Here is a 249,469-nt window from a genome sequence, read left to right on the forward strand (position 1 = left end):
ATAATGCGTCCATGTGAAACCAGGGAATGCAGGAGCATTGGCTTTCACTTGGCTATTGAGGGTCGTTTAATTAAGCAGACTTTTTATTTTGAAATTAAAATAATATTTCCTTTATATGGTGTGCACTAAACCATGTGCAAGAATGCGTGATCGCATGCAATTGTTTTCTATTTAGTGATATGAATAGATTTTTTTACGTAAATAGGTTAACGGTAAATACTTATTTGTGAGGAGTGTGTGTGTGTGTGTGCTTTGATACATGTACAATACATTATGTAATGCACACTGCGTACACCAAATGTTAATTAAACCAAAAAATCCTGGTCCTCTGAAAAATGCTGAAACGATTGTAGGAGCAATTGTTCCTTTGAAAGGTCTTTGCGTAATTGGGTCTTCATTTCATATGTTTTTACATTTTCACTTAGCATGTATGTCTTCAGCTCCTTAAACACTTTTTTTTTAATAGAACAGTTTAATGGCCACTGCATTTACCAAAACTTACGCGGCATTTGACGACAATTGGCTTTAACCGATGCAACCGTATTATTCAAAAGTTCATCTACAGGCCAGGACGTGAAAAAATCATTTCAAATGGCTTGCTTTTTTTAAAATTCTATTTTGCACATTAATAGTAAAGTACTACAGTATGGTGCATTGCATTAACAACGTTACAATTACTCACTGAAGTTGTTTTGTTTGTTTCCATGTCGGCATGACGTGCTTGTGAAGGACATACGCAGCTTTAGTCTATCGCTTACTCAAATCACGTGCCCCACTGTGTGTTTATATACAGCAGGTATATATATATATATAACTCAACGGCACAGATTTGGTTCTACTCATTAACACCAAAACAATTGGTAAATAGCTAAAGCAGTACAAGCCAATTACACATCCTTGTGCGCATTCGGGATGTGCCAGACGTTTGAATTTAAATAACGTAATTAAAACTATGTTTTCCAGCTCATTCCTCACCTCATAACCCTTGACGACAATGCATGCATAATGGATAGTTGACCTTACATCATACGGAAATTATATATTGCAGTAGTGGCTGGATGAGGAGTCTAGTAGGCGTGTTTCGAGCCAATGTTCACCACTTCTCCAGATTCTTTCTTCGCATCAGAAATACTATGCAACGTACATTTGAGTACCTGTAAAAGGTGACATTTAACTTCAACATTTCCTATTGGCGTAGTCAACCAGGTGGCAGTCTTTTAAAATGTGCTGTCTTATTTCTGAAAAAAAAAAATCGATGACAGTAAATTATCCAATAGTTTAAGAGGAAGACAAACTTTTAATTTGAACACTTTGAGGCTCGTATCCTAATGATGTGACCCACGAAGTATCGCTTAAAATACATCGTGAAGATCTCCCCACTGTCCACTCACAGACGGAAGTAAAGCGTTTCAATGTAATCATTCGATCAGGGAATGTACACGCATTCATAACAAATCTGACGGCGATTTAAGCCTGTTGTGAAATATGGACGTTTTGTATTGAAGCATAGTATTATTACTGCCAATAATCTTGCTTCAGGCTCTTTAAATTTGATATAAAAGCAACGTACTGGACTTAAAGAACGCATCTATGTATATTCTTAGGTTTTTTCGGTAAAGTCACGTAGGTAAAACATTAAAATTAATAAAAGTAAAATAAATAAAAAAATCACGACGTTTCGGAGGCAACACATCTAATAATTCATAGGAACAAAATTATTTACAGCCCCTTGTCAATCCACTGCTGGATGGAAGCCCCCACTTGCCATGTAGATGTTGAAGGTTGTTTGACCATACATCACCACGCAGGCTAGTTAAGGGGGTGGCCCAAACCTGGGTCTGATATCACTCCCCACTGATGTTTCCCATGGTCGGGAATTGAACTGAGGTCGCCAGCTTCATCACATTGTGCGCTAACCACTGTGCCACTGCTCCACCCCCTATATATTTTGTATCCTTAAAAAAAGATATGTCTTGACATTTAACTTCAACATATTGACAATAGCGTGGCGTGAAATGCAATGCTGTACAATTAAGTAAACCCATTTATAATGATACACAGTTTAAAAGATAGCAATAAAAAGAAAGAAAAAACCGGCTGCGTTGCTATAGCATTGTTATAGTGACAGCGTGCGTGGATAGATGATGTATGAAAGCTAGATTTAATGGACTAATGCATGAATGATTGTATAAATACGTTAATGGTTGAATTAATGTTTGTTATACATTAATAGCTGCAATAATGGATTGATAAATATATGCATGAACGAATGCATGGATGCATAGATGAATGAACGCAGGTTCTGCTGTAGCGCGAGTGGATGGGTATGATAATCGGATGAATGGGGGAGTGGATAAGGGAAATATACCACTGACCAATTATCGCGTGGCGGATAAAAAGAGTTGCTGATAATAGGGCTGTGGATGAGCAGAGTTCGACTATATTTAGGTTAAGTAAGGAATGGAGTTCTGAGAATGCTTATGCACAAGCAAGGTCAATGCACTTGACACGTGCTTTGGAAATTAAATAGCAGTGTGTGGTTTTATTTAGTTATCTATACGTAAGAACATCTCACTTTTTAACGCCCCATTACACGGAGTGTGTTTTCTCCCGAATGCTCAGCATTGACGGACGCATTCGTTAAGCATACCTCCAAAGCTACCAATTCGTGTCGGTGTTGTACAAACGTTGACACGGTTACTGATGTCCTTCAGTACTGTCTGGTAATCAGCTGAGCAGTACTGAAGGACACATTTGTTTCTGTGCCCTTCAGTGCTGCATAGCAAATTGGCTGCCTTATTGGAAAACGTTTGAACGCTTGAACGTGGCCACTCTTGCACAACACCTCTCGGTGTGTGCACTCATTCTCACCGTTGTCGCTTCTACTATCTAGGCACAGATTTCTCGCCCCCCCCCCCATCTCCCCACTGTCATATGAGACGTATGCAGCTTTCATAAAAATAATACAATCGTGTCCCCCGCCGCCCCAGGACCCCAAATTTCTATTGTCTCAGCTATCGGAAAATAACATCTAATGAATATGAGAACGATGATGTAATCTTGATGGTGAATCTCGACGTGACTGCCAATGCGCGCGTTCAACAATCGGCGCATTGTCGAGGGCCTGCAATGCGTACGCCCCGGAGTGTGGCATTGATAATTTATATCCAGCGTGCTGCATTTATTTAATATAGTAACAGATAGCAGTCGGGCAGAAATAGAAAGGGGCTTTGTGAGCGGGGCCATAAACTAAACTCACAAATTAAAAACTCCGCAGAGGATGCTGGATATAGCGATTACAACTCTCACGAATGCTTCGGTTGAAGGAAAAGGCCAGCTCACATTTATTTTTGGGAGGGGAGGGGGAAGACATAATCTTTACATTGCTTTTTGAAGTAAAATAAAATCAAATCATGCCTGATAAAATAATGTAAACTACTGTACAGAAGCATCGAGAAACAATGATTCATGACAGCCATTGATGTGTACAACTCAAAGGGCTGTGTGAGAAGCTGTGTGTTGGAAGTCATGGGCGTCACATTGCCTTAAGCGACGTTAACACATGGGTCACACCGACCACAGAAGGAGCTTCTCAACGTCATGCAGTGTGTCCAGGGTTGCTATCTGTCATGGTTTCCCAGGATCATTCTTTATTTTTAGGTACTTGTAACGAGATGACCGAAATAATACACTAAACAAAGCAATTCACTTACACGTAGTTACCTCCTCTGCTGGTATTTTAAGATAGTCTTCTTCCTCCCATGGCATGTCCCGGTTTTTATATCTCAGTGGTGCCAACCTCATAAGTGTGTCACATGGTGTGTTACAGTTTTGGCCCACTTCAAGCATAAACTAAGCACAGACTATGAACATGTATACTGTATAGGCACAAATAGAACACAATTACTTTCTGATCAACGAGGTCAAATTGCCTTTTACAATTATAATAATCGCTGTTGGTATTTTTATTTTTAGCATTTTCACTCGTGTTTAAAACATGACGTTAATCATTTGGCGCGGTAGAGTCATCGAGCACCTCTTACGTTCCCCCCCCAACAAACTTCCAACGAACTTTGAGTTTGACATCAATAACTTTCCAAGAATTGTCACCCCCCCCTCGTCCCCGCCTCCTCTGTGGCCTTGAAATGGAAATGCCCTCAATTCTCCTCTTAATCTCTCATCGCTTCCCACTAACACATTTTTTTTTTATAAATGGTAACTTGTTGAAAAAATTCAAAGCCCGTGGCTGCGGCCCCTTTGTATCACCCCAAGCCTGATTGGCAGCCACGGAGTGATCCTTGAAGTTCATTCGTGCGAACTTCGGGATTCTTTTACATTGTAACCCCCCTGACACTCAAATGAGGTGAGGGTAGCATTATATTTCATTACGTGCATCGTGTGATCCTGTGTGAATCCAGCCCAAAACTGTTCCTCCTGCCAGATATAAAACATTCATCCTCTTGGCATCGGAACGGTTTCATCGATGAAGAAAACCACACAGCAGGCTCCAATAATACCCGTGCTGTATCTACAATACCAAATGGACTCCATTCTTGCTAATCAAAAGCATGCATTCATCATTAAGCATTATGTACAGCATGGTTTTACACACTCATTTAAGATATAATGCACACGGACAGTACTGTTTTTATACAAAAAAAGTCAAGAAAATGTGTCTGTTATAGTTACAAGACAAAACTCAAAATTGCCCGCACATAACTACTTTAGCATTACTAGACATTTAGTACTGTATATATACACCATGCATGGTTACCCAGAATCCAGACTGACAAGATATTTTTCACAAGCCTGACAGGTAAAGCATGTGGAATGTCATTGGCTAAACCTTGGAAACCCCCAGGTGACATTTAGAAATCAGCATGTTTTGATCAATGTCAGTGGCCTGAAAACTGGTCACATGGTACTGCGTTTTCAACCACTGGGCATGAAAAAACTAGCCCCGTCTTCCTTCCTACAGGTTAACAGATCTGCATTTAAAACAGCGCTGTATTCACTGGAGCGGTATTTCTCCAACTTGTCTCAGCCCGCAGATCAATCAGCCGATGCGAACATTTTCGCGGACCACCCAGCCCCCCACCCCTGGTGACAAAACGCATTCACTTCTCCACTTCTCTCTAAATACCAGTCATATAAAAAATTATTCATATTACTGGAATGTTTTTTTTTAACGCTGCTATAAGGTTTTTTTAGGGACGGCATTTAGATTTTAGGGTTATGGCAGTTTATTCAGGGTAGTGTACCTTATTTTTAAAGAATTAATAATTCATGAGTGAAATATTAATTCGTGTCCGAAACAAATTGTATAAACGTTGTCATTATTTCCGGATCAACTTGCGTTTGCTTCACAGACCCGTGGACCACCTGGAGGACTGTCGCGAACCACCAGTGGTCCTGGGGACCGCACTCTGAGAAGCACTGCTCTAGAGCGACTGGCTGCGACTTTTTACATGGCTGGTAAAGTGAAAGTCCATCTGTCCGCAAGCAAGCTGTTATAAACAGAAGCCGGTCATAGTGGTGACTGCAGAATGGAATGAGAGGGCTGCATGTAACATGATACATCTCCACCCAAAGGCCACCCAACCCACAGACTCCACCACACCACTGCAGTTTATTACGAGACGTTGTAGAAATGCACTGCAGCAGAATCTCTCCTGCGAATGTGTTATAACACTACCTTCAGCGACAAACAAGACCTTGAGTTTGCGGAAGCATAATTTCCATAGAGAACAAGCATCGCATTGAAATTGCTCATTGCTATTGCTCCGTCGCCATGAATTCACACAACTTGAAGAATGCTCTTTGTTAAGCTGCTGTTGCTGCTGTTCAGGATTAGCATTTCAACTGCTCATTGAAAGGACATATGATGCTCAACCAAACAGTCAGCTCAGCAATGTAGCATGTATTTAAGTCCATGTGCAAGAACAGAAACTAACTTTTGAGTTATTGTGTGGTAATGTTGTCATCATTTCAAGAATACCGTATTTGGTGTGTTAAAAACTACAATACAGAAATGAGCTGTGCTGGATGTGTTCGTAAATTATCCAGGTGACAAGGATATTGTGTAAATGTAGTCCTTGTCTTTATGTTGATTTGTGCCTGAACACATATTTCAGAATCACCAATAACACTTAACTCATCACAACTTGAGGATTACCTTTTGGAACATATTTGCAGTGACAAATATTTGCCAAAGTTTCGTATAAATTCAGGTCCAGGTAAGGCCCACTGAGCTATTATGATTTTGTCAGTATCAAACTGTCCACAAACGATAGCTCAACCAAGTGGCTTATCACGTGGAAATGTATAAAAACCAAATACTCCAAACGCATGTTGATTCTAAATGTGGAGGGCAAATCCGGAGAACCTGAAGAAAATTCCATGCGGCCACGGGGAGAACAAGCAAACTCCAAACATACAGGCGGGATCGAATCCAAAACCTCTTGTATAGAGGGCGGAGGTATTTCACATCTTGTCATCGTGGCGCCATCATTTTATCAACTCCAGAGCCATAAGCTGTGTTGACCTCCGGACCTCAAGTTAACTACAAATCTGTACAACGTTCTGATTGTGGACGGACCACTCCTTTAAATGGCTTCGTACTATATTCAACAAGGGATGCCAAGTTAAGTTTTGAATTACTTTACTGTATTCTCTAAACACGGCTAAAGAATGGCTAATGATGGTGCGATATGCTGTAATTCTGTGCAAAAGTCATGGATCTTCCACATATTGAACAAAAATAGTTACTGTATAGAACTGTCCTGTGACTGTACTACTCATTTAATCGTTTACATTGGAGTCCTCTGAAGTTTAGTGTGCAAACGCATTGTGCTTGTAAAATTACGAGGAAGTTATCTTTAAACACGCACATATCAGCCCATAGGCTTAGCGGATAACATTACCACCAGCTTTGAAGGTCTACATGTCAGACAGCTCCAGGAAACTGTTTAAAGCTGCATTTCGATTTTTAGATCTCTTATCTCCACCATAAGTATTTATTTAATGGCAATATAAACTCAGGTACAAAAAATAAACACGGATAGTTTACTGTCGTTTTAACCTAGCCTACGTGAAATATATTATGCTCGTTTTGTCTTTAAAATACTTGCATTTCTGTAACACATAACCTATTACATTTCCTTGGAGTGTGCTTAAAATTAGCTAGTATTTTTCATTACCGGTAACCACATAAAAACCGGTAATACGCGGTTTCCGGTTTGCAGCACATAGCAATGTCTAGCGATGAAAACAACATGCTTGCCCCTATAGCTGAGAAAAGAAGGCAGCTAGCGATGAAAACAACATGCTACCCCTATAGCTGAGAAAAGAAGGCAGCTTGTGGATTGTCGAGCCCGCTGGAACTGCAATCCAGAGGTCGACGGGCCAGTCCTATCTCCCGGCACGGCAGATTAAACAATGGATAACTTTTATGACATCTCGCCCTCCACCTCGAACTCGCCTGTTCAGCTCTATCTTTTGGAGGTCCTTCTGCCAGCAGTGTCGTGAGCGAACAAGCAACCTGCAGGGATTGCACCTCTACCCTTTTAAAAGCTGAGGAATTAGAGCAAATAAACCACACTCAATTAAACAAAAACGAAACTAGTTTTTATTTTATTTTATCAGTCAAGGCCCCCACTGAGCTATAAAGCTTTTTCGCGGAAGCGACCTGACTATCATAAATGACAGCTCAACGAAGTGGCTTATCATGTGGAAACACATCGCAGCCAAATGCTCTAAACGCACGTTGTTTTTAAACGTGGAGGGAAACCCCGGAGGACCCGAAGAAAAATCCAAGCGACCACGAGGAAAACACGCAAACTTCAAATATGCAGGATCGAATCCACGACCTCCTGCACACATTCGTGTGCGCGCCAATCATTGCGTTCATTGGCGCTGCCACGAACGCTCCACTGGAAGAGACTCAGTGGTTCCCGAGTTTCCGAACCAGCAAAACGATTCCGAAAACGCTTAATCGTTGTCATTTTAACAGCCCTAATTATTACCTTGGCAAGTGTGTGAACTCTGGGTACACTTGAGCTGAAGAAAAACTCTATTAAAACCCACAAGTAGGTTTGGCACCCAGATTTGGCACTCGGCACTGCTGAGCGCAAGCGTGAATAGCCAAGTCACGCAAGTGTAAACCACATCCGGCAACTTTAAACAGCCACTTAGAGCTTCAGGGTGTGTGTCTGTGCGCGCGCGTGCGCACGTGCAAGCGAGTGTGATAAATAGTGATGAGATAAGTGTTTACCACACTGTGTTTTAAGCGTGGTTCCTCAAGTACGTTTGCTGGCCATGGCTAATATCATTGGTGATGATCTGAACTGGCCCTAGGCCTCCACAAGGTGAGCTCAGCCTTAAATGATTGACTGGTGTGGTGTATACAAGTACTGGGGAGACAAAGGTGGCCAAGGTGCGCCGTGCCGGCCTTCGTATGTGCTAACAGCACTTGCCCTAATAAATATCTGGGATTTCTGTAAGTATGAGGTAAGAGTGTGGATATTATAATTATTGTATTTTTATATACTGTAATAGAATTCACACAATCACATGGTAGGTTAGATTCCAAAATGAGAATATCAGAATTTGAACTCCTCTCATCAATTGCCCTATTACCTGCCACCCTTATCTGCCGGAGCAGTTGGGTGGCAGGTAAGCAGTCAGCAATAAACAGCAAAGACTAAAGCTGTGATAGATACGAGTTAATACGTGTCTCATCCTGTGTTCTTGGAATCTTGAATTTGGTAAGCTTTATTCGTATTTGAGGAAAGAGATCGGGGGAGGGGAGAGATTTCAGAAGAGCAGCGAGAGAAAAAATTGCAGTTAATATTAAGATAAGGTAAGGCGACGTGGCAGTCAACATCAACCACAAAGGGATGGCGCAACTCATTAACCCCAACTTGGAATGAACTGCAATTCGAGCCTCGTGTTAATGGGATGTTACCAATTTTAAGCAAATGACTACGGCTGCATGAACTGCATGGGCGTTGCAGTCGTGAAACCGTGCAGCGTGCGGACCATAAAACCCTACACAGTCTGAGCAGCGCGGACTATGGCGTTACCACAGCGAGCTAATACAGTCATGACTGGGGGCCTCGTCATCTGTTCATCGTCGCCCATGAGACTGAATCACGGACTCGCTCGCAGCATGGCACCGTTCCCGTATAACACGTGCGCGCGGTAAACGCACGTGGGCGCCACGCGTACATCCGGGTGCCCCGTGACGTCACGTAAACACGCGCTCTGCCCTTGTGGGGGAATCCATCTTGGAGCGGAGGCGCTCCACCCCCCACCACGCGAGAGGGTGGGGTGGGGTCACAGAGGTGATGTGGGCGTGGTTTGAATGCGAGGGGGGGAGGGGTTAGCGAGGGGTGGGGTTTGTGAAGCTTTCAACAGCGGCGGGTTTCGTCACTTGTGGGCGGGGTTTATCACGTATGGGCGGGGTTTATTCAGGTACGATTGCTTTTTCATTGCTTTCATGGCTTTATTTTGGTGATTTCGAAAAGTGTATTGGTTTAGCCATGTTTGTTTGTTGTAGTACAGAGTTAGACTGATGGCCTTAATCTAAGTTGTCTTGTGGTTGTTGTTGTTGTTTGACTTGCATCCCACTGGGATTTTTGCACACAGCGTCCCGTGTACGGTGTTTATTCTGTAATATTTTGCTGTCTTTTCTTGGATTTTCTGTTTGCACTTAGTCACATATTCACTTTAAGACGTTTTTTGTTCTTTTTTTGTTTGTTGCGGTTGCACCCGATTCAAGAGTCGAATGGCTCACAGGACTATACCTAATAAATTAACTTGAACTTGTTTAGTTCTATGCGATGCGGGTTTAAGTGAGTCCGAGGGGGTTAATGAGTTACTTTGCGTGGTTTAGTGGAATTAAGGCCGGAGTTTAGGGGTTTATATAAAACAGGTCTCTGGTTTGGCAGAGTTTGGACAGGTGACGTTAGTGTGGGCGGGTCATTGTGATTTTAGGGGGGGTAGAGAGTGAGAAAGCGATCCGGATGAGGGGCGGGGTTTAGGCAGTGGGGAGGGGGCGTTGCTTGTATTGAGGGGCGTGGCCCAGTGGTGTGGGCGTGGCCCAGTGGACAATGTGGGCGTGGATCAGTGGGGTGGGCGTGGCCCGGTGGGCAATGTGGGCGTGGCTCAGTGGTGTGGGCGTGGCTTAATGGGCGGTGTGGGCGTGGCCCAGTGGTGTGGGCGTGTCTCAGTGGCCGGTGTGGGCGTGTCTTAACGGGAAATGTGGGCGTGGCTCCGTGGGCAATCTGGGCGTGGCTTGGTTGTGTGGGCGTGCCCAGTGGTATGGGCGTGGCTTAACGGGCAATGTGGGCGTGGCTCGGTTGTGTGGGCGTGACCCCGTGGTGTGGGCGTGGCTTAACGGGCAATGTGGGCGTGGCCCGGTGGGCGCCAGATCGCGTGAACAAAACAGACGAGGCGCCTCTCGCGCGCCAAGCCGCGTCCAGACCCCCGAAATAAACCGCGCCAACAACACCCCCCCCCGTGACGGCGAAAACATAGAAACAAGATTCACTTGAGTTTTATTTCCTCATTTCACGCCGACGGCCCACTTGCCCGCGACAACAACACCACGCGTACACTGTACGGTAAATATTTATGAACAATAAATAGTATTGTTGCTACTGTTGTTAGCGGAGTGGGGTAGGGGGGGGCGGTGATGGTAGTCGTAGTAGTTAAGGTCTTAACATTGTAACATCACCAGCAGTGGACGGACGGGTCTCGAATGCCGAAGCATGGACGGGGAACAACAACAACAGAGAACAACCCAAGGCTGTGCAGCTACTCAGCCCCATTCACAGCGGCTGTAGCGGCAGCAGCAGCAGCACGAGACTCTGTAGAAGAAGAAGCAGTCGAGGAGTAACAATAGCGCGGCCCGGCGCGATGGCCTCCTCCTCGTCGTCGTCCTCGTGGTCGCGGTCGTCTTCGTTGTCGAAGCCGTGGTTCGCGCTCGCCCTGCATCTCATCCCCATCGTCACGGGTGAGGAGGAGAGAGAGAGAGACAGGCCTGGTGTGGGATGCGGCCTGTGGCGTGCGGGACTTGGGTGGTAGAGAGAACGAATTCTCTAGCAAGAGATGTTTGAGACTGTGGTGATGTTGAACTACAGAGACGCTGAGAGATAAAATGCGAATGTTGTGTACACAGAGACACGAGATAGACTGATTGTGAACTGTAGGGACTATGGGAATGTGGTGTACAGAGACACGAGGTAGACTGGGAATGTGATACAGAAATGTAGAGTTTATGGGAATGTGTACAGAAACACGAGATAGAATGGATAGAGATCTACAGAGACACGGAGATGTAGGGACTATGGGAATGTGGTGTACAGAGACACGAGATAAATTGGAAATGTGATATACAGAGACACAAGGATGTAGAGTTTATGGAATGTGATGTACAGAGACACAAGATAAATTGGGAATGTGATATACAAAGAAACAGATGTAGAGTTTATGGGAATGTTGTGTACAGAGACACGAGATAGAATGGGATAGAGATCAACAGAGAAACAGATGTAGAGTTTATGGAATGTGATGTACAGAGACACAAGGATGTAGAGTTTATGGGAATGTGGTGTACAGAGACACGATATGGACTGGGAATGTGATGTACAGAGACACGAGATATACTGATTGTGAACTGGAAAGTTTATGGGAATGTGGTGTACAGAGGCACGAGATCGAATGGGATTGTGAACTAAAGAGCCATGGATATGTAGAGACGATATGATTGTGATGTACAGAGACACGAGATAGAATGGGATTGTGAACTAAAGAGTCATGGATATGTAGAGACGATATGATTGTCATGTACAGAGACACGAGATAGAATGGGGATTGTGATCTAGAGGCACTCTGAGGCCCAGTTTCACTGGGGATGTGAACTACAGACACGGAGCTCCTAACAAAATATTAAAACATTCGCCAATAACACTGCATTAAAAGGAAAACAAATATATAATAATGCGACGTTTTGGGTAATAGACCTTTTTCATATGACAAAGAGAATGTTGCCTGCGTCTAAGAATAAAATACAAATTTTATATTGAAGGGATTGTCTTATCAAGGAACTACTGGGGTTATTCATATGCTGTTTAAATAAACTTAATCAGGAATCATACAAAAAATACGATAAATTTAGTCAGACCCACGTGGTCTCGCTTGATCATGTGCCCTGAAGAAGGGTCATTGCCCGAAACGGCCACCGATAATTTTTGCCCGTTGAGGGTCACGATGCGATTAACGAATGTGTTGAGGTTGTAGTTACTTGTGCACCACTTACCGACGCAGCATCACCAAATAATTTGAGATGTAAGGGAATGCTTTTATTTAACACCCCCACTCTCCTCTGAACGTGTTCTGCTAGGCTAAATAACAACAAAAAATAATAATCGTAAGCTCTGCCGCTGAAAAAAAGTCGCGTTTCCCGTCCCCTGGGTTTAGAGTCGCATCGCTTGGTGTTTGACCCCGGGAGACGTTACCCCAAGCAAGTTCATTCGTATGAGTCCCCTCGTATATTACCTCGTGGTAATACACGCCAGGTGTGTTCTCCACTGCTAGAGTCTTTACACACACACACCAAGTGTATTCTCCACTGCTAGTGTCTTTACACACACCACATGCCAGGTGTTCTCCACTGCTAGAGTCTTTACACACCTCACCAAGTGTGTTCTCCACTGCTAGAGTCTGTACACACACCACACACCAAGTGTGTTCTCCACTGTTAGAGTGTCTTTACACACCACACCAAGTGTGTTCTCCACTGCTAGAGTGTGTCTGTACACACATCACACGTCAGGTGTGGCTGTGTTTCGGGCCGCACCTTAGCCTTTAGCCTGCCACACGTGTTGTGGTTTGAACACACTGTACCTATTATTTGCCCTGCAATTGCAAATGAAGGTGAATAACGATTTTTTTCATGCAGATTTTTTTTACAAAGGTAACTCGATGCTCTCTATTTAAATTTGTGATGTTAATATATACAGTAATGTTTTGTAATTATACATAATTGCATGGGTTGAAGTGATTGCAGTTGAGACTGGTAGCTTTGTCCGGGTTGCCTGTGCTGTAATATTATGCAATGTGATGCGATGTAATTGCATTCGATGTTGTGGGATCATCATAATTAGAAATGATCAGTCCACGGCTGGATGAAGTTCTCCCGAAGTAATTGCCAACTCATGATCTTGATACATAATACAGGTTTTTTTGGGTTAGTTTGCGTAAATATAAATGTCTTTAACCCCGCCACCACCCGACACAGCTAATTAGTAAGATTTGTCACGTAAACAGAACATGCCAAATCGTTACTAGTACAGCACACCGGTGTGTTGGAGAGGGAATCCAGAACATTTTCAATGAGTATTATGGATGATATTGTTTGCGAAAGCCTCCGTGTTAAACTCAATCTTGTCATGTAGTAACCCACCTAGCCTCTCGCACCTGCACACCAGCCGATTTCTTTGCTTAATCTCCTTGGAGGACATCCCCTCTGATGGGTTCCATTCCTGGTCTGCCACTGCAAATTAAAACAAATGTTAAATTACTTGTATTCACTCGCGCGCTGTTAGCGAGTAATTTAATTGTTATAGTCAAACCGCGTGTTATTTAATTAGCATTGAATCTCTCTTGCACCCCCTCTCCCCACACCCTCGTTCTTTTATTGAATTATATAATGTTAGTAAAACCCTGCTTGTACACTTTCTCGACGCCAGCAGTTTGGTGTTGACATAACTGGCAGCACCAGTAGCACTGATTGCTTTTCCGGTCACTCGTTCTCACGAGAAGGCATTTTTTCTCTCTCACAGGAATCGTTCATATTGTCACAAAAGTGAAAAAAAACGTGAGCCATTTGAAAATTCACGTTTTGCAGCCATTTTTCACAAAGGCTACCAATTCTATTTTGGCTAAATTAAATTACCGAGTTGTCCATGAGGGTTCATTTAAGTGTCAATTTCTACATAGATGAGCGTGCAGTAACTGTTTTTTTTCTTACAATTGTACAACTTCTCAGATTGTTTGCATCACATCAGGACAATGTGATGAGAATAGGTGGAAATGGTGAATGTTATTGCACTATGTGGCCATACAGTTTCAGTGTCAGTTATATCATGCAGCTATAATTTAGTGGCCTTAAATTCTACCGAATAAGCCCCACAATAGGTAGCCACAGCTGAATCGACACGATGTGACAACGCGGGAAAGCCAAGTCAAGGATAATGGGGCTTCAGTTATCCCCATGGTGTACAGATCTCACGGGACTTAAATGGCACTGGATGAATGATCGGGTTAGGTGTAGGGCAAAAGCATGAACCTAGCTGTATTCCATACATTAAAGTGCTTGGGTGAAAGCTATTAAAAGGATAAACCATTGGCCTTGAACTATTAAACTCAGCCTCTTAAAATGGTAATTCCTGCTAACTTTCAATGTATATGGAAGACCGACCAGAGAAAGTGTTGCCTTTGTCAACAGGACAAACAAGAAGAGCTAAAATAATCGCTAAGTTTCTACGGTGCAGAAAAAATGGATAGAGAAACATTGCAACAACTTTTCCTCTATTTCATGATATCAATGCTTTGCTTTAAATCCTGGATCCAGCCATATTAGATAAAGGTGGTGGTATAGAAGGCATGTTGATAAGGAATAAAGCAAAATAGCATAAAACCTTTGGACTAATGTTCAACAATACCAAGTTTATAACGGGCTCACAAAAGAGCATATACTGTTGATAGAGACACAGCTGCTAGCCACAGCAAAATATCGAGAACTAGTATTTCTCAATTGTGCACAAGCTTTTTTGTCTGAGAAAGAGGCTTCAGAATCTGCATCGAGACGAGCAATGACGATGACACTCAATGGGGAGGCTACATTAATGTTCAAGGACTCTTAGCAATGAAAGGCCCTTGGCAAAACTCAGTGGCGGAGATGTTGTGGCACAGGAGCTGAAGTACCATTCTGTTTGCTTGGCAGTATTGTATAAAAGAGATAGAGCCTAAATCTTTACTTAAAGCTTTTGTGACTGCAGGAATTCATATTCAACACAAGTGATCCTGATGACGACGGCTTGTGTTGCGATGGAAACGTCGTAGTTTTTTTGTTATTTTCTTTGAACCTATCTACGTGACTTTACCGAAAGACCCAAAGAATGGAGATGGAGCATGCCTTAACCACGAGAAGAGTGAAAACTTGATTTTGAGCTTTAAGTAAAAACGAGAGGAGTGGTCGAGTATGCTAGTGGATAAACTTCCACTGGCATTTTCTGAACTCGTCACACACATCCGCAACTCCGATTAGCACGGTTGGCTACATATGGTGCGAAATGAATTCAACATACATACTATATAACAGCTTACATCTTGCAGTGAAGGTACCACTCCCACCATATTCAGACTTGCAGATTTAGCCAAACGATAAAGCAGCGACTTTGACAACTGGGGGTCGTTACCAGATGTGAACTCAACCAAGGTTAAAATATCAGTTATTCTCGCATATGCCAGAGAAAGAAAGCGATTTATTCCTTCCTTTCAAGAATTATGTTGGTTTGGTTCTCTCAAGATTCTGAGTACAGTGAAGCTATCATTGCAAAAGCTACTAAAATAATGCAAAGACACATTCTTGATAACAAGTCTAAATTGGATGGAACTTTCCACAGAAAAATGTTAAAGAAGCCATCCCATAACACTTCAATTTTGTGCATCTAAAACAGAAATATTTATCGTACAACTTCTTCATGACAACTGTTATGCAGGGTACAAAGAAGGAGTAGAAACACATACACTCCAAACATCGTGAGGTTCTGTTCTCTGTTTACATAGGCATGCCTGTATTTGCATAGCAAAGGAGAAGGCAGCTTGTAGAAATGCTGCATGACAATGGAATCAGCATTTCCTACGACAGAGTGCTTGAAATTTCTGCATAATTTGAAGATAGCTGCAGTCGCCACAATATATGTGGCAAGTGAGGTACGGTGCCATTGAGAAAATTGTTATTTACAGCATCTGCTATGAACAATATTGATCATAATCCCACTGCAACAACAGCACCCACATCATTTCATGGCATGAGTATTTCCATATTACAGCATCCAAGCTCAGACAATGAAAGTGAGATGCGTAAACCACTTCAAATCTAGAGGACAGGTGAGATTGTCACAAAGGACGGAAAAGCCATCAGCAATCCAAACATCAGCCTGGACAATTTGGCTCCATGTTGTCATGTCGAAGCAGATCCCAACATTTTTGTACAAACATGGAGGAATGGATGGCAACAAGGTCCTTATGATTAATGCAAATAACACGTCGTAGCCCCTTTGTTTTGCCTTCTTTGAAGATGCTAGGCATTGAGGAACTGGATAGCTTTGGGTCAAATCTCAAATGGACTCCCCAATTGTTTGTGGGCAATAATATACATCAAAATACGTGAACTTTATTTAAACCCTGGGCTGCAAGGCCATAGTGAGGAAAGAACTGCAGAGCCTAAGAGGACTTTGAACTGCATAGACAGTGTGTTTTATTGTCGCTTTGTGACTGTTTTCGTACGTGTGCGTACGTGCGCGCAACGCGTGTGTGTGGTATGTGCACGTGTGATAGCGATGCAAAACGGCTGTTACTCCTTTGCAGTATGCTCTACTACTATCAGGGCATTTCATTTCTTATTATCGCACCCATATATAACTGGTGTATGTTGACACTGCAAAAATAATTCACATTGTAAAGTAATCGTCTAAGAATAGCAAGTGAGCATGAATTTGTAGGGAAAAGCAATGAAAAATGTACCCCACAGGAAAGATATGAAAAAGGAATCTGGATGTGTTTAGAACTCCCAGAGCTTTTCATGTACCTCATTTTCACTTGCAGTGTTTCTAATTCACCTTTTCACCTTATTACCCAAAAGACAATGTGCTGTGGAGTTTTTGTCTTTTCCTTAATTAACTCACAATGCAAGTGGAGTCAGACGTGGTAACACAAGGGCTCTTGAGTATTGTATTTATATTGGTGTGGCCAAACTGATATTTTCTCATTAACGTACAGTTGTATATCAGATCATTATTGACCATGTCAGAAGAGTGCCTTTACAACTTTGAAAATGTGGATCAAAAAACACTGCCTGGTGTGTTTGTGCCAAGGTGCTTTTATGGGATGTTCCGTTAATACACGTGAATGTAAATTGTATGGATATCTATGATTCAGTTGACTGTTGTGCCAGACACATCTGATGAGGGCAATCTGCCTCCAGGCTGCAGCTAGGAAAGGCTGATTTAGCTGCAGATTGTGGTGTCAAGTTTTAATCTGGACATTGGAATAGTGGCCACTGTATTACTGAATTTGATAGAGCTTTAATGTTTGCACCTGGAAATTAGTCTTTTAAGCATTATCACTATCTGGCAACTGTAAATACAGTTATGCAAGGGGCATATATGTGATCCCAAGAAAACAATTATGCTTGATTATTGTGTTAACTATTTGTATAACAAGCCATTGGCACCTTACTATGTATTGGAATTGACTTATCCCTGGTGTTTTTTTTTTGTAAAAAAAAAAATTGAATGCCAATACAGCAATGGGCAGTAATCTAAAATTATAATAATACCATTTACCTATCCAGAAATGCATCCGTGAGTCTGAATACTTTTTAAGAGGGATGCTGCTTTGGGATTTTGGCCAGAACGATAAAAACCCAGATTTTTGAGAAATAACATGGAAGCTTTTCATCTCGTGACCACATCATAGCCCCATGCCTATAACACTTGGCAAATGCTGGTGGTCACCCATCCAAGCATTAACCAGGCTTCATCATTTTTCGCTTATGAGACACATCTAGAGTTATTGGGTCACAGGCTATCTAAACTAAACTAAACTGTTTGGTTTCATACGATTCTATGAAACCAAAATAAAGTATATATTACTTTTTGGCAACATCTATTTTAAAATAGTGTAATATGGGTTTCATATGGTCTTAATATTGAGACAGCCTGCAACAAAAGGATTAATGATCTCTGCACTATAAACTCAACGATCTTACCCATGGCTAATACCAGTGGCGAATGATATTTTAACGAGTCCAGGGCTCCCTCATTTTTCCAACCAGTGCTGACCAGTTTTGTAAGGTACGGTCAAACAAACCCAATGACCAAAAGGTGCTGGGATGCTTTTATCTCGCAGTGAAATTGACAGAAATATTCGTAAATGCATGCAATGATTCAAAGTGTTAACATTTTTTATATAGATCTCTGGATATACGATAAATACATAGAGGCAAGAAAAGTACGTATTGAAATCATGATGGATGCCGCTGTGTCCATTGGCAGTCTGTACGACACCCATGCAGCGCATTTTGATTGCACAATGGAAACGTGATCACTCGTGCATCTCCCTTGGAGTAAGGTTTCTACAATTCTTTCCCCATCCGTTCACTTTTCCTGTCATTCAAAAGGTGTGGCATCAAATGATTGCAGTAGGTGACGGTACAAAAGACAGCAACATGAAAATGCCACTGCGTGTATGCCTTTCTCTGCGCTGCTAATTTTGACTGGAATTATCTTTACCCAAACACTCAAATCAAGATCAAACACTGTAAGTCAGTAATTTGAATATGTTAATGTTGTTTCTTGTACACCTATGAAAACCTTGAAAACGAAGCAGGGATGAGCCTAGATATCCCGTGGATGGGTGATCACCATGTATCCTGGGTTGTTCTAGGTGGGTGCGGGGCTGTATTTTGTGTTGCACAGGGCAATGCAGTAAAATCTGTTGTGCTGTACATCTAGGCTCCCATGTCTATGCTCGTCATCGACGCCAACCCGCACTGATCGGTATCGTCAAGTTCAGTATCCTAAATTATTCCTCACGACCTTCATGGCATGGACAGGCTCTCATCCAGCAGTGGGTTGGCAAACGGGATGTAAATGTACGTGTGCAGTGTGCATTGCTTACTTGAATTTGTGTCAATCAGGAATAAGTTTAACACATGTTTTTCGCAGCCAATATTGTGACATGTTTTTGGAGCAAACCCATGTGCATTTCAACAATAACAATACGGTAGTAAGTATCACAAATGTACAACCTTTCATCAGTCCACTGCTGGATGAAGGCTTCCCCATGCCATGTTGGTCATGGTGGGGGGTGGTCGTTTGACCATGTTTCACCATGCTGGTCAGTGAATCGCATCAGATTTCACTCTCCACTGATGCTTGCCATGGCCAAAAATAAAACTCGGGTCGCTGGGTTCATAGTGTTGTGTACTAACCACAGCGTCAGCACTCCCCATGGATACAATGACCATTTTTATCTCGTCATAAAATGCGACTGCAACGATACACGTGGATGACACTCCATTGTGCATCATTAAATTAGCACAACATTCGTGTGCATAAAATATAGATACTGGCGTTATGGCGTAAACACTGCATTCTTAATGTTTTATAACTCGGGATCAACACACATCTGACCTAAAGCAGTGTGGACAAGTTGGCTTAACCCAGGCATTGAACAGGTGCAGTAATGTTGGCAGCAAAGTAAAGCCTTGTCGCAACTCACTACCTTTTTGTCGTGCAGGAAATTGAAGCCCTCTTTTGGACCTCTCTTTATAGTGCTTCAGTTCAAGCATTGTGCAGAACTACCAAATGCATTTTTTGCTGACCTTTGAAAGGCTCTCAGTGACTCTGTAGCTAATGTTTGGTGAGGTATGTGTGTGTGGTGTTGGTTTTCTTTTGAAATAAGAAACTTTGGCATTTTTGGATTGGAGAAGCTGTTGGGGAAAATAAATGCAGTAATAATAACCCAAGTGTTTACTCCTAGAAACGGCTGGCATTACCATCTCATTTAGTTGTATTTTTAGACAGCAAATTAATAATAAATATAATGCAGGATGTAATGGTTAAACATCAGTCAGGTTTGGCCTGTGGTGAATGCATAATAAACATATGCAATTATGGAGAACATCAAGACAGACAGTTTTAACTTTTCATAATTTAACACCATTAATAACTTAATGTTATCGTGATGCAGATAACCCTTTGGACCCAACCATTGCTCGTGATTATCTACATTTTTACTGACATGCTACTTGAAATAGCTGGGCAATTCAGTCCATGAAAGCAGCCTTTTTCAATCTCTGTTACTGTCATGTTGGTGTGCAGGTACAGGCAGGTAGTCTCATTTTCACACACACAGTTTTATCAAAAAATACATCATGTTATTCAGATTATAGTCGATGTTGTCACATCTTCAGGAGCTATTGTATATTTCTTTTGAGAGATTGGTTTAACTGTTGTGCATAACTTTAGACGATACATATTGTGTAGATACGAGGATCGAGATTTCCGATATAATCCTATAAGTACTGTCAAATACATGGATCAGTATCCTTTTTCAGCGGTTCTGTGTTAAGGCCAGCAAATAACACGACGCGTGGTGGGGCGACACCCCACCGACCACTGTTACCCTCGCGACATCGGTGTTTACACCCCCTGCGAGGCACTTGTGTTTTTTACCGAGGCGGTGTTGACCAAGGGGAGGATATACACCAGATACAAGGGCCAGTTGTTTGAACCCAGGTCACAGTGTTCACAGCGTAGCGTTCTACATGCAACGCACTGCTCGCAAGTGGTGACATTGCCTCGCGTCCATCTTTTCTTGCATGGGTGTATGGGTCGAATTGAGCGACGACCCTGATTAATACTGTGGGCGGGTGTATTATCTGTGAAAGTACGTGCCGTCTGTAGGCGTTCAAGATCTCGTGACGTTATTTGCAAGATGATGACATTGTGTGCCAGCATCGTCGTCTAAAATGTCTAAATAAAAAATTACCCCTAAATTACTCAATTTGAATATAAATAGCAGGACTCTCGTGAAAAGAGGCATGAGGCTTTATTTAATATAAAAATAAAATCATAAAATAACAGACATGCATGTGGTGTCATTGCAACAATCTCTTTCCAGGAGGCACATTGAAAACAAACTTGGGAGGAACGTTTGTAATGTGGGTGCTTAAAGAATGTGACCCTTGCAGAGCTTAAAGCTTGCGTATGAGCTTGCAATTGGTTATGTATTGTCCCACCCTAGCAGTGTGAGCACGAGGCTCTCTTTGCCCACGCTTTTAAAGTAACTTTGTACTAAACCAAGTAAAGTGTCACATACAGCTTGCGAGCTTTTTTCAGTGTACATAACTAAGTCTACCTTAGTTTTCTCAGAATAAGTCCTAGTCAACCAGTTTGTGCCGAAATTATGTTTTTTTATGGAACCTGTTGAGCAGAAACTTTATCTTGTCTGTTGGTGTGTCTCGTTGGTATTTAACTACTGTATTGTCGGTGTGGGTAGGGCCTTCTCTGCCACGTTTTTTTTAGTGTGGTCACTAGCTGGAGTGCTTTTTTAAAAGCGATTTGACAGTTTCTTATTCACTGTGATTGAAGTAACGCAGTGATTGGTTGACAGATTAACAAAACCAGCAAATATGTTGGCATCAGTGTCACTTGCCTATGGTGGTAGAGGATTTTTAAAATTAAATTAAATTTAGTTTATTTCAAATGCTTAACTCTGCCAGTAGATGGAATGGAAATGTTTGCTACATTTTTCATTTGAAGAGCTATTTGTCAACCCAGAGTAAAGTTTTGTGCTGTGTATGTTTCTGTGATTTGAACACGTTCCATTTGGAACATTTTATTCCAAAAAACACATTTTAAATGAGCTCTTTCAGAAAAGGTCAGCGTTGCTGGGCACTGTGTACAACATGTTAAGTAAAGTATATTTTCAGCCAGAATTAGCCCTACGAGCGGCAATTTAAGTGTGGAGAATAGCTCGTTAAAAGCATACAGTTTCAAACTTGGTGCCTTATTTTTCAATGCAGCCACCACTATTGATACTCAATATATATAAGTTCAGGCCTCAAAATAAGACTTATTAAATGCATTCTTGATTTGAAGCTTTCGTGACTGCAGGAATCCATACTCTTTGGTTCTTTCGGTAAAGTCACGTAGGTAGAAAATAAAATAAATCACGACGTTTCGGGCGCAACACAAGCATCCATCATCAGGTGGGAAAGCATGGTCTGCTGCTGAGGCAGACTTATTAAATGCATTTTTACGATTCTAGTTTTTCACTTCTAAAACCTGTTGGCCATCTCTTATATGCTGCTCATATATTTTTATGGATAGCAACGTTAAAATTAAAATACAAGAATAGTTTATATGTTTGTGAAAAAGTTGTCACCTCTTTGCTGATAGCTGTAATGAGTTAATTCATTCAAATTGCATTAATCGTAATTTTAGTTACCTGTTTCAGTGGTAAAACGTTACTGGTAGGTAATCACCGATTTGTGTTTCCGCGGCACTGATCATGGCAAAATTGCTGTAATGTTTTGTTGTGTAAAACCTGTACCACCACAGGTGCCAGCCTTGCCGAGACTCGTACTACCGAGTGCGAGTACTACAACGTGAACTGGAAGAAGGACAACACGAGTCGCTCCGGCATCGAGCGCTGCGAGGGTGACAAGAGGCAGCATTGCTTTGCGTCATGGATCAACAGCTCCTCGGGCAGTGTGGAGCTGGTACGCAAGGGCTGCTGGCTCGACGACTTCAACTGCTACGACAGGTGTGTGCTCAGTGTGGTGCAAGCATGGATCAATGTGGTGTGATACGGATCAGCGCGAGTGTGTTTTCAGCTCGACTAAACAATTTTTGTATTTTACCAGGTATGGCCCACAGATGTATAGCTCTTTTTCAGAAGCGACCTGGTCACAAAAACGATAGCTCAACGAAGTGGCTTGTGTGGAAATGTATAGCAGCCAAATATTCTTAAACGCGTCTTTCTAAATGGGGAGGGAAACCCCGGAGGACCTGGAAAATATTCCAAGCTCCAAAATATACAGCCGTCAAGGGTCGGGATCGAACTCACGACTTCTATACCAGGCGAGGTAGTTAACATCTTGCCGCAGTTTGCTACAAGTTCTGGGTTTTTAATCGGTAAAGCCACCCTGGTTAATACTGCGAGTATATTAATCATAAAATATACACTGTCTACTTCGCTTTGGACGTTAACGATCCTGTGACATTGACCAAAGAGGAATAGGTTATTGTTTGCCGGTGTCATGCTCCATATTTGTTAAGTTTTAAAAATGACTAGCAAATTGCTTAATTGGGAAACTGAAAGCAGACGTCGTCCCCCCTACTGCGCTATCTTAGCAGATTCAGTGAGGCTCTCCTGGGTAAGCAGGTGGTAATAATAAACAATAATGTAGGCAGTTGAAATATTAATAAGAGTCCAATTACTGAACTGGATAGTTGTACTGTGCATTGTGTGCACGTGCGAGAAGCCTGGTTGTGTGGTGTTACACACAAGTGACGCGTGCCTTGGAGGAGTAGGTCACTGCTTTCAGCAGACTGATTACTATTTAATAACAAATCGGTGCTCGATTACGTTAGTTGGTTAAACACTCCAAATAATGCTGTTTATCCTTAGAAGAAATTTGTTTTTTACTGTGTGAAGTAAGTTAAATTAAAGGTAACCAATCAGGAACCATCAGTTTTATTGATCTTTGAGCCCAATTATGTATTTTGTTAGAATTGATCACTATAATCGGTCTTTTAGTATTTTGCAAACATGTGGGTGTGTTTAAATTACACTTGTTGTTAGTCACAGCCTTGCACGTGTTGATCACCCAATGCCCATTATACACAGTTCGCATGAATAAAAACAAATGGAGTCTGCAGTCTATTGACCATTTAATCGATTTCCTCGATGTATTTGGAAATTGAAAACCATCTTCATTAGTGACCTGTGTAAACTCTGGTTTAGCAAGTGTAGTCGATTAAAGCCAAGGTGCACACGGTATTCCCAGTACAAACTGAAGTGCTCTGAGCTGTTCTGGCAAATCTGGGTTCATATGACGAAAGTCACATGAAAATCAACATGGCCAAAAAAAATTTCATCAGAGTTTGTTATGACACTGGTTCAGAGTGCTCAACATTTCCACTATGTTTCTTTCACCACCTATTTTGGCAGTTAAGCTTACAATTCACATTAATCAAGGTGTTTTTATATCCCTAAAGCTAACTTATGTCGTTGTACTCTTCACTGTACGTAGTACACGATAAAACTAGTCTCGGGCTTTCATATATTTTTATAATAAATACAAGATGTTCTTATTGGGTGACTTTCATCATTTGTGTTGTCTTTGTCACGTGCCGCATTCCGTTATTAATGTGAGTTGCATACAAAACTATCATTGCTTCAGCGTTTGTATTCGTTGTGATATGAATTTTAAAAAACTTGAGCCAGCACATGGGCTGAATTGTGGTGGAGATCACAGCAATAGTGCATTGGCCTTTCAGGGATTGCATCAACAAACCATTTTACCTCTTACATATTTAATGCTATGCTTTATTAACACAACCAGATTATTTCCTGGCAGTCATTGCAGCAAAATGTCTTGTTTCGTTTCAACTCTCTGTGACCTGGGTGGTGTGCGCTTTGGTTTCATGTTTAAGTAAAGCAATTGAGAAACATCATACTGTTTTATACACCGATGGTGTTGAATATTAGCATTACATTTATACACGCACATACATTATTTGACAGCACACATTCATTATTACAATTGAGAACGTTGCATAACTCTGCATATAACATACGTTATGACAAAAGCATCAAATTTTGCAATGTTCATTCCACCATGTCATGGGTGGACTCGTGAGGTCTTTGAATGTTTTAGTCTCATCCCATTTGCCACCCAAACATCCTGCACTACCTAGCTAATTTTGAACAATTGCATTCGTATCTTGATTAATCTGGTTAACAAATACTTGCGTGTAGCGGCAAAACATGGCCAGAGCAATCTTCGTGCATGTACAGGCTGTTTTCTGAAAACCATTGCAAAAGTCCATTGGCGACAATAAGCTGTGTAAGCGAATAATTATCATTAACCACGCACCATAACTAAATGGGATACATGAGTGGTGGTGTAGGATTTGGCTTAGAACAGCGCAGCTATGGTGGCTGTTACAATGCACGCCTACATGTTTCATACTCGCTCTCTTTGCCTTACTTGCACCAGCCAGCTTGTCATGGGTTCCCGTTCTGTATCTGCTTTGTCTGGTTTTGTTGGTTGAATCCCATGTGGTGTTGGGGATCAAAGGTCAGTGCATGGGGAGTGCAGGGATATTCATGGTGGATCTAAAACATGTAATGGTACCTTGAGAGGAAAGACGTTCATTGTGCCTCATTATCTCACTGCACAAGTTATGTTGACTTTCACCTGAGTAAATTTTTACATAAAATACCTCCAGAGCATTAATATTTTATCATTACAAGTTTGTTTCCGTGATTCATTTATAGCATATATTTCATCCATAACTTCGCATTGCACATTATTTCCTGAGTTATAATTTGTTTTTGGCCTCTTCACAGCCCATTTCATAAAAACATTGAATTATAATAGAGCCCCTATTATGATTGAAAGCAACAAATTTTGATTTATTCGTTTTATAGACCTTGTACATATTTGAATATTTTGTAGGAACACGCCAATGCACTATTTGTTGAGGGCATGTAAGGAATGTTGCTGGCAATGTACTATTTTTGCCAACGTTCCCAAATGCTATTCTGTAGTAAGAAAAAACCCTAGAAGTTAAATGTTAATTGATAGGCATATCCTCAAACTCTCATCCTCAACCTTTGCCATGAAAAATGTATATGGTGGGATTTCTTTTGTTTGCCGAGTACAATGTTATTCATGCCGTCGTAGATACTTTACGTTTTTGTACGTCGTTGTTTATGGTTAGACGACACACAATTAGATAACACTACTATTTAAAGTCTTAGACAGCTAAATCATACGTTTAGGCACCCACCATTGTGCACTTGCACGTTCAATGGAGGAGGCGCAAAACCGCTTTTTGTTCCCTTGCACTGAACTTGCAGAGCTGTGAAATGTTCTGTTGTCGCAAGATGCACATTTTCCTGTCAGAACTAATTATCCAGCTGCGATTTATTCACAGTTGACACGTTCAAGCCACGACACGAGTCTGCATTGTCTAGACAGATTTAATAATAAACATGTGTGTGCAATAAAGTGGATTGTATATTGAACTCGTAGTTAATCTTCTTTAATGCTAAAAAAACATATGTTTATCAGTAAATAAGAAGCATTACCTGTGCTGTAACAATGAACTTGGTTTACATTTAATAAAATGCCTCCGCTTGTACAGTACAATGTCATTAAATCATTTTTACAGCCAGTTGCATCTTGTTGACGTTTAGTGTTGTTTCTTCCCCCCCTCCCACCCATCAGAGGGGATTGCATAGAGACGAAGGAAAATCCCCCTGTTTATTTCTGCTGCTGTGAAGGCAACTTCTGCAACAAGAAGTTGAATCATGTTCCGGTTGCACCTCCGGACGCAGAAGGTACGACATCACATTTATCTCACAATGGTTTTATTCACCCAAATTAATTTGTGTGGCAAGGCGCTGCAGTTAGCAACATTTGTACCTCACGGCAAGAAGGGCCTGCGTTAGGTTCAAAACTCGGGTGCCTTTCTGTGTGTAGTTTGTACTTTTTTTGCCCCTGTTTTGGGTGGAGGGGTTTTCTGGTTTTTGCATGTAAATCTACTGTGTAAATGTGATTAGCATGTCAATGTAAGCTCGCAGCGTGCCATCACATCGACGACTGCATGTAAACGTAAACTTTATACCATAGAACTCGTATTTCCGACCATCACCACCTAGCCAGTGAACTGGAGCACGGTACACCAAGCTGTCAAGAGGCATGGATATTCAGACTACACAATCTGTAAAGCTATCAACCCAATTGTGGGGAGAACCATCTGAGGACCCAATCAAAACCATCACCTTGCCATACATAGCAGGGGTCACCAAAAAGATTTCCAAAATCGTGAGCAAACACAAGATCCAGGTCTGATTCAACACAGTACATATAATTCGTGATTTTATCCCATCTGTGAAGGATGCGATCCCCGACATGCAATACCCCGGTGTCTACAAACTAAGCTGTGTCTGCAGCAGCAGTTACATTGGGGAAAACTAAACGACATGTCTCGGACCAGGTCCGTGAACATAAGGCAGATCTGAAACACGGTAGGACCAATACCTCAGCCGTGGCTGATCATTATTTTAACGCTGTGGGCACACGAAATAGATTTTGCCAAGACTAAGGCACTCTGCAAACCCACTGGCTATCAGCAAAGATTCGTTCATGAAGCCATCCAGATGTATAAACACAGACACAATTTAAACCGAGAAGATGGGTACAAACTGAGCAATCATTGGAAGGACGTTATGAACCAGTTTAGGTCATAACTGGTGGTGATGTTCCCTTCCTACCTGCCTATGTTAGCAGTTATTTGCGACTCTGAGTTAAATTCACTAACACAGCCGCCGTCGTTTGCTTGCTCCGATGTGGCTGTGGTTCTTTCCGAGCGTTTTCCTATTTTACATGCTCCTCGATATGACGGCGCGTTGTGAGCTGACATTGACATGCTAAGCACATTTACACAGTACATTTACATGCACATTTATCCGATCTTACATTTACATGCAGTCCTCAATGTGACGGCTCGCTGCGAGCTTACATTGATTGATATGCTAATCACATTTACACAGTTTATTTACATGCAAATTTCTCTGATCTTACGTTTACATGCAGTCCTCGATGTGACGGCTCGCTGCAAGCTTACATTGATTAACATGCTAATCACATTTACACAGAACATTTACATGCAAAGTTCTCACTTCAATATCACTAGCCCCCCCCTACTTCTTTTCTGACTCTGGGGCTACGCCCATCTCTAACCTTTAAAAGCAGCCGGCATCAGCAGCTTCCCTCTTTCTTCCGCCTGATGACGATTGCTTGCTTTGCGATCGAAACGGCGTGATATTTTTATTTCTATCTACGTGACTTTACCGAAAGACCCAAAGAATATAAAAACATCCAAAGTTGAAGTTTATCTGCAAATTTCTCAATGGGAATTACACATCAGCATTGAGCCCGATTGCTAAAACTTGGCAGGACCCTCCTGAAAAGTAGTCTTTGAGATTCAGTGAGGCTTTTATGGGTAAACAAGCATAGTAATACATTATTTATAAACCATTTAACGAGTCTGTTTGGTGCATATAGATAGCAGAGGTGTGGGTGGAATTAGGTGGCCAGGTGGTGGTCAGAACCCCTGCTATGGAATCACTTATAAAGTCAGTGCTTTGTTTTCCAGTCAGCAGCAGTGGCTCAAAGAAAATGCCGAAGCATTTTCCCTCTGTACTGCTCCATTATTATTTATATAATAATTGACAATTGGACTTTGATGTCATATCCTGAAATCGTGGATTTCAAATATTATTTATGTTGTAAATCGGTGATAACTGTCTCTGATGTAGAAAAAAGTATCACGAAATTAAATTATATAACTGCAGTCATCAAGTTCGTGCAGAATTGTTTTGCAGATTTTGTGTGACTTGCAAAGCCATGGAAAATCACAATTCTTTCAGTTGCGTGAGTTTCAAATTCATTGTGGGCAAAATTGGCAAATCTGGCAGGCGTTACAGGTAAATGTTTGTTTTCTTCGCCAAAGTTTCAAATCACAATTGGTGAATGGTGGTTTTGCACGAGGCCAATTCACTTATCCCGTGCATCGTGGTCCTTGGAATGCCTTCCTTATAAAGAGGTGCCCGCTTATTTATAGCTGTTGTTTGCCTTTACAACTCAGCCGTAGCTTTTACAAAACCCATAACGGTGATCCAAATTAAGATAATTTAATGCGAAATAAAGTAAAGTCGAGACATTTTTATGGAAGTGACCCTGCAAACTGCAGCTTAATAAACAGCTTAATAAATAGCTGTAGAAGCCAATTGCATAATGCATGTGTTATAAGCTGTGCATTAAATGTTATTCAAGAAATATTGCCTGTATTACAGTGTAGATTTGATGTTGCCTATGATGTTAACTCTTATGTGTTTGCTGTATGGGAATGGGAGGATAGTGTACAATTCAGTGCAGACACATGTGCCCTCTTAATATAGAGTATACATTCAAACAAATGCAAACACTGGCACACATAATTTATTGCTATTGTGTTTATTTTTTTTGTCCATCGCTTTCATTTCAGTTGACGAGCCACCACTTTAGCTGAGGATGTGTTGTTTTCACATTAATAATAGCATTTTACAATGGTAAGCAAACCATAGCCTGCCATCCATATAGGTCCAAAATGTACATTATTCCATCTCTTGCGGTCAGCACACAATGAAGAAATGGATTGGGGCAGTAGCAGTGATCTTGACACTATTTTCTACTATGCACAAGTAAAATGTCTCAAGATTAAATTGTGCAAATCTTTACTTATTAATTAAATTACAATCTGCAATTTGAATATTAAGCTGATGTTTTCTCAGGATATATAACAGACCTTCTGATAACATATGTCCATCAGATGGAAACCTCTGAAGCAGCTGCATAGGGATAGACTTGTAATTTCACTAGAAAACTAGCATTTTGTAGTTAATGAAATATTTTGTGACTAGTTTCATCACAGAAAGGCAGTGCTGTTTGCTTCTTGTATGTAACTCCGAAGAAATATTTCAAGAGTGTTTGGAATTGATCTTATTAAAAAGGAAGCCGCATTCTTGGAAAAATGAAAAAGGGCCAGAGGAAAATGTTAGTTGATAAGAAACACACTTTCCTGATTAATAATACATAATATTCGAGCTTTTAACTGAAACCGAACCCATTTCTTTAAAATAAGATCACATTATTATATAATGCAGTATATTTTGAGGTTTAATGCACAATCTACAGAGTAAATACAGTTGTGGTGTGGTTTTGAATGTATCTTATGCCATTTATCAATTATAAAATCTATATTTTCATTGTGAGATGGCATTTTATGATGTTTAAATCAACTTCGCTGTCTGCCATTTTGCATTATTTATGTCGCAATGATGTGCGACATTAGGGATGGTAAAGGAAGCACTGGATTTGCAATCCACAAACATCTGGTTTCACATCCCTAATCACACAACTAACTCTCGCATCAAATCTCTTTTAGCCACCATAGAGAAGCCCAACGCTTGTGGTGAGCAGCATGCCAGGACACATTCCAAACGCCCACAATAAGGAGGAGCTCTCCATTTCCGTCATTCACAATTGCTCGAGCTCTTCTCGGTACTCTTTTAACCCCCCCCTGCACCTGCACGTGCCGCAGCAGGTCGCGTGTGGGTCGACAATCGGTCGAGCACAATGAACACGGCCCTCTACTCGCTCGTGCCCGTGCTGGCTGTGGGCCTCGCTGCCATTCTCCTCGTGTGGATGTACCACCAGCGCAAGGCTCCGTACGCTCACGTGGAAGCACCGTCCGAGGTACGTCCATCTCCACTCTCCTGCCTGCACCGTAGCGGTTGGTTTCACTGGTGTGTGTTCTATGCGGGGTTTGACTGAGCCCTCGGTCCTTCATCATCACTCAATAATAAGTATAACCCGTAAAAACAAAGTTTTTCACTATAAATCCTTTATATGCGTGGCGGCTAGAGTCCTCTCGTCCTCTGGCTTGAGATGGCTGCCACCTATGGGTCAGATGATTGCATTGCACCATTAAGCAATTGGTAATTAAATATAATATTTTTGTCCTAAAAAGTGTCAAATTTTGGACATTTTTTTTCACGAACATTAATTGTCACGCACAACGAGTCTGTGTGGAAAATGTCAGCTCGATTGGATCACGGGAAGTGGTTTAAAAAACGACCGAAAGATTTGCACGGTCCTAAGCAAGCAAGCGAACTTAATATAAAGGATTTAAAAATAATCATTCTTCCACGAAATTGTGGAAGTTTCCACCACCGGCTCGTGGATAGCAAACTGAGACGAGAGATGCGTTACGTTGGTCATTTGAGCAGCGACACACTTTGAGATGCACTTTTATTAGGCTTGTAATAATTATTATCCCATTGATTTGATGAATTGTTACTTTTGAGACATGATAACATTCAAGGATATTTGGCTTCTGTACTGTCCCATTTGTATTGTTTTATGTTTCTCTTTTTTATATTTTAGTCTCTATTATCCTTAATGAAAAATTTGAACTTTCATAAATAAATAATTGATTCTCAGGCATTATTGATGCTTGTATTGTGAGTGTAAGGGTATATAATAATCAATTACATGCCTTAATGTGTTTATATTTCTATGAATCTCAGATGCCCAAACAACAGAGTAGATTTTGGAAAAAAGTTACCAAATAATAACAGAACCAATGTAATCATATCCCAACATATCACAGTTATATTCATCCACATTTGAACTTAACAATGTAAAACAAGCATTAAAATACGAGGTATAACCATCTTTGTTATGGTTCATGGTTGATATTTGGGTTAGGCAATGTAATTATTTGACCATATGTATGTATACACAGCCAATCAAATGAAATTGTCACGTGTAAAAGCATTTCACGCTCCAAATTCTTATCGTTTCAGCTCACTGGTAAACGCAATGCTCACAACCAAATTTGGTAATTATAAAACAATGTTTCATTTGAGACTAAGTGAAACATCATCAGAACAAGATCCAGAAAGTCAGAATAACACTCTAGGAAGTCAGAATGTGGAGGATCTTAACGACGCACATTTTTTCAGATCGTTACATGACCTAGCCCAAAAATAAATTATTAGTGGTAACACTGGCTCTTAAATTAGTGGGATTGTTACTTTCATAATGTCTGCTGATAATGGTATGGTGCTTGTCTAATTCTCAGGCACGGTAGTAATTTCTCTTTCTGGAAAGTAGGACTGTAACCCTGTGAAATACGGTTGCTCAGTCAAGTATGCTGTTGAAAGTGACAGATTCTGCATGGGCCACCTTTTTTCGGCTCCTTTGTGACCCATTATAATACACTTGATGCCCTCTAGTGGATTACATAATTATAGTGTATCGTGCAGAAAATGAAACCTCGAGACATTTTAAACTGTATAACAATGCAGTTTGTGCAATTGAGGACCTTTTAGATTCACCTCTTAAATATAAAAAAACACAAAACGGCTATCTTCCTATCTGAGAAATCGCCCCCAATCATTTGCAGCGTTAGGCATTTCAGAGTTTTTCAAGAATAATCCGCGTATGCGTGAACATTTTGTATGTATGTCCACATATACAATCCTTTTGTCATTCCAATGCTGGATGAGGGCCTTTCCACCTGTGCAAGTCACTGAGGTTATTTAACCATAAACAGCATTATGGTCAGTGTGGGTTGGTGAAGGTGGGACGAATATTTGTGGAATCACAAGTAGAGTACAACATTTGCTTTTGCTGCACTGCCCTCTATTGCCCACTACATAGTTTCACAGCTCTATGATAACCTATTTTTCATGGTGGCCACCTGCCCAAGCACTATCCAGGCTCAGCTTCGATTAGCTTCCGAGATCTGTGAAGATTGGGTGCATTCCAGGTGATTTGATCAAGGGCAAAATGTTGTACATTTCCTTGCAAAGATATGCATTTAGTCAAGCGCTCTACATGTTGTATTACAGGTACTTTGTGAGACCGAATAAAAGCTGTGAATGTTTATTGGAGGAAAACAGTCCAAAGAATTTGCCATCTTAATTGTTATACATTGCAGTGGGTGGCAGCACAGAGCTTTGTGACTGTCTTAATAATAATATTATTTGTTAACCTCAGTAATCACGATTGATCCTCTATATATGGGTCACATATATAGCCCACAGAGAGTATCTTACAAGTGTGTGAGTTAAATCCCTTTAAGCGGGGTAAAGCAATGTTCTTGATGTCCTTATCACCACAGACATCAACATCAGGTGCAATATCGGGCACGCGATGATAATGTGGCCCAGTCTGTAGTCCTGGCGAGGTCCTGCCCGGTGTACAACTCCTCCAGGAGCTCACAGACCAATAGATGATGACCTCATGTAGGAGACATGGAAAGGAGAAAAAAGCCTATCCAAATTAAAAAGTAGTAAAACTAAACTAAAACTATTTTTTTATTTTAACACGTGAGGCCCACTGAGCGATAAAGCTCTTTTTCAGAAACGACTTGGCCACAAATGATAGCTCAACAAAGTGGCCTATTATGTGGAAATGTTATAGCAGCCAAATACTCTAAATGCATGTTTCTAAATATGGAGGGAAGACCTGGAGAACAATCCACGGAGAAAAATCCACACGACCACTGGTAGAAGAAGCAAACTCCAAAATTTACAGGTGTCGGGTTGGAATAGAACCCACAACCTTCTGCATGCCAGGCGAAGGCGTTAACATCTTGCCATCACGGTGCCCCTAATGTAGCATAATTAGCCAAAATAAAAAAGTGGACCATTCATATTTATTGATAAAATGTGTTGGTTGGGATTTGAAAAGCAATCTGCAGTTATTGTACCAAGTAACGAAGCAAATCAGCTTTATTAGTATATGAAATTCAAAAGAGCCAGACGCATGTACAGTTAACAACTGACACAATAACAATAACAGCTGTTGGGAGATTGTGACAGATGGGTTGTAGTTATTGACACTGCCAGGCAGTCATTGGGACATTGCGTCACACGAGTATTTTAATGCAGACATAGTGGGGACAGCGTTCGGTCTGTTTATAACGGTTTCTCCTATTACCGTATAACACTGGGTTAATGAAGTCCAGCCGTGTAAAACTGAGTGCAATAAATAGGTCATGATAGCAATTTAGTGGAATATGTGACTACATGTGGACTGTCTGGACATAGCTTCATATTTTGCAATGAATAATTTACAGAGTGATGCTTGTAACAATGCAGTTAGTGTAAAGTTACGGTCTTTCGAGGTCTCATTAGATGATATGACTGGTCCTAATTGCAGAAGTAAAATTTTCCAGTTTAATTTAGTAATAACCATATGTAATTCGGTGTTCTAATTTCAGCTTTAGAAAAAAACATACAAACCACATTTGTGACCTTGATAAAAAAATATACAAATCATGTAAACCAATTTGTATGCATGTCATTGTAAATTACTTTTGTTTATGCTTACAGGGCCCACAACTCCAGTGCAATGTTCAATTGTGGTGTAATCCAAGCAAGTAACATAGCTATTTTAAACCAGTGATGAGGGAGTAACATGAATGCCGCACTGATTGCTAGCCAGACGTGGGTCTAGGTCTTTTCATTGTAATTACTGCCTCTAAATCGCATCACTGCTACTGTGCATGCGTTTCTGATTAAAATAATGTACTTGGTCACACTGGGTGTAGAAACCACTTAATCCAAGCTTGCTCATTTGTAAAATCAGTGATATTTCATCATTGTTCAGAGCATGAAAGGCCAACAACTCTGGTCCTGTATTCTAGAAGCATTGACTTCATTTTCTAGTCAATGCAATTGATAGCCTAACAAGTTGTTCTCTTTGCCAGTGTGTATGTCTGCTGAGCAGAGTTGGTGGATAGCATGTGCAGATGCAAAAAAATATATATATATACACATCACAACCTCTTGTTTTTTTACATGTGGCCAATGTGTGCAAATGGGTTGTGCCTCTGAGAAGGGCCCTTTTGCCGAGAGTATGTGTCGGCAACCAATTTAAGAAGAAGAGCCTTTGTTTTCGAATTTGGAAAAAAACCTCAATATTTAAAGAGTCGCAATGCATGTGAATACGAGAGACGGTGGTACTTAATAAATAACGTCACAAAGCGATCCTTATAAAGAGCTGCATGCAACTCCGGAGCCACGGGTTGCTAACCCTTGGCCTCGAGTGACTCTCGCACCATTTGCACAACTGACCACACTGACCGAGGTGTACTTGGACAGTCGTCGGTGCTGTTGTGTGGGCAGCATTCCTTACTTGTTCTATTGTTCTGCTGCTGCTGCTCTCAATGCAAAAAGGAGGCCCAGCGGCTGGCATCACTGCCACCCCCTGAACTGAAGCCGGTGCAGCTGCTGGAGGTGAAGGCGGTGGGGCGCTATGGCTCGGTGTGGAAGGCTCAGCTCTTCAGCGACTACGTGGCCGTCAAAGTGTTCACTCCTAAGGTGTTCGAGATAGCACTCCAAAGATATGCGCATCACATTAATTTGTCTGGCTTCAGAGTATAAGTTGAATTCTGTAATGGTTTTCGGATACATGTATTTTTCCTTGCACGTGATAAATACTGAAAATGCATAGGCTTGTGCAACAACTTCGGACACTTCATAATGTCATAATTTCCATTATTAGTTACTGTTACATTTGTCAGATGTTAAAAGCCTGTTTTTTTTTCTCATTAATCAAACATTTTTATCGTAGATTTATTTTGGATAACAATTAGCAACATGTTTCTTGTTTTAACATTACCTGGTCATTACACTAAAGCATGTGGCGCTTATTTTCATGCCGTTGTTACCATTTGCCTTATACGTTGTTAGGTAACTTAAAACGTTCTACATTCATCGTGAAACTTTATTCATTTTGTAGGCCATATGTGTAGCATATGATCATCAATTATATTTAAAGCTGAAATTGTATTTTGTCTGCAGGGAGGTATATCCATTAGATCGCACCAGCAAAACTCCCTTTATTTATATTATGCGGCCAGGAACATTTCTGACAAAACCAATCTTCACCATTGTCCAATTAGAAGAAAGAAAAAACTAATCTTGTTAAAACTGAATGTCACACTAGTCATAACATTTTATTAATTGCATTTATGTTGGGTTTTTTTCCGTCGTCCAGTACAGTGCGAAAAAGAAATAACGCAGTGAAGCCCTTTTAAGCGTAAATGCCATGTTGGCGGGTGTGCTTGTGACAGGACTTGCGCTCGTGGGAAAAGGAGGTTGACATTTACAGCTCGCCAGGGATCAAGCACGACAACCTGCTTCAGTTCATCGCCGCTGAGCAGCGAGTCAGCGGGCTGGACGTGGAGTATTGGATCATCACAGCTTTCCACGAGAAGGTACAGAGTTGCACTTCAACCTGTTTTACAATTAACAGTTTTTCCTTCTTCATATGACAAAAAACTGGAGGTGTAGTCAAACACGGAATTAGGTGGCCTTTGTCTCCATTTGTGGCATTGATGTATTATCATACATTCAACATTCTCACTGGGTTGGCCAGTATCTCCACTTTTCTTGACTTCACAAATTGCCACTCATTGTTTTCACCAATAATGGGCAGGGAACACTGGACGGTGAGACCTTTCCATCCGGAGGGACAGGGAGAAGATCTTTGTGGTGAATTGAGCTGATGACTTTGGAATGTATTATTTGCCATAATTTAGTATGAGCAAATGGGGACAAAGAAAAAAGTGGGTAAAAAAGCAAAAGAAGAAGATGTACACTGACCATCTGAACTCTGAATTGGCCATAGTTTGCACCCCTGGCGGTATTCCCACGAGCACCACCAACCTTGCTGGTGGGAGTACATGAGCTGGACCTTGTACAGCAGTGTAATTTATATTTACTACAAATATAACTGGTATTTATTTGCTATTAGCTTTTACTGTGATGTTCATGGGTTTATGGCAAGAAAAGTAAAAGTTTTTATTGCATTTTGCTCACCTTCTGAAGTTTTATGTTTCACACAAATATCTGTTTTGTGCATTATGATGTCTATTAGGTAATCACTTTTCACAAGATTTGGTGTGTTTCAAACTGAAATCTATTGCGTGTAATTAAAGCAACTGGATTTGTACAACCTCTGCTATGTAAGTTTGTATTTGTCATCAGGAAGGATTAGAACAAGGACATATCTTCAATATGTCCTTACAAATAAAATATTTCATCTAACCATTAAAATTCATATTCCGTCACTCTTCATATACACAAGAATATTGTAGTGGTATAAACAAAGATAATGTAATCTTAAGAGACTAACCATTTAGTCTAATTGGTAAGCCAAAGTGGCTTATTTTGGATTACTGATGTGCCATAAACATTTGTGCAGCTGATTGATTTTCTTATATTGATTCCTTCTAGCGTCACTGCACTTAATATCAAACGAACATTTTTGCAATTGGTTCTTATTATAAAATGTTCTCATAAAAAATGTGATTATAACATTTTTTTTTAATGTCTGTCATTTTAAAAAGAATGCATAAATACATGATTAATTTATATGTGCGTAAACTACACATTTTTTTGTGCGGTGCAATATTGCAATGGGTTTGACATTTGGAGTTTTTTTTCTGCATAAATCGAGGTATGGTGTTGCTTTAGTCTACGAGGCAGTATCCAATTAAATTTGAAAAGAAATCTTCCCTTCAGTCAAGATGCACAAGAAGGCAAGGGGTTGGATGAGTTCTGTGTGTGTCTAACTCGTAGCACATGTTTGAATAGAAATGTAGCAATACATCTTATTAACGGATTCCCCTTGGCAGTGTAATACGAGTGTCGGAATCGAAGGCTTTCTGTTGCGGTTCACATGGCTTCTTTTAACTGTTAGTGGAGAATAAGCTTGGGCATATTCGCTTTACATCAAAAGGCCTTTGTTTCCTTGCTAGATTAAAACCCCGAGGGCTGTAATAGCAGTGTATGACAGTGTTCCATTGGTTAAGAGCCACATTGGTTAATATTTAAAGTTACTGTTTGTAATTGTCTTTTTTTATATTCCACATATTTCCACATCACTTAAATTAATGGTATTGTTTTAACCACTTGTGAAGAACAGAGCAGTCTAAATTAAGCCTGGGTGTATGTTGCATTTATTCCACCCAGCTTTTGATCATCACCTAACATTAAACAAGTTCAGGTTAAAGTTTTGTGCATCAGAATGCATGTATTTATGTTGTCGATATGTTTTTACTTATGGTCCTAATTTATTTAGCATTACATCAGTATAATTCTAGATTTGAAGCTTTCGTGACTGCAAGGATTCATATTCTTAGGTTTTTTTCGGTAAAGTCACATAGGTAAAAAATTAAAATTAATAAAATAAAAATAAAATAAAAATCACGACGTTTCGGAGGCAACACAAGCTTCCGTCTTCAGGTGGAACCGTCACAGCCACGACAGCTGTATCAAGTAAATGAGAGATTAAAAGAGCTACCACACCATTATATATACGGAGTGGTAGCTCTTGTAATCTCTCATTTGCTTGATACAGCTGTCGTGGCTGTGACGGTTCCACCTGAAGACGGATGCTTGTGTTGCCTCCGAAACGTCGTGATTTTTATTTTATTTTACTTTTATTAATTTTAATGTTTTACCTACGTGACTTTACCGAAAAAACCTAAGAATATCAGTATAATTGCAGGTGTAACACAAAAGGGACATATTTGACTAATTTTGTGTCAAATCCTTGTCCAGTTAAAGTAACTGTACAGGAAAAGATGAACAGCAGCCTTGGCCTTTGTGGAGATGTTGGAAGATGTGAACATGAAGAACATAGGATATTATAAGGCCAGAGGGCTGCTCACCACTTTATTTGAAAATAAATTACCGGTGTATTTTATATTCCCAATGCTTGTTGGCACTCCGCAGGACGGTTTCATAATGTGCACAACGTTTTGATGTACTCTTTACTGCTTCACTACAGCTCGCACATGCACCACCACCCTCTTGCCTGCACTCATGCATCCTGTTAAGTTTGCTGGCTAAGCATCATCCTTTGCTTCGTTTCATGAGCACTTACGCAACAAATCAGGTGATTAATTAACTAGGAGATTAGATCAGCTTCACTAATAGACCTTCACATACTTGGAATGTTAATTGGCGCGGCTTTGTCCTCATTTGCAGCATGCCGTCAGGTGACATCGGGTTAAGGAGTTGTGTATTATTTATTTTAATTCTTGCTTGCAGAGTTCAGAAATATAATATGTAGCTTTTTGTGGCTTCTGAGTAGGCTAATTTATATCCTCCACTGATGTGGGTTTTTGCACCAGGTGGTATGTTTCTCTTCTGCTAATTTTGGCGAGTAACAGGCTCTACAAAATTGCACCATGAAGCATTCCTTGCATTCTGCTTGGGCCCGACTTAAACACACGACTCCATTACCAACGTACATTATTCCATTAAGGAGCTGCTAGAGCCAAATGACTTTGACCTTGAATTTCACTTAACCATTAGAGTCACTGCCAAGTGAAAAAAAAATCAGCTTGATGTTGTTGGCAGATACAGTATGTAATCCAATATCCAATGTGAAGTAAAGTAAGGGGCGAACAATGCTTTACTCACATGTTCAACAACATAATTGTAGTGTAATTTTCATTAATGCTCTACTGAGCTACGCAACAAGATTGACCATCGCTGTGGTTTACAAAAAAAGTCCAAATGCGTTTTTTTACATCACAATTACCTTTTGTAATGTGCACTGAGATTCACGGTGATTGGCAATAGCTGGCCAATGTATCGAGATTAACATGAATATTTGGTGATACTGCATTGTCAGTGGTGCACAAATTACAAAAACCTCACTTTAGTCAATAATACTGCCTATAGGCAGTGGCCCTTCATAGCACATGGCCCTTCATGCCCTTTGAAGTGTTTTGACATAGTCGGCTGTATACTCCGAGGACCCATTTTGTAATGCGAGCATATGTGTGCCATATGTAGTTGTCCCAAACTGTAGATATCTCCCTGTTTGTTAATCTTACATCTGAACTGAATTGGGTTATATCGTACTCATTGTTTTTTTTTATGTGTTGCATGATTGCCATTTGAGAAGCTGAGTGTATGAGAGATTGTATAAACAGTTTACTTTTGTCAGGGGGTGATAATAATGTCCTTGGTCTAACATGTGACCTAATAGACTAATTTATTTGTTTCGATAACATTTGTTGTTTGTGCTTTTTGTTTTGGTACCATTTCTTAATTTGTTTATACATGTTGTATTTAGCTTGGTAGTAGGGTTTTCTAATGCTTGGTAGTAGCTTCATATGGGATTTGGTCCTTAATGTACAGCATTATGGGATGCTATTAGCATGAATGGCACTATATAAAATGACAGTATTATTAACATAGAAACAGTGTAAATGTAAAGCTAGAGACTTATCAATGACCCCTCATACAATGCAGATGCCTTGTGTCCATGTCCAAAAGTCACACAGGGTAAAGACGGGGTGGTGACTAAGAGACTTCTCTTGCAGGGCTCGCTCATGGAGTACCTCAAGGGGAACGTGCTCACGTGGAGGGAGCTGTGTTTGATCACCGAGACCATGTCGCGTGGGCTCGCCTACCTTCACGAGGACGCCATGGGCCCCAAAGGAGAGCTCCTCAAGCCGTCCATAGCGCACAGGTCGGTCGGCCTTGTAGCGGTGGCATCCGAATGCTGGCACGTCGTCGCCAACGTCTCAAAAGCTGTCAAAGCTTTTCACCTGATCACGTTTCAGCAGGCTGTGTCAGCATGTACAAGCCTTTACCTCGGACAAATGGGGTTCAAGTTATACATTTTGCTTGGCAGCATTTAATTCGCCTTTGGAAGGTTGTGAATTCAAATTAACGGTCGGGGGACTCATCTCAGCACATACCTCCAAGATGCATCAAATGTGTACCCTTTTGCCAGATGTAAATTGTGGTCCTATGAAGAGACTTGCTCTCATTCAGTTTAACATGCAGGCTTTCGTGACCAATATCTATGATAGAGGTTTTGTTTAGATGTCAGAAAGTGGAATTGCCACCACAGGTCAGGGTAGACAAGTTTTGCCTCGTTTTTGCTTACATGTGGGATGGATTGGTTTGTCAGCACTACTTTGTGGGAAATCGTCACTGATCCATCCTATACACAGTGACTGATCGTGGTCATGTGAATAATATAAAATTTGCAATGTGGGCTCAGGGCTACAGACAGTCCTGCTTCATTGCTTGTTGGAGCTGGTCACATACTTTATTGTTTGAAGTTAAATTAAAAATGGGACTACAGCCCTAAAACACAATGACCGACTTTTCTGCATGATGTCTTGTCTCTTAATGCCACTTCCAAAACATGTTTTCATCACATCAATGCAACAACTTTTCATTTAAGTAAACCTTTAAATATTGCAAATTGTGTCCAATTAACACGTTTACATTATATTTATCTTATAAGCATGATCATGATAATCATTAAAAATATATAAGTAATATAATACAACAGGCATTCACATAAATACATTACATTTTTTAGCAGCTGATTTCTAGCAGTGCTACCTTGTAATTTCAATAGAGGGTTTGTTGGAATATAATCCCTCCTGTAACGTGCACATTAAAATCTTTCTCATAAGAGGAGGCCATGTGCTGGTGTTGTCATGCAAATTCTTTTTTTTTTTAATGTTCAGTTAACGTAATTGTAGAAAATAACTTTTCAGCTAATTAATATAAGTTTAACAAAGTGCTTTAGGTAACTGTTCACCCTTGCAAAAATCTTCATGCATCTCAACAAGCGATGCAGATTTTAACTTTTTCTTAATACGCTTTTTTGTTGAGTGGCAGAGATGAGATTGCTCATGGTGTGCTTCCTTTTAAGGGGTTAAATAGTCTTCAATGAGTAGACATGGGGAAGGAGCCAGATGGACCCAAGTCCCAGTTTGTTTGGGTTTTCTGTTTGTTTTAGCAAATGGCAAAGGCTGTTATTGCTGCCTGCATTGGCTGTACTTTAAAGCCTGCTGAGGCCCACTTGGATAAAGTGTGCCTTGTGTCAACCCTACTAACTTTAATTACTGCTTACATAGCAGGAATATATTCTTACATATTAGGCCAGGGTTTTGTATTTTTTTCCTTTTCTAGAATCCTATTGCTATTAAACTGAATCCCACTGCTGTAAACTTTGTTTTTATTACCAGATTGGTTCTTGCTTAAAAGCTACTCATCTTCTTAGAAATATATCTGTAAGCATTATCACTTAACCTTCCATCCTCACCAGAAAACTAAAGCATTAAGTTTCACGTAGCAATGATGCTCATATAAATGAAGGTGATGTTGATTTTTATCGGGTTGAAGACACATTTTTATAACGGTGTATACAGAAGGTCTGCATCACTTTAATCGTACGTTGCTTTAAGCAGCAGACTGGATTAGCATTTGGTTGAGCTGAGTACATCTCATTTCCATCATTAATGTATTTCTGTGCAATCTTTTAAAATTTAATTGTAGACTCGCCTTCACTGTTTTTCTTGCATAAACGCCTTTCATTACTGAGTGTGTGTGTGTTGTTTACGAACATTTGTTTTCACTGCCTGCCTTTCAACGTGCATTTTTCATTCTCATTGGCAGGGATATGAAGAGCCGGAATGTTTTGCTTAAGAGCGACCTGACAGCCTGCATTGCCGATTTTGGCCTAGCTGTGAGGTTTGAGCCAGGAAAACCACCAGGCGACACCCATGGCCAGGTGTGTACCCAAGCAATCGTGAATATTTATACACTTTTAGAATCCTGGTTTGCAGAGCGTAGGGTAAAGCAGAGTCAAATGTCAACCTGACGGCAACACACCGCACTAATATAGGTGCAATAGAAAAAGTTAATCCGTTTATGGAATCGAGCAAGGTAATAAGAACTTGGAAACAAGACCATGGGAGGAAACTCCACAAAGGTGGTGAGTGCTGTGAGGAAAGATGCAGAAAGAGGAGGGGTGTTTTTGGCTTGCAGTGGTTGAACACCGTATGGATGACACAGAAAAGTCCAGTAGACTGAGTCTTCAACATCGGAGGAGGATGAGTCGACGATTGAAGTTCACGGGAACAGTGACCCATGGTAGTTGCGATAGAAGAGCGAAAAGGACTGCCAATGAGCGAGTGGCTGGACTGAATTGACGAGTACAAGCTCTTTTCGATGTAAAGCTTTCGTGACTGCAGGGATTCATCTTCTTGGTTCTTTCGGTAAAGTCACGTAGAAGGGAAATAATAAAATAATAAAATACACAATTCTCATGACGTGAGAATTGTATACAGGTCTGTCGGAATTGTATACAGGTCTGTCGGAAAGACAGCATCTGAATGAGTCAGCGTCTCATTCAGATGCTGTCTTTCCGACAGACCTGTTCTTCACCTGAGGACGGCTGCTTGCGTTGTGGCCGAAACGTCGTGAGAATGTTATTTTTTATTATTTTATTATTTCCCTTCTACGTGACTTTACCGAAAGAACCAAGAAGATGAGTACAAGCTCATCAATCAGCCTGACTGCTTTTTGTTGAATTTAACATCCAGGGTGTGGTCTTGTTGATGTGGGGGGGGGAAACTATTTAAAATAACCACCCTGAAGACCCAATGTGGCAGGCGACTGCACTATCTTATTTTTTCAGCACTTCCATTAAATTACAAAGTATAGTTTTATCTCTCTGTACTGTAACATCCATTTGTGATGGCCAGAACATAATAGCGCATCATGGAAACTCTAATCTGGAAGTTTCAGCCAATAAAGAAAGGGAAGTGATATATAGCTTAAGTGCCCTTTAAGTGCAATGCAACAGCTTGTATTGAAGATAACTGGGGTTTAAAGGGATTGCCGTCTTGCTATTCATGTGCTATTCATTAAATAAGAAGCATGCCTTGTGAAATGCCGTGTTTGGAAATGCAAAGCTCCTAAAACAATCGTGAAGCAATGTCCTTTTAAAATACTTTACAGGAGGGTTTTTTGCCAAAGATAGCCGCATTTGAAGGATTGCCGTTGTGCTCTCGGTTATGAATGTGCTTTGTGTATTTGTTTGCTTGCTTAGCTGTCGTTTGTTAAAAAGAAATCGTGGTGTTTGCCCTCAAATTCATCACTCGCCATGCCTGTTTGTCTTGCCACGTATGTGCAGGTGGGCACAATGAGGTACATGGCTCCAGAGGTGCTCGAAGGAGCCATTCATTTCCAGCGTGATGCCTTCCTCCGCATTGACATCTACGCCTTGGGCTTGGTGCTGTGGGAGCTCATCTCGCGCTGCACGGCCGTTGATGGTATGTACCGCACACACATTCCGCTAGTAGCTGTTGTGCCAATGCTTTTAGAGGTATGCTTGTGCACGTGTATAATAGAATACAGGCAAAGCACCCATTAGACAGCCTTCCTTTAAATGTCGTAATCGCCTTTTGTGGAAACATGCTCTTGTTAACCTTCTAAACACCTGTAATAATTTACTTGATGAATACTCCTAAGATCTGGAGGGATTGATAACATCTCTGCCTCTCCATGCACTTACCTTAGCTTAACAATGTTAAACATGTTTTACTCTTAATGTAACTTTTTGTGAATATTTAATTTCTATTTAAAGTAAAAAAAAATGTTCTTTATTTGATCATGTATAAAGCAGTGTGTTTAGGTTTTTTATTTATTTTGGATTGGTTCTGTCTGGTGATTTTTTTCTGCAAATGTTAAGTATAATTGATGCGCTGCTGCCATATAGCCTGAACCCTGTTGAAATTTAAATGTGAATCTGAAGGGTATATCCTGGCTAAATAAAGATTAAACAAAAATAATAAACGCCTATAACCTCTAGATGCACCTCACCCACTCTATTCACGTAATTAATGTTGCATTTACAATGCCACACCCATCCTCTTGAGACTTCACGTATATATACTCTCACTGTCATAATATTTCTTGAAATGGGCAGTCCATAATGAAAACAAATTCTCGTTTTTATTTTGCTTGTTATGTATTTTTAAACCGTTAGTGAGTGCCTATTTCAGCTGGCAAAACTCACCATTAACACTTAGAGCGGCATTGGCATCCCTATTGCTCACATGAACACACCTAAAATAGATACTAACTTGCAGCTAAGATCACGTTTTAGTTACAGTGAGCAAGGTTGTAGTAAGAATTTAAAATGGTGTGCTTTGCCAGGAATAGTATACGTGCGGTTGGAATTAATGGTTGGAATTGTGTCGCAGTTAGGCTAAGGCTACCCACATGCACGGTAAAGAGAGACACGTTCAAACGCACACACAACACGTGCAAGAAAATCCATTGAGGTGACTAAGTTAGGAGTACCTTCTGGTGACCATTGATATGTGATGGCCTGCTGGTTTGTTAGTGTCAAAAGGATGTTTATTTATTTCATGATGGATAAGTACAATTAAGATATCATTGTTGAAAATATATGTATTTGTGCTTGAACGATGACTGGCTCTTGTAAAATACAGTAGTTTTTTTTGTGTATCTGGCAATGATATCTATTAGGGAAATCTTAGCTGAGCCTCGGCTTTTTAAAAGGGTTCTGCATTAAGATGTTACTCCGTTCTTTTTTTTCTAATTAATATGCAACGGCAGATACTCGAACACCTATAGAATACCACCCAGACATAATGAGAAGATAGATTTGAAGCTTTCGTGACTGCAAGGATTCATATTCTTATGTTTTTTCGGTAAAGTCACGTAGGTAAAAAATTAAAATTGATAAAAGTAAAATAAAATAACTTACTTGATACAGCAAGCGTGCTGTAACGGTTCCACCTGAAGACGGAAGCTTGTGTTGCCTCCGAAACATCGTGATTTTTATTTAATTTTCGGTATTTAATTTTACTTTTATTAATTTTAATTTTTTACCTACGTGACTTTACCGAAAAAACCCAAGAATATAATGAGAAGATGGCATTCCAAATCCACAGAGTTGGTCCACAAACCCATTTGCCATGTGCTTGCCACCCAGAACGCAGCACACGAAGCACCACACTGGTGTCACTGACGGCATATGCCAATTCCTGAGCCAAAGGATCACGCCATGTTAAACAGCCTATGTTATAAACCAGCCCAGTAGTGGCCTGGGAAAATATATCAAAAGAGGCATTGCTGTCCCAATGAGTTTGGTTATTTGGTGTTCTGCCCGAGTTTAAAATGCGGTGGAGCTCGGCAAAAATATTGCAACAAGTTTGTTTAAAAGCCTGCCATGGTTTTTGGTTTGGCGTTGACAGATCAACTACGTACGCCTTGTTGCGGTCCGTAGCAAAATGTATTTCTGAAGCCAAGGCGTTTAGCGCACTGCTGACAGATTAGTGGTCACATTACAATTCAATTTGTCAAGTAAATATGTGGAAACGTTGAACAATATTCCTTTGTTTTAGTTTGCATTTAATATAGATTTGAATGATCAAATAATTTCACACGTCGTTATTCATTTATATCGTACAATATCTAGCATTGTGTTCATAATCAACATTGTAGTTTAGATCATCTGCTTCTAGATATGTATCCAGCTTATGTTAAATTGTATACCTAGGTTGTTTCAATGGGATTAATTAAATACGGTTGTCAATACTGTTATACCGAGGCATGGGTTGATCCTTTTAAATTCCTAAATGTGTTCAAGCTGCTTAAAGGCTCACCGCTTTTCAGCTTTTTTCCTTGACAGTGTACATGTTGTATATATGTTGAACTTCTTTTGCACCGTACGTAGCCAGCCATGCTAATCGGAGGTGCGGGGAAAAGACGACAAACTAAATACCGCCAAAAGGAACTACAGAAGTCGAGTGCCACGGGGCTACTGTAAACTGACCTTGTGTGTGCGTGTGGTAATAGTGCCCTCCACAGGTGACTCGCTGATAAACTGTCCCCACTGGCCTGCTGTGGTTTCTGTTATTTAGCCGCGTGCACAAACAGCACAGCAGTGCAGTTATGGGTAGCGAGGTCTCCCAACATATTGCGCCGTCATAGTGTATTCAATCAATCAGTCGGTAATTTGCTTAATTTTTAAACAGGTGAGATGCAGAGTCTCATGTGCACGCATATGCAGTGCTGTGCGATATAGGGGTCATCATTTATGTTCATACTATTAACATTGGGGACTCTGGCATCAGGACACTGTCCAATTTTAGAGAATAATAAATACTGTAATATTACAGGGTACAGAAGATGACGCTCTTTTAGTTCTCTGATAAAATGGCCAAAAGGTTTGAGTGTTGACAAGAGTAAACTGGATCAGTGGTGAGAATGCTGACGAGTCATTAATAGGTTCTTCAGTGATGCAGCTCCGAATTTTCGATGATAAATTTACATCTCAAAGTGTGTCCCTGATCAGATGAACCATGGACTATCCCAGTTTACTCAATACATTTGATATGCAAGCCCTTCACTCTGAAGTGGAAGAGCACTTAGCGTTATGTCGCACACCTACACCAGCCCTACTGTGTTGTTCTCCGTGCTGCTCAAGCACCCTCTAGCCATTGTTGCAGTCCATAAATGCTCTGGGCAGTTTGTAGGCACTGATGCCGTGGACCTCGTGTGGCTCTTCCCCAGGTCCTGTGGGCGATTACACGCTGCCGTTTGAGGAGGAGCTGGGTCGCCACGCCTCACTCGACGAGATCCAGGAGCTGGTGGTGCAGAAGCGCATTCGGCCCGCCCTCAAGCCCTGCTGGAGGAAAAATGCCGTAAGCTCGTTAATAATTATAAAAGCAATACTGCTCGAGTTACTAGCAAAGCTCTCGGCTTTGTCTTGAGACTAATTTTTTTTAATTACTGCTAGGATGTTTGGCTATTTCTCTCCTTGGTAATTTTGGTATTAAAAATAAACTGATAATTCACTGCCTCGTCAGGAACAGTGGTTCTTAACTCGGAGTGCTGCCTTATGGAAACAATCAGTGTGGTCGTGCTCATCTCTGTGGGTGGCATTGAGTTGTCATCATCAGCAATGATATTATATATCCACTGTTGGGCCTGTCCAAGCTGCCACGATCTCTCTTAGTCCTGTGATTCAACAATCCACCGAGCTCCTGCACAAGCTGATCTCATTGCTCCATCTCTCCGGCGGATAACATGGCAGGATGTTCCCTCCTTTTGGTGTCAAAATCTTCAGTGTGAATCGAGTGCTCTGACTTCAGTGCCACTGAGTTGTGATAGTTTATTTATACATGTACACGCTAATTCATGCTGTTTATTTTTTCTTCTGTGCAATCCACATATAAGTTTATTAGTCACTCTTAATTGTGGACACTGTGGGAAATCCGGGTTGGATTCATGAATCTTCATGGTTTTTTCGGTAAAGTCACGTAGAAGGGAAGTAATAAAATAATAAAAATAAAACATAAAACAATTCTCACGACGTTTCGGCCACAACGCAAGCAGCCGTCTTCAGGCACGAAAGCTTTAAATCGAAATTTGGATTCAAGAATGTTTGTGGTTAGAGATGAGTTCTTGCTGTCTAAATGTAATGAAGGTATCATGGGGTATGTGAGCACATAGGCTGTCATCAGGATCAGAATATTAATACAGGAGGAATCTGATGAGCTACAAAGCTCTATTTCACAGATGTCCAGTAGGGACGGGTGAGAACGTCATCACACTGCTATGTTTTTTTTAGGGTGGTGACATTGGCCAGCGGGAAATGCATGAGCTACTTTCTGAAAAAAGTTCACAGTTTGAAACCGACAGGCCAGCCTGGTGATGACTGCAGGTGGTATTAACTGTAAAATATGCTCCGTCTGCTTCACAGTGGACGATAAAGTTACTGCGGGAGTAGGCCATTCTAAAAGAGTAGCGCATTCTTTGCCGGCATCATAATACAAATCTGACATACTTGGGAAATTACCTACAAATGTCTAAATTTTGATTAAACATAAATATTGCTCCCTTCCTGTCTAACTACTGCAAATTATTTCTGTGAAACATTGTGCCGTTAAGAATAGCGCAAATATGAAATGCACTAAATAATAATTTTTCTGTCCCCAGGGCTTGGCACTGCTATGTGAGACCATCGAAGAGTGCTGGGACCACGAGGCTGAGGCCCGCCTCTCCGCCGGCTGCGTGGAAGAGAGGGTTCAGCTGATGCGCAAGATGTGTTATAGTGGCAACAGCAACGGCAGCAGTAACCCTGGCGGCAACGGAACTTCCTTTGGAGAGAACACTACGGTGATCGTGGCCATTTCCTCATTGGCCGCCGGAGAAGCGCACGACACAGAGACTTGTGCCTTGTGAAACGACTTTAGTTGCTCCCCGTAAGGGGAAGTGAGAGCAAAACAAAGTGCAGAGATCCTGAACTATTGTGCTCCTGCGTTAGGGAGAAACCCGGAGGCAGCAAGTAGTGGTAGCAGTGATGGTGTGAATACTAATAGCAGCGGCAGAACTGTGGCCACCTGCTGCAAGTGTCTTCGCAGTGGAGGCAGAGCTGACCCACAGTACCAAACACTACGAGAGACAGCGAAGCCCTTAGTCGTGCTAACACCGTGGACAACAATAACACTGAGGATCCTCGCCATTAACAGAGTCAAAAGATGTTCGTCACAGAGACCATTACCTCGCTGGCCACAATGGAGGTGCTGTGCTTGGAGATTCGTTTGTGAATGAAGTCATATCTGAACGGATGAAGAAGGATGGCAGCAGGGAGACCTGAACCCTCATTAAAGATGACAGCATCTACATCACCACCCTGCATTAACATTGGCACTGCTGGAATATCACGAGTAACCTTGGCCATTGCCACGGACACTGATCAATAAACAACTGTGAATTTTTACTTTCAAACTGACATAAGTGTAAAAGATGGTAGTTGATGGAAATTTGCCAAATTTTAGTTTTTGTTGCATCTCTTTTTTGAAGACTTAATACTTTTTCTTCATGGATTCGACTGTTTTGTTTTTTACTCTTAAGGAGTAGAATGTAATGGGATTCAGTTACAAAGGAAGGACGAATGGTTAAGTTTATTGGGGAGGCTCATGTGTGAAGATGGGATAATAAGTCCGCATTACTGGGTTCAAACCTTGAACAAACAAGACACTGCAAAAATTATATGCCTTGGGTCAGATTTAACATATAGTTGATAAATACAGTACAGAACAGTAGGATAAAATATTATATTGCTTTTCAATTGACTATTTCCCAAGAGTTTATAAAATCGGATAGTACATGCTTGTGTTGTAATACCAATCAAAAGATTGCGTTAAGAGTAAAATTAACACCAGAGCCGCCTGTGTTAAGTCTCCCATTCAAAATACTCTGCTGAATAGCATGTGATCATTTGTAGCCCAAAAAAAGATCCATTCAGAAACATATTTTCCTTGGAGTTAAATATTCAATCCCAAAGCTACTGTTATGAAACATGTGTTAATTACATGGAATTCTGCATTATTCAGAATTAAATAGTTTAAAATTATAATGATTAAAAAACTTCGACAGTATCAGTATTTACAGTAGGATTTTTTTTATTAGTTTAGTTTCTTTGTGTGTGCATGGGCAATGAGAGCTGTTGGTATTCCCTCAAGAATGAACTTCATAGGCTGACATTTTACCACGCACATCACCGATATTGACAGTCGTGGTGACGTAGGTGGAACAATCGTTGCTGTTCTCTTAGTTTAACATCTATTGGTTATACATAATGAGATTATAGGCGAGAGTGCATGCGAGGAAGATTCAGAGACGATGGCTCATGATGGTCACCTTAAAGAGACACAAGGGACATTAAAGGGTTGTTGATGACCTGCGTGCCACTTAACACTGCCACTGAAGAAGGAACCGTGGCAGCAACGCTTAACAGGGCAATCGTTGAAGGCCTCAATGGCGAATCGAGGGGCGTGAGATGTGTACCTACTGACTTCCTTCTTAGAGGGGGGAGCGTCACTTGTGTCTGCAACCATTACGGGTTTGCGTCAGACCAAAGCTACAGTGGCATAGACTGACATAACATCCAGGACAAAACGTTGCTTTAAGAAATTAACATTAAGCACCGTTGTTGGATCATTTAAATGAGTTCCACGTTAAATTTTCAGTTTAAGAAGACAAACTACCATCTTTGGATAATCATAACTTTATACCAATTATTGAACTGGATGCCAGTTTGATGGTGTTGTCGGGATTTGTTTTTTTTGCGAAATTAGTTTGTAGAAAAGATCTGATTTTTGAAGGCTGTACGTTAGATTTGTATTTGAAATATGATGCCTGTGCAAACTCGGCAACTTCAACTGCTCACCCGACGCAATTTCCTGTTAGTATTCTGAAGACTAGGCTTGCGGTGGTGCTCAGAAAAAAAATCAACTACTTTGTTTTTTAAACCAACGATGAATCTTTTGTGATGTTTTTTTATGTATCTGCAAAATCCAATCACAATGGAAAATACATTTTTTTTTACAAAAAGGTCTAACATGGACACTTATGCAATAGATTTCAACAAGAGGAACTTTCAACGCAAGAAACACTCAAACCTGTTTTCTGTGCACCTGAACCCTATGCCAAAATGTAGCTGTCAGCGCCGAGTGAAGAGCCATAATAACTGCGCAAGATAACGTTTTTATCACTCGCTGCCGTCAGATGGGTTAGTGTGGAAGCATGCTGTGAAGTGTAAAAGTTGCACGTCATATCACTCCTCCCCATCCTTTCATCAACCAACTGTACCTCAGGACTTCTTTCAGCGGGAAGGACGACATTTATGGGCCAATGGTTTTTTTAGATTTTGAAACGGTGAATTCTCCTGAAAATGTGCAGTTTTACGTTAGATACATTAGAAATGCCAGATCTGCTGCCGCAATCCCAGAAAGTGAGTTCGCTGTTCATAGGCAGCGATGCTAATGCACCACCCCATCTCATTTGTAGTTCATTGCTAAAGGCACTTACCTTGTTGGTAGTTGCCCTTGCTTTACATTTAACAATAATAAAGACAATTCCTATAGTGCCGCAACATGGCAAGCCATATTGCAATGGTGCTGAACAAAAACTAAAATATTGCAGTCCATTGCAATTGGAAAGAGATGTAGTGGTACTTGTGGCTGTTTATTTTTTTAAAGCAGTGTCATTTTAAAATACATTTTTAAAAGCGTTAAGATGTGCATCTTAGGTAAGTAGGATATCTGCTAGCATTACGAGTTTTGCCAACTGCGCATTTTAAAGACTTGCGCATGAATTAAAATGTCCCTTTATCCTTTACATTAGATATGTAAGGTTCAGGGCAAAATTGCACCCCAGCATGTTCATCAATCACATGAAATAGTTTGTTTTGCTTTTTAAAGATATATTTCTGGGAATTAAAATTACAGTGTGCTATCGGTATTAAATACTGAGACATCCATTTGGGAACTTCACAGAGCTTGCACCGCCACATGTTGGAAAATGGCCTGCTTGACAAAACTTTCACAGAACTTCTGAAAGTCCTTCCACTGGCCTCTTTAGCCTTTACTGCGCTTTCCTATATCGTTTCTCAAATGAGATTATTGCATAACAGCCGAACCGATATTTAATTGGCAGAGCAATTTTTTTTTCCAAATTAAGTGAAAAACCAAAATGAACATGGTGGGTTGTTTTTCTCGGTCTGTTCAGTCATTGGTGTTTGAGTCCGTCCACTTGCGTCACTCAAGAACTTGGTTTATTCACTGGTGCCTGTTTAACACGTAGGCTTTCGCGACCAATATCCATAATATAGGTTTTTGGGTTAGATCGTGTAAATCTATAAATGCGTCGTTAAACCCACCACCACTAGGGACAAATTGGCACGTTCTGTTTACGTGACAACCCTTACTCGTTGGCTGTGTCGGGTGGTGGTGGGTTTTAACAACACATTTATATATTTACGCGATCTCATCCAAAAACCTATATTATGTATCACGGGTGCCTGCCAGGAATTTATTGGAGCTCTGTAACCTCTGAGCCACCAAGCGGCCATCTGTCGACGACATTTTAATAGGGCCTTTATCCTGCTCGTAGCTTATTTATATATTGACGTGAAAAAAACCATTGGCCCCTCGTTGTTGGTCTCTTTCCAAAAAAATACCGTTGACAGTGCTAAATGTGGGGGGTATATAACCTGCACTTCCAGCAGGGCAGCCAGTCTTTCAGCAGAAGGATTGTACAATATGCCCCCCCACCCCACCCTCAGAAACTGCTGGGTCCTGTCACTTTGGCCCGCAGCAATACGATTGTACACACACTTTGGACACACGTTCAATGCCCGTTTTGAGTTTCGCGTTTTTCGAAAATAGACCGGATGCCTTAGTGGGGCACGCTACGGGACCTGACAATTCGGCTGGAAGTTACATACGAGTATCGACGTATAATGTGTGTGTCTACGCGTAGACTTACATGATATCACAATTGTCCCACCCGCCTGCGATGCCTTTTAGGTCATCCATATGAAGCGCTGTTGCTGATCAGAATTGAGTAGGGATTATGTAGGGTCTTCATTGGTGGCCTTGCCCCCATCATTCCTTTATTTGTAAATATATGCCATGGCCAGAAGGCGAAGTGAGCGGGGAACGATGGTTCACGTCTCACCGTAGTAAAAAAAAGTAATGTGCATATAGCCGTTTAGGTTTCAGGTGTTAAAACTGCATTTTTGTATATACCGGACTTTGTACTTTCTTCAGCTGACAAGAAAACATCTGTTTACATACATTGTAAATACCCCTTCATACAGAAATTCTATAATTTGCAAGACTGTGTTACCAACATTGGAAACCTATATAATTTGTAAACCATCTAGCTTGGTCATTGGTTAATTAAAATTCATAGCGCTATGTGATCAAATGTGTAGATATAATGCTAATGAGCTGTGTAATGGTTTATTATAGCCTGTACTGTATTATAACAATGTGTATTTTAACTGTTTGTGAGGATTGTCAAATGGCTGCCTGAAGATGATTTGCCAGTGAGTTTCTTTTTTTCAAGTGCATTGTGTCCCTGCTGGCATATAGTGTGTAAATATGTTGGCTATATGAAGCAACATTGATCATAAAGCTAATTCTGCTGTATTGTAAATTTGTTCTATGCAAATAGACATCTTCTAAAAAAAACACTGGCAAAGTTCTATACAATACAACATCGATTTAGCTCATGAGCAGTTTGACACTTTTGATGTACTACATACGGTACCAGTATTTGATTTATTTTTGTAATCCTCAGGTTGTTACATTTACAATGGTGCCATGATATTAATGCCTTCACGATATTCCCAGTGAAGTGAAATGTGAAGTTGGCGTGCCTCTCTTTCACCCACTGGGTTTGAACTAGAGTTAATTTTCACGTATGCGTGTGTGAGGTTGTAGAAATTGAAATTCGTGCCCGTGCTTCCGCTTGGTTCTAACACTAACCTAAATTGGAGTACATCGACGATCGTAGTGTTAAATCTGGCTGCACAACAGTCGTGTCGTTGATTTTTAAATAACAAGCAGCTTGTTGTGTGCACCCCTAGTGTATGCCTTGACACGCTGTGTTACCTTAATTCTGGCTGTGTTTCACTTTGAGCCCTGTGCAGAATTCTAACATTTGGCTGTTTTCGGGCAGTATAGTAGTGCGTGTGCATTTGCTCATTCAATCAAAATTAATCACAGGAAGTTATCACTGCTTTATTTTAAATTGATGAGCTTAAAAACATGTAGGCAACAGGGACTATTTCGTAAACAAAATTTTCTATTTTCATTCATATAACTGATATGTTTTAAGGAAAACAGCTATTGGGAACCCGAGTGTAACAAATAGGAATTTAGCGATAATTAATCATTTCAAATGCGTTCATATATTCACTATACGTGACTGGAATTGTGCGAATAAGAATCTATTGTATACGAATAGTATATCTTGTAATTAGTTCACGTGACCCTCGCAGCCAGTATAGGTGCTGCATTTACCAAATTATTTCTTGAATTTAATTATGATCCCCAACTCTTTACAGTTCATTAAATTGAACCGTGGAGGGGGGTGGGATTGTTCCTCGCCTCGTAACAAGACCATCTCGTGATTAAACCAAGAGGACTTTAACGGGTTATGCTCAGAGCCAGACAACAGACATGTGTTGTCGCTTTGAGACGAAGGGTTCATATTAATTTGCCTTGTGAATAGTTGTTTACGTTTACTTGGTTAAAAACAGAAACCGTTTTTGTTTCTTCGAGAAAGTGAGTTAGTTGGTAGCAAGTCACATGCAACACAACACTTCGGGTACTTTTAACATGTTGACACTGAATACATGCTGTGTGTACCAGAATAGTATATCATGTATATGTAATACAATTTTTTACAGTGGTTTACGGGTTGAAACGTGCAGGACGTATACCAAGAAACCACCTCATCCGTATGCAGTTACAATGGCAGGAATGTCCACATTGAGTACCTCTGATATCCTTGCTGTATTTTATATACATCGACAAACTCATGTGTTTGTTAATGTTCTCAAGTATGACACTACTGAATTTGTGCTTTTTTTCTTGTTTTCAGCTTTCATGTTCTGTTAAGATTTGCTTTAACTCCCAGTATGGCTGGCCAAGGGTTAATTTGGTTACATGTGGTAATTTTAAACATGTGTTGCCTCCTGCTTCTCTTTGCATTTCAAATGTTAAGCCGTTGTACATTTCTGGAACTTGTAAATATGATGTATTTGTGTTTATTGTTAAAGTGACTAGTAAAGTTGAATGTCGGACATTTATTACTCTCCTGGCTTAATGTGTTGATTATTTATCTCAATCAATGAACACACTTAATACAACAAAATATGCATCAGAACCATAATCGGGCGCTAACACAAAGCCAAGATAAATGCTTTGAGAAACATTTTTGAAAGCTGATCAGTATAAACGAACACAAGCACAGTTCAACTCACCTTCACAAAATTGAGGCAACCCAAACATAACCAACGTCACTAAATTCCAAGTAGCATGCCATTGGGGGATACCTATGACCCCAGACTCAAAGTCCACAGAGGTGGGTGCACGTGTAAATCTATCAATGTATAATTTTGAGCGTGTTGAATGTTTTATCGGTATATTGTCCTCCCAAATAAATGTGTTAAGATTGAAGAACTCAGGTGACCTCTACTTTGAGTTTTGGTGAATCAATGTGTAAGTTGTGGTGGAAATTTAATTATAGCATGAAAGGGCTTTTGAGACAGTTGAGGACAGTTGTTCATTTATTGATCCAGGATTTTTTAAGTGGTTTTGAAACATTGTTTTAAATAGTTTAAACATTGCTGCCATGTTTTATTAACCGTCAATTTAACATTATTAAAAGTTCCAAATTATAAATCTCTAGCTTTTCCAAAAAAATTGGGATTTTTTCAACGAAAAATATTAATATTGTTTTTTTTGGTCCTGATTCAACATCATCTTATCTGAAAAGATGACTCGCGGAAGTTCCACTCCAACGGGGACGTCATCGCTGTGTGCCAAGTGTTTTTCCAGCCACGGATTGGCTCTTTGCCGTCTTCTACTGTTGAGCAGGATTGAGTCAGCTTTATTTTACATTGGCAAGTATTGAAATCCTCGTGGTGCAGTACAGTCCTCCATTGTATGCACATTTAAACCTTTGAATGAACGTCTGCACAGTATTCAAGCCATGTAAACCACTTATATTTTCCACGCATATTGTAATAACACTACCACACACTTCTATCCAGGATAAATACAGCATTAGAGGCGTGTAAACATAGATCCATTCTCCAAATAAAATATGATGCAGTATCCAGTGGAATTTAGATGTGTATAACATGTGCCACCTTATCTCATACACCTCCCGTGAAGTAATCATCACTGCGAATGCATAAATATTAATGCCCTTTAAACTATTAGTTATAACCAAATGGGCAAGGCGAAGTATGCGCACTCAGACGCATAATGATATCACTCCAAAAGTATCTAGCACTTTTATTTATAAACTTTTGGCGCGTTATCGAAGAGTGCTGTGCACTGCATCCAAGAAAAGGCCGATATATGATGTGCCATGACTTTTTACAAAAACTCGGCACTGTACAGTATCTCCAACAAGCATGTACATGTGGAACTTGATGAGTGGCACTGTGAAATCCCACACGCTTGGACATGACATCATTTCATTGTTGCCAGAATGTGTCATTCGTCACCAGAGCTAAGTTTGTCTCCTTCCATTTATGGAATTGGAGAAGCGGATATTATTTGGTCTTGGGATTCTAAACACTGTACTGCTGTATAAACGCATCAGCTACTTAGATTAACACAATACTCATGTATGTCTACAGCCCGTGTATCAATCCACTGCTGGATCAAGGCCTCGCTCTTGTGTTGACCATACTTCCCCCCCCCCACCACACACGCTGGTCCGTGCGGGTTAGTTAAGGCGGGGAGCATCGATGTGGATTTCAATCTTGACCTAAAGCTTTCGTGACTGCAGGAATTTATATTCTTTGGGTCTTTCGGTAAAGTCACATAGATAGGTTCAAAGAAAATAACAAAAAATTACGACCTTTCGATCTGAACACAAGCGGTCGTCATCAGGAAAAGGGGGTTAGCCTCTAAAGGCAAACTGATTATAAAGGTTTAAAAATAGGCATAGCCCAAGTGTAAGCAGCATGAGTGGGGTAGCCATTGTTAATGTAAGGGAAGTTGCTGCTGGAGGTGATGGGAGTTGTTGGTAGTGATGGTGCTGGTGGTGGGCTTCTACCAATAATGGGAGGCCAGGTCTAAAATGGAAACATTACAGCCAGTTATGAGTTAAACTGGTTGATAACATCCTTCCAGTGATTGCTGAGTTTGTACCCATCTTCTCAGTTGAAATTGTGTCTATGTCTGTATATATGGATGGCTTCATGAATTAATCTTTGTTTATAGCCAGTGGGTTTGCAAAGTACCTTCGTCTTAGAGAAATCAATTTCGTGTAAGCCAACCGCATTAAAACAATGATCAGCCACGGCCGAGGTATTGGTCCTCCTGTGTTTCAGATCTGCCTTATGTTCACGAACACGGTCCGAGACATGTCGCTTAGTTTCCACAATGTAACGATTGCTGCAGAGACAGCTTAGTTTGTAGATGCCGGGGTATTGCATGTCAGGGATCACATCCTTGAAACAATTTTGGTGACCCCTGCTATGTATGGCAAGGTGATGGTTTTGATTGGGTCCTCAGATGGTTATTTCCCAACGGTTGGGATGATCTCTTTAGAGATTGTGTAGTATAAATATCCATTCGTCTTGAGAGCTTGGTGTACATGTTCCAGTTCCACTGGCTAGGTGATGATGGTCGGAAATACATGGTTATAGGGCAAATGTTTTGGTCCGTTTTGTAAGATATATGTGTGCTATTTGTTGTACGTATGCATTCTGTCCTGTAGCACATGCATGGGTTTGATGGCCTAGTTTAAATGAAATGAAGCCACTTGCAGTACTTCTATCACACCAGGTTACTGTGATACCTATAGCTGTCAACCCATATGGTTTACCCCCGTATTCTTGTACAGGGAAATTGAGTTTTCAGGTCAAATACGCGCTTCAAAACGGACACATGTGTTGTCTATTTGTGTTCTTTCCCTTGTGATTGAGACTTTGTAGGATGAACGTTGAGATGTATAAGGGCACATGGTGACCAATAAGGTCTGAATTGGTCGGTAATAAGTTAGACACTCATCAGGGGTTGACAGGTATTGATACCTAATATGTGATTCCTCGATTATGAGATTTTAAATGGTTGTTCGCCTAACCCCGCACCTCTGATTAGCACTGTTGGCTACGTATGGCTTACCAGTCCAACGTACGTTCACCCAACACTTCTACCAATCAGGCTTCATCGTTCACTGTATTAGTGGCTTACTGACGAGTGGCGAGAGCCAAAGCGCAAATTTTATTATAATTTATGTTAATGATATACCAAACAACGCCGCATAAATTATGCTAATCATATGCAAAGCTGCCATTTTGATCCCTTCGAACTTTTTTTTCCCTCCGCGATGAGGAACAACAACGACGTCGCCCATTGGCCCGCACCGCCGTCTCAGCCGTGACGTGCTCCGTAGCGCGCCTTCTGATTGGCTGTACGGGGGGTGGTGGTGGGGGGGGTGATTTCTTTGGGCGGTGATTTTGCCGGGATCCATCCGCGTCGCCGCTTTGCTTCTCCCCCGGCCTCGCCCCTCATCCGCCGCCGGGTCCGTGGTAGTTCCTCTCTCTCGCTGGCCCGTCAACTCATTCAGAACCCCCCCCCCACACCTCCCGCAAAGCTTTCATTTAACTTTCCGACCCGCTTGTTTTGGCGGTCAACTAAGCCAACGTTTCACACCTCTTGATTTGACTTCGGTGGTGGCACTGGCTGGCTGAGGCCTTCTCTGTAAGGCCTTGCGGGGGGTGGTGGGCCGCAACACGGGCCCGGTCCGAGTTATAAACATCAAGTCACCGTCAACAGCAAGCAGCAACATCATCATCCTCGGCGGAGCGTCAACGTTTAACAGCAGCCACGTACGAGCTGCTTGTTGTCGGTGTTGGCCAAGTGTGGGGTTGTGATTAAGTCGAGAGTCGAGATGGCGGACCCCGCCGAGTGCAGCATCAAGGTGATGTGCCGCTTCCGCCCGCTCAGCGACGCCGAGCAGGGCCGAGGCGATAAGTTTCTACCAAAGTTCTCGGCGGAAGACAACGTGGTGATGGGGGTAAGCGATGTCATTGTGGCTTTGGTCGCGTTTGTTGGCGGCGGCGAACACAAACAACAACACCACACCCCGCCATAGCGATGGAGGCGATGACTCCCGGCCGTGGGAATGTGGAATGGGTCCAACGCTGCCAGCAGAGATGAGCGACCGTGCCTTTGAGGTTTCGTTTGTTAAAGCCTGGTTGGTACAAGTGTTGGGTGAATGTACGTACACGTTGAACTTCTTTCGCGCCGTACGTAGCCAATGGTGCTAATCGGAGGTGCGGGGTGATAGCGCGTATTAGGTATCCATACCTGTCAACCCTTTATAAGTGCCTACCCTATTACCAGACTATTCAGACCTTATTCTTTGGGTCTTTCGGTAAAGCCACGTAGATATGTTGAAAGGAAATGACAAAAAAAAACTACGACGTTAAGATCACAACACAAGCGATCGTCCTCCTGATGAGAATTCCTGCAGTCAAGATTTAATTCGGACCTTATTGGTCACCCCGTGCCCTAATAAACCTCAATAGTGGCACTTTGTACGGGTTGAAAGACTTTGTCATCAACAGCGGAATGTGGAATGTACACCGTTAAGTAGATAACAGGTAGATAGATACATGAGTATCCGTGTCTCTGGTGGTGGACCTAGGTCGAGACTTGTCATCACTCGCTTTAGGGGCTTCCAAACGAGACGATTGCCGCATCGATGCGCTTTTCTCTGGATTTGATTCGAGTGCCACTTTGTTGAAAATAAATTGAGCATCCATTGGAAAGATTGGCCGCCGCTGTGGGAATGTGGAATGGCCACCACCTGCTCAGTGCCTGGATAAACGTGAGTGATGATTGGCCTATACTTGAGCCGTCAGTCGAGGCTGCTACCCACCATGGGAATGTGGTCATTTCACCACCAAATAAACCATCCTGGCGATCTCCGGAGGATGACCAACATGGACTTACCACAGAAATGGTATTCACCTTATAAATCTACGTAGCCAGTGGTGGAAATTCAACATTCCCATGGCAGGCGACAGTTCGCATGAAATGTTAACTTGCTGATTTCTAAAAAAAAATGCAACTTGACAATGCACCTCTGCTAAGCTGTGTAAAAAAAACAAATTGCCACTTGGCCATCCACTGGCAATGGCTGAGAGACACGTTGCTACGTGTTTGAGTCAAATCTACAGAACAATTGTTTGAATGCATGGCATTTTTTTATACTGTATCAAGTTATGCCACATTTCCAAAGTTATATTGAGTTAAACTTATTTTTAGCCACCTCTACTGCATTAAGACGCCAAGCAGACATGGCCCTGCTCGCTGCTGGGTTCCAATCCAGCGGGCTGCCCTGGTTATTACTGCGAATGTAATAAACGTATTAACACACCCCATCTGCTTTACAACGGACTTTAGACTCCTGGTGTATTTATTTCTTTAATTTAGGCCATTGTGTGGTGTTTTCATGTTCCAAATTTAACAAGTTGGAAACAATAATGTGAATAATTGGAGTTATGCATAACAATCATCGGCCCCTGCTGTTTGACTAATGCACTCGGGTCACTGACAATTGAGACTGTCCTGGTCTCTTCGCACCGCGTTAAACAAAATAATTTTGAAGAGGATGATAGAAATCTAGTTGTTTAGAAATGGATGTTTAAAGCTTCTAGCCTATTATTTCTTAACACCAACTGGTTGGCTTTATACGCTTAAGTTGCTCTCTAACCCTACGCTTTTGTACATATTGTAGGTACTGCAGTGTAAATAAATCATTGTGTGCTGGGCACTTGAATAGCGCAGTCTGTTATTTCCTCAGTTTTGGAGTGCGATGGCAAGAGGAGGTGGGTTTTTGTCACTGATTTGCAATTGCACCCAGCCGATTGTAAAGTGACACCACAGATTTGTGGAGTCGCTGCTAACAGTTATTCTAACGCGCCACGCACAGGCCCGTCACTATTGCGCAGTTGTGCAAGAATGCAGAATATGGCTTGCAGAAAATTCTGCATTGCAGCTGGTTGTAAGATTTGGCAAAGCATTACTCGCTTGGAATCGACTGCATATCGGGGGGCTTAGGGACGTTGCATAATTAACGTGGAATTTATGGGATACGAAGTCGACATCACTGTACCGCAGTGCTGCTTGGTCTCCTCGTCCTGGTGGACGCCTGTGCAGTGTCCACTCCCTCCCTGTGTGTGGTTTTGTGTGTGGTCACTGGAACTGGAAAGACTGCTCCACTCCTATTGGGGAATCTACTACCTTCATTGTCGTGCAGGGATTACAGAGGATTTCTTTTTAATGAAAGGGTTGTATAGGCCTGGTGCTCATGCAATTTTCTGCTCGAGATCTCCGCACATTTATCGTTTGTTGTGAATTTATAGACGGTTTGAAGAATTTACGAATGTATTTGCACTGAAAGAAGATTTTATTCATTTTTAAATTGTGTTGAATATATTAAAGTGTTTCAACCCATGATTCGTATTTGTTTTTGAGTTGAGCCGCATCCTAAATTCGTGTCATTAACCCTCCACCACCCGACAAGATTGTCATATTTATGTTTTAATCCACTTGATTTTCCTTTGCATGTCTGTGATGTGTTATCATCATTGCACAGTTTTTAAGATCACTATTAAGAGCGTGATATTACATGTTTTTATCTTACTGGATTATGTTAAAGTAATGGTTAGAGTAGATGACTTGCAATTTGAAGCTTCTGAGTTCTATCACAATCCAGGTTTTACTCAGCCCGTCTGTCTAGGGTAGTGGTACCTAACCGTTTGCTGGTCATGTGGCTCCTACCAGTCCAATAAACTGTACACGTACCCCTACCAGCCCTATGATATATTCGCTCACCTCAACAGTTTATACGATACTGAAATGAATTAAATAATTACAAATTCACACTTTGCATTTACACACAATTAACACCTAGGATATTTAGTTAAAATTTCATTTCTTAAGAATGAACTAAATGTTTGCAGTTTCGTATTTACATTTTATTTTCACTTAAAATTCACTTTTGTACTTGAAATTTTAATCTGAGTGACTTGGCATCACCAAGAAGTAGAGGAAAGGCTGAGTTTCACTGGGTGTGGAAGGCTAGATAGACTTGATGATGTTCTTGAATTCACTTTGGATTTGTAAACCAAATATAAATATGATAAACCAAAGGGGTAAGAGCACGAGCAGCACATAGGATCCTGGCGTCTAAGTGCATGGGTGCCCCGAATGTCATACCACAGATAAATAAACCGTTTTAGAATTGCTAGTGCACACAGAATCATTGCTTTGTAACCCTACATAACCATACCCCATGTGATCACCGCCATTCTGTGAATTATCTCTCACTTCCTAGAGACGGGGGGCATTTGTACCGCTGGTCTGCAGTCAATAAAATAATCACCGGAGCACCTGGCCCCACCATAAAAATTTAACATTTCCATCACGGACTCATGGCCGTCAACAAAGATAACTGTTTTTGTTTAAGAGGGGGAGACGTTTTGGCTTTTGATGTCTAATCTGATTTTTGTTTTTCAGGGGAAACCATATATATTTGATCGAGTTTTTCCTACAAACACCACACAAGAGCAAGTCTACAATTGTTGTGCAAGACAGATTGTCAAAGGTCAGTGGAAGCAAAATGCCTGACTGGTTGTAGTGCACGTTAATGTGTCACACGGAATAATATGCAAATGTATGCAGTAAATCATAGAGGGCAAACTCTAACTTTACACCTTCCTAGTGATCCTAACTTTCCTAAAGAATGAACACAATCTATTGTAAAATCCTGATGCTAATAAAAAAATGTTCTATCCCAAAGTACATTATGCTGCATTGTACTAACCATTTATCTCTGTTCATTTCAGATGTGCTTGAAGGGTACAATGGCACCATTTTTGCGTATGGCCAGACTGCATCTGGGAAAACGCATACAATGGAGGTTGGTAATCAATGCAGTACATGTGTACTGCACTTGTAACTCATTTACATGACATTAAGTCGATGGTTGAATTGTTGCTCTTTCATATAATAACATTATTTTGTTGGGAATTGATATTGGTAAAAAAAAACGTATCTTCAAATTATTTTTTCAAGCTTTAAATAATAACAGTTAATATGTATGTGGTGATACTTAGAATTTTTAATTATTATAGATGTGTGGAATCTTTTCATGATCGGTTACCTATTGAGATGGCCCAAATACTGTATTCAAACACTTAACACCACATTCTTCAAAGATGTGAACATTTGACAGATCCTTAGCACGAGCACTGTTGTTGATCACAAAACAAAATGAGATGAAAAATGTTCAGTGAGTACTTAGTCAGCCCTCGCCCTCCAGTTAAGCTCTACATACTGGCATTAAAACGGCTAATGGGTTGTTATGATTGTCTGTTTATGCTAAGCTTGTTATAGCTGTTGCCATAGCCAGAGGGATAGAGCACATTTCAAATCCTGCAATAGAAAAAAGTCGTCTATATGTAATGGACAATGGAATATATTGAAAATTAATATTGTGCTTGGCAAGGCAAACCTGTGTAATGTGCTTTTACTTGAGTTGTTTGGCAAATAGACATTCTAAAGAGGAGTCAAACAAACTAAATATTTCAAGGATGCTGTTTTCACTAACTTACACTCAGAAACAACTCAGTACCTCTTAAAGTTGGAATATACAGTAAAACCTTGGATTGCGAGCATAATTCGTTCCGGAAACGTGTTTGTAATCCAAAGCACTCATATCAGTTGCGATCACGTGATGCTCGGCAGACAAAGCGTATACATACTACTCGTATTGCAAGACCTCGATCGTTTATCAAATTAATATTTATTTTAAAAAATTTGCTCGTCTTGCAAAACACTCGCAGACCAAGTTACTCGCAATCCAAGGTTTTACTGTATATTGATAGCACAGCTTCGTAGTGTACATATACATTTGTTATTCTGCAGATTTAAATGTTTTCGTTGGAGGGAATCTTTGAGTAACTGAAAGGAGTTACCAATGCATGGCCTGGGGCAGCAAACATACCTCAAGTGTTTTTATATGTTTATAAATATATAGATGATGACAACACTAACCAATTGCACTTATTTCCCCTCCCCTTCTAGGGCAAGCTGCACGATTCGGAATACATGGGCATCATACCACGGATAATACAGGACATTTTCAACTACATCTACTCAATGGATGAGAACCTTGAATTTCACATCAAGGTACATCTCCTTCCTGAGCTGCAAATGCATGCTCTTGCTTGAATTTAATGATGCGATTTCATCTTGCCATGTTGCCTCTGTATTGATGCTCAGCACATATTGTGTGAGGTAGTGTGTGTGTGTTGTGTGTGGACAGTGGTTGTGCAACGGTTAGCTCCCAGCGCTATGAACCCAGCAATCTGAGCTCGATTCCTGCTCACGGCCAACACCAGTGATGGCCATCTGAATCGATCCTCCCCTAGGTCGACTCAGCCTGAAATTTATACCTTGTGCGATGTATAAACATTTCCACGAGGGAGACAGGAAACCGGGCATGGGGCTGGCCTCCCTCCTCCTCATGTGCCGTACCGGCCTTCATAGGTGCTCGCAAAACTGCACTTTGCCAAAAGGTCTCTTAGGCTATATTGAGGGTCTTTGTGCATATTCTTGCATAGTAGTGTGAGAAAATAAGCATGTTTTATTGCACCACTTCAGAAATTGAAGCACAAATATTTGCAGAGCTACAGAGCATTGTAAGTAGTGTGTGCGTTTCATTCCTATACACACCATCACAGCTGAGAAGAATTATAACCCCCAGTCGAATGCAAATGCACCGTACACCAAATCTGGTCAGGAGCCCAAGTGGACAAAAGTGTCCTGGATTGGTTACAATGTTTGCGACATGACAGATGGAATATTATCATTCAATGATGTCTTCATTTATAATAATGCTATTGAATTAAACAATATTGAGATTTAAAACGTGAAAATAAATGTTGATGCAAAAATGTTCGTCCACATCTTGTTCCAATCTGTCCCTGTCTGATATGCATTAGAAAATGTATGTTTTTTGATGATATGTGAATCCCGTGTTGCATTTTATTTCGTTTAAGGTTTCCTACTTTGAAATCTACCTTGACAAAATTAGGGACCTTTTGGATGGTAAGAATTAGTCATTTATATTTCTATTTTTTTAATTTATGTTAGTTGTAATGTTATGTATTTAAGAATTAAAGTTTATGCATGTTTTTTCTTGTCAAATTTAATGTTTTGCTTGTAGATAAGTTTGTACTGTTATAAATGATCAAGTTGAAGTGAATTTTTAGGTCTTAAGATTTTAAATAAACCTGAAAATCTTGTAATTTCAGTCTCTAAGACCAACTTGGCTGTGCATGAAGATAAAAATAAAGTGCCTTACGTGAAGGTAAGATAATAGTAGTTTTATCCATTTCACTTGACAGTTAAACATTCTTTCATGGGGTTGGTTCTCTGTCTGGGTGTGATACAGGAGTCGAAAATAATTTGTATAGGGGCTATTTTCTGTTTAAAAGAGCTATGGAGGTTAATTTTACACAAATGGCAGTGCGTGCGTGTTTAACTTGGCAAGTGTCTTTTTTGTCATCAGTGATTCTCTTACTGAGAAACTGGCCCCTTAGAGCTATGTAGAATTGTAGCCAATGGCTGGTGCCACCAATGAAGGTGGTTGAGGAGGATGATGGTTTGACTTCATTTCTATTTGATAGTTGGAAAATTAGGTTCTTAAAACATAATTTAAGAATATCACATTCAATAAACTTTGTTTAAAAGTGGCTGGTTCTTGGATAGCATGCGTGATTTCCAATTCAGTTGTATTATTGGGCATGCAGCAATGCCATCGTGTTTTTGTATTGTTGTAATGCATTGTTTGTTGTAACGTTCTTACCCACCCCTACTGGAAAATGAGCTTCCGATTCCTCCAGTATAAATACATCTGATTCTGGTAGTACAACTTTTCTGTTTTCTTGCATTTGTATAGGGATGCACAGAGCGATTTGTGTCTAGCCCCGATGAAGTGATGGATGTCATTGATGAAGGAAAGTCCAACAGACATGTGGCTGTCACAAGTGAGTTGGCTCCCCGATGAGTCATACCGAGCTGTTGCGAGTGATGAGATTTATTCTTTAACTTGTGATATAAAATCCTTGACAGATATTTATGGATCCGTCTGATATTAACATTAAACCACCATCGTTGCTGCTGTATACATTGACAAGTGATCTAACGGGTCAAGAGACAGTTTAATGTATAATAATTTTGCTTGTGAAATAAATTATCGTGTAACCACACTTAAAAACAGTTTCTTGGATTTTTTTCCGTTATATACCAAGGAAATTAACTTTACTGTAACTTATTTCTTTTACATATTCTTTGAAACCCATATACATTGTCTGCAGGCTATACTTTGTGTCATTTATTCAGTCTATTATAGGCAACGTGTTTAGTGTATCCACTGAAATTGTATTGGTTATTTTGAAACGCGTGTACCTCATCCATGTTTCTAACTGTGCTGACAGGATTGTATATAAGCATACATACATACATGCTGCCCTGGATAGCACACTAGCCATGCAATCCAGGGGTCCAAAATCAATCTCCTGGCTCAGCAGTTCAAACAATAGGCAAGTTCCTTCATCCTCTTGCCTCTGTTCACCCCAGCAGGATAAATGGGTACACCACAGTCGATTGGCAGGTAGCATGTGGTGGTACAAAAGTTGGCATTCCCATCTTTGTGAACACATTTTGCCAACATGGAAAAGTGGGTGAAAAACCCTCTAGAGGAGCTCTCTCTTGAGTTAGGGCTACAATTTGACCATTTAATGAATTATAATTTAGCTGGCTACTTTGCCCTTACCTTTTACCATATTAAAACATTTCAGAGGTGCTGTCTAAAACACAAGATATGGTTGCTGATATTTGCGAGTGTTGATCTGTAGACATGAACGAGCACAGCTCTAGAAGTCACAGCATCTTCTTGATCAACGTGAAGCAGGAGAACGTGGAGACGGAGCAGAAACTCAGCGGGAAGCTCTACCTTGTAGATTTGGCTGGCTCTGAGAAGGTAAAGATGTATTGCATTGCGTTTTACTCTCTTGCCTTATTTAAATCTAGCAGACTCAAATTATCCGTGCTAATGACGGGGAGGATGGCTGCAGATAATTCAAAATCGCAGATAATACAAAAATATTCATTTTCTGCGGATCTCTATGCGTGCTCAGCGATGAAACTTTCCTGCTCCTGCGCAGAAGAGTCCGCCCAATAAGTGGATAGCAGAGCCACTCCAATCAAAATCATACTTCTCACTGTTGTAAAGATATGGGAGTGCTGTACTGTAAAGGCGATCATGTGGATTTCGGATTAACCGGAGCACATATTTGTTCGGTTTAAGCAAATGACTTGTAATAAACATTTCCAAGAATAACCGTAGATTATTTATTTGGGCTCAAGGGAAAATCCATGAGTTGTTAATTTATGTCAAAATCTCATGTGCGCGGTTAATCTGCACATTGGGTAAACCATACGCAGATAATCGAGAGACTACTGTAGTTTTATGCTGCGTTATATGGCGGTTAGAATGTTCCACTTGTAGTTGGAAATTAAATTCTTTTTTGGTCGAGTTTCTTCTCAGCCCATCTGTATGCGGGGATTAGCTCGAGTACCAATTGGGAAATCAACAGTGCTTGTCCTGCAGAGAGAGACTGCCATGGTGATGTGGAATATTCACCACTGGCTCAGGGGCCATCAATAAAGATGAGCACCATCGCTATTTCTAATGTGAGCCAGTAGACACTGGCTTCTTTTCACATTAAGTCAAACTCAGGTGACGCACAGCTAAGCCAGTATGGCTGAAATTAATGGCTTTATTTCCATTGAGAACGCATTAGATTTGGCAGCATTACAACCCTTTGGGGCACATTTTAAAACGTGCCTATTTACTAAAGTCTTTTTTTGATGGCTCTGTAAAGTGCTTTGGGGCAAGTTGTAAAAGAGAAAGTTGGAATGTAATTACAGAGATGGCGATTTCCCCCCTTCCCCTTTGCGGTAATAGGTGAGCAAGACTGGTGCAGAGGGATCTGTGCTGGATGAGGCGAAGAACATTAACAAGTCTCTTTCGGCGCTGGGCAATGTCATCTCTGCACTGGCCGAGGGCACTGTAAGCCAACGCACTCGTATATGCGACGATCCATGATCCGAATCATTAATTGGTGTGCATTATTCATTGAATGTTGCGCGACACGTTTCTGTGTTGTTTTGAGTTGCGCTGCATCTCTCGTGTTCGAGATTACATTTTACGCTCCACCGCCTGCAGAGGTGTTGGCCAAGTTGTGGAATCTGAATTTTGAAGACATTTTATGCAATTAAACTAAACTGATTGTAAATGTGTAAACCTGTGATTTGAAATCGTTACATGAAGGAAAATATAAAACAGTTTAAACTGTACATTTTTTGGCTAATTGGAGTAAAGTTTTGTAAGAATGTAAGAGTGGTCCTTACATAAATTTCATGTCACTTTACCCAAGCGTCTCCTTTTAAAGGGCATTTCGGCTATTATTGGAATTTTCAGACAGATTTGAAGAGATGGCTAGTCACATTGTACCCTGCCTTTTACTAATTAGTGACCTGGAACCAAATCTTTCGACTTTAGACATCATGACCATTTCACCGTATCAACTCATATCATTACATATATATGAATAAAAGTGAAGCTACATATTTGTGGATTCTTACCTTTTACCTTTGTGTTTCCACAGAAAAGCCATGTGCCATACCGAGACAGCAAAATGACGCGCATCCTTCAGGACTCGCTGGGTGGAAACTGTCGCACGACTATCGTCATCTGCTGCTCGCCTTCCTCCTACAATGAGGCCGAATCCAAGTCTACGCTCATGTTCGGACAAAGGTGCGGCACCACATGATCTGAAGGGGAACTCTCAGAAGATGTCACGGCCAGCTCGTAATATTATTTTCCGGTCTTGAAAGTTCAACGAATGACTGGCATGCACTGTGCTTAATATTTGCACTTGTTTGATGGATGGACAGAGCAAAGACGATCAAGAACACAGTAACTGTGAACCTGGAGTTGACGGCAGAGGAGTGGCGCAAGAAGTATGAGAAGGAGAAGGAGCGCAACAAGGGCCTTCGGAACACCGTGCAGCGCCTGGAGCAGGAGCTCAACCGCTGGCGCAATGGTGAGGTCCCGTCCTTGCTGGACATCTGGGAAGCACTGCACATTCGTTGCAAGAAGCACATTCCAACGCAAAGAGCTGTGTGATTTCCGTGACAAATGATCTTTGCCTACACTAGAAATATTACTAAAAGTTTTAACACGTACATTTGTCAGTCATCACAAAAAATTAAATCACCGTTTCCATCACACTTCTTACTGTCCATAGTTTGAGCAGTTGTCTTTCAGAGGGTACCCAGATGAGGGTTCCATTAACTTTTGCATAAATGTGGCTCATAATAAGTTTTTACGACATTAAGTCCAAATATAAGCCTGGTTTGTGTTTTTATCTCATGAAGCAGTGGTAAGTATGAAGGTGCTGATGCTTGTTTTAGTTGTTTAAATGCCACTGCCAGTACAGTTAAAAAAATAATATTTAATTATCCCCCAACTGTCTCTTAAGCTAAAATGTACAGCAATATGCTGTGTCAAGAAGATCATTTATAGATGTCTTCAACTTTTTTTGAGATCGTCATCAAAGCAGCCAATTTTCTTATCGCCACATTGTTTCTAAGAGCCTTTTTATGGCAAACAAAATTTCCCACAAGTAGAGAGTTTTGTCCTAAAAATTAAAACAGTTACAGCCTTAGGTTCATAATTTCTTACAGTACAATGGATTGGTTTATTGTGTAGGAGTCTAATTTTTTTGGAAGGTGAGACATTTTACTGGTATTGTAAGAAACGGGGCTTTGTGTAAATAAGTATATAGGGTGCGGTCTTACACTGTGCAAACAGATCTGAAAGGATGATCTCAGTTCAGTCAAAGGTTGCCACAAAGACATTTCTCGGTGTACTAACATTTGTAGTGCATTGTATACCAGCTGCCAGTGCACTTTGTCGAGTCCAATCCAGACTTTCCTTGCTTAAAGGAGCAATGAAGCAGCACTCATCTCTGTTGATGGCCATGAGCTACTGATGGAAATTACACATTCTACTGGTATTCATATTCTTGGGTCTTTCGGTAAAGTCACGTAGATAGGTTCAAAGAAAATGTTCAAAAATAACAGAATACTACGACGCTTCGACCGATTGCGTTGCCATCGAAACGTCGTAGTTTTCTGTTATTTTAAATTATTTTCTTTGAACCTATCTACGTGACTTTACCGAAAGACCCAAGAATATGAATTCCTGCAGTCACGAAAGCTTTAAGTCAAGATTTATTCTACTGGTAGTTGCCAGTATATTTAGCACAGTGCATTCTATGAATGCGGGTTAGTGATTATGCCTTTTTTGGGTCGGCTTCATTATACAGGAAAGTTTTTGTTAATGTTAAAAAAAAATGTTTTAGCAATGTTTAAGGATTACTCAATGATGTTTAATGTAATCCAGGGGTGATAGTGCAGCACAGTCCTATATTAAACCTTTTAAATTGATAATTTTGCTTAACCCTCCCATGCATCATGTCCAATGTGGTGGATTGCAGTGATGCATGTGACTGATATTAAATTACTTGAAACATTTGAACAAATTTGGTGTATTGATTCCGAAGAACGCATTCAGCCAAACACAATTTCTCTTTGAATAATTTACGCGTGAGAGTTATCTTTTATTTAACACAATTAAAATGGTTTAATTCACTTCTATTTGCCACTGTTCATATTTGTAATGGAGCTGCTGTTTTTGTTTTCATTGTAACTGGTAATTTTGTTACTCCAGAATTTTTTAATGCCTCGTCGGGTTTTACACTGAAGTACAACATTTAGTGTGTGGCTTTGTTAACTCACTACTGGTGACTTGCTGCTATCTCTGTTTAATTGCTTTATAAATGTATTATTCTTTCACGACTCATGGTATTAAAGGGCTACTTGTGATTGTTGTGGTTAACATCTGTGCCATGTTATCGTGTCTTTCTCAGCAGACCCTAACCATAACTTATGCTTCTCTAGTAAGTGTGTGATCACTTGCTTAGAAATAGAATTTCCAAAGTCCTCGGTCAATCTATAAACGTCAATCCAACATATTAAGGATTGCACATAGCTTTTTATTGCATGTCCTGCATGCATTTTACCTCCATGTGTAAATGATTTAATTTCCCAGCCATGTGAATAGTAAGTTCATGGTCTTGCACGATGTCATCCTTCCCTGTATCTGCTACGATGGATTTTTTTCTGTCCTTGTTTTGCATGTGGTTTATCTTAAGTCTGAAAGCAACTGATCCCTTCCTCAAGTAGAGTACAAACAGTGTATTACTTTGTCCTTTGTTCACTAAAATAGACATTTTAAATATGAAGCAATTCTAAAAATATGATGAAATTTAAAAAGCATTCTCCTTTAGTTCATAGTCACATACTATTTATGTGGATGTGAAATTTGAAGTAACCATTTTTCAAAGTGAACATATTCGATACAAAAAAAAATAGGGTAAGCATAACACTTTTAACTCATCATGGCCAAAAGGCATTCAATGCGTCTTCCTGCTCAAACAAGTATGGACTGGTGCTCAGCTTAGTTTGTGGCTCTGAGCCACTTGTCGGAAAAGACATGGAGTCACTTGTGGAACCATTTTCAGGGTGAGAAGCAATCTGACTTTGCCACCTAGTGGTGCTCCAATTTTTGATGCCAGAACGATGATGAGTTGAGTTTCCCCCCTTACCATCTGATTGCGAGTTTTGCACTCTATGAGTTGAGCACTCAGCTATAGTAGTTATGAATCAGAATTCTCTGAATTCACTGAAATGGCTTTTCAAGTAAACATTTTGAGGTTGCTTTCACATGAGAGACATTTATATGAGAAGTTGCTTGAGATATTGAGTCAACCCTATGGTTGGTGAGTAGTTGCCCGCCTTGATGTTCCTGTGCATGCGTGCGTGGGCCAGGCGAGACGGTGCCGGATGATGAGCGCTTTGACATGAAGGACCGCCGGAGCCTGGAGGCTCCGTCTTCCGAGAGCTTAGTCTCCCTTCCCTCTATCGCCGCTTCCGTGTTGGACAGCATTGCCTTGCCCACCAGCAAGATGTCTGCTGACGACAAAGTCAAGTACGACCAGGAGGTGGTCAAGCTCTACAAGCAGCTCGATGACAAGGTGCAGATGGAGTGGGGAAATTACGGCAGCAGGGGTGGTATTCATATAAACTCTTGATATCAACGTCAAAAGTCTGTTTTTATAGCCATATGCACCCATTGGTTTCCCTGGGACAGAGCTGGAATTTTACATTACCATGATGAAGGCTGTTCTTGCTGTTAGGATGACGACTTAGAATGATGACTGTTGTCAAAATTACCCATTTTACATTCATGGACGACACAATAATTCCGACTTTGCAGGAAATGACCCAAAATGAATAAGGAGTCTATTGATTCCCAACCTGCATATGAACTTGTGAATTGCATTTTGTGAATCGAGCACTCTCTAACCACAGCCAAAATAGGCTGGATCTTTGGTCGCGAATAATTTCCAAATAATATTTTTAAGTAAATATGTATGTTGTTGTTGACCTCGTTTTTGTGTTATCTTTTCAGGATGATGAGATCAACCAACAGAGTCAGCTGGCAGAAAAGCTCAAGCAGCAGATGCTGGATCAGGAAGAGGTTTGTGGTGGATCCTTGTTGTTGAGATATGTACCCATTGCCAAGGGAACGCAGAGCAATGCTCACTATATAAAGCTCGGCTCTCCCTATAAAATGCTAAACCACAATGACCTGTCACATTTTCTTTAGACTTTTTTTCAATTGAAGCAGCAAAGCCATTTATTTGGTATACCTTTTGGTAATGTTTGTTTAACATGTGTACAAAGTGCAAAATAATGGGTTCATGTATAATTCAGTTACTGCTCCTGTGACACCTTTTTACTACTCAGTCATTTGTGGTAAAGTAGTTTAATTACACTTGTCACATGCATAAAAATGCCAATGCTGTATACTATATTAATTTTACGCTAAAACCACCATAACCTTGCGCTGAAGAGCTTTCCATGTTCACACACTGGCAAACAATAGAATCAAATCTCATGTTACCTTCTTATGGTGGAGTAATATTCAGTGTTGCTTAAGGGCTTAAATCTATCCACATTGCCGAGTCGGTGCTTGTTGATACAAGCTGATGTGGGGAATGTGCTGTGCAGTGGGGTTTTACAAGTAAATGAGAAAGCTTAACATAATTCACCTATATCTCAGCCTTGTGTTTAGACATGGGTCAGACCTTAAAATCACTCTTTATTTAAAACCAGACAGTGAGCAAGCCAGACATTGACTCATGCAAAACAGATATGAATAGTATTAACTGCATGCTAAATTAATTTGCTACTGCCATATCGCATTACTGCTTATTGACCTTGCCAGTCAAACAAAGGACCTTAAAAAAACAATGCATGATAGTTGTATTGACCTGCATTAATGTAATTTATGGCAAAGATTAAGTAACTCCTGGGGGAGAACATCTTGCAGAAGGACAACGTGGATAATTACAAAAATTTGATCATATTGACAATGACGCAGTACAAAGTGTATTTTTCTTCCAAATTATGTTGCAGATATATTAATCTCTCCATTACAAGAGGGTACCATGCATAAGTATATTTGAACAGAAGTTGGAATTTTATCATGAAACACCCAGAATGTTTAGGCTCATTGGTGTGAGACTGCTGACCGCTGGGCTGCCCGTTCTCTTCACTTCTCTTTGCAGCTCCTGGCATCATCACGGCGGGATTATGAGTTTGTGCAGGAGGAATTATCAAGGCTGCAGACTGAGAACGAGGCCGCAAAGGAGGAGGTGAAGGAGGTGCTCCAGGCACTGGAGGAGCTTGCTGTCAACTATGACCAGAAGTCTCAAGAAGCAGAGGACAAGACCAAGGAGAATGAGACCATCTCCGAAGAGCTGCAGCAGAAGACGGTGGGTGCTTTAAAAACGCACTGTGAACAACCTGACCTGTTGCCAATACTAAATCACCATTCGAGTGTTAACTGTTTCTCCACACTTAGCCACTTCCCCAGTTTATCATGGTATGACATTGTATGTCTGTTGAACTTCTTTCGTGCACTGTATGTAGCCAACCGTCTGTGCGCTAATTTGAGGTGCGGGGGAAGGACAACAAACTCGTGCAACAATTCCATTGTTTGCCATTGTAGGCCATCCATGATATCACAGATGAGTTCATCATCATCATCATAATTACACGTTTAGGGTTATAACAATGAGACACCTTTGTCAGTACCAAGTTATTGAATAATAAAAAGGCTTTTACCCCTTTTGGTACCAGAATGGGTAAAGGATTTTTTTTATCATTTTATCATTTGATTGCTTAGGGTCGTTTGCAGTTTTTCCTATTACAATTTATCATAATCACTGAAGTCCCATAATTATAACGATCAGAGCTACACTGAAACGATTTCTGTCCTGACTGCACCTGTAAGTAAAACTTCAATGTATAGAACATATAGCAGTTTCCGTGTTGTGCAACAATTACATTTTATTAAGTCTGTTATTTGATACAACTATTCAGCTGTTATATGACTTGGTATATTACATCCCATTTATTGAGTGACTTAAAATAGACTCCAGTAACTATTGGACTCCTCACACACTGGTTGCTCTTGAGGTTTATAAAGTCATCATGTCATCATGATAGAAATACGTTGATATATTTGCAGCTTAAAAGAATAACAAAACAAATAATTCCGGTTTAGTTCCAGTACAGGTCTGCCAAATGGAAATGGGCCAGTGCTTTTAATATGCCTCATTAAACCTGGAGGATTATTTTAAGAAGCACTGGTAAGCTGTGGTGCCATCAGATTCGTTGGTTGTTGTAACTTGTAAAATAGACTAGAATTAAACACCTTTTTGAAGAGCACTCTCATCTGCTTCTAAGCGCTTTGTGCCATGTCACTTGGGGCCCCTAGACGTTTCTGTCGAACAAGGAATCGGAGCTGCAGCGACTGCAGGAGGTGACGTCACACCAAAAGCGTCGCGTGGCCGAGATGTTGACGCTGCTCATGAAAGACCTGGGGGAGATGGGAACTGCCATCGGCAACAATGACATTAAGGTGACACATTTCTTCTAATGTTTATTGCAAAAATCCTTGGCAACTTTGCCATATAAACCACTTTGAAATACTTCAATACAATGCATTTCATATACATTTCAACTTCGTGTAATTTTAAAGTTACAATAGTTTTTGCCTAACGCTACCAACGCATATCCCATCTTTTGTACAGTACCGGCTTGGTAATGCATTGGATGGGATGTGATAGCAACACAACGTTTGGCTATGACGACGCTATGCAAACTACGGTTAGCCAAGCCTGCACGTGTCCCTCTTGAGACACGCGCCACTATGTGGAGCATGCCACTGGGACGTCGTAGCTATGAGTGCTGGCTTGGCCCACGCACTTTGTATGCAGTTGTCTTCAAGAGACGTTGGCAAAGTTCCAAATGTATTCAGTTTTCCAACAAAAATTTTAATATATGAAAATTCATGAAACCAAGACGCTTTTTAGGGTTCAGCTTATGAGTCGTTTATTTTCTTTAGCAAATGTGCGGTGTTTATTTTAATTTCACATTAACATTTGTTATACAGGTGGAAAATATAGGATCCTTCACTCATTGATTGTGAGAATAGTACACGATTTGAGTGGGCACTGATCGTGTACGTTGTTCTGATTTCTATATGATTTTGGCAGCAATGTAGATTACATATCATTTATGGGAAGTCAAAAGTGACTGCAGAATTTGAACCACTGACTTAGGGCCACTGCCACCAGTGCAGATCAATACTGCCTCTTGCTAATGTGAGCAATAATTAACATTTATTAATGAAGTCTGTAAAAAGATAACCTTCCACTTTGTAAGGGCAGACACCTTACATTTTAAAACAAACTGCTAGGGTTATTTTCCTAGCCAATATTAACATTTACAATTAATGATAATAATTTTTCATCGGTTACTGACACACATACCCACTCGCTTCATAAATGAGTGAACTGTTGTACCTTTTATTGTCGTTGAAAATCATGTGGCTTACCTTTCTGACGTGTCTGACCCAAGGTAAAAGGGTTGACCAAATGCTTGGAGAAGGCCGGTTCTGCATATATTGTCGTGAATGCCTTTAGTTCAACGCAGACCTATGGCTTTCCACTTGCAGCCCCTGGAGCTGAGTGGCATGCCAGACGAGGAGTTCACTGTAGCTCGTCTCTACGTGAGCAAGCTCAAGTCCGAGGTAAAGACGCTGGTGAAGCGCACAAAAGTGCTGGAGAGCTCACAGGGAGACACCAACAAGAAGATGGAGGAGAACGAGCATGAACTGTCCTCCTGCCAGCTGCTCATCTCACAGGTAACCACACAGGCTATTCGCCACCACCACTTTTATTGACAGCAGCACCACTGCCTATGAAACCTCCAGCAATGCGCCCGTAAATGTGAATTAACAAGTTAACTTCTTGTAGCATAACGGGCATCACGATACCAAGAGTATTTTTATTTTGGAATGGGCCCTAAACCTGTGAGGATCGGCTGCATTTGGTTCCTTGCAGCACGAGGCAAAGATTAAGTCTCTGAGCGAGTACATCCACAACATGGAGCAGAAGAAGCGGCAACTGGAGGAGACGTTTGACAGCGTGAGCGAGGAGCTGGCAAAGTTGCGTGCACAGGGTGAGTTGCCCACAGGCCCCCTCCATATTCCAGGTGTGCCATCTTTTGCGGTTTGAGGACACAAAGCATCTCTAAAATATATTTTTGTGATAATTTTTCACGTACAAATTTGCAATGTGTTGTTAAAGCTGTTTGTCCACAGAGGTACTCAACCAGCTTTCCTAAATTTTAATAATATTGGGGAGTAATTAAAATGTTGAAAGATACTTGCCCAATGTGATTGCCTGGAGAACAAAGTTGTAAATGTTTATTCGACATGAGATGCTGTTGTATGCGTCAGGTGTTTCTTCTGATTATTATTATTAGACGGAGTGTTTATGTTTTGAACCCTGGAGCTTAGAATTCAAAAGATATTTAATCACTTTCATCCCACGGTCTATAAAATGCAAAAGGATTGTGCGAGCCTTTGTAATGTAATTCAGTATCATGACCAGGTTATCTCATTCCAAAGAGCAATTATCTCACAAGGTGGTGAGGTCATCCCAGGGTAAGGGTGACTCGGCCAATTGGCGTTTGATTACCAGTAAAATGCACACTGGCAGTTGGGAACTGACCAGTGGTTCTGCTGCAGATTGATCCTGGCTGTACAAATATGGACATTCCACCACGTTCTTCTTCCACTAATTACTTCTGCCCATTACTAAAACGTCTATGGGGACACATTTTGATATAGTTCTAACCCGTTAATACATTGTTGTCTGCTTTTCTTAGTGAAACGTTGTAACAGTCGTAGTGCATTTTATCTTCAGGCCAGCGGACTTCTTTGCTGTATACCATAAATAACAGGTGAGTCTCTTTATGAATATAATTAATCTGGGAAAATCCCAGGTTACTGGTGTGTATAGGTGCTGATGAAATTGTCTTGTGCGTATAATTTGACCCGTATGCTGCTGTGTTAATCCTTGCACAGAGAAAATGCACGAAATGAGTTTAGAGGACAAAGAGAAGGAGCATCTCGACAAGCTGCAAAATGCCAACGAAATGCAGGCAAGTCTTTTGTGGTTTGAAGGTGCCTTCTCAATGATGCTGTTTTATTTCTAGATGAATACAAACTGAAATATGAACACTGCTTTACTGCCACTAACTGAAATGAGTACCACCCAACTGTTCTTTTAACAATCTTGGTTTTACTAAATGTTAGCCATATGCACTAGACCTGGGTAGTTATCGCACTTCCTAGCCTGGATTGTTGTTCTTCTTTGGTTCTTTCGGTTAAGTCGCGTCTAAAGATAATTTAATTTATTATTTTATCTTTAGACGTGACTTAACCGAAAGAACCAAAGAATAATTCCTGCAGTCACGAAAGCTCCAAAATTAAGAATGGATTGTTGTTCCTTTCTGGGATTATAATGTCTCGTGAGCTTGTGGGGACTGTGCGATTGTGGTGGGGGTTGGGCTGTATGAATCCCAGCACGGGAGTCGGGGTAGAAGGTAGGGCCCAAGGGGCCTGCAGGGCATAGTGGAGGCCAGCCTAGGCATGGTCCTTACCCGTGACCATGCACTGCTGGGATGCACGGAGCAGCTAATTTTATAGCCAATGCTATTTATACATGCAGCTGCCCCATGTATATGCAAGGCTTTGAGTTACTCCTTGTATAGTCTAGGCCAGCCAGGCACCATGGTCTCCTCCCTTCTTGTCTTACTGCACGCCAGAATTGAGGTGGGATTGGTCCTATTCTTTACTCATTTGGCATTGGCCATATATATTTACCAGCTGGCTGATTTTAACGTTGCAATTGCCCATACAATAATCATGAATTCTGCAGGTGTTATCCAGAGTGGGATTGGAAATATCGAATATGATTCCTGTTCTAATGCACGTACATTTTGGGCAGATTCTGTTTGTAGCTTTTTTAATGGATTCAATGTAGCAATGAAACAGCCGTGTGCTGATTCACAAACTTGAGCAACCTGAACCAGTTTCCTAATCTTTACCAACAATATTTTTCCTTGATGGCAATGAGCTGAAGAATTCACAACATGCATTTCCTTCTGCCCCGATGTGTAGAAGGAGCTGGAGCAGCAGATGTCTGTGCACCGCGAGGCTCACCAGAAGCAGCTGTCACGCCTGCGGGATGAGATCGATGACAAGCAGAAGGTCATTGATGAACTCAAAGAGTGAGCAATCCCATGCTACCATCCCTGCATTTCACTCTACTTGTTTGACCAGAGAATGTTTTCTGGTGCAGGCAGGACTCTGTGAGCAGACATACCATGCTAAGCTCCATCAGTTTTACCCTGCTCCAGTAATTCCAGTGGAATTATATGGCAGTTGTGTGAAAGGTTTGTAAAAGAGTTACGGTTGTTGGTTGCAATGGTATATACTTATCATTTTCTTAGGTTTTTTCGGTAAAGTCACGTAGGTAAAACATCAAAATTAATCAAAATAAAATAAAACAAGAATTCACAACATGCATTTCCTTCAAGTGATGCAGCTAATCTGGCTGTGACGGTCCCACCTGATGACGGAGACTTGTGTTGCCTCCGAAACGTCGTGATTTTTGTTTTATTTTATTTTCATTAATTTTGATGTTTTACCTACGTGACTTTACCGAAAAAACCTAAGAATATGATTCCTTGCAGTCACGAAAGCTTCAAATCTAGAATTACTTATCATTTGCTGTTATGGAACAGCACCAAGGAAAGGATCGCAAGCCTGTCTCACAAAATGGCTTCGGACATTTCTCCCACGACTTTTTAGGATCCTAGATAAAAAAATAAAATTATTCCTTTGGGTTGTTAGAGCCTAAGACAGGGTTCGGTAGCCCGCAGCCTTGGAGCCGCGTGCGGTTCTTCAAGAACATTCTCGTATTCGCAGGCATTGCGGCTCTTGAAATATTGAGTTTTTTTATCGAATAAAAAAAAAATGTCTCGTTATTTTGGTTGCGGGACCCCTGGCCAAAGGCATTTACAATGTCATTAGAACCTTCAATAAGGTCCGGTTTGATCTAGGCAATGTGCAGTGACCCACAGTTCTTAAAAACACTTATTGTGAATGTATTTTCTTTGTTTTCTAAAAGTAGTTATTGAACTTCTTTTGCACCGTACGTAGCCAACCGTACATACTATTACCATTTGTATTGTGTTTGCATGCGCACGTGCAGGCTCTGCTCGGTCCATCTCATGCCAATCACTCTGCGAACCAACATTGTGGTGCTGTCCTATGACAGTAAAACCACAAACTTTATATATGAATTTTGTAATAATGACATGTCCTCTCAATTTGAATATATTATCCCGCAATGCATTTATGTATCTCCCTGCGGGAGAAACAAATCATGGTTTATTTTTACCTTGTGTGCGAATTTATAATGTTTTTTGTCCTTATTGTTGGTTTTGGCTAGTTATTTACAAGATGGTATGCCGAGATCTGGAATATTATAGAAGAGTAGGTTATGGATCATTGGCACCTGTAAATGTTCCCGTGGAAAGAGCTATGCACATTTGTCTGGACCATCGTACAACTATTTTCAGTGTTGTCGGCAAGCTAATGAGCCTTGAAACCTGCCTTTTAATTAAACCCCGAAGGGTCATCTTTGTTACGTGAGGACAGATTGATATTGACATATGTAAGGTCACAGAAATAGCTTTTTCGGATTCCTGGAATTGCCGATGATTGTATTGGTGACCAAATGGAGTGAGCAAACCCTCATGGCCCTACATGATTCACCATCGCTTGGAGTGAAAAAATGTTACCTCCTCCCCCCATGTAAGCTACGTCCCCTACTTCACGCTCCAATTCTAATCAATGATGCAATGCAAATCAATGCATACTGATTAAACTCCCGTTTGTTTTGGTACATTTGGTAACTGGAAGGTTGCCTGGTTATCAATGAATGTTCGTGATGCATAAAAATTGGGAGGAAAATAATCTGCTGAACAGACCGGGGACTGTACATTTTGCAACAAATAAGGAAAACGGATTGTTAAAGAATGGTATATGTTTATATTTTACCATAAAACCAAGCACAATTGGAACTGAAACTTACGTTTTATGACCAGTGTAATCTGAAAACATAGTGACAGAACTGCAACTAATAATTGACTTAAATTGATCAACGTTGCATTGCAATGCTGATTTGTCTTAAAATATGCTCTAATAGAGCCACATTAGCACTGGACAAATGACCAGTGCTGGATTAAACAATTGCAAATACACTGGCACAATGATGGCAATTGTGGAATTTAGCCTGAAACTAGAATAAGTACTGTCTTGAATGAAATGCTGTGGACCAGTGTGCAGGGAGGCCACTGACCTACATGTGCTTTGCATTTGCAGCACCAACCAGCGCTACATGCTGGAGCAGGAGCGCCTGGGTAAAGACTACGATCGGCTCAAAGCTGACGAACAGGAGAAGAGCCGCAAGCTGCACGAACTCACGTGAGTAAAACCATCCATCGTGCCACTGAACCCCTCGCGGCAAAGTGTATGGGAGTCATGAACAGGGCCCTATTAACCCATTGGTAATCTGCCCGTGAAAGGCATAATTAAATTTTGAAATAGTTTGGTTTGTTTTATGCATCTCTATCATGTTTACTTATTTGTCGGTAGTGTCCCTGGTACTAGGCACCATAATCTGGTTCTGAACATGAAGAATCTGTACAAGCCGTGCTTATCGACGTTCAGTTATATGACCAGCAACATTTCGGCCAAAAAGTCAGCCAATGTTTTGCCACCAAAATATTTGTTTGTCAATCAGATGTTCAACCTTTTTCATCCGTACAGGATCATGCACGACCGACGTGAGCAAGCCAAGCAGGACCTCAAAGGCCTAGAGGAGACAGTGGTATGTGGTGCTCTGTAATTATCAAGTGGTTTGATAAAAGTTGCAATATGTTTGCCATAATGTGCTTTTACTGTGTGACGTCATAGCTAGCTAAGATGTGACAGAGTGATGCGTGCCAGTTTGTTTGATGCAATTTGCATGGCATTGTCTTTGAGAGTTTTTTTTTATTGCTTATGTATTCACAATTCCAAACACATGAAAATCTATTGAGCCAAGATATGTATTCGACTTTAGCTTATTGATAAAAGGTAAAATTATAATTTATTTAGTTAAGGAATTCTGCAGTGTCATTTCATTTTGGATTAAAGTGTTTTCCATATCAAGTATGAAAATACAGATTCCCCACACATGTTGTCATGAGGCTTCACTACACACTTTTTTTAATATATCCCTTGTCACCGAACTTTATAATAATCCATTCGGAAGCATTGAATATGAACCGTAAGCTTCATGCAATGTTAATGATCTCTGAAAGTAAGACATCAAACGGCATCACTGCAACCCCATCTATAATTATTTTTTGTGTGTTCCCAGGCCAAGGAGCTGCAGACCTTGCACAACCTGCGGAAGCTGTTCGTTATGGACCTTGCGACCAGGGTCAAGCGGGTGAGTTGCATGAAGCAGCACAAGCTGTGAGTTGAGAGTTCACTGTAAAATGTTACAAGTCCTATGTAAATTTAGTTTTTTTTTTACATATCACGGATTACCTTGCATTACAGAGATTGTAATAAAATACCATTCGTTTAATGTCTACTTTTATGTTTCGCCCAATCTAATTGTGTAAAAAAAAATCATAGTAATAGTTCTATACCTATTTTATATCCATCAACAGTTATACTGTATATAATCTTGTCATGGCCATAGGAATGTGGTATTTAAATTTGTTGGGTTTCCAATGCAGATGCAAATTTTGAGCTTGGAGATAATTCATACTTGTTTTAGCTATAACCCAAATTGCAATGGTTTATTTCGGTCTCAAACAGGTGCAAAATCGAAACCCAGTAAACTGGCACTGGCAACCTGTGGGACTGAGAGGCACTATTTATAAAATAGGAAAGGCAATATCACCTATGAACAACATCTACACGTCTCATTTGTTTAATGGCAGAGCACCACTCAAGCCAAAATGAAAGGTGTAAACTGTTAAAACACTCATTAATGTCGTTGGCCAAACATCCCAAGATTATTGTTGGCACTGGTTTGGGCTGCCTTCTTGCTTTCTGTTGTTTTCTGTTCAGCTGAATCATTTTATTTCTCTGAGAGGGAACAAAACTGTTTGCCTTACAAAACACGTTCCTTCGGAGTGGGCAGTTAGGAACTTGGTTGCACAGCGCATTCGTGCACGACAGACAAATATGCACGACAGACAGACAAATAATCCCTGGTGGGCAGTGTGGAACCTGTTGTTCCTACCTCTGTTATAATCATTCTTGAGAGTGGCAGATCTCTTTTACGATGCTCTGGCAAAATAAAGGGACCAGCTTGGCATGTGTTAATGCAGTGTATGAATCCTAGCTTCTTTGAAAGGAAAGATTTGGTACATCCAGGGTTGTGGTCATTAATAGAATGAATTACACCCACAGTAACTACTCATGTTTTGTGACTGGAGTTGTTGTTCATTTTCAGAATGCTGACATTGATGTGGATGATGCTGGTGGAAGTGCTGCACAGAAGCAGAAGATCTCTTTTCTTGAGAACAACCTCGACCAACTCACCAAAGTGCACAAGCAGGTAAGGCTTTACTTTGGTGTACGATTTGCCATTTGGCCCTATGGTAAATTTTAAGAAATCCTTGCCAGCAATAATCACTCGCAGAACATAGACCATGAGTGACTATATCAACTTGGCGGACGGCAGAACGGATTGAGTCATTCCTCTATGCTGCTGCCCACTCAGTTACTCAGTCAATCGGTCAATACAAAATATGTTTCACGTGGGCAATATATGGAGGTGAAACATCTTATTCTATGGTTCTTTCGGTAAAGTCACGTAGATATAAAAAATAAATCAAGTGATTAAAAATATCACGACGTTTCGATCGCAGCAACACAAGCGGTCGTCATCAGGGACAGGGGGGTTAGACTCTGAGGGCAAGCTGTTTATAAAGGTTTAGAGATGGGCGGGGCAGCAAATGTTAATGTAGGAGAAAGCTCCGACACTGGCAGTAGGTCTACACCAATGAAAGAGCTGTTTATAAAGGTTCAGAGATGGGCTGCCCGCCCATCTTTAAACCTTTATAAACAGCTTGCCCTCAGAGTCTAACCTCCCTGTTCTTGATGACGACCGTTTGTGTTGCGATCGAAACGTCGTGATGTTTTAATCGCTTAACTTTTTATGTTTTCTATCTACGTGACTTTACCGAAAGAACCATAGAATATGAATTCCTGCAGTCACGAAAGTTTTAAGTCAAAGTGAAACATCTTGTTTGAAAGTGTTTAAGCTTAGCTTACCAGAAAAGTAGAAAAATGAAGAGGCTTGTTCTATCACCTGTCCAGAATCCACTCATGTACTGACTGGAAGCTGCCATCTCTCAAATGAAGAGAACTTGAAGTCAGGCAGCCATGTGATCTCTGTAATATGATTGGAAGTTGCTGTCCCTGTTGCCCCATACGTGGAGCTGTGGTCAGATTAGATACAAAAAACTATAGTTGTCCATAAGGGGAAAGGCTTTGACAACTATTGCTGGTGATAATTGTCAATGGCCCTGACTCAAAAATTCCCCTTTGGATCGCGACGTTTAACGTCTCACTTAGGCGGAGATATCAGAGAATAAAGTCAATAATACGCAACCTTCTTAAACTCTGCAGTGGTCATTTAAGGCTATTGCTTTATATTTAAGTGTCTGTTTTTAAGTTAAAATATACGTGTTTAACCATGGTAGCCCATCCACTATTCCTCGGAAAATTTGATGAGGCATCAGTTTATGGAACTGCAGGTAAATCTTACTTGGCATATAATATTAAATGTTTTGCAGACAGGAATGTCAGTAACAGCAAGCTGGGAGGGTTTGTTAGGCTTTTGTTTGTAAAAGTGGGTAAATGTGGTACTCCATTGAGTTGCCTTTAAGCAGAGTTTATTTTGTTGAGTCTCAAATGCCTTTGGCCAAACTACAGCTTATAGCACCAAGGTTGCCAAGTATTTTTTTAATGAGTTCCTATTCGAAAATACAGGTGCTAAAGAGTACACTAAAGTGTGCATTAATCGTCTTGCCATTCAACCCCAATATTTGCCCTTTTGAGACACATGAAACTGCAGTGCAAAAGTCTGCAGTTACACATATAGCTGCTGCAGATGGCAGTGTTTGCATTATTCTAAGGTTGTGCAAGTTACCTTGGTGTTGGACAGACCAAGGTGGAATTGCATTTCACTCGGGGAATTAATAACAACTGGCCAACAAGGGGTGTTGTATATGTTGGGTGTGAAAATTTTGATGTGTTGTATGCGTGCGTGGGTGAAATTATTATGTTGTATATGTGGGTTATGAATATTCAGTGAAAATAATAATAATCAATCGAAATTTGGCCAAAGGTGTAATTATCCGGACATACTTTAATCCATGTAATTACGCACATTTAATTATGCCAATTCGAGAGGTAATTGTAGTAATTATGCGAGTGGGTGTAATTATGATAATGCAAGTCGTTATGATAACCAGACCCCGCCTCGGTGACGAGGGTGGGTTATCGATCGGAATAAGGCAATTAATCGTATGCAGTTATGCAGGTGTGGTGTAAGTATACAAGATTAACTTAGATTAACTCGGCATCGTTGTCTAGGTTCGTCTCATTCTCGCTTATTTAGGTCCCCGGTTCGCCCCGTTATCGCTTTAACATTTACTGAGTATGTGTTAGTGTGTTTATTAAGGTCACCAAGTTCAGATCTCAACGCAGAAGCAGATCTTATGCATAGTTCAGGAAAGAATCACACAACCACTTCTGTATTAATCAATTTATTACTAATTCAACCTCAACTATGATATAGTATGCGAACTCTCAATCCCGGAACGTCAACACGGCATCAATACAGTATCATCAATGATTGTCTGATTTCACTTGACAACGGCACATGGATCCCGCGTAACGCGATGGTTGTTAGTGAGAGAGAGAGTCGTTAAAACATGCAAATACTATGCTAAGAAAACCTTAACGTTAATGAATGAAAGATGCTTGAAAGATTATACGGCGATAAACACAATCAAAACAGTTATTATTCTTAAAGGCACCAATCTCAACAGATACATCGCAGGTTATCTGACAACAGAGTGGCTCGGCGGAAGGAGGTGCCAAGAATCAATTCGTATTGATGGATCTGTTGGGAATTTATGCGATTAAGAGTACAGTCCACTAAATATTAAAGATAATACTCTTATAAATGACGGATGGCCATCACTCGGTCTCGAGTTTTTCTTCACAGCCACGGATGGCTTATGGGTTCGAGTGGGTTTGAGTGGTAAGAGTTGTCTTCAATAGTCAGTGTTCGGAGTCGGTTCTTTATGTCAAACAACGCCTGGTGGTCGTGTGGTGAGGGGGCGGTGCGCGTCATACGTATTAGTCGCTCCTCTGTCGCCGTGGGGAATTGGTTGGATGCCTGTTGATACGCTGTCGTAGTTCGGAACCCGGTCGGTAGGTGGCGCCCGCAGCTCGCTCGCAGCACACAGTCGTCCTCTCGTCTCCAACCGCGACCCTGGCTGCCAGCAGGGGCCTCTGACGCGGCAGGTTGAGCTGTCAAGCGGGTCTTGCCCGCCTGCAGAGGAGACGGGGAGCTGCTTGAGTCGAGCCCCGAGAGCCGTCTGAACTCGGCTGAGTCCCAGAAGCTGAAGAGTCGAGCCGACCCGTTAGTCGCAGCTCGGCTGGTGAGTTCGACCCTCTTGGTCGAACTCGGCTGATGAGTCGAGCCGACCCTTCCGGTCGAGCTCGCTCATGAGTCGACCCGTTGGTCGCCCTCGTGATGAGTTGACTCTCCTGGTCCAACTGGTTTCCAATGCTCAGAGTCCTTTCTTTTATGCCGAAAAATCCCTTTGGGTCCTGCCCACAAGGCGGGGTTTTCTTTTGATTTACTGTGTCAGGATCTGTCCGTGTGTAGGTGTGTTCATGTGTGTGTCCGTACGTCCGTGTGTCCTTGTGTGTATCACCCACGGCATTTTCCGTTGTCATACTCCCTCCATAAAATCCATGAGCAAACAATCAGATGTTACAAATTGCCTCGAAGTCGTCTCTCTGTCTGGGTGCAATATTATCTCTTGTCTGGCCTCCTTCATGAACCAAAACACAGACGTTACAAACCGTCTCACAGGCACCTCTGTCCGTGTTGCACGACCTGGAGGGAGGGGCACACTCCCTCCGATCCTCACAGCACACAAAGACATGGTTAAAAAGTTTTAAATTAACACTTGTCCCTTACCATTTCCCAGTTATGATTCTGTATGTAGCCTAAGGTGTGTCGTTTCCCATCGTGGTGCTTGGCCCAAGTGGAGGTGCCTCCCCGAGCACATACACACTCCCATCCCGCGCTGCGGGGATACAAAGACGGCCGGGATCTCCCTTTCTCTCCGACCCTGGGTTTAACATCGCTCTTTAATTATGTATTTTATTTCGACCTGGTGGTGATTTATCCCGCTATCCTGGCTTTTCATAAGTTTTACTTTTGTCTTTCATGCATAGGCTTATTATTATTAATTTATTTCCGATATCTTAGGTTAAGGGGTAAGTTTCTTGATCCTAGGAATTCGTATTCCTTGGTGTCTGCATGGTTATATAAGCGGAATATAGTTGACGGTGAATAGCGTTAACATTGATGTTATGTACGATATTATGTATTGTGATGTCATTAACTTAACTTGTTGGTCAGGCTTCACTGACATGAAGTTGTATTTCATAGCCTGGCAGTCTTTGCCTCACTCTGTCTCTGCTCGCCGGTGTTGTTGCTGTCCAGCTGACGCCGTTAACTCAAGGCCTCATTAATTTCCGTCACTCCTTGTAGGTGAGGGCGGTTGAACCTTGGAGTCAGTTCTGGTTTTTGTCTGCTTGCTTTTTCTGATGTCCCCTGACCCCGGGAGTTGTCATTCCTACTTTATGGCCTGTCGAAGCCCGACTCGCTGTTGCTGGCTGTGTGTTGTTCCCGGCTTTTCGCTTACGTTTGCAGTTCGCCGTGCTCTTAATTTCCTTCCCTCTTCAACCTTATATCGACTATTCGCTCCTGTCTGGGTGCGATTCAATTTTGACTTAGGAAGGTTCTGATTGTCATATGCTTTGGGTCGAGTTGTATTTTAAAGTATGGAAATAACATTTCATATTGACTTAATGATGGTGATGGTTCAGTAGGCGTAACTTGTGGCCTGGTTTAATTGGAGTGGGTGTGAATATCAATAACTTTAGCCTACCCTGTTGTTAAATTCTGACTTTAATGTTACTTTAAGAGCAATACAGAATACTTGAGCTTTTCGACTTAACTAGGCGAACGCGAACTCCTGGTAACCTCCGCAGCCTTGTTATTCAGCTGAGTCTGCATCCTTGATATACAACGCTCTTATTCGTCTCACTGTGGTCATCCAACCTTCTGCTCTGGGAGTGTTATTCTTAATTTCAGGTCAAAGGCCCCCTCACGTTCAGACGCGCAGGGTTGTTAATCAGCTCCCTCCCCTGTGCACACAGCGTTGCTGACCCACTTCATTTGACCACTCACCCTGGATTTAATAATTTAATTCCTTAAAACCATGCAGGATGGTTGGCTTTTTGCCTTAATTATGTCTGGCTGACTCTCCCACTGTCTCTGCCGCCTGCACGGGTGACATATGCCCGTTCATCAGGCCCCCTCCTTCCTTGAAGCAAGGTTGCAAATTCTGTCATCCTAGCCCTCCTCCAGTTCATTACTTAACAACACCTGGTGTTTTGCAGTTTGCTGCTTTTTGGGGTGTTTTTATTCATTATATATCAATGATGATAATATATAAAAATATCAAGTTTGGAAGAAGGGTTAGGATACAACATTCCGCCCTTTTAAAAATGGCCAGTGGTCAAATGGCCACGGGTTATTTTTAAAAAAATGTATACCCTTCTTCCATCATGAACCATCGATTGTCCTCAAGTTTTGCTGCTATTTCCTTACAACGCGCGCGTACGTGTCACAACTTAACATGGTTATATGTGACAAGAGAGAGGAGGAAAAAAAAAAAAATTCTAAAGGAAGGTAACACGATAAGGGAGGGAGAAATTATTCTATTGACTACGTGTTATAGGAGATATCGTTAAAAATATAGTTTCTACGGTTATTCTTGGGTGGCATCATCAGGCCTTGGCTCCCTTCTAGCTTGGCAAGGTACGTTAGCAGGAGCGTGAGCAGGAGGGCTGCCATTTCCTGGAAAACATGTTACATATTATCGTAGTGTGATATGCCCATTAGTTTAGTTCCCCAGAGATTGGTGTTTTATTCTGAGTTAATTTTTTTATGTCCTAAGGTTAAGTGTACTATGCACTTAAGCTTCCTGGAATTCGTATTCTTTATTTTTTATTTTTTTTGGAAGGTCGTGTAGGTAGGAAACATATAATAATAGAAAAAAAAAATATTATTGTTTGTTGGTTAATTATCTTTGTTAAGTTTCTACTTCTCGGTACGGAAAACGTTAAGAAACGCGAAGTTTCAACCGTTATTTATTCTGCCCTTATCTGTATCTCTAGATGTCTTGGGAGGCTAGTCCATACATCTTTTGTCCATTTGGATGTCCATGACCTCTTTGTGACTGAACTCTCAACACTTTAACCGCCCTCCATGTTTCATGGATTCCTGGTGTTCTTGTGAGGAGAAGTGAGTTGTTTTCATTAATTAATTAAAAAAGGTATATATATATAAAAATTAAAAAAAATTATTATATTTTTTTGAATTGTTCTTAATAAAAAAAAAATAGACACAACAATCCGCCCGTTTGAAAATTATCAGGGGTCGATTTGGCCACTGGCGAATTTCCAAACCAAGTAAATGCCCCTTTTTTGTGTTATGAATCTATAAGCCACCCTCACTCTCGGCGGTTATTTCTTACGACGCGCGCATATGTATCACCATCGTAACATGGTTACTTTGAAATAAGCAAACAAAAAATAAAACACCACGTTAAACATCGGTACTAATCCATAACGCATTCCTTCCAAAGCGCGCGCATGTATCACAATCTTAACAAGGTTACATTTGAAATAAGCAAAAAAAAAATACCACAAAACTTTAACATCGATATCACCGGTTACATGGTTCTCATCCCTCATAACTCCGACGGATATTAATTTTTTGTTTTTGTTAAATCCTGGGAAACGCTATGTAGCGGTTTCGAACGCATTTTTGCGTTAATTCCCTCCTGTTACATCCTGGCAATCTTTTTACCAAGTTCTGAGTGTCTGGTTTACCACTTATCACTTTGATCATTCGATCACGGTTTTCCGGTTCGTTTTTGTAATTTCCCCTCTCACTCTCTCGCGTCGTGGGAGTGTGTGGTGTAAAATTGTGCTGCACATAATCGGAATTCGCGCACACAACCAACTTCTGTACTCCGTCATCACTGGCATTCGCTCTCTCTGCGATTACATGCACATTTGCCGAGTCAGTGTGTCGATTTAATTCTGTCCCTCGTAATGTTGCCCTCTTTGTTTTTACGAGTGTGTTGGATTCCAACACCATTCCCGATACGTCATAGACATTCGTCTCCATTTTAGCACTCCGATCCACATAAATTTTGGTTTCCCTTGGATATTTTCCATTCAAAGGCTCATGCCTGCGCTCCTCAGGGCGTGTCCCTGCTGTCGGTTTTTGTACTGTCCGATCACGCTTCAATGCAACCCTGTCCTTGTATTCAATCCGCGCGTCATTTACGGGAGTACTGTCCACGTTTCTGCCCGCCCTGTGACTTGCTGCCTGCCTGTATTCCTCATTGAGCTTCGGGTTTAATACCTCGACAGGTGGGACGCGTGTTGGCCGCTTGCTCGCGCTCACTGTGGGTAGTTCATCATGTCTTTGGACCGCATTCTGTGTTATTCCTCTATTCCCTCCTGGTATAGCCGGTGGAGGAATTGGTCGGAATTGGATCGATTGTGTTTGACCTCCCATCCTGCGATTACTCTGAATGTTCGCATCCATACCTCCGCGGTCTGTGTAACACCTTCCCGCTGGATGGTTATCTCGCCATCTCTGTGCGTAATTTTGGCCTCGTGTGTGTCGTGGGATGGGGTGTTGATATGGTTCTGTTCCGAACCTCCCCCTCCTGCGATTCCTCTGAATGTCCGGCTTTGTGCCGCTCTCATCCTCGTGCCAACCTCTCTCTGGGTTATTTTGCCATGTGTGCGTGCGTGTTTGCTCCGTCCTGCATTGTGGGACTGCTCGGTGATTTTTATTCCTCTCTGAGAGGCTGGGTTCCTTATCCCTCTCCCTGTGTTCTGGATCCGAATTATGATTCTTAGCTCTGTATAACCATGCCATGTACGCCTTGCTCTCTATGCGGCGTAAGGATGCGGTTTCTGGATTCACAACCATTCTCACCCTTTCTGTAATCTCTGGGCTCAAGGATTCAAAAAACATAATTTTGAACATTTTATCTCCTTCGTGGTATTGATTCACATCGCCTGCGTAATACGCTCTTTTAAATTGTACGAGGTAGTCACGTGGATCTTGGTCCATGCCCTGGGTCATCGATTTTACAGCATAAAACCCCTCAGTGAGTGTCGAATATTCTCCAAACTTCCGAATCACTGCCAGGCTCAGTTGTTTAAAATCATTTCTAACCTTGTGTGGTAGTGACTTTACCCATGTAATAGAATCTTTATTTAAGCTTCGTTTCAACAAACTCGCTTTTTCATCCCGTCTCATCAGCCCTCTAATCATTGCCTCCTCTTCCACTGTCGCGATATGTGTGTGGATATCCATGGACTTATTGTGGGGGTCAAAATCGGGAATTCTGACTAGAGCCTTGTCCATCAATTTAAGGGTTTTACTGGTGAATAGGTATTCCGAAAGTTGGTCGCCGTCAGCGTCATCATCAAACAAGTTATCATCAGGCAATCTGTCACTTTTATCTGTTCTGTGTGGGGCGTGATTAAGCGGTGTGCATTTTCTGTGTGCGTGCCCAGTGCCGTGTCGCTCGTGTTGCCATTTCCCTTCAGTTTTTGCCTCTGCCCTTAGCGGAGCACGTCCCGTCAACTTTACTTTAACATTTTGCTTCCCTCTATCTGTGAAGTTGTCAATCTCACATGTTTTTGTTTGCATATGTATCTCTCCATCCCTTCTCTCGAATGAGTGTGATTTAATGTTACTTCCATATTTATTCTGTGGATCCACGTCTGTGAGTTCCGCTGGTGTCGCGAGCCCTGATTTCTCCTCCCTTACGATGGTGTGAGGACATTTTTCCTCGTTTATTAGAGACGATTTATCTCCCGTTTCCTTTCCAAATTTCCCTTTATTCCACCATCCCTGTCTGTATGCCTGTGTGAGGAGGAATGAGTCCTGTCCTGCCTTTCCTGTAGTTTTTGCATCGTGTTCGCCTTTGTTACATTTTATCCAGTCAATTAGTTTCCCCCGAGGTGTGTTCGTGTTATCGATACAGCTCCCTCCCCATATGTCTCTCTGACTGTACTGCTTTGTAACAGATTGGTCGGTACGTTTTAATACGAGCTCCCCGTACCCCGTCACCCATTCAAAAATTATTCTTAATCCTATCATCTCAAGTGGCAGGAGTTACTTTGACATTCCTTTTCAGAGTACTTATACACAATTGTATCACAGGATGCGTCAGTTCAACTCGAGCAAATAATTTCAGCCCAGCTGTCTTTGTTATACTCTGCTACTCTGGTATTTCCCTTCAGAGCGCGTTTTGTTTTGTTTTACGCCCGTTTACAATCACAAGGCAACGTCAGTCCACAACACTTTGATTAACACAACAGTGATTCGTTCCTGAATTCATGCATAAACTGTCTGCGAGAAATCCCGGACGAGCCCCCATTATGTTGTATATGTTGGGTGTGAAAATTTTGATGTGTTGTATGCGTGCGTGGGTGAAATTATTATGTTGTATATGTGGGTTATGAATATTCAGTGAAAATAATAATAATCAATCGAAATTTGGCCAAAGGTGTAATTATCCGGACATACTTTAATCCATGTAATTACGCACATTTAATTATGCCAATTCGAGAGGTAATTGTAGTAATTATGCGAGTGGGTGTAATTATGATAATGCAAGTCGTTATGATAACCAGACCCCGCCTCGGTGACGAGGGTGGGTTATCGATCGGAATAAGGCAATTAATCGTATGCAGTTATGCAGGTGTGGTGTAAGTATACAAGATTAACTTAGATTAACTCGGCATCGTTGTCTAGGTTCGTCTCATTCTCGCTTATTTAGGTCCCCGGTTCGCCCCGTTATCGCTTTAACATTTACTGAGTATGTGTTAGTGTGTTTATTAAGGTCACCAAGTTCAGATCTCAACGCAGAAGCAGATCTTATGCATAGTTCAGGAAAGAATCACACAACCACTTCTGTATTAATCAATTTATTACTAATTCAACCTCAACTATGATATAGTATGCGAACTCTCAATCCCGGAACGTCAACACGGCATCAATACAGTATCATCAATGATTGTCTGATTTCACTTGACAACGGCACATGGATCCCGCGTAACGCGATGGTTGTTAGTGAGAGAGAGAGTCGTTAAAACATGCAAATACTATGCTAAGAAAACCTTAACGTTAATGAATGAAAGATGCTTGAAAGATTATACGGCGATAAACACAATCAAAACAGTTATTATTCTTAAAGGCACCAATCTCAACAGATACATCGCAGGTTATCTGACAACAGAGTGGCTCGGCGGAAGGAGGTGCCAAGAATCAATTCGTATTGATGGATCTGTTGGGAATTTATGCGATTAAGAGTACAGTCCACTAAATATTAAAGATAATACTCTTATAAATGACGGATGGCCATCACTCGGTCTCGAGTTTTTCTTCACAGCCACGGATGGCTTATGGGTTCGAGTGGGTTTGAGTGGTAAGAGTTGTCTTCAATAGTCAGTGTTCGGAGTCGGTTCTTTATGTCAAACAACGCCTGGTGGTCGTGTGGTGAGGGGGCGGTGCGCGTCATACGTATTAGTCGCTCCTCTGTCGCCGTGGGGAATTGGTTGGATGCCTGTTGATACGCTGTCGTAGTTCGGAACCCGGTCGGTAGGTGGCGCCCGCAGCTCGCTCGCAGCACACAGTCGTCCTCTCGTCTCCAACCGCGACCCTGGCTGCCAGCAGGGGCCTCTGACGCGGCAGGTTGAGCTGTCAAGCGGGTCTTGCCCGCCTGCAGAGGAGACGGGGAGCTGCTTGAGTCGAGCCCCGAGAGCCGTCTGAACTCGGCTGAGTCCCAGAAGCTGAAGAGTCGAGCCGACCCGTTAGTCGCAGCTCGGCTGGTGAGTTCGACCCTCTTGGTCGAACTCGGCTGATGAGTCGAGCCGACCCTTCCGGTCGAGCTCGCTCATGAGTCGACCCGTTGGTCGCCCTCGTGATGAGTTGACTCTCCTGGTCCAACTGGTTTCCAATGCTCAGAGTCCTTTCTTTTATGCCGAAAAATCCCTTTGGGTCCTGCCCACAAGGCGGGGTTTTCTTTTGATTTACTGTGTCAGGATCTGTCCGTGTGTAGGTGTGTTCATGTGTGTGTCCGTACGTCCGTGTGTCCTTGTGTGTATCACCCACGGCATTTTCCGTTGTCATACTCCCTCCATAAAATCCATGAGCAAACAATCAGATGTTACAAATTGCCTCGAAGTCGTCTCTCTGTCTGGGTGCAATATTATCTCTTGTCTGGCCTCCTTCATGAACCAAAACACAGACGTTACAAACCGTCTCACAGGCACCTCTGTCCGTGTTGCACGACCTGGAGGGAGGGGCACACTCCCTCCGATCCTCACAGCACACAAAGACATGGTTAAAAAGTTTTAAATTAACACTTGTCCCTTACCATTTCCCAGTTATGATTCTGTATGTAGCCTAAGGTGTGTCGTTTCCCATCGTGGTGCTTGGCCCAAGTGGAGGTGCCTCCCCGAGCACATACACACTCCCATCCCGCGCTGCGGGGATACAAAGACGGCCGGGATCTCCCTTTCTCTCCGACCCTGGGTTTAACATCGCTCTTTAATTATGTATTTTATTTCGACCTGGTGGTGATTTATCCCGCTATCCTGGCTTTTCATAAGTTTTACTTTTGTCTTTCATGCATAGGCTTATTATTATTAATTTATTTCCGATATCTTAGGTTAAGGGGTAAGTTTCTTGATCCTAGGAATTCGTATTCCTTGGTGTCTGCATGGTTATATAAGCGGAATATAGTTGACGGTGAATAGCGTTAACATTGATGTTATGTACGATATTATGTATTGTGATGTCATTAACTTAACTTGTTGGTCAGGCTTCACTGACATGAAGTTGTATTTCATAGCCTGGCAGTCTTTGCCTCACTCTGTCTCTGCTCGCCGGTGTTGTTGCTGTCCAGCTGACGCCGTTAACTCAAGGCCTCATTAATTTCCGTCACTCCTTGTAGGTGAGGGCGGTTGAACCTTGGAGTCAGTTCTGGTTTTTGTCTGCTTGCTTTTTCTGATGTCCCCTGACCCCGGGAGTTGTCATTCCTACTTTATGGCCTGTCGAAGCCCGACTCGCTGTTGCTGGCTGTGTGTTGTTCCCGGCTTTTCGCTTACGTTTGCAGTTCGCCGTGCTCTTAATTTCCTTCCCTCTTCAACCTTATATCGACTATTCGCTCCTGTCTGGGTGCGATTCAATTTTGACTTAGGAAGGTTCTGATTGTCATATGCTTTGGGTCGAGTTGTATTTTAAAGTATGGAAATAACATTTCATATTGACTTAATGATGGTGATGGTTCAGTAGGCGTAACTTGTGGCCTGGTTTAATTGGAGTGGGTGTGAATATCAATAACTTTAGCCTACCCTGTTGTTAAATTCTGACTTTAATGTTACTTTAAGAGCAATACAGAATACTTGAGCTTTTCGACTTAACTAGGCGAACGCGAACTCCTGGTAACCTCCGCAGCCTTGTTATTCAGCTGAGTCTGCATCCTTGATATACAACGCTCTTATTCGTCTCACTGTGGTCATCCAACCTTCTGCTCTGGGAGTGTTATTCTTAATTTCAGGTCAAAGGCCCCCTCACGTTCAGACGCGCAGGGTTGTTAATCAGCTCCCTCCCCTGTGCACACAGCGTTGCTGACCCACTTCATTTGACCACTCACCCTGGATTTAATAATTTAATTCCTTAAAACCATGCAGGATGGTTGGCTTTTTGCCTTAATTATGTCTGGCTGACTCTCCCACTGTCTCTGCCGCCTGCACGGGTGACATATGCCCGTTCATCAGGCCCCCTCCTTCCTTGAAGCAAGGTTGCAAATTCTGTCATCCTAGCCCTCCTCCAGTTCATTACTTAACAACACCTGGTGTTTTGCAGTTTGCTGCTTTTTGGGGTGTTTTTATTCATTATATATCAATGATGATAATATATAAAAATATCAAGTTTGGAAGAAGGGTTAGGATACAACAGGGGCACTTCACAGATGGTGCAAAACTAATGAAATTTCAAATGTCAATCCCAGCCATAGTCAACATCAAGCTGTGACCTCTCTTTATAATCTCGCTTGGCTTTAGAAAGAAGCTGTGCACTTAAAGGTTCCACAGCAACATAATGAAACTATTCCTGGCCATTTATTTTATTACTTACTTTAAAGAATAAACTTGAGCCGAGGCTTTAAATACATTGTGATTCATTTTGTAGTGATTATTTTTCCACCCAAACGTTTCATGTTATACAAGGTGTTTTGAAAATCTGGAGAATTAACCTTGGATATTGTGGGTTTCTCCTATGTTGTTGATAACAGGGAGTGGCCATTGGTGTTGATGTTGACACAATGGAAATGTTGTCAAATTCAACATAGTGAGGGACATGTCTTGTATTTTTTCTCATATATTCTTACTATTCAGTGGCCATTAAAATGCATCCCACCAACTTTCCATTGCTGATAAAACAGTGGCTGTTTCAAAAGATATCGGCATACAGTCTGACTCTTTTGGGAATCTCCGGAAATTGTAAAATATTGTTGTTTTCATTCTAACGGCTACATTATTCCTGACCAGCACACAGTATTACATATTTTAAGATGACCACAAGGACTATATACAAACAGAATATTTAATCGTATCATTTTGTGGTTTGAGGTTGTGTTTACCAACAAAGCTGTCTCAGCATGGCATCTATTCTATCCAACTAGCTTAAACCATGCATCAGATTAACATTTATCCATGCAAAATATTCATAGCATCTTTTGTTTGGAATGAACTCAATTTCCTAACTGCTCTATTATTTACTGCTTTTTGTTCTATTTAGCTTTTGACCGCACATTCATCAGTTTCTAAAGTGGGGAATTACCCTCTCATCATATATCTGCGCGTTTTCAATGTTATTCTCTACGATCCCCACGTGCATCAGATGTCATTATGGCGTAACAAGGTATTCAGTGGTGTGCCCTTTTCACGGAACTGCTTGGGCGCATGCCATGCAGTCTCTCGCCATCCATTGCCAGCATGGCTCTCCAGCCTCTGTCATGTTGATGGTTTAAAAGGTGCAACAGAGTTCACGCCAGCCAGGAGTTTAGCGGTGGATGTCTGATGTTATGGAGCAGGAACTTTCCTAGTAAATTTCAGACGGAGTACTCAAAACGTTGATGTGATGGTGTGACTGAACAACACGTAGTTTTTCGTCTCAGCTTTGCACGTAAACTAGGATGTTTATTTTTGTTTGGATTGAAAACAGATGTGCAAAGGTGCCTTTTTCTAAAAATGCTTATGGCGTGAAAACTGGTGCAGGTTTAAATCACCTGTGCTGAGGGCATGCATGGGTTTGTTGAAGTCTTTGTTTTATGATGATGGGCTGCAGTGAATAACATTTCGGTGAAATATATCCTGCTTACATTTTACAGTTCCTGGAGATTTGTAACATTGTATCTTGATTTTAAGACGTGAGTATTTCAGAGTTATGTTTTGTCAGGCAGTTATTGGGTAGATTTCTGTCACTGCTTCCAGAGTTCTTTAACATTTTACGAGTCACATCTGTGTCGTGTGTTTTCATCATTTAGAATCAAAACGTAAAAATGTAATGCAAATGGATGTCCCGTTAAATTAACATTTCATTCCTAGATAACTTAATGGGCATCTTGTTCTGTATTCACCAAATCGACATTCACAAATGACTATGAGAAATGTGAGGTTTCGTTGAGAATATAATTCAATATTAATAATTTATTTATTCATCAGTGACCATGTTAAGACCAAAAAATACTCAATGACTGAGCACAACCCTGTACTCTAAGCCATAGCTGGTGGCTTCTTAAACGTAGAATTTGAACCTTTTGCATAGCAACCATCGCCACCAACTGGTACATTTTGGCAGGACCCTCGTGAAGAAAGAGTCATGCTGCAGCTTTTCTGTGTAAACGAGCAGAATAATAATAATCTTGATTTGAAGCTTTCGTGACTGCAAGGAATCCATACTCTTTGGTTCTTTCGGTAAAGTCACGTAGGTATAAAATGAAATACCTACGTGACTTTACCATAATAATAATCTCCTAAAGAAGCGCAACAGTTCTGTGATGTTAATCTTTATCTTTGTGAACAAGCCTGGGCACTTAACAGGTTAAGTTATAAACATTCACAACAGTATAATCCACATTTGTTTAATTTTCCTGTAGTTTCCGAGTAACTCGATCCGTCTCTAGTGCCATATCAATGGATGTGGCTTTAAATTTAATTTCTCACGGCTAATTCTCGTTTTCAGGCAGTGTTTGGGTACTGACGGCGTTTGAGCAGTTAGTGCGAGTGTAGCTGGCAACATATATTTCGCTAAGTTCGCCCGCCACCTGACCATGCCAGGCCACCATCCACCCCCTGCCCCTTCCATCCTCTGTTCCCCAGCTGGTGCGCGACAACGCCGATCTGCGCTGCGAGCTGCCAAAGCTTGAGAAGCGCCTGCGCGCCACAGCGGAGCGCGTCAAGGCTCTGGAGACGGCGCTCAAGGAGGCCAAGGAGAATGCCATGAAGGATCGCCGGCGCTACCAGAACGAGGTCGACCGCATCAAGGAGGCCGTGCGCAACCGCAACAACGTCCGCCGTGGACACACCCCGCAGATCGGTGCGTACGTCCCACGTGCGTGGGGGAAGCAAAGTGTCATGCTTTTTTCTTCTTGGTTCTTTCGGTAAAGTCACGTGACTTTACCGAAAGAACCAAGAAGATGAATCCCTGCAGTCACGAAAGCTTTAAATCGAAATGTCATGCTTTTGTTTTGCTGCTGTTTTACCCGTTCGTGTCTTTTGCACTTTCACAAGTGTTTTTTTTCTTCCTGCTCTGCACCTTTAAAGTCAATATTCAGAATGTGCGGTGAGTGTGCTGCAGTGTCGTATTTTCCCGCTAAGTTAGTGATGAAAATCATCGTCATTTGTTTTATTTCGGTCACTGGCGACTGTGGGGTGGATGAAAATTATCGAGCTTGACGATGACTAACCACCAAAGACCGAAGCGTGACTATGAAGAGACGAATTTAACTGGTCGGAATGAAGGGTGTGGAATGCACATCATGGTAGTGGTGGGGGAAAGGGGTGGGTTGGGGGAGGAACCAACGCATCATGAACCAACCGATGGGACAACTAGAGGTGCAGTGCCTAGAATAAATTACTTCAGTTCCATATTTGCAGAGAAGAGATTACATTTGAATAACAGTGGTTATAACATATTTTTACTGTCCATAGAAAAAAATATTGGCTTATTTATATATTTTATATTACAAAGAAGCATATTGTGTGCTTTCGGTTTGACAAAAATAGGAAATTTGCCGAATGGAAAATCTATTTTAACCTGTTTTCATAACCACAAATAGCTGCATTGTGCTCTTACCCCCCTAAAACAAATACGTTGCACTTTGTATCTGTAACAATGTTGAACTTCACCCATTTCTGAAGTTATGATATTGTAATGGTTTTAAATTACGATAAGTAGGAATAGGATGCTATGAACTAAATGAATATACAACGAGAGTAAGGAAAATCAGTTATATAGTGCACACGGGGTAATTCTGCAGAAGGTAAATGAAACAATACATTAAGTCTTTAATTGTATAACTGACCTTGACACTTACGGGACTACAACTTGACAATGATAAATACTAACTCATCCAACATTTAATATCTCAGAGTGGATTCCATTTTTTATTGCTTTCTGTGATGATTCTAATTTACATCCACAGACCAAGACTTGACTAAAGTTCTGCATTTTGTTGTTGTTCAGCCTAAGACTTTAAAATAAAACTACTTCCGGGAGGGTGTGAAGTTGGGGACAGAGTGGTCTTTGATTGTGGGGGTGCCATACCAAACCAGGTTGAGAACCACTGGCAATGCTGACTGCCACAAACGCTGCTGGTCTGTGAACCCGTGTGTTGTTTAGTAACGGCCTGTGGTTCTTTCAGCCAAGCCAATCCGCCCTGGGCAGCAGTCGGTGTCATCTCCGACCCACCAGACAGCCATCCGGGGAGGTGGAGGGCCTGCCTTTCCTATTAATCAGCCCGTGGGTATCCGAGGAGGTGGACAGTCTTCTGCCCGTCAGGAGAATGCATAAGTATGTCACTCATGTCTTCTGTATTTTGTCTCTTGTAGCTCAATAATAACCTAGGCAGGACCAACTCTTGCTGCTTCTCAAGACCTGCTTATATAGTGAGGCATCATGGTGGCACCAAATTATAGAGAGGCTTAAATAACTCTTCCATATATTTACGTGCACCATCCCTCACAATCTCAACTTTGAATATAACCCAGCATTTTAGACAATTACCTACAAACCACCAATGCAATTAAAGCTACTGTAATGGTGTATTCCACATGGTAGTAATGTTTTGTCATGCATGTTGTCTAATATGTATGCTTTGTGCGTGTTTCTATTGTTGTGCAGTGTGTTCCCAAGGAAGTGCTACTGAATATTTGGAGCTTGAAAAGCTGTATGCATTGAGACTACACTACCATTCCTCGGGAGTTTAGGGCAGATGTGTTTTTCAACTCTGAAGTGTGCCTGTTTATTTTGTTATATTGGTTATAGCGCGCCAATTATGTGCCCAAACTCAACAGGTATCATTTGGCTCAGCCCAGTTAATCTTTGTAAAATAGTCCCCCCCCCCGGCTCTGTAGCCAAGATACTTTCTTGTCAATGAACTGAGTTTCTGGATTTTTCAACGGTTGTTCTCCTGTGCGTGGTTTATTTTGAAATTGTCTTTCATTTGTATAGATTTTCGTCATGTTTTCTTTTTGTTTTGGTTTGTGAATGTGTGGAAGTTTGTGGAAACATATGATGCTTTAAACTCACTCTTTTTGCCTACTAAATGGCATATTTTGGGATTGGCTCAGCTCACTGTTGCTGTATAGCATGCAGGCTGCATTTTAAAGCACATTATACATACACTATCGCCACTATTAATAAAACTCGTTTAAACGATTATAATGTAATACTTAATTCTTAATGTATGTGTTAATTCCCTCAGTTGTAAAGGTGCAAACTTGAAACGGGCCATTTAAAATGACTAAAGAAACAACATCACTTAATACATGATGGTTACTATATAAGCTAAATATAGTACATTTAATGTGTATATGCGTATATTTATAATTACAAACACGAATGCTTTACATTTTGTCAATTAAAACAACAAAGTGCAACAAGATCTGCTCTTTGGTGACCTGCATTTAAATCACTTTAAATAAATTCCTAACCAATGGTTATGTCCTTTCATACAATAACAATAATTAAAAATAACGGGTTTTTATACCATGCCTAGACATGAAGATATATCCACGTTTTGGTTGACCGGCTGTCTTGGGGAAAATATTGAGTTTTACAGAGAGGCTTTATTTTGGTAGGAGAAGTTTGGTCCGGGGTGGTGGGCGTCAGATAAGACACACTGGGGTCTGATGACTCATCAGCATTGATTTTTTTTGGTATGCATTCAAGAAGTTAATATGCAGATTGACTGATTTGTAATGTGTCTTCACTTTGGACATCCTTGTCGTGGGCCAAATGTGATTGTTTAAACAGAATTAGTAATCCTTTTAAAGACCACAAAGCCTGCATTGCAAGTATACCCTGTGTTCCTACGTGCTTGCCATGGGGCTGTGGAATGCTAATTATTGAAAAAAAATTCGGATAAGTTTACTTACATGGGTCATGAAACCACACACATGTATGACTGCAGCACGTTAACACCCATGCATAGATTGATTATTGGTTTACACAAAACCTCTGTTCTTCTTTAAAGCCATAAATTATTCAGCCAGCGGAGGTCCAGTCTTGCATTGAGATCCCAATGCGTTTAGTTTCAGAGCCTTAATGAGTCTTGCCTCTGCATTCAGTCACTTCTGTCTGCCAAGCCACATAGTAACTTATAGAATACGTTTTATTAAAAATTCACTCCAGTGAGTACCGTTTGACACCACTCAACCTCGCCTAACAAAATTAAGACTTTCTGCAAGCCTCATTCCTGAAGAAGGCACATTGGGTAACATGTCAATATTTTCCTGTGACGGTGTTAAAAGCTGTTATTTTTATTTAGTGTTATATGTATAAGTTTACTGAAGAAGCAACGTCAACCTATGTATTCATGCTCGTATATTGCTCTTGCTTCAGATGCAGCCATTGGCTGATCGCCCAGATGTGTATCACTGAGCTTTAGCATTTTTATCACCCCTAAGATAATAGAATGAACTAACTGGCACATACGGGTGGCATTTTAGCTTTCTCTACTCTTTGTGGTTCTCAAAACATGATTTGCACCCTTTTCTCAATGATATGTTCATGAAAACCTATCAACATCCTCTTCTAGTGTGCGTTGTGTAATTGACATGAGTGGACATTTCATAAGCATGGAAAACTTGCAACGACACAAGGAATGACACTTGAGAACTACTGAAGTTGCATAAAACCTCTTGTTAATATTTGTATAAATATGGGAAACGGTGTGAATCTTGATGTGTGATATGATTATTTCTCATGCTAACCTGTGCAGGTGCAAAGGTACTCATTCTGCTGCCAAATTTGGTTCAGTACTCAACACTCCACTCGCTCTCCGGAACATGTGTACGCAAAGACATGTTTAGTTTGTCACTGACAATTTTACAAACCTATTTGGGCTGGAAATTGTTGAAGTTGGATTGCACATGGCTGCACTTGCCTATGTCGCAGTTGTGTTCTATTTTCCATGACCCAATTTCTGAAGCGACACCTGCAAGTCTTGGGAGTTGCCCATGGCCAGGCATCGACGTACGTGCTGATGACTGTCTGTTATCCACTTGGTGGCCCCCAGTCTTGTTCTACATCAGTTGATTGGTCAAGAGCTGTGTGTGGAACAGGTTGATTGTAGATGACGGCTTAAGTGTGCCTGCGTTTTGGCAAATTTATATTTCTGTAACCCATCGTGGCTTATCTTGATTTACAGTATGCGTTATGAAGCAGCAAGGTGTGCCAATAGCACTAGGTCTTAATAATACACTTATTTCAGAGCGAAACATACCATTTTGGCTTGTGCATGCTTTTGTTTATTATGATGCGTTTAACTTTACACTTTTTGGTTTGCTAATTTAGTCACTGAAATTCAAGCTACTCGTTAACAATAAAGTACTTTTCTGGCCAGTAGTGCCAATTCATGATGTAACTGATCCCATCAGAATGGTTTGCAGTGACTGAAGACGATGTCTCGTTCCCCATGTTAATGAGTTTGTGTACATTTCATTTGTTTAGTATTTTTGAGATGAAGTATATATGTTAAGATTAAGAAAACAATTTCTTTCGAATCCGGTTAAAGGTTTCACTCTTGACATGTCACGGGGTTTTCATGTTGATCAGTTGGTAAGACGAGGGTTGCACAGCCATGTAGGCCACCTGGAATAATTGAAAACGTATCGGACGGAGTGCACTTGCGAACTCTTCCCAGAGCAAGATTGTGGATCAAAACACTCCTGTGTAACTGCATAATTGAAAATCTGACAATCCGTATGCCTGCCATAGAGATCATTACGATGATTTACATTGTGTGGCCTGTTGGACGATGCATGTGCTCGGAATGAAAGTGCTCTGAACATGCCTCCATGCGACTGCTGACAGCTGTAAACACTTGCGTTTCTGGAACTTGAATAAAGGTGATCGATAGATGATTTTGTGGCTTACTTTTCTCTCCCACTGTGTTAAGGGTTACCACAAAGTCGGTTTCTTCCTCGGTCAAATGGATGGGGCAGTACACACACTCCCTTCAGTTGTAGGTGGAAATTCCACATTCCTTTATTGTGGACCAGAGTGATGCCGTTGATCAGTGATTTAAATCTCGGTTTATTTTGCATAGAACTTGTTTATTAAAAAAAATTAAATCCAATTAAACATAGAACTGCATAAATACTGGTCAATTTACTTGTACTTGTGTGTTGTCATTGAATTCATAAGAAAACAAACTCGTTCCATGATCAAATCACGCGGACCAATATATTAAGATGTGTGGAGCTCAGCAGGGGTTGATCGTGGACAAGTGATTGGTGACCACCATGGCGTCACAGGTGTTATCGACTCGGAGCCTCGATGTGGACAGCAGAGGGCAGTGCAGCAAAATAAAATGAGGCTTTGGTCAAATTCCCACCCACGGCGTGGGGGGGGGCCTCATCCAGCAGTGAAATGACCCAATTGCTAAAAATGTGAGATGTGTAAAATGACGTCATGGCACGATAGCCACTGCCATCGCCGTGCAGTCGAGTAAGTGACGTCATGCCAGTCGTATATAGATTACGTGACGTCAAATCCCGCGTTTCCAATTGCGTGTAGCCGGCTCCAGTGTAAGATCCCCCTCCACCCACCACTCATGACGTCACCGCCTTTTTCTCTACCGTGTCGCTGTCACCCTCGCGATGACGTCATCGGCGTGTGTCTTACATCTTAATGACGTAAACCTGCCGTTGTATCGTTCGCGATGACGTCATCGACCGGCCTTTGAAGTTTGAAACCGGGTTCGCTCCCAGGTGCTCTGTGCGTGTTGACGCCTCTCGCTCTGTGCGTGTGTCCGTGTGAGGGGGGGCACGGTAGGGGGTGCATCGGCCAGTCAACGCAGACAGACGATCCATGGGTGCACCCACGCCAGCGGGCGATCGATTCTTCACGTGGCCTCAACGTGCACGCAGCCTGGCACAAGCGCCGTGGTTTAGTGGCGAATGGCGGTGGTTGTGTTAAATACTGGCGCGGCTTTCTCTGTTATGTGTGTGTCGGAGTCGCGGGCGGGGGGGGGCGAAAATCTGGGCCTTCCCCTCCGGTTGATTCGGCCTCAAGCGAGTGCCTTGCCGCTGGCGCGTCGTAAAACATCGCCACTGGGGAAGACAAAGGCGGCCGGGCGTGATGCCGGCCACCCACCCACCCCCCTCGTGTACCGTGCCGGCCTTCCTAGGTTGCCGATCGCTCACAACAGCACTTGGCCTCCACCGAGTGCTAAAAGGCGACAACGGGGTGGGGGGGGTAATCGTTGTGTTTGTGTTGTTGACCTCTTGTTTTTGTCAGGTCGGTCGAAACTTCCTTCGCGCCGTACGTAGCCAACACCTTTCCCCTGCCGCTGCTGTTGTTGTTTACTAGGAGCCATGCGCTGGCTGCTGGCCGCGGGGCTGCTGGCTGCGTGCGCCGCGGGGCGCGGGACTGAGGCCGAGGAGGATGATGAGGGCGGCGCGGGGCTCGCGTTCACTGCCGGGGGCGCCGCTCAGCCCGTGCCGGTGGCGCGGGCTCGCAGGTTAACGCGTTACCCAGCGCCGTTACCTACCACCGTTACTTACTACGTTACCTAGCACGTTGCCACCACGTTACCATCACGTTACCACCACGTTGCCATCACGTTACCTATCACCGTTACCACCACATCTATCACGTACCATCACGTTACCTATCACATTACCACCACGTTACCACCACGTTACCTAGCACCGTTACCACGTTACCTATTACAGTTACCTACCACGTTACCTAGCACCGTTACCCACCATGTTACCCACCACGTTACCCACCATGTTACCACCCCGTTACCTGACATGTTACCACCACGTTACCTACCACGTTACTGCGGTACACTATGGGCCCTGTACTCCAGTTGCGCAGGGCCTGCAGAGGTCTACTCCAAGTTACCACGTCGTCCTGTTGCTGCGTTACCCTATGAACTCCGCTCCCCACTAACTTGTGAGTGTCCTCATCCCGCCTGCAGCTACCCTCGTTACCCCACGAACCTTGACGCATTCTCAGATAATCTGCAGCTACGGTAACGGTTACTCCGTTACCTTGTTATCTCTGTACCCTGTGAGCCCTACACCTCACTGACTCTGGGCCCATAGGTCTCGACGTTAATGCGTTACCTCCTTACCCCGTGAAGTCGACACCCCTCTACTTGTTATCCCGTTACCTTGTTACCATGTTACCCCATTAACCATAATCCACGAAACCATAGCCCACTAAACCTGGAAACGTCTCCATTATGAACCAATTTGGGATATCTCCATTATGATGCGTTTTAACGGTGTTGTGAAGATGTGATATGCCCCCAAGTGTATGCATTTTTACTCCATACATGTTTTTGGTTTGCTGGAGTATTGTAATTTGGGAACCTGTCAACTAAAATGGGTGTAAGGCCTTTTATCAGATGAACTGGTTCACGTACATGGTAACTTTCACAACCGTAGGATGCAGTATGGTTTATAGTATTTCAAAGTGAAACTTGATTAGCCAAATTAAATTTCCTGTCCTGCATTCGAGAAAAAGCATGCAGAACATGATATAGTTAGTTTCTTCCGCACTGCGTTGCCAATCACACATAAAACAAACAAAATTGGATTACACATTGCACGAAGTTGCAGGAAAATAATGTCTTGTCCTTTAATTTTTAAATGTACTTTAATGGCATTATTATTCAGTGGCAGGGACATATTGTAGAACATTTGTGCTAGCTTTGTCTTGGCTGTGCAGCCAAAAAAACAATCCTGATAATGTCATTAATGGGTGTTTGCAGTGGTTTACATATCAACAGGGTGATCCTGCAGAGAGACTGGCCTCTGCCATGGGAAACCAAAATATCCAGCACCGGAGGATGCACACCACACCATCGTTTGAGCATGAAGACAATTTGATGTTAGACTTGGCGCCACAAATATTCGTGTAAGTCATTCGACAGCCATGAAAACTAAAGCCGCGAATGTCCCCCGAACGCGCAGGTATCTTCTGTACGACGTGAACCCTGGCGAGGGCTTCAACCTCCGGCGGGACGTGTACATGCGTGTGGCGACACTTCTGCAAAAGCTGGGTAAAGCCGAGCCGTGGGTTCTGGTGCTGCCGCCGTGGGGCCGCATGTACCACTGGCAGAGCCGCTCGCTCAGTCAGCAGCAGCAGCAGCGCATCCCCTGGTCCGCCTTCTTCAACACGCCCAGCCTGGCCGCCTACGTACCGGTCATCGAATACGAGGAGTACCTCAAAGGTCAGCGATTGGTCACGCCAGCACCGAAGGCTTCTGTAACCGTCATACTTTGAATTGTGTTACGTGCTCAATATGTTTTTTGACAGTTGGATGGCCTGGAGGATGTTCCACTCCAGGTTGTACAGAGTCTGTGTGGCTTGAATCTAGCGTCTGACTGGTAAATTACAACAGTCATTCATAAATGATCAAATTCTACAGTCTCAGTGATTGACTAAAAACTGCAAAATGATCGAATTGCATACAATGCAATTTTTAAAAGATTTTTGGTTATACATGTGTAGGGGTGTTAGAGAGAGAGCCCGTTATGCATGGCAGCCTATGGTAAACAAACACAGTAGGCGGGGCTACATGTGTGCACGAGCAGGTGCCCTCTGCGACGTCCGCGCCAGACACCCTGGGGGGTCGATTCGGTCATTATGATCCCCCGGGGCCCCACCCCTCAGGGAGGGGTTGGGTATAAAAGGGGAATGTATCGAAGGGCTCGGGAGTGTTGTGTTAGCTAAGAAGAGAAGACGGAAGACGTCCTAGATAGAGCCCTGGTCTCCCCCTGGCACGCCGTCCTTATCAGGACCGCGCAGGCTCGAGCCAGTGGCGTGGTACCAGAGCCAGAGCCAGTGCTGGTCTGGACTCTGGGTACCGGGCCCGACTGACCAGTGTCGGGCCAAGATAGCCTCCCCTAGCCCATTAGAGGAGGACTCAGAGGCAGGCTAGGGTTAGCCTAGAGGTGTGTCCTCAGATAGACGGGTGAGGGGGCCGATACCCCCTCAGTGTGTATGTCACAACGTGTGGTGTTAAATAAACAAGTGTGCCTCCAACTCCGGTGTGAACGAGTCATAAGCGTTACTACATCTGGCGTCAGAAGTGAAACAAAGTACGAACATGGATACACGCCGGACGACTCGAGTCGGGGTACCAGAGGCAGAAGACACCACTGCAGTCGGAGGGCCCGAGACGGCTGAAGATGCCATCGACCAGCCGGGGCTGGGCGCATCCACGCCACAGCAGCTGGAGGAAGGGGAGCCGTCGATGGAGGGGCTGAGGGAGGCGCACGCGAAGCTGACCGAGCTGCTGTACGCCGCAGCCGCCATGCTCGACACCATCACGCAGCTGGGGGCTGCGGGACCGCCACGGGGCAACGGCAGCCGACGATCACAGCGCCTTCCCGCCATTTCCACGGAGCAACATTTTGAAACTCCCGCCATCGCCGCAGCTGCTGTTGAGGGCGTGGCCGCTCTAAGCATCGCGTCCAACGGCGGGAGTACAGTGACTGCCGCGTCACCACCAACGGGCGGAACGTCACCACGGGTGCGACCGGCGATGCCATCGCTGGTTCGTGCCGACGCTGACTTGAGTGAGGCGGACGAGGGAGTGCGTTCTTCCTCTGCAGCCGCTGCCTTACATCAGCGGCTACCTCCACTCAAGGAATTTGTGGGCGAGGATGGCGACTGGGGCGGCTTCCAGCGGCGCTTCCTCGCTCACCAGGAGATGGCACAGTGGACAGACGCCGAGGCTCTCCGCGCGCTGCCAGCACTTCTCGACAGCGACGCCCTCGCCACTCTAACATCGGCTTCGAAGGAGAGGCGCTCCACGCTGCGGAAGGCGATGCAGGTGCTGTCGGCGGTATATGGTCCACCATCGGACTGTCGCCAACTCTTTTACGATCGCCAGCGGGGGACGAAGGAGTCGCCCCTGGCGTACCGCACAAGCCTCCTGGCACTGGCGAAGGAGGCCTTTCCACGAATGGATGACGAGGGTGTCGACGCCATGGTGACAGAGAAGATACTTTTGCTGGCGGACGACTTAGACATCGTCATTGTCGCACAGGACGATGCAGAGATGTGCTCCCTCCAAGCGGCCCGTCTTCTCCACGCAAACCTGTCCTCTCAACGACGGAAGGCCAGCAAGGCGGCGAGCGGGCGTGCCGTCGCTGCAGCCACCCTCCCGGCGGAAGAGGTTTGCGCCATCGACCATCAACGGCAGCATGGAGCGGGAGTACGGGAGGACCGGGCCGGTTCAAGCCGTCTACAACATCCATCGTCGTCACCAGCGCTTCCACGCTGTTACAACTGCGGCATCCGGGGCCACGTCGCCTCGGGGTGCCGCTCTCCTGGGCAGCGCAGGACGACACCTCAACGGGACGCCGGCCCTCGTCACAAGCTCCACCATCATAATCCGGCGAGTCGCGGCACCCCTCATGCTTGGCCCACGCACACGCCCGTCACACACTCAAACACCGCAGCGAAGGGGGGGCCAATATCGCGTACCATGGCACCAACACGCACCGCTCTGGGTACTCAGATTGAACCCAGCCAGTGGTCCGTGTTGGCCCATCGGGTTGTAGCCGCGTCGTCAGGGTCGTCGGCCGTTGTGGGCCACATCGATGGGGTCGAGGTGCGCATCCTGGTCGATACAGGAGCATCGGCGACCATTATTTCGGAGTTGATTTATAACATTCTCCCTGCCCAAAGCCGTCCTTTGATGCCTGTTAACGTGCCATTCTTTGCTGCTAACGGGGGTTCACTTGGCATCATCGGACAAATTCGTGCCCAAATTTGTGTCGGGGATATTAAATTGTCTGGGCCGATTTTTGTTTCCTCCTCGCTGGCGGTTCCGTGCCTGCTGGGGACGGACTTCCTGGCCAAAATGCCGATTAGGATATTAATCGACCAGGGATGCATTGAGCTCCCATCGGGCCGACGCATGGCGTTTATGCCATCCCCCGCTACGAGCCGGACGGCGTTCGCGACGGTGCCGGCGTTCGTAGATAGAACGGTGCGCGTTCCTCCGGGGGCGCAAATGTTGATTCCTTTGAAACTTCGGCGGCCCTTCGCTAAGGGCATTGGGGCTCAAGGGGTTCTGTTGGGACCGTCTAGGGCCGGGGTCAGTGGACCTGATTTACTCCCGGCCCAGACCATAGTGAGAGGGGAAGGAGAACCCTTCATCGCGGTCCTCAATGTGGGCTCGCAGACGGTGGTGGTCCCACAGGGGACCGTGCTTGCTCACGCAACGCCGGTGCCCTGTGAGGAACCCGTCGCGAGTCATGTCGGCGCTGTCCCTGCACCGCGACCACATTCGGACAGCGATGAAGGGTGGCTCGAGGCGCTTTGTGCGGGATCGACGGACCTGTCAAATTTAGAGCGTCAACGACTTAAGACACTACTAAGGGAATTTTCCGACGTTTTCAGTCGGGATAAATACGATTTGGGCTGCACTAATCTGCTGCGTCACCATATTGATACGGGTGACAGCGCGCCAATACGCCAGAATCCTTTTCGGTTGAGTCCCGCCGAAAAGGACCATGTCAAATTGGCTGTTGATGACATGCTAGCCGCCGACATCATTTCTCCCTCCAACAGCCCTTGGGGAGCGCCGATCGTCCTGGTTAAGAAGCAGGACGGTTCGTTGCGGTTTTGCGTTGACTTTCGGCGCCTTAATAAAATTACGGTTGCCGACGCATACCCGCTCCCACGGATGGACGAATCGCTTGACGCCTTGGCGGGAGCACGATTCTTCTCCACATTGGACTTACTTTCGGGATTCTGGCAGCTTCCTCTGGACGATGATTCAAAGCCTAAAACTGCTTTCCGTACTCCGCACGGCCTGTTTCAATTCAACCGGTTGCCGATGGGCTTACACTCAGCGCCGGCAACTTTCCAGCGGTTGATGGAATTGGTTTTGGCTGGATTGCAATGGGAGTCGTGCCTGATTTATTTGGATGACGTTATTGTCTTTGGCAAAACTTTTGATGAACATCTCCAGAGGTTGCGGGCGGTTTTCCTAAAGATGCGGGCTGCTAATTTGAAATTTAAGCCCCAAAAATGCCATTTGTTACGCGAGTCGGTGCGTTATTTGGGGCACATCGTGGGACGCTCAGGTATTTCTACCGATCCCGCCAAAACGCAGTGTGTAAGCTCCTGGCCGACTCCCACCTCAGTGGGAGAGGTTAGGAGTTTTATTGGTTTGGGGCCCGACTGACCAGTGTCGGGCCAAGATAGCCTCCCCTAGCCCATTAGAGGAGGACTCAGAGGCAGGCTAGGGTTAGCCTAGAGGTGTGTCCTCAGATAGACGGGTGAGGGGGCCGATACCCCCTCAGTGTGTATGTCACAACGTGTGGTGTTAAATAAACAAGTGTGCCTCCAACTCCGGTGTGAACGAGTCATAAGCGTTACTACACATGGATAATAGCGTCAATACTTTATCAAGTCAAAACTTTATCAAGGATGTTAATTTGTTACATGTAATAATCTGTTTTATTATGGAATAGGCACTTGGGATTCAAGCAGTCTGCTGGTGTTTGAGCAGTAAGCTTTAGCTCATTAAACATTGCCTGATTTATTATCTCTAGGTTATTCTGAGTCATTATCTCTAGGTGATTCTGACCTTTTATCACTTTTTTTTCCCCGTGTTGAGGCTCACCTCTTCAAATAAAATGACAGCCACTTGGCAATGTCCTGTGAGAACACGGCCTATTAATTGAAATCTCTACTCGGTGTAAATGGATGGAATTGAGCCAATTCCATCAATAACTAAAACGGGGTGTTTTGTGTTGGCGTAATAGTTAATTTGAATAGCTTACCTGCATTATCATGATCATCCATTACTGTATGGAGAGTTGTTTTTCTTCCCCATGCTGTCATCGTTTCCACAGTGCGGGTCTCGCGATGCCACAGACCATCTCGCGACCGCACATTACTGTCATTACTCCATCTCAACGGTAGTCATCCCCTCTTGCTCGATCTCACCTGTGGCGACTCCATCTTCATCATTCTCATCTGTTCGCCATAAATCCTTGCAGGGATGTGTTATATCCAAACCCACTAATGTTTCTTTAATTATCAATGGCATTTTAAAGACAAGCCACAGTGCAACTATCAATGCAACACAAACTATATAGCATATAGTAAACCACTGTCATCTGTTCTCCTTCAATGGAGGAATAGAAAAATTACACAAAATTTCTTCAGCATTGGCATTTACCTCCTGAACATATTGCCATACGCAAGAATACATTACATCATCGAAATGTATCAATGTTTTTTGAATATATTCTTGCCTGGTATCAACACACCCGTTCCATCCAAGCAGAGTTTGATTGGCGCAGTAGAACTCCTTTTCCTGTAGCATCATGCCACCATTGATTATTTTCGAGCTATTATTTTTTATGTAGCTCAGTACATGCTTTTTCTGTCTTTTTCTCTGATTGTAAAAGACAGGTGGGCATGCCTAATGGTGTATCACATTTGTCACCTCATTTATGTCAAGTGCTTCAGAGGTCTCGAGAAAATGATCTACTTGGAAAATTCCTAACTCATCCAGAGAACACAAATATATTGTGAAGCAACCTAGTGCAGATTTACTTATATTCCTGTTTACAGTTGATAAAGTCTGTTGGTGTACAACACATTATTTTACACCAAAACTGGAACTTGCATTATGTGGTTATTATAATGTATATTTATTACACTACCATTTACATTAGGAAGACCGTAATTTAGACAGTGTTCTTGGAAATAAAAACATTTTCTAACTTAAACGTCATAATTTACTTTGACACATTAAATGTAATAATGAAGTTCTTTACCCAGGAATGCCTCATTGCATTTACATATTTTTTTTCAGAACGCTTCTGCATTTTCATATTTGGCCAATTTCATTTATAAGTGTTTTGCATGTCGGACATAACCAAAGTGCTTGGGTTAAACCACTGCATAAGAGGTAATACAACTTTAAAACGTTCCACATATTGTTTCAATAATCCATTGCTGTACTCTGACCATCCCCTGGCCCACCTCGCAGCCTAATCCTCCATTACTTAGAATCCCATGACAGTCTCTCAGATTAAGTATTAACCATGCCTATAAACTGCTGCGCTTACAAAAAATGGCAAATATGGGTGAATTCAGGATGCGTTGATCATAGGCATATTTTTTTTGCTGTAGAATTCGGAGCATTAGCCATTTTTTATGGCATCGTAACCTAGTAATCTACCTATAAAACACAAATACGCTTAAAATGTTTTCGAATATTTTTTTCATAACTGCTCGTTCTTGTGTTCCATCCACCAGCACATATGGTGACATAGATTCTTAAGTGAACGTGATTTATCATGTGTCTTCGCCAGAGAATGGAGGGCCGTTCATTGAGCAGGTGTTCTACCTGCAGTCCTATGCGGAGGGCTGGACGGAAGGCAAGTGGGAGGAGAAAGTGGACGTGCGACCGTGCGTTGAGAAGCCAGTCTATCGTCTTGACGAGCACGGCTATTACAGGTACACCTGCAGCTATTGACAGCGCCATAGACATAATGAGCGCTAGCTGATGGCTCATCTCAGGCCCGTTTACGGGTGCACCATTATTCACTCTATGCCTATGTGTATACCCTGTATCCGTGTGTGTCTGTGGCGAGCAGTGCTCTGCGCTGTGGTTTTGGAAACCTCGGTTAAATTCCTGGTTAAACCCTGGTTAAATTGTACACATCAGTAGCAATCGCTGTATCTCTTGGACTTCTAAGTTTACTTAGGCTGAAATTAGTACTTGGTGCCATTTGGTCATCATCAGTCCTATACGTATGCATATGCTGTATCAGGGGCGGTTGCACAAATTATGAAAACGTTAACAATATCGCATTGGTTTGATGTTATGCTAATACAAAAATAAATGCATTTTGTCTTAGGTGTATTGCACCACAAAATATAGAAAATAAATAAGTGTGATCGGCATACTTTTAATAGGCCTTTTTTACAATGATTCTGATGCCCTGAAATTCATATTGAGGGAGACTGCTTATATACTTAATCATATAGTTTCTTAATTATTATGCCAATAAAAAAAAACTTCCCTTCTGAAGACATGCACATAGAAGCACACAATGCTCTCGTGTAGAGATAGGCCCATGATAACAGTCACATATTGTCTACTTACAGAGGCTGGTTCTGGGGCTATCCAGAGACAAGAGCCAAAAATGTCACGTGCTTGTCTGTACAGGGCATGGCCTCCATCATGGTGCCTCTGTTGCTGCGAAACACCTCTGCCAGGTTAGTTGAGTGCTATGAGATGTATAAACACGGCCCGGGACCAGTGGCTACGCTTCTTTTGGGCTTTATAAAAAGGCAAAGACATTTTCGGTAGCACTGCAATAGTATTTGTGCAGACAACCAATGTGTTAAAGCCATCAAGTTGTGTACTTTTTATATTTTTTAGTTCATTTGTTTTGCTGTCATGAATATGCAAATACTACATGCAACATGTATGTTATTGCATCAAAGTAGACATTAATTTACTTGGTTGTTATAATGTGCCTTATAATTGGAAGGTTACAAATGAAAATTGTGGTAAGAAGTCCACTTGAACTAATTATCTCTGGGGTTAATAAAGTAAATGCCACTTAGAGGGACATTAACAGTGGTCATACATAGTTAATCAGGCTTCTGCTGTGTTAAAATAAATGGTAAAATAAAATTGCCAGGATGATTTTTCACTTGGCTAGACATTCAGATGGAAAATAGTCTGAAATATGCATTCCTATACAAAGATATGGATTACTATGGTGGTTCTCTACAACTTATGAAGTCTTGACTTAAAGCTTACGTGACTGCAGGAATTCATATTCTTTTGGTCTTTCGGTAAAGTCACATAGATAGGTTCAAATAAACCTATCGACTAACTTATGAAATGTAAGCCCTATCACTCTTTGTGCTCGGTGTGGTTTTGTATTAACTGCAGGTCTGTGATGTTGGATAGAGCTGAAAACCTTCTGCATGATGAGTATGGACAGACAACCTACTGGGATGTAAGACACCCATTTCCAACACCACATGCAATGTTCCTCTGTGGGACAGACCTAAGAATCACAAACTTTCAATTAATTTACTGAACGTTGGATCAGGCCACGAAGCATTGCATTCTTTGCCATCACCATTCTTCCATCAACCCCTCTTCTACATTTGAACAGTGAAAATTTTATTTTTTATTTTTCGACGTAACAATAAGTTGACATTTGTGAAATGGCCAGAGAGAAACATTGAAGAACGATTTTTCACCCTTCCACCAGACTGTCATGAGATTCAATAATAAAGTAATAGATGGAATCTAAAGTCAAAGTCACGTCCATGACACCCACCTGCTCGTTCTAGCGGTATTTAATTAAAAAGTGAGTGTGTTGTGTGCACAGGATTGTGGCAGGCCAAGAAGGACACTTCAATACAGTGCACATCCTGTCCCTGCACTTTTATCTTTTACCAATTTAACCTTATGTCTGCCAATCAAGAAATGTTTTCTCTCTAATGATTCAATTTTAATTTACGCGCAACCTTTGGAAAGCAGATACAGGCACCAATTGGATCTGCCTTGTACAAACATGTGCTGCGATGATTTATCTTTTAAATAAAATAATGCCACATAGCATCTTCTTGTTTGTTTATCAATAATGAATGAACATGGACATTACTTGTATTATAATAGCGTAGCTATTAAATGTCTACTAAAGCAATCATGACCGATGGCCGTGTTTGACTAAGGTTTATGCTTCTAAGACTGTGCTAATGACATAAAATAAGGTAGGACAATATTATCACCATTGTAAAGTAAAAAGCCAAAAAACTGCCTTTTTCAGCTTAGCATCAAAATGTATTCATCATCAAAACTATATTCCTTGAAACTTTGTGTAATTTTACACTTTGTATTATTTTTGATGGCTGCTTGTTATGAGTTTTTTTTACTTCAAGGTTTTATTCATCATAAAATACAAGTATACTGAGTATGAGCCTGTGGTGGTATAACAGTTGGCACACTGGACTTGCAATTCAGAGGTTGCCTTTTTGATTTCCCGGTCCGGAAGTTGAAACAACGGACATATGTATTTAATCCACTGCCTCTGTCCATCCGGCAGTTCTAACTGAAGGAATGTATTCAATATTTGCAATTGTTGGCCAGGCTAGGCGAAGCATGGTGTTTGCACGGCCTCTCCGAGCCTGGGCTGATGAATTCCGGGCGGAGCACCTCAACTCCACAGACGCCACTGACAATACCTTCTTCCAGGAGGACTGGAGAAAAATGAGGGTGTGTAAGAAAACGCTTCGTTAAGCCGTCATTAGCGAGTGCCTTTTCTAGATTCAGACAACGGTGGCAGTGAGTATCCCTTCCAGGAAGAGGTACACGCTTCTACGAGACGTTCGACTATTGAGTTGTGGTATAGTCAACACGCTGTGTAGCATAGTTTCAACTAGGCTCGATTATTGCAACTCGCTGCTCTACGGGACATCTGGCAAAAACATCACCAAGCTGCAGCGTGTGTACAAAATGATTTGGAACGTGTTGTGAAGGGTACTGCAAAATCCAACATAAGGTCGCACTAATTACACGTGAAGTGCTTGCCACAAATGAACCACATTATCTTGCTGATCTCGTCAAGGAGCATAAACCATCATGAAAACTCCGGTCATCCTCGCAGCGGCTTTTGGCTGGCCATCGAACAAAGACGGTCACTGCATCCCGCGCTTTCAGATGCGCTTCTGCGGCCGTCTGGAACGCTCTTTCGATATTAGGAAGCCATTGGAGCTATGCACTTTTAAATCTAGATTGAAAACGAATTTCTTTAGAACTGCTCTTTGTGTTTAGTTTGTTGTCCTTCCCTGCACCTCCAATTAGCAGGGTTGGCTACGTACGGTGTTAAAAAAGTTCAACATACACTATTAGCCTCGATAGAGCTCTGCAGCATTGCAGAGTGTACCATTAATTGCCAGAGTTATCATATCCGCATGTGTAATTGTGAAAGAAAGGTAAAAGTGATATTCTACCATTTTTTTAATGCATTGCAAGGGATGCTGGCTGGCCAAGTTGCTCGAGGCTTTGCCTGTAATCACTCTTGGACCCGTGACAAGCAATGGGCTAATTTGTGCGCACTCAGCAGGACCTATATCCGTAGGTCACTGTTTGTCAGCATTGTGACCCACAATTAGGAAATTGTCCCTCCTGGAATGCTTATCATTGTCAAGATACATCAGCCAAGCTATGTTATACCAATGGTAGAATGCTACCTTTGGAAATACTACAGGGCAGTGTCGGTAAAACATTCATTATAAACCAAAATCAGCCGTTTGTCTATCCATGCTACCACCTCCCAGTATAATCATGTGATTCTGCAATCCATCTCACCCCTGTGAATGAACCAATCTCGTTGCTACATCTGTGGGTAAATTTTCTAGTTTAGGTGCCTTTACATTTCAAGTCTTGTCCATCAGCCATCATCATACAGCACTAAGTTGTGTAGCTTAATATTCACATACCTAAATACCATACCCTATAGAGCGTGGGTTAGATATATATTGATTGATACACTGGGATAAGGCCTTCTGTCTCTTGAGCTATGGTATTTCCCATTTTAGTAGTGATTCATTGAATATAATTCAGCTCGTCAGTATAAGCAACAGAGATGACAACATTCGTAAAATGTAAGACAAATATATCTGAACAAAAGATAAGACATTTTTTTGTACTGTGGAGTACATTGAAATGTGTTTACCATGCGATAAGATGTATTTCTTTTTTCCTGGGTACAGGTTAAGGTGGGAACGGCTACAGGTGGACCATACCTCGCTGCTCATTTGCGGCGGAAGGACTTCCTGTATGGTCACTCGGGGGACGTGCCCAGCCTGGAGGCAGCGGCTAACACCCTCCACCGCCTCATGAAACAGCTGAAGCTTCCCCACGTGTTCATCGCAACCGATGCTGACCAAGACGGTGAGAAGGGAGAGCTGTACGCACGCGTTGTGTGTTTACGTGTGTGCGCAGGTCTCGTTAACAGACATTGCGAACGTTCCAACGCGACTTGGGAGGCCCGGAGCCTGACTCTGGAGCTCTTGGGAAAGCTCAAGATGCTCGTCAAGTGCACCTCTCTCATTTTTCTTAGGTTTTTTCGGTAAAGTCACGTAGGTAAAAAATTAAAATTAATAAAAGTAAAATTAAAATAAAAATCACGACGTTTCGGAAGCAACACAAGCTTCCGTCTTCAGGTGGAACAGTCACAGCACGATAGCCGTCTTCAGGTGGAACAGTCACAGCACGATAGCTGTGTTGCCTCCGAAACGTCGTGATTTTTATTTTATTTTAATTTTACTTTTATTCATTTTAATTTTTTACCTACGTGACTTTACCGAAAAAACCTAAGAATATGAATCCTTGCAGTCACGAAAGCTTCAAATCTAGAATTAATGCACCTCTCTCTTCGTTTGCTTCCTGAAGCTGGAAGGGAGGACTGGATGCTGCTGCATTTGTCAAGGGAAGGGGAGCGTTCCAGATTGCGGGAGCTGCTGCAGAGAGTCGTCGATGACCGGCTATAACAGTCGTTGATTTGTGGACTACTAACAGGTTGAGGGACAAGCTGCACCACAGAATGTGACGATTTTCATCGGGTGGTGTGAGTAGAAATGCTCAGTATGGTGGGAGGCCAATGCAAAGAGCACGGTGATATGGGACTGTGAAATAATATCAGCACCGCAGAAGAACCTGTATGTCTGCCCGGTTGTTGTGTAGTCTTTATCATTTGCTGATGCCGTTGGCTGATGGCCTAGTGAGTAGGAAATTGGAGTAACTGAGATGGGAACCTACGATACAGCAGGCGAGGGTGATTGCTAAAGCAGTTGAGAGCTTTGGATGGATGTGAAAGCTTTGAAATGCTGATTGCATGGTAATGATCAATCTGTTGAAAGAGAGCATGCCCATCCGCCATGCGGGCTGTGACACTTATTTCACCATACATCACCACCTTCGGCTGTGCGGGTTGGTGAAGGACAATAGATTCCACTGCACTGCCCTCTACCGCCCACAACACCTGGTGGTCACCCATCCAAGCACTAACCAGACTGAACCCTTGGCTTCCAAGGTCTGATGGGATCGGGCATATTCCTGGCGATTTGGTCCTGGTGATTTGTCTATGTTATTCACTCATAATGGGCACGGTGACACTCTTGGTTAGGGTATGTGGCTTGTAGTCAGTTAAAATCCCAGTCACGTGTGAATTGGAATCTTCATCAATCTGTAGGAGATGAAAAGTGTTCTTAGTTTGAAAGGTCCAAAGTTGTTATCTGATGTGGCAGCTGCCCACTGTCAAAAATGCTTAATTTACACCAATGGCTGAAGGCCTTAAACTGAGTTTGTGTACATACATGTGGTCTCATTCATCAATTCATCAGCTGGAATGTGATATCTGGCAATAATATTCGATTTAGCTATAGTCTGATACACAAACTCTGCCACTTACACTACTGTTGACATAACAGCGCTCTTAGAATGATTTAGAGCAGAGGCTTTATTGTAAATAACGAACCCAGAACTGGGAAGCAAGTTAACTGCCTGCTGTACTACCCATCTATTTTGAGCGGCAGGGTGGTGCAGTGTTAACACTTGCACTTCACAGCAAGAAGAACTTAGTTTAAATTTCCATCCCAAATATGGAAATTACCCACATTACTAAATTGGAATTGTATGTACATTGCACTTATTTTGCACCGTACAACAAACTAAACTAAGGAAATTTGTTTTCAATATTACACATAGCAACATTGCCCCATAATGCAAAAAACTTGGCAGGACCCTTCTGAAAAATAGTTGAGACTCACTCAGTGAGACTTTCCTGGCTAAACAAGCCTCACCATGAAAATAATAACATGCAATGTATACCGGAGAAATTATATTACTCCGATTGATGCTCCTGCTGTTGTGGAGTGACTCATGCAGCCGGCTATGGCTGCAGGGTTTTGGTAGTACATGTTGTTTATGCCATTTGTTGTGAAAATTCCGTCACAGTTCCTATGATCACTGTTTCATTGCTTTCATGGCTTTATTTTGGTGATTTCGAAAAGTGTATTGGTTTAGCCATGTTTGTTTGTTGTAGTACATAGTTAGACTGATGGCCTTAATCTAAGTTGTCTTGTGGTTGTTGTTGGTTGTTTGACTTGCATCCCACTGGGATTTTTGCACACAGTGTTGGTGTACGGTGTTTTTTCTGCAATATTTTGCTGTCTTTTCTTGTATTTTCTGTTTGCACTCAGTCACATATTCACTTTAAGATGTTTTTTTGTTCATGTTTTTTGTTTGTTGCGGTTGCACCCGATTCAAGAGCCGAATGGCTCACAGGGATATACCTAACAAATGAACTTGAACTTGAACGCATTTTTGGGTGAGACGGTGCAACTGTGTGTGGTTGTTTGGTGCAGAGGTACGCGAGCTCCGGACGCTGCTTCCACAGATGGTTCACTTGGAACCGACTCAGGCGGAACTGCACAGGTTCCTGGACGGGGGCATCGCCATCATTGATCAGTGGATCTGTGCTCATGCCAGGTGCGTTGCCATTTGATTTATTTGGCCGGAGGAGAGGCTGTTTGAGGTTCATTAGCGTCTCTCTCAGGAGCGAGACCTTGGGAGATTTCGGGAAAATGTCGTGAAATGTTTAAGTGCATTGGTTGAAGATGAGAGATGTTCTTGTCTGGAGAGAGAATGTGTGGCTTGAGGCAGATAATGTTGAAGGTGCAATACAATCTGACTGATAATTATGGTCAAGGCGACCAGAAAAATGGCCTTGGTCGAAATTGTAATTACAGATTGTAGGGTATATCTTATCACGAAGCATAGACTCTACCTTAATGTATTTGCCGAGATTTTTCGAAAATAGTGTTACATAGATGACTACGTTTTAACCTATTGTATTTATTCGTATGTATTATCTGGTCATGTATACGTTATCTTATTTTATAAATTCCACTTACCCTTTCTAATAATTGGAAGTGTTCTGTGGTGAAAATTAAATAGGTGAACCGTTAAAATAGGTGTCATTTCTGTAACACTTTTTTAAACTGACGTGTGCCTGTGTACAGCTGCGCACACTTGCAATGCTGGACATTGGCTTTTATTTGATGTAAAGACTGAAACTATTTGACAATGGAAGGGGGTTAGTCAGTTTAACACGTAGGCTTTCGCGACCATTATTATTCATAATATAGGTTTTTGTGTCAGATCGCGTTATTTATAAATGTGTCGTAAGTGAATTATTTTGTCCTTTGAAAAACGTGACAGATTTTTTACTGTTTGGCCGTGTCGGGTGGTGGAGGGTTACGACACATTTATAAATAACGCGATCTGACCCACAAACCTATATTATGAATGGAAGGAGATGACATTCAATTTGTGGCTGTGCACTGACAACGCTGCTTTGATAGTTGGGTGCGAGTGGCTTGGTTGTACAGCTCTCACCCATCGCCTTTCCACAGTATTTCACCGACTTAGGTGCGTGTGTCCGCTGTAGCTTTGATTCGCCGGCCAGGCTTTATCGTGTATTTGTGGCTGCGTTACAGCCGAATGTGGGGCTCACATCCTGTAGCCCACTGCCATTTTTTCGTTATTCTCTGGCCCTAATTAGTCGTGATTGGCTTAAGGTGCAGATTCAGCAGAGTGCCTTTTAGAAATACGTTTGTATTTCAGTATTTTGAAATGTCAGTGTTCTGACAACTGGGGTGTAAAATGTGAGTCACTTGCCGTGCTTCAGTCATTATATGCACTTCAGTTTGTGCTCTGTACGCTCCCTGACGGTCAATGCATATTTAAGGTCTGGCGCCTTAGAGTTGCATTATAGTCAATCCAAAAGGATGTAATGTTACAATTTCAATGTGTATGGTATCTATGATAAAAAAAAATTCATCCATTGATAAAGATTGTTGATCTTGAATCCTGCAACGACTGTTTTATTTTTCCACCTTTGCTGTCTCCAGTGATACCAGTGGGACAAAGGTTCACAGTAGAATACCTGCAGAATCTGCATAATTAGCCAAAACATTAACATGTTAAAAACCAAACCTTTTAAGCGAATCGAAAATTCACCGTCCAAATATAAATTTAAACACCACTGTTGATATTATCATGTAACCCCTTTTTATGTGTAGCAAGGTAGTTTATATTTAAGTTTGAAAAGTACTGATTCTAATATTTAACTGAAAATATATTTTAATATTTAATATTGAACAAATCTCTTTGCCGTGTATGTATTTTTTGCCTTCGTCATAAAACTGAAAATCGTGACATTTCAGACAGTCCACCTGAGCGTAAACGCAGGGCTCATTTCCCACGTGCGCACATTTATAGTGCCACTAAAGTTCACAAACGAAGCGAATTCGATTGTGTGCGCCTCATGCACGGGCAGAGTGATTACTAACGTAAGCTGCCTAAATAACCAAAAGACATCGTTGCATAGAGCGTCCACGAATGGGTCATTTCAGTGTCAGCATTGAACGTGGAGTTCTTTATTGTTTACCAAGTCAAAGACTGGCATACGTTTTCAGTAAGCACCGGTAATTTTTTTACTCGAGGAAATTTTTATTTTAAAAGGTATATACAGCATATTCAATATGTCGTTTGTATGTTTACATAAAACAAACAACCAGTCCCATTTACTCTTCGACTGTGTGGGCACAAGTTGTACCTTGTTTGGTCAGAGTGATGAACGTAACACGCAGCACCAGGCACAATGAACCCTTGATTCGGTGTTCTTTTGCGAACTAAGAACATTGAACATTATATCTGGCAAAACTGTGAATTAGGGAATGCTATTTCTTGTCATGAAAACATTATTCTCTAATTCTCTTTCTCACTGTCACTATTTCTCTCATCCCCTGCATATCTCTCCATAGCTCCTCGATCACTCCATACCTCCTCTGTCCGCTTCTCCGATGCCATACTTCTCCTGTGCTGTGCGCTACTCTCACTCCAAATATTTGTGGAGTGTGTCCACTTCCCACTCCAAGCATCTCCATCCGCTCATGTATCCCAAGTCCCTCATACTGCATCAGCTCTGCTTCCGTCCATGTGGACGAATGCTCAGTAATGATGAGTGCTCTGGATGGTTCTGGTTCTATTATGCTCGTGCGTCAAAGCACACATCATTAATGAGCGTCGAGTCACATGGAGTGGGATGTGTGCAGGCAGAGGAAGGGATGCGTAGCATGAGAAGCGGGACGTTTATAGATTGAAAGGAGGGAGATATTTGGGGGGAGAAGCGGGAGATTAATGGAGTGAAATATGGGAGATGTGCAGAGTGAGATTGGGAGATGTTGTGGGGTGAAAGATGGGCGATACGTAGAGTAAGATGCTAGATTTACAGAGTGAGAGGTCGTGGATGCATGAAGTGAGATGTGTGGAGCAATTTAAATGGTAAATATCCTGGAAAGTTAACAAAGCTAGAGACGAGTCCACGCCATGTGAATTTGGAGTTTGCTCCACTCGCTCGGGGCCACCAACAAAGATGTGCACCTCTCATTTTCTTGCTTTTTTTAGTAAGTTTTTACTAACATTGTCAGGTTAGTAAACGTTAGACATGGTTTCTGTAAGCCATTTCAGTGTTGAGCTGTTTTACCAATCGACAATTAGCGAGGTCAACCAGTGTCCCTTACCACTAGAACGCACAACGCTCCGTCATTGCTTCTCATTCCAGGTACTTTATTGGGACATCGGTGTCGACGTTTTCATTCCGGATTCACGAAGAGAGGGAGATCCTCGGATTCGACCCCCGCAGCACGTACAATCGCTTCTGCGGGGACGCAGAGGACAACTGCGAGCAGCCCACGCGCTGGAAGGTCATCTACTGAGCCAAAGGCGGCAGCACCGCACTTGTTCCACGTGGGTTCTTAGAATTAGCTGAAAGTGCCCTTTATTCAGAATAGGGAATGACTGCGTGTGCTCTTGAAGGCGACTTGTGGCCCCTTTGAGTTATTAGGGGTGGTGAATGTAAGGCATGTTGTACTGCAGTGATAAGAGAGATGTTAAGTGTCTGTTTTCCTGGTCTGATTGTGTACTTGAACAGAGTTGCCTTTGACATTAGTAGAGGGTTTATGATGCTTCCCTTTGCCAATCAAGTACGGGTCTCCTGTATCTAACCATCGTCATTTTCTTATGAAGTTATTGTTTAGAAATAAATAACATCACACTAACGTACTAACTAACTAACTGTTGATACTGTACACGTGGATACTTTTGAAGCTAATGGTGTCATAACTATCTGGGATTGATTTTCTAAGTATAAATACAAAATATATCGAATGAAATATACAATTTAACATCTAAGCGAAGTTCTACTTTCATGAACAAGAAAATAGTTCACTCTAAATCAGTGTTAAAGTGAACCTTGATGGATTTTAAAATTATCTTTTGTTAATTATAAAACTTGCTTTTAATCCAGAATACCAATATTAACCCCCAATGTTTACCGAAAAACCTTGACATAACTCTTGAGGCCTAATGTCAACTATATATCCTATTCCTTAATCTGATTGGACTCTACTCCTGTCTGGAGCATTAATGCTCTTCTTGTTTCACGCTTTTTTTATTCCAACTAAAATGCATAAGATTTCCCTCATGATCACATCTTAACGAATTGAAATAATATATTTTTAATCGTGTCCAATTTAACAAAACTCAACTTGGTTGAATTTAAAAGAGGCATCACATTCATACTTGTTCTCTGTTATCATATACGCAGGTTCAAAACTACACTAGTCACACCACAGAGACCGGTCTCATGTGTCACGTGGCGTGTGTGACATTACCAATTCCACGATAACTACTATGTCGGCATGATAGGTAAACTGATATGAACCCACGAATTTGAGTGGCTGTGTAATGTCGGTTCATCTTCTTGGTTCTTTCGGTAAAGTCACGTAGAAGGGAAGTAATAAAATAATAAAAATAAAACATAATAAAATAAAATTATATAATATTTTATTACTTCCCTTCTACGTGACTTTACCGAAAGAACCAAGAAGATGAATCCCTGCAGTCACGAAAGCTTTAAATCGAAATTTAATGTGGGTTTGTTATTTTCAAATGCTGTTTGAAATTGTACAGATCACTAATGGCAGGTGACAGATATTTTGTATGTTTTGGACATTTACCTGTTTACAGTTCGTGAACTTTGTTGCAGTGACAATTTCACAGACCTCTATCGATACTCGGTGCTTAGCTGTCTACTCATTGCAGACTCCAGTGATGGTATTAATCTCAGCACTACCTTGATCGCACCTGACTTGTATGTAAACATTGCTATGTATTTGCTGTAACGTGAGACTTTCGTGATATTTTTAAAGACTTGGAATTTACTCTACAAATGTTTGAATATGAATGAAAATAAAATAAAGAATTCTAGACATTTTACTGCTTTGTGTGTGCAATGAGGTGGGTTTTGTGTATTTTCTGGTTTCCTCCCACAGTTAAAATAATACACACATTGCACCTGGTATTGGCAAAATATCCCAATGCTGAAAATGTACCTGCAAATTACTCAGTTGAGCTTACACATAACAACACTCACTCCCTACTTCGAAAACAGGACCCTTCCAAAAAAGAGTCATCGCACATTTGTTTCACATCATTATTTTTGAATAGGGTCATCAATCGTGAACAGAGCGACGTGTTCAAAATGTGGCCCAGGTAGGCCATCATTCAGAGGGCCGAAAAGCTCAAACGGAAAGAGCTGGCCAGATCTTGGCTGTGCCGTGGATGTGACAACACAGCCAAATGAAACTGCGGGTGGCCTCTGACGTTTTGCAGGCTCTTGTGTGTGCATGTGGTCAGGTGTTGGTCTTGTTGGAGGACAACTGGCGTCTGGATCCATTTTCCGAGTAAGGAAGGACATTGATTTATTTTATTCAGTGTCAATACAATTTAACATTTTAGAAGGAGAAATACAACGTTATTGGGCTGTTCCTCGTATATACAACTCCAATGCGTGTTTTTGAGCCTCGGTTTTGTGGTGCATATATTCTCTGCACAAACAGGCATTAAACCCTACTTACAGAGTAAATCCAGTTAGCCAATGGCAATTATGAACTTCCATTAAAATCAGTGTCTTCCTGCCCAAGTGGGCAGTGGCGCTGTCTCTGTTGGCAGCCTGTCCACTGTCGGTGGAAACTACACTGCCATGCAGAGGGCCCGTCTGTCAAAGTAACGACCAGTCGTGACTTTTGAAAATTATCATCGGCCATGATGGCATTCTCCACATGCTGTCGCATTCCGTCCTTCTGCTGCCACTCTTTGGTTAGTCTTGCCCACCGACCATAGGTCTTTCGAGCGACTTCCTGCACAAGCCCAACTTTCCTTAACATTCATTATGATGCCTATAACTTGCATTAGTTCTCTGATCCCTGTCCCTCTTTGTCTTTCTCAGTCTAATGCAAAGCGTTCATTTTTGCAGCACTTTTTTGCATCCTTTTCAGATGTCTTATTCCAATTGTCCTTGTCTATGCCCAAGTTTCTAAATTGTATTTACCATCTCCTAGCCACCGTGGCGAGATGGTATATATCAATACCATATACCACCGTACTATATATATGCCTTCACGGGTTTTAACATATAAAGGACAATTTGCTGCCTTAAAAGCAAGTGTGACGCCAATGGGCGGATGTGTATCGGGCCGTGCAATGAACGCCTCGTCCAGCATCACATGCATCACGTGCCACTGTGAGTAATTCCTTGCGACGATGTGCTTTTCCATACCAGTTAAGTCCCTGTTTTCACGTGGATTAAAACAACTGTTTGTTTAAAATTTTACGTAAGTGATATTTAAAACAGGCTTTGTGGACACAGGGTAATTTGATTGGAAATAGGAAGATATTTTTAAAAAACGCATTCAGTGTGTGTGCATATATATTTTTTCATCAATTCATCCTCTGATAATTGTAATAGAATGTATAAATATTCTCAGGTTTTTTCGGTAAAGTCACGTAGGTAAAAACATTAAAATTAATGAAAGTAAAATAAAACAAAACAAAAATAAAATTCACGACGTTTCGGAGGATTTTATTTTTGTTTTGTTTTGAATTTTATTTTTGTTTTGTTTTATTTTACTTTCATTAATTTTAATGTTTTTACCTACGTGACTTTACAGAAAAAACCTGAGAATATGAATCATTGCAGTCACGAAAGCTTCAAATCTAGAAAGAATGTATAAACATTTTGGAACATGTAAAATTCTGTTAACTTTCCTCTGTCCTTGTTTAGTGGACATCTGTCAAAAAGAACTTCATAGCGTATTGGATTCCCCCAGTATAACTAAATATTAAATTTAAAAAATGGTTGATGCATTTTTAAGGATTCCTAACATATTGTACATCTTTGCCCGAGCTCTATATACCATGCTCCCAGGTTTGACGGGATCAAACTTCTCATAATTGCATAAATATTAGCAGCTTTTAATTAAAGTTTACTTTATATATAAATTAATATAATAATTATACATACATTACCATATTCACAATTAACAGTCACTACATACATATATATTTGAAGCGGATTAACATCTCACGGCTAATTTAGAAAGTTACATATTTTCCATTGCGTGCATTATATATGCTGGGTTATGCTGAGTTGAATAAACTTAAAGAAATATTGTTCAGTGTGCAGTTTTTATGGGTTTCTATTTTACTCGTACTATTTAGCAGATGCATCCAAATTGACGATAACTTCCGATTCGAGATCCCATCTGTCCTCACCTGATTGTCATTGATGTTTTCACTTTTAGATAATACTTTATTAGATTGGGTATGTGTGAAAGAGAAGCAAAGGCATTACAACGCAATAAAATGTCAAAATCGATATCATCCAAATGCCACCGTAATTTTAGATGATTCACAGCTTAAAACTAAACACCGTGTTAAAAAGCAAAAACGTAATCATTCTCTATGAAAACAATCAACTAAATCTAACCAACAAGAACTTTTTTAATACAACCAACTTTTTACAACCCTACATAGAACCCTTGAATAAGTCGGAATTGTTTATCTGAAACGTAAAACGCAAAGTTAACGACCTCTGAATGCATAAGACATATTCGCGTTGCGCGCAGAGGCACGTCAAGTATACATTCAAAGCGCATGACACGCGTATCATGTCTGGGGGGGGGGGGCACCGCAAACACAAGTCGATGAAAAAGGCTCCCATTTCAACCGCTAATGCATAGGAAATATACCGACCCGGGCATCAGTGGCAGCGAAACCCGCCCGAGACGCTTCCTCGCGCCGCGCAAACAGCCTCCAAGGCCCCTTTGGCAGCCGCCAACCCCCCCCACCACCCCTCTCCGCCTCGCACGGGTTGGACGCAAAATGAACGATGAATAAAATAACGCTTCAGTGGTCCATGCTTAATAGAGTCGAGCGACGTTGGTAAACATCGTCGTGATGCGCGCTTAAGTGACCTGGCGCCGTGCTGCTGCTGAGTGGGGAGGGGAGGGGAGGGCTCTGGGTCGTGCGGAGCGCCGTTCGTGCGCTGCGTGGCGGCGTCTCTCGCTCTCGTGGCTGTCGTTCGCGTATAAAAGGGCGCTGTCCTGGGCTGATGGGGAGCAGACTGCAAGGAGCGCAGAACCGCGGACCGCTCACTTCCTCGCCACTTCTCCCAAACATACACCGAGGGTAAGGCGCTGCTGCAACGGGGCAAAGCGACAATTGTTACTTGGTGGTAACATTTACTGCCAATATGGAACACCCAAAGGTATTTGTATTATTTAGGCTGCCGGTCTTTGTTGGAAATTAGAACTTGAGAAACTTTTAAAGATGAGTTTTTTTTTTTAACGTGGCATGTTTTGTTTATTGGTAAATATTTTAGTATTTCTTGCAAAATGTCTGAATTCGCTTTGAACACGGCGTGTTTTGGCCAAATCTCAGTGGTATAAAACGTTGGTCTTTACCGAAAGAACCAAAAATATAATATAAGTGCTCAATCGACGGTAGATTCTCAGATCACGGGGCTCCCATCATCGAAGTTAACAGCATTATCAATAACCTGTGTGCGTGCGTGTGTTTGCTTAACTTGAATGTGTAAGAGGTATAATTCGCTGCAGCTGAAAGTGGTTCATCGTGGCTTAATGGGACCACCTACGTCCATTCACGATAGCCCTTGAATGGCTTGAGCAATCCTGCTAGATAAACCAATGGCCTCCACACATCCTTGCAGCATTGCATTCTATGTTGACTTTTGCAGTTGGGGTCACGAAGAGTGGAGGGCATGTATCAAAGAACTATGAAGAGACACGATGGGCTTCTCGATGGTCAAATATGACATTTTCATTTGGAATATTTGAAATTTCAGAAAGGCTCCCACAACATTTGAAAATGAAATTGGGGTCTTCAGCCTTTGAAATCCAACGCATTGGCAGGATTGTTATTCGCACTTTTTTTTTTATCTTGCTTTGAAATAATTCTCATCGTATCATGAATGTGCAATCCATCGAGAAGGAGCCATTCATTCAGAGTCAACCTGCTGATATGTGGTGAGCAGCCAGAATTTAAGTGAACATGGAAATAAAAAGACTTTGGAGCTCACTCAGCTCTGACTCCCGGAGCATGTGTTCGATTCCTAGTCGTGCACGACCGTGCAACATGGTGTCTCAACCTATCAACGGGCCTACCTTAAGTCTATTCAAACTTAAATGAGTGCCTGATTTAGAGCGTGAATATCAACAATGTGGATACAAAGGTGGTTTGGCGCAGCGCTGGTCACATATCCTCCTTATGTGTCATGCTGACCTTGATAGATACTCGCTAACAGCACTTGCTAATGTATTATTTAATCCTAAATGAGGATTGTCATCTTTGTTTGTGTATATATATACATGCATATTATGATGCTTAAATTACATGGTGCTCATCGTGATATTATTAAACTAACCACATTTCAGTGTAAGCACATCATTTACAGTCGGGCAGTGCAGATATTTGAGAGTGCAAGAACGCGTGTGCGTGTGTGCTCACACGCAAGTGTGTGTGTGAGCACCCACTTGCGTGTGTGTCTGTCCACGCGAGCAGATTCCGGAGTGGTTAACGCACTGCGCTAAGAACCTGGTGACCCGAGCTTGATTCCCGCTCGCGGCCAACACCAGTGACAATTATCATAACGGGTCCTGGGCCTCCCCTTGGTTGACTCAGCCTCAAATGAGTACCTGGTGCGGTGTGTAAAATCCCCCCGCTCCCCCCACCTCGGGAGACAAAGGCGGCCGGGCGCGATGCTGGCCACCCACCCCCCCGTGTGCCGTTCCGACTTTTCTAGGTGCTCCTCGCTTTACAGCACTTTCCCCACGAGTATGTTAAGGCTATACGGGGGGGAGGACGTATTTGTCTGTGTGTGCGTGCGAGCAGATGCTGGTCCGCTGCTCCATGTTTGTGCTGCTGGTGGTGTGCACGGTGCTGTGCGCCAGCGCTCTGGCCACCGCCATGCCCCCCAAGCCGGACAACCCCTCCTCGGACGCCTCCCCAGAGGAGCTGTCCAAGTACATGTCGGCTGTGCGCAACTACATCAACCTCATCACCCGCCAGAGGTGCACAAAACCAACCAAAAAAAACAACGAGGTCCCCCCTATGTAGGTAGCCTTAACTGGCTGTTGGGGAAAGCGCTGGTAGCGAGCACCTTAGAAGTGCCGAGAAGTGCCTAAGAGTTGCCTAAAAGGTGCCTTAGAATTGCCGAGAGTTGCCTAAGAGGTGCCTAAGAGGTGCCTAAAAGGTGCCTAAGAGTTGCCTAAGAGTTGCCTAAAAGGTGCCTAAGAGTTGCCTAAGAGTTGCCTAAGAGTTGCCTAAGAGTTGCCTAAGAGTTGCCGAGAGGTTCGCTCGTACTGCCATCCCCGTCCCTGTGTTCAGACACTCCTTGCTGGGTGATCTTCATCACCCAGCATTCACACGAAGATGTATCCGCGCCTCCGATTAGCCGCGGTTGGCTACGTACGGTGCGAAAGCAGTTCAACATCCACCACATTGTCAATTTTTGGATAAGTAAAAAAGATCAAACATAGGAAGACGTGCAGGTTATCGATCCGAAAATTTGACACCACATGAAGTGGTTTCACTTTTGTGCTTTATCCTTTCAGCGTATCGTTACGTGACGTCACTTTGACAATTAAATCCTGAAAAGAAAAGAAAAATATTCACCATTAAATATATGTTTTACTTATGGAGCTTAATGTTGAAAATTGTATTCATGTAGGTCATTTAGAAATGCATTTTCATCTATCATCCGTTTATTGGATAAACAATGACGGTTTTTACGTTTAGTACATTTACATTCGAATAAAAAAAAAAATCTTAATTTGGGCCTTGAAACATTATGAATCCAGATCCTCAAAAATTAAATCTAGAACTCATCGCTGCTGTCGGTACAATACTTACATTTGTTAACAAGGCCGCTGCGCTGATAACACTATGCAACACGATTTTTGTCCCTGGGTAGTAAGTGTTATTTTTAATTGCTTATGCCTAAAAAGTATAGAAAATGGCTATTATTCCCCACACACCCATTGTAATACAAAAATATTAAGTTTAGAGAATTCAATCGGGGGGAGGGGGGGGGGGGAGATAGAGGGGTCCCAAGACATCTGGACCACCCTGCACCCGCTGTATTGCTTCCTGCATGCCACCTCCGAGCAGGGTTGATGATGGGGGCAGCGATGTGGCCAAGCGGTTGCACGTTCGCCGCTTGTTGCAGAGGTTCGTGGCTGGAATCTGTCAGGCTGCCCTGGTTATTACTGCGGGTGTGTTGAACGTAAAAACAATTCGTGGGCCGCGCGCGTCACGTAGGACGTTAATGATCCCGTGGCATGATTCGCAACGAGCAGGTCATTCGTGTGCTGGCGTCGTGATCGAAATTGCGATTACAGTACACATAGCACCATCAGCAGATGAAATCCATCTGTGAAACACTGATCCACTGTTCCTCCGCGATAGCCCCGAAAATACAATTATGGCGTGAATAAATGGACTCAATTATTATTACCGGTTTGTCTCAGTTGCGGTCCATCAGCCCTACATTCAGTTCACGAGATTATGCCAAGTGGAAGGTGAAAGTGGATGAAACAGACCGTGGCACAAGTCTAGGTTATTGTGTCATGGTGTTTGAAAAGCACACTTTAAAAATGTACACAAATGAACACCCCTCTGTGACCACTGACCTCCGAGCATTCATTGTGATTCCCAGTGGACTCTCACCTGCTTTAACATTGCGCTGAATGTGCATGCAATTGAATATACAATGTGTCAATAATAGGGCCTGATGTTGAGGCTGTGTGTCGGTGTGGTCTCGTAGGTATGGAAAGCGAACCGTGTCAGAGCCGTTGCTGCCCGCTTGGCTCTTTGAAGACGCAGCCGAGGACAGACTTGCATACAGGTGGCCTGAAGACAATCCCATATTTACTTGTGCATTTTACAACTTAAATTCACTCATTTTGAACGAACATTGTTAAGGGCAACAATCCCTGTCACGGGTTGCCACAGTTCAGCTCACAATCATACGACTGAAAGTTCAAATCTTGCTTGGGGGGGTTGACTTAACCCATCATCACCCAGGGGGTCAATAAAGTAGGTAATGTTTTGTAAAAATGAAACAGTAGTTTTCTTAAATTGGGACTGGCCCCCACCATGGTAATGTGGAATTTCCACCACTGGCTCAGGACCACCAACAGAGATGAGCGTGGATTCACTTTATGTTCCAACTTTGAGCTCACTAAAAAATTAAAAAAATTTTCATTGAAAAATTAACATCACTGTTAAATGCTGATTAATGGCATAACCACCTGTAAATTACGCAATTTTTGGGTATCAGCGCCAAAATGTGAACATTTTAATCGTTAATCGTTAAAAGTTCTGAAAAATCTCTTGTTTTAGAAAATTACTAGCGATGAACTTTTATTTTGGTCCTGAGGCTGTCATGTGTATGAGTTATAAAGGCATGTTCTTAGCCATATATTGCTCATGTTAAGTTGTCCTCGTATCCACCAACTTTTAATGAATAGACTTGTCGGCAGCATCCTGCTTGGACGTTGAGTCGTGTAATGGTCAGTTTGACTCCATCTCCCGATGTGGCAGTTGCAACAAAGGAACACTTTTCTTAAATGCTTCCCACCCCTGTCCACCAAGCAGCACAACACCGTCGATCGGCAGGTCATAATGTGGTGGGGTAAACTGCGGGTACTTCCCCCTCTTCCAAGATGGCAATGGAAGAGTAGGCCAATTGCCCTTGAAGAGCTGCTCTCTTGAGCACCATCCAAGTAGGGGCCCTTCCACCAGCAGTGTGTGTGAGCCAGGACTTGCAGGGCTGCATCTTGACCGAGCTTGCACGTGACCAGGGGCCTGCTTTGTGCCGCGATTTATTAAGGACCACCACTGTCTTCTTGGTTCTTTCGGTAAAGTGACGTAGAAGGGAAATAATAAAATAATAAAAATAAAACATCATAAAATAAAATAATTATGTTTTATTTTATTATTTCCCTTCTACGTGACTTTACCGAAAGAACCAAGAAGATGAATCCCTGCAGTCACGAAAGCTTTAAATCGAAATTTGATCACCACTGTCTCGTACTCATCACTGTGCATTGTGGCTTTTGAAACATCGATTTGTTTTTTTTACCGAATTCGAAAAGAAAAAAACTGGCTGTTATTGTTAGTTTGGTTGCCAACCCCTGAACCTGACTGTTGTTTTCTGCTTCACAGTTAAACAAGATGCCATTCGCAGGGTCTGGTGAGAAGGCACTCCCCTGCAAGAGGACACACCTTTCGAAGACTTCAGACGCTTGGAAACAGTTCCACACATGCCTCACACACACACGGGCAGACTTTTGGATAGAGTTATTTGTTAGCAGCTTATATGTTAATCTGTTTCAAATTTCATATCAGGCTTAACTGTGTCAATAAATGCTTGTGGAAAATCTCATTGCACTACATCGAAGACAATGCTTGCCTTTAGCGCAAAGTCTGCTAAGCATGCAAACACAAAAACACGCATGCATAGGTAAAGCATTAACATATGTAGTGTATTTCTGTCATCATGATCGAATAATCCTGAGCGAGATACATTTCAGATCTATATACTACAAATCGCAATAACATCACCTAACGCCATATGTTCCGAGACAGTCTGGCCAATTTGAGCATGCATCATGAACAATCATCACCAGGTCTATTCGTTTGTTACCATCAAACTATGGACCGTACACCATTGGAACTTCCTTTGCAGTAGCAAAATATGATAATTGGGTTTTTACCCTTTTATCTGGCAACAAAACTGACACCTTTTTTTTACAAGGAGTCATGCACCTTTTGGCGTCATCTGGTCCAACACCATGTGAGACTAGGCTCGAAGAAAAGCTGTCTCGGGTGTGGACCAATCAATTTCAAGGACAGTGCATACATTATCAGAGTTGTGTTTTTTGTTTGCATTCCGACCGCAGGTATTGTGGTCAATGCAAACATGACGCCTTGTAAAAAAGGTGTCAGTTTTGTTGCCAGATAGAAGGGTAAAAACCCAATTATCATATGGACCGTATAGTAAAAAAACACTGATCTGGAGGAATAGCAACACTACACGAACTCTTTTTCCTGGCTACATTGGCATTTAACTCCTGGACATATTGCTGCCATGGGCAAGAACATACTAGAATTAGTAGATAATGGTGTGCTGCGCTGTTTCAACGTACACATTAGCTGTGCTTTTACACACACATAGTGCAACACACAATACAACACCTCGATTCGCAATGCATCAACTCCCCCCATCTCGGTCCGAATCTCTACCCCTTGCCGCTGACGATTGTCTTTTAATGTATTTAATCTTTACTTTAACATAATCTCTACGTTTACCATAATCTATACTTTAACATAATCTGTATAATAATACGTAGAAGTTACAGTTCTCCTGCACATGAATGTCCTATGTCTCCTGAGATGTGACGTTGGTTTAATTAAGAGACGACTACCAGCCTGAGCTGTGATGAGACCACACTGGATGGAATCGTTTAATCTTGCCTGGTGTCGGACATTGTTCATTGTTTCACAGTAAATATTCTCCAAAGATTTTGCAATACACGCCTGTTTAAAGTCTGGCCTCTGCTTTGTTTAAAATGTGTCCAAAGAAATCGTATTATGCTCACGACAACGGTACAAATAGAAGAGACCGGGTGGTGTTAATGGGCATGACTTGCCAGGTGTGAACAGAAATTGATATTTGTTAGTCTAAATTAAATAGTCACTCAGCATCACCGCATTTAATTTGAAGTCTGCCCTTGTTAAGGTTCCCCGCTCCTAAGGCGGTAGTTTTCCATCCCGCAATACAAACCCGCCTGATCAGGTTTACCAATTGATAAACTTGCCTAGCAATGTGAATGCCATTTGAGCCGATGGAAGTTGCTATTCTTGATAAGTGAGTCTGAGTCGCTCGCATCTCCCAGTCGCATATACACGCCCGGTTGATATTGCCATTCAGCGGAGCTTTCAATGGAGTATATTCGATAATTCACATAGGTATGGTGAAATTGGTATGGGTCAGATATGAATTCTTCTACTTGGCAAAAGCAGCTTATATCTTCTACATGTGTAAATTTGACCACTTTTTGGCAGATATAATCAGAGCAATAACAACAATCGGGGTCTAATGTTATAACCGGGTTCGAACTCATCGAGGCGAAAGCCATCTCTTTTTCTTCAAGCGATAGAAATAAATACACTACGGTTTCTAATATGGAGAGTAAATACGATGCAGGATCGAAAACATGTCATAGTCACTGACGTTAAACAATTGGAAACCAAAAATGCTCAAGGAAAACAAATTAAAGTGTGGAATTATACGTGTATAAACAATTCAAAGCCAACATGGAAAATGTAGTGCTCCTATAATGCAGCTTACAATTGTAACAAAATTACAATGCAACCGAAAATAGCTATCAATTTAAGACGCAGCTACATGTTAAGAACGCAGTTTATTAACATAACTTGCATTCATATTGTCAAGAGTATTGACATTGTTTTGACGCCGCAGCGCTTCTTAAACATAAAGACAACGCTGCTGAGTGTTCAATAATCGGGTGCTCAATCGGTGTAAATATACACCCGATAAAGAGCATCTAAGCCACGTTTCAGAGCCGATGGTATAAATAAAAGTGAGATGCCTCCAGCGTTGATCTTTATATGGCAGGAGAGAAAAAAACCAATGCTTATTTTCAAGAAACAAAAATATTGGTAAATACAATCGGAGCAGAGTGCCGACCGCAAGCTCAAGTCTTCTTCAACAGCATTGCTACTCATCTTCTTGGTTCTTTCGGTAAAGTCACATAGAAGGGAAATAATACAATAATAAAAATAAAACATAATTAAATAAAATAATTCTCACGACATTTCGGCCACAACGCAAGCAGCCGTCCTCAGGTGAAGAACAGGGCTGTCGGAAAGACAGCGTCTGAACGCTATTCTACATTCACACTTCACGACACGAGATGCACATGTACAGGGTGGTCAGATGTCTTGTGACCCCCGCCCCGCCCCCCCCCCCCCCATTTAATTCTCTAAAACTGAATATGGTTTAAGGAAGTTTTATTATATATTTTTAAAGAAGTGAATATGCAAAACATGTTAGGGGTCAAATTATTGGCAGGGGGGGGGTCACGTGGCATGTGGACCACCCTGTACGGATATACCCCTCGGCTTACGTCGGGGATGCGTTCCTGAAAGGCGCGACGACGTATATCGAAACGACGTCAATCGGAGCGGTTTACAGGGTACAGGGTGGGTGGTGGGAGGCGACAGACGACGTGGGTGTGGGGTGGGGCGACGTATATCGGGGTATTACTGTGTATGTAGATCACGGAGTTCAGAAACAGTTTTCATCACATTGATTGAGAGTGATGTCACGTTCTCCTCCGCTTAATTCAACGAGTGAAACGCGTTTAGGATACCGTGTGGATTGCTGCCGCGGTGTTAATGGTTTGCACACTGGACGTGCAAGCCAGAGGTGGCCAGTTCGATCTCCCGGCGTGGCAGTTAAAACAATGGTGCAATTACGTTTAATAAATCCTGCCACCTCTGTTCACCCAGCACTATAATTAGGTAGACCACAGTAGATCGGTAGGTGGCGTATGGTGGGGTAAAGCGTCGGTAATTTCACCTCTTCCAAGACGTCTAGCCAGCGTGGAAGAGTAGGCCAAAACACCATCCAGAGAGGCTCTCTAGAGCTGCCTCTAGTGGAGGACCTTTTGCCAGCAGTGGCTTGACCGAGCAATTGCAAGGCTGCGCCTTGACGTTGGATGCTGCATGTTGGTGATGAACCCGACGTGAAACATTACAGACCCATACGTCTCTTAACGGATGTGTGCGATGATCATTGGTGACAGAATAATGGCAAATGTCGAGGCCAACCAGCTTGCATGAGTGTTTCTCTACCATTGACCACATATATACAAGACTATCAAATTATGGAAAAATACCACTTTTATCTTGCCTTTGTCGACAATAAAAAAGCCATTTCAATAAGCTGGAAATTGATGCCACTCATCCAAGCTTTCACAAACCAAGTTCGAAACAAACACAACATTTCTATACAAACCATTTACACAAATGGAACAGCCACGCTGAGACTGCATGCGTATTTAATGGAATAATACTTGTCGCATGCAGAGAATTCCTTTGGGAAAGATGTTTTTTTTATTATGTTGAGCTTCTGGTGATTTTACAAATGTGGTACATTGTTATTGCGGGCTCTGCCACTAGGTGGTGATATTTCTTCAGTTTCAGACCTCCTGTATTCATACATTGAAGTTCACATCACTAAATTGCCACCTCTGCACGAGCAACATAACAAGCCGACGGTCGAAGGATCCGCAATGCGCCTGCCCTCCTCACATCTCGCAAGCTGAGCATGGTCGAGCCTGGATAGTGGTCGCATGCGCAAACACCATGCACAGTAAACCGTCATAGACGGTGAGGCTACATTGTGCACAACGACCTGCACCGGCATGTCAAAGGCATTTACAATGAACGGTCTACACAGCATGGCAACATATATTACGTTAGGATATAATAGAACAAACAAGCAATTGTCTACCCGTTAATTATCGTAAACCGGTGAATACAGAAAACACATGTTGTTCATGTACACATTTCGCCTAAAAAAGTCTTGCAGAGATATCTTACCACAGAAATATTTTTACACGCAATAAAAAAAAAAATATTGTACCGTGTATGACACACGCAGTATTTTAATTAGAAATGTATATGTAACACGCAGTAAATATATATATTCGTTTTTCTAAATCTACCACAGCATGTGTCCTCAGGTGCTAATTAGAGTCGATTGCTAACGACGAGTCCACACACGACGGGGAAAGTGCCGCGTGGGATCGCGACCGGGGCGACAGTTCTCCATCCGGGCACGATGGCGGTGCTGAGTTTCTACTCAACTGGACTATCTGTGTGTTGCACAGCACTGCCATTGGAGTTCCTAATTAATTTCGCTATCCGATGACAAGTCGGTAGAAGCAACTCCATTTACCAACACCCCTGTTTCTCAAAGCTGCGTCGGCAGGTCTGCAGAGCGGGTAACACTGTGGGGATTCTAGATTTGAAGCTTTCGTGACTGCAAGGATTCATACTCTTAGGTTTTTTTCGGTAAAGTCACGTAGGTAAAATAACTAATAAAAATAAATAATATAAATAATATAAAAAAAGTAAAAAATATGATAATTGGTTCTTTACCCTTCTATCTGGCAACAAAACTGACACCTTTTTACAAGGAGTCATGTTTGCATAGACCGCAATACCTGCAGTCATAAATACAAACAAACTGCAGGTATTGCGGTCTATGCAAACATGACTCCTTGTAAAAAGGTGTCAGTTTTGTTGCCAGATAGAAGGGTAAAGAACCAATTATCATATTTTTACTGGCAAATGAGGTCCCCATAGTGTAGAAGTAAAAAATATTTAATTAAAAAAATTATTTAATTTCTATTATTTCTATTATTTATTTTTATTATTTATTTTTACCTACGTGACTTTACCGAAAAAACCTAAAGAGTATGAACACTGTGGGGAAACCATCACCATTGGGTCCCTCCTCCCAGCGGCCTTGTCGGACTCCACTGAGCATCGCTCAAAGCCACATTCACTCTGGAATCTCTTGACCTCGCCTCCCATGAATCACTTGAACCCTTCCCCATCCCCTGCGTAAATCGAGCACTTCTACAAATCTCCAAACCACTTTAACGCAATTTGAATGCCTCGCATTGTCCGCCCGCTGGCGTCTCTTGTATTCTCGACGGGGTGTGGGGGGAGGAGGGTGATCCAGGAATCTCTGCTGCCGACAGCCCAGAGGTCGCAAACGGGTTTTGATTCCTTACCCGTACCCGTACCCGGCCGCACCAGGGTCGCAAACGGGTACCCGTACCCTACCCGATACCCGGCTACCCGTACCCGGCCTGGTATCGGGTAGGGTACGGGTATCGGGTACCCGATTGCGACCTCTGGGATGAAGCCATGTTGCAGGCGCGGGTGGGTTGATTCTAGGAACTTGAATTGTGAGAAGAGACAAGACGTTGGGAAATGAGTGACAAACAGTTACTCACCAGTGACTCACGGCCTACCTGTACCCGTACCCGGCCGCACCAGGGTCGCAAACGGGTACCCGTACCCGGCCGGGTACGGGTAGCCGGGTATCGGGTAGGGTACGGGTATCGGGTACCCGGTGGCGACCTCTGCGACAGCCCGACTCGGTGTCGACGGGTGGCTCCTGTGCCGAGTTGGCTCCGTGTCACTGGCATCTCGGCGAGCCATCGGCGAGCAACACGTGAGACCGTTTGTGTTTTTGGCACAAAAGAGTTAAAGTGTTATACCGATAAATAAAAACAACATCGTAATGCTAATGAAGTGTAATAAAGGTTTTTGGGTGAGATCGCGTGAGTATAAATGTGTCGTAGCCCTCCACCCGCCGACAGCCACTTAGCAAGGGATTTGTCACGTGTAAAAATGCCAATTAGTTACTACATCAGCACATCGGTGTGTTGGTGAGTAAATTCACAACATTTACAATTTGAATACGGCGAAGTTTCGCTGCTAATTACATCATCCAGCATCATCGGGCGATTTGCCAGAAGAGTGAAGCGATCCACCTGCTGCCAAGCCGTAAATAGAGCAGCAGGGTGACGTCACCACTGTGAACCCACTAAAATAAACCTTTATGAACAATACTGGTCGCGACAGCCTGCAGCGTGTTAAACTCAATGAAGTGTGCGCGTACGTCTTTCGAACCGGTGCGGGGGACGGACAACAAACGAGACACAACAACACGCATTTCTCGAGAGACATGAGTTTTCAATCGATATTTAAAAGTGCATACGGCCCCAGTGGCTTCCCAATATCGGAAGGGAAAAAATGATAACAAAAGCCTCCTCCTGATCACAGGTTAACCTCTGACCCCAGGCTGGCATGCTCATGCCTCACATGTGTCGTGGCTCACTATGGATGGTTTACCGCACCAGACATAGAAGCTTATACTGGTAGGAACCTCCTGGTTACACCAGCCCACAGGGGATTATTGTGTCCGTCCGTCCGTTGTGCAGGGAGGGGCTGGGTGGGGAGGGTGGGGCTGGGTGGGGAGGCTGGGTGGGGAGGGTGGGGCTGGGTGGGGGGTGGGAGGGGTGGGGCTGGGTGGGGAGGGGCTGGGTGGGGAGGGTGGGGAGGGGCTGGGTGAGGAGGGGCTAGGGTGGGGAGGGGAGGGTGGGGAGGGGCTAGGTGGGGAGGGTGGGGCCGGGTGGGGAGGGGAGGGTGGGGAGGGGCTGGGTGGGGAGGGTGGGTAGAGGGGCTGGGTGGGGAGGGGCTGGGAGGGGCTGGTCACCCCGTGGTGCCCTTATAACACTCAACGTTTAACCTACTCACGCCGGCTTGTGCCCGCCCTCACAGTCGGGGATATTTGCGGAATACACCACGCCGCCGTTGATCCTGGCCATTGACCGAGCAACCCAACGTTGCTACCAGCAGGTTTGTGAACCTCCCCAACCCATTGATGGAGGTGGCAGGGATGAAGAACAGCAGCAGGTTGCAACTGGGTACTTGAAATCTGAGGCCCGCCCCTCCGATTAGCACGGCTGACGAAGTACGATGCGTAACAAGTTCAACGCAGATACGTCCGTGATAATTTTCGCTCATTAAAATTTAACCTCAAGGCGGGACCCCGGGGTCCCGAATAAACGGAAGTCAAAATCGTAATTAATTTTCATTTATATTCTTGGTTCTTTCGGTAGTCACGTAGAAGGAAAGTAATAAAATAATAAATATTAAAAATATGAAATTGATTATTTTATTATTTCCTTTCTACGTCACTTTACCGAAAGAACCAAGAATATGAATCCCTGCAGTCACGAAAGCTTTAAATCAAAATTAAATTTTAATTTATTTTTTGGCGACTCCGTCCCAACGCGCACATCAACGCCGCGACCCACCTGGCGCAGATCGTTCTGTTCTCACGTCATGTCGTCCAAGCGCAGCCGCGAGGACGAATTCGCAGAAGAAACAAAACTTTGATGAGCGCATCGTGTAGAGCTCGTCGAGAGGAACAGATCGCCGTGTCGTTCGCCTTCAACAGACATAGAATGACGTCGCAACGCAGTTCACGCGAGAGCCGGGGGCTGATGGGGGACCCCAGTCCCGCCATGACAGTCATTAATGTCCAGAAGAAATGCTGATTCTGGATACTGTACTCATGCACTGTTCTGTGCAGTTATGTGTTTTATAAAGTGCCCCATAATAACCGGAATGCATGTGTGAATGTGTAATTATTTATTGTATAAAACGCCCCATAATCGCTATGAGGCATGTCTGCACGGAACACGTTTCTTCATATTTAGCAAAAGAAAGTGCAATTTTTTTTAATCAATTCCACCCAAAACAATAAATAATATGTATTAATAAAAACACAAAAAACGACACCTTTGAAAAATTCACAACACACGGTTCGATAAATTATAAAAGTTTTTTTTTCTTCCTTTCTTTAATGTCATTGTGGCACAGTCATAGCAAACTAAACACGCACATCAGCTTTTAGTGTCCAACATTTCATTAACATTCACAGAACAATCTCACGTCCATTTATTAATAACACATTTCCACCTGCTTAAAATGTACAACGTAAGCAAACATATGTGAATCTCGCGTAGAAATGTATGCTGCAGGAACAGTTTTCTAATAACCCTTACACAACGGCCCACATCTAGAATGCATTCAAGTGAATTCAAATGGCATGGATTTCCAGCATACATAAGACAATTAAATGAGTTGTACGAGGATGTAAACAATAACATAGCACTAGACTCAAAGCTAGTGTCAAAGACATTATCTTTCTTATAAAGAACAGTCTTATTTTAGATGTATTTTCTTTTGAACATCTACTTAATCACAGCTCATGATGATTAAATAATATATATTTAAAAAAAAACACACGTTACAGCATATGTACAGGTCCGTTGAGATCTAAGACCACCGCACACTCCCTACGCGTTACACAGCACCACTCATGAACCCCATACATAACCGAAAGACCCAGAGAGTATGAACCCCATACATGTACAAACCTACACGTAAAAGCTAAAGGTGCAGCCCTGCAATTCCTTGCACACGCCACTGATGGTGGAAGGGACTCCACTAAAAAGACTCCCTCGTGAGCCCCCTCTCTCAAGAGCGGTTTTGCCATTCTAACTGGCCTTCCCTTTTGTGTGTACGTTGAACTTCTTTCGTAGCCAGCTGTGATAATCAACAAGCGACCTGCCATTCAACCGTGCAGTGCCAATTTATATTGCCGGGTGAACAGAGGGGGCCGGGAGGGGGGGAGGCTTTTAAAAAGATTGCCCATTGTTTCAACTACTCGGGGACTCGAGATCAGGAATCACTTTCTCATGTTAAGCGGGTTGATGTTCTCAGCCCAAGTCACAAGGGAATTAACTAAATATATCTCATTGTACAAGTTCGTTTATGCATTCAAATCAGTCTAACCATGCAAGACACCAATGCAATGTTCACAGACGACGAACGCATAGTTGAATATTGTGGTAAGATAGCTCTATAAAGGCCATCAAATAATCCACTATGTCACTCCTGGTCAATATTCAAATGTGACGTGTGACTTGTCATGGAGTTCAAGTAAAATAAAATTCCACTTAACATTAGCGTGAGACTAAAAGAACACCGAAGGAACATTAAATGATCTCAAACACAGCTGTCAGCAGTGGCAGAACATGCTTGCCAACAAGGACACTCAATTGATTGTGATACCGTTGAACTGTTATGCAAAACGAATTATTACTGACCAAGACTAATTAGAGAATCCATCGAAATTTTGAAAAATACAAATAATTTTTACCGCTCTGATAGCTACAGACTTAGCGCAGCCTGTAAGCGTATTATTAAGTAATACACAATACATATTGCATTTCTTTATAGAGGAATCACATACTAATTAACTGATTACTAATCTATTATATAATTACAATACCCCCCGACCTCCACCTGCAATCTCGAATCCTGATGGGATTCAACAACAATTATGACGTCATCCTGCACTATTTAAGACCGGAAGCAGGTGGATGGCTTCACTATTCTGGCAAATCGCCCGAAGATGCTGGATGTAATTACCAGAGGTGGGACAAAGTCATTGTTATGCAAGTCCAAGTCGAGTCGCAAGTCATCAAATTCATGACTCGAGTCTGACTCGAGTCCAAGTCACATGACTCGAGTCCACACCTCTGGTAATTACCAGCGAAACGTCACGCTACTCAAATTCTAAATGTTGTGGATTCACTCTTCAAACACACCGTTGGGCTGAAGAAGTAACTAATTAGCGTTTTGTAAACGTGACACATTTTTTACTAATTGGCTGTGTCTGATGGTGGAGGGTTGCGACACATTTATAATGACGCGATCTAACTCAAACACCTTTATTCTTGGCAAATATACACGTTGGACTTGCCCTGCAAGGAAACTGGAGTGCGTGGAGAACACATCCCAAAATGTGAAGAACAGTGTTCCAATTCTGCACAGACAGGTCAACGACTTGTTCCCATAGGTACCTTACTGCCACGCATGTTGGTGTCTTATGTATGTTCAACTTTTTTCGCACCGTACGTCGCCAACCATCTGTTTGTGACTCACCAATCCCACCTCCAAGGCTCGGAATTACAGCCACGCATCGCCACCTCATCCGGCCATTTATTTGACCATCAATTTTAAATATTGGTGAATTGCATTGTCACGAAATAGTCAATAGTGGCAAATTATGTCTAGAGGAGGTGGCTAATGTCTAATTCACGGCTGAACGGCGACCGGAGTGACTCCACTTATGCTGGAGTGTCTCTTCGACAAGGTGAACACCTGTACTTACTGTTGTTCGTGTCTTCCTTCACAGTAAGTTAATAAATGTGGTAGATTACTCATGTAATTATAACGACGATGAAATATGACAATTCGCGCATTTTAAACATGCAAGGGCCCAGTTAATACAAGCCACTGTTACGTCGTTCATACTTTCACTTGTTCGTCCTACTCCATCGGTCATGTGGAGAAAAAAAAATAATGTACATTTATCAAATACAAAAAAAAAATCACAGTTTATCATGTGCACACAGGCAGTGAGTACACAATCGTCGAGAAGCAAAGTTTTCCATTGAGGCCTCGCTGTTCAGAAATCAATCTCGCACGTGCGCCAATGTCGCGGTTACAACGTAGACGGGAACGTCAGTGGCCGCCTACTCTTTTTAAAATTACAATCGGCCAACTCTGGGGGGCCTCACCTACTCGTGCATTTATTTTAATTTTTAACACGGAACAATTTCTGAACAAGATGCAATTCCGAAAGGTATATGGAATTATACATTAAAAAATAACATTTGCAAAACCAGTTCAATCGTATAACATTTGTGATTATGTATCAGTGTGTCCCTGTTCAAGTGAGTGATGGGGCGGCGCTTATCTCTCTTGACGGCTTCGCGCGTCTGTTTTGTACGACGAGGGGCAGTTAGTCAAAGGGAACCGTATTCTTTATACATCCGCGTAGGTGTTTTGCGGTTGTGATGTGTGGCTCTCTGATGCGCTGCAGTGCCTTTGTGCTGTTGACTCCACGTGCTGAGATTTTTGCGGCAGGCCGCCTCGACCACTGTGTGTTTTTTTCCAGGTGTAGTTGTCGAGCAAGCTCCCGGCTTCTGCAGCTCCAAGCACATGGAGCGAAACGTCGGACATCATGCCAAACAACACTTGAGTGTCGCAACCCGAAAGCACTATACCACATGTGTTGATTTCCCACAATTGGTGCAGATTATTTAAAGTTTCAGAGGAATAATGGGCTTGGGTGCTTTTTTGCTGTTGTGTTGGAAATGGGATGTACTCTTTAATTTAAAGAAACAACACCGTCGTTTTAAACTCGTGCAAGAATAAAAAGTGAAATATGTTTGCGATCTACGAAATTAATTAAATGTATTGCTTAGTTGTTTCAAAAACAAGAGCAAGAATTTGTCAGATTGAATGTGGTAATATCACATTATTGGACAGCCGATGATGACACTCCTAAGTTGCAGGGTTTGGAATCCTACAGTAGAACTTAACACATTAGAAACCCTCACGCACGCACACGCTAATTCTACATACATTACACATTGACATGTAAGTGTACAGCACTTCCAAAACCAATAACATCTGTAAAATATTATTTACACCTCTTTTTAAATAAGCAAGGGAGAGTCATGTACCTATCACAAGTGGATCTAAATTCGGGAGGGATTCATGGATGTGTGAACAGCTTTGGTGAATACTCTTTGGTTCTTTCGGTAAAGTCACGTAGATGAAAAATAATCATAATAATAAAATGAAAATAACTACATTAAATCACGACGTTTCGGAGGCAACACACAATTACATTCACTACAGTAATTTTGCTGTGGCTGTTCCACCTGATGACGGAAGCTTGTATTGCCTCCGAAACGTGATTTAATTTAGTTATTTTCATTTTTTTTTCATCTACGTGACTTTACCGAAAGAACCAAAAGAGTATGGATCCTTGCAGTCACGAAAACTTCAAATCTAGAAGCATTGGTGAAGTTTATGCACAGTGTGTATTCTGCCGTTTACACATTTAAAAAAATCAGTTTTAGTCCAACACATAATGATTTGTTAAATATCAACGTAACAATTCATTTCAGATATCCCGATGTTTTGCCTCGGATCAAAATACTGACAATAGCAGAGCACATTGTTGATATGGTATTGTAGTTTCATAAATATATCACTTTGTGTGGGCTTTAAAATGATAAATATACATGTTAATTTAATCATGTTTATAGTGTAGATGAAACGTTTGAAATCATTGCTGTATTAGCAACTACGAATTGTGTATGAAAACAATAAAAGTGAAATTCAAGGCTAAGCCAAGTGGAAAAACTACCAGCTGAAGTAAAAAAAAAACCGATGAACCTCGAATTTGCCAAAACGTTTTTTAGGGCGCAACAATGTGGAATATGTAATTCTATAAAGTAATGCAACACTAAATAGACATTAATCTGTTATGTTGCTAACAAGTAAAATGAAGTCTTGTTTTCAGTCAAAGTCGTTCAGGCCAATATTCCAGCAGGAATTGTAAAAGCAGGCAAGGCCTCGATGGGTTTCGATCTGCGGGACTCATCATCAGCTGTTCATAAAAAAACAGCAGTGTTGTCTTTTGTGTTGCAAATCCTCTGGGAAGGCCTTTTCGTAGGTAAACATAATTGTCGTTATTTTATTTTATGGCGATAAACCCTATGTCATTATTTTGTTATCTGCAAATCATCAAAAGGGTCCAATGTAGGTTTGCTTTTTTTCTTACGCAGCAAAATTCTGTACATCACTCGTGAAAATAAAGACTACGTATAATCTGATCTCCTTTGCAACAAAGACTTGTAGGCTCATTGCCATCTTGTGTGTTTATACTGTCGTATATTTACTATACAATTCTTTTTTTAACCTTCATTAAAAACAAATTTCTTGAGGACTGATTTTTGTGTCTAGTTTGTTGTCTTTTCCCTGCACCTCCGATTAGCATGGTTGGCTACGTACGGTGTGAAAGAAGTTCAATATACATTAAAAGATTACTCATGCCAGGCATGTTTACGATATTCCAAGGTAGTAGGCGATTTAGTCTCCTCACAGTTGAATCGTCCCGAAGCCCAACAAACATTTATGCGTTAACACGGGGCTTCAAGACACGTAAGTCCGTATGACCTTTAGAGCCTCATTTTCAAAAGTCTTTGCCTTTGCAAGTGACGAGGATGGCACAGGGCGACGTGCTGCCAAATATCCTTAGCGGAGTATTGATGTTTGCACAATGTGCTCCGTGACAAGGAGGTGTGTCAGCCCTACCTCATACAAATTTGTTAATTTCATTGCATCGAACAATGTCAAAAATTTACATTCTCATAAATTACAATTTATATGATGCCGTGCTACTTAATTTATGCAATTGCTCCGATGCGATAAATCGGTTTCCTTGCTCATAGAAGGTCCCTCACTTTGAAATGCAAAATATTCATTGTGGGTAAAATATATATTGAAAAAAAAAATCATATTTGACAGTGTCAAAAATAATCATTCACACGCACCCTGGGAGCCAGATATTTCCTGGGATGGCTCTGCTCATATCAGACAGGCGTGTGACAATGATTTCTCGTCCCTTTCAGGATGGCATGCAGATTACCCTGGAGGGAGATTTTTTCTCTCCATTCGACACGTTCGTTGTGCGCGCGGAATTTGCGCATCAAATCCTCGGTAACCCTGCCGAGCGATGAACGATCGTTACCGTGCCGCCGTGGTTGACATTTCGCGCGGCTTTCGCAGATGTTACTGTTCGCTCAGAGCTCTGACATAAAACTCTATAACGGATTTATAAAGTTCATTCTTTTGGATTTGTTTATTTACTATGGTGGGAAAGGCACTGTCACACCTCCTTACACTGCGCTTATGAAGCAAAGACAAAGATCCCCCGTATAGGCTTAACATACTGTTGGGGCAAGTGCTGTTAGCGAGAATCTATTAAAGACGGTATCACATAAGTGATGGCGTGGCCAGGATGATGCTTAGATGCCCGTGTCTCCCCTACGGCCATGTTTAGACTCCAGTTTTAGGCTGACCTGACTTAAGGGAGGCCGCTGCCAGGATAGATACTTACAAGATCGACTCCACATTTTTTTCACTTGTGTGCATGACCAGGAACTAATAATAGTGGGCAGCCAGGGGTAGTAACGCAATATATCAAACAACCATCACTGCTCCAGATATGTGCCAAATTCACTTTGAGGCTACGTAAAATGTCTCAGGCTCTCTTGCAGGAGGCCCCAGGATTGACCCAGTTGTTGGGTTGTACGTGTGTAGAACTTCTTTCGCACCGTACGTAGCCAACCGTGATAATCAGAGGTGCGGTGGCAGGACAACGAACTGACTGACTGAAATGACCGGCAGATGCACTGTCTGTGTTTCCCACTGTCTACCTTTTGCCGTGTTGTATACCGTTTTATACATACACACGTGCATATATGCACGCACACACAAAGACAAAGACCACCCGTATAGCCCTATCAGGTCTCATCAGGCTATTGGGGAAAGTGCTGTTAGCGAGCACCTATCAAGGATGGCACGTCACAGGAGGGGTTACGTGGCCAGCATCGCGCCTGGTCACCTTTGTTTCCCTCGAGACGATGTTTACACATCAGACCAGGTACTTATTTGAGGCTGAATCGACCTCGGGGAGGCCCAGGACTGGTTCAGATAATCGTCCTTGGTGTTGGCCGTGAGAAAGAATCGAACGCGGGCCACACGGTTTGTCGAACAGTGCGCTAGCCACTGCACCACCGCACGCACACACGCACGCACGAAGACATGTATACATACATTTTCAAATTATATACAGCACACACACATTATTTGTAATTTAGTAACTACTATGATGAATTTATCTGTCGTTGGTCTATAAGATCTGCCTTCAACTAAGTCTAAAAATATGTCGTGCTCTCTTAAAACCTGTTGAGAATATCTGGACCGACTATATCCACTTTTTAAATGTTCCCATAATAGTGTACAGACAGTTTTCCTTCATCCTCATTCTGATGTATATTGTCTGTGGTCAGGAGTTAAGCCCGATTAAAGTTACGTTAATAATTCGTTTTCTCATCACAGGTCTCAATGCAATTAACACTTCCTAAGAAAGCATCTCGAGAGTGTTACTGTTAACATTTTCCTCAAGAAATGTTTAGCATCCCAAAAGGGGAGGAAAAAATGCATTAAATACACAATGGCATTTGAAATCCGTGAGCCACGTGGTGATGAGAGGGGGCAATACTGCAATGCCTACAACCATGAGGGCTAATTTATGAATGCCAGCATCTTTTTCAAGTTCCCTTATCGGCCCCCTAGCCTGGCCACTTTGCAGCCACACAACAGATCTAACGTTTACTGGATTATGCCACACACACAACGGCAGATGCACCCATGCAAAGTCCAATATTCTTGGATCACAAACAGAGGGCTAGGTTCCAGTAGTGGCCGCACGCCTTCCTTGATGCCCAGATCGTCCCGGATTATCCCGACCAAGTCTGCAATCGGCATTCAAAAGAAAATATTCTTTTCCACCCTCTAACCCCATCGCCATCGAGGATCTTTCACATCTGTTCAGCTGAAGACATCTCTCCATCCACCCTCTCGCCATGCCCGACCGCGCACACTTCAGACGTTGGCGTCAGTTCTCCTCCGATTTAAAAAATAAAAAAAGGGAAGGAAATTTTGTTAAAAAATCCTGACTTTGCCACGAGTGCTGCTGTCAGTAGACCCAACTGATGGGCACCCACTGGGGCTCCTTGCCAAGCCCTTCCAGGGCAGCTCTCAGCTTGGCGAATGCCACATCCATGTTGTTGTTGACTATCTTCAAGTCAAAGAAGTGACTGTAGGCTCGCTGGATGCGCACACTCTCGTCCACCGTCTTCTTGAGGTCCGTGTCCTGCACAGCTCAGAAAGGGAGAATGAAAATGTCACGTGCGTAGGGCATCTTGTCGCTGGGAATGCAGGATCGTCCTGTTCAAATCGGCGATTCAATGGCACTCGTGTCATTTTAAGTCCCTGGAAATTCCAATTTCCAACAGCAGCTCGCAATCCCTCTTTAGGATGACCACTGTTGACTTTCCACAAATTGGAAGAGATTTAGTTATTTATTGACGGTGTATGTATGTTGAACATAGCCAACCATGCCACGATTTGCATGGTGAATACTGGACGGTGATAATGCCGTTTTGCAATGAATGGTTATCACACTGGGCTTGCAATCAGGAGATTACAAGTTAGATCTCCCCGCTCAGTAGTGGAAACAATGGGGCCAGTTTTTTAATATCTCCCTCCTATGCCTGCCTCTGTCCACAAAGCAGTATAATGAGCTGAGATGACCTCAAAAGATTTAAATTGTCAAATGTCTGCGTGGGGTAATTCCCAATAGGTGTATAAAACTGTGACCGCCCCTGAGATAGCCTGGTATGAAATGCGGCAGTCTTGCAAGCGAAAGCAGAACACAGAAGATCAAACTTTAATCACTTGACTTACGGTTATCTACGCACGTTACGAAAGAAGTTCAGAATACATTGTACATGCATTGATGCCTAATTTATTAGCGAGGCGCTTGTGAGGATTATTCCACCCACCTACGGAGTGCTAATGCTCTAAAGCATTACATCCCAGCGTGATTTGAACAATCTGAGCCCAATCTCGCATGGAAGTTCTGTTGCCAAGAAACAGACCTCAGCAACAAAATTGCTCATTAAAAAACAATTGGATAAGGGATGCAATAAAAATGTTTTAAACGAAATCTGTGAGTGCACACAAGTATCGATGCAATTTGACGAATGTGTGAAGAGGCAAACAGTTTAAAAACGAAAGCCGTTCGTTCTGCACCCTGCGGTAAGCCATTCGCTAATAAACACACACAATTCTGAGCCGCATTTTCTGCGGCACACCAATAACTGTTATTAGCAGAGGTGTGGACTCGAGTCATGTGACTTGGACTCGAGTCAGACTCGAGTCATGAATTTGATGACTTGCGACTCGACTTGGACTTGCATAACAATGACTTTGTCCCACCTATGAGATGTGGACTCGAGTCATGTGACTTGGACTCGAGTCAGACTCGAGTCATGAATTTGATGACTTGCGACTCGACTTGGACTTGCATAACAATGACTTTGTCCCACCTATGAGATGTGGACTCGAGTCATGTGACTTGGACTCGAGTCAGACTCGAGTCATGAATTTGATGACTTGCGACTCGACTTGGACTTGCATAACAATGACTTTGTCCCACCTATGAGATGTGGACTCGAGTCATGTGACTTGGACTCGAGTCAGACTCGAGTCATGAATTTGATGACTTGCGACTCGACTTGGACTTGCATAACAATGACTTTGTCCCACCTATGAGATGTGGACTCGAGTCATGTGACTTGGACTCGAGTCAGACTCGAGTCATGAATTTGATGACTTGCGACTCGACTTGGACTTGCATAACAATGACTTTGTCCCACCTATGAGATGTGGACTCGAGTCATGTGACTTGGACTCGAGTCAGACTCGAGTCATGAATTTGATGACTTGCGACTCGACTTGGACTTGCATAACAATGACTTTGTCCCACCTCTGGTTATTAGTGCATGAACTTTCAAATAAAAATGTACAAAAAAACTTGGAATTGGCAATGACAACCCTAAAATCACCCCGAGCAAGTAATATGACAATATGCAAATCTATTTTATTCATAAAATGAAAATAAGTATGTCGAGGGTGTATGCCTCCTATATTGCATGTGAGCACTGCAGTCAACTGATAAATATAATTGTCCTGAATAAAAATCCAAGTTGAGGGGTCAACTCGGCTCCTCATCCCTCCAGGGTTGATAAAATCTGCACCGCTCCGTTAGAAGTAAACCATCACGAGCAACTGCATTCTCTGCTCATCCTCCGGTGGACTGGACAGCACTAATCGCGCTACTCCCGAACATATTGTCACGCGGCCCACAAACATAAACCTGGACGTACAATATCCACATTGAGTACTTGCCATGCGCTAGAACAAGGATCGTCAACCAAAGTAACATAAATGGCCATGACGTCACGAAGCAGTCCTTCGGGAGCTGCACGTGGCCCTGGAGCTGCAGGTGGCAGACGCCTGCGCTAGAAGAAGAGAAGTTGTCAACCAAGATGGTCCGATGAAGAGACTGACCCCTGCCATGAAGATCTTCAAGCTCCACCCCATTGGCTCAAAGGAGATGAGTTCCACTCCAATGTTTGTGTGAGCAGGGAGATGCTGCTTCTTGACTTTGAAGGTTTAAGAGCTCGTGTGATTTTTCAAGGTGTGTGTGTGGATTGGAATACATAAGTAGTGTCAAATTAAAAAAAACCCAGCATGCACTACACATCCCATTTCAGGATCCTCCTGAAAAAAAAAAAATGAATTTTCGTGGATATGTAATTAGAAAAAAAGTGATAAGCTCATCACTCTTCACGGTCTGGCAATTGTCCGTGGGTAATAGGGCACGAAAGAAAATGTGAATAGTATTTCACTGGCTATCCTGGAAATAAGCAATGAGAGGAAGCAGGCTGGAGATGAGAAGATCGGAAGCAGAGACATGGGTGATGTAAAAACCCAACTATTTTTAGTGGCATGCTGCTGAAGAGTGTGATAGATTAGTGCTGTGGCCATAGCAATGTTGTGGGGTCTTGTGGTGTGAACCTGTGCAATTATTTACAAAAAGTTATTGTTTTATAGTAAAAAGTGCAAAAATCTATGGGGGAAAAAAACCCCAACAGAAAACAATATATGCGGTCTGGACCTCATAGAGAAGTAATTTAAATTTCTAGAGGCCGTTTTTGTATGCTATGTCCGTTGCTTACTGGATCAGGGCCAGTTTAATTTAAAAAGTGATAAAAAGTTCGAAAATATATCCTCAGGTCATGTTCTTGGTTCTTTCGGCAAAGTCACGTGCAAGTTACATCCAAATGAGCCGCACAATCCTGCCCATAACCTCATGTTGACTTGTAGCCAATATGGGGGAAACATTATTAGGGCAAGTTATGACCATGTTTGGGCAAGAACGAGGTCAGTTTCCCAAAAGCCAGTCTTTGAGTCTTCCTACGAGTTCTCGTTTTAATTTACCACTCTTCTCTATTAAAACACAAATCAAAGGTTTATTAGCAGCACACACTTCTGATGGCTGGTAAAAAAAGGTGTCAGTTTTGTTGCCAGATAAAAGGGTAAAAAAACAATTATCATATTTTGCTACTGGCAAAGGAGGTTCCAATGGTGTAAATGCTTACCCCGAGCTCTCATACTCTGATGGTGCATTGTCTTTGAGTTGTGCGCCTTTTGGCGTCATCTGGTCCAATACCATGTGAGACTAGGCTCTAAGAAAAGCTGTCTCAGGTGTGGACCAATCAATTTCAAGGACAGTGCATACATTATCAGAGTTGTGTTTTTTGTCTACATTCCGACCGCAGGAATTGTGGTCAATGCAAACATGACTCCTTGTAAAAAAGGTGTCAGTTTTGTTGCCAGATAAAAGGGTAAAAAAACAATTATCACATGTGTAGAGCCTGAATTATGGCTGTGCGTAGGAGCGGGCTAAAAACGTCAACACAAAAGTAGCGTCGACATTTTGGTTCCGATGCATCGATGATTTGACAACGACGTTGATCCCTCTGACGTCGGCAAATCCTCGCTGTCCATTCGACATTTTTACGGCCTGAACAAAAAGCTCATTGGTGAAACAAAACCCTGAGTCCCTCTCCAAAAGCCATTGGCCGGTGTATCCACTGTAGATAAGCTTTGAAGTTAATTTTCTGGAGACGTAGAATTCAAAGTTTTCTGTTTGGTCGAGTGCTTGACCAAAGATAAAAATTTTTCCGATAAAATGATTCACGATTGTTTTTAACGACGTATCCTGGAAAGTAACTTAAGTTTGCGAGCGTTCAGTCTGCAACAACAGTTTGTCTCCAACAACAACTATGCAATTAATCAATCACGAGCTTTTTTGCCCGTCCAAGGACGGGTGTGTATTGCAGTAAATCTGAAATATTCAATAGAAGAATTGTTCAGCTCATGATTATTAATGAGGGGGGTGCCCCATGTGGATTGACGTCACCCGCTACTGGTTATTGGGGAGGAGTGCGGCATGTGGAGTGACGTCACCTGCTCATGATTATTAATGAGGGGAGGGGTGCGGCATGTGGAGTGCGCGACCTTCTTGTGCGTTCGTGTAAATCTCCGCGTGGCGCATGAATATTAATGAAGGGGGGAGGGCTCTTTTGCAGTGACGTCACGCACGGATGTACCACTGTGCTGCGTAGATTTACTTTTTTACCGTCACTTTCTGTAAAGAAACGTCATATTTGAAGCGACTTTGTGTAATAAATTATTTAATTCAGCTCGACCTTCCTCTGCGTTAGTGTAAAAATCCACCCGCTCATGAATATTAATGAGGGGGGTGGGCCTCATGTGGAGTGACGTCACGCGCGAGACGGACAGACATTTCTGGGTGATAATTATCGTAAGTAATTATCTTCTTTGAGAATAAAAAATGTTTAGGAGTGGGAGTGCTGACATTTATGGAGCCCACTGCTATGGCAGGGTCCATGCTGCAACCGCTTGGGTATGAATAGCCCAGGGCAGAAAACGAGTACATCATTTGAGTGGGCAAAGCTTAGTGGCAACATTTTTTTTATACGGCCAACACAATTGAATTACTGCGATACACTTTTCAACTGTAATCGCATTCAAATACGATCTACGTTTATAGACATTGTAAAAAAAAAACGCAATTATGTGTTTCGGCTGGCATTGACAATATCAGAGTCCGGTCTGTGCGGATTCATCGCGTTCCAGTGCCTCACGGACACGGGCACAGCCACGCTTTGGGGATGTCGCGCTCGGGAATGGTTCCCGGTGGTTATAAAACCAATAATTACACTGGTCAACAAAAAAAAATAAACATTTTTTTCTGGCCTGGACTTTTGCAGCTAATTTCAGGGTGTTGATTCAAAATCTGATCTCAGATTTGCTCTATCACATCTCATTTTTATGCTATCGGTATACCCCATTTTCATTGATTTCACCCGAAATTAACTATGTCCCTTATGATTGCAAGTTGTTGCGAGTCAGTGACTGCTTTAGTGTTAAAATATAGTGCTGTATTTTTATGATAGTGTGTTTATAATATAATTTTATGTAGATATCCACATTTATTCTGCTGTTTTTATTGAAAATGCAATATTTGATATCTCAAAAACCTGATGCGATAGACAAAAAAACTGATGCCAGATTTGGAATCAGCACCCCAAAATCACCTTAAAACCGTTGGGATACCTTATGCCAGAAAAAAGTGTGTTGACCAGTGAATTATTGGTCAGATTCCAGATAGGGCCTGTAAAAGAGAGAGAGCCCCGAACGGGCCGTGTCCGCGAGGTGCCCCTCACCGTCAGGTGCTTGCTGGTGGCGCCGGCGTCGAGGGCGGCGCGGTGCATCGCGCGCAGCGTCTCCAGCGTGGGCGCCGCCACGAACACCACGAAGGGCATGAACTCCGCCGTCCGCAGGACCTTCAGGGCCTGCGGGGCAGCCGGCAGGGTCTCGTGATTAACGCGGGGGACGGGGGCGGCGGGGGACGGGGGCGGCGGGGCACTCAAATGAACTGATGACTCGTTTTTTACCCTTCTATCTGGAAACAAAGCTGACCCCTTTTTTTTTACAAGGAGTCATGTTTACATAGACCAAACAAAAAACATAACTCTGATAATCATGATAATCATCAGAGTTATGTTTTTTGTTTGCATTATGACTGCAGGTATTGTGGTCTGTGTAAACATGACTCCTTGTGAAAAAGGTGTCAGTTTTGTTGCCAGATAGAAGGGTGAAAAAAAACAATTATATTTTTTACTGGCAAATGAGGTTCCGGTGGTGATGACTCGTTCTTATATTGCTGCGAGGTGAGGAGGCCCACTGAGCTGCACAGATGTTCTTCACAAGCGGCCTGGCCATCGCAAATGATAGCTCGGCCGAAGGTGGGCTCATCGTCACGTGGACATTTATAGCGGACAAGCACTCGAAACGTGTGAAAAATCCACGCGACCACGGGGAGAACGTGCAAACTCTCAATATCCAGCAGGCGCCGGGGTCTGAATCGAACCCACGACCTCCTGTATACGAGGCGAGGGAGTTAACATTTCGCCACCGTGGCACTTTGGGGCTGCAGACCAGTGCCTGAGATTGTGAGGGCTACCCTCCCCACCGCACTTCCGATAAGCACGGTTTGCTACGTACGGTGCGAAAGAAGTTTAACGTACGTACGTGCATCGAGTTTCGTCGCAACAATGCGCTGCTGTAATAATGCAAATAAATAGAAGTAGGCAAGGCAGTTTTTTTTAACCATAAATAACCAGCTCAGGAGATGTTTGGGTCTGTGGTATCAATGTTACTCTGGAGGACTCGGTGAAGTCAAACCAAGTCAGGGTCACCTTACTTAAATGCAACTGAGACTGATTCATCTTAAAGACCCAAAAGGCCAATTGTTTAAAAGCAATTCAGTTGGTGCATTCATGTGTTTGATTAAACGTTTAAACTTGAGAACGCCATTATATATATTTTTCCATATAGTGACAGACATTCCTTAAGGATGCCTTGTTATAAATACATTTTCTTGCAGTGAACAGAAACATTATAGAAAAATGAAATACTTAACCGAGTAATTGTTTTAAAACGCCTGAAGAAAAAAACATGCACCTACCCATCTGAAACGCTTTCGGCTGCTTATGTAAATGTACGGTAATAAGCAATGCATCACACGGAGTGGCGCATGATAAAGTGGGCGGTTGTTATGTTGAATTTTAATCTGTCTTTGCCTCGTACCAGCAAGGAAAGTGATAACGCTGCACCCCGCATGCAATATCAGTTGCACAAACTGGGAAACTTTCACAATAAATATACAAACAAGCAAAGCAAACAACATTTTGTTACTCGGCCGTAAAAGCAAACATGACGCACAATTTATGAGTTATTAAAATAAAATGACGGGCCAAAACATTGCACATTAGGAACCATGGAAGACTGGTAACACAAGTCCAGAGAGCATTTGGGTGAATGTGTCTAACAAAGGAAACAATGATAGACACTCTCTCTCCTGCTGTCTCAATTGCTCACCGCAATATGCATACATTAGCCAAGTTCCTATCTAAGGAGTGCAACTATGTCTTTGTTTACATGCTGGAAATGACTTAAAATACGTAATGCGAACATTTGCTCAAGCGTTTCATCTATGTACGGTTGTTATATGTAAAAAAATATATATACAATGCAAAATAATCTCCCTTTTCAAGGTATTACAACATTTGCAGCCAGACAAGCTATACATGTTGCTGACATGCTGACATGGAGCATTATTTTGGGGCACCCATTGTATTTCCCGCACCTCCGATTATCACGGTTAGATACGTACGGTGTGAAATAAGTTTAACATACACTTTGTGATTTGGTACTCGGCATATTGCGCTGTCTATGTCCTTGTGCTGTCGTATTGTAATCTTGTAGCCGCCACTAGGTTGCAATCGATATTACAACCTAGAATCCGCCTCCGCTATGTTTATTGAGCCAAAACTAACGACGTGGAGAAATGTTTGTTTGGTGAGTAACAAGAAGGCTGTTGTCGTACTGATCGTAACGTTGCCTTGTGTATTTGACCAGTCTTGATAGGTGCTCGCTAACTGTGTTCGCCCACTACTGTCTCAAAGAGTGATCATGGACAGACTGGCACCAACCATGAGAGTGTGCAATTGTCACTATGGCCTCAGGACATAAATGAAGGTGAGTGCCACCAGGTTGCCTGTGTGAGCAGGACAACGCATCTGTTATAACTGAAGAATCTTAGCCTTGTCGTATTTGTGCGCATATATAAACTATTTAAAACTACCAGGTAAAGCCCATTGAGCCGAATGGCTCTTTTTGAGAAGCGACCTCGCCACAAATGATAGCTCAACGAAGTGGCTTATCGGGTGGAAATGTATTGCAGTCGTCAAATACTCTCAACGAACGATTATAAATGTGAAGGGAAAAACCAGAGGACCCGGAGAAAAATCCATACCAGCATGGGGAGAACATGCAGACTCCAAATATACAGGCGTCAGGGCCAGGATATAACCCATGACCTCCTGTATACCAGGCGAGGTATTGAACATCTCGCCACAGCGACACGTAGATGTGCTTGCGTGTGTATGGCAGCGTCTCTGTGTGTGCACGTGTCCTGTGTGCGAGTGAAGGCATTTCAATTACAACTCGAAATTGGCAAAGGTGTACACAACATTCATCCGGATGTGAAATGGCACACATTTCACATTTGCATTTTTTCGTACATTTTATTATTCTTTTACGTCTTTTGTCAGAGAGTGCAAGCAATTGCGGACGGACAGGAAGAAAGGATTCACGAGATTTGGTGCCGGAGGTATTTTTAGATCAGACTGGCACTCATTTAGCCAAGCATGATTGTGTGCTTCCAAGTAATCTCTCGTTCGTTCAGTATCCCTTAGCCTATTATTTCTTCTTTGCAAAAGTACTGCGGCACATTTCATTTCTGCTAAATGGTGTTGCCGCTCATGGGCAGGCCTTCACGCGGTTAGCTTGTCCATTCTTCTTTCTAATCCAAATAAAATATATGGCAGTGCGTTTCAAGCCATTTCCAATATTCTATTCATGAACAAATTGGAGTTTGTTTTGATTAATTGGTGTGGTCAGTGAAATAATGTCAGCGCCATGCAGGATATTGGTGTGTCCAGCACCTTGACTTGCCCTGGTCAGAATCAGGTGACGGCTTCATATATATATATGCTGCACAACATTGCTAGAGGGAAATAAATAAATAAGCAAATAAACAAACATCAAAATACGATGTGCAAATCCAATCGAGAGTGAATGAACACATCCGAGTTCTAGCTTTCACCTTGTCGATGCTATCCATACGTTTACTACGGTGCTATTGCTGAGAATGGCGATATGTTCAGGAAGTAAATGTCGATTTAAAGCTTTCGTGACTGCAGGGATTCATCTTCTTGGTTCTTTCGGTAAAGTCACGTAGAAGGGAAGTAATAAAATAATAAAAATATTATGTTTTATTTTTATTATTTTATTACTTCCCTTCTACGTGACTTTACCGAAAGAACCAAGAAGAAGTAAATGTCATCGTTGAGGCCTGCTCGCCACGAGAGGGCTGCAGGAGAGAGTTGTAGTTTTGCTGTTTTTACATTGAACGAGTGCAGACGACAGTGGTGTCCTATCTGGCCCACAGTTTGGGTTGCATGGCCACAGTCACATCACTGCGTCTTGTCTTTAACTTTCCATTAATGAAGGGGATGTGCGCATCGGTCTGTTGATGTTTCTGATGTGGTCGATGACTTTCCCACCGGCGCCTTCGAGGAATGTCAAAGCCCAGGACGTGCAAATGTTTGGGTTTCAAATGAGGTGTTTCTTTTGGATATCTGCGTAGCTTCACTCCATTCTCCAGCATTGTGCCGGCTCTGGGTGAGATTGTAGCATGGCTACAACTTGATCCCACAAGGGGGGTAAAGGGTTGTCATTGGCAAGAAAACGTGTAAACCCCCTTACAGTTTGCATGCCTCTATGAATAATTTTCTGGCAGAATATTCACCAGAACAAGGAGCCAGGGGATTTGTGTCGGCTTCAGTGTTCTGGTTATGATGCACATTGCATTATCTAATTGCGTGCTTAGCAGTTCTGTGTACGGGCTCCCAGGCCAGGCTGGGGCGCAGTGCCTCTGCCAATGAGTAGCTCAGTGAGAGGGCGGCAGTTCGCAGCACATTCCAGCAAGTTTCTACTGCAGGGCGATTCTTGATTTTGTCTAATCACAGATCTGTTTTACGTGGGGTTTCAAAGTAAGACTTCTATCCATGATAACCCCGAGATATCTTGGAGTGTGCTCAAAGCACATTGGGCTACCGCAGAAGGACAACATCAAGGGTGTACATCTGCTGCGTGATTGTTCAGGTGCAAAGCGCTCGTGGTGGTTTTGGAAGGATTTGGTCGAACTCTCTGGAGATGGAAATATGTCTCCGATAAAATTAGATCGGCTGTTAGAGTACCGGCAATGTTCTGGGGCTTCGTGCCCTTTGCAGCAAGGTCAATGCTATCTGCATATATGAACTCGCGAGATAATGAACATAGCAGGTCACTCATATATATAATGTGTTTGTGACGATGCTAGTACCGAGCCTTGAGGGAGGCCATTGTTCATAATTCTATTGTGACTGTGTTTACCAATTAGATGTTAGCGTACACTGAAAGTGCATTTGCTGAGCATCACATCGATTAGATGTCCAGTAGAATGTCATCTGATTACTACAGCCAACTTAAGCAGCAGGCCATGATGCCAAACAGTGTCATAGGAAGCAGAGAGGTAAATCATTACTGTTCCGGTTTTCCGTTGAGTGATGGAAACCAGTTTCTACCTACGTATGTATGTTGAACCCTGCTAATCGGAGGTGCTCTGTTGATTTTCAGGCATCGAGGCTCCGCAGGAGCTGCTAGGCTTTACGGCCGGAGTGAAATCCAAGTCTGCAGTGACGTCTTCCCAGCGTGTTTCTTCGTGCAGAGTTAAGGGATACCAGCAGTTCAGTGCCCTTATCTTGGTCACCAGTTCTGATTAACTTTTTCAGGAAGTTATTTTGTTTCATGACATAGCTTTTCTAATACCCCCTCGGGATGTTTTTTTTTTTGCAGCAGATGTCAGAATTTTTATGCATTCATAAAAGTGTTGTGGCTTTGGTTCCAAGATCTTCAATTGGGCTTTTCGTTTGTTGATCGTAGCCGGGCCAGTCGGCCTTCCAAAAGTTCCAACGCAGCCCAGGGTTTTGAGGATATGATCGGTATGAGTAATCCAGTGTGCGTGACTGCCACCAGTCTGTGTTGTCTCTTTGTAAAATTGTTTATAATTGTTATTGTCCTTTTGAGATGAAGCATGAGTTTGGATTATAGCCTTGTAATTTTTATCGGGCTGAGTAAAATGTGCCTGGCCGTTTAGGGTCGTATATAAGGAATGCGTCTCGTGCCAATGGCCATTCCATGAGTTTCTCTCCAGCTTCATCATTTTTTGAGTATCTCCATTGTGTGCGGTGGCTGTTAAAGTCGCCCAAATTTATAGCCGGGTGAGTGGCTGCTGGCAAAGGTGGTGGCAGCCATTCCTTATTCGGGGCCTGTATACATTCATGACCAGCAACATGGCCGACTGTGACGGTTGTTGTTGATGCCTTGTCGCACGTGGTGGTGGACTTGAAAGCATAGTCATTTAAGCCTTGCCCAATGAAGGTGGCGAGGCTATTTTTAGGATGGTAGATGGCACAGCAACAAGGGTACGAACATTTAATTCGTAGCTTGTCGTCTTCGTGCTGTCCTCGGCATGCGCCTCCTCTAAGGCAATGCCGTCCAAGTTGTTTTCCGTTAGGTCTCCAGCCAGGAGGTCATACTTAGGTCTTCAGAGTCCTATATTTAGGAGTCAAAGTTAATGCTCGACACGCATCTGAGCCAGGAAGAGACACACTTAAGTTTGTTGTTTAATTTGTTGTCCTTCCCCCCGCACCTCCGATTAGCACGGTCGGCTACGCACGGTGCGAAAGAAGGTCAAGATACATACGTACCCACCACCGACACCAACCCACCTGCCTGCCACTCATCCACCGACCACACCCGCACTCAACGTACGTCCACGAAGAAGTTCAACATACATACTGTACTACAGCACATTGCCAACCGACTGCGCCGGGATGACTGTGAGCCGGCTCACCTGGGGGTTGACGTCGAGGATGCACATCTTGCCAGTGCGCACGACGCCGTGGATCGACTCGATCTTGGTGCCGTACAGGTTCCCCTCGTACTCGCCGCTCTCGAGGTAGCGGCCGGCGCGGATGTCCGCCTCCATATCGGCGCGCGACACGAAGTAATAGCCCTGGCCTTCCTTCTCGTCGTCCCTCGGAGGCCGAGACGTGACTGTGGAGCAGAGCGTGGGAAGACAGAGTGACCAACAGATAAACGCAATGTGAGCAGTCACGGTTGCGAGATGTTAACTACCTCGGCTGGTGTGCAGGAGGTCGTGGGTTTGATCCTGACCCTGAGGACGCCTGTATATTTGGAGTTTGCATGTCTCTCTCCTCGTGGTTGTGTGGATTTTTATCCGGATCCTCCTGTTTTTCCCTCCATATTTAAAAGCCTAATTTTGGAGAATTTAGCTGCTGTAAATTTCCATGTGATTAGCCACTTCGTTTAGCTCTCATTTCTGGTCAGGTCGCTTCTCAACAAGAGTGATGTAGCTCAGTGGGCCTTACCTGGTAAAGTAAAAATTTGTTTATAGTTTAGTTTAGTCAGTGGGAATCTCTCACAATTGGATACTAAAAGGGGATTAACTCATTTCAATTTAAAGCTTTCGTGACTGCAGGGATTCATCTTCTTGGTTCTTTCGGTAAAGTCACGTAGAAGGGAAATAATAAAATAATAAAAAGAAAACATAATAAAATAATTCTCACGACGTTTCGGCCACAACGCAAGCAGCCGTCACCTGAGGACGGCTGCTTGGGTTGTGGCCGAAATGTCGTGAGAATTATTTTATGATGTTTTATTTTTATTATTTTATTATTTCCCTTCTACGTGACTTTACCGAAAGAACCAAGAAGATGGGATTAACTCATGTTCCGTATGAGGGGGGCAGTTATGAAACGAATACTACTTTGCATAGAGTTATCGGTGTTCATCCAATGGAAAGAGTGGCCCCTTGCTCTGGGTATGTGGAAGTTAAAGCCACTGGCTTTGGCCACCAGTGGGGATGACCACCACTCAACAATGCTTGTTTGAGCAGAAAGAATTTCAGAATTTAAATGTATGTTTTGTTTTAACTATCATCACTTGGTTGCCAACAATGATAGATAATTTACGCTTTGTTTTATGAGTTTGCTCTTTATTATAGCTTTTGCAGATGGATATAATTATTTAGATTATTGCATCAAAAGTGCATGCATTTAGAACACACTATGAATGACGTATACAGCTTTACCCTTTCATCTTTTGAGAGGACGTATATAACCATAAACTTTATTAAATCAGCTCGTGCAGAGGACAGGCAGATGCATTTATCACAGGATTATGAGAGATGGCAACAGCTTGGCGAGGCCTTCATCCAGAAGTGGATCGATCATCGATGATGATGATGGCTGGTTTTCCAAACAACTACGATTCTTATGACACTTATTTCAAGAAAAAAAAATGTAATGGCTGTCAATTGTAAATCTGCATAATCCACCACGCCCGTTTCTAGAGTGATTCAACATTAGTGGAAATATTCGGTGTACAATTGGCTCTATCACTACTCTTATCTTAACATTTGCGCTGATCATCTACCCAACAAAAGGCTGGAAAGTGTTTTTTTTTTAAGCAACAATAGAATCGAGTTCATATTTTGCAGATACGTTGTAATATCATCATCACCATCATCCCTGATTATTAATCTAACCCTACAATGGATAATAACCATTATTGTCGGGATGGATATTCTGTTTGAACAGTCTATTTCATCAAGGTATGTAATCGGCAGAAGCATATTTCTCACACCGCGCGTGGTGTAAATTAAAAAAGGTGCCACTCGCTGTGCCATCAGAGCCATCGTTAATGATGCTTAAATCATTTACAAGCACACGGATGCAGGAGAGCGCGCGCGCATTTGCTTTGAATACACACCCTCTATATTTGCCTTTGAAGAAAACCGAGTGCGTGACCATATTATTTATTTCTGATGCTGCATTTTAATGGTAAATTTTAAGGAAGCCTATCAAAACTGCATATTACATGGGACAGAGGAAGGTGATTTTGAAAGAAAATGTACATTAAAAAAATACATATCAAAGGCTGCTCTATGTAATTTGTGGGTGTTGATGCTCGGCTATAACAAAACACACAAAAAAGAAACGCACCCTCTTCACGATGCAAGGAACTGTAGAACACGTGTGCAGCCACCCACAAGCTGGCGTGACTTGCACCGATAGGTGTGGACACATTCATCGGAAACGCTCGCGCTTTGAGTGGTATCAGGGAGAAATCGGAGACCCAAATCTCTCCCGTGACAGCGATGGTCGCCATGCGACCGGTTTTATAGAGCAGAAAGTGCGCACGCAATTGGAATGGCTTTTAAGCTGGTTAAGGTGATATAACAACTCGGTGCTACAAAACACGGCCCAGTGGCACGGCGATCATTATCGCTAATTCAGGTGCACGGTTATGTCCACATTACAGTATTCATTGTCTTGCCATCACGATACCCGGTTTAGTTGTTGTTGGTGGTTTAATCTAAAAAAACACAGAGACGTTGCACACCACACACGATACTGAAACGCACAGCATGCAACTTACACACACATACAAGACACAGACAAAGATCACCCGTATAGCCTACATAGACCGCTGGGGCAAGTGCTGTTAGCGAGCACCTGTGAAGGCCAGCATGGCACACAAGGGGGTGGGTGGCCAGCACTACACCATACCAGGTACTCATTTGAGGCTGAGTCGACATAGGGGAGGCCCAGGACCGGTTCAGATAATTGTCACTGTGTGTTGGCCGTGAGCAGGAATCGAACCTGGGTCGCCAGGTTGATAGCGTTGCACGCTAACCACTACACCACCGCTCCCCAACACCCAATGCACACCACACGTGCAGCAACAACAACAGTAGCCATTGCGCCAGGCTACGTGCACGTAAGAGGCCAGATAAAACCTCAATGGGCTCACGAAGGAAGGAGGCCACGAGACAGACCCAGACCGAGTTGACTGGAAGATGTTCCACGTGTAATCCCAACTGCGTGGCGCATATACCCACTCGCCCCGCTCGCACACGTAGCAGGAGAGAGAAACCCAGCGGCGTGCAAGCATCGTGCACAGCTGCATGCACAGCGCACGAACAAGGCACATACAGCGCACGTACAAGGCACATACAGCGCACGTACAAGGCACATACAGCGCACGTACAAGGCATATACAGCGCACGTACAAGGCATGTACAAGGCACATACAGCGCACGTACAAGGCACATACAGCGCACGTACAAGGCACATACAGCGCACGTACAAGGCACATACAGCGCACGTTCAAGGCATGTATAAGGCACATACAGCGCACGTACAAGGCACATACAGCGCACGTACAAGGCACATACAGCACATGTTCAAGGCACGTACAAGGCACATACAGCGCACGTACAAGGCACATACAGCGCACGTACAAGGCACATACAGCACATGTTCAAGGCACGTACAAGGCACATACAGCGCACGTACAAGGCACATACAGTGCATGTACAAGGCACATACAGCGCACGTACAAGGCACGTACAAGGCACGATCATTCCGTATCGCGAAGGGTTGGCCACGAGCAGGCGGTTCTTGAGACTTCGCCGACCGACCCCCTGCGCTCCGATGAGCATGAGCGTCTTCCTCTGGAACGGTGGCATCTTGGCAACTTCCTCGTAAATCAGGATCTCGTGGCGGTCGAACTCTGTGGGGAGACACCCGCGGGCTCGTAAATAACCACAACCTGCGACAAATCGCGACGCTCTGCATCACTGTGGTGTCTGCTCGCACGTGGTTTATGTGCGCGGTGAGCGTTGCACCGACTGATCCGGACCGCCGGTGTGCTTAGGGGTGCCGAATTGCCATTTGGAAAGTTGTAATCGTGGTTCGGGATTGATTTTGGTCCATTATACCTCCAGGCTCAATAACACGAGTACGGCTCTGTGGGATGCCAAAAGTGGCCATTCTTTGGAGGGAGTGGTTCCCATCACAGAGTATGGAATTTCTCCTCTTGGCTCTAGACTATTAATGAAGATGGGACGTGCAACTACGATGCTTATTTGGGCAATCATTTTGGCACTTTTTTTTGGCAAAATGACAACAGTTTTTCCCTAAAATTGGGCCCATGCCACATTTTGCAATTCATGCACGGCTGATTCAACACACAAAGAAAACGTGGCCCGTTCGGCCACGATGGATTCCTTACGGTCAGAATCATCCACTGTGGGGTGGTATTAGGCTTTTGGCGGAGCCAACATGAGCAAAAAAAAATGTACCCGTAAAAACAAAGTTTTTCACTATAAATCCTTTATATGCGTGGCATCGGGGCGGCTAGAGTCCTCTCGTCCTCTAGCTTGAGATGGCTGCCACCTATGGGTGAGATGATTGTCTGGCAGCATTAAACAATTGGTAATTAAATATTTATTTATTTTTCCCTAAACAGTGTAAAATTTTGGAGAAAAAAATGCACGAAAATGCATTGTCACGCACAACGAGTCTGTGTGCAAAATGTCAGCTCGATTGGATCACGGGAAGTGGGTTAAAAAGCGACCGAAAGATTTGCACGGTCCTAAGCAAGCAAGTGAACTTAATATAAAGGATTTAAAAAAGGTGTCTGCAGATATGCGTAAAGTTTCTGCCTTTGTGCGGAAATAGCGGCAAACACGCCCGGTGGGCGGGGGGGGGGTTCGTGCGGGGAGCACTGAGAGGCCAAGTTGACCAATACCACCCCTAATCTACGTGCACGCGTATCGCCCCCTGTCCGAGAAATGTTAACGGAATGTCTGAATACATTTACAGCAGGTTTTCGTGCGCTCTAAACCGTGGAATTAAAGTGGTAGAATGGAGACATTCAACGATGACGATGAAGATGACAATAATGATACAACTGTTGAAGATGATCTTGACACGATCATCATGATGGTGATGATGCTGTTATCACTGTTCCTGCTGATGGTTCTGCTGCTGCTGCTGATGACAGTGATCGTGAAGATGACGATACCAAAGAGGTTGTGTTCCCAGGAAAGCTTCACTCAGACCTAAGACTTACTTTTAGAAGTGATGAAGCTAAACACCCATAAAAAACCCCACACTTTTCGGGGATAACACTGAAACACCCAGAGATAGATCCACGTATCCACTTTAGGTTAAGCATGTTTGGAACGTTCATGAACCGCTATGTGATCTACCAACCCTTGCCTCCAAAGTGATGCAGGTATTGTGGCAAGGCCGTAGCCATGGAATCAACATTGGGGGGGACCAAATCTTCCCGGGTGTCTACGGTCCCAACCCATCAAAATATCTAAACTTGAAAACTCATATCCTGCCTAAAATATTAAAAAATTCACAAACACATGGGATGGATTTTTTTTTTTACAACAATGTCTAATAGTGTATTGTATTACATTGCTCTGTTTATTCGTTTTACCTTTTCTTGTTACATTGTATGTAATGGCAGAGATTAGGAATTTATAAAGTACAACCATAACCACAATCATATAAACAGAAATCTATGCATTGATTTATATGAAGACAAGTCCAGATATTGTGGCCAAGGTTGAGCAAAGTGTTGTTTTTATTTACATAGCATAGCAATTATTTTTAAAGCAATACATTGGGGGGGGACATTTTGAGCATATTTGAATATTGGTGGGGGATGTGTGTCCCCCAATATATTTATTATAATTACGTCCTTGTATTGTGAACACACCGCACCAGGTTAACATTTGTTCAGGCTGAGTCGCTTCATGGAGATGTTCACAATACGTTCTGATACCACTCGGCAACCGATTTGTGCCATGACCACACGTTGGTCGCCAGGTTCATAATGCAGTGGACAAATCAAATCGTTACTCACATTGCACACACAGCAGCCACAAAAAAGATACAGCCTTAACAGACTGTTGGGCTCAGTGTGACGAGTCCCTATGGAGGCCAACACAGCACACGAAGGAGTGGTGCGGCTAACACCATCGCCTTTGTCTCGCCAGTGCTGATATCGACACATTGCACCGGGTACTCATTTAAGGCTGAAGCAATCTAGGGGAAGCCCAGGGTCACTTCGGGTATTGCTCATAACTGATGTTAGCCACGGCTGGGAGTTCATCTCAAGGTTGCCGGGTTAAGAGCGCAGTGAGCTAACCACTGTGCTACTGCTCTACCATGAATTATGTATGGGTACATATATATACTGTAAATAATACAAAAATGTGCAATTCAATATACAACAAAAATCCTGCATAGGAAGATGGAATACATAATTCCAGGTATAAGTTATAGACAACAATATGAAAGTGTGTAAACACCGACACATGAATAATGGCTCTTCGCTTTCAAAGAGCTTTGGAGCCCCACTTGTTTCATTTGTACGAACCCGGCGACCTGGGTTCGATTTCTGCTCGCGGCCAAAACTGTTGACGATTATCTGAACCGGTCCTGGGCCTCCCCTAGGTCGATTCAGCCTCCAATGAGTACTTGGTGCGGTGTGTAGTAAACATCGCCACTGGGGAGACAAAGGCGGTCAGGCGTGGTGCTGGCCACCCACCCCCTCGTGTGCCATTCCGGCCTTCATAGATGTTCGTCAACACCACTTGCCCCTACAGTATGTTAAGGCTATATGGGGGATCTTTGTCTTTGTTGTGTTGGGAGGGAGAACTGTTAGTAAGTGGTATTCTCAGCCATAGATAAGATGTGATATCTGAATGTTTCACAATCCTCCCCAAGGTGTTGACTTAGTGTTAAATAAGTGCTTTGTATTAAACATCACACTTTGGAGAAAACGGTTGAATGGGCAACCCTCAATATGTGCTCAGTCACAACTACAAGAGGTATCTATGCAACGGAATATATTCTCAGGTTAAAGCGTGCTTGTGCATATTCGCATATAAGCACCCCTCGTGTTGCGTATCATTTGTGACGATATGGGTTTTTGTGAGGTCATTTCTCCACCAACCAGGAAAATATATAAATACGTACATCACTAATTCATTTACCGCAATGCTGTCCGTGCGGATTGCTCAGAAAAATGTTCACGTCCAATGGCTGCGTGGCGCTTCCCGCAAGCTTTATGATCCGTTCTTTTGTGAAAAATTATGGATCGTGCACGCATGTGAATTGCACTGAATTTACCGCACTGCTACAATTTACGTCCGTAAAAATGTGTAAACATGCCAAACTTACAGGCTACGGTTAGCTGACGCTGGCTTTGATTTACTCTGCATTATTTCACTTGCATCTAAATTTAAAAGCTTCCACTTCATAATTTGGTCATTTATATATATAACTGTTTTCTCAAGTAGAAGAACTGATTTATTTGGATTTTTTTTGCATGCCATCACTTAGTGATCAAAAAGTCCATGGCTAGTATCGGCTTGTGATATCCAGTGGCAAAAAGTCACATTTTGCAGATCAACGATTCTTGAATGGAAATACTTTACCTTGTTTCCTCATCAAATAAATGAAGGCATGCACGGATGCATCTTCATCCGCTGAGAAAATGGAGCCATGAAATCAGCTCTTGGGCAGTTGCTGAGTGGATTCCTATTCTTTCGCAGGATTGTGAGAGATGGTGATGGCTTGGAAAGACCTTGTTCCAGCGGTGGATTGATCATGGCTGATTATGATGATTGTTTCCTAAAAAAATCGTGTGACACAGGTTCCATGAGAGTGGTGCAGCAATGCCACTGACATGAGGCAATATGACTCACTTGATGTGCTGCCCTAGAGTGATGTTTTGAGTGACAAAGTAAATACACTAACAATATCAACAGGTAAACGCTCACACTGAATCCATCAAATCAATTGGTCTTCCAGATCAATGCTTCCCCATAGCTGTCTCTTACACGAGATATCGCAGCTGTTCCAGATAATTAGTTTGCTTAAATGCTAGTGGATTACGTTGATCCAAAAGGCACACTTTTGTGACTTTAAATGTTGTTTCATTAACGCAATTAAACAATCTCTTTCGTCTGCAATGTCTTTGCATGATGCCCAAGAAACTGTTCATCTTTCGTCGCCAGATACAAAACGTAAGCTCAGAATCTTGGCCGTGTGTGGGGCGTGGGGCAGCCATGGATATCAGCAATTCAGTTTCCTAAGCATCCCAGCCAGCTGCCGAGATAAGGGCATCAATGACTTGAGATGCTATCGCATTGCTTGCAATGACTTTGCTAATTAACACAAGAGAGTTTGTTCCCCTGGGCTTGAAAAACAACAACAAAGTTTATTTCATGGAGGTCAAGCCAGGTTCTTATGGGCCACCCATAGACACCATCAATCGCCACGAAGTGACGGTGACTTCGCCACAGCGTTTCTGCTCGACTAGGTGTACGTTGAGGCCACGTGAAGTGTCGACGGCTCGCTTGGTATGGCAGTCACGGGACAAACCCAGGCGTTACGGGTTGAGTGAGGGGACTGGCTGATCTACTAGGTGTGCTCCCCACTGCACTAACTTCGTGTATCTCAGCCACCCCGGCGCTCTGCTGTTGTGAGCGTTGCATTGCTGCCCTCCGTTGCTGTTTGAGGGAAATTGCCAAGCAGCATATTTCACAGAGGTCGATATTTTGACTTAAAGCTTTCGTGACTGCAGGAATTCATAATCTTTGGGTCTTTCGGTAAAGTCACGTAGATAGGTTCAAAGAAAATAACAAAAAATAACAAAAACCACGACCGCTTGTGTTGCGATCGAAACGTCGTCGTTTTTGTTATTTTCTTTGAACCTATCTACGTGACTTTACCGAAAAACTCAAAGAATATAGAGGTCGATATTGATACCGTTTTTTGCCATTCAAAGGGAAGTCAATACGCTCTAAATCTCGCACACCCCCCCCCCCCCGTACAAAATCAGCCTCTCAATCGCCAATGTTGTGGCCATTTACATATACAGATACACCGACACATGCTAAGCCATGAATAGTCTGGGGCAAAGGACTCAACTTTCATAGACCTCAGTAACCGAGTAAGACACAAAATGTGTATTTAGCCCTCGGATGTCCATTGCCGTTGCTCTGTCGAGGAGACCTTGCACACCCAGCCTGCCCTGTGTATTACGTCTGCGGTCACGACCTTGTCATCTCTCTGTGTGCTTTCATTAAAAAGGTAGGGCAGCAGCGCAGTGTAGCGTGTAATAAGCAAAATAAAACACGATTCAATTAAAATTCATTAGTCCGAATCGGCTGCTTCATGATGAGTGTGTCCCCAATGCACGCACAAGAGGTCAAGGTTTGAATGTTGAGCGTCGACTGTTGCCTAAGCAAGACCTTAAATTAATAAGGTATACGATCACACACACACACACCACTGTCAATATACAGACATATCTTGTTTCTTATCTTAAGAAGCTCTGATATTAGTGGATGGGTCCAATCTGGCCACCCAAAGCTCCATCACTTGTTAGGAGGTGGAGCGGAGGGACAGTGGTAAGCACCACTCTGTGCTTTGAAGCCAGTAACCTTGAGTTCGATTTCCAGCAATGGCTAACATAAGTAGCGAGTGATATGGAACTAATCATCAAACAGGCACCTTCATCAAGCTGCAGTGACCAGCGTGGTGAAGTATATTCTTAGGTTTTTTCGGTAAAGTCACGTAGGTAAAAAATTAAAATTAATAAAAAGTTAAATAAAAATAAAAGAAAAAAGAAAAATCACGACGTTTTGGAGGCAACACAAGCTTCCGTCTTCAGGTGGAACCGTCACAGCACGATTGCTGTATCAAGTAAGATAAATTCCAAGATACAGCAATCGTGCTGTGACGGTTCCACCTGAAGACGGAAGCTTGTGTTGCCTCCGAAAGGTCGTGATTTTTATTTTATTTTTATTTTACTTTTGATTAATTTTAATTTTTTACCTACGTGACTTTACCGAAAAAACCTAAGAATATGAATCCTTGCAATCACGAAAGCTTCAAATCTAGTGGTGAAGTATGGTCAAAGAGTCCCCATCACTAGCATGGTGGGCAGAGGCATATGCAGTGGATTAATACTGGGCCGTGTGTGATAATTATAATTACATTTCATGAAATATGGTTAATTAAAATAACACATCATCACCACATGATTCACACTGCATTCATATAATTAGAAAATATTCGTCATCCAGCTCAAGTCTACATCTATATCTTTAATGACATGCAGTGGAACTTTGCAAGTATCGTGTAAATATTAAATATATGTGCGGTTGTTAAAGGTTTCGAGATTGAGTTATTAAAAGTATGCACTAATGCCTAATTCATGATTCGCATAGCTCACTCTGCATTAATCCACTTATTCTATAATATCATTATAACATTCAGATATGAAAATGAAATAAGACCAATGCTCGCTAACCTCGGCATACACTGGGATGTAACAATTATTTTATTAAATTACTTCTAATACTCGTGATGCACGCGTCGCATTTTGCTGGTGAGAATATCGTAACACCGATCCGCATCGGTTTCCTGCGAAGAAATGTAGGTGGACTAGAGAAGGACGCCATCGCTCAGAGGGATGACGATCAGTGGTCAAGACTGCTGACGGAATAGCAGACAAAGGGAGGTAACGCGTCCGAGGGAGGGGGTGACCACCGCGGAGAAGGAGTGCGGATATCCGCTCGTGGGCAGGAAAGAAGATGGATCGTGTTCTTAGGTTTTTTCGGTAAAGTCACGTAGGTACAAAATTAAAATAAAAAATAGTAAAATAAAAATAAAAATCACGACGTTTCGGAGGCAACACAAGCTTCCGTCTTCAGGTGGCACCGTCACAGCACGACTGCTGTATCAAGTAAGATAAATTCCAAGAAAACAGTCCTTGTATATATACTGGTTGAGGGTGGGATGAGCGCATAGTTTTTTGGATAGTTTAAAACTCTCCAATGTGCGACTGTGATCATTCAGAACAGACGGCATGTACGTATGTATGTTGAACTTCTTTCGCTCCGTACGTAGACGACCGTGCTAATCGGAGGTGCGGGTGAAAGGCAACACACTAAACACAAAAAGCAGTTCTAAAGAAATTAGGTTAAAATCTAAAAAATATTGTTTTCCATCTGGAGGCTGTTGATAGGCTCAGCTTCTGACCCCAATACTGTATATTTCACGTACGATTATAAAACATCACAACGTAAGTAAAAGGTGCAGAGGCGAAAAGTTTGATACATGTGGCGTGAGAGTTGTCAGCATCTGCTCCAGTTCACAGAGAGCAGATACGTGTATGTATGAATACAGCATATAACGCCGCAATGCCCGATGCACAAATACGACCGGCTGATGATCATGTTTGCACAGTGCTTTACTACTAAGGTTGCATAGTCTCACACGACTTATAGATTCTAGCAATGATACGGGGGCAAAAAAGGAAGTGATTTTGCGAATTACATCATGATCTGAAATATGTAGAAAAAACACGTTCATAAAACGTGAAAGAAGCAATTATAGGGTGTGGTAGAAGCATCCATACCTATTCTGATAAAGAGAACGTGCGTGTGTACATACACAGGCAACACCAATTTCTTGAAACAAGGTCACTCAAAACACATCCATTTTAAGTTAAAACGACTTTCAGTGAAGAAAAAAATGAAATCACGAGGTTCATTTTCAAAGTGGAGCCCCCCCCCCCCCCGCTGAGCTGAACACATTTTGTGCTTTTCTGCATAACCCCCCCCTCCTCCACTTCAAAATTGTAATATAACAACAACGCCCTCCCACCTTCGGCAAATGAGCCTACACGCGTGAGAGGGCTAAGTGCAGTTTATTTTTAGATCCGAGCTTGCGGCTGCAGCCAATAGGGGGCAAATAATTCTGTAGCCCAGCGAATGTTTCACTTCTGGTTTATGCAGCTTGAACGATCCCGGCAGAACGACGGGAAAAATAACCGCCCCTACCCCCCCCCCGTTGCACCGCACGCGTTCCACTCCGTCGTGGAAACCCTTACCTGCATTTTTAGTGGACATGTACATCATTTTCTTCTTCTTTTTCCCACCCAGGACGCCACAGAAACCTCCTGCAACAAAAAAACAAAAACCGCACCGTGCAACGGTTGTAAGCGTGCTGCCAGTCTCACACCTACAGCAATTTGTTACGAGTTTCATTTAACCCACAGACACGGTACTCTGCTCTGAAAATAATGCCTCAAATGTGTTTGGTGTTAATCTCGCATCAGAAAGGTAAGGGGGGTGGGGGGGGCATTCGGGTTAGATTGCTCGACTCACAAAAGTGTAAGGTTGCTCTTTACAATCCCATTTGAGTGTAAAGCCATTCTGCCTTAGCCGATGTAATAAGTAACACTTTTTAAAGGTCATCCTATGGAGGGATTGGTCTCCAGTATAGAGTGGTGACACGGCACCAGAATTCGCACCAAATATGAAAAATGGACTTACAAATGACGATATTGGGACACGCAAAGCACATCATCACCCCTCAAATAAAAACAACCTAGCAGGCCCCTGCCGAAAAGAGTCTCAGACTCGGTAATTATTTCCTGTATAAACAATATAATAACAATAATTGAAAAGACATATTGAATTTCAACCCTCTAGCTTAGGACCACTCATGGAGATGACTACCTGCTGAAAATTAATCTTAGCAAGGAGACATTTTGGCTTTAATCTTTGAGTTACGTTATTTTTGTTTGGTTAGTAAAAATAGAATTACATTGAGCCGTTGTTTTTTTACACAAGGATGCTCTCATTTCCAAGCCCAACTTGAATTGTTTAAACTCTTCACCAAACACAACCCCAATCAAAGCCTCTGGCTAAATCAATAGCCCAGCAATCCACCTGCAACATATTCTGTCCTGAAGAGATTGCGATATAACTGTAGAAATCGACTGAATGCTTTACACCGTCCCTTTATTGCGTTAGCATGCTGACATTACTATGTGCATCACATATAACAGAGTACAATGACTTTTTTAAAGCGAAATTTTAATTAAAATGCACACACTTATACACACACACAATCGCACTCACATGTAGACGCACACGGGGAATATTTGCAGCATTACCGGCAATTGCTAAATTAAATTACTGTTCTACAATTGTCTCTTAAGTGCACATTGGGGTAGATGCTTCTCTGATGATTTGGAAGGCAGGAAAAACTAATTTCCATAACCTTCCAGAAGAAAAGGCTAGTGTTTATTGATGAGGATATCACGTGTGTGTCCATGCACCGAGATATGTTCAAAAGACTGCCCCATATAGCCGTATAGTATTAAATCATGATGGGAAAAGTGTTGTTAGAAATCACCTATTGGGACTGATACAAAACATGAGGAGACGATATGGCCAGAACCACACCCAGACACGTGTATCTCCAGTGCTGATGTTTATACACAACACCAAATTCTTATGTAAGGCTGAGTGAACCGAGGGGAGGCCTTGGATACGTTCAGACACCATTGGTCAGTGATACAGGTAGGAACAACAGGTTCCACACTGCCCACCAGGGATTATGTGTCTGTCTGTCGTGTACGAATGCGCTGTCCAACCAAGTTCCTACCTGCCCACTCCGAAGGAACGTGTTATATATATATTTTTTCTCACTATGGCTGGGAATCAAACCCAGGTTACAAGTATTGTCGTTTCAGTGTTTGAACCAATGCACCACAGTCGATCACAACAACACGATGCACCACATACCTGTACACAGCAGAGCGTCTAGCATTCAAAACAACAGGCAGCCTAAACGTGTTGAGAATGAGAAATGAAATGGCACAACTTATGTTGACGTTCCATATTCACGTACTACGTTGTAATTAACGACCATAACAGTCAATGCCAGTGTATTCGCACATGCATTGAAAATAATAAACAGACCAGTGTGTTTTTATTTTTTGATTTAAAGCTTTCGTGACCGCAGGGATTCATATTATTGGTTCTTTCGGTAAAGTCACGTAGGAGGGAAATAATAAAATAATACAAATATAAAACAATGTGTGTTTAATTATAATTAAAAAAAACATAGTTGCATGGAAATATATATGTATACTGTAAACACAAGCACCATGTACAACTTCACACACGCGCCAATGCGTACATTTATATTACATTTATATTACATTTATATTACATTTATATTACATTTATATTACATTTGATAGACTAAATGAGTAACCACAACCTTTGCGCTAAAGCAACACGCATACGTGGATTTCACCAGCTTTAGATTGCATGCAGTCTAACATTCAGGCTGTGTAATAAAATTTGCATGAAAAATTATATTCCAGTTACAAAAACATATTTCAACTGCCGCATAGGCACAAAAGGTTAATTATGGTAGTTTTTTTCACTTTATATATGCCTTTGGAATTAACTTGGATTTACATGTGTTCTAGATATTTAATGGGCGATCCTAGACATTTAATTTTCTGAGGTAAAAATAGGAAACGTTCCTCTCCTACTCCACAACATAATTCGACGAAGCTCTTATGCCTTCCTCACCCAGTTTACTAACTGTTCATTATGTCCCAGATACTATCTATAAGCCAAAGCATCCACTCAAAACTGACAGCCTCGACTTGACGTTTCTATTTTGCAACTAAAGTTTTCACTTAACCGCAATATCAAGCAGTCTGTTTGATTGATGATCTAACACTCGCCGTTTCAACTCGAGTCAGTCACTCCAGTCACTCCAGTCACTCCAGTCACCCTCTCATCAGTCCTCAGTCGCCTCCTTATTGCCCTTCTACTATCGCGATGATCACTGTTTCATTGCTTTCATGACTTTATTTTGGTGATTTCGAAAAGTATATTGGTTAAGCCATGTTTGTTTGTTGTAGTACAGAGTTAGACTGATGGCCTTAATCTAAGTTGTCTTGTGGTTGTTGTTGGTTGTTTGACTTGCATCCCACTGAGATTTTTGCACACAGCGTTGGTGTACGGTGCTTTTTCTGCAATATTTTGCTGTCTTTTCTTGGATTTTCTGTTTGCACTCAGTCACATATTCACTTCAATGTTTTTTGTTCATGTTTTTGTTTTTTGTTTGTTGCGGTTGCACCCGATTCAAGAGCCGAATGGCTCACAGGGCTATACCTAATAAATGAACTTGAACTTGAATGGTCGCTTTTCTGATTAACTCATTCATCCACATAAACTCCGGTCATCCTCGCAGCGGCTTTAGGATGAGCCATCGAAAAAAGAGGGTCACCGCACCACGCGCTTTCAAATGCGCTTCTCCGGCCGTCTGGAATGCTCTTCCTTCCGATACGAGGAAGAAGACACTGGGAGCGATGCAATTTGAATTAATCTACATTGAAAAATAATTTCTTTAGAAGTGTTTTTTTTTTGTGTTTAGTATGTTCCCCTACCCTCGTACCGCTGATAAGGTACGGTTGGCTACGTACGGTGCGAAATAATTTCAACACGCATGAATTCCTCCACATATTGAGGACCTGTGTATATCTGACTGTGTCCCCTCATACATGCTGTGTTCAAACCACTGCACTACAGATCTAAGCACTTATTTTGCTGCCTTTTCCCTAATACTGCAATTCCCACCCACCATCCCTTCCCCCCTCCCCAAAGTTCTCATAACCTCGCTCAACTCAATGAACGTATCGACTCCTATCTATTGCAGCGGTATATTCTTGGTTCTTTCAGTAAAGTCACGTAAAAGGGAAACAATAAAATAATACAAATATTGTTTTATATTTTAATTATTTTATTGTTTTATGTTTATATAATTGTATTGTTTCCCTTCGACGTGACTTTACCGAAAGAACCAAGAATATGAATCCCTGCAGTCACGAAAGCTTTTTTTTTTATTGCAGCAGTGTTTGGGTCTTTGGGCATCTAGCTCTGGGATGATAAAAAAAAGAAAAAACCTCAGAACAAATGAACTCGAACCAAGGGAGCTGTGTACGGCTGGGTCAGGAAAATAATGCCCTTGTCAGAGCACTGAGCTGAAAACACTGAGGTCTTGGGATCACATTTAATCTGTATTGCAGTGACCGATAACTGAACAAGGTTCTCCAGTGTAGTTGGTTGATGACTCAAGGTCACCACAATCACAACTGGTGGGATTATTTCGCCAATTTTGTCGCATTTCAGCTGAGTTGACAGACACGTGTCGAACATGGTCCATGGCGCGTGGAGGAGCGCGAGAAGCCTGCGGATTTCACTGTGGAAGTAATCCCTTGATCACATCCTCCAGGGCTGTTTTCCCGACATGATGTCACGCTCTGCTCGCTGCAAGGATTCAGCAAAGACAGTTTCTTTACCTCATTAGATGAGCTCCACACCAGAACCAAGGTGGAAATCAATATCACGATGTCAGTGTGGCCAAAGCATTGATTGTAGCACACCTTCGCCAAACAAATGGTGACTATAATTGTAACAAGATGTGCACTGCATGTATATTTATTTTGAATGTGGAGATCTGGACTAAAATGAATAAGAGTATGCTGCGAACAAGATATTACATTTGAGAGTGGCTACTTGAGATATTATAACTGGGTTTTTTAACCCTTTTATCTGGCAACAAAACTGACACCTTTTTTACAAGGAGTCATGTTTGCATAGATCACAATACCTGCAGTCATAATGCAAACAAAAAACACAACTCTGATAATGTATGCACTGTCCTTGAAGTTGATTGGTCCACACCCGAGACAGCTTTCCTTAGAGCCTAGTCTCACATGGTGTTGGACCAGATGGTTCGAGTTCATTTTTACTGGCAAATGAGATTCCAATGGTGTACTTGAGATATTCCTGATTTTTCTTATTTCAATGCTTTGCAACTAACGGTGAACACGGGCATGCATTAGCTTCATCCGTCTCTCTCTATCTGGCTGTGACATGGGATCACGATAACTCTTGTGCGTAAAGATGATCCAGTAGAAATTTACGAATGCATTGTGAATTTTTGTGGTGCTATCGGGGAGCTGACCCAGACAAATACCGTCGACCAGAGCGTGTTCCAAATCTAGGCGATTAAACAAACGATCGGAAAGCCTGCGGCCATGACGCCATCGCGAAGCGTGGCTTGGAAGGTGCAAAAACGCACGTTCTTTATTCATCGTTTTGAAATTCACGATTAAATGTATATATTTTTTTTATGCCAAAAAGAATCATTATTCACAACATGCGTGTATCTGCATATTTAATTGAGATGCATATATATATCAGATGCCCTCTGACAAGATCTACTTTCTAGAGCACGACCTGGTCACCGAATGGTGAATGATGTAGGGAAAGAGCCTATTAAACAATGTACGTGCACTGTGATACATGGACTTAAGCGAGAAGCGTATGACAGCGCCTCTGGCGAAAACCTACTCAGCCCCATTATACAGTAGCAGCCAAGCCATTGTCGGTGATCACGCAATTAATTTGGCCGGCTTGCATGAATAGTATGACGTAAGGTATGATTAAAACACTCGTAATTATTACCGTAGTCTAGAAAAGACATTTAAGGCATATGAGTGAATTTCATTCACGATCATGTTCGCTCTAAATGAGATTAATGTATAATTGCCATAGTTGTATCTGTACACACACGTGTCTGCACAATGCAACATTATTAATGTCAGAAACACACAATGATAATCTGGGCAGGGGGGGGGGTGTGTGTGATATTAATAAGGCATTACAAAAGCCCCCTACGTACAGGAATGGCAGGTAAGACAATTCCTACACGTGTATCTGTGTGGACTGTGTTCCTTTAGTTATGTACGGTGTCTGTTCCTTGTGAATACGTGAGTACGTAGATTCATTTCGCCGTACGCGAATGGGAGAACGTGTTCCCCCCACTCCCCCTCAATAAGCAATGCTCTTAGCAAATGTTGAATACGAGACACGTGTGCTGAAATCTATTCTGCTTTTGTCGATTATAAAGGGTGTGTGTGTGTGTGATTTCTGTTCCCCGTGCAGGAGCCAGTGGTAAAAGCAATGGTCCATCATCCAACTGACATGTCAGGAAGTTTTCATTTCCGTGTCTTAACACTTCGCAAAAATGTAAATCATAATCTTTTTTCATTCAAGGGATTTATCCTGGGCAGTTTCATGGCCCTTGCACAAACACACAGACACATTCACATCTCAACTTGCGAGGTACGAGCCAATTTTAATATAAATTAGATTTTTCATACAAACATTCAATTTTGAGATGCAACTCCACAGTTTTGTGTGATGCATCGGTGGAAGTGTGACTGTGACTGTGTAACGGTGGTGGTGCTGTGTGTGGCTGTGTGTCACTGTGTGTGTGTGGCTGTGTGTCACTGTGTGTGTGTGACTGTGTGTGTGTGTGTGTCTGTCTGTATGTGTGTGTGACGGAGGTGGTGCTGTGTGTGACTGTGTGACGGTGGTGGTGCTGTGTGTGTCTATGTGTGTGTCTGTGTGTGCGTGTGTCTGTGTGTGTGTGTCTGTGTGTGTGTGTCTGTGTGTGTGTGTCTGGCAAAACAACCTCCTACCTCCTCGCGGTGCCGGACGGGCAACACTGTCGTGGGCAGTGCTGTGGGGGGAGGGCCAATGCCCATTGGCCTCTCCCCTCATGGCGTCTGTGACCACCACAGTGGCTAAACGGGGGCTCTGGACGGGTGCGAGGGGCTGGTAACCCCTCCACCTTCAATTAACCACCACTAAACTACGAATTAAACATAAACCTGTAATTAATAAGCTTGTGCCGGAGGCCCCGGGGGGTCAGGCTTTTATGACGTCTCCTGGCCAAACCCCATTTGGCGGAGCCAGGAGATTGAATTTTAACCCTCGGGGCTTCTCCAGAAACAACGAAAAACCATTGCGGATGGCCACGTGGAATGTTCGAACGCTCACTGCAGAGGAGAGGCTGCCACTCCTCTGTCGGGAGCTGGACCGGTACCGCCTGGATCTCTGTGGCATTCAGGAGGTCCGGTGGACCGGTTCTGGCTCCTGCCACCATGAGGGGTGGACAGTCCTCTACTCGGGGCAGGAGACTGCCAAACAACAGGGAGAGGTCACCCCCTGTGAGTGGCTGGCTGAGGTACCAGCTGTTGAGGAAGTACTGAGGGCGATCCGGAGTCTGAGACCAGGGAAGGCACCGGGCAGAGATGATCTCCCAAGCGAAATGCTGAGGGAGGGTGGCGTTTGTGCACAGACTGCCCTATATGACATCATAACAACAGTCTGGACCACTGGATGGGTTCCGCAGGACTGGAAGGATGCCCTGGTGGTCCCCCTCTTTAAGAAGGGGGACCGTACCGACTGTAACAACTACAGGGGCATCTCACTCCTCAGTGTGCCGGGAAAGGTCCTGGCAAGGATTATTCAACATCGCCTTGCTAGGCACGCTGAGGAGGGGCTTGCGGAGCCCCAATGCGGTTTCAGGAAAGGGCGGTCCTGCACAGATGCCATATGTTCTGTCCGTCTGCTACAGCAGAGGTGTAGGGAATTCCAAAAAGACCTACATCTCTGCTTTATTGACCTGGTCAAGGCCTATGATACCATCAGTAGGACTGGGCTCTGGGTTGTTCTTCGTGCTTTCGGAGTCCCTGACCCTCTGCTCACGATCATTAAGGACCTTCATGATGGTGAGCGGGCCCGGGTAAAACTACGTGGCCGGGAGTCGGAGCCTTTCCCTGTACACCTTGGGGTGCGACAGGGATGTCCTCTGGCTCCCACATTATTTAACATCTATTTCGACTGCGTAGTTCGTGAAGCCTTCAATAGCTGTACCGGGGGAATTACCATTTGGTACAGATATAATGGGAGGCTGATCGACGCCCGGGTGCGATCAAGGGATGGCTCCCTATTGGTCAACCACGTTATGTATGCCGATGATTTGGTAATAGCTGCTCATTCAGAAGAGGAGTTGGAGACGCTGCTGCTGAGACTGGAGCGTGCCACTAAGAGGTGGGGCCTTACCATCAGCCCCACCAAAACTAAGCACCTGCCTGGGTATTTTGTACCATCGGGCACTCCGCCCCCACAACTCCCAATCGGTGATGGGGCAGTAGTGGAGAGAGTGGAGAGTTTCCCATACCTGGGCAGTGTGCTCATGACCGGCTCCAGTTTATCAGCAGAGGTCTCACTCCGAATCAGTCGAGCGGCAATATCTTTTCATCGGTTGCGTAACGCTGTGTGGAAGCTACCTGGTCTGTCGCTCCGCACGAAGCTTCAGGTCTTCTCGGCCACGGTCATTCCCTCCCTTCTCTACGCTTGCGAAACGTGGACCCCCCTAGTGGAGCATCTTCGCCGGTTGGAAACATTTAGGCTGGCCTGCCTACGATCCATCCTGGGTTTAACCAGGCTGGATTGTGTGAGGAGCTCACAAGTCCTTGAAAGATCTGGGCAAAGTCCCATCAGTGAGCTCCTCCGGCAGGCAAGGCTGCGTTGGCTGGGTCATGTAGCCCGCATGCCCAGCCACCGCATGCCTAAACAGCTTTTGTTCGGCCGGATCCAGGGGGCTAAACGGGCGCGGCACGGGCTAGAGAAGAGATGGAGTGATGTGGTACAGGAGGACGTGGAGCTGAGTGGACTTGCCTATGACTGGTACCAGCGGTGTCAAGATCGGCCTCAGTGGAGGAGGCTCGTGAAGGACGCTACTGGGCAGTTGGAGGCAGTCGCCCTCCAACAACAACGGAGGGCGGAGGAGCGACGCTCACAACAACGAGCGGAGCGCCGGGTGGCTAAAGCACAGCAAGTTGGCACATTAGGGGGCACAGGTGGTGCATCAGCCAGTCATCTCGGTCAGTCGACCCGTGGCACCTGGGTCTGCCCCGTGACCTCCTGCCAGCGGGCGTTCGACACTTCACGTGGCCTCAGGGTGCACATGGCCTGGCACAAGCGTCGTGGTGACGTCACCGCCACTTAGTGGCGAATGGCGGTTGTTGTTGTTGTTGTCTGTGTGTGTATGTGACTGTGACGGTAGTGTAGCGGTTAGTATGCTGCGCACTGAACCTGGCGATCCGGGTTCGATTCCCGCTCACGGCCAACACCAGTGACGATTATCTGAACCGGTCCTGGGCCTCCCCTAGGTCGACTCAGCCTGAAATGAGTACCTGGTCCGGTGAGTAAACATCACCACTGGGGAGACAAAGGCGGTCGGGCGTGGTGCTGGCCACTCACCCCCTCGTGTACCGTTCCGGCCTTTATAGGTGCTCGCTAACAGCACTTGCCCCTACAGTCTGTTAAGGCTATACGGGGGATCTTTGACTGTGACGATGGTGGTGCTGTGTGTGGCTGTGTGACGGTGGTGGTGCTGACTGTGACGGTGGTGGTGCTGTGTGTGACTGTGACGGTGGTGGTGCTGTGTGTGACTGTGACTGTGTAACGGTGGTGTTGTGGCGTTACCAAGCTCGCTTCTCTCGACTTTTGAAGGATTAATAACCTGGACAGAATATTTTTTGTCAGTTTGAAAAAAAAAACACTCGCGCAATGGAAATATGAACGTCAATTCACGTGAAAGTGAGGACCTTAAACATAATTTGTTAAAATAATACAACAAAACAAAACAAAGTTTATTATAAAACATTGCCCTCACAAAATTGACACGTGATAATATCATTAAAATGCAATGTGCCTTCTGTCGCCTGTATGTGTGTACAGGGATTCTACATACGAACGATTTATGTTCCAGAGGTCTGTTCGTAAGTCGATTTGTTCGTAAGTCCAACGTTACGCCTGTCTATTACAAACATGTTGTACGGCATGTACACTAAATACAGGGAATGGCTTTAAAAGTTGTATAATCTCCTGTAGATGTAGATGCCACTGGTTCTTCACGTTCCGCAGATGTAGATTCCACCACCGTCATCTAGTGCGTGGCGGTCGAACTTACGACTCTCGGCCCGGACAGACAACTGGACATACGGGCAGGTTTGTTCGTATCTCTGAAAGTTCGAAATTCGAATGTTCGTAAGTAGAGGAGTGCCTGTATGTTGAACTTCATTCACACCGTGCGTAGCCAACCGCGATAATTGTCGGTGCGGATGCTCACCAGATACGCCCGTGTAGTCCCACTCGTGCCTCACGTAAGCTTTCCTCTTCTCCTCCAGCGTTTGGCTGGGAATGAGCCCGGCACTGCCTCCATCCTTCACCTTCAGCGCCTGCCTCGCACAAAGCAGACCACTCGTCAGAATCACAAGCAAGCTTGCCCCGCTTGCTGCTGACAACGCGCACGGGGCTGTCGGGCAACGCGCCAGCTTGCTGACATCCGCGCTTCAACACCATCACATCATCATCATCATCCATCCGTCTGTCCGTCCGTCCATTCACCCATGCAGCCCGATTTGTCTCAAGATGTACGTCTGAAATAAGGAAGATCCTGCTCATCTCAAAATGCAGCGCTTTGTATTCGATGTAGAAATGTGTGTTGAACTTCTTTCGCACCGTACCTAGCCAACCGTGCTAATAGGTTGCTCATTCAACTAGCTAGCGTCATCTGTTCTGCAAGGATTCACAGAATAACAATAATTACTTAAGTAGGCTATGGGCAATATAGCCTATATCCGATATATATAAGAAACAATTTAAAGAATGTAAATGTCTTTCTGCTCAAACACAGAGCAGTGTTAATGTCCTAAGTGCTGACCTCAGTTTAAATGGGGTTGTTGCGATGTATTTTTAAAGCCTTTATTAAATCCTTTATATTAAGTTCACTTGCTTGCTTGCTTGCGCGCTTACGACCGTGCAAATCTTTCGGTCGTTTTTTAACCCACTTCCCGTGATCCAATCGAGCTGACATTTTTCACACAGACTCGTTGTGCGTGACAATTTATTTTCGTGAAAATTTTTTTCCAAAATTTTCCCCTTTTTAGGAAAAAAAAAATTTCATATTTAATTTAAAATACCAATGTGATAAAAATGAAACTCTTACTCAAGAAAAACAGAAATGAATAATAAAATAAAACCAATGCCACACATACAAAGGATTTATAGTGAAAAACTTTGTTTTTACGGGTTAATTTTTTCATGATACGATACAATGTACATTTGTACATACGATAATTATCATAAAAACAGTTTCCTGTAACGTACAATCGGAGTTCGCAATTTTATTGTTCTTTTTTGTGCCCTTGCTGTACATGCGCTAAGAATAAAGCTTGCTGAAAAGTTATTTAACTGGAATTCAATCAACATAAACCTGCCATTGGTATTTTAGTCACTTGAACGTTACAGTCGGCCGCACTCATAACACACACATTTTCAATCACACAATAAACATATGAACTACACAAACGAATGCATGATATTACTGCTATGCCATCAATTATTCTAGATAACGGGTTGGTGTTTGTCGTTTAAAACATATTTTTGAAATAATGTTTTCAAATAATTATTCGAGGAACGATAATCATGCTACAATTAATTTTTGCAAAACGGATGATACAGTTATTGTGGACATTGTATGGTGCGATATATCGTAGGATCGCCATATCTCAGCATCCATGGTCCTAAGCCAGTGGTGTAAGTTCCACTGATGTGTGGCAGGCGTTCGTATCTCTACAGTGGAATCACTTAGATATTGTGGCTCCACAAAAACTGTTAGAAATCAAAAAGTACATTATCCTCTCTTGATTGAAATGAGCAAGGACACACGTTTTTTAAAATATTGGATGATTCTTAAAAGGCTATCAGCTGGCTAAAAAGTAAAAATGATATTTCTAAGTAGCCGATAGCCAACTAAGACATGTCCCTTTCAAGAGAGATCTAAGGAAATTAAGGAAATGATTCAGGGTAATTTCAATGTTTCAACTCTGTCTCACCCATCATTCTCCGCATTGCCTCACATTTCGAAGATGACATTTGCTTGATTGATGTCCAGACTCGTTGCGATGATTATTATGAATAGCTGTTCATTGCATCAGTTGTAGCTGCTGCTGTTTGAAGGGCACCTCCCTCATTGTGGCTTTAAGTCGGATGTTTTTGTACTGCCTCAATGATCCACACTAAATAAGTAATGCAAATGAAGTAAGTAGCTAAGTAGCAGTTTTCTCCAAATTCATATTTTTCATACATCGTAAATGTGGGATAAAATTGTTGCTCACATAAAAATCTATGAGAAGGAATAATAGGTTAATAACAGTGATTTATCTAGCCAAAGCCTTACTAAATCTCGTGACTTTTTCAGGCATGTACTGCTTTGGATAAATTTGAAATGCATAATTGAATTTTATTTTCCAACGTAAACAAAACTAGGAAGGAACTCACACATATCAGGGGAATATTGTTCACATATCCAGAGTTAGGTCAGCAACCTGCTTCCTGTATAATTTTATACAGGCTAATCTGTGGCCCTTGAAGGAGGCATGACCACACGTGCCAATCTCTGAGTGGTTCACCAACCCCTCATCCATAGCGTGGTATTCCAGGTTGCGTGTCACCATCCCAGAAAAAAAATACGAGAAAAGTTTCACCCTCCTTCGTATACCCTTAAGCCGCCATCTAAATTGCATTTCACACAGATTTAGATGCAACGGCTGTCTCGCTTTTTTGGGTTGCCCTGCCACCCAGATACATTCATGAACATTTCCGGGCTGTCTGGGCAAATGCATGGAGGTGACAGGTAGTAATCCCACGTGACAGGCATGTCCATTCTAAATTCACAAATGCCATCTGCCACAAAATAAAATAAAAACACAACAACACTCCACACGCACATGCAATTTACGGGGTACAAATACAACCGTAGAGACGATTGCCAATTCCGCAGAGGAACGCTACGTTTGAAGTTATTATTGAGTTATTGACTCCGTTATTGAATTTACTTCCGAACTCCCCATGGCAATGCATAATGTAAAACCGAGGGAAATATCATCAGAGAGTCAAGTCTGGCAATTAAAATGTGGAATTGCCACAACTTATTGGTTGCGAATGACTTTTACTGTGTGAGACGTGCCTGTAGCTGGATTTATGATGAGGCTGAAGTGCCGTCTTCAGTTGTCTAGGCATAGGCAACTGTGACCATGGGAATCATATCTGTCTTGACAACTGACAATGAGCCATGAGGCTGCCCTGTCACCGAATTGATACTTCCTGACACCACTGCATGATTTCAGCAGCCTAATTTCTGCTTGGTTTTTTTAGGCTTCCTTCCCCCCGTGATGATGTCGAGGGCCCCCTGAGACTCCAGCAACAAGGCAGATGCTCGTGTCAACTGTGGACATTTCTTCCAATCATTGACCCTTTGTTTTTCTTCATCACTCCCGAGCAATTCCACTAAATCTTAAGAATACCAAATAAGCACATCTTAGTTTTAGCATAGGCAGCGCAGGAAAATGTACGGCTCTTAAACACGACTGCGTCGATGTTTGCGGTTGTGCCGTCTATCTCCCCAAAGTGCCTTTTGGGTCACAGCACGAGTTGTTTGGAATGATGTCCGACAATTCACTCCACGTACCAGGAGATTCTTCAGGGACTGAATATCAAAGCTCTCGGCAGAATGTCGAACATCACTCTGAACAACGCGGAATGCTCAAACAGCTTTTGGCGCATGGTTGACGTTTACCGTGAATGCCAAGCAAACTCGCGCACGTGTCATCGGTCCCACCTTTGTGCAGATATCAAGGGGACATTTACATGCGAGACGCAAGTTCGCTTGCGTCACGAGCGATGTGTGCGACTGCGACTCTTGCGTGTACATTGATGAAACCCAGAGAAAGCTTGCGGGCAGTTTGCGGGAGCACCTGATAGATGTCACCATCTCCAGTCTCACTAAATCAGCCACTGAACATGTTGCACCTGTGGGACAGCCTCCGTGACATGACCACACGTGGCTCTGTTGTCCCGTTTTATCGATTCAATCTCTTGCGAATAGACAGAGAAGAGATTGATTCTGAGGATCAGAACCAACAAACACCCTTGGCCTCTGCTAATTACCCTGCACAGTTCCAACCTTTACATACTCAATGCAGGTTTACTGCCCAGGTCGATACATCTTTGTACGTACATACAGTATCTATGTATGTATGTCACAGGCATGGTGAGGGTAATATGTGACCAATGTCATGAAGTTTGGTTTTATAGTATCAACAGTTGGAACATAATGCAGGTGCAAAGAAGACACCCTGAGATACTTCAGGTGGCTGAAGCGTAGAGCTATTCTATTCATTTTCTCTGAGTGACAGTAAAAACCCCCATCTTTACTTCTAATTAGCATTGTATAAACACAACCAACATCGTGAAACTAATTTAAAATGCCAACGTGGTTTTTTCCTGTTAATTACAAGTAAAAAAAAACAATCAACGGACCCATCTTATAATTGTATCGTTTTCAACTATCATGGGAATGTGATGATAACACTATGTAACACAATTTGGTAGTAAGTGTTATTTCGTAATTGCTTATGCCTAAAAAGTATTTAAAAAATGCCTATTATTCCCCACAAACTTTGCTTTTTGTGACTCAATGGGAAAACAGGCGAATTCGTGTCTTTTCGTTCACATAAAGTCAGAAAAAAAAGATATTAATAAAAATTAACATGTATTTATACTAAGGTAATACAAAAATGACTACAATTTTTTTAGAAATGAGTCGTTTTTCGAGATTTACGATTATACTGTAAATCACTTTCACAAATCAGCCCCGAAATGAAGTCTCCCATCATATTCTCGTGAAACTGTCCTTGGTAGCGGCGTTCAAAGTCCAGTATATGCTGGTGGAAGCGCTGGCCAGGCTCCTCCGAGTACGCTCCCATGTTCTCCTTGAATTTATCAAGATGAGCATCAAGGATATGGACTTTGAGGGACATCCTACAGCCCATTGTGCCATAGTTCTTCACCAGAGTCTCAAACAGCTCCACATAGTTTTCGACCTTGTGATTGCCCAGGAAACCACGAACCACTGCGACAAAGCCGTTCCAAGCCGCTTTCTCCTTACTAGTGAGCTTCTTGGGGAATTCATTGCACTCCAGATTCTTCTTTATCTGTGATCTAACGAAGACACCGGCTTTGACCTTTGCCTCAGACAGCTTAGGGAAGAAGTCTTGAAGGTACTTGAAGGCTGCCGACTCCGTAAATACAGCTCTGACAAATTGTTTCAAAAGGCCCAATTTGATGTGCAGTGGTGGCATCAGCACCTTCCGGGAGTCCACCAGTGGCTCCCACTTGACTGCTTGAGCCTAGACGTCAAAAGCTCGGCATTAGACTTGGTGAGACCAAGATCTCTGATCAAGTCGTTGAGGTCTTTTTGGTTGGGATAGTATGGGTTTCTCTCCTCAGCTCCACCTCTGAAATTATCATCTGGATCTACGTCTTGCTCGCTCTCTGACTTGCTGCTCTCTTCTAAAGACGGCTGCTCTCTCTCCGGGGGAGTGGGTACGGGGAGCTCATGGCATTGTGGCACCGGGCGATGGATGAACGAAGGTCTGGATACGTGATAGCAGGTGCATTCTTGCCAGTCCGACGTTTGGAAGGGTCCACCATGCAGGAGTAGCAGTTGCTTGAGGGGTCAGTAGGTTCCCGCCAAATTCTTGGGATAATGAACTTCATGGCTCTCTTTTCCCCTCTGTACCATCCTACAAAATACATTTATTTCACCCATGACTAATGTGTAAGAGATTCTTGCAATATCTTTCATATATGATATATTTTGACTTAAAGCTTTCGTGACTGCATGAATTCAAATTCTTTGAGTCTTTCGGTAAAGCCACATAGATAGAAGAAAAAATAATAAACATAATAACAATATCACGACGTTTCGATCGCAACACAAGCAATCGTCATCAGGTGGCGATGGCCCTTTCCTAGCTCTCTCTGAGCTTACATTTACAAGCATCTCTAAACCTTTGTAAACAGTTCATTGATTGGGGTAGACCTACTGCCTCTCCTACATTAACATTAGCTGCCCCGCCCATCTCTAAACCTTTATAAACAGCCTGCCTCAGCAGCTTTCCCCCTCTTTTTTCACCTGATGACGATTGCTTGTTTTGCGATCAAAACGTCGTGATATTGTTATTATTTTTATTATTTTTTCTATCTACGTGGCTTTACCGAAAGACCCAAAGAATATTATATATTTTTTCAATAACATTGAAAATTGTAAAACATTAAAAAATGTAAAACTTTTACAATTTTAACATTTTAAACAAATTTTATGACGTAAAATTCTGAGCAACAATTGTCCATATTACCTTCCAGAGTTTTTCTGCATTGCTCGCAGGTGAAATGAGGTGCCCAGGGGTTTTTCTTGATTCCCGACAGGTATGCCGAAATATGCCTTGTTGGCCTCACACATCTTAGCAGATGCTTCCACAGAGTACTTTTTCGCTCGTCTTGATAAATTGGCTGCAGACGTAGAAAAATGCATCTGCCGGATGCTTGCAGCCTCTTGATACCATCTCAGAAAAATGCAGATATGTATACACTTACGTAGCTGGAACTTAACTGAACTGGTGGGCTTAAGGCCCCTGTATTTATACTGCTATTTATATTACTGGATAGTCTTCGAATGTTCTAGAAGTTACTCCAAGTTTACTCAGTACTGAATCTATCTGGAATATTCTGGAAAATAGGTACATTTCAAAATAATACTTTCCTGGTCACAAAAGCAAAGTTTGTGGGGAATAATAGCCATTTTCTCTACTTTTGACACATAAGCAATTAGGAAATAACACTTACTACCGAGGAACAAAAAAACTATTTTTTACACGGTGATAATTAATCATCAAACACTGAACCATTATAATGATAAAATGCACTTGTTGATGTTAAAATGGTGATTATGTGACACCAGTGGGTGCAGGGTGACGACTTGAGAATTACACTCAACGAGAGACACGAATCTCCTGCAGATGGTCTTGCTTCTGAGTGGCCTGAAATTAATTCAGAGTTTGATCGGCAGCAAAGAGGGATTCACTGTGAAACCTGGCAGCAGTGCACTTCTGACTGAGAGGGATTGTGGTTGGAGAATTTGACTTCGCAAATTGGCATCTGTGAGTTACAATCGTGAAAGGGTGGAGACTACCTCAGCCCATTATTTCACCAGGCCAAATACATTCAGTGCCACTTCATGGAAAGTTAGTGGTGGGCATCCCATGAAGTGACTTACCGCTGCCATGACCGTCTGTAATTTTCACCACTGGTTCAGGGCTACAAATGGAGATAACAATGTCCACATTGTTCGTTGGAGCAGAGTGGCACTTTTACTTGACTGATGTGCTTTCGCTGTTCTTTTCAGAGATTTGACTCAAATGTATGGCTATAAATGGCCAAAGCCGGCCTAAATGTAGGAAATATATATGACAATCGCAACCGGTGGTGATGTGTGGGTGGTTTAGAAAAAAAATCAGTGCATTCTAAAGATTTAATAAGCCCACATGGCTTATAGAATCAGTGGGGAATTGGGTGTTTTTATTAGCCAAAGTAAATCTCTGCAATATATGTACATGACATTTGCTTTGTTCATAATTGTGATTTATAAACGCACGTGTGCATTGTTCAGCAAAAAGCGTGTTTTTTTTGCGGGGGTATGTGTCATTGTATTTCTAATGTAAGTTTTTTTTTGTACGGCGGCGCTAAATTGCCACAGCTTTAGCGTCAGTTGATGAGCTGCGTCATTTACCGCCTCTTGCTTTTCTGGGCCAGTCACTCATCAAAATTAATTTTCATGTATTGTACAAGCAATGCATGGTATGAATTGGATCGGTACATTACATAAATCAGTGTGAGTGTATTTAAATGTTTACTAATATACAGAGGCGCGCACATTACATTTAGAGCTTCATCTCGCGTACATTTTTTTCACGAATGATTTGAATGAGATTCCCATTCCTTAGGTTCAGTGTGATTCAAATTAGTCCCATTTCAGTAAAAAACCTCGATATCTGCCACAAAGCCCCTCAACTTCCACAAGGTATACTATATTCACTGATTTATAAGAAGGCATTTCAAAGACAACATGTTTAAATTGTATTCCTAAACCAAACTCTGAGTGAAAGCATCTCCCCGTTCAATTGGGCAGTGGTTGGTGGCACTGAACTAATGCTACACATTCCCCATTCTCATCATGGAGGCCATTCTCTCCAAAGGAATTGACTTTCTAGAAAGCGGTACTTTTTATGTAACCCGACATTTAGATTTGAGCTCATGACCTTCCAAATGAGAGGTGTGCACTCTAACCACATGCTGCCCAGTCTGATGGCTAACCTAGCTATACAACATTTATCCTTAAAAGAGGTTCCCTTCAGTAAATGCGTGTGCCTCATTTGTATGCTCAAGGCAATGGGGGATAGATAATTTGTGAATGTAGTTCTAAAGTGTTGACAATGCAAAGCAAACCGTCATTAAAATGCATTCATATGCACAAGTGCAGCTGAGCGCGATGCACACAATTTAATTATTTATTTTGCTGTTTTGTTCATCCCTCCCTGTAGCAATATTATGATGAACTGCTGTTTATCAAGATACATTTTGCCAAGGTTATCGAACTGTGAAAGACAATTTCTCTTTAAAATCCCTCGGTAAAGTAACTTTACATATGTATACATGCACACGCACACATTCTCAAGCTCAAATAAAAGGCAATGAGATGATATTAAGCCCTGTTTATGAGACACATGCAATGCCCTTGAAAGAGTGTTATCTCCCTGCGTAAAAAGGAATATCAGCTCTCTGAGGCACATAACTGCGTTGTGTTTCACTAGGCATGAAGTACAAATATGATTTCTGAAGTTGGAATAAATCACAGGCAGCTATTGGACCAATAATATAAAGAAGGTATTTCTTTGGCTGCATGAGATATAAAAAAAGATATGTACTCGCATTTTTTTTATGAGCAGAGCCTTGTACCTTTTAGTGAGTTCCCAAATTGCAAAGCTATCCATAGGAGCTTGGAGAATCTCACAATATCTAACCTGGAATCACTATTTCATTCCTAGAATCAAACATAATTCCTTTAGGGATCTTGGATCGGTGGATTCGTGAAGGGGCCTGACTGCATGCGGCATGGCATTCAGGCAAGAATGGGGGTCCCTTGGGGCCTGTGACACGTCGAGTAAATTCACCATTGAAACGTGCAAACGTGTGGCCAAGGCCAATGCCAGACATGTTATTGGCGATTCTGGTCGATACCGGTGGGCTGGTGTTGTCTGCCCGCCGAGCCACCCTTGAAATAGAGCCTCTTGGCTCAATGGGATTTACTCTGTGGGAAATTAACTTCTGATTCTGATACTGCCTCAAATTCCTCACGGGCCCTCAGCTTTTCGATTTAAAGCTTTCGTGACTGCAGGGATTCATCTTCTCGGTTCTTTCGGTAACGTCACGTAGAGTGGAAATAATAAAATAATACAAATAAAACATAATAAAATAATTCTCACGACGTCTCGGCTGCTTGCGTTGTGGCCGAAACGTCGTGAGAATTATTTAATAATGTTTTATTTTTATTATTTTATTATTTCCATTCTACGTGACTTTACCGAAAGAACCAAGAAGATGGGCCCTCAGCTGTTTGCCTGAATGGCATGACAAGACTCATTGTGGAGTAAGATCAATTTCCACAAACTAGGCATCGGCAATGCATTTCAATGGAGATTCTGGCTACCTGGAATAGACCTCGGTCACAATTCTAACCAGGTGGAATTAGCTATGCTTGGGTAAGATAGGCAAAAGCTTAGCTAAGCTAGGTTCCTGATAGAATAGCAATAGAATCCCAACCTCTTGCACAAATATTCCGTTGTAGAATTCCCGAGAGAAACTCTAGAATCCATCACAAAAGTAATCCATCAATGCAATTCTGGGGAATTTTGAATGGAAGCCACACCATGTTAAATTGTACACTGATATAACACTGGGAATAATCACAATCATTGCCTCCTTACTGCAAAAATCTAGGTAGGACCCTCCCACAAAATAGTCAAATGAGACTTAGTGAGGTTTTCATGGGTAAACAATAGTAATAATAAATAAATATAATAAATAGGTATAATATTCATATTCTTAGGTTTTTTCGGTAAAGTCACGTAGGTAAAAAATTTAAATTAATTAAAGTAAAATAAAAATAAAATCACGACGTTTCGGAGGCAACACAAGCTTCCGTCTTCAGGTGGAACCGTCACAGCACGATATCTGTATCAAGTGAAATCTAGAAGGTATAATATTCTTAACATTTTAAATTGATATTCTATGATCACTTGCAGTGTCTCAAGTGAAATCTAGAAGGTATAATATTCTTAACATTTTAAATTGATATTCTATGATCACTTGCAGTGTCTCATATCTCAGAACATTATGAATGTCTCTAATACGTGTGACTAATGCCAGCGTATATCACACTTATGATCACAGTGCACTGGATTCCAGGTAGCGCTCGTGCTTGCTTTACTCGTGAATGTCAAAAAAACAAAGTGTCTCCTCACTCATTCCAGGAAGTGGCGTGGATGCTCGTATCCAACATGGGCCCTTAAGCCAACAGCGAACATGGCACACTCTCACAGGGGAGATCAGTTTCTCCAAAGGATGACAAATGTCGATGTCCCACGAGCTTTCACTTGTATTATTGAGAGATTAAGGATGATTGGCATAATTAGAACTCAGCTTCTGATCGCGAGTGAAGCGCTCTATCAATTGAGCCACCAAACCAGACTGGTGATACTGTATAACTTACAAGTAACCTCAGTCAATAATGGAAGTGTGTGTATGAGCGTATCTGTACATACACACACACACTTATTTATAACTCAGAGAGATGCATTGGAGTGTAGATCTAGGCGTGAATGAAGAATAATGTATGGTGGACTTTCCATTCGTATAGCAAATTGCATTGCTTTTGGCGAGCCACACAATAATTATGTTATGCCCAAGAACAAACTTGGGGGAAAATAGATTACACCAACTCTCTTTTATTGCATGTGCATGCAATAAAGGTGAAATGTGCTTAATCAGATTTGCAATGTTCTATTTTGGGATCACTTGCCAAGTCTGGACAAGGCACCGAGTAAATAAGTTCAAAAGCTTTTCGAGATACGTGGTTTTTCCACTCAGCGGCAGACATTACCACACGCAGATGATTATCACACTTACCGTCGCGAGCATGATAGCCCTTAATTAAACACCTGCTCGCTCGGAGAGCTGAGAGGCACACTTGAGTTTAAGATGGCTGTGCGGTAAACAACGAGAATAGGGAAAGCAGTCGAACAAAGAATGAGCAGTAGCCAGTGACGGATTAGCCTAGTAGCAAAAGTAGCTACGTATGTAGTAGCTGCGGGCCCCACACTTTCAAGGGCCCCGCGCTAAATGCTTTGAAGCTATCAATTCAGGTTCAGTGATTCTGCACTTGCTCTATTATTATAGTACTATACTGCCTTCAACTTTTATGAACGACTGGGTGTTTAAGGTTAGCGATTTGCCGTATTATCTGTCTGCATAGCAAATAAAAAAATACAATAACTTTACTATGCAAGTTAAACATTTGTGTTTTAATATTTATGTGTTTCATTTGCTTATTTAGGGCCCCTTTATAATGTATGCTACAGGCCCCACACGAGCTTAATCCGGCACTGGCTGTGGCTATATTGTTTGGGAAGAGCCGTAGATTGTGTAGAACCCAGTGAATGAAACGGAACCCTGGAGGAGCTTACCAGCACTCACGAAGGACGGCAGATGCTGGCGTTATTAGAAGTAGTACAGATCTCAATATAAAGTTTGGAAATGAAACGGGCACCAGGAAATGACAACATTACCATTGCGGGCAGGCAAGAGACACAATGTAGTAGCAATGCACAAGCTATCGAATACGATTTAGAAAGCAAGCACGCTCAGCAAATGGGGGAAAACGATAATAGCACCAACATGATGTGCAAGCAAAGAGACGAAAACATCTGCAAGAATTTCAGAGGAATATGTTCAATGAGTGCCCCTGAAATAGCATTCCCACAAAACATTGCAGAGGGGAATGAAGTGGTTCGCGGACGTGAGGAACAGGTCGGGTTTGCGACCAGGATACAGTAGAACTGATGAGCTGTGTTGGGATCAAACTGATGTCAGAGAAGTACACTGGGCCCAACCGAACCTGCAACAATAATGTTCGGAAATGAACATGACGGGGGTTTGAAAATGCATGGCATCTCCAAGCAACCGATCAAGCAGATAGATAAACACTTATAGCAGATCTACGAATGCTGTGAGAAGACAGAAGAAGGTGACAGAATGGTTCTGGGGTATTTACACACCTTTTATTGAACTTTCCCTGTTGTCTGTTTATATTCTTTCACAACTTTGACGCTTAATATCCGCGAAGCTCAACGAGCTGACATTTTCTACAAACACTCGTCTCGCGTAACAATTCTATATTTCGTAAAAAAAAACAACGGTCCAGGTCCCGCCGATCCTGGGCCTCTTCGTGTTTTTTTCAACTTAATTATTTTTCTTCTTGGTTCTTTCGGTAAAGTCACGTAGAAGGGAAGTAATAAAATAATAAAAATAAAACATAATAAAATAATTCTCACGACGTTTTGGCTACAACGCAAGCAGCCGTCCTCAGGTGAAGAATGAAACACCACCAAGCTTGGAGCGTATATTTAAGCTGGGTTGGAGGGGGGAAGAAGAGCGCCTTGACAAAATAATTTGCATATCAAGAGGTATTTATCATATTTTTTGGAAATGCGTAGGAGGTGGGCGGGGGGTTTCAAAGTCATATTATGCCCGTACATTATGCAGGATTAGCAGCATCAAAGGGATGGGGAATGGGGGTAGCATTAACAAAGGGAAGCAATGTTAATAGTATGTAGCTGCAGTAACTAAACAACCACAATTGAGGCCAGGGCCGTTGCTTAAGAGGAAGCTAGGGGTGAGCCCTGCATCACAAAATGCCCCTTTGGCACGCCCAGTCCACTCTCCTCAGTGGTGACTCACCATTATGGGGGGCCCCCACACAACAGCCCCCCCCCCTCCTCCCTCGCCCACCCCCCTCATATCTGAGAGGAGCTCGAGACAGGCTGGAGTGAGACAAGGAAGATGCACGCTGTTGGCCAGGTTTGTTAGATTTTCGTCACTTGAAGCATTGGCGACTTGAGCATTGGGCGATGACACAGGGGAAGTCATGCCGAACGGGATGATGGTAAATAACCGATTACCCTGTAATAACCTTGCGGATGATATTGACTCAACCATTCGATGAGGACCTACGGAGAATAATCGATAAGGTATATGGGGAAAGCAGAACATTGGGAATGAAGATAAACACTGGTATATATATAATGGAAGATAAGAGGAAGAGGTAAAGATCAACATTTGAGAGGAGCAGCTAGAATACGTAGAAATATAAATATGTATCAAAGAGTGGACATTGTGGAGATTACATAACATGAAATAATCAGACTAGCTGCTGCTTTTAGAAAACGCGACAAGATTTAGAAGGTCAAAGACAATTTGATGAGACAAAAAACTAAAACTGAGAGTAAATGAGACAATTATCATGCCAATACCATGATACAGATCAACAATTATAGACTAAGAATAAAGCTGACAATTAAAAAATTGTGTAAATGAGTTCGTGAGGAGGAATGATGAGAGTTTGAAGACTGAAGAGAAAAAGTGGTAAGGCAATGGCGAGGTAAATAAATAATGCCACAACAGAAGAATCTGGAAAGACGACTGCGATGATTTGAACACACACATCAAGAAAGCTAGCAGGAGAAAGGACACCACACACGGTGATGCGTATCACTGCACAACGAACGAGAAATGTGGGAAGACCGAGGACGCTTTGGATTGCAGCAAGGGTTCTACAAGGACGAATGGAGCTGTGAAGCTGGTGAACGATGGAAACGTTTCCCAGAGACTTCATTGGACCTCTTCTTCTTGGTTCTTTCGGTAAAGTCACGTAGAGGGGAAGTAATAAAATAATAAAAACAAAACATAATAATGGCATTCTTCACCTGAGGACGGCTGCTTGCGTTGTGGCCGAAACATCGTGAGAATTATTTTATTATGTTTTGTTTTTATTATTTTATTACTTCCCTTCTACGTGACTTTACCGAAAGAACCAAGAAGATGAATCCCTGCAGTCACGAAAGCTTTAAATCGAAATTTAATTGGACCTCATTTCTTACTTTTGACCTGACGGACAGGAATGCAAAGAGCGGAGATCGCATCCCAGGATTCCCATTAATTGGTTCTATATTGCAAGCCAGGGCAACACAATGTGCTTGTTTGCACTGCACCACCAGCCACAACACATACTCCAAATGAAATACAAAGCAGACAAGACAACCCAGCAACGTTCGTTCGTTTTTACCAGGTACTATTCGTTTTGAATGGCACTCAGAAAGTCAAAAGGCGGTTCAGAGTTTTCCTTATTAGAAGAGATAGTGCTGGAAAACATTAATCTCTTTACAGTTCTGTAATAAAGGCCGTAGACTGACTACAATGCGTTACTGGATAAAAGCCTGGTCACACTGTGGTGATCGTGGGGATGATATGACCTGGTCACCACGCTGGTCAGTGTGGGCTGATGAAGGGAGTCCCAGGATTGGCTCAGATAGCAGTCACCACTGATGTTAACCGTGGTTCGGAATCAAACTCGGGTCGCCTGGTGCATGGTGTGGTGCACCAAACACAACGTTACCTCTCCCCCAAAGGGACATGTACGGCAGAGAGAAAATGATTGTCATTCATTGCTATTGAGGAGGTCATATTTAATTATCCAGAATTAAATTCGGACAAGTATTAACTTTAAAAAAAGTCCACGTGAAAACTACCTTTCCAAACCGGTCTTTGTGGTTCATTCATCTCTTTAAATATATATATTTTATTCCAGTCAAAGACGTCTGTATAAGTGTATGTATGACCATGAAAAACACAAGGCGTGATACTCGCCACGTGTCGAAACGTCCCAAGTAATTGCAGGGTGACTGATAACTAATCGAATGCTACACAACGTGAAGTTAATTACTGTATAGTGTCGGTGTCACTGATATAGTAGGCATACGTGATTGAGGAGCGGGAGTTTAGCGGTTATCACGCTGCGCTACAGTGACCCGGGTTCAATTCCCACTCACGGCCACCACCAGTGACAATTATTTGAACCGTTCCTTGGCCTCCCCTAGGTCGACCTAAGCTCAAATGAGTACCTGGTGCAGTGTGAAAACATCGCCACTGGGGAGACAAAGGCGGCCGGGCGTGGTGCTGGCCACCTACCCCCTCGTGTGCCATGCCGGGCTTCCGAGGTGCTTGCTAACAGCACTTGCCCCAACAGTCTGTGAAGGCTACACAGGGAATCTTTGTCTTTGTTATCCGGTGACTACTTGATATCAAAAAGCACATCATGGACATATGTTTACACGTACTTGAACCGTTCCTTGGCCTCAGAAACAGAATAAAGGTACTTTCAATCGCTTCTTCCTTTGTCCCATAACTCGACATCTTTCGAAACGAACTGCATGAGGGCCTCTCCAATACCATCAGTCGTTGTGCACAGCACATGTCTCATTGTTTCCGAATATAGAAACCGAATATAGAAGAGGCTTTGGTTTTTCAGTGTAGAGAAAATGTAGCAATTGTGAGTCACTCCCCAGGCACTTTACACATGGAGAAAGAAAGAAAAAAAAACCAACCACATCACACAGAATGACACTTACAAAAAGCCAGCAGATGGGATGTTGCCTTCAAAGTTTGGCACTCATTTGATACAGTTTCCGCATCAAGAGAGGTTCATGTGAGGATCTGTAATTGGGTTTGAGATCAGGATACTTTGGACTTGAATTTAAAGCTTTTTTCAGGCCAGACAGCAACATGGATTGGTGCACTGAGACCAGTCATTGCGTGCAATATACAATCTATATTTATATTTGATCTCAATTAGATTTCTGAGATTATTATATTAAAGCTAGACATTGTTTGGACTGTTGTCTATTGGGCTGAAAGAATGAATCACTGGGTTAGGTTCTTGAAATGTCTCAGCTCAGTGTTGTTGCATCCAAAACATGCGTGCAGTGTTTAGTTTTTTTGCGTGTCTTTAGTTTATCGTCCTTGCCCCACATCTCCGATTAGCACGGTTGGCTACGTCCGGTGCGAATGAAGTTCAATACGCAGGCAGTGCACACTTCTGTCGTTGGGAAGCAGGGTGTGGGGACAGCAGGATGTGCCTCACACCCTGGCAGCAGCAGCGGCAGCGTGCGAGCCACACCCTGCTGCCCAAAGCGCCGTGGCTACGGTAAATTATGGGTGATGTGAATCCGCTTGTAAACTATGCACAAACTTGTTCTTCTTTTGATTTAAAGCTTTCGTGACTGCAGGGATTCATCTTCTTGGTTTTTTCGGTAAAGTCACGTAGAAGGGAAGCAATAAAATAATAATAAAAAAATAATAAAAATAAAAATATTATGTTTTATTTTTATTATTTTATTACTTCCCTTCTACGTGACTTTACCGAAAAAACCAAGAAAAAACAAACTTGTTCTTCCGTTGTTGGCTCTACGCCGACCCCTAAGTCGCAGAATTGTGTGCGCTATCGCGTGGAATCAACCGCACTTAAGTTGCCAATGAAATATTTTGTTAAATCAATCATATGCATAAGACCCCTGTTGTTTTTACATTACATTTTGATTTCATGAAAATAGTTTCACGAGTTTTTTTTTCTCCTCTCGCGGTAAAACATATATTACTCGTTGTAACCTTCTTTTATGAATCATGAACCGGTGTACAATACATATGCTGCTTCGTGCACCCTCTTTAGAAAATTTCACAACAATCACAGTGACTCGAGATCTCCTTTGAGCCTCGAAGAAATACTTTTGACATTTCAATGGGGCAAGAGGAGACCGCAGCTGATTCGGATATTGACCATTTAATGTCTACCATGCACTTATCATGCCACTGCCATGGGTTTACCTACAACATTTTTCAGGAAAACCCATAAAAAAATGTTGAAAAAACCTCTCTGAGTTTCAATACTTTTTCAGGAGGTTGGGATGTCTGTCCATTCCCTTGCTACGCAGGGCTTTGTGGGAAAAACAACGATGGTGTTCAGAAATCCTCATCACTCTTTTTCAGAAGCGTCCTGCCAAGGTTTCACAGTACAGTAATTGGGCGATTGTTGCAATACATATTCCAATTGAGCAATTTACGACGTAATTTTTTAAATTTTCGGATCGTTAAAAAAAATCAGCATCTTTATTTAATCTGGAGGAATCCGATTAACTACTAAGTTATTTTTGACAGATGTCCAGTAGAGACCAGATCAGCAAGTTACAACAACAACAAACAGTGCAACAAGAACAAAAAAACGAACGATGGGAGTGAAATGGCCTCTTGTTGCGAATTATTGCCACGCGATCTTTAACATCCTCTGCGAGCGACGCAGACGGCGGGTAGTATTATCACTACGGTCAGTACACCCGCAGTGGTAACCAGGGCGACCGCTGGATTCGAACCGTGAACCTTTGCAGTGAGCCACTCGGCCTCGTCACCGCACACACGCACGAAGAGATACGACAACGTAGTTCGCACACACAGGTGAATGAACCCATTTTCCACACCACCATCTCCTGGCAGTTCAATGCACACACATGTGTATGTGACCACCCAATTTGTGTCTCGAGAGTTGATTAACAGGGATGGCTCCAACCAGGCTTGGCCTCTGGTATTACTTCTAGAACCACTCTTATTGCGGTTTAGAGATAAGGATTGAATTGTGTATTTCTGAAATTCGTATCTTTTACAAAACTCTAGAAATATTAGGTGAATTTCTTCTTGACATTAAGTCTAACGATGAAGAGTTAATGCCATTCCTTGGCAAGGAGAAAAGCAGAATATGTCCGACGGCTACCACCCACATTCACCGTTAATCATTTATGAGCCCAACAGCTGGCATTTGCATCAAGGCAGACACTAGAGTATGGAAGGGTTTGTGAAGCATGGAAAGTTCAGCTCTGAGCATCTGCTCTCAGATTTCCATGGATGCCTGGTAACATCCAGGGTGTGCCTGTTGCACCAAATATTCATTCTATTCATCCAGGAACCCACATCGAGTCTCAAGTTTCGTTTGCATGAGCGTCTGGCACTGAGATGTATGGGGACCGGCTGAATGAATATTTTTACACCTGGGAGGAAATGACAATACCTGTAGACGCCCGATGTATATGATAAGACAAACACGAATATCGACAGATAGGTCAGAAAACGAGTTGCTCTATTGCCATCTTCTGACAAAGTGACAACAAAGCAAGTTGGGTGTCACGATCTCTGAGATGGTAACACAGAAACCCCATCTCTAAATTTCCGGACAACACACAAAAATGACTCAATGAGGAATACTTGCTAACAAAAAAATCCACGGTCAAATAAGTGTGGAGCAGCGCAAACTTCTTGAGTACGGAACCAGTGGTGCAAATTCCACATTCCTATTGCAGGGGCCAGTCTAGTTTGGAAATGTTACTGGCGCAATAAGGGTACCCTACTTGTCAGCACCCAATCAAGATTTAAGCCTGCGACCTTCAATTTGTGAACAGGGCCCACTTAACCATAGTGTCCAACTGGTTTGATCTCAATGCGGCATGTTGATCGGGGCTTCTTCTGCGTAAGTAAAGCACATCATCGTGACCATCGTCAATATCTGCGCAGTGGCACTTTTACCTGCCACCAGTCTGGGTCCTCTTGGCTCACGATCTGCAGGATGTCCCCGCGGTTGAACCGCATGCCTGCCTCCTTGCACGGGATCAGCTGGTCATCCTCCGGGTTGTAGTCGAAGTAGCACTTCACAAACACCTTCCAAACACACTTAATTCAGGGGTCGGGTTAACGCAACATGTTGGACCGCCACGCCACCAAGCAAATGACATGCATTATTAATGCAAATTAAACATTTAAGCACAGCCACGACGTTATTTCCGCTCAACAGGGAGGCACAGATGGGTGGTTAATCAGTGAAGGGGCTGCTGTGGGAACGCGTGCAGCATAACTTATCACGTGTTATGCCTATGCGAGAGTAACATCGTGTTTAAGGTTTTTTTTTGTGCTTACAATTACAATTTTGGCTAAGCAAAACACATTCACTATGTGAAGAGTGCTTCTCCCACTGAATGATTCAAGTTGGCGGCACATCGGTATTCCCATTGATCATAAAATGAAACGACCAACAGAACTGCGTTGATTTACGCATGCAATTATTTCAGCGATAAAATACACTGGTATGTGATAAAAGCTTTATGTTTTAGTAGGTGAGACCTCAAAGGGCATGTGACTTTTTCAGCTTGCACAGGATCATGCGATGGGAGATTATGTATACAAATGAACACAAACCGAAAAGAGATACATACTACAATAGATAACACTGCCAGAAAATACAACCATTTACATATATCCATCTATGCAATATACATATGACATTATAGAAAATGTACTTTTTAGCTATTTAGAAATGCAATTCATGAAGCCAAGAGTCAAAGTCAAAGTTGCTTCCTGCTCAATGATGCATTGGGCAACGTCCATCTCCTGTTCACATACATAAGCCAGTGGTGGAAATTCCACATTACTTTGGCGAGGGGCGAGTCTCTTCAGAGAACAACTACTGTTGACTTTCCTACAAAGCGATACTAATTTTATCGGCCTGAGAGAAGAGAAGGACTGAGTCGATCCCCAATCAGGATTTGAATGTCTCACCTCTAATTGTGAATCTGGTCGCTATACTGCTCTACCACGGGCTTCACGGCTTCACTGCTACTCTACCTCCATGGTCAAAGGTCAGAGCAAAGTCACACATATTGCATGACGTTATTTAACCTGAGACTCGAGTGATCTAGTTTTCTTAATAAAACAATAGATATCCATTTGTGCTTAAAGCATATTGATTGATGTCCGTGATAATTACGTGAGATGAGGTCATTCCGAAGCAATCAGTTAATGGGTTATTCTCGCATGATCTGCTTCACCAACACAACACTCTCCAGATTGTGATAGACAAAACAGAAGCTGTGAAGTCGTTGCTGTGCTAAATACAATAAATGTCCTCTTATAAAATTCCCAAGCAAATCTCTGGCCATGCTGCTGAGGAGTAATGCATATTTTTCAGCACGTTGACTTAAACTCGTGCTGCTCCACATGAACTAACGGAGAGTGTTTTTAGAATCATAGTGAATATCTATTTAGAAAGTTATGTTTTTTTTGCCATATACATGTGATCGCAGAGTCAGTGTTCCCTTTCTCACGCCAACATTGTTCTGACACTAATGTCAATTGGGAGCCAGCCCTAATCCAGCAATGAAATTCCATATCAATTACTTTATATACTATGCATGTGTGTACGGAATTGCTGCCATGGTGAGATGGTTAGTACACTGAATTTGTAATCTAGAGGTTGCCAGTTCGAGTCAAACTTCTGGTGCAGCAGTTCAATGAATGGCCAAGTTTCTTTTTTAAACCCCCCCCTGAGCAAATTGAATGGGGACACGACATTTGGTAGGTCGGCATGTCGAGCGTGGTGGGGTAAAAAATGTGGCTATTCCCACGTCTTCCAAGACGTCTGGCAAACTTGGAGGAGCAACCTCAAATACCTTCCAAAGGGGCTCTATTGAGCTCCCTCTTATGGAGGCCCTTCCACCAGCAATGGTGTAAACAAGTAATTGCAGGGCTGAAACTTTACATTTTTAACAGTGTGTATGATTTAAAATTCCCAAGTATAGCTTCATATATTATGTTATTGCTGCTGTATTATTATGATTACTATAGATATTGCATTAGTACCACGTGTAACAGGTTATAATTCATGGGAGGCATTTCAGTCGCTGCTTTTTCTTCACGAACTGCCCGGTTCACCTCCCCCTTCAGACGGATGAAAATGTAAAAAATCCAACGCAACCCTGAAAGGAACGTCAATGTTGTGGCAGATGGGCCCCTCCTTGCCGCCGCCTGCCAACATCGCAGTGGACAGGCTGTCCCATCACGTCTGCTTACTGCCACTATGTGATTACAGGAACATCCAGTGTCACGCCCGACCGAATGTTGGCGTGCTTCAGAGAGCTCCTGCCGCCCATGCAATCAAGTTGACCGGGAACTCGGTGATGTGCCCCATTAACAGATGGACGTTCACTTCAGGGTGAATAATCTCGTCAAGGAACACAAACCATCACGCGAACGTCAGTCATCCTCGCAGTAGTGGCCTTTTGCTAGCCATCGAACGAAGACGGTTACTGCATCGCGCGCTTTAAGATGCGCTTCTGCTGCCATGTGGGATGCTCTTCATTCCGATATTAGGAAGCCACTGGATTTAGAACTGCTTTTTTGTATTTAGTTTGTTGTCCTTTCCCGTACCTCCGATTAGCACGGTTGGCTATGTAGGGTGCAAAAGAAGTTCAACATACATTCATATATACAAAAGGCGAAGCAGTTGAAAAGGATAGTAGGAACAGGTGATGACTTCTATGCAAAGCGGCATCATTTGCAGGTAAGAGCACACCGTGTTCTGTGCCTGCATCAGCGGACTCCCAGTTGTGTGCAAGGATTTGGGGAGCTCTGTGACCCACTGCTAGATTATGCCATTAACCTTGTAGCTAGGCATGGTGGCAGAGGCATACAACCCAGCCCTTTGGAGGTGAGTTTTGTGGGTTGGTAGAGACATTATCGTAATTGAAACACTCAAGCAGCTACGTGACAAGTTTGTCAGCAGATGACAATATATCAATGAGGCGACCAACTTGCCTGCAGTATTCTTTATGTTGTCTACTTATACATGAGAGGTTTTCTCCAAGCGTTCTTGCCTTCTAGCACGTCGGATTGGCCATGGGGAGAAAATGCTGGACGGGATGATGGCCGACGGTCAAGAATAATGTCAAAAATGGCAGCCCAGGAACGTAACGCATCCCAAAGTACTTCCACGGAGAAAATTGAGCAATTACATGGCTTGTGTGTAGGTTCTGGGTAAATTATTATCTTGCAGTGTCGTCAGAAATGTTGGTGGCTTGACTGAGGCCTTTGTCGAGCAAATGATCGACCATGGCTGATGATGATGAGATTGTAAAACTGAAGATGCAAGACATTATTCTACGATTACTTTTAAAAGATTTTTTTATTTTACCAGGTAAGGCCCAATGAGCTATGTAGCTCTTTTTCAGAAGCGACCACAAATGATAGCTCAACCAAGTGGCTTATCACGTCGAAATGAATAGCAGCAAAATACTCTCAACGCATGTTTCTAAATGTGGAGGACCCGGAGAAAAATCCACGTGACCACAGGGAGAACATTCAAACTCCAAACATACAGGAATAGTCAGAGTCGGGATCGAACCAATGACCTCCTGTATACCAGGTGAGGGAGATAACATCTCGCCACTGGATTAAACGTTTTCCACAATGAACCTGTTCTAATTTGAGGCTGCAAACATATATACATTAACGTGGAGCTGGGCACTGTGGACAAAGTGGCAGCGCACATCTCAGGCCAGTCGTGGTACTGGTGGAAAAAACCCTTCTCTTGTGTGGAGCCACTGCAAACATACAATGGATGGCAGCATAAATATGATGCATTATCGCTTCACGGAATGGGCCACCAGCCTCTCAGTCTGTCCCTCCAGGTTTTTGTCAGAGAAATTGGTCAACAACAGCGCATGGCTTACTTGAGCCGGGGTTTTCAACTTTTTCACAGCAAAGGAAAGACGAATGGCGATCATTCCACGCTCGCCCCTTCTTGCCCTCGTGTTCCTAATGGTGGGGCCATGTTTCTCGTCCGGTGACAGCACCTGAGAGAAATGGCCCCCCAACACCCCCACCACCAGCAGCCACCCGGCGATCGACAACATTCACCGCCGTGGGCCTCAAGGCAGGTTTCCTTCATTGGATCGCCTAATACCCTGGGTGTCACTCACGACGGAAATACTCGGCGTTCGCGTGATTTATATATTTACCAATACCACTTTCAACACCTGTTTCAAAACAGGCAATAGTAAAGGTTTGGAAAACAGGACCTGTTTTTTTTAAAGCGTGTAGGCTTACGTTTATTTACAAAGCATTTATCTTTGATCAACTTAAAACTGTGAAAGGGTAAAGGAGCAGCGCTGACATTTTTTGCTCACGCCACTGTTGGCGGAAGGCCCTTTGCTGAAGGATGCTCTCTCGAGATCCCCTCTAGATGTGGGAGGGGGCATGGGGGTTCATAAACTTTCCCATTGCTTCAACCCCCATGCCAGGAGATCGAACTGATGACCACCATGGCAACGACACTGATTAAATTGAATCATACCACTAGATTAGAAGCTTTCGTGACTGCAGGAATGACTCTTTGGTTCTTTCGGTAAAGTCACGTGACTTTACCGAAAGAACCAAAGAGTGATCATACCACTGTTGGTGGCTTTAAAAAAAATATATCTCATTCTCAACACTCTTTGACAACCATTCATATAAAACATGCATTGCATAATAATAATGACGTAAAGCCCCTTGTCAATGCAATGTTAGATGAAGCCTTCACCAAAACTGTGTTGGTCACGGGGATTGTTTTGCCACAATGGTCAGTGCAAGTTGATGACAAGAGGGCCCGGGCCAGGTTCAGATATCATTTGTCAAAGATGTTGCTGTGCGACCGTGTCTAAATTTCCATACCTCCTCCTGACCAGATCGTTGATGCCAACTGTTTTATTCTTGGCAGTGATGACCTTTGCCCTGTCTTTGACTATGTTGAAGTCTCCAGCCTCCAAAAGCACTTCCCGTGTTGAATGTTCTGAGGACGGAGGTATCTCTAGAATTCTGGGGTTTGTCAATAGGAAGTTAGGCTCACTCCTCATTCCTCAAATGTGGCTCCTTCACATCCTCTAACAAAAAAAGATTGTCATTATCTTCGTGTCTCTGCTGGCTGGAAACTCTCGTGGATGTCTTGTATTATTCCACACTCCTCTGGCATATTTGACCAATAATTCGTCTCTGGACCTTCACCGTTGTTTACATTGAAGTCACCCATTAAGAGGTTGTTGCGTAGTTTGTACTCATTCAGAAGTTGGATACTTTATTCGTACTCCTTGCATATCGTCATGGCTTGTTGCTGGAAGCTATAACTTAAATAATCTCTCACTTGTTGTGGTTCAAGGGCCTTAATGTTAGCTGAGCAACTCTACCTGAAAAACTGCATTATACAACACAGTTCATTTAAAATAAATATAATGCATGTACAAACACATTAATAATTCGTGTTTTACACCAAGCAAAATCTATTACGATAAAAGGAACATTTTCTTGAGAGAAAATAAATCCCCAAATAATACAATGGTTAGCACCAATATAATTTTTTGACACCAATTATAAAGTTAGCCATCACGTGGTCATATCCTTCAGAGCCACTTTACACATTAATTTAAAAAATGGTGTTTTCATACCAAACAAGGGATTTAATATCTAAAGAATAATAGTTTTCTTTTCTCAGCAAGCACAACCAAAAACTATTTTCAGAGCAGACACAAGAAAAGACAGGCAAGATATTAAACGTGTAATCAAATTAAGCAGAGTGTAGGTGTAGGTGATGTTGTGGAATGTTTTAATTCTTACCTTTTGTGCAGTGCGACAATAATTTTCGACTTAAGAAATGGACACTTTATGAACGTTGTAAAACTGTGGAGAGGCTTGGCAAATTAATGGGGCCTGATCCTCAATTCTAAAATCGTAGCCATAATAGATGGTCCCTGAAAAAAAACCTCGATCCGCAAATGCATTTGTCTTCATATGCCAGCTTTGTCAAGATGTGAAATTTTGATTTGAAAAATAAAAAGGTCTAAATCATTGTGCACGACACTCATTCATTCTCTTCCATAAATATGTGGGGCAATTCACAGTTGACTTTGGGATTCGTTGAAATGACGTTGAAAAATGTGCAAATGACAGCTCAGCTTGTATATGTGCCAGTATTACAAAGCATTAAGAACTCTAATTACCATCTACAGGGTTTTGACTAAAACTCTAAATGAACAGCTGGGTTCTCTTTGTAGGACTCATGACATCTGGAGAGCTTTCAAATTATAGAGTGATGTCCAAATACTTCAGGTGACACTTTTGTTAAATCCAATTCCCTTTTGAAGTTCGAAGCAGTTTTTTTTGGTGAAAGTATACCATGCATACTTTTGTTGTGGCTGTTGCTGCTGGCACACATTTTTAAACAAATTTGGTGATGTGAAATTGCAAAGCCTAAAGCACCAAAGTGTAAAATCTGTTCTCAATTGGAAAAAGAGAATTGATTCGGAATGGCCTTCTATAAAAGGATCGCTACCAATCTTGTTCTTTTGAAGGAGGTGAGAGTGTGCTATGTGGGACTGGAACAGAGGTTTGTCCGCAATGGGACATAGCAGATGGTGCACTTTGGAAAATTAATGGCTTTCTTTATTTAGAACCACGTGACAACCCTTTCGTAATGGGTACCTGGGAGTAAAATACATGGGTATATATATTTGAACATTGAGAATACGCAATGGGCATAAAATGCTCATCAAGATAAAAATAGGTCAATGCCTAAATATGTCCAGTCTGTTACATGGGAATCAAATATCTGTATGCCATGGATGTACAGTTAACCCAAGGGAATAGTCAACTTTTTGGGGAATTATCCAAGGAGTAGTAGTTTGACCAGACAACTTTTTTTTAATTGAGCTTTGGTTGAATTTCAGCCAAGACACTGATTACCTTTCCTACAGTTTAACACGCAGGTTTTCGCGACCAATATCATCCACAATAGAGGTTTTTTGGGTTAGATCGCGTAAACATATAAATGTGTCATTAAAACCTGCCACCACCCGACACAGCCAACTAGTAAGGGTTGTCACGTAAACAGAACGTACCAACTCGTCACTATTACAGCACTAACCGGTGTGTTGGAGAGCCAAGCCACGACATTTACAGTCTCAGTACGACGTTTCGCCAGTAATTACAACTAGCTTCATCAGGCGACAGCCAGATTTGTGGAGTAGTCTTACTGTTTTGTTCCTTCTATAGAGTCGTAGATGTGTTGACCACGCTTCTGCGGTCTTGCACAATGTAGGGGGGGGGGATTACTGAGTCAACGTACATGATGCATGTGCATTACGCGAGCCCTTTGCTCTTGTCCTTCCTGTCTATTGTGTGTATTAAAATAGCCCTGCCAACGGTAGTCCCTATTGAAGTATGCTGCCCTTTGTAGGCATGCTTTTAAGTAATGTATTATTTGACGATTCGTTTCCACACTGTACTAAGGTGCTAGCTATCCGAACGGTTAAAGTTATTTTTATTTAGAAATTGAAAGAAATAAAATAACTTTAACACTTCATCAAAGTCCTTGATTTAACATCCTGTCACTTTAAAGACTGTTGCAACACAAAGCATGGTTTGCTAGTCAGACCCTACAAACCTCATCACTGTTTTATTAACATTGCCTTATATGTGTATTGGTAGAGCATTTTGGGCAATGGTATGATTAGTATGCCATTTTTGACAATACAGTGCATTTTACAATGTGGTGCCTTAAAAAATTCGTACATTTGTGGTTGAAATTTGGAGACAGTTTAAATAGGGACAGTCTTTCTGTCGTTATTCGATAGCAAATTGGCAAAGATTCAACCCCACCGTGGTATGATAAACTACCACAAATCATGTGCATACATTTAAAACAATCATACCAGTAAAATATGTTTACCATGCACGTAAGAATCCATATTAAATCAATAAGTCGTTAGATTGTAACATTAAATGCGTGCATTAGTTTAAGTTCAGGAAATACAACGATTTTACACAGCAAACAAATGGTCAGTTCTTAATGGTAAAAGAGCATCCTGCGAGCACTGTGTATACATACAACAGGAGAGGCGAATGGGTCATGATTTTTATAATTATATTAACAAGCACTGATTGCTGTTTCATGTAGCAAGCTTCCTTAATGTCTCAACGATAACTCGCCTTCAGCCATTCACGCCTAAGCGCTGTAAATTAATCAACTCACTCCATCGAGGGACTGGGCCCTGTAAAAGGCTGTCACATGAATTAAAATGTGTTGTTTCTTTCACATGTAACAAGACTGTTTGAGTAGTCAAAATGCAAACAAAAAGAAACAACTCTGATGATGATAATGATATGCACTGTCATTGAAGTTGATTGGTCCACACCCGAGACAGCTTTCTTTAGAGCCTAGTCTCCATTGGTGTTGGACCAGATGACGCCAAAAGGCGTACAACTCAAAGACAACGCACTATCAGAACATTGAGAGCTCGGGGTAAGCATTTACACTATGAGACCTCCTTAACCAGTGGCAAAATATAGTAGTAGGTTTTTACCCTTTAAACTGGTACAAAACTGACACCTTTATACAAGGCATCATGTTTGCAATAACCACAACACAAGCAGTCAAAATGCAAACAGCCTCCACAGTACAGTATTTGTTTAAAAGAGCGGCCAAGCACGAGGTGGGATCGTTGCATTAAATTGCCATAATACCTGAACACCATTGGCATGCGATGACACTTCAATTCATGCGACTGAAAGTGATTCTTTTGCCGACAGGTAATTACACTGAATGGGGTACGTACGAATGTATTATTTTCAACTCATACGCGTCGCATGTAATTGGTTCAAATTGCCCCTGCTGTGACCGACGGTGATATATTTGCCACAAAGATTAATTCTGGATTGAATCATGACCATGAATCGTGACAATTCATTCAGTTGTGAGGGGGCAAAATGGCTTACATGCCTGGAATATGGTAAACATGCATAGCATTAGTCATCTTTTAATGTATGTATGTTGAACTTCTTTCACACCGTACGTAGCCAATCACGGTAATCGGAGGTGTGGGAGAAAGACAATAAACTGAACAAAAAAAGCAGTTCTAAAGAAATGAGTTTTCAATCTAGATGTAAAAGTGCATAGCTCCAGTAGCTTCCTAATTTTTGAAGGAAGAGTATTCCAGATGGCCGCAGAAGCACATCTGAAAGAGCAATGCACACTCATGCTAAGGTCAGAGTGGATGCCGCGATGTGGTGGAGAAACATTGTGTGCAATTTAAAGTGCAAGTTCATATATGTGTACCTATATACATCCGATCTCTTATATAATGTTACCAATTTTTCTGTTTATACACACTTTTCATGAATTCTATGAAGGGGAACTCTTTAAATCCCAACAAAATGAAATTTCAACTAAATAGCCTTCAGTAAGCACTTTTTTCAAATAGTGAAACTACAAATTCCAACCGTATCGAATCACGGCAAGAGGGAAAGTTTGGCAATTAAAGTTTTCATAAATTGGCTTCACAATTTTTATTGCAAGGTCCTGTGGCTGCGCTAATCTGATGTGCCATGACAGTGTCACATGACACCACTTTACCATCTGTCTCGTCTGAAAACTTCGACTGGCATCCACTAACCTGGGGCTCAGGGCCAAGAGATGTAAATAACCTACAAGGAACGGACCTCCGCATTTGCATTCAAAGAATGGTAATTACTTTGACAAAGGATCGCGATATGTGCTGAATATCCTGACCAGTGCGCCCAGGACAGGGCAATGCATACGCCTCTGCTGAGCAATTCACATGATATATGTCGTGCAATATGCAGTAAAGAGCAGAGCAGCAGAGCAGCAGAACAGGGCATAAGCCAAAGCTGGCTTGAGATTGCCCTTGGATTTCCCACGCCCACATTAAAACACACAAGTCATGGGCAGGACGGTGCAGAAATTGAACACTGAATGTCAGCCTGAAGGCCTGTGGGAGGCTGAAGGAAGAAAGATGTTGTTCTTTAGGCCATCAGTTGCATCCAGCCAATGTCACGCTGGCCACGGCAGCTGATTTTTCTTTGGAGGGGTTTTGCTCTCACGATGAAGTCTGAATGCCCCGCTGTGCAGGTGAACGTAACCTCGAGCAGGCTGTCTCTTGGGACACTGCTGGAGACTGGTCTTTCGCTGGCTCGTGTAAGCCCTGACAATTGCACAAGAGGCACATCCATATGTTTGTGATCTTTAGAGACTTGTTAGGCCTCTGCCAACCGTGGCCATCATGGCCTTTAACTTGCACTTCCAATGAAACGTTAAAATAAATACACGGGCCTTGTAGGATGGTATCCAGCTGGGTAACACTGTGGCAGATACTTGATTCAGAAAGATATGAGTCAGGGGTCAACTCGATCTATCAAGATTCCAGGGTCAATACATTTGACTACAGTATCACTGTGTAAGAAGTCAACAGTAGTTACCTTACGGAGAGACAGGTCTCCGTCGTACGAATGTGAGAATAATATCGTCGAAGATCATTAAAATTTCGATTTAAAGCTTTCGTGACTGCAGGGATTCATCTTCTTGGTTCTTTCGGTAAAGTCACGTAGAAGGGAAGTAATAAAATAATAAAAATATTTGTTTTATTATGTTTTATTTTTATTATTTTATTACTTCCCTTCTACGTGACTTTACCGAAAGAACCAAGAAGATCATTAAAATGCCAAATGCTCATTTGATCATGGGAACACTTTGACCTGTAAAAGCATTGTACCAAGTGTATGCATCGGTGCTTAGCAATGGCGCATTGCACATTTATATGGCTGATATGCATTTTTTAAGTTCACTTCAGCTTTTCTCCCATTCAAGGTTATTTTTTTCTATAATGCAATTATTATAACAGCATTAAAATCCAGTGTTTGACTCGTGAGTTGTCAGATAATTTTAATGTTATCAGATGTGTTAATCAGCAGGACGCTGCACTAAACAAGATTACATTCAGGGCTAAATTAGTCAGAAAAATGTAATAGCTTTTGTCACTGATGTTATATTCTCATTTTACCTGAAATAAATAAAAGAAAAGTGACTGGTATAAAGAGAAAATTACTCAAAATAATTGAACTGAACATTTATATTAATCAAATATAAAAAAAATATATACATGAAAAGTATTCTTTAAATGTATAATCAACCTCCTCATACACACATACACACAGTGAAAACTGACAGCATATAGATGCAATTTTATATACACAAATGAACTGTTACATTCATTTAGTTATTAACCCAGACACACCTAGCTTTGTAGCTATTCTAAGACATCCAGCCAGAATGGAAGAGTAGGCCACAGTACCCTCGACATCTAGAGGGGCTCTCTAGCGCTTGATCTCGTGGAGACCTTGCAGCGGCGTGAGCGAGACGTTGCATCGATGCACCTTTGTCTTATTTTCTATCCTAGCTTTGCAGACGATGGATTAATAGGCTGCATACGTAGGTAGGCAGATGGATTAATAAGTATGTCGGCAAGTAGGTTGGCAACAAGGTAGGAAGTCAGGCATATATACAGCAAGGTAGCTAGGTAGATATATAGATGACCATTTTAACGCCATGAGAACTCACACACTTACACACATCCAAGTCTCATTTGCAAGGAATGTCCACAAAGCAGGGTTTAACGTAGCTCGTCGCCATGTGCTGATGGTGGGAAATGACAGAGGTCTGAAGCCATGCATCTGCTGGGCTGCCCTGGACAGGCTGGCCCTGTTTACCTATCCAGGGCAGCCCCGGACAGGCAAGCCATATCCAACTGTCCAGAGATGCCCTGGGCAGGTGGGTCATGTCCACCTGTCCAGGGCTGCCCTGGGCAGGTGAGCCATGTCCACCTGTCCAGGGGCAGACCCGAACAGGCGGGCGCTGTTCATCTGTCCGCCTGTCCAGGGCTGCCCTGGGCAGGTGAGCCCTGCCCACCTGTCCAGGGCTGCCCTGCGCAAGTGAGTCATGTCCACCTGTCCAGGGCTGCCCTGGGCAGGTGGGTCATGTCCACCTGTCCAGAGATGCCCTGGGCAGGTGAGCCCTGCCCACCTGCGCCTGTCCAGGGTGGGCCCCGCGCATCGACCGGCGGTACCTGTGCGGGGGGTGACGAGCGTGTGTAGCTGGGCAGGATCTTGAGCACGACGCTGCCCGTGGCCTCGCGCAGGAAGCGCTGCAGCCCCGCGGGGTCATTGGTAACGTCGCGGCCGTTGACCTCACGGATGACGTCGCCAACGTGCAGGAGGCCCTGCTGGTCGATCATGCCGCCCCGCAGGATGCGCGCGATCACCAGCTCGCTGCTCTCCACGCGGAACGTCACACCCTGGGGCGGCGGGAGAGCGCATGCACGTATGTGCAGGATTAATACGCAGATCGAGCAGGGACGATTATCTGGCTCAATCGGTCGACTAGAATCCATAATGGAATTTGTTTTTAAATCCTTTATATTAAGTTCACTTGCTTGCTTGCTTGCGCGCTTACGACCGTGCAAATCTTTCGGTCGTTTTTTAACCCACTTCCCGTGATCCAATCGAGCTGACATTTTGCACACAGACTCGTTGTGCGTGACAATGTATTTTCGTGAAAAAAATTTCCCAACATGTTACACTTTTTAGGAAAAAATATATATATTTAATTACCAATTTCTTAATGGTGGCAGGCAATCATCTGACCCATAGGTGGCAGCCATCTCAAGCTAGAGGACGAGAGGACTCTAGCCACCACGCATATAAAGGATTTATAGTGAAAAACTTTGTTTTTACGGGTTAATTTTTTTGCAGTCTGTTAGGTGCTCCCCTGTAAAAAAATAAAAAGGTGGCTAACCCCGGTATCTTGCTGCCCGGAGGTGGGAAACTGTTGGGGCAAGTGCAGTGAACGAGGCCCCTGGGGTGGTGTGGCTGACACTATGTGCAGCAACTCGCCAGGTACGCATTTCGGAACACCTGGACACCCTTGGAAATGTTCCACCTCAAGGGATTTACCAGGTGGAATATTTTAATGAAAGAGAAGTTAAAGGCTAAGTAGACCGAGGGGGCAGGACTTTCCACTGAAATTAGTAGTGGTTGGAGATCTAACCCAACGCGGCATATTCATAGTGCAGTGCGCTAACCTTTGCACCGCTGCTCCCCACTAAAACACACATGAACACACGACAGAAGCACAGGCACACAAAAGGTGAGACGCATATTTGTTTCTATTACTGATGGTGACATCGCATCAAAAGTCCCACGTTTGATTTGTTCACTGATCAACACCAGGCGATAAAACCCTGGTCTCCTCCTTGGATCAAAGTGAAGTGTGCGAACCATTCCACAAGCACGTGCGAGCGCAATGGATTGGATAATGGCTGAAAAGGAGCCCTCCATCTATGTCTTCATAACTTCGAATCGTCAATTACTCGGTTTCAATAACCAAGCGGGTGCACTGTGTGTCAGTTCAAGTGGTTCGATGCCGCGGAAGCAAAACAGTCACGCGGTTTCCAGCGAGGGCAGTTATAATGCAATCACTGTTCACGTCCCAAGTATAATGTGATAACCTTTAACTTTTAAACAAAACCATTTGCTCGTAAGGTCAACCAAAATCCCACAGATCGTGTATTTGCACCCTTGCATGTCTGCACATGCGCACGTGGCGGGTCTGCATTTATCGATTGCCCTTAGCGCTCCCCTCTCGTGCGCACGAGCGAGCGGTGCCCCAAAGTGCGACGGTACGCACAGTTGCGCCGCCCAATTATTTGCCCAAACACCTTAAATGTCATGGCCTGTGCACGTTAAAGGCCAGCTCGAGCGCAAAGGTGACGAGAGCAGGAAGAGCTTAAAAAAGAAGAGCTTTGTTGCACGACATGCAAATTTCGACCAATGTTTCATTGAATTGCTTTATTGCAACTAAGGTTAAAAGATGTAAAAAAAAAGTAACAACCTTCAAATATTTGATTGCTTTGGCAAAGAAGTAAATTTACATGCGAGGAACGGTACGGCCGTAACGCTAAATGCACTTGCGATGATTAACAGGGCTTCTGTGATTCCTCTGAGCGACCACACAACACACGGCGGCTATTAATTGTAGCTTTTTTGACACGTGGGTCCATTAGGTTATTAAGAAAATCTGCACATAATGCTTGATCAATTTGTATGATCACATCCAGGTGAGCTCTCTCGAAAGTGCAGGTGATTCCGATGGAAAGAGGCCAAGACCCAATGGCACCGTGATCAATAAACTTGTCAATGTCACCTATCCTGAAGACTCGCCATCTAGGCTCCACCCGTGTGCCTAGGGGAAAGTCCCCGGACCTCGGTTTATATAACACGAGAACCACTTTGGTGGAAGTCAACAGTGGTTGTCCTATGTCGCGAATGGTCCCCACCAAGGAAGTGTGGAATTTCCAATGTTGGTTCCACCGTCAATGCAGACAGTGGTGATGAGAGATAAAAGGTATGACTGTGATCAATTGATCTGACAGGCACTTGACTCTTTTTTACTTGACCATGGCAAAGCAGCGCAGGTGTAGAGTGTTATTTATAAAATACGAGATTTGATTTGGGATATTGCTTTCATCCGCTACCATTGGGAATGCACAACTTCGTGCAATCAATTTAAGCGTACAGTTTTGTTATACTTTTATTCTGGAGTGCATTTACAAAAAAGCAGTATTCATGGAGAGTTTTGTATTATTATTAAATAGGATCACTGGAATAGCGTAAGCCAATTTTTCCAAACTGCAATAGGGATTATGAATTCATCTCGCAATAAATGTGCTTTACAATCCACTTTAACAAGAAAGTGAAGTTTCAAATGACGGTATCAAACATTTAAATATTTAGCTGCATTCGGACTATGAACTCCATGTCCAGGGGAAAAAATACTGTTGAATAAGTTACATGTGTATGCGAAGGATTCCATAAATTACCAAGCAAGGCCAAATGTAATACACAAATATCAGTTTTGCACAAGGCCACTCAAACTCTGCTATCTCCATTTTTTCGAGGACTCTCTTCCCAGCCCTCCGTGTGTTTCTACTTCAAGCCGCTGTTACAGTCGAGGCTCGAAATTTTCCTCTTTACTTCAACCGATGGACCACTATCCCTGCTCTGAAGAAAAAAAAAACCTATAGTATATATATAATTCTCACACATATTTCCCATAATGCAATCCCCTGCTGTTTCATAAAACTTTAATTGCATTTGCATTTAGACCCTCACCTGAATCCAAATCGCATTATATTGTATTTTATAATTTTCCCACAGTTTATAGAACATTCGCAGTTAACGACTTACAATGCAATGGATTAAAAGCCCTCGAAGCCTTCACCAGTCAGTGTCTGAAGAGTCGTTACACATGCACAAGGTTCAGTGATGCGTGTGGTACATGACGGTGTTCTTCATTGGTGGCCCCTAGTGGCATGACGTGCGGCCCTCGACAATGCACACGTGTGACAACAGCTCTTGCAAGCGGTGTGGCGGCCCTCACGCTCGGGTCTCATCGGCCAAAGTTGCCTCCCTCTGAAAATGAGTGAAGCACGCTGGTCTGCATTCCCCCCTGTGCCCCCCCTCCCCCAGGTATGTAACCATGCCATGAAGGGGCATGCAAGGACCACTTTCTATGCTTCCCCCTCGCCTTAATCACTCCACAACCACTGTTGCTTTTGCATCAGGTGGTATATCTGTTATTGGCTCTGGGGTATGTATGTTGAACTTTTTTCGTACCGTACGTGGCAAACTGAGCTAATCGGAGGTGCTGGGGAAGGACAACAAACTAAACACAAAAAGCAGTTCTAAAGAAATTAGGTTTAAATCTAAAAAAAGAATTGTTTTACATCTGGAGGCTCTGGATAGGCTCAGCTTCTGACCCCAATACTGTATATTTCATGTACGATTATAAAACATCACAATGGGGCGACTTGAATGCAAACGTAAGTAAAAGGGTGCAGAGGCGAGAAGATTGATAAATGTGGCATGAGAGTTGTCAGCATCTGCTCCAGTTCACAGAGAGCAAATGCGTAAAGAGAATGTATGAACATAATTGTTTTGTTTCCAAAGAACAACTCGCTGTCGTGAATTGCATGCATTATGTTAAAAGGAAAATGGGCTAAAGTTAATTAAAAATATAATCACGTTGACCAATGAGATTCTTGCTAAGGTCTGTGTGAGACTGACTGATCATTTAGTTATGGATCAATGCACCCGCAGCTGTGTGAACAAGTTAATCTCTTGAAATCCTGTGTCGTTATCTTTGCCAAGTAGGCCATGCTTGCGACGCCACACACTCCGTCTAGGTCACGTCACAATTGCAAAATGGGACGCTGGACTTAACAACAACAAAAAACACCGCCGCTTTATCAATCCTTTCGGGCCATCTATTCTAAAGCAATTTGACATTTATAACTTTTAAAAGCATGCACGCGCAGAAAATTAGACTCGCTGAAATCAATACCCGCACACAATGTGCCCCAATCAATACGGTCTGGGACTAATATACTGTACTCTATGTGGCGCAAACACGTTTGAGTCCAAGCTATGCAGCAAGGATGCAGTGAAGCACAGCAGCCTTTGATTTATATCACAGCTCCAGTCCCTATTGGGCTTTCTTGTTGCTGCAGATAGATTAGTCCCACAAGGCGGAGAGGCAGGGATGAGCTTCAACCAATGAGGTAGACCACTAGACCAGCTTAATTGACAGCGCACGGTCGGCACACGGCCGCGGACGTAGTGAAGCACATTTCAAGTAACAGCTATCGAGCCAAGGCAGATGTCGTGCCGCATGTGATGGGCAAACTACTCACGACACTCGAACGATTCTCAAAGTGTTCTGCAAGCTTGAGGTCGGCAAAACATCTTAAGCATGGGGAATATCAATAGCAGATCATCATTTACATCGTGAGCCATGATCGATTTGCTGCTGGGTGAAGACTTCCACAAGCCGTTACTATCTCCCATGGACCTTCATGAGAATGACCTGTATGCATTGACGATGCGAATCTCGCCAGAACACTGTTGACACGTCTACCTTACCAGAGTGCAACAGTAGGTGGGATCTCGTCTCAATATTTAATGTGGCTCAGAGTGAGGTCACGGATAAAGGACTATGATTATCATTACTTCTTACCAGGGGCGGTTTCTTCATTAGGGCGATTGGGCGACGCACCACCAATGTCATTCAACCACAGAGTCACGCTAGCCGTCACTGTGCCTCTGGATATAGTCCAATCAGCGTCATGCTACGTTCTGTGGAGTACCGCCTCTTTTTGGGCGATTTCCCTCCGGCTGAGAATCGCCCCGAGTGGTCCCATAGACTTACATTCAAAGATGTTTTTTTTCGAACGGGGGCGCTGCAATGCATTCTCTATGGCTTCCGGGAGGGCTCGCCCTAACGTGCTTACGTCATCATACGTGCTTACGTCATCATACGTAAGCACGTTTCATCCAACAATAGAATTTGTCGCCACCTAGTGGAATCTTTAATAAAATAAACTTGAGTGGTTTGTTTTAATAGTGAGTATAGAAACAAACAAGATGTATTGTAAGAGTCACTTTATTTTTCATTAATATTAAAGAAGTGAAGTTGCCTTTACATGCTTAAGCTGTTAATTTATCCATTGCATGGGTGGACCTTATCCTTATCAATCATCCAGACATTTGCCCCCCCTGAGAGATTTTGCAGGAGCCGCCACTGCTTCTTACCAATATTTTATACACAATGTGCATTTGGATGGGTGGCACTGCAACCTTGTTCTCAACTTACATTTGGAAGGCAGTGAGTTTAAATCTCCAATCATGCCCTCCAGGGTCAATACAATGAGTACCACTTTGCACAACACTGACAGTCGCTGGACAATGCAATTAATTGTACTTCCCCAACCCCATGGCAATGGGGATGTTTCCACCACAAACTCAAGGTAACCAATGGCGATGAGCGCTGTCTAAATCTAATTTGAGCAGATTTTTTTTTTACATGTCATATGCTGCTCACCGACAAGTGTACACTCTCGTGAAGTCAAATTGTATTAACGTTAATATATGTTGCGATCGAAACATCGTCATCAGGATGATGACTGCTTGTGTTGCGATCGAAACGTCGTAGTTTTTTGTTATTTTCTTTTTAACCTATCTACGTGACTTTACCGAAAGACCGAAAGAATATGAATTCCTGCAGTCACGAAAGCTTTAAGTCGAGATTTGTATCAAAGTTCAAGGGAGCTACATGGTGTCACTCATCTCTACATTGGTGGAGCTCAGCCAGTTGTGGACATTCCAAATTGCCATACCGGGAGCCAGTCTCTGCAAAAGAAAGCTCAGGACGGATGCTTGGGCAAATTAGCACTGAAAGTGTGATTGAACTCGTGTTCATGAGGGCTGATAAGCTGAGTTTGACACCTGACCGGGCTTTTTTACTCGCGTATATTCTGATTGCGAATAAAATAAAATAAAAATGCTCTAACTGCAGAGTAGGCAGGCGGGATGGAGCTTGAAAAGCACCCTGAAGAAAAAGTGACAGGCTCACACATGCTGCAAATTAGCAGGGATCTTGGTGAGAGGAAGAACTCAATTTGTAGATGACACCACCTATATTAAAACCAATCATGCCAGCAGATGACCTGTGACTCCTTAAACTCAAGTGCAAATTTGCTTTACAATTGGGTCACACATGGTACGGCCGTTGCAATGCAACCAAAAACCATATCCAAGACATGCCGTCCGTTTTCCACCCTCGCGAATCCATTAACACAAGTCAATTTGAATATCCTGCCACAATGTAAAGAAGGGAGATTTTTTGAATCGTGGACTCAAGCATTAGTGCAGAGATTTTGTCAAAGACCTGAAGAGAAGGCACGGTGTAAATCGAAATGGTGCCTTTCTTCAATTCGGCCAGCCACACAGGCTGTACACTCTACCTGAGTAAGTGGACTCCAAGAAGCGACACTTTCCTCTTGGTTGCGTTGGCCTGAGTAAAAGCGTGGCGCAAGAAATATGAGTCGACGTGAATGGGCGGTACGTGACAGGCGCATTATCACTGTAGGTCGTGATTGGTGAGGTGGTGGGACTGTAATGAAATTTCACCGCACACCAAAATGTATTGCGGTGTTCTGCAAGAGTGAGCAAATGCACTAACAGAGTTAAATGGATTTTGGTACTTTGGTCGGTGCTTGCTTCTGCTCAAAGTGCATTTTGTCCAAAAGTAGCAGGCATTCATTGCCGTCGGTTTAATCAAGGGAAAACGCATGTGTGCCTAATGCCGTAAATTGGCACAGACCCGCCAAACTCACGAGGCTTTCAACGCAACCTTGAAGCAGCACACCAACGTAAACATCCCTAAGTGTAAACGTGTAACAACGTAACACGGTCATGTGTCCACAATGCGGCAGAAACAAATTCCAAAATACTGCATGGTATATGTTTGAGGGTCCGTCAACACACTCACCCATACAGCCTCTTGGTTCAAAGGATGAACTATTAGGGCACATTTGGTGCATGAGACGCTGATCTGGCCAGCACCACGCTCAGTACTTATTGCCGCCTGAGTGCTGCTGTTCACACACCGCACATCAACACCTGTTTTGATGATGAGTCAACCTAGGGGAGGCCCTAGATTCACTCGGGTAGCTTCGTGATAGAGCAGGCAACTCCGCCTCAGAAGAATTTAGTGATTTCAATCCTTTCTTTAGATTAACGCGGGCCATCATCCCCACAGGGTCTTTGGAATGAGTATGTCTCTGTGGGGAAATTTGACGCTGGTTGTGCATCCTATGGATACACTTGCCTCTGCTATAATAATGTGGAATTTCCACCACTGGCTCAGGACTGTAAACAGGAAATGAGCACAACTTCAATGCTCACTAGAGCAGAAAATCACATCTACCTTTTTAGTGGAGGCGCAGGACAAGTTCCTTGATACCTCTCACCAGAGGTGTGGACTCGAGTCATGTGACTTGGACTCGAGTCAGACTCGAGTCATGAATTTGATGACTTGCGACTCGACTTGGACTTGCATAACAATGACTTTGTCCCACCTCTGAGGTGTGGACTCGAGTCATGTGACTTGGACTCGAGTCAGACTCGAGTCATGAATTTGATGACTTGCGACTCGACTTGGACTTGCATAACAATGACTTTGTCCCACCTCTGCCTCTCACAACCGATATTAATCAATTATGCGAATCTAACTTCAGTACTGCATCAAGGTTCAAGCCCAGTGTGTTAACCACTACGCCACCACTCCCTGCATATGCACAAACACACACACACTACAATATATATTTTTTTAGAATTAAACTATGTTGCTGTTTTAATGCCATTTTCCTGTAGACTATAGCCTATCTGCGCCTCCGATTAGCAAGGTCATAAAGAAGTTCAGCATACGTACAGTAGAGCCCCTCTTCACGACGGCGAGTATGAGAAATACGTTAAACGGTTAAGGGCTTAATTCGTTCCGATAGCATCGAAAGTTACCCTTTTCACTCAAAAAACCTACTTATAATATCTAAACAATGGATATTAAAACATAAAGATACGAACAACATTATAAATAATAATATTAAAATGCATTAAGTAATAGTAACTGTACCTACAACAGTCCGTCGCTAACAGGGGAATGGTCGGTAAGTGAACATATGTGTCTCTGTGGAGGCCCGTCATTAAGCGATTAGTCGTTAACAGGGGTAGTCGTAAAGAGGAGTTCTATTTTATTTCTAACTACGTGACTTTACCGAAAGAACCAAAGAGTATAGGAGTTCTACTCTACACTACTATGCACTACGCTACTCTACACTACACTATACACTACACATTGGGCTCCATGGAGGCCCGTCGTTAAGCGATTAGTCGTTAACAGGGGTAGTCGTTAAGAGGAGTTCTACTCTACACTACTATAAACTACGCTACTCTACACTACACTATACACTACACTACACATTGGGCTCTATGGAGACCCATCATTAGGCGATTAGTCGTTAACAGGGGTAGTCGTTAAGAGGAGTTCTACTCTACGCTACTATACACTACGCTACTCTACACTACACTATACACTACACATTGGGCTCTATGGAGGCCCGTCGTTAAGCGATTAGTCGTTAACAGGGGTAGTCGTTAAGAGGAGTTCTACTCTACGCTACTTAACACTACGCTACTCTACACTACACTATACACTACACATTGGGTTCTATGGAGGCCCGTCGTTAAGTGCTGGTCGTTAAGAGGGGTTCTACTGTACCTAGTCAGCACTGCAACCTGTCCACAGGCCACTGCGGTTGTGTGCTGCCGTGTGTCCGTGCTGCCGTGCGCAGGGTGTGCTGGACGCTCACCAGTGGCTGCCCCTCCACCTTGCGAATTCCGACCATGCGGATGGCGTCCGTCCCAGCAGCTCCGTCCAGGGCAACCGGGTCACTCCAGAGGTCGCTGCTGTCATTCCCCGTGCTGCTCGTGATGTTGTCGTAGCTCTGGGAGGCCACCACGTCATGCGCTTCCAGCAGAGACTGCAGCGTGCCAACACACACATTGGGCAGCGGAGGGGCAGTCGGGGGGTGGGGAATGAGGACAAGGTTCTTTTTTGGATCACCTCGAGGGCAGCTCCTCACTGCCGTGCGCCCTGCCGCTGGTTAGGCCGTGCGTGTGCTGCGCAACCCACTGAAATGTGTTGACGCGCTGAAGAAAACTCGATAAAACACGGCACGCGCGAGTATTATGGGTTCCATTTATGGGGTGAAAGGAAGGCAACTTTATTCCAATATTTTGGCAAAAAAAATGTATCTCCTCTGTTTTCTACTGATTTCGGCTATTTTGTAGAATGGAAAAGTCTGATCCGTGAACATTACATGGTTCAAATTTGTACGTTTAAAGATGCACATGTTTTAAACATTTATATATTTGTACTTCTGATTATAAAGGGTTGTTTGTTGACATATTTCTGACCGCATAACATTGATCACACCGCCTCCAAAACTCCCCAATACTTTTTTTTATTTCATTGTAATAACTCATACTCTGCCATGCTTGCGTGCGTCTCACTTTGACGAGAGCAAGAAATGCAACATAAATATGATAACCATCCTTTGTCTCTGCACCGAACAAGGGGCCATCGTCTGAGACATTAGCCTACCGCACAACAATAATAATTCCACGGGCCTTTTTTTGTCAATCAACTCGTGGATGAAAGCCTTCCCATGCAGTGTCGGTCATGTGAATTGTTTGACCATACTTGACCACGCCGGTAAATGCAGGTCCCTAAAGGGGGAAGGGGGCTGGGACTGCTCCAGATATCATTTTGTCACCGATGTTAGGCGTAGCTTGAAATCAAACTTATGGTTGCCGGGGTTCATAGCGCTAACCATTGCGCCACCGCTCTCACCCTGCTTTACTATAGACGTTGCAGTGTGAAGTTAATCTGATAATGGGGTGTTGTTCATTTTTGAAACATTTTCTGGTTGTTGCAGTGAAGTTGCTATCTTACCGATTATTAATTTGCCAAGTAAGTTAAAGATAAATCTGATAAACATGGCATTATTAAAATATGGTGCAATGAGGCCCAAAGATTTTTTTCTTTTAACCAATTCCCAAAACATATTAGCAACACAGCTATGGAAATAGAACGGACAGCTGTTTTTAGAAACTTATTTCACTTATTCAACACACCCTCGGGATATAAAACGGAGGGTTTATTCTCTTGATCTCTCTGCGGCGTCTTACACTTCACATCTTTGACAGATGGCTGGGGAGCACATAACTTATTCATTCGCTTTCATACATGAGGGCACAGGTACACTCTGCCCGGGAGCAGAGCACTGAATCAAAAGGGGCCCTCCTACACTCCGAAAGATAGATCATTGTGGGCAGGTGGGGTGCATTTGACCATGACAGTGGCATGCGACGGCCTGACCTTCACGAAGTGTTGGGCGGTACCTACAGAAACCCCTACACACCCCTAGTGGAGGCTTTTATTACTTTTATTTTTTAAATAGCACAGTGGCCCGAAAATACAGAGCAACTTATGAAAGTCCTTGTGTAGTACTGAGAGGCATTACTGCGTGAACATTCCATTCAACTATGCATTTGTATCATCCAAAGTTTGTTTTTCATCTATGACTGAAAATGTCACGCAAATTGTTTTTGTGGATTAAATTTTCATGCAGATATTTTGAAAACACCACTATTTACTGCCAAGGTCCTGGTAATGTCAAAATTGAATATTCAACCGAAAAAAAATCTGTCGTCAATAAAATTGGCAGTAGTTTATAAACTCTTACAGCCTTATTCCAAAATAGTTTAAATAAATATTCTGCTCTTGTGGTTTTATTTTTCAAGCCTTAAATTATTTTCATCGGTCCATCCAAAAACACAACAGTACGACGCACAGATACAAAAAATGCCGTTATTTTTTTGTCAATTGTAAACTCCTTATGTACCAAATATCAATGCCAGCCAATTTTCTGCACTCAAAACAAACTCACAAGGAATGGATTTAGCAACGTAGGTCACGGACATTGACGTATATCTATTACTCGTGGGACACGTGTAAGGACATTTGGACCACGAGAAACGTTAACTTGAAGACTCCTTTCCATGGAGCAGCACCTGAAAGTGAGGCTCATTTAAGATGTTCGCTAACTCGGCCGCCCCTCCATCCTGATCTGCCATTGGAGAAATGTCCTCCAGGATCTCCTTGATCAGCTCCAGGTTGTTCTCACCCACGGCCTCGAGCTTGGGCTCCTCAAGCCGAGCCTGCGCCTGTCACCAAGAACATCGTCAGCATCACCGTCAGCACCATCATCATCATCATCAGCATCACCGTCAGCATGATCATCATCCGCATCATCATCAGAATCATCATCAGAATCATCATCAGAATCATCGTGAGTATCATCGTCAGCATCATCAGCAGCACCGCCACTGCTGCCACCAGCACCACATACATTATCATCATCATTCACCACGACCACAGCCACGACCACATCATCACCACCATCATCATCCATCACTACCACGAACACCAGTACTACCACCACCATCAATACCAAAGACAAAGATCCCCCGTATAGCCTTAACATACTGTTCAGGCAAGTGCTGTTAGCGAGCACCTATAAAGGCCGGCCACCTTTGTATCCCCAGTGGCGATGTTTACGCACCACACCAGGTACTCATGTCAGGCTGAGTCGACCTAGGGGAGGCCCAGGACCAGTTTAGATAATCGTCACTGGTGTTGGCCATGAGCGGGACTCGAACTCTGGTCGCCGGATTCGTAGCACAGGGTGCTAACCACTACACGACCACTCCCCATATTATCAATACCACCACGATCAACACCGTCACTAACAACACAGTGCCATCATCCACCACCATCGGTATCAGCATTCATCACGAACACCACAACCATCATCACTCTCCAAATAACAAATATTTAATTACAGTAGTTGTAATCAATAGAAAATATTCATCTTCTTGGTTCTTTCGGTAAAGTCACGTAGAAGGAAAATAATAAAATAATAAAAATAAAGCATAATCAAATAACTATTTTATTTATTATGTTTTATTGTTTTATAATTTTCCTTCTACGTGACTTTACCGAAAGAACCAAGAAGATGAATCCCTGCAGTCACGAAAGCTTTAAATCGAAAAGAAACATATTCATTTGGTAATAGATTATTAATTCCCCAACAAGCATTAATTTAATGAATAAGCTTGCAACTTTACGAGTTTGGGGATAGATATGTGACTATAATTAACCACACTTGTATGTGCGTAATGGAAAAGATATTGCTTTAATAGTTTCTCGGTGAATGTTTACATTGCAAAACTAAGAGAGATGACCACAGCCGAATCCAACAGTGGAATGGCCATGGCTGATAAGGATGATGGTGGTTTCTTAATCAAAACAAAACTATATGCAGTACAGGGTACGTACACGGTGTGTATTGTGGTCATCCAAATTGAGGTGACCTATTTGCATTACAAGGCAGTTATACAAAAAAAACCCACTAGCAATGATACCAACAAACAATGGATCACTCCTGTGAAAGAAACGTCAAGGGGCCTTCTACATCTGTAGATATAAATGAGCAGATGGTGCTCCTACATTACATCGGCCTTGCTTGTACACTATCAGTGTTGATATCCGACAAACATTGAACCCAGATAAGAGTGATCTAAGCCACTCAGCTCTTCAGCTGCCACCAATTGAGCAAAACAGACCCTTGGCGACTTTTACAGACTTCAGCCAAGGCCATGGGGAGACGGCACAACTGCCAATCTTGGCAATGCCCTCTCGGGGTTCCCAAGAGGAGGTGAACTCGATAAATACGAGGGGACCGAGTTGAAGGGCAGGTGGTGGATGTGGGAAGGGGGCGTGGAGAGGTATATGGTCATTATCTCGTTGGCACTTTCACTGGCTGAATTGACACGCGCGTGATGGTATTCCGGTTTGCCAAATTAAAAAGGGCAAACGCGAGCCCACGGAAGCAAAGGGCAGGCAGATGGCGGGGGCATGCAGCCAGCCAGGTCCGCATTCTACTGTATGGCCATGGGTATTTCATTGATTTAATCATTTATAAATGATTAATTATTTACTTTACATGCATGAAGGCAGCCAGTTCAATTTATTATTACGCACAATCATGGATTTTTTATTTATTATCTATTCAGTCATTCGTTTTAGATGTGCACAGACACATTCTAGAAATGAACACAAACACAATACGTGTACACACCAGCATGGGATTTCAGTGTTCTGGACTTACCATGTACATCTACATCGTTTAAGATATCAATGATAATAAAGTGGTACATAATCGCTCAGAATGTGCTCCTGATCGGACGAGCAACAGGGCGGCGCTCATTTCTGTCGGTTTCCCGAGCCAGGAGTGAATATTCCACGTTCCCATAGGGTGCTTATCACACTCAACTAAGGCTGCAAATGCAAGTTTTCTAAAGATTTAAAGATTTCAATGGAATGTTTATTTTTCTGTATGTATGTTGAATTTATTTCCAAACGTACATAGCCAACCTCGCTAATCGGAGGTGGAAAATCCTTCACAATTTGGTTAAAGCGACTATTTAAAGCATTGCAAAAAAAAGCCAAATTTCTACATGGACTGGTTTCCAAGTCTTAAGCACGTTGCTTCTACTCTATTAAGCATCTCGTGTGCACTACAAAGGCGCTCACTTCTGAAGCATGCAAATGCTGTGTGCAAACGACGATTGAAGTGGGTCACGGTGACACCCGTGTTCAAACCAATGCTAATGTTGCAATGCAGATTGATCAATGTAAGAAATGTATACCTAAATAATGAAAGCATAGCTTCGGCCATTGAATGGGGTTGACGTTACGACTGCAACATGCATAACGCATAACAAGAATATTGTCTCAACTCTAAATCGAATCCAGCTATGATAAGAGAAGTAAATTAAACTACAGAGGTCTGTTATTTCGAAGCATGTAATATTTCAAGCTTGTCACATTGCTTTTCACACGAATGATCGCATTACTTGCATAAGGCACTGGCATTTTTCACTTTTACATTTGGTTTATATGTAGCACATGTGTTAAAGATTACCTGAATATGAAACCGAGCCATCTCCGCTTCCAAACAGGTTGATGGGAAATGTATTAAAATAGCATTCTCATTAAACAAAAGTGATTGAACAAATCAATGTGATAGGCATATTCAAAATGTGTTCTTCTATAATTAAAGGCATGTAAGATATTTCCATCATCTCAACCTTCATGGGGTATAAATGAGAATATTTAATTATTTGTAAGCACAACAGAGACTGCAGTAGCAATAATTAAAACCGCAGTGCCATAGGCATTGTTCTTAATCCTTCATTACAAATATGTTAATTTAATTGTGTGATTGTATATTGTAAATAGACTAATGCATGCGGCTTATGTGACTTTCAAGCACTATATTTTACGTAATTAAAGAAACACGTAACATTAGAGTGTATAGTTCCATTGATTGCATCAGTAAAAAAATCATGCCCTGTATTGTGCCAAACCTATTAAAAACAGTTCTTGTAGAGCTTAAGCTACACATTAAATCTCTGCTTAGTGGAAATGTAAAATGTTCTCATATGAGCTTTAAAAAATGTATATTCTGTTCCAGAACATTAATAATCAGATGTCTACCAAGTACATATTTAATTTACCTAAGTATGGTTGTGAGAAAACAGCCCGTGTGGGATGCCTGGGTGCATTTTAAATTGAACACGTGCTTATGACTCAGCTCCTGATTATTTATAAGCAATGTAGCTCGATCCCAGAGTGCATGCCTTGTAGAAAGACTTATTTTAAATGTGTGATCAGCCAAGTCAACTGAAACCACTATTCCCCAACCTCTGATGCTTGCCATTCTGGGGGAAATGCCAGAACCTCAATTAATGTCAAGGAGCATATCAACGCAGAGTGGTTTAATAGAAAGCTGCACAAGAAGTTCCCAAATAAAATGTGCAATCGACGATGCCAACAACCCGAATGGTATAAAACACTAATATATGGTTTTATATAGCATAATCTCATTACGACAGCATGCTGCACAGTCAATATATGATGTATAAATCAAAATATATTGGCAATAAGTAGCAATAACACGCAACAATGTGTGTACATATCGAATACAAGTATTGGTGGTAAGCAGTACAAATAAATAACACTACATAGGTTTTTTTTTCGAGGTTATGCTGTGTTTTCGGGTTATACCGTTTGCTGTGTGCTATCCAAACCACATGCTGTACAAACCCAAAACTCGTCAAACAGTGAGAATGGAGGATGATTGGAATTATATATTTTTAAAATATGTTGTGTTGCATGTCAATAGGAGCCCAGTCTGGAAGACAAGCCACGACACGAGGGGAGGGGTGTATGCACAAAATCCTCAGACCCCAGTCCCGAAAATTATGCAAAAAACATTTTTTTAAAAATTAGACGACAAACATTTTTTTTATTTTACCAGGTAAGGCCCACTGAGCTATACAGCTCTTTTTCAGAAGTGACCTGGCCACAAAGGATAGCTCAACGAAGTGGCTTATCATGTGGACATTTATAGCAGCCAAAAACTCTCAACGCACGTTTCCAAATGTGGAGGAACAACAAGAGGACTCGGAGAAAAATCCATGCCACCACGGAGAGAACAAGCAAACTCCAAATGTACAGCAGGCGTCAGGGTCGGGATCGAACCCACGACCTCCTGTATACCAGGCGAGGTAGTTAACATCTCATAGCCACCATGATGATGAGAGGGAGAGAGAGACACGCAAACTCCAAATATACAGCAAGCGTCAGGGTCGGGATTGAACTCACGACCTCCTGTATACCAGGCGAGGGAGTTAACATCTCCTAGCCACCATGATGATGAGAGAGAGAAAGAGACACGCAAACTCCAAATATACAGCAGGCGTCAGGGTTGGGATCGAACCCACGACCTCCCTCTATACCAGGCGAGGGAGTTAACATCTCCTAGCTACCGTGATGATGAGAGAGAGACATGCAAACTCCAAATGTACAGCAGGCGTCAGGGTCGGGATCGAACCCACGACCTCCTGTATACCAGGTGAGGTAGTTAACATATCCTAGCCACCGTGGGAACCTGGGCTTAAAGCAGGTGGGGATCGCGAGCGGGGTGTATGTGTTTTTATACGGGGAGGGAAGGTGAGAGAAAATTACTTCATCGAAGCCAAGTGAGTGGTGTGAAGGAGAGGGGAGAGGAGAAGGAGAGGGGTTTTTTTTACGTAATATCAACAAGTTAATTAATATTAACAAGTTCAGGTGACAGTTTGTTCCAAACGAATATCGAAGGAGAGGGGAGGGGGTGGGAATGATCTCTCAATGTGCAAAGATTTACATGAATTTAAACGAGGAGATAGTTGATGAAAGCGAGAGAATTGGAGGAGAGATAGGATTAGAAATGCAGGGCAAAGCCAGTCGATGATGATGGGTTTTGGAGATAGTATGATATATTTTGTAAATTGGAAATAGTTCCTGAATTCATAAAAAATAAAACTCAGTCTAGGCTTTGCAAAGGATTTTCTCCCATTATCTCACTGACTTCCTAGGGATCGATGTAGCTGATAACTGATGTTAATTAAGCGTATTGAATTATTCAGCAATTTGCTATGTGTTTCTGCAAGTAGATTCTATGCTCTGGAGTATACAGATCAACCTTTGTTGGTGAAATTCTCTTAAATCAAAATTGACCCGGGGTGTGCATTGTTTAAATGCTACTGGGATACACTGATTGGTAAGCCCAATTTGTCGATGTCTTAAATGTTTGTTCTTTAAGGCAATTAAACATACCGTACCTGCTAGTTTTGTTAACGCAATGCCAATATGTGATTGAATATTTACAATGCGTTAGTTTTTTTCTACGCATTTTCACTTCACATTTAACCCAGTCATCCAATGTAAACATACCTTATAAGTGTGTGCACTTAATCCTTTAACAAGATCAAACAAAGAAACTCATCTTGTGCATTTAAAGCCACTCACTTGTCCGTGTGTGGATGTAAGCTTTGCCCTTTTAAAATTCACATCTCCACTTCGCAAAGAGCTATGATTTTCAACTTTTCTTTTCCCATTAATATGAATAATTTATTTGGCGAAATGCCCCTTCCCAGGTCTGCAGAGTCAGGTAAGAATAACAAACAGATCAAGCAAGCAATGCAAGGCTAAGATATTACGATGGGCAGCGAGACACGAGGGCCATGGGCTGTGAGGGTCTGATAAGCAGAAATATGGCAATGAGTGGCAATATTTGAAATCCTCGTAGAGCTCTAGTAAACTCATACGAACCGTTCATTTCAAATCTATGTAGGGACAAGATAGCACTATACGTTCCTGGTAGAAGGTTTAATATTATTATATGAATTCGCCATACATCGTAGAACATAGGTTGTGTCTTTACAACATTTATTTCATGTTACAGATTACCAACTCAAAGAAAGATATAATTATGAAAGGTGATGTAATATTTTTTTTAATATCAATGACTTCACAAGCAGAAATTGCTTGAAGCATTTTTTGCAGAGCACATCTCAACTTTTAAATATTGCAGAACGAATATTGGACGTGAAGTTGATAAACTTGTCTATTATACTTTGTTTTAATAACTAAAATAAATTGCAATATTTCCCCATTATGTATCACGAGACATTAAAATTCCATTAAACGAGCTTACAACTTTAATGAAATGATACAATCATTATACACTCTTTGCCTAAGTAGCAATTTCTTATGAATAATTACACCTGTAACAAATGCTTAACTCAAGTGCTTCAACAGCACTGAAACGAATGGCGGACAAGGGTATGAGTGAGTTAGATCGCGTAAATATATAAATGTGTCGTTAAAACCGCCACATCCAACTAGTAAGGGTTGTCACGTAAACAGAACGTGCCAATTCGTCACTAGTACAGCACACGGGTGTGTTGGAGAGCCAAGCCACAACATTTACAAACTGAGTACGACGTTTCACCAGTAATTACAACCAGCTTCATCAGGCGACAGCCAGATGTATATATTTATGCGATCTAACCCAAAAAACTCTATTGTGGATGATATTGGTCGTGAAAGCCGACGTTTTAAACTGTGAGCGAGTGTCTCAATGTATTTGCCCTCATGCATTGTGGTCCATGACTCAATCAACTGCTGGGTAAGGGTCCCTCTCTGGTAACACCATCACCCACTGCCCTCAACAGTGCGCCTTTTGGCGTCATCTGGTCCAACACCATGTGAGACGAGGCTCTAAGGAAAGCTGTCTCGGGTGTAGACCAATCAATTTCAAGGACAGTGCATACATTATCAGAGTTGTGTTTTTTGTTTGCATTCCGACCGCAGGTATTGTGGTCAATGCAAACATGACTCCTTGTAAAAAAAAAGTGTCAGTTTTGTTGCCAGATAAAAGGGTAAAAAAAACAATGATCATATTTTGCTACTGGTAAAGGATGTTCCAATGGAGCTGCAGGCAACATTACACTCATCTGTAACGGGATTCACCGAGTAAGACGTGCACATAGACTGCTTAGACTTAGCCAGACTGTGTAGCTGCCTCGCTCCTGAGATCGTCGTTTCAAAGCTTGCTCTCAGCTCATTAGTGTCCCGGTCCTATTGGGCAGCGCGCACCTTTGCATGGCATACTCTGGCTGGCAAGTGTAAGGCAGGCCAGAGGGAAAGAAGCAATGGCATTGAGGATCGCTGTTCGTCGGGCCAGATTAACACGAGGGGCGGGGGTGGGGTTAGTGGCTGCAGTCCAAGACCTTGGGGTTTAGCCCCACCCCCCCACCCAAATCCATAAGAGAACAGCTTTATAACGTTCGATTTAAAGCTTTCGTGACTGCAGGGATTCATCTTCTTGGTTCTTTCGGTAAAGTCACGTAGAAGGAAAATAATAAAATAATAAAAATAAAACATTATTAAATAATTCTCACGACGTTTCGGCCACAACGCAAGTAGCCGTCCTCAGGTGAAGAACAGGTCTGTCGGGAAGACACGCTGCTTGCGTTGTGGCCGAAACGTCGTGAGAATTGTATTTTATTATGTTTTATTTTTATTATTTTATTATTTCCCTTCTACGTGACTTTACCGAAAAAACCAAGACGATGAGCTTTATAACTGTTCCAATGCAACTCTGTCCCTGCTGTGATAAACTCTATTGCTAATTTGTCGATGAATGCCATAGCAGAACTCACCGTGCGTATAACTCCGAGCCGTGTGCCGAAATTCAGACGGTTCTGTTTGTTTTATTCTTGACTCGGCTTTACAAATTCGTACCTCACGTGTAAAAGCCACAACTAACATCACCGATGTCAACAGCAAATGAGAGTGTTTGACGCGGCTGGCGAGCGTGTGTGTTTGTGTGTGCTCGTGTGTGTGTTTGTGTGTGCTCATGTGTGTACGTGTGTGTTTGTGTCCGTGTGGTTGCGTGTGTACGTGTGTGTTTGTGCGTGTGTGTTTGTGTGCTCATATGTGTGTGTGTGTTTGTATCCGTGTGGTTGCGTGTGTTTGTGTGTGTTTGTGCGTGTGTGTTTGTGTGCTCATGTGTGTGTGTTTGTGTCCGTGTGGTTGCGTGTGTGCGTGTGTGTTGGTGTGTGTTTGTGTGCTCGTGTGTGTGTGTTTGTGTCCGTTTGGTTGCGTGTGTGCGTGTGTGTTGGTGTGTGCTTGTGCGTACGTGTGTGTTCGTCGCGAGCAAGCGCTGCTCACCTTGGCGAGGGACTGAACAATGGGGCTCGCCATGAGTCCTCGCAGGAAGATGAGGTCTGTGTCCTTGGCTCCTGTGCACACGGGTAGCTCGGGGAGGCTCTCCAGTACCTGCTCCATGGCTGTGAGCGAGGCCAAGGGTGAGAACAGTAAATGGCACAATAATTATTAACAATATTATCAGATTACGTTTGGTCTTCACACCTTTTGTATGTACGCATGTTGAACTTGTTTCGCACCGTACGTAGCCAACCATGCTAATCGAAGATGCGGGGGAAGGACAGTGAACTAAACATGAAAAGCGGTTCTAAAGAAATACTTTTCAATCTAGATTTCAAAGTGGACAGCTCAAGTGGTTTCCTAATATCGGAAGGAAGAGCGTTCCAGACGGCCACAGAAGCGCATCGGCTAGCCAGAAGCTGAGGATGACCGAAGTGGAATTTAATAAACTTCCCCTATTGTAACTATCACGCTGGGAGATCAAACCGGCGACCTCTGCATTGCAAAATCCAATGTGTTAGCCGTTACAACCATCGCAGCATCGCAGGAGTTTAGTATAGACAGTATAAATGCCATCACGAACGAATGCATTTATGTATGCATCAATATCTATTCATGCATTCATGTGATTGTTGACTTAAGCACTCTACCATTACTACCATTAATGGCACTGATTAAAAAAAAAAACCTGCAGTCGCAGGCACAATTTAGAATGAGAGCTTTTTGCAATCGTCGTAGAAAGTTTAAGGGGCATTTTGCCTAAGGCAATGGCGCTCAATACTCCCCTTCGGCAACCAGTCTCCGTGGAGCATTTGTGTTCACAAATATGGGACAGGTATATCTGTGTGGGTTTACGTGATAACGTCCTCACACTGCCTACTGTGACGGGATGAGATCCATACAAGTCAGCGTGCGAGCTGGGGAAACAAGATCTTCAAACTGCTGGGCTGAGTCAAGGCCAGGAGCGCGTGTATTCCGTTTTTTGGGGTTATATAAGTCGGAAAAGTTCGTTGCAAAACATAATTAAATTGACAGTGAACTGAAATCGATTGCTCCAGCAAACAACCAAAAGCAATTCAGATTTGCAATTAATATTAAAAGGGATTTTGAAGGTAATTCTATTTCTTTACTTGGCTTCACTCTCATGTCCTGCATTTGTTTTGTTAGTCTCAACATAGATCTGTTACTGTAAAATCAACTATTTATATTGTACATGTATACGTTTTTTTTCCGGTTCAATAATAGGGTAAAGCTTGGCAGCTCATTGATTTGGTCTAAATAGATTATTGGATTTATTTTCAAGTATTGTTGTTTTGTTCCATTAATCAAGCATGCATGACACTTATTAAAAATAATTAGTTCCGTAAAAGTAAACTTTACAGATGCTTAATAAGATAATGATTTTGTAGCAGCCACCCAATTATGTGTTTTTATATATATAAAATGTCAATTAGTTAGTAATAATGATGCATGATATATTATACAAAATTTATGTATTTAAAAATAGACCATCATGGGTATTACATAGGCAAAATGCAAAAAATAGAACACAACATCAAAAACAAATACCACAACATGAAATATACTGACACTCAAATACTTGTTCAAATAACGCAGTAAACAACTGAATTTCTCAACAAATGTTTAACCAATCTATCGCAAAATTAGCTCAAAATAAAAAATATATATACATATTACCAAAGCCCCCAACTTATTTCACACAAATTCACGTTACTTTGGGTAATATTGAAATATATTTCTCTTCGGGAAATAAATTAATGCAAGCAAATCAACCTACACTTTCATTGCTTGAGAATGACCAATCGCAATGATGGCAGCTGAGGGTGTGCGCTAAAGAAGATAGGGTTAGATTTCACGGCCTTGTCAAAGGTTGTCTTTTCATGTATGTTCTCTCGTTGGGAATCTTACTCCTCTCTTCTCATCCCACACGCACACAACCTCCACACACGCCTCTCCCTCTCCCCCATCCACCCCCTCCTCTGCCATCCCCATCTTTCTCACATCCAACCTGTCAAAGTTGTTTAGGCTTTCATCTTCTTGGTACCCCCGGACATCCTTAGCGGACTGTTGGGGCCAAGTGCTGTTAGCGAGTAGCAGCACCCGTGAAGGCCGGCACAGCACACGAGGGGGTGGGTGGCCAGCACCACGCCCGGCCGCATTTGTCCCCCCTAGTGGCGATGTTTACACACACCGCACCAGGTACTCATTTGAGGCTGAGTCGACCTAGGGGAGGCCCAAATTATCTGTACTGGTGCTGGGCCTCCCCTAGGTCGACTCAGCCTCAAATGAGTACCTGGTGCGGTGGCCGTGAGCGCGTTCGTAGCGCAGCGCACGAACCACTGAGACACCACTCACTCACACGCCGACCAGATTATAAGACGCACCCCCAACTTGTACTTCAAAACAATGGGGGGGGGGGGGGGGGAGTGCATCCTATAATGCAGAGAATATAGATGGGACCGTCACAGCTAAAATTACTGCATGAAGCTGTGACGGTCCCACCTGATGACGGAGACTTGTGTTGCCTCCGAAACGTCGTGATTTATTATTTTATTTCCATGATTACTTTTATTAACTTTTAATTGTATTTTTTACCTACGTGACTTTACCGAAAAAACCTAAGAGTATGAATTCTTGCAGTCACGAAAGCTTCAAATCCAGAACAGAGAATACAGACTTACACATACCATACACCAATTTTCTCTCTTGAGACCATGGACACAGATCGTCTTAATCACACACACACAAAACAAATCCCTTGCTTCGTCTTGTATACGTGAGGAGCAAGTGCGATTGTTGAGCACCCATTAAAGCCAGCACGGCACGCGGGGGAGTTCGTGTGGTCAGGACCACGGCCGGCTACCCTTCATTACTCTGGCGCCGATGTTAACACACCACGCCAGACCCCCTGGGTGATCTCGGGTTGAGACGGGGAGATAGCATCCACAGCGCACATCCACAGCGCACATCCACAGCGCACATCCACAGCGCACATCCACAGCGCACATCCACAGCGCACATCCACAGCATGCATCATGTCAGCCACGAGCAAGCCACGGCTGGATGAAAGCCTCCCCATGCCTCGTGGCTCCAGATGCAACAATCCAACCCGGCAGTTGTACACCGGCCGATCTCATTGCTCCATCTCCTGGGTGAACGTCCTATTGGGCGAATTCCCTCCTTTGGCCGCCACTCTGGAATCATTCTCACACACGGGAGGTCGTTACCTGCTAGCAACGTGCGCTCTGCCAAATACCAATTTTTACTTTTCTTAACAGTCAATATTGTGTGTGTTTAACCTGCGTATTTTCTCAACTTCACGCTGTTCCCCTGCCTCTCCTCTCTCGGTGTAATCTCAAGAATGCATCTCACAGCTTCTGCAGTGCGCACGCTTCGTGCTATGTTCCGGCCCAGCGGTGTCCGTTTTTCAGATCCATTTGTCATAGCAAATTACGTACGTGCACTCACACGTTTAAGTGGGGGTACATTTTTTTTCAAGCACTGCTGAATCTAGTGATTACGGTGAATGGAAAAAATATATAATACAAATCAAAAAGGGATAATTGACACGCCTGATTAAATATTTTCATGAGGATTTCATTTTATTTTATTTCACCTACCTTCCAGTATTATGTAAACACAACGATGGTAATATCATTTCTCAACAACATGTGTAATTTCTAAGCCTTCATTTTTTTTCATAACCTGCGAACAACAACTGCCAAAGCTTTTACAATCCGCTCAGCTGCGGCATCTTGAAGATGCACACATCCCTGTGGGAAGCACAGTGCCGGGGCCTAACCCGTCTCAAGCTGTTTGTTGTTTATGGCTGCTTAAACACAGTCTCTGCATCCTATGGCTACTTATTGCAAAGGGCATGGAGCTGAACCTTTCCGTGTTGCATCTCACGCTTGTGTTAAAGCACACGGTCATGCTCCGCTTGCTGAACACGCGGGGGATTTGAAACGAGAACGTGGCAAATCGAAAAGTATTCACCTGGATTTTCAGCACAAATACAAAGACCTGGAAACGTTTTTGGTATCGAAGAGTAGAATAGGCACTGTACAACAGTAACAACGTTGGAAATGTATCACCATCATTAGGGACCGTCCATAAATGACGTCACGCGATTTTGGACGATTTTTTATCCCCCCCCCCCTTGTCACACGGCGTCACAAAAAGTCAGACCTCCCTGAAATGACGTCACAAAGCTCTGCCCCCCCCCAAATAAAACATGCTTCAAATCGCTTTAAAGCTTTCGTGACTGCAGGGATTCATCTTCTTGGTTCTTTCGGTACGTTACTTTACCAAAAGAACCAAGAAGATGCTTCACATCGCTTTAAACTATTGTCATTGTAGTGCACTCTGATGTTGTAGGAGCAAACATTTATTTAAAAGTCTATGTAATTAAGTAGAACGTGTTGTCTATATGTATTTAAAGCTGCGCATTTTGATGTGACGTCAAATTTCTCAACCACCCCCCCCTCCTCGTCACACATCGTCACAAATGTCTGACCCCCCCCCCTAGGTGTGTGACGTCATTTATGGACGGCCCCTTATCAGCCTCAGTCAATCCACTGCTAGATGAAGGCCTCCCTAAGCCACCATCACTTGCCACGGTCTTGCAATGTAACAATCCACAAAACACCTGCACGCGAGCTGACTTCATCGCTCCATCTCCTTGGTGGACGTGCTCTCTGTAGCGAGGATCAACTCTCGCTGCCTCCACGGTGCTGGATTACCGTATTTTCCCGCATATAACCCGCGGGGTAGACCACTTTTTTTACAAACAAAACAAGACCCTGCGGGGTATATGGAGGTGCGGGCTATCCCACAAATATTTGACACGTGTTGCATTTTTTCATGGTAGGACTATCAACTATGCAACACTTACCCTTGACTAAAGCACTGCTGAATCAACCACTCACACTAAAATTGCACATGTTATCACGTTTTAAATTAATTGTTTGTACAATTAAACGAGAATGTTTGAAGTGCGCGCACTGTTTACAGGCGACGGGAGAGCTGGGGGGGAGAGAGAGGTGGGGGGAGGGAGAGGTGGGGGGTTGGGGGGTGGGGCAGCTGGGGGGGGGGCAACGGCGTCACCATAGTGCCGCTATTGTCTGCGCAGTGCACAATCTACCAGCGCTAAAACTACTTACTTATCTACCAGTTATGTGTTACTTATTTATTGGATATTTACTTTTGTTACGTATTTACTGTTTTAAGTTCACTCGTTTCCGCTTAGTTTGTTTTCTTTGTGCACGTTGTGATTTTAATGTTAACAATTGATAGTGGAATGTATTACAAATGTAAACTTCGTATTAATATGATGGAACTAAGCTGCGGTAACGACGTTAAATATATGAATGCATGCGGGGTATATGGCGGTGCGGGCTATCTGAAATTTGTTTTACACAAAACGCTATTTTTGCGGGGTATATGCGGGAACATTAGGGTACGGGCGCATGCATTGCCACCACCGCCTGGCTAAAGGTGCAGCCCTGCAATGTACTGTTAGTACTGCTTGCACTGTGTTGCGAGTAGAAGGGCCTCAGCAAAAGGGAGTTCTAGAAAGCCCCTCTCGATAATGACTGACTCTTTCTCGCTGAGGTGTGAGAACCCACACTCTACCCCACCACACGTGACCTGCCAATCCACTACCTGTGTTGTACCCACTGCTGGGTGGACAGAGGCAAGGGGGTGGGGAAGGAGGCATTTAAGAAACTTGCCCCATCATTCTAACCGGCGAAAATCGGGATTGCAAGTCCAGTGCGTTCACCATCACAACATGGCAGCATCCCCAACATTGGGTAGAGATTGCCTACATGCAATTACAAAATGATGCGTTTGTTTATAGGCATCTATATATAAATGCGACCACGTGATTGTTCATTTATTCACGATGTCATCACTGCCAATAATGGCGGTGGTGTAAAAATACACCCTGCAATTGCAGGTAGAATCTAGAATGGGGGCTATTGCTAACAAGCCGCTAAAAAATAAAGGAATGTTTTGGCCAATAAATAAATAAATAAACTCCGTCGGCCTGCTTCAACTGATCTGCAGGGAGATCAAACCGGCAACCTCTGGATTGCAAGTCCAGTATGCCAGCCATTAGACGGTGGCAACATCCTGTGTTTACACCAGAGGTGGGACAAAGTCATTGTTATGCAAGTCCAAGTCGAGTCGCAAGTCATCAAATTCATGACTCGAGTCTGACTCGAGTCCAAGTCACATGACTCGAGTCCACACCTCTGGTTTACACACGCAAGATAAGAGAGATATCGATATATATTAATCATGTATGATAAGGATATTGTGTTTTTTTGTCACCACAAGCAAATTTAGATGAACATGTAAGTGTTATGTTGTCCGCAGAGTTAAATGTACCTTTGCACACGGTGTGGTGCATTTTAATAGCACGTGTGGTGATGAAGGCGTAGGGAAACCAAACTTGTCAAATTGGCTGCGGGAGTTTCAAATGCGTCTAGCGTCTTGTGCCGTTACGCACTGAAAGCAGAATTTCAATGAAGTAATAAAACTAAATACAAATCATGAACACAAAAATGTGTAAATATAATTTGTGTGCATTTCCCCCCCAAAAGAGATGTTTCGCTCACTTGACTCTCATCTGGTAAAACAATAAATATACTTCTATTTGAAGCTTTCGTGACTGCAGGGATTCATCTTCTTGGTTCTTTCGGTAAAGTCACGTAGAAGGGAATGCTGCTAATCCTGCATAATGCACGGACATAAGTAGTACTAATCACATACCTGCATTTCCCATAAATATGCTAAATTCCTCTTGATATGCAAATTGTTTTGTCAAGACGCCCTTTCCCCCCCACCCTTCCAACCCAGCGTATATATATGCTCCAAGCACGTGTGCTGTTTCATTCAGACGCTGTCGCCTCGACAGACCTGTTTCACCTGAGGACGGCTGCTTGCGTTGTGGCCGAAACGTCGTGAGAATTATTTTATTATGTTTTATTATTATTATTTTATTACTTCCCTTCTACGTGACTTTACCGAAAGAACCAAGAAGAATACATATACTATATACATGTAGAGTATATCCATAAACTGAAAGTGCTGTTTTCAAGCGATGTATCCTTGCTAATCCTGTAACACCGAGAACACCGCAATGCATGCAGGGATTCCAGCGCTAGTACAATCAGGGCTTATTATCTTGTATGTATGCATGTTGAGCTTCTTTTGCACCGTACGTAGCCACCCGTGCTCATTGGGGGTGGCATGGGAAGGACAACAAACTAAACACAAACAGCAGCTCTAAAGAAGTGTGTGTGTGTTTCAAGTTTAATTTATTAGGTATAGCCCTGTGAGCCATTCGGCTCTTGAATCGGGTGCAACCGCAACAAACAAAAAAACAAAAACATGAACAAGAAAACATCTTAAAGTGACTATGTGCAAACAGAAAATCCAAGAAAAGACAGCAAAATATTGCAGAAAAAGCACCGTACACCGTGTGTGGGTGGATGTGGCTCTGTGAATACTTGGCCGGGGTGCCCTAAATGAGCACGAATGTTCGCGTGCAATTTCACTGCAGAGGATTCCTGTTGCACCACTGCGTGAGCCTGCAAGGATTTCATGATGTGTACTAAGTGTCTCTCCACTGTACAGCAAACAGACATCCAAACCATCGCCGTTGCTCAGTGTTGAGAAATCCCATGTGCCAACACATCTTAACCGCGTCCATCCGGCTGCACATAATCAAATGCGTTCTCTTTATAGTCTCAGGCTAATGTGATCTGCACGTGATGGTTGGGAAAGTTTTACTGTGGATGTTAAAACATCTAAACAAGCTATTTACACAAACCCTAAAGCTATTTACTGCAGAACCTTATCTCCATAAATATAAAAGGCAAAGTTGTGAATATGTTTGTCTGTTCAAAATGTTTAGCGTACTTCCCGACATGCAACAAACTGCAAATTTGCCGTGTGGGTACTTTCCAGACTGTACACCATGCTAAAATTATAAAAATACACTTTTTTGGGGGGAGGGGGAGGGGCTCAATAATGCATATATTTTTTGCACGGCAAGTGAGCTGTGACGTCAAATCTGTCACGTGACCCGCGCATGTGGAAGCGTAACGCATTGTCGTGTCGCGGTGAGCGCGCTGCGCTACGAACCGGGCGACCCGAGTTCGATTCTCGCTCACGGCCACCACCAGTGACGATTATTTGAACCGGTCCTGGGCCTCCCCTAGGTCGACGCAGCCTCAAACCAGTAACTGCTGTGGTGTGTGAACATTGCCACTGGGGAGACAAAGGCGGCCGGGTGTGGTGAATCCAAGTCCCGGGCGAAGCCGGGTAGGAAAGCTAGTGCTCTATAAACGTGCACTGCATAGTAGGCATTACCCCATACAAATGTAGTGGTGATACGCGCTGGGGTAGCGATCAGGTGCCAGCGCGTTGTGATTGGATGTGTGGGTGGTGACGCGCGCTGACGGTGAGGGATCAGGGGTCAGCGCGGGATCGTGGGTTGTGTGGTGCTGATTGGCTGGGTGCCGGTGACGTGCTGGTGTGGGAGTGATCGAGTGGCAGCGCGGCGTGATTGGTTGGTGAGTGGAAACACGCGTTGGGGAAAAAGGATCGTACAGATAACGCGTTGTGATTGGTTCACTAACAAGCGATGCTCGCATCGAGGTCCGCATCCGCTCCGTCTCCCGGGAGGAACGACTATATAAGGGGATGCACACAGGCGCACGGGGAGAGTGTAACCAGCGAAGACTGAAGACGGGAAGAAGAGCCAGGGCCCTGCGGTACCTAGTCCCGCTGTCCTGCGAGGACCGGGACTCTGTGTAACCCAGAGGCGGGGGTAGTGTGAGCATGCAGTGTCAGCATGCCGAGTGTGTAGCCGGGGCCTAGAGTCTACACGAGACGAGTGATATGGGTGTAGCCAGAGGCGTAGGGTCTACACGAGGCGAGTCTACACGAGACGAGTGATGTGTGTGTAGCCAGAGGCATAGGGTCTACACGAGAAGAGTCTACACGAGACGAGTGATGTGTGTGTAGCCAGAGGCATAGGGTCTACACGAGAAGAGTCTACACGAGACGAGTGATGTGTGTGTAGCCAGAGGCATAGGGTCTACACGAGGCGAGTCTACACGAGACGAGTGAGGCGTGTGTAGCTAGAGGCTTGGAGTCTACATGAGTTCAGTACGGTGTGTTATAAGAAGAGAAGAGGTTACGAGTTGTACCGGTGTCTGGTGACCGTATGCGGAAGAATAGAGACTACACGTTGTATCGAGATAAGTGAAGATTTAATAAAAGAAGTGTGTTACCCGTCAAGGAGTTTCCTGCCGTCATTTCCAATACTTCACAAATATAAACAATCATTCCACAACACAGTATATACATTGCTATCTTGCAATGATAGATAGTGACATGTTTTTTTTTATGTATTCGTTGAAAGTAAAATGGCAAATATGTGTTGGCTCATATAGCAAAAGCTATTTACTGTGAACAGCAGGATAATTTCACATTTGAATAATTTCCAATGAAACATTTCATTCCAAAGGCCTCTTGGCCAAAAGCTGATAATTTACATATGGATAATCACATATTTCAAGTTTCACTTAATTAAGTTATTGCAATTAATGTTACGTGCCGAAGCAACACAAATAATACATCTGCATATATTACAGATTCATTAATATTCAGTGATCTGTCAATCATTTTCAACATTAGCAAATTCCAAAAAGACGGAAATATATTATTTTAATTATTTATAATCGGAACCATATCCATTAACATATTAATGTACACTTCACTGAGATGTTTCCAATTCCTGGTCCAATCGCTTAAGTTTTTAATGAAGCAACAGTCCCAGAGGTAACACAACTTTTCCGATCATAGCTCGTGATGGACATTAATCGGACACTATCCATCAAGTTAAGTACACGACTACACAACAATTCACAGCCAAGACAATTCCCTTAGAAATGTATGTTGCTATTATCCTTGCTACAGGTCCTTTTGACCATACATGATAAATAATCAATATGTGAAGCACCTACTGATGCCGAGATGAGCCCACTCCATCGAAGCAAATATACCTATGATGATCAATGCACCCATCCTGCACGTGGCACTCCAAAGCAAAGTTCAATAAAATTAAATAAACTGTTAAATGGCTACTGCATCATCGGCATCACGATCACAACCAGAATACCCTTTCATTTCAAGATGATACAATTTGGATTCCTATATAATCTGAACGTCATTTCACGATTGTCTTCCTTCAAAGGGGTACTCATTATTTTAATTCACACCAGAGGTATGATTGCTGGATTACCCACCCACTAGGATTTGAGCTGACCACCTTCTGATTGTAAGCTCTTCTGATACAGTGCATCGTGGCTTAGATAATAAAAGCAAAGCTACTTTGATAACGTCGAAGGACATAAATAATACATAATATCAACTCCCTTTGTTCTCCAAGAAAGCATCAACGAGTCTGAAGAATTGTTTTAGGAACACCATGCATTTCTGATGTTTAGGCAATTTTGGTAATGAGTGATACTGCATGGGGGAAGAAACTGGAGTCCCTCGCGAATACCCATGCATACGAAAAGACAGCACTCAAAGCTCCACGCAGTTACATTCTGTGCATTGCTCTCCTGCCATCTCCTATAGCCACCTTGCAGACCCAGCTGACAACATCTGATCAGTCCCAGCCAGTTTCCGTCCCAGGCACTAACCAGGCTTGTCTCTACTTAGTTATCCAGATCTGACAAGATTGGCCACATTTAAGATGATTTGGCTGTGGGTAGACGGTGCCATAGAATCGATGGTGCTAAAGAAATTATCCATAATGGAAAGATCTATGGAGCATGGCTGTATGAGTCATTCTCATCATTTCACCAATGTCAAATGCATTATTAAAATTTCGCACTAGCCTGGCTCTTCTCCAGGCCATTATAACGCCCCCTAAACACAAATCGCCTTAAAATATTGCCTGCCAAGTAATCTCCAGCAATTGGGACATGCATTTATCTGCCAACCACTTGAGACAATGTTCCCTTCCCGTAGCAGACGTGGGCATCGGCGACTACAACTCACAGGGCTATTCAAGGTGTGTGTGTTTGCCATTAAGAATGTTTGCCTCTTCACTATCACATGTTTTATTATGTACTGACCTACCAGCAACTCTATATCTACAATTATTTTTGCTACCTCTTTTGTCCCCTGTGCCATGTATGAATGATGTGATTTTATCTATTCGTGTGTCTGAGCTAAAGACTCTGGGCCATCGATTTACCACTTTTTGGTGGTACAATAGCCATTTTAGGATTTAAAAAGGCCCGATTCCATGTTTCGTAATCACTTTAAATTGAAAGCAACAGAATGCAGACAAGGACACAGAGTGGTAACGTTTACACACCACACCAGATACTAATATGAGGCTGAATCGACCTAGGGGAGGCCCAACATCAGATAATTGTCATTGGTGTTGGCCATGAGAGGGAATTGAACTGAGGTCGTCGGATTCGTAGTGCGACACGCTAACCGCTCTACTTCTACCAACACGCAAACAAAACCACCCATTCATGCATATACAGATGCAAACTTAAATACACATACATGTGTAATGCGGGCGTAAGCGACCTTCCGGAGGTGACGTCACGGGGGGTGGAGTCATGTGACGTGGGGGTAAGGTTCGGGGCTTTAAGCGGGTAAACCGGAAGGGGAAGGTAGTCGGGGTGTGAGCGGAAAAGAGTGAGGCCACGCGGGCAAGTGTGGAGAGGGGGGGCGCCGACGGCCATCGGGAGCCAACCCCGAAGATAAGAGGAAGCTGCGGAGTGGTGTGCAGCTGGGGAGGAGACAGCCAGGAGGGCTGCGTGTTAGAGGCAGCGGGGTGGCTGCCAGGAGGAGCTGCGGAGAGAGAGAGAGAGAGGGCTGCTTGTTAGAGGCAGCGGTGTGGCTGCCAGGAGGAGCTGCGGAGAGAGAGAGAGAGAGCAAGAAGCTGTGAGAGCTGCGGAGGGAGAAGAGCAGCAGCGAGTACAGCCAAGAGGGGCTGTGTGAGAGAAACAGCAGCGGAGCTGCTGTTGTGGATCGGGCCGACATTGGAGTCAGCACCGTGGAGAAGCTACAGAGTAAAGACAGCCGTGTGGGTGTACAGCACGAACCGAATAATAAAGGACACTGAGCCAGACATCGTGGTCCAGTCGTTTATTACACTGGTGTCGGAAGTGCAACGGCATGTCGAAACAAGTGAGGAAGAAAGTTAATCCGGCGCCTGCATCGGCTTCTTCGTCCGACGACGACGAACTCCCTCCAACCGCGGATCCTGTTGGGGTGGTGGAGGAGAGCCCGGCTGAGGAGACCACGGGAACGGGAGTGGAGGATGTTGGCGCGGTGGCGGGTCCGTCGACATCATCAGACGCGGATCAACGATGGCAAGCGATGGCGGTACAACTGGAGGCACTTAAGGACGTCCTGGCGCATCTATGCCATCTCGTCGCGCCAGGGACGATGGATGATGCAAGTGGTGCTCTGCGGGCCGCCACGTTGCCTGTCCTGCCGCCGCCATTGCCCACGCGGCAAGAGGCCGCCATTTTGCGCGCTCCGTGGCGCCAAACCGCCATCTTGGCCACGCCGCGGGCCGACGCCATTTTGAATTTGCCATCACAACCACCACCATTGGAAGACGGCGGGAAGAGGAGTCGGAGTCGCCACCTTACAACAGTTAAAGAATTTTCCGTCGGTGGGGACTGGAGCGCGTTCGCCTGCCGCTTCTTGGCGGCGGTACGCACAGCAAGATGGACCGATGCGGAGGCTTTGGAGGTGTTGCCGACTCTCCTGGACGACGAATCTGTCCGATTCTTCCGTTCCATAGCGACCGATAAGAAGGCAACTTTACGTGGTGTTTTTCAAGAAATGGCCGATGCTTATGAGCCACCAGATGATGCGCATCGGCGATTCGCTCAACGACAACGAGCACCAGAGGAGTCGCCCGTGGCGTTCAGGGGTGCGGTGCTGGAGCTGGCCATGGCAGCTTATCCTGAGACGCCACAGGACCTGCTGGAGCCTCTCATATTAGGGAAAATGTTGGAGCTGTCTCGGGATCTAGGGATCCCCATGCCTGTGTGTGGGCATGAGAAGCTAACTTCCCGGATGGCTGCTAAGTGTCTCGATGCGCAATTCAACCTCCGTCGCTGGAAACAAGTGACGGCGTGGACGGGGGAGCCCGTCAAAGAAGAGGAGGCGCTGGGGTGGAACCCTGCGCAGGCCGTCTATGTTCCGGATGACCGGGGCCCTCAACAACTGACGGCCGCCTCCGCTCCATGGACGGGACGCGGCGGGCCGAGACCGCGCGCGGTGCTACCAGAACGGGGCCGTCAGGAGGCGAGGCCTGCGCTTCGGCGCAACGAGGCCGAATGTTTCCGCTGCGGGCGTAGGGGCCACTACGCCAGAGACTGCTGGGCCCGCTTCCCGGCTCCGCCGCAGCAGGAGGCCTCGGCACCGGTCAAGTCGGCTAAAGATCCTCCGAAACAGGCATGTCGGCACGCACCAGACACTCGGCAAGGCTTTCCACCTCACCCACCACCTGTGTTGCGCGATCCTATTGTTGTTGTTAAAGAAAGGCCATCGACGGGGCCTTGTCATTCAGTTACGCAGTGGCGCAAATTGGCACGGAGAGTTGTCGCGGCCGCTACGGGTTCGTCCACTGTACCGGGGTCCATACAAGGTGTGGACGTGCGCATTTTGGTCGACTCGGGCGCGTCTGCGACTATTATATCGGATGTCATTTTCCATCTGTTGGGCATTCCGTCGCGGGCTGTGCGTCCGGTTTATGGGTCGTGCGTGGCTGCGAACGGGGGTAGCATGGGTATCGTGGGTCAGGTGGATGCTAAGATATCTATTGGGGATGTGTCGGCCTCGGGTGTTGTGTTGATATCGAGATCTTTGGCGGTTCCTTGTTTGTTAGGCACCGATTTTTTGGCTAAGATGCCCATTTTGATCAAAATCAATGAGAATTGTATTGAACTGCCGGGGGGCCGTCAAATCTCGTTTCTGCCGTCGCCCTGGGGGCGACCTGCTTCGGCCGTACAAGTGCAGGCGCTGTCCGTCGCATCTGTGGACATCCCACCTGGTACACAGATGCTTATACCCTTGCGGTATCGGAAGCCCCTGCCTGATCGGCTAGGAGCAGTAGGGGTCTTGTTGTCACCGTCCGCCACGATAACAACCGGGTTGGCGTTAGTGGGGGCACAGACCATCGTCCGGCCGGATCAATTACCGTTTTTACAGGTGCTTAATGCGGGGGGAGAAAACGTCCGTGTCCCGGCCGGTACGGTTGTGGCACATGCCACTACGGCGTTTGCGACCCATGATTGTCCACATAGCCGGGGAGTTGTTGCTGGGGTTTCCGAGCCAAGGAGTTCGGATGATCGTTGGGTTGCTCAATTATGTGACGAAAATTCTTCCCTGTCCATGGAGCAACGTGGTGCGCTGCGTAAATTGTTGTTGACATATTCCGACGTGTTCAGCTCCGATGATTTGGATTTGGGCCGCACTTCCTTGCTTTACCATCACATTGAGACGGGCGATGCTGCCCCTATTCGATTAAATTCGCATCGGATGAGTCCTGCGGAGCGAGAACACGTACGGGGGGCAGTGGAAGACATGTTGGCTGCGGACATTATATCGCCATCTAACAGCCCATGGGGC

The 249,469-nt window shown here is 42.9% G+C and overlaps 5 protein-coding genes across 10 annotated transcripts; 4 read left to right on the forward strand and 1 right to left on the reverse strand.

Annotated features, from left to right (window-relative positions):
• Positions 1-10,449: 10,449 nt before the first annotated feature.
• On the forward strand, positions 10,450-55,198 carry LOC144721045 (activin receptor type-2B-like). 2 transcript variants are annotated; one of them, XM_078598349.1, is made up of 11 exons: positions 10,450-11,017; positions 22,422-22,626; positions 26,324-26,436; positions 30,243-30,397; positions 34,894-35,037; positions 35,793-35,936; positions 40,065-40,213; positions 42,166-42,280; positions 43,688-43,826; positions 47,101-47,231; positions 48,529-55,198. In XM_078598349.1, the coding sequence occupies exons 1-11, from the start codon at positions 10,921-10,923 to the stop codon at positions 48,772-48,774; spliced, it is 1,638 nt and encodes a 545-aa protein (XP_078454475.1). In that variant the 5' UTR covers positions 10,450-10,920; the 3' UTR covers positions 48,775-55,198. The 2 variants fall into 2 exon arrangements, with proteins under 2 accessions (XP_078454475.1, XP_078454477.1); XM_078598351.1 differs by having other exon boundaries at positions 30,246-30,397.
• Positions 55,199-58,573: 3,375 nt separating this feature from the next.
• Positions 58,574-101,006, forward strand: LOC144721047 (kinesin heavy chain-like). Of its 2 annotated transcripts, none has more exons than XM_078598352.1 (26): positions 58,574-59,151; positions 62,664-62,751; positions 62,993-63,066; positions 64,233-64,337; positions 65,210-65,258; positions 65,465-65,520; positions 66,112-66,199; positions 67,070-67,194; positions 68,182-68,286; positions 68,885-69,033; positions 69,174-69,322; positions 72,174-72,379; positions 72,817-72,885; positions 73,979-74,185; positions 75,193-75,336; positions 76,435-76,623; positions 76,823-76,940; positions 77,851-77,927; positions 78,949-79,058; positions 81,220-81,321; positions 81,667-81,727; positions 82,262-82,333; positions 83,354-83,458; positions 98,668-98,926; positions 100,254-100,402; positions 100,733-101,006. In XM_078598352.1, exons 1-25 carry the CDS (start codon positions 59,026-59,028, stop codon positions 100,400-100,402), a joined length of 2,982 nt encoding a protein of 993 aa, XP_078454478.1. In that variant the 5' UTR covers positions 58,574-59,025; the 3' UTR covers positions 100,733-101,006. The 2 variants fall into 2 exon arrangements, with proteins under 2 accessions (XP_078454478.1, XP_078454479.1); XM_078598353.1 differs by having other exon boundaries at positions 98,710-98,926.
• A 3,721-nt stretch (positions 101,007-104,727) lies between these two features.
• POFUT2 (protein O-fucosyltransferase 2) lies at positions 104,728-125,487 on the forward strand. Of its 4 annotated transcripts, none has more exons than XM_078598358.1 (10): positions 104,728-104,826; positions 105,428-105,578; positions 107,044-107,303; positions 113,425-113,569; positions 114,224-114,334; positions 115,023-115,089; positions 116,232-116,357; positions 117,857-118,037; positions 120,544-120,635; positions 123,775-123,906. In XM_078598358.1, exons 2-9 carry the CDS (start codon positions 105,433-105,435, stop codon positions 120,609-120,611), a joined length of 1,104 nt encoding a protein of 367 aa, XP_078454484.1. In that variant the 5' UTR covers positions 104,728-104,826; positions 105,428-105,432; the 3' UTR covers positions 120,612-120,635; positions 123,775-123,906. The 4 variants fall into 4 exon arrangements, with proteins under 4 accessions (XP_078454484.1, XP_078454480.1, XP_078454482.1 ...); XM_078598354.1 differs by having other exon boundaries at positions 104,729-104,826; positions 120,512-120,635; positions 123,775-125,487; XM_078598356.1 differs by lacking the exon at positions 104,728-104,826 and having other exon boundaries at positions 104,858-105,578; positions 120,512-120,635; positions 123,775-125,487.
• Positions 125,488-128,680: 3,193 nt separating this feature from the next.
• LOC144721049 (peptide YY-like) lies at positions 128,681-135,170 on the forward strand. Its single transcript, XM_078598359.1, has 4 exons — positions 128,681-128,741; positions 130,464-130,642; positions 132,397-132,477; positions 133,800-135,170. Exons 2-4 carry the CDS (start codon positions 130,464-130,466, stop codon positions 133,801-133,803), a joined length of 264 nt encoding a protein of 87 aa, XP_078454485.1. The 5' UTR covers positions 128,681-128,741; the 3' UTR covers positions 133,804-135,170.
• A 14,291-nt stretch (positions 135,171-149,461) lies between these two features.
• On the reverse strand, positions 149,462-234,868 carry LOC144721050 (protein PALS2-like). Its single transcript, XM_078598360.1, has 11 exons — positions 234,752-234,868; positions 226,138-226,290; positions 223,872-224,042; positions 214,674-214,901; positions 202,483-202,626; positions 183,914-184,022; positions 173,937-174,005; positions 165,576-165,737; positions 161,992-162,194; positions 155,633-155,761; positions 149,462-150,123 (listed from the first exon to the last, which is right to left on the reverse strand). The coding sequence occupies exons 1-11, from the start codon at positions 234,866-234,868 to the stop codon at positions 149,947-149,949; spliced, it is 1,662 nt and encodes a 553-aa protein (XP_078454486.1). The 3' UTR covers positions 149,462-149,946.
• Positions 234,869-249,469: the final 14,601 nt, after the last annotated feature.

The sequence above is a fragment of the Lampetra planeri genome, chromosome 10, assembly GCF_965212315.1.
Source record: "Lampetra planeri chromosome 10, kcLamPlan1.2.h2, whole genome shotgun sequence".
Lineage (NCBI taxonomy): Eukaryota > Metazoa > Chordata > Hyperoartia > Petromyzontiformes > Petromyzontidae > Lampetra > Lampetra planeri.

Excerpts from the sequence above, each read along its gene's own strand:
- LOC144721045 (XM_078598349.1), top strand. The coding sequence starts at position 10,921 with ATGGCCTCCTCCTCGTCGTCGTCCTCGTGGTCGCGGTCGTCTTCGTTG. Across the intron at positions 35,038-35,792 it reads TCAAAGTGTTCACTCCTAAG|GACTTGCGCTCGTGGGAAAA; the intron begins GTGTTCGAGATA and ends TGCTTGTGACAG. Across the intron at positions 43,827-47,100 it reads GCGCTGCACGGCCGTTGATG|GTCCTGTGGGCGATTACACG; the intron begins GTATGTACCGCA and ends GCTCTTCCCCAG.
- LOC144721047 (XM_078598352.1), top strand. The coding sequence starts at position 59,026 with ATGGCGGACCCCGCCGAGTGCAGCATCAAGGTGATGTGCCGCTTCCGC. Across the intron at positions 72,886-73,978 it reads AGATGCTGGATCAGGAAGAG|CTCCTGGCATCATCACGGCG; the intron begins GTTTGTGGTGGA and ends TTCTCTTTGCAG. Across the intron at positions 83,459-98,667 it reads TCACCAAAGTGCACAAGCAG|GCCACCATCCACCCCCTGCC; the intron begins GTAAGGCTTTAC and ends TGACCATGCCAG.
- POFUT2 (XM_078598354.1), top strand. The coding sequence starts at position 105,433 with ATGCGCTGGCTGCTGGCCGCGGGGCTGCTGGCTGCGTGCGCCGCGGGG. Across the intron at positions 113,570-114,223 it reads GACGAGCACGGCTATTACAG|AGGCTGGTTCTGGGGCTATC; the intron begins GTACACCTGCAG and ends GTCTACTTACAG. Across the intron at positions 118,038-120,511 it reads AACCGATGCTGACCAAGACG|AGGTACGCGAGCTCCGGACG; the intron begins GTGAGAAGGGAG and ends TGTTTGGTGCAG.
- LOC144721049 (XM_078598359.1), top strand. The coding sequence starts at position 130,464 with ATGCTGGTCCGCTGCTCCATGTTTGTGCTGCTGGTGGTGTGCACGGTG. Across the intron at positions 130,643-132,396 it reads AACCTCATCACCCGCCAGAG|GTATGGAAAGCGAACCGTGT; the intron begins GTGCACAAAACC and ends GTGGTCTCGTAG.
- LOC144721050 (XM_078598360.1), bottom strand. The coding sequence starts at position 234,868 with ATGGAGCAGGTACTGGAGAGCCTCCCCGAGCTACCCGTGTGCACAGGA. Across the intron at positions 224,043-226,137 it reads TAAATGAGCCTCACTTTCAG|TCTCTGCTGGAAGCGCATGA; the intron begins GTGCTGCTCCAT and ends GGCACGCTGCAG. Across the intron at positions 155,762-161,991 it reads TCCTCGACGTCAACCCCCAG|GCCCTGAAGGTCCTGCGGAC; the intron begins GTGAGCCGGCTC and ends GCTGCCCCGCAG.